Below are 288,358 nucleotides of genomic sequence, written 5' to 3'. Positions count from 1 at the left end.
AGGCAGATCGACTGAAAACACACTGCTGCAGTGGCTGTGGATAGCTTCAGATAGCTTCACAGGTTGCATCTCAACCCCTTGCGCCACCAGGGAGGCCCCCCCAAAAATGTCTTAATAAGAAATATAGATAATAAAATTGTACCACATTTGAAGTTTTATTATGCTAAAGAAATATTTAATATCTGTGTTGTGACTAAAGACCAAATATTCCTAACTACTGAATAAAAATTCCTATAGTAAAGATGTTGGTTCAATTGAAAATTTGAAATTTAAAACATTAAAAACAAACAAAAAACCTTCAGAAACCAGTGCTTTCCCAATGACCAGAAATTTTTCAAGCCTGTAATGATTGTTTTTCATACCAATACTGAGTTCTAAGAATACTGCTCCCAGGCCATTGGTAGAAGTGATGTGCTGGATAAGGGATTAGACTGGTTTATTCAAGCATTACTTCCAAATTCAAGAGTACTTATTAGTTTGTATCTTAACTTACTAGTTATTAGTTTGAGATTAATTATATTAATATTACAGTTTACTATTTTTACTGCATAAACTCTTATTCTTTCAGATAGATTCATAAAATTAGTATCATAAAGCTTGAAAATTATTTCAACATAGGATATTTCATAAGATTTAATAATAATATTGTGAGATCTGGCCATTAAGGTTTAGTGTTTAGAAAATACAACAAAAATAAAATATGCAAGAGTTACTTATTTTAGGGGTTTTTTTGTGGTTTTATTTTTAAATTTAAATATATGTATCAAATTACAGGCACAAATTTTTGAAGTACTCTCAATACAAAGAACAGCAACGTACATTCAAATTAAATTTTAAGTAGAACAAACAGATCATAAATATTTATGTGGTTTAGAAAGACTTATATTCCACATTCTGTATCTTTGAACCAAATAATTATGCAAAGATAGTTTCATTTAAAATTACAAATGCCATATTTTAGTTTATGTTCAACAGTTTTAATGCATATTGATAATGGAAGGAAATAGCTTCTATTTAAAAACAATACACTTAAGTTGGAAAAATGCCATTACAGCATATTTTAAAATGTTAAAAAGGCTGGAATTATGTTAGGGTAAGAGCTAACAAAGGTCTGTATTCTGACTGATGTGTAAGAAGCAGACATAATTGCCTCTTATGAAGAGAGTATACTTCTAAGATTCAGTCTGATAAGTTCATATGCTCTGGTTTATGCATTTATTGTGTTTAGCTTGTCCAGTATGACCTGTACATGCAACAAAGTGCATAAGTAACTCCAAATAGAGGTTATTGTGGGTTAGGAGCAGAGTGACATATCTCTAATAGAAAATCATGCCAATTTAGTTTATTTTTCCCCATAATAGATCATATAATTAATCTTTAAAAAAAGAGTTTGTGGTTATGGAATCTACATAATACTCTACTAGATGTTTGTGGATGCAAAAAGTAGGTTAATAGAAAGAAGATAAAGAGCCTGCCTATGAAATAAATAGATAATAATGCAAAGAACAATTACGTATTTTATTTAAATATAGAATGGTGAGACATTAATATCTTCACGTTCTGTTAAATTGAAAATATGTGGGTGTAGGAATCAGTTTGATGTATTTTCATATTCAAAATGAACCAATTTTTAATTCTGTACCTTGCACTATTTTTCCATCTTTGAATCTCAGTTTCTGTGTTTTTAAAATGTATATGTGAAGTATTTGTTACAAAGGAGAGCTTCTTTGTATACTGGTTCCCACATTTCCTCCTTTTTCAGCTCTTAATCTCAATGTGATGCCATCCTAACTAGGGCCAGTATACCACTACACATTTGACACCTGGCATCCATGTTCCCTTTTCATCACTTAAAATTGCAGACACCCATAGTAAATATTTTGCTGTTGTGAAGTATTTCCCTCCCTTCACTTTCTTAAGCCTAGCATAAATGTTATCAAAAGGATATTATTTGCAATAAATACATGGTAATTTATGGAGACCTTTGGATAAGATTAGAAGTAGTTTTACTTTCCTAGTAGAAAGGAAAAAAAAAAACTCCTCAATAACTAACAATAACATAGGTGGAAAAAGGAACTTGAGAAGTAATTTTCTTCTACATATATTCTTCTGAAATGTGGAGATAGGTTATTTTTATCTCACAGATTTAATCTTCCAATTAAGGATAGTTTTTAACCTTATAAGTTTATATGTTTTATATGAAAAAGTGCATGTATATGCGTATATCTCCCTACCTACATATCTATCATCTATCTATTTTCTATATACTTTTGGACCATCTGTTTGAAAATCAAGAACTGGACCAATTTATCTCTGGAATCTCTCCTAGTTTTATCATTTTCAGAAAGAATGAATAAATTTGCTAATTTCTCTTCATGTCAGTCCCTTTTACTAAACCCACAACACAAATGGAACTAAATTTATCATTGTTAATAACTACATTTGTTTTTAATATATAGATTAATTTTGTGTGTGATTCATAAAATATTTGAAGATTTCGTTAATATTCTTTATCAATGTTTTTGAGATTATGGGACAAAATGAAGTCATGAAGGAATATATATTCAAAGTATAATGACCACTACAGCAGAACTATATAAGATAAAATAAAAGCAACGAAGAATATCATAAAATATAGTAAGTATTATTCTAAACACTTGTCCTGGCTTATTTGAAAGTGGACAAGGGAGGGCCTCTCCAGTGGCGCAGTGGTTGAGCGCTGGGTTGCGAAGCTGCCCGCGGCCTCTGTGGCGCTGGTTCGATCCCCGGCTGCTCCCCGGCCCCGGAGGAGGATCCCACATGGTGCGCAGACCTCTCCTGCCACCCGCTGCTCCCCTCAGCAGTGTACTTCGGTCCTTCTGCCTGCTCTGCTCCCCGCTCTGGCTCTGGTGAATTCTCTCACCCTCCCGCGCTTCTGACTGTACCCAGTGCATGTATAAACAAAAAAAAAAACAAACAAACAAACAAATATAATAAATAAATAAATAAATAAAAAACATGCCTCTATAAAAAAAAAAAAAAAAAAAGAAAAGTGGACAAGGGAAATTATTTCCACTTATTTGAAAGTGGAAAGGGAATTGACAGATTCAGAAATTTTGGCTAAATTAAAGCATTTACACATATAAAGCTAAAGTACCACTCTCTGAAAATAGAATTACTTTTTTTTAATAATATATGATAGTATTTTCTATATTTGAAATTCAAAATTATCTAGTTCTGCCTTGATTGACTTAAAACAGTCAACAGACGGTCAACAGAACAGACAATTTGGTAAAGGCAACTAATTGATTAGGGAATTTTTATTTCAATAATGACCTTGAGTCTTTGCTGCCTGGAATGCCCTCAGATCATGTCATGGGTCTCTAGTAAAGATCTATCATCAAATCAATTACAAAAAGGAATGGAACATCTGATCCTTCCTTTGAAATTACCTAGTGAATGTAGGTCAGCACACCTTCAAATGACATAATGAATTATTATGTTCTCAATGACCCAGGAAGGAAAGCACTAGTGATTGATGGGAAGTAATATTTAAATGAGAACTGAACATATCTGGGATTAAACATGTAGCAATGATCATGAAAGCTACCAGAAACTTAGATCTGTTATAATAATTTCTTTTTTCATTATATATCGCCAAGGAATAGCATTCCTCTCATTGTTCCCTATATATATAATTCTGGGAAGGTGACTATGTATTTATTGCCATACTATTTAAATGTAAAACTGAGTAAAACAAATGCCTCAATTTCATTTTTATAACTTTGTAGAGAAAAAATGCAAAGCAGTCCACCATATATTGACTGATGTGATTTGTTTTCTACTCTGGCTGTTAAATAAAGTTATATAGATATGGTCTAAAAAGTGTTAATAACAATAATTTATTTTACCAAAATGAATATTTTTTGTATAGTGGTTCCATTCTACAATTATAAAAATAAAACAAAAAATAAAAAATGTAACTACCTTGCTCCAAAAAATATATTTCCAATATTTATTATTTGATATTTCAGGTAGATAGCATGTTTTCATATGGATCCTGAGAGGCTTTCTCTTTTAATTAGATGACCTACCACCTAGACTCATTCATAATAATAAATTTTAATTTAGAGCTTTATTTTTATGTTTCTTTGTAGACAATATGAATATACTTTTACTACAAATGATTAGAAAGTATTAAAAGTTTAATTCAGATAATAAATGAATACTTTTGTGTGATTCCATATAAAATACAAATAATTACAATACCATTATCTACATAAAATATATCATTATGACTGAAATATGGTGGATAAAAGCCCATGAGCTCAGTCATGATCTTGTCTCTCACCCAATTGCAGTTTTGAATTGTGTATGCTTTGTTGAACTACTTACTTAACCAATCCTCAGTTTTGTTTTATATAAAATTACACTGATGATAATTGTAATTCCATAGATGTTTGTGAAGATTGCATTAAAAAGTGTAAAATAACACAAATTTTAAAAAGTTAACAGGAGTCTATAGTGTTAGCTATCTTCATGGTCAAAGAATAAATTTATAAATATTGAATTCAAAAAATACAAATGTTCAATCATTAAAAGCTTCTATTCAAATAAATGTGATTACTTAAAAATGATAAGTCAGTGTTTTTAATGATATAATGCATGAAATATTTATGTTTCTTTTAATTTTGGAGCGGTAGTAAGAGCTAATCACATGACTTGATGTTTTTTGCATAGCACCTACTATGATATTATGATTTTGCTTGCACTATGCTGTGACAATGAATTAATACAGCAATATGGCCTGAAAACACATTCCTAAAGTATAAAAATTTCACATTTTTATGCCCACTGATAATGTGTTACCTATCGTTTTAGCACAGACTCTTTAATAACAAACTGCATAAGTTATACATAGAAAATTATCAGAAATTCAAAACACATACTTACTAAAACAAACTTTTATCATTGATTTTTGGGTTTCTTGTGTTTTAGTGACAATAGTATGGCATTCAGAGTAGGAGTTGGAGGCCCAGATGAGGATGGATCCTCTTTCCAACATCTTTCCCTTCTTACCTTAAAAAATGGCTCAGGTTGACAAGAAACTTTAAATGCAAATTCATTTTGTACTCAGACTGATCCCTTCTGGATTACAAGATTACATGGAAAGGAGTCATAAAGAATCTTGTAGAGTACTTTACTCTTCAGAGATCAGAAAGGAAAATGTAAGTCTTATTTTTATAGTCTCACCAGGTTAGGAGCCAACAATAGGGAAAAGAACGCTTTAAATTTTCATGTGAAAGAATCTGGTAGACTGAGGAGCAGGGGATGGAAAATAGTCTTACATATAAACGTGTTGACCATGGATACTTGAAATTAGATATTAAAATTTAAAAGTCTGCCTGGCATGAAATATATAAATATGAAGAAAGGAATGAGAAATGGAATCTTTTACACCTTTTCCCAAAATAATTTTTACTGATCAGCTTTTACAGACCTAGCAATCTTTTAGGAAAAGTAGATATAAAATCTCCAACTTATAATGACATGCTTGAATGCTATTTGAAAACAATAGCAGTGGATATTTGGCAGGTAATGCATAGCTAATTTTTAGAAGGATTTACAAGTCACACAATTTTCTACCTCTTGGGTTAAGATAGGAGATTCCATTGATTAACCTCAATGGTAAAACCTTGAAGACTCAAATAGAAATAAAGTGAAACCTACATTATATTTCTGTTGAATTAAATAAAAGTGTTTCAAGTGGTATTAAAAAAAATTCCTCCTGCATATACAGCAAAATTAAAGGTGAGGCAAAGCGGAATGTGGGAAGCAATGAATTAAGTCAGTGTGTTTTTCAGTAAACAATTATCTAACATTTCAAAGAAAAAAAAAACAATGAAACAAAAGAAAGTCCTTGTGCTCCAGGAATGGTGGTTGGATTAGACATGGAACTAGAGAAATGTCAAGGACAGTTATACTCAGAGTGGATTTTCTGTTAGTATGGAGAGACTCATAAAAAATAATGTATGTTTGAACTAGTGCTCTAAGTATCAGCAGATAGTATGGTATAAATATAACACAGGCACAAAGAAAATTAGTAAGAACAAATTTTATTCATTTCATTTGTTTTTTTAAAGTTTTATCTTTTTTTAAGATTTATTTATTCATGCATACAAGAACCGGGGTACAGGCCTGATGTGTGGGAGCGTGAGAGGATTCACCAGAGAGAGAGCAGGGAACAGGACAGGCAGACTGACCAAAACACACTGCTGAGGGGAGCAGCAGGTGAGACAGGAGAGGTCTGCCTTGCCATGTGGGTATCTCCACAGTCGGCTGGGATCAAACCCGCACTGCAGAGACTGTGGACAAAACTTCACAGTGCTCAACCACCTGCACCACCAGGGAGGCCCTCAGAACAAATTTTAAATGATGAAAAGGATCTGGCTAGAAGGATTAGGATGAGAAATAGTACAGGAGACATTTTGTTGTGGAGAACAATTAGATGAATGAGGTATGTTATTTGTAGCTTCTCATATTTGAATTTTGGATTAAGTGATTTGTAATCTCTACATAGTTTATTCCATTCTGTAGGTTTACTATTCTCAAATTAGTATGTGGTCTTCTTTATAAAGTTGTGTTAAAAACATCTCTGTACATTTACTGTCAACAGTGGTCTAGACAGTATAAACATATTTTAGGGCAATATCGTAGTGAAGCCAACTGTCCTGAAGTTATTTTGGCACACTTATACTTCACTGCCACTAGCAGAAATACAGAGTGGAAAATAAACAACTACAAAAGGATAATAGTTAAGCTAATACTTAGGCAAATCTAAGACCTAGGTTAACTAAATATGTGGTTTCCCATGCTGCATAACACATTTAGTGACTTTAAACTGCAAACTTTTATTATCTCACAGTTTCTCTGAGTAAGCAGTCCATAGTTTAGCTGGTTTTATCTACTGGTTAGTCTAAGTTGAAATCAAGGTGTCACACAAAGCTGCAGCTTTCATTTCAGGTTTGGGGTCAATTCTATGCTATTGCTGTTGGTAAAATTCAATTCTTATCAACTGTCGGACAAGGGACCTCAGCCCATAAAGGCTGCCCATGGTCTCCCTGCCCCCCATGTATTTATAGTGTGGTAATTTGCTTTTTCAGTGTCAATAGGTGAGCATTTTGTTGCTTGGAATTTTTCCTGCAGGCAAGGCTTGGATTCTGTTTTTTAAGGCTCACCCAGGAAAATCTGCTCAATGAGCAGGAAGTCTACTGAATTAGAATCTGTGAGATCCTTTCATTTTGCCATTGCTATAGAACCTAATAATTTATATGGAATAGACCTATTTTAAATAATCATATTTAAAATTCTTGACCCGACTTAAGGACAGGAATTTTGGGGTTCAACTTAGAATCTTGTCACCACATAATATATAATATTGGTATACAGTAGGATTATGGACAGTTTTGATAAAATCTTGTATTTTTCTTTCTTTGTAGAGATTATGACAATAGTTCTGTTTCCATTAAATTTTAAGGATTAAGTGAAGAAATAACTGCAATATGTTTGCAAATTTTTGAAACTTGTAAGGTTAACTGTTAGAAGAAAATAAGGTATTTAAAAATAGTTACTGGCACATACTAGATACTCAATAATGTTAGTTGACATTATATTTTTAAATATTTAATTCCTGAAATGTAATATTTAGAAATATGGGGATGTTTTGTTTATGTCCTTTTTTTGTGGCACAAAATAAAATATATTATGAATTTACCTTCACATTAGTACTGTGATTTACACAAATATGGTATTTGAAATTAGTACCGTATATAATTTAAATTGCATACTATCTCAATAACCACACGATAATCAGGATGGTGTGTTTGAAGAACTGATTAATTTCAGGTAATGATTTTCCAGTACACAAGAGACATGGGCAGTTTTTAGTATAATTAGACTTTGAATGCCAAGGTCATAATCAATAAGAGTTAGAAGACCATTTGCAAAAGCTGTATTTATAGAACTTATACAGACAAAATCAAATTTTTCCTTAAAAGCAGTCAAACTTCATTGTTAAAAATATATATGATGTGATTATTTGCTATTAGCCCATTATTTTAACTTCTGTAAGTATTTTATAGACAATATAACTATCGATAATTTTTCAAGTAAAAGAAAAATTTTGGTTTTAATTTGACAAGTGTCAATTAATAATCAACAAAATGACATTCTAAATTTGTTTCAGTGACAGTTCAGTAACACCCATTGATTCTGTATTATTGAATTGAATATTGTCATTTCTATGTGGCACACTCTAGGCGGAATTTGAATTATGGCTTAACACACGAAATTTTGTTTTTCCTTGTGAAATGTGTATATGAATTGTCTAAAATACTGTAAAATTCATATCGCCATAGCAATACCTTCTAAATATGTATCATATAATATTACATATTTATATATTCATAGAACAAATGCTTTTTAGGTGCCTAATATATGCTTAGTGATGTGGAGACTTAAATGACAGATGCCACTGTTAAGATTGTGAAGACTATGTGGGGTGGCAGAGAATGAAACACTTTTGATTATGGGAGATAAATGCTATAGAAGAGATATGATAGAAACCCTGTGAGAACATGGATAGAAACGTTCTCCTCTTTATCTGCTTGTCTGAAGACAATACTGTCTATAGTTATTAATTTTTCATTCATTCAGCTCTTATGGATCACCTTGTAGCAAGTATTCTGCAGAACATAATATGGCTGTTGACGAGGTGAAGAAGAAAAGGATTAGGAGTGTGACGTTTACTGCAGTTTTAAGTATCAGGCTAGAGCATAGACATTTAGGAAATGGGAAGTTTTGAAATTTCCACATGGCCCTCAACTACCTTGGATTCATTTTTATTTCATTCTTTCCTTCACATGCCACAACCTTAATTGTGTGGACTGTATTTTGAAGATTCGTACTGGATCTGACCCCACTTACCACTTACCACTATTACTACCCATGCATAGGCCATCATCCCCTCCTGCCTGGATTGAATGAGTCCTAGTCAATTTCCTTCTTCTGTCTTTGCCCACTTCATATCTCCACATAGAAGCCAAAAAGATCCTGAGAAAACCTAATCAGACCACTATATCCTTAATGCCTCTCCCCATGACTTCCCAGCTCATCCAAGGGTGAAAGACCAAATCTTGATATTGTCTCCACTATTAGGTCACTTACTCATGACCCTTCTGACGTCATCTCCAACATGGACAAGCCTCTCTCTCCACTGATTCAACCATGCAGGAAACACACTACATTGTGGGGATGTTTTATTTGCTTCTCTCTGCTTAGTATAAATTCTTCCATTAGTCTGTTAAATGTTAACTATTTGTAAGGACTTTTCTGAACACACTCTGAAATAAGACTTCTTCTACCAAACTTTCTCTCTCTTGCTTATCATGAATAGACATAAATTTGTTTATCTGTTAGCTTTTTGTCACCCTCACAACTATGAAATGCTGAAAACATCTTCTTGTGTTCCATGGTGTACCTTTGCTGTACCTCAGCATAGAGAATAGTGGCTTGATACTTATAATGTGATCCATTTTTGTTAAATTAAAACTTTAACACAGTATTTTAATTTAAGTTTAACATGTGACAATAACATTAGAAATTATTATATTCACAATTTTTTTCTACTCAAGCAATCAGATGACTTTATTAATGTTTTTTGTCAGATTCTCAGTTTTTGATATTTTTACATTTTTTGAATGTATGTAAAGATCAAATTTTATTAGAACAAATTTCAGCAAGAAAACCTCTGTGTTAAGGTAAAATTTCTCTCTAAAACATAAGAGAAATTTAAAACAAAATGGCACTTTTTTAGTTGTAATTCCTATTTTTATTATAATTTTCTCTAACTGATTCCTTCTTCCTTAGCACTAAGTCTTCTCTTTTTCATTCCCTATATTGAACCACTAACTGAAATATATACATTCTCTTAATTAAAATTTGGGAAATGAAGTCATTTTTCCGATTTATCATTCCTTCTAAAAATAAAAGGGGGGAGAAAAGAGCACATATTAGACTAACCACCCCACCATAAACAAAAACAAATTTCTTTCAATAAAGCAAGAACAAGAACCAGAAGCTGAAATTAGGAAAGACTCTGTGAAGTCTGATCCTGGACACAATAGAAAGCTACAGCCTGAGAAATCCTTTGGATTAAAGATTTTTTTCATCTTGTAAGACTTTCTCAAGGATCACTTAACAGAGGTAGCGTGTAGCTATCTCAGGAGAAGCAGCAAATATTGTGAGAGAGAACCAATTTAGCTCTGAAGATAGGAAAGGTGTGTTAAGATAATGAAGGAAACAGGTTAAGCTTACATTGCTCAGACAAAAACCAAACAGGAAATCAACTACCTACGGGAACATGGAGAGTCTTTGCTACTATAAACCCTTACATAACAGAATGGAGGAGAGGCAAGTGCCAAGGTAAAGGGCATTGCTTCCATAGAAAAATTCTAGAGAAAACAATCTGGCTGTAAGCTACCTTTCTCAAGATTTCTTTAAATAATAGCTATGTATAATTGTACTTGTTTTTCATTGATGTCATAATAACCAACAACATAGCAGCCAAATACAAAAAAAAAAATCTCTTAATTTCTATAGGTCAGAAATTTCTGGGTGGACTGGAGTAAGTTCACTGCATAGGGTCTCATAAGGTTGAAATCAAGATGTTGGCAGAGATACATTCTTTAATATATTTAATTTGAAGTACCCAATTCCAAGCTCATTCAGGTTGTTGGTTGAATAATAAATTGACTCCCCTTTTCCTTGCAAACCATCAGAAAGGGACTGGTCTTTTCTTCAAGAAAGAATCTGCATTCTTTCTCTTACTTTGTATGTGCTCTGCTGTAACAATGAGAAAAGGAAATCCTCTCACACTTTCAACTTCTTTGACTCTAGCTGGATCAACTTCTCTTAAGAATTTATATGATTAGGGCCTCCCCGGTGGCACAGCGGTTGAGCGCAGAGGTTGAGCGCTGGGTTGCGAAGCTGCCCGCAGTCTCTGCAACGCCAGTTCGATCCCCGGCTGCTCCCTGGCCACCAGAAGAGGGTCCCACATGGCGCGCAGACCTCTCCTGCCGCCCACTGCTCCCCTCAGCAGTGTACCTCGTCAGTCTGCCTGTCCTACTCTCGGCTCTGGTGAATTCTCTCACCCTCCCGTGCTTCTGACTGTACCCAGTGCTTGTATAAATAAATAAATCTTTAAAAGAAAAAAAAAAGAATTTATATGATTATATTGAATTCGCCTGCATAATCCATAAAAATATCCCTACTTTATGGTCAGTAACTTTATATCTGCAAAGTTCCTTTTGCAGAGTAATGTAATATATTCACTGATTCCAGAGATTAGAGACTAGCTCCTTTGAAAGAGCAGTTTCCTCCAAAATTTATATTCAAAGATATTTGGAGATGAGGTTAGCACATATCAGAGACTGTGGGTTCTATCTCTGCTTCTGGACTGGAGCAGAAGCAATCAGAACTTTTCCTCAGTAGGATGATTCGCAAGCTGACTGTAAGAGAATTACAGGCAATCTGGATCTAAGCAGTATTAGAGAGCTTTTCCTAGACTTCCTTATACTTAGTAGATATTGCTTTGGTTATAGAATATATTGCTTCAAGTTTCCCAATAGTCCCCTGATGTTTGTGCCTGATGAGACAGGAAGTTTAACTTTTTCTCCAGTACTTCTTACTTCTTCACTGTAGTATGTCTCTTGTGCTTTCTCTAGAAGTACAGAGGTTCATGTGCTGGAACCCTACTATGACCTGTATCTCTTATTATATGACTTTGGACTTCATTGTTTCAAAATAAAAAATATTGCTTTTATGTAATAAAATTTTAGATGGTAGGCTTTTAGAGGCTTGTGAGTAAAATTCCCAACACTTAAAATGCCTTCCTGTATAAGAAATGATCAGTAAATATAACTTTTGAAACTAGTTTGTAAAGAATAATAACTGTGAGAAGCAGAATATCCTAATTCATCATTATATAATTCATGTGGATAAATGAGTGCTGTAATTCTTACTTTATTCATAATGTTTAACCATCACAATTTTAACTCCGCAAGCAGCTTTTCTTAGGCGGCTAACAATAAAATTATAGAGGTACTGTACTGGAGGTCACAGTGATAATATAATTACAACACTAATTTAATGAGGACTGATTAATCAGTTTTAAATAATATTTTGATTTCTTCAAGATTCCAATCACCAAATTCCTTCTGCTAATAGAACCAGATATATTATTATTGTTCCAAAGATGCCATTAACTTTAAAATGTAGTTTACATATCTCAAGATGATATTATGCTATATTTTTGAATTTCATCTTTTTATACTGAACTCTAAATGATTACATAATTTTAGATATGTAGTAAAAAGACCTCTCAAATACATTTTCTACAAAAGAAACTTCACAATACAGTCACTATGCATGTTTTTCTGTTTTCCTTCATAGTGACATACAACAAAATCTGTGCTAAGGCAACAAGATGACACAAGGTGAATCTATATGTCAGTCATTAAAATAAAACATTGGTCAGAGACCTGAACTGTTATCAGACCTCTGCCACTTGCAAGTCTCTTCATCTTTCTAATACATTCTTCCTATAAAAATGGAAGGGTTTAACCACGTGAGGTGAAGTCACACCTTCCTTTTAGCACTAAAATTCCATGATTTTCCATGTAATTCATATTTCATATTGTCAACAGGGGATGGGTCAATTAATTTCATAATATAACTTCCTAAGTTATTAGTCAATGACTATGAAAAAGTATGCTTTTGGCTCAAAAAGAGTAATCTTTTTTTTTTTTTTTTGGTCATAAAAACAGCAGTCTCTGAGTAATTCATTCACTTTTGTGGGATCTTGCTTTTTAAATTTGTAAATTAAACTATTGCACTAAATGACAACTAGTTTATCCCCTTGGTTTTTATTGACCATTGTCAACACAGTAGCCTTTCTCAAGGTTCATAAGCACTTTATCTTTTCCCATTCTTACTCAATATTCCAGTTCCCTGCACTTCGTATTGTGTTGTCTTGATTCCAGTTATATTCTAGAAAGTACATAAAATCAGTGGGCATTTTGCATGTTCTTCACCATTAATTTTATTTCAAGTATTATTGAAGTGGAGGGAGGGAAACATTATTTGTAAACTTTAGGGGAAAATTACAATTTTAAATAGATATCAAAGGAACATTAACATTTAAAATGAATTAATTCATATGAAAATAGTTATTTTCAATAGTTGTGGATTATGTGGTTTAAAAAAGCCCTCCTGTAGTTTGTTATAAAGGATCAAAAAAAATTATCCATATATATTCTCTGTATATGCACTATATATATATCTATATAATTTCCATATTATGTTATAATTAAATTTCTCTGTATTATTGAAACATGGCCATTTTATTTTCCAGTGAACATTTTTTGCACTGTTTTCTGCTCTATACTTCAAAACACTAGTTTGTAGAGGGTTTTTTTTTTTTGTAAGCACTTTTTTATTAATGTCTTTATTAAGTATGGAAATATATTTATACACATATATTATTCAAGGGTTGAGAACAGAATGATTACTCATTTTCTAATATTTTTATTTTTTTACTGACTTTTGATGTAATTAGATTTATTCCAAATATCTTGAGTTATATTTCTGTGTAGTCTACCCAGTCCAAACTGAAGTCATTTATAATACTATTGAATCACAATACATAGTTTAAAAAATATTGAACTACTTCAAATTTTATTAGCTTTTAAATTTGGAAGTGATCAGCTTTTGAGCTTGTGCCATAGAAGATAATTTAAAATTATTGAAACACTTCACATATTTTTAAAACCACTTCAGTGGGGGAAATGATGGTGTTGGGAAAATGACTGTGTGGGTATAAAATTATCAGAGAGCTTAAGTGCTGCAGTGTGAAAGTGATCGAGGTTCTTTGCTTGCACATCACAAAGCAATTGAAATTTACTGAAGTGTTTCAAGTGTTTCATGTTTCCAGAAGAGTTTTTAGTCTCCCTCTCAGAGTGCTTTAAATTTTTGAATGTCTGAATAATTCTTTAATGTTGCATATGTACCTCTAGTCCTGATTAGCAGTTTGGAAAAGCCAATGCAAATATTGAATTTCTGAGCTGAGTCTAGGCAAATATGAAATGACTGGAGATTGTTGATTTCAATCAGCCAAAAATAAATCCAGAAGATAGATGTACATTTGAAAATCATAGTGCAAAATTTTGATTGTTATTAACAAAAATGAAGCTGAAGATATATTTGGGGGCATGTTATTTTTGTAGTTTTGCCTCTGGTTAATGTGTATTTAAATTTTAATTCTTTTAAATTTAGTCAGAATGCAATTTCTTGTTGATACTGGAAAGTAAATATGGGAAGCAAATTCAGACAACTGGTTACATAATTTTGGAACCTAAAACCATAAGCATCCATACTTGATCTTTAGTTACCAGCGATAAATAATGTGATTCTAGAATTGTTTAATGCAGATTTTTAGTTGATTGCAATCACATTTGGCTTCATCTTCTACTGGGTTAGTCCATGCTCAAACTATCTCATTTTTAAGCCTATTTACCTTATGCCTCAAATATATAATTTAATATGTACTATTCAATTATCAATTATTTATTGAGCAACTACTGTGTGCCAGCCACTGTGCTGTGGATTATGGATATCAAAAAATACAGCCAGAAGATGTGTTTTCATAAGCCTTAATTAGAAAAGCTAGATGTCTTATAGGTTAACCCACTTTTACAAATAGGACAACTGAAACCCAAAGCAATAAGTAATGTGCCTTGGATATTGTGAAATAATGTGATTGTCACAATCATTATGTGAGAGGCAGGATAAAATCTGGCCTTCAGTGATGATGTTCTCTCTAATGAATAAACACCAGTGAAACTCCTTTTCAATTTGGTTCCTGTTAGCAGTAAATTTTTGAAGTTTGTGTGGAGATAAGGTCAACATTCTTGTTGAAGATTGGCTGTAATACAATACTGATAATTACAAAAATTTGACCTCAGTTTTTAGTCAAAAGTATTAATACATAATGTAGATGTGACATATAAAATGATATTCAAAGTAATTGCTCATGTTTGAACATCCACCTTTAGGAAATGGGGATTGAAAATCTGATCTAATTATAAGGTAAAAAATAGTAGAAATATGAATGCACATTATTGTTACGTTAAATTTCTGAAAACTAACATTTATTATCAAAAGAAAGAAAATTACAATATATATTTGAGAAATTGACATATGCTACTGAAAAATTTAGTTGGAATATTTTGTTTTTCAGTTAATAGAATTTATTAGAATAAAAATAATTTAAGGAAATATATATTCAATTATGGTGATTCTGTATATATAGTATCATTTTATATATTCACAGTTGAAACTGCAGAGTTTTTTAGATACTCTTTAATTTTTGCTAAGTCTTTTTAGAACATGAGATTTTCATGTAAAATTTCTTTTTGTGAACTTTTCACATTTTGTAAGAATGAACTGAAAGCCAGATGTCAAAATTTGTGAGGAAAATTTTTAAAATAAAGCAAAAACATAAAAGACAAAGTATATTTGATCGAGATATAAGGACTGTAAAAAGAAGAAATGAAAAAGTAGTTTTATAGAAACACATTTTTCCCACCACCAATTCAAACATTTTAAATCTTAAGGCAAGAGTACAATAGGTAGCCCTATATGCCAAAATATTGAAAAGTTAACTAACTTCCAGATAATATTTCATAAAAACACAATTAAAAATCAGCATAAGCTCATGACGTCCAATAACTCAGTCATAAAATATTAATAACCATTTAATTACTGACTACATCATGTATCAATTAACAAATTCATTTTACCAAAATGACGCTTGAAATGTTTCATTCCATCTTGGGATACTATTTTTCTTGTGTATTGCCTTTCTCTGCTTCAGTCTCACTAATAGCCTCTAAGTGATATCTTAGAGAACAGTATGGTATAGTGATTTGAATGAGGAAATAGAAATTGATTATTATTTTGTATAGAGAGTATGAAACAAATATATAATTAAGCAAGATAAGAAAACAATACACCGGGAAAACATATTTAAGGACAAAATAAAGGCTAAACACCAAAGTATTTTAAAACAGATGGGATTCCTCCCTGCACACAGCATCCCATTTCATACTAGATACTACCTCTTCATCTCTTGCTTCAAATACTTAAGCAAAGCATTGCATAGTCATTCATACCTGACATGCAATTCAAATGTGTTGTTAATGAGATTATCTATCTCAAAACTATGTGTCAAATAAATGTGAGCAGCCTGACTGCCTGAAATTGTAAAGTCCATGCTGAAACCAATGTACACATTATTAAACAAAGTGTTCAACGTGACATATATTTACAAGTACACCAAACTACAGCCTCAGGAAACAAGACTGTATGGAGAATATTAACTTAGCTATTTAAATATACTCAAAGAAAAAACTAAGAGAAATCTTAGCTTTCAGATGAAAGGAATTTTTAGGTATTTAAACATCTTTTTTTTATACTTTCCTATATTAAAATAGTACAAAATGCTATCTTTAAAATACATTGAACACCAAAAAGCCCTACAACATGCTATAGAAATATTGATCTATGTTGACACAAAGTCATTAATTAAAACTCCCTTTTTGTATGGATGATCAACTAGCTTTAATTCTACCTAACAGTATTAAGACCTAGTTTGCTACCTAATCCCAAACAAATCTCATGGGGAATTTTGTCCGTAGTTTTTCTGTAATCAAGTTATTCTATACCTGATTTATTTCACATGTGGACCAATGTGAATTATACTAATAAAATTTAGTAAATGTTAAGCTTAAAAACAATTTTATTTATTTATTTGGAGGCTGGGAAAAGTATTTCCAGCATTTGGTTCATTTAACACACCTAATTCAACAGATATTTTTGAGAAGAGTTGATTTCCCGGTGTTATGTTCCAGAGATAGAAAGAAGAAAATGTGGTTTCGACCAGAAGTTAATGGCCTTGTAAAGGAGAGAAATAAATTCTTACATATAAATTGCCTTGTGTGCACATGCAATATCTATTTATAGATAGCTTGTATATGTATACATATATGTGAAGCCAAAACTTACATGTGTGCATATATATTCTGTGCATATTTGTTTTAAAGATAATGTGGAAATTTAAGGAGATATACCTGTATTTTCTAGGACTTATCAACAATTTTATATACAGTACTCTTGATATAAGGCACCTGAATTTGAGACACAAAGCTGAAATTTGAATGATCTCTGTGCTTTTGAGAGACTGGTAAACTTAATGATGATTGCCCCCAAGTACCCTAGATTATAGAATGATTGGATTTGAGCCCCAGCACTGACATCTGTGAATCCCATGACAATAAACATTTTAGTTTACTTGACTGAGGCTTTTCTTATCTGTGTGTTCAATATTTCAAGGAATTAAAAAATAAGATTAAATAAGTTAATTGACACAGTATCTGACACATTAACATAATGCATGCTTTATTATAAGCATATGTGTATACATATATACTGAAAAATGTTGACGTGCAGAAAGTTAAGTAAAATGGCTGATGATGATAGCTTAAAAATGATAGAGACTATAAAGCCAAAGCCCATGCCATTTCCACAGCAAGTTAAAATTCTTAAACTTTGAAGGATTGAGTCACCATTACTCTTTCTTGATTCAGTGGAATATAAACAGTATTGTTCATCTACCGTGTGTCAGGCAGTATTCTATGGATTTTAAATAGGATTCATTAATACTTTGCAACTAATGTTTGATATTATAGTTAAATCTTTTATCAGTTATTTCTTAGTTAAAAATTTAGTAATTTTTGACATGTAAATAATAAAGTCAGGGAATCTAAGCTTTCTTTGCACTCTCAAATAAAAATGTATGGCAAATTTCCTTCACTCATTCAAATTAAAATGTGTAGTATTCTGTGGAAACAAACTAGTAACTTACAAGATATTTATTTTGAAAATTGTACTTTTCGCTGCCCATGGTTGAAAGCCAGTCATCCCATATGGCTAAATGAAAAATATTAAAATTTTGGTTTGTAGTCACATGTCTGTCAGTTAGGAATGCTGCAATCAAGGTACCCAATAACACTTGAGTACCGACTTTACACTGCATAGGCTTGATGGTATCCATTGAGCCAAAAGTAAGAGAATAATAAGTGTGCTATTTGATATTTGTACTATTTTATATTATTTTGGCTTTTTAGTTTTCTCTTATTTTAAGTATAATTTTTAAAAAATCATTCTATACCTCTATCTAAATATTGTTGGAAAGCTTTTAGTTTTCTCTTATTTTAAATATTTTTAAAAATATTATTCTACACCTCTATCTAAATATTGTTAGATAGCTTCTAGTAGCTATCCATATAAAATGTAAACTCTAATTGCCACAACTTTACTACTGGAACCTTCCAGTATCTCCAATTAGAAACACTTCCTAAAACACAAATGCCAGCATGTCATTCCTTTGCTTCTTATCTTTCAAGAGTTCTTCATAATCCACTTCAGTTTTACAAACTTACTGGTCCAAGAAGCATCTGTGTCACAATCCCCAGAGACTGAGGTTAAACAACTGCTTCTCTTCCTACTACTAAAAGTCAAATTCTAGGAAAGGCTGCCTAGAATCTGTAGTTTTTATAAGCACTCAAGATGATTGTTTTGTCCAAGAAAAATTTCTGTGCTTCTGGATGCACAGGACCATGCCCTTGTTACCTGGCATGATTTACAAAGTCCTTGATGATAAGATCCCTATATGCCTTTTACAGCCTCATTCCCAACACTTGCTATGCCAGTTATTAACTGATTGTCCTAAGTTCCAATCTGCTTTTATTTGACTGAACTGTAATACTGAAGTTGAATCCTGCAAGCATTTCTCATTGTTCAACTGCAGCATTATGAGGCATTGTGAATAGTTTGATGAATGGATGCTGTAGGGTCTTTATCAGGCACAGGTCTCTTTCCAGCTGTCAGTGTTACTCCTCCAGAATATTTCCAGGTTGTCAATGCAATGGCAATGTTGTAGAGGTGTGGCCCAATGGTGTTTCCATTCCAGAGGTTTTGTGGGTCCTCCACAGGTGAGCCTCTGTTTGCCTGCTCTCCTGTGGTACCCAAGCTATTTTCTTTTGCTTCTAATGGGCAGGAACCACACACTCATCTTCAAGGTAGAAATCTCAGGCTGGCCCGAGTACAGTGGTGTTTACAATTAATTGATCACAGCCAGTTACAGATTTCTTTGTTCCTTCTCCACAATTATAAACACTGTTAAAAGACATTGAAGTAAACACAAATGGAAAGACATTCCCTGCTCATGGATTGGAAGAATCAACATTATTGAAATGGCCATTCTCCATTGAATCTGAATATGGATTCAATGCAATTTCAATAAAAATCCCAATGACATTCTTCAAAGAAATAGAAGAAATACTGATGAAATTCATATGGAACCACAAAAAAACACGAATAGAATAGCCACAAAAGCAGACACACAGATCAATGGAACTGAATAGTGAGTCCAGAAATAAAGCCACACTTATATGAACAACTAATCTTTGACAAAGGAGCAAAGAATATGCAATGGAACACGGACAGTGTTCAGTGTTCAGTAAATGGTGCTGGGAAAACTGGACCTCCACATGCAAAAAAATGAAACTAGACCACTACATCTCACCATGCACAAAAATCAACTCAAAATGGATAAAAGAACTGGACATAAGACCCTGAAACCATAAAATATATAGAAGAAAATATAGGTAAAACACTACAAGACATACATCTCAGAAACATCTTTAAAGACTCAGCACCCAAAGCAGTGATAGTGAAGGCAAAGATAAACACCTGGCATTACATCAAACTGAAAAGCTTCTGTATAGCCAAAGAGACATTAACCAAAACAGAGAGTCACCCCACTGATTGGGAAAAAAATCTTTGTACTTCATTCAACTGATAAGGGACTGATCACAAAGATATACAAAGAACTCACATGGCTTAAAAAAAACAAAATAAACAATCCAGTCAAGAAATGGGCAAAAGACATTTGTCCAAAGAGGAAATGCAAATGGCCAACAGGCATATGAAAAAATGTTCAACATCCCTTATCATCAGGGAAATGCAAATCAAAAGCATACTGAGATACCACCTTACACCAGTAAGAATGGCACATATCAAAAACAAAAAAAACAAAACAAAACAAAAAAAGCAAGCAACAACAAATGTTGGCAAGGATGTGGTGAAAAAGGAACTCTCCTACATTGCTGGTGGGAGTGCTCACTGGTCCAACCACTGTGGAAAGCTGTTTGGAGGTTCCTCAGTCTACTAAAAATGGAGCTACCATATGATCCAGCAATTCCACTACTAGGGATCTACCCAAAGGACACAAAAACAGTGATTCAAAAGAGCACCTGTACACCTATGTGTAGTGCAGCACTATTTACAATAGGTAAAACCTGGAAACAACCCAAATGCCCAAAAATAGATAACTGGATCAAGAAGATGTGGTATATATACACAATGGAATATTATTCAGCAATCAAAAAAGATAAACTCATGCCATTCGTAGCAAAGTGGATGGAGCTAGAAGGAATTATGCTCAGTGAGATAAGCCAGAAGGAAAAAGAAAAATATGAGATGGTCCCACTTATAACAGGAATATAGGGGAACCAAATAAGACATCAGTGTAAAAAAAACAAACAAACAATAATAACAGTACAAAACACAGCATAGCAAAAACAGACAATTATAAACCAGAGACATACTGAGAGGAGGAGGAGGGAGAGGGATCAGAGGGAGGGAGTGAGGAGTACAAGGGACTGTAGTGATGGTGCCTGGGTGCCTTGGGGAAGGAAATTCTATGGGAACTCAATCTGAGGGGGTGGGGGGAAGCAAATAATGTCTAAAAAATGTAAATAAAAATGATAAATGTTAAAAGAAAAAAAGAAAAAAAAAGGTAGAAATCTCAGCCTTGGGGAATAGTTTTCCTCAGTCCAAAAGATGTAGCTACTTACTCTAGTAAGTGCTCTGACTATATTCTATGGAATTTTCTCTTTTTTAAAAAGTAAGTCTTCACATTTTGTGCAGATTTCTTCTGGGTGCTACCTGACCTGTTCTTATTTTGCAGTATTTTCCAAGAATTATATCATTTTTTTTTTCTTCAAGGTTCCCTACCTTATTGTCTTCAGACAAGCAGATAAAGAGGAGAACGTTTCTATCCATGTTCTCACAGGGTTTCTATCATATCTCTTCTATAGCATTTATCTCCCATAATCAAAAGTGTTTCATTCTCTGCCACCCCACATAGTCTTCACAATCTTAACAGTGGCATCTGTCATTTAAGTCTCCACATCACTAAGCATATATTAGGCACCTAAAAAGCATTTGTTCTATGAATTGCTGCTTCTGTGCCTCTTCCTGCTCTTTTTCCTCCTGCTCTCCCCTTTTCACCTCCTACTTTTACTTATCTACCTCCTACTTTTACTTATCTACTTTTACTTATCTACCTACTTTTACTTATCTCCCCGCTTACCCCTCCTCCTTCTCATTTAGAATTCAAGGGGGGAGAGTTCCAGGACATATTTTTTTGGGGGGAGTGTAATTTTACTCTATTCTGAATAGACTTCCTTAGGACTGAATGAACATTTTGTCTTGCCTAAATGCATAGAGCAGTATGCTTTGTAAGTATAGAAGCCCGCATACTATGGTGATTTCTGTAACATTGAACACTGAGCTGTTAGGAATTGGACTAGTGCCAAGACACATTTCTCATTGACAATTAAACACCCATCAACTGGTAATGACGACTCCTAGTCACTTGTGACACAAACCAGACAGAAAGGCTATGATCTAGATGGGAAAGGTATTTGATCTCATTACTCATCCTTGGAGACATTCACTGCCTCAGAATGTTGAATGACTGGAGTCCTTAATGAACAGGAAGCTACAGAATATACATACACATTCTGTTGTAAAGAATATAAATGTACTTTCTATTTGATTTATGCCTGTATGTTTTTGGTAACCATTAAACATTTTATAAGTTATTAAATTCTAATTTTCAAAAGTAGCAAAACTCCTGCATGATATATATAAAGAAAGTTGATTCAAAAGGAGCCATTTTCACACAGCATTTGTGTGGAAAACTCAGGTATTGATTTTAAAATGTTAATATTAAATGTTTAAAATAGTAAGCATTCTTTTCACAAAATGAGCATAATGGTGTGGAATATTTTTCAGGCACAACCATTTGGAAATTTGTACTATATAAGGAATAAGTTCAAGTTTAGTTTCTCAAGCAAGTAAAATGCAGTTGATTTCAATACATTTTTTGACATTTGTCCAGCACTAATCATATTATATAGCTACCTCATTTTTTGACACAGAATCTGTGCTTTATTAAATCATTTCTGAATATTTAGATCTTCACTCTTCTTTTGTGGGGAAATTATTAAAGTTCTCAACTATGAAAAGTAATCTGACAATCAATAGAATTGCTTTAGCTCCTAATATACTGTAAACTACAGGCAAAAATATGGTGTGACACTGCTCTGGATAGGTTCATTATTTAACGGTCTCTAATTATAGATACTTGATATTGCAAAACAAAAAAAGGTTTAAATAACCAAAGAATGTACATTTCTAAATGCTTTCTCTTTTCATACTAGTTACCTTTTAACTTCTCAATCTACATAATTCCATACAGTGCCACTGAAAATAATAAGCTTTGTTATGTAATTCATAAGGTTCATAATTCTGGGAATAATTTTTTAATATAGGTCATAGAATCCTTGGAAATTGAATTTTACCCTCTATGTGAAAATAACTACTCTCACTTATTTCATTTGGCTTAAATTATAAGTGCTTTTCCTGCTACATTATTTTGTTGGCAAAAGAACAAAGAAAAATAATTGTTTGGCATCTGTACTTAACTGGTACAAGGAGAAGAGTGATATGAAATAGGCATTATTCAATGTTTAACCAAATTTTGATGATATATTAGAGCTTTGAAAAATATTCTCAAATCTTCCAAATTATAACAATGATCAAAAACTTTCAAATATGTACAATTAACAAATTATTATTAGGCACCTATTATTGTCATATATTGCAAACATTTTTAAATATATTACCTAGTTAATTCCTTAAAAAAAGAGGTTAGTACAATAATTTATTTTACAGATTAGAGTATTAGATGTACAGATGCAAAGAAATATTGATTCAAATTAGTAAGCTTCTAAAGTAAGTTTAAGGGAAGGGGAATAAAGAGTATGATATATGAAAAATGAGGCAAAAATTATTATAGAAGAAATTCTTCTTTGCCTAGTAAAATTTCTGGTAAAGGATAATGTTTAAAAATGTAACACTAAAATTTTCCATCATGAAAATCAAACATATATCATTGGAATGGTGCCTGGTTTAATGTCAGGTAGAAGTTGCTCTCTTTCTCCCAGGTTTTCTCAGAGCCCCATAGGTGAAACTGAATTAAAATAATACAGTTCTCCTTGCAGAACTGTACAGTGTTTAAATGTTTGGAGTCATGTTGCCTGGGTTAGAATTAGTTCTGACACTAGTCAAGCGAATGTGGCAGATGTGTTATTTACACATTCTGTTCCTCAGTGTCATTATTTTGAAACAAATATAAATATGACATATCTTCAATTTTTGTAGTGTGAATTAGATGATGTGTTACTTAGATAACATTAATTGCTAGCTCTAAATCTTCAATTAGTTTTTAAAATTATTAAGTATTATGAATAATAATTTAGACTTTACCAGATAATTGCAAATATATGTGCATTTAATTGTCACAAGTGTCTATATCAATTTTCAAATCAGATTATATACTTTAATGAGTTTTTCTTAATAATATAAGGGTTCTTTATCTACTTGATAACAATACATTAAATAAATATAATTGATTAACAAATGATGCTAATGGTCTGGTGTCTTGACAGAATTAATGCCATGATACACATCAATTAAATATGCAGATTTGTAAATTTTATTGAAAAAATGTACTCTATGCAGGTGTTTACCAGAATGACTATAAATAGTGATTCTGAAAGCAGATTATAACATTTCTGTTATGATCTGCATGTGATAATTTTTAGGTTCTTCAAGTGTTATATCAAATGGACTTTTTTTTGCATTTGAAGCTTTACTAGGGGCAAAGGTTATAAACATTCACAAATCAGGGTTATATTCTGATTTGACACATTTACCTGACAGGCCTCCATATACCAGAATATACCTTTCAAAATGTGGAAGAATTAGGCTTTGAGAGATGTCAAACTACAGTACCTAACAACTCTTATCTCTAGACATGTCATGGTCAGCCATCATTAAAGTTTCGTGATCTTGTCCACAACAGTGTGGAAAGCCAGACAAAGAGGTCTCACTGCCAATCATTATTCAGAGTTCATTGTTGCTTTTTGGAACAGTTACCATAACGAAGACAGGGATTTCATTACAACTATTATAGCTCCCTAATATACTTGAAAACATCATGGAATCTAGCACAGAGGACATCTTAAGCTTTCCATTTAATTTCCTCAAGCTCAAATGAAATCACAAAATATATAATTACATTCTTCATTATAGGAGGATATGAAATCTAGCCTTTTTTCTTTATAAAATATATATTTTTAATATTTCAAAAGCTGTCAGTGTTTGTTTTCATATTTTGAAAGAAAGATAAGGCAGAATTTCAGGAATGAATGTATGGATAAATTGTATATAAGAGGTTATAAATCTAAAAACCAACTTTGCAATTGTTTACCTAATAAAATGCCTGAATTAGCTTAATAGTGTTACTATAGAAGTTATATGAATATCCAGAGAAGAGTTCTCCCAAGCTCTTTATCTGCTCATCCTAGAACTTTGTTAAATACCTTCTGCTCAGTGCCATCAAGGCTTCCTCACACGCAGAAGCTCTGGCAGACAGAGAGCCAATTTCGTGTACATGTTCTAGGCACTCCATTTTGTATCCACAACTCAGAGGCTGTAATCACCCATTTCAGTGAGATGGGTATAGTAGCAGATCTGCCTATCAATAATTAAGTATATAGAGAAAATAAAACATATGCAATGGAAAAATGTTCTATGATTATATTTATTAAAATGGTTATATGGGACCTGGTGGCCTAGGGTTTAAGTCTCAGCCAGTATCACCTCTACTACCTGATTTTGATCCCCTGCCAGGGAGATAACCCATATAGCACTGTGGAACCCTCCTTTCTCCCCTGTTGCTCCCCTCAATAGTGTATTTCAGTGGATCCACTTCTTCTGCTCCCCACTCTGTCTTTGGTAAATTCTCTCACCCCCAATACCTCTGGCCTACAACCCAGTTCTTCTATGCAAAAATAAATGAAATTAAAGTGATAAATAAAATAAAGTGGTTGTATATTTTTTCCTCTGCAGTCTTGTTTCTATAGTCTTCTTTTCACTCCTTTATCTATAAATGGGTATAATATCTAAAATGTTGCTATTTATTATTTTCGTTGAATATAATTTCTTCCTTCTTACAAATACAAGTAGGAATCTCTTCTCTCTGGTAATCCCAACTAAAATTTTACAACAAAATTTATAGTTAATGAAATATTTTTCAGTTGATGATGATGATATTGTAAAAGTTTGTCTTTTTGTTAGAGCACTTGACTTATTTTTATTCCTATTGATTACTGACACCAGATAGATCAAAGTAAGTGTTCTAACAATTGATTCGACATACCACTGATTAATGATTGAGCCTCTTGTGGTTTAGTTAACATAAACCTAAATATACAACTACTTATTGTGAATATCTGTGTTCAGGTACTTTATAGTATCTGCAACTCTTCCAGCATTCTCTAAGCTTGTCATTTATTATCCAACATGATAAGAGAACAGCTGAGATTTACAGAAGATGAGTAACATGCTCATGGTCACCCAGTTAAGATGTAGCAAATCTGGGAAACAAACTCTGGTTCATCCTTCAATGAAGTGACCAAACATTTATACAACCGAGTCCTGTTTTCTGAGTTAAACAAAGTGGGTGTAACCCCTTCATTAACTGCAAATGTGTACAAGTTCTTTTACTTTTTGGAATCTGAATTTACTTATCCATAAAACTATAATGTTAATGCTGGCCTAATCTCCAGAAATGATATAGGGTGATAAGCATAACTACTTCCCAGAAATTAACCCCAAATGATGCAATTCTCGTTGCTTATTTATTTTTTATTTATTTTCCTCCTTCATTTCAAATTTTTCCCTTCCCGTCTTCCTTCTCTGGTATGGAAGAGTAAAATGTTCAATAACTGGCTCCATTTTCTAACAACTTATATGATTTTGGAGTCATCAGTCTATCATCTAAACTGTTTTTTATATCATAACCAGGGAATATACAGGCAGAAAATGTAACATATCTAGTATCGGTCAGTCCCCAAAAACTACTGGTTCCCTTCTCTCCTCTTTGCTTTATTAAATATGAAGCTCTTTGTAAAGGTCAGGTCTTATTATTATTAAAAATTAAAAGGGTAATATCAAATTAACATTTAATTTTATATTCAAGGAACCCAGAAAAAGACATTTAACTTCTTGTGCTCTCTTTGCTGATATTCAGAAATCAGTCTTCTCTAGCTAGAAAAACATCTCCCTCTCCTCACAATCCCCCCTGACAGTTGTTTGTAGACATCAGTCCCTCATATATTATGTGGGAATTTGGCCTTTCTAAGTAATTTTCCAATGCTGAGATTTTGTTAGTCTGAAATTGAAATCTTACTCCGCTTTTCTATATTAATTCCTTTTACTTACCTATGAAACCTAAAGATCTGGTTTTCATTGTTAAATTAGCTAATATAATGTTTCCTTAGCTGTTTTGCCTTCCCTCTACCCCAGTCCCTTCAGTGACCCCTCGGTGCTCCTAAAACTGACAATATTGTTTTTCCCCTATGCCAGTTCTCCTTCAGCCCTGTCACACAATGTTAGTAGGCATTTTCCCTCTTTATGATACCTTTTTTTTCCACACTCTGTTCCTTATCATTTGTCTCCCCTTTTTTTTTTTATTTCTTGTGTCCCCTGCCTTCTGCTCCACTAATATCCATTTGTTTCCTTTTGTTTCTTGCCTTTTGTCCCTGATTGTGATCTAGTTTCCCCTCTTCCATATCAAAAATGCTATTTTTTCACATGATATAAGAGAAGGTGGATTAAAGGAAATGGGTAATATATTTGCAAATAACATAAGTATTTGTATAGCTTAAGAAAAGGATTCTAGGTTTGGAAGTGATTTGTGTAGGTAGTTAGGATTTTTTGTTGTGAATATAGTTGAGCTATTCCTTTGCCAGTGTTAACAAGGAGAGGTTTGATGGGTGTCCAGTAAATGAAAGCATGTCTGAGGAGACCTTGGAGAAATCATAACCTTGCTAGGAGGTTGTCCAAAATTAATTCTGCATTTTTAGTGCTTTCAGATTCTCACATGCAATTCTATTGTTATGTCACTCCTGTCACTTTACGCCTATGCGAGGTGGCATACTGTGTTCCATTGTTAGTCCCATGGAATATATTTAGCTGTTCATGCTGCTGTCTGTTTTCTGGTGCTCCTGTTGCTTTGTAAGTCTTTATTTTTCCTGCATGGTTCAAGATGAACTTGCAATATTTTCCTAGGCATGAGCTTTATCCTGCTAGGCTGAAATACACGATGTTGACATGTCTTTTTGTCAAGTGCCAAATATTTGGGAATTTTTTGCTTAGATATTTTTGAAAGCAAAATCTTTTTGAATGTGTAAATAGGAAGTTCATCCAAGATACTGCTTTAATAAATCTCCTAAATTCTGAAATATTTGTTTCCCGGTATACACAATATCTCAACATACATAAATGTTCTGTGAAATAACTGTGCATTCCTTGTACTTATATGAAACTGTAATAAAGTTTCATGTGTCATATTTGAGATTCACAAAAACTTTGCGGAGTAGTCAGGGCTTGTCCCTACTTATGGATGAGATAAAGCCTTCTACATGTTTTATGACATTCTCAAGATCACATGGGTAGAAAAAAATTGAGAATGATAAACTTTGGCTCACAATTTTTATCTACAATTAATTGCTTTTACCACCAAAATGTAGTACCATTGATATAAATATGTATAGAATATGTATGTACCTTAATGCTGTTAAATAAAAAAGTGCTTCATATTTTCTATCACAATTATCACAACTACAGTTTGCCATTCACCATACTTACATTATTTCTCAGCTTTAGAATAGACTTATTAGTAAAGCTCAATCAGTCCAATTTTTAGACGTGGAAGCTGGTACTAGAAAATTCTTTTTTAAAAGATTTATTTTATTGGGCCTCCCCAGTGGCGCAGCAGTTGAGCGCTAGGCTACCAAGCTGCCTGCAGCCTCTGCAACACCTGTTGGATTCTCCCGGCCACCCATGAGGGTCCCACATGGTGCGCAGACCTCTCCTGCTGCACTCGCTGCTCCCCTCAGCAGTGAACTTCGTCAGTCTGCCTGCTCTGCTTCCCGCTCTGGCTCTGGTGAATTCTCTCATCCCCCCCACCCCATGCTTCTGACTGTACCCAGTGATTGTATAAATAAATAAATATTTTTTTTAAATTTATTTATGCACACAAAAACTGGGGTCTAGGCCAGAAATGCAGGGGGTGAGAGGATTCACCAGAAGCAGAATGGGGAGCAGAACAGGCAGATCTACAGAATACACTTCTGAGGGGAGCAGTGGGTGAGACAGGAGAGGTCTGCTGCAACATGTAGGTTAGCTCCCTCGGGGATTGAACTCAGGCAGCAGTGGCTGGTCATAACTTAGAGCATTGAGATTTTAACCCCTGTGTCACCAGGGAGATCTCTGGTGCTAGAGAATTTTATTTTATTTGTTTATTTAAAGATTTATTTATTCATGCATACAAGAACTGGAGTATAGGCCAGATGTGTGGGAGGGTGAGAGCATTCACCGGAGACAGAGTGGGGAACAGAACAGGCAGATTGACCAAAACACACTGCTAAGGGAAGCAGCAGGCAAGACAGGAGAGGTCTGCTGTGTCATGTGGGTATCTCCCTGGCCGGCTGGGATCGAACCCATGCTGCAGAGACTGTGGACAGCTGCACTCAACCAGTTGTGCCACCAGGGAGGCCTGCTAGAGAATTTTAATAACGTGTCTAAAATCAAAGAACGAGAAGAGCCAGTCTTGCATTTTCATGTATTCTATATCTGTCTGAGTGTGTATCTTTCTTCTGCCTTGTACTACATAATTTCAAAATAATTTATTTAGTGCCACTTCATTATGCAGTAGGGGAACGTAGTTTATAAGTGTTATCCAGTTAAAAGTAAAAAAAGTGAGTTGCAATATAACACAGAACATCCATATAATATCCTCACTAAGTCTCCTTAATTCTGTATCAGGGAATCTGTAGTCGTAACAGTAACTTGAATGCAATTACAGTGGTCCCTGCAAGTGACCACTAATTCCAACTGCAGATTAAAATAAAGATACAAATGATCAGAATGTCTCAGTTAAACACGTGCATATGCACATACATACATTGCTCAAAATACTATATCGCATTTCACTGATATCAACTATTTTAGTTTTCTGTTGTTTTGAAACAAGTCATTATGAACTTGATAGTGCAGAGCATATGCATTCAATTTCTGATAATTTCCTTGTAACAAGAGTTTATGTATAAACTAATGTGGGTACTCAGCTTAAGAGCTCCTTAGCTGCTATCAACATATCAACTGGGTTGTTTTTTTCCCTTAAGTGTGAGGTTGTTATGGAAGTTCATGTGTTTTTGGCAAAACTCAGCTCCTTTCCATTGTAGGACTAAGGTCTGTGTTATCTGTGTTATCTTGCTATCAGCAGAGGATCACACTCAGTCCCTGGGTCCACTCCCATTCTCTGGCATGTGACTCTCTCTGCACTCCCACAACATAACAGCTCACTTCTTCAAGCCCAGCAGGAGATGTTCTCTGTAGCCAGCTAACACAGAGCTGTGTATAATGTAACAGAGTGAGTAGGCCATCACCCACCTATAACCTAAGCAAAAGAGTACATGGCTACCTTTGTCATTTAATCGTCTAGAAAAAAAAAAAAATCACATTCCATCCACACTGAAAGGGGGGAGAATGTAAAGGGACATGACTCATTAGGTGTCATTTTAGAATTTTATTTAACTTACCAACTCACAAAGAATTTTCTAAGAGGAGCAAACAAGTGCCACCTTCACGTTCCACTTAAGCAGATGAGAAAAAGACATTGAACATATAGAATCTGACACAGGTACCTGTTCATAAAAAGCACTGAGAATCAGGTTTGCCCATGTCCTCCTATGACAAATGGATGGATTTGCTTTTGCTCACTATTCTCTGTGGAAAGTTCTTTTTTTTTTTTTTTTAAGATTTATTTATGTATTTATACAAGCACTGTGTACAGTCAGAAGCGTGGGAGGGTGAGAGAATTCACCAGAGCCAGAGCGGGGAACAGAACAGCCAGACTGATGAAGTACACTGCTGAGGGGAGCAGTGGGCACAGCAGGAGAGGTCTGAGCGCCATGTGGGTGGCCAGGGATTGAACCGGTGCTGCAGAGGCTGCGGGCAGCTTCGCAGCCCAGCGCTCAACTGCTGTGCCACCAGGGGAGGCCCTCTCTATGGAAAGTTCTATCTTGCCATCTTCATTTGCTATTTTATTCCTGCTTGCAACCTAATGCATTGATTATATGAATAGGTTGAAAAAAGAATCAGTGCCAATTTAGTTACATTTTTTTTCTGTTTGATAATAGAAGTTCATCAACAATAAAGAATGTTAAATATCACAAATATATTTTTGTTTCAATTTGAATATCTGAGATAAGAGCATAGTTAGGTTTTAAAATGTTCTTAAACATTAAATTATGTGCTTTTTTCCTACAAATATTTTTATCTTTAACCAAGTCTATAGTAGGCTAACTTCTTACAATGATAGCATTTCTGAGAAAAGAGTTTCCCAACTGCAGGATACTTTTTAAATTTTTTATATTTAAATTACTTACCTTATGATTGAAATTGGATCAGAACTTTATATCCTGATCTTTTTATACAAGATATATCTGAGAGTAAGAGTTCTCACTTCCTGAGAATCAACAGAGTCTAAGATTTACGAACAGTGGACCCAGATGCCATGACAGAAGTCCTGTTTGTAGCTTAAGTAACCCTCTATTGACTCATGGTATGAATTATGGTAATAATAATTTATCACATTAACAGTAAAATTTTATATTGTTGCACATTTAAATTAGTCATGTAACAGGGTGGGTATTTTCTGTTCTTATTCATTCAAAGGCATTTGTTTGAGTTGTATCTTTACTTTTCTCATGTCAGAGAAACATTAGACATGATTAGCTGCAGGTATCTGTGCTTCATGATATCCAAGCAAAGTCCTTTTTATATTTCATCTTATAATTGTATTTGCAACTTAATGTTTGAAGTGTCAGTCTTTGTAAAATTAGCTCATCTTGTTATGATTTAGAGCTTTGATGTGAGTGAAAGGCTTCAATTGCAATGCAGAGTCACATCTGAGAGTAAACTGCATAGACAAAGAGACTTACAAGACTAGTAAATCAAATACTCTGAGCTGTCTATGTGGATTATGAGGTAGTATTTGCATAACTTTGAAGTATTTATACTGATGAAATTACAATAATTAAAATCATTGCTGTGTCAATTGCTAGATGCCACAAGGCATAGCAATTACTAGCATGCAAATCAGACTTTGTGTAAGCATTTTAAAGAATAATTACCTTATTTGATTCAGATGTGCCTGAAAGGCATTAAAGAATCATTTAAGCTATTTTGCCTTCAACAATTTTAAGGCTCGTGGATAATGTTGTTGTTATTATCAATTATTTACTTTTGTATATCACTTTTCCTTATTTTGGTTGAAACTAAATGCCACAGATAAAATAAAAACATACAACTTTGCTGTAACTAAGAACAATTTACAGTATCAGTTAAATCTGCATTTCTCTTTAGCAAACATTTTTCTTTCTAATGGGCCTGGCTCTGCTATGTCATCAGCTTCATTCTGACTTACTAATATATACTCAATGCTTATATTCACACAATTTAAAATCAGGGTTGTGAATTGCAAGAAAATGTTAGAATGAGAAACAAAACATAAAAGTTTGCAAAATATTCTTTCAAATATATTTGCTACCAAATGTGTATAGGTAGTCACTTAGTGAGCACTGCAAATGTTTTGCTTTCTAAATTAAATACCAAACTTTTTTTTTAAAGATTTATTTATACAAGCACTGAGTACAGTCAGAAGTGTGGGAGGGTGAGAGGACTCACCAGAGCCAGAGCGGGGAACAGAACAGGCAGACTGACGAAACACACTGCTGAGGGGAGCAGCGGGTGTGGCAGGAGAGGTCTATCCCCCCCCACTCCCCGGGGCAGGTGGGGATCGAGCCGGTGTTGCAGAGGCTGTGGGCAGCCCAGCGCTCAACCAGGGGAGGTCCTTAATACCAAACTTTAAATAAAACATGAAGTCAAAACTGGTATCTTACGTGGACTTTGTGATAATTTAGAAAACTTTAAGTATCTTCTCAAAGACTTTAAATAAAATGATAGTCAAATGTAGATTTAGTTCGTATAATTGTTTCTTTAACAGAATATAAAGTTCTGATCCAATTTCAATCTTAAGGTAAGTAATTTATATATAAAAAAATTAAAAAAATATTCTGCAGATCAATTGAGTGGAAAGTGAATGAATCACAATAGTAATTTTTATGAGGACAATGGCCCAAACTGCTTTATGTCTTGAGACTTATTGAATTTTTCATCTATTAATAAATATTTTCTTGAGATAGGAAGTTTATAGGCTATATTCACTGAAAATCCAAGGTGTTTTTACATGGAAGCTTTGCTATTTTAACATCCATTACTTTGGTTAGTTTTCTGAAAGTTTCCCAAAATACACCCAATTCTATATGTCAGTTAAACAGTTAATCTAAAATTCAAATTTCTACCAATTTTTGTACAAATCATCTTGTTTTTTTGTTTATATATTCTTTTATTGAGGCATAATTGACAACACTATATAAGTTTAAGATATACAACATAATTATTTAATATTTGTATCACAAGTATAATTAACATAGCTCACCATAGATAGTTATACTTTTTTCTTGTGATGAGAACTTTTAAGGTTTACTTTTATTAACAATCAAATAGGTAGTACATTATTATTGACTATAGTTGCTGTGATGTGCATTAAATCCTTGTGACTTGTTTTATAGCTAAAAGTTTGTACTTTTTGACTACCTTCTCCCATTTTGCCTACCCTACTATACTCCCCTTGAAACCCTGTGTGAGCAGCACCCATCTGTTCTCTATGAGTTGTTGTTGTTTTACATTCTGCATATAAGCAAGATCATCTTTGTCTGGCATATATACTTAGCGTAATGCCTTCAGGGTCCATCAGTGTTGTCACAAATGGCAAGACTTCATTTTTCCTTATGACTGAACAGCTTTGCATTTTATATATTTTGAAAATCCATTCATCCACTAATGGACACTTAGGTTGTTTCTGTATTTTTTGGCTATGTAAATAATGCTTCAGTAAACATAGGGTGCACATATTTTTGAGATAGTGTTTTTGCTTCCTTTCGACGAACACCCCAAAGAAATTCTCTCTATGGAAATGGTGTCTTTTTCTCATTTAACTAAAGGCATAACTATCTGAAGACTATAGTACACATCTAGAATATATTTTTAAATAATTTGTATTATATAAGTTAACTTATATTCTTCTGTGAAAATACTATCACAAATGATGAGAATATATAGAGAGATATATAGGAGCTGAGAAATTTGTAAGAAATACAGGGGATTTGTGCTTGTCTTCAACTTATTTGTATCTCTACAGCTGATGGACCCTCTTTTGTGAGATACAAGATTCAATAGATACACATGTGTGATCCTCTTAGAGAAATTGTCTTAGAATCATAGTTAATCATTAAATATTTGTAATCATTAGATAATCATTAAATATTTGTTGATCAACTATGAACTGCCATATAAGAACATCTATATTTACAGTATATTTTTTGGGGGAAATTAAAGTCACATATTTATGCAGCAAGATGCTTTATCTTTGCAAGAGAAACAGACAGCCTAGATTTTGTCAGGTCGAATCTTGATGCTATTAACAGTGGAATAGCTGGATTTAGATACTATCATAATCTTTTATAACAAAAAGTATTGAAATGTGGAAAAGGGGCATGAGGATATAGAAATTTTTATAAAAAGTAAAGCTTGTGACAAATCCTAGTGTCTGAAACCGGGGGAAATTAAAAAGATTTATTGATTTTCCATTTGGATATATTTTTTAATCCAGGCTTCTCTGTTCTAGCCTTTCTTTTCTATTGAACGACTCTGGGTAATCTATTTGACACTTTCCCTGTATTTTAAACTATATTTCATTATCTTAAATGAAACTTTCAGTAGATATGTCCCTTCCAATTCTTTTCTATATTATAGACAAAGGAAAAAAAAAAACTTCAACTGATGACTCTTAATTACATGGTTTATAGCAACATTTTATGTGACTCAGTTACAAGGCCCGTTACAATCCATAGTAAAGTTAAAAATGTTCCTTTCTTCCCTGTGGTAAAATAAATCCATCATTAATATCCACACTCAGGGCAGAAAGTTGGGCAACATGAATACTTTTAACATTACAATGCATTTGAATAATAGCATCATTACTGCCAGTTCTCTTTTTAATAAAAGATGTATGTACTTAACCACAATGGATCATAGTTTGCTAAAACACATAGTCAAGATTTATGAAACAAACTAAATTCTTTTAAAGTAGCTTTCTAAAGCTTCTGCAGAAATTTTGGCCAAATTAGCACTGACCAATCTATATATCAATTTTGTCTTGATATTCCAAGAAAAGAAAGAGATATAGTATACCATTTATATATAGATGATTCTAATCTCATTTTATACATAGTCTGTATTCAAAACATGCCTAGAGCATATGCTTTAGGATAACATGCTTATATTTATGTCAATATTCTTAATGTTTACAGAATAGAATAATGTCCCAAAGTTGAGCTTATAATAAAATGTAGACCTCATATGGTCTGGAGCAATAATTTAAAACAAGCTCAATCACATATTCCCTGGGGAACATTTTAAATGTAATCCTACTCCTTTCCCAGAATTGTAAAACCTGAATCTCAGGGAAGTCCGTTTTTAGACTCTTCATTACAAAGAAGTTCCTTAGAGATGCTTATGCATGGTCAGGTTTGGTAATCACTCTTTTGTTTCAGTGAGCATAAAGGATCCCTAGAGGATATAGATATGTCCCAGAGACCACAAAATGGGGAGAAGGGAGCATCATTTTCTTATCTTTAAATCAAACAAGCATTTGCCTGTTTGTATATGGCTTTGGTGTAATGCACAAAAAGCTTTATAGCCAAAAAACAAGTAAATATTTTTCTTGACATGGTGCAATTGTTGATATTGCAGTTGTTGAACTCTAGTCCCCCTAAATATATAGGTATAGGTCAATATTTTTCTAACATGAAAATAACAAAATATATATGAAAAAAACAATCTTCAGCATCGTGGTCAGTGTTGAAATACCAGAAATTCCAAGAAACCTAGAAATTAGACAAACTAGTTTACTGTGTATGATGTATTCTAATAGTGTTTTGGAGATCTACTTGCAGTGGACTACACGTTTTATATTTTAGAAAGGATAAGTTAAGGAATAACATAATGTGTAAGTACAAAAGAATTAACTAAGAAACCATTAGACACCTTTAGATAATAGGTTGTATGGTCAGTTGAAATTTCAAGTGTCAGAAGCAAAACCTTTCTATTTGTAGATACTAACCAGTAAAGAGAAAACATTGGAAAATACACAACTGAAAATACCAGGTATTCTAAACACTGAAAAACTCATCAAAAATTTGAACAACTATGTAAAGATAACTGTGTCACTATATAGAGGAGTTAGCGTAATAGTGTATATAAGAGATATGTGCCTTGGAAGGAACACAATATTATTTAAAAAAATGAGGGCAAAGATTGTAAAGTTTACATGGAAGAATTAAAGGGATAAGAATAAAAAAATTATATATAAGAAAGAAAGGTCACTTCAAAACAAGTGACATGAATCTCAGCTAAGTCTGAGATAGGTTTTCAGTTACAGAAAACAAGCAATGGAGCTGAGTTAGTTAGGGAAGTGATGTTTAGTTTGAGAATAAAGATCCTAACTCAGTACCTAATTACAAAGTCTGTGTATATACTTTTCTGTTGCTTTTTTATATTGAAGTTTTGAATAAAAACAGTTAAAATTAGGCTTGTATTTACTCTCCCTTTTATGTTGTTGCTGTGTTTAACATGACTTTTGAGAAATCAATTTTTCTTTCTGATTGGACTATGTGCTACTCTTTCAATTTTCTGGAAGACTAAAATTTTTTGAAATTATATTTTTATATATGTTTCTATTTATAATATAAAAGTAGTGATGAGTATTTTAATATATGACTATAGTATAGTAGTATGAAATTACAATGTATATACCTTTAAAAATGCATATTTCCTAGCTATGTCTTTTGAAAAAGCCTAGAGAACATCACCAGTGAAATATCACTGAAAATCTCATTGGTGCCAAAATTGTGGTCCCAGATTACTATTTTCCACTCAGAGAAAATAAAGACCTCTTGGAGAAATGGCCAATCACCATATGTGAAATGCGAATTTTAAAAGATGTTGTAGTAGAGATCAGGGATCTATCAAAGACTGAAAGAGTCATGTCAAAAGGACTCCAAAGCCAAGTGGGATACTTGCTCACTAGCCACAGATAAGGCAATGTGAGCTTTAATGAATCTAATAGCAGAATATTGAAGACTGTCTAATATATCTATATATGTGTATCTATATATATATATATAGCAATTTACATGTTATTGTATTGTAAAGTATATTTTAGAATAGTCAGTGGTTACTATTGTAAGAGAACTAATCTCTTATTTTTAAAATTGATAAACACAGTCAACAAAGTGTACACTTTCTCACTCCTAGAATAACTGTATCCAGGGCAACCAAATAGATGACAAGAAAAGTTTATTATTTATTTATTTATTTATTTATTTCATTCTGTTGCAGATAATAAATGGCAAAAGAATAATTAGAATATCACCATTTGGCAAACCTAATTAATAATTACCTCTAAGCAGTGGTCTTTAATAATTACCTTTAAGCAGAGAAGAAATGACCAGACAGAAGTGTTGGTTGCCTCTTTTGGTGATCCTAAAAACCACTGATGTTTCCTTTTTATTCTTGCTCCTTGAAATCCCTCTTTTATAATTTAATATTCCAGAGATCTATCTTTAGGCATTCTCTAATAGTATAGACTTACCCCAGCTCATGACTTTAGATGCCTTGTTTGCAATAACGATTCCCAATATTTATTTTCAAGCTAGTATAAGCAATTGATTAGTCAACACTTATTCTTAAAATGCTTTATTTTCAAAGTTCACATAGAATTGTTATGTAAAAATGTATCCCCCTGAAAAAAGATGTCCAAGTCCTAAGCTCTGGAAGTGTTACCGTATTTTGAGATAAGTTGTTGCAGCAATGATTAGTTGAAGTAGAATGAAGTCAGAATGAAACAGAACTAGTCTACTCCAAGTGGTTTCCTTATATAAAGATAGTTAAGTGAAGTCACAGAGTGACAGAATGCTCATGTGACCAGTAGGCAGAGATTTGGGTTATGCTGACAAAAATCAAGAAATATTTGTGGCTTCCAGAAGCAGTAAGAGGCAAGGAAGTTCCCATAGAGACTTGGAGTAGTTTGGTTAGGTTGATACCTTGATTTCAAACATCAAGCTTCCAGTAATGAGAGATTAAACTTATTTCAAAGCATCCAGTTTATGTTAATTTGTCACAGCAGTCCCAGCAAAACAATACAAGAAAAGAATTCCTAATTTTCTACCTTGTCCAAGCCAGCTCATCCCTGTCTTCTTCAACTTAGTAATCTGTGGTTCTGATACCATTTGTCCATGTGTTTAGAAACCAAGAAATTCATCTTTGACCCCTGTCTCACATTCTGCATATGTAAACCAATGACAGACAGATCCAGTTGGTGTTGCCTTTAGAATACATGCAGAATCTGATGACTTTATACCAGCACTTTTTCCATCACTTTGTTCCAAGTCACTGTGACATCTTATCTGGATTACTAAATGGTTTCCTAATGGTCCTGCTTCCTATATTTTCACCCTCTGTTGTGGATTCTACATGTATGAGCCTAAATACGTACTTGTTTTAGAACAAAGACAGAACATGTCTCTCATTGTTCAAGATCCTCCAGTGACTTTTCACAGTAGAGAGAATTAAAATCTAAGTCTTTAGCATGGTCAAGATGAATCTTCATGATTTGCTTTTTTTTCACTGTACCCTACTTTTTTTAAGATTTATTTATTTATTTATACAAGATCCAGGGTACAGGCCAGAAGCGCAGGAGGGTGAGAGGATTCACCAGAGATAGAGCGGGGAACAAAACAGGCAGACTGTGAGGAGCAGCGGGCAAGACAGGAGAGGTCTGCTGCACCATGTGGGATTCTCACCGGCCTGCCAGGATGGAACCCGCACTACAGAGGCTGTGGACAGCTTCACAGTGCCACAGTGCGGCACTCAACCGCCTGTGCTGCCAGGGAAGCCCTATTGTCCTCCACTTTTAACCATTTCCCATACTTCTTTGCTCTCACTTCCTACTAATTATGCCCTCACTCCAAATACCCATATCACAGAGTCTATTTGCTTGCTATTAGCTATGTCTAAAATGTTTATCCCACAGATATCCCATGTTTACCTTACTCACCATTTATTAAAAGGTGATCTAATCACTAAGGTTTTCCTTGACATCCTATTGTATCAAGGTCATTCCTTATCCTCCTTTTACAATTTTTTTCTTCATTGTATTTATATCCAACTGGCATAATATAAAATCCACTTGTTTATTACTTATATTCTTCCACTAAAATATTTATTCCATTAAAACACATTATAATATTAATATTTAGTCAGTGTTGTAGCTTAGAGCTTAAAAGAAGACTTAGAACATAGCATATTAAGTATTCATAGATCCTTGTATATTATGATATAATTGCTCAAATTGAGCAAATAAGCTATTTTAAAAGACTGTATTTACTACATGCATGCAAAATAAATATTCCAACTATAGATGATGATGTTTTCATTAAAATATGTCCTATCAAGACCAGTTCTTGGAATTAAACAGTATGGTTTACCTATTTACTTAAAGTCATCTAATTGTATTTTAAATAATAAGTAACTATTTTATTAAAATATACTTTTAAATTGTGCAATTTTGTAAGTATGCCAGAGTATTTGTCAAGGAGTGCTTTTCTAAAGTATTTACATTCCTTTTTGCCTACAATAATCTATTACAGATACGTGATATATGACTATCAGCAATGACAAACTTCACTTTTTTTCCTGCATTTTCTTTGCATAAGTTGTGTTGCCAAAAGAAAACATAAGCAACTATAAACCATCAAGTGACAAATAATCTCTCCTCCAATTTAAATTTTGATATTTCCATTCATTTAGCTTAATATTCCTGAACATGTGAGCTTATAAAAATAATAATATCTGGTAACCAACAACCTTACATTCTTATGAAATTTCTTTGAATTGTTGAGTTTTCATGCAGAGTAGATGTCTATTGTATTTTACTGTCAAAATAACATGTTTCCAATAGTAAAACGGCAGGGGAATACTGACTGAGCTATTAATAAAACACACCAGCTTTTAGCTGGCAAAGCAGCCTTCTTTCCATCAAACATGTCTCAGCCTTTAATAAAGAAACTCAAGTGGTGTAGGTGAAAAATTACTTTTCTCACCCGGTCATCTGTCTGTCATGTATTATTCAGGTCACCAATGTTTGTCCTGAACTGTATCATTCTGTAGTTGTGTCAGGTATGAGATATGTTCAGTGTAATTCCATCAGACTTCGTGAAGTTGATTAGAACAGATCACCTTTTGGCATGGGCACAAGTTATCTCAGCAGATTGAGTGAAAAAGACTTATTTATCTTCGCCTTATAATAAAGAAAGAGATGAGCAAATTTATCCATTAACTTGAAAAGAGTCACATATTTGGTGTGAAAACAAACTATAGTCAGTAATTCTATTGAAAATACTAGTACATGGACATTTCTTCTGGGGAAAGAAGCTTATAGTAGAGTGTACATTTGATAGTATGAATTATTTAACCAAAGCATACCATTTTATTATAGTCCTTAAAATGATAAATGTTTGTCCCACAATAAAACCATAAAATGTAGTAAAATATGCTAAAATTTTCATGAATTCTTTTTTTTTGAAATATTTATTTATTTATGCATACAAGAGCTGTGGTATAGGCCAGAGACATGGGGGGTGAGAAGATTTACCAGAGACATAGCAGGGAACAGAACAGGCAGACTGACCGAAGAACACTGCTAAGGGGAGCAGCAGGAGAGATAGAAGAGGTCTGCTGAGCCATGTGGGTTTCTCCCTGGCCGGCCGGGGGTCAAACTCATGCTACAGAGTCTGCGGATTGCTTCATAGTGTGGTGCATAACCCCTTGCAACTCCAGGGAGGCCTTCTTTTTTTTTAAAGATTGATTTATTTATATAAGAGCTGGGGTACAGGTCAGAGGCGTGGGAGGGTGAGAGAATTCACCAGAGAGAGTGGGGAGCAGAAAGGCAGACAGACCAAAGACATGCTGAGGGGAGCAGCTGGCGAGGCAGGAGAGGTCTGCCACACAATGTGGGTTTCTCCCAGGCAGGCAGGGAATGGAACCCATGCTGTATAGGCTGTGGACAGCTTCATAGCGCCATATTCAACCCACTGTGCAACTGGGGAGGCCTAATTTTCATGAATTCTATTGACATTTATTCAGAATTCTTTTTACAGTGTTATTTGTAATTTGATTTTACATAATATAATTTTCAAAATACATGTAATCATTATATTGTTACACCTTAATTAAATCATAGACTACAAGTAGCAATTCAAAATATAGTGAAGAGGTTTGGGCTAATGAAAAGATACATGATCCAGATGTAAGGAAACCTAAAATTGTATCTGATGTGACATGGGATCCTTGTTTTGTCTTCTATAAACAAATAAGTTGAAGCCAGGAATCTCCAAAGTTAAAGGGAGCAGGGTAATAATTATAGACATTGTGGTAGAACTAGGTCTACATTCAAATTAGGATTCTGCTACTTGCCATATTTATGACTTAGACACCTCCAAAAATGCAAGCAAATTAAAAGAGATATGTAGCATGTCTTGCACATAGTAAAGTCTACTTGCATACCTTGTAGGTGGGGACACACAGACACACACATACATATGCATGTATTTATGATGTTTAAACATTGCCTTATACACTAATGATGAAAAAGAGCACAGAGGAGAAATCAGTTTATTTCACATCTTCTAATTATTGATTTTAATATTTCTGAAATAATATTTTAAAATATAAAACATTGACACTAAAGGTAAACTAGGAGTTTTAGTAATTTTATAAAAACAAAATTTGAATTATATATGTATATATATATAAAGTAAAAATGCTTGGTATGGAATATATTGGGTCATTATTTGGTTATGTTTTTCATATAAGTCATCTATAATAGCCAGTAGAATCTCTGCAAAACAGATTTCTCCTAATTTGTTTTTCACCATTGCTTTATAGAATGTACTTTAAAATAGAAAACTTTATAGAAATTTCCTTAGCTCTTCTACATCACTGTTACTTATTTGATTATAACTTGTTTTTTGTAGAAAGGAGAATAAGGTCCTTTTACCTTTTCCCTACTCTGTAAGCCTACACATTTCCTATAACTGGTAGCCATAGCTCATAATAACAAGCATTTATTAAACTTCAGGGATGTAGCCTATATTGTGCTGGACTGTAGAACATATTTGACTGGCATAGTCTGTGTTCTTATAGAGTAATAATGTTTTCGAACAGATGAAGAATAAGTTGGATATGTATGAAACAAGCTGAAAACCTTGTAAAGCATGTCTGCTCAACTGTTGATACCTCATAGATCACGTTTAAGTTCCTAGAAAAATTTTGAGTAGGGGAAATATAGAAGAGTATTTCATGTAAATTTTAGTAACATATACCATGTAAATTGATTAAAGTACCATAAATAATAAATACACAGTAGCTATTTATTTTCCCTAGTTTACAGATGAAAGCACCTGACATTAAGGTCTAATTATTTATCCAAAGTTACAGTTAATAAATGAAGAGTTAATTAAATCCAGGTTGATTCTTATCTTAAACACTAAATAATAACAGTAAATATAGTAATAATAATACATAATACTTTTTGAGAATCTACCTTTTATCAGAGATTAGACAGGTATCATCCCAAACACTTGAAATATTAGAAGGTATTTTTCCCCTAAAATATTTTTTTGCAATTAATACATTACACTTAACATGTAAAATCTAAATAATTTGGTGTGTAGATTAACTTGGGAAAGTACATGAACTCTTTATTTAAAAAGTAAAGGAGGGCCTCCCTGGTGGCATAAGGAGTTAAGCATCAGCATTATGAAGCTATCCACAGCTACTGAATCATGAGTTAGATGCCTGGCCAGGAAGGTGACACACATGGTGCAGCAGACCTTTCCTGTCTCACCTGCTGCTCCCCTCAACAGTGTTTTTTCAGTCAATCTGCCTGTTCTGATCCCCACTCTGTCTCTGGTGAATCCTCTCACCCCTGGCACCTCTAGCTTACACCCCAGCTATTGTATGCATAAATAAATAGATCTGTAAAAAAAAAAAGTAAAGGAATTAGAATTAAAGAAAATTTCTAAGTATAAACAATAAATATAACTACCACATTACAATCAAAACATTTTTAAGTACATACTCAGCTAAATTGATGGCTCCAGATATCAATATGATAAATTAATAAAAATCAATAAAGCAAACAAATTGAATGATGAATTGCTTTCAAAAACTCATGTGTGACTTCAATAATTTAAAAGACAAGTAATTGTATTAATATACAGCTTTTATGAGTAAACAAATGAAAATAGATTAAATCATTTTGTTTTCTGTAATCAAAATAAGTATTCACGTACAAAAGGAGTTAATGATCATTTTCAATAAAGATCCCCATAATTTATATGCTAGACCTTGTGGGCCATAAAGACTCTGTCCCGTCTACTCAATTTTGATCATGTAGTAGAAAAGCAATGGACAAAACACAAATGGATATCTCATTGCAAAAAACACCTTATTTATAAAACAGTCACATAGGACATTGGATTCATGGGAACATAGTTCCTGATTTATGCCAAAGAGAAACTGATGTTGAATTAGTAAATTGATAAAAAATAAACAACCTAAGAAAGGGGCGGAGCAACATGGCAGCGAGGAGATGCTGCGAGTAAGATCTCCCATTAAAAAAAAGTTAATAGGGAGGAAAAGCGGCAGGTCCCAGTGAGAACTAGGACACGGAAGATAAACGGACGACTCCAGCAAACTACCCGAAGAAGAAAGTTGCCATAAAAGAGGACTAGAAGGGAGGAAAGCGCAGAACCCTGCTACTCTCCCCCACCCACAAAGTCGGCACTCTCCGACCAACAGAAAGGAGGAAAAAAACAAACTAAAACGACCAACAAGAACAAACTACACATCAAGCAGGACTGGGAGTGGAAAGGAACTATTCAGCCACCACACCCCATGAACTGGAGCTGTGGAGAACCCTGCAGGATTCGCCGCAGAGGTGAGCGAATGGCTCCAGGCGCCATTAGAGAGCAACAGAGACTCTGGAGACCTGCACACAGCCCCGGGCCAGCCGGTAAGCTTGCACGGAAAAGCAGTGCGCTTGAAAAGCAAACGCAGATCTCGGCTGCCCAGGTCCCCACGTCTGCGACCTAGGCTTGCGGGGAGATGCGCGGGGGCCCTCACTGAGGTGAAAGTCCCTCACTGAGTAATCAGAAACCAGGCACCCAGACACAGGAGCGGGGTGCAAAAGGCGCCATTCCTGCGGCCACTGAACTGGGCTACTGCCCACGTCCTGGACCTGAGGGCTTTGGAACTGAGACCCAGGATGCGAAATTCGGGGCGTGGGTCCTCTATGTCGGTGGGGCACAAGGCAGACACTGCACCCCAAAGCTATTGAGTTTTTCCCTACCATTCCTACTCTGTTCCCTGTCCCACGGGGTGAAAAAAACAGCTCCCCAAGAACAATAGGATAGATCTCTGGCACCACCTAGTGACCAGGAAAAAAGTCACTAACACCCCAGAGAACAGGGACCTTTCTTCAGAAAAGACTGCTTGAAACTGGCAGAAGGCTCCTGGAGGAGCTGTGGCCAGCTGGGAAGTTAGCCCACCCCAGGCCCCTTCAGACCAGCAGTCTGAGCCCACAGGGGGAGTGGGAACTGACGGCCGGGGCAGACCGGGCGCGCAGAAGAGTGTGCCTGAGACCGGATGCACAGGGAGTGCGTCCCGCATCACCATTTTAGAACAGGGACATTTCTTCAGTAAAGACTGACTGCAGAAGTCTCCTCAGGAGCCATAGGTGAGCAGGGAAGCTCGCCCACACCAGGCCCCTTCTGGCCTGCAGTCCAAACCCAGAGGGGGAGCGAAAACCCACCGCCGGGGCAGACCAAGCACACAGGGGAGTCTGTCCCCACATCAGCATTTTAGAACAGGGACCTTTCTTCAGTAAAGACTGCTTGAAACCGACAGATGGCTCCTGGAGGAACCAGAGGGGAACGGAGAAGCTCAGCCAAGATGCTGACCAGTCCCAGCAACACAGTGTACCAATGCATATGACAAATTAGAAAACAGACATTAGGGAGTAGAAGAACCACACGCAACCTAACAACTCTTCAGGAAAAAAGCACACCACAAAAAGAAAACCACACCCCAGATTGCAACGACAGTAACTTGGAAGAACTTCTGAGCCTTGCAGAAAGAGAATTTAAAATTGCTGTGATTAAAAAAATGACAGAACTCATAAAGGAAAACAATGATCAGAAGAAGGAATCTGAGTCCCTAAAGAGGGAAAACAATGGTCAGAAGAATGAAATTGAGTCCCTAAAAGGGAAGCAAAAGAAACACAGTAGATCAAAGAAATAATGGAGGAAATAATTGCTTTTCTGGGAAAAGCAATGAAAGCAGAATAGATGAAATGGAAGAATGAATAAGTACTCTTGAAGACACAGAAATAAAAAGAACCAAAACAGAAAAGGAAAGAGAAGTATGAAGGAAAAAGACCAAAGAAAGACTTTGGGAACTATCTGACTCCATGAGGAAAGGAAATATAAGAGTTATAGGAATACCAGAAGGAGAGGAGAGAGATGTAGGAACAGAGAAAATATTCAAAGAGATAATTGAAGAGAACTTCCCAAATGTGAAGAAGGAGCTGAAAATTGATATGCAAAAAGCAAGAAGAACACCAAACTTCCATGACGAAAGGAAAAATACAGCAAGACACATAATAATAAAGCTCCCAAGAATCCAGGACAAGGAGAAAATAATGAAGCTGACGAGAGGGAAGAAACAGATAACATTCAAAGGAAAGCCAATCAGGCTGACATCAGACTTCTCTGAAGAAACACTATGTGCAAGGAGAGAGAGGAGTGACATAGTCAACAGACTCCAAGAAAACAGATGCCAACCAAGAATACTCTATCCCACAAAGCTCTCCTTCCTCTATGAAGAAAGAATAAGGACCTTCCCAGACAAACAGAAACTCTGGAATTTCATTAGGACTAAACCCCCACTCCAAAAAATACTACAAGGAATCCTAAAGCCAGAACCTCAGAGGGACGAATATCAACGGAAGAAGGCCAAAAAAAAAAAGTTATTAAAAGAATAAATGAATAAAATCAAAGGAAAGACAAACACAATGGCAAATACAGATGCTAACATATCAATATTAACTCTAAATGTAAATGGAATAAACTCTTCAATAAAAAGACACAGAGTTGCAGCATGGATTAAGAAACAAAACCCAATCTTTTGCTGTCTCCGGAAACACATTTAGCTACAAAAGATAAAAATAGACTCCAAGTTAAAGGATGGAAAACAATCCTACAAGCAAATGGACCAAAAAAGAAAGCAGGAACAGCTATACTTATATCAGATAAAACAGATTTCAAACTCAAAAAAATAAAAAGAGACCCCAATGGCCACTACATTATGATCAAGTGGACAATACTTCAAGAAGAAATAACACTCATTAACATATACTCACCAAATGAAGGAGCATCAAAATATATCAGACAACTGTTGTCATCTCTGAAAACAGACATCAGAGAAAACACATACGTAGTGGGAGACTTCAACACACCACTATCAACAATGGATAGATCAACAAGACAAAAAAATAAGTAAAGAAACTAAAGCTCTAAATAAGAACCTAGAGCATTTGGGCTTAACAGACACCTATAGAACACTAAAACCCCAAAAAACAGAGTACACATTTTTCTCAAGCGCACACGGATCATTCTCCAGGATCAATCACATACTGGGGCACAAGACAAACATCAACAGATACACCAAGAACAAAATCATACCAACCATCTTTTCTGACCATGAAGGCATCAAACTAGAAATAAACCATAAAAAGACGGCAAGGAACTTTCCTAACTCCTGGAGATTAAAAACCACACGACTGGAAGACCACTGGACTAATGAGGAGATCAAAAAAGAAATTTAAAAATTCTTTGAATTGAATGACAAGGAGGACACCAATATCCTAAACGTATGGGATGTAGCAAAAGCAGTAATAAGAGGAAAATATATAGCAATAGAAGCTCACATCAAGAAACAAGAAAGAACTCAAAGAAACAACCTAATCTCAAAGCTCAAAGATCTAGAAAAAGAACAACAAAAAAAACCCAAAACCAGTAGAAGAAAAGAAATAATAAAAACTAAAGCAGAAATAAATGAAATTGAATCTAAAAAAACAATACAAAAGATCAATGAAACCAAGAGCCGGTTCTTTGAAAAAATCAATAAAATAGAAAAACCCCTAGCCAAGCTCACAAAGGAAAAAAGGGAGAAAGCACAAATAAACAGGATCATAAATGAAAGAGGAGAAATCACAACGGACACAGCAGAAATCAAAAGAATAATCAGTAACTACTATGAACAGTTATATGGAAACAAGTTCAACAATCTAGAGGAGATGGACAAATTCCTACAACTCTACAATCACCCAAAGCTAGATAAAGAAGAAATAGAACACCTAAACAGACCAATTACAAGCAGCAAAATTGAAATGGTTATCAAAAACCTTCCCAGAAACAAAAGCCCAGGACCTGATGGATTTACAAATGAATTCTACCAAACATTCAGAGACAAATTAGTGCCTATCCTTCACAAACTCTTCCAAAAAATTGAGAAGGAAGGGACAATACCAAACACGTTTTATGAAGCCAACATTACACTAATACCAAAACCGAACAAGGACAACACAAAAAAGGAAAACTACTGGCCAATCTCCCTAATGAACACTGATGCAAAAATCCTCAATAAAATTTTAGCTATCAGAATCCAACAATGTATCCATAAGATAATTCACCATGACCAAGTAGGATTCATTCCAGGGACACAAGGATGGTTTAACATCCGAAAATCAATCAACGTTATCCAACACATCAACAAAAAGAAATATAAAAAACATATGATAATATCAATAGATGCTGAGAAATCTTTTGACAAAGTGCAACACCCATTCATGATAAAAGCCCTTGAAATTCTTGGGATACAAGGAACATACCTCAACATCACAGAGGCCATATATGATAAGCCAACATCCAGTATCATTCTCAATGGTGAAAAGCTGAAAGCAATTCCATTAAGATTTGGAACAAGACAAGGATGTCCACTCTCCCCACTGCTTTTCAATATAATACTGGGAGTCCTAGCCAGAGCAACAAGACAAGAGAAAGACATACAAGGAATCCAAATAGGAAAAGAAGAAGTCAAACTATCACTATTTGCAGATGATAGGATAATATACATAGAGAATCCCAAAAACTCCACAGAAAAACTAATTAAACTCACCAGTTTAGTAAAGTGGCAGGATACAAAATCAACACGCAAAAGTCAGTAGCCTTCCTATACACAAACAATAAATCTGAAGAAGAAATCACAAAAACCATCCCTTTTATTATTGAAACAAAAAAAATCAAATATTTGGGAATAAATCTAACAAAAGAGGTAAAGGACCTATACAAAGAAAACTATAAAACACTGTTAAAAGAAATAGAAGAAGACACAAAGAAATGGAAAGACATCCCCTGCTCATGGATTGGAGGAATAAACATTATTAAAATAGCCATCCTACCAAAAGCAATTTACAGATTCAATGCTATTCCAATCAAAATTTCAATGTCATTCTTCAAAGAAATAGAACAATTATTGATGAATTTCATATGGAATCACAAAAAACCCCGAATAGCCAAAGCTCTCCTGAAAAAAAAAGAAGGGAATGGAGGCATCACACTCCCAGAGTGTTGGCGCCTTACCTCGTGGCATCAGGATACTCCCCCTTTCTGTGATTGGCTGTGCTTCTTTCGGCCCAGTGCGCATGACGACCTCCGGCGCACCAAATAAGGGCATGTGCCCTTCCGGGATTAGCCTCTTTTGGCCCAGTGCGCATGACGGCTTTGGCCTGCTTCTTCCGCTTCCGGTCCCCAGCTATAAAGCCCCGCCGAAACCGAAAGTAAACGAGACCTGCGATAGCTGAACGAAGAGTGCACGTGTCTCCCTCCGTGGTGTACCCCTGTTCTTCAGGTCGCTGCTCTCCCCTCGAGAACCTCGTTGAACAGTCCGCGGGCTCGGACAGGTGGCGCCCAACGTGGGGCTCGAGGTATGAGAGATTTACAGTAGACCCAGACGCGGCGCGCGGCGCGAGTTATTCAGGCCCCGACCCATCCGGCGGGACAGTCATTAGGTAAGTTTTGGCGTCTGAATTGTTTAAAAAAGGGACAGGCATTTAGTGAGCACCAGCTTTATGTTTCCCAACTTAAAGAAGCTCTTAGGACACGCGGAGTTAGGGTTAAGTATAAGGATCTCTTTATTTTTTGATTTCGTTCAAGAAACATGCCCGTGGTTCCCTAAAGAGGGAACCATTGATGAAAAACGTTGGAAAAGGGTCGGCGACGCTTTAAACGATTTCTACCGCGTCTTTGGACCTGAAAAAGTCCCTGTGACAGCCTTTTCCTATTGGAACCTCATTAATGATCTTATAGCCAAGCGAGGAAATGATCCTGGCTTACAACACACTATTTCCCATACTGAAAATATTCTTAAAAACGCTCCCTCCAGTATTGCTGAGGCTTCTCCTCCCGAGGCTTGTTGCGAAGACCTACTCTCCTTTCATAGTGATGATGAGACTAATCCCCAAAATAATGCACCCCCAGTGCCAGATGGTGCCCCCCAACCTGCCGGCACCCCCGTAAAGGAGCCCCTTCCAAATACACTTCCCCCATGCAAAAGCCTCTACCCTTCTCTGCCGCGACCCCACCGTGGGTCTCCTTCGGCTTCTGAGGTAGACTGGGACGAGTTGGCAGAACAAGAGGGTCGCTACTGGCCTCCCCCCACCTCTATTGCCAAGGACCCCATAAAAAAGCCTGTTTTAATGCAAACACTTGAGACCTTGGGAAACCAAATTAATACTCTTGTTAACCATTTTGATAAATTGTGTGGGGCCTTCCCCGTGTCTGCTGACAGCCCTTCTGGTCCTCCCCCACAAGTTAATCTGCCGCCATTTTGTCCTTCTGTTCCCGCCTTGCCGCCATTTTGCCCTCCTTCTTCCCCCCTTGTTGCCTTGCCGCCTTTTTCTTTGACTCCTCCCACTCAGCCGCCCTCTCCGTCCCTCCCTCCTCCTTCGCGTCCTGCTCCATTACATCTCTTTCCTGGCGGTTGAAACCACCAACGCCCAGGGCATTGTTCAACGTCATCATGAGCCTCATAATTTCCGCCATGTTAAAGAACTAAAAGAGGCAGTGTCCCTTTATGGAGCCACGGGGCCCTTCACCCTCACTGTTTTGGACACCTTAGCCCAATCCTCTCTCACTCCGTCGGATTGGTACTCCCTGGCAAAGGCCACCCTTTCTGGGGGTGATCACCTCCTTTGGAAGGCTGAGTTTATTGATAATTGTAAGGTTTTTGAAAGACAAAACCCCTCATTCCTTGGCCTAGATTGTAGAGCTTGAGGCGGTGATCACTGTTCTCTCTTCCTTTGCCCATCAACCTCTTAATTTATATACGGATAGTGCTTACATCGCCCAGTCGGTCCCCCTAGTTGAAACCGCCCCATTTATCAAAACATCCTCCATGGCTGCGACCCTTTTTCAATGCTGCCAGGAGGCCATACGAGACCGCACTGCTCCTTTCTTCCTCGGTCATCTTCGGGCCCATTCGGGTCTTCCGGGACCCTTGACACATGGAAACAACTTGGCCGATGCAGCCACTCAGACAATTCACATTCTTTCGGTCACCCAGGCCCAACAAGCCCATGACCTCCATCATCTCGATGCCCGGTCCCTGCATGTGTTGTTCCGTCTCACCCGAGACCAAGCCAGGCACGTTGTTCGCTCTTGCCCAATGTGTGCTACTTCCCTTCCTGTCCCTCACTTGGGTGTCAACCCTCGTGGTTTGGCCCCTCGAGACCTCTGGCAAATGGATGTCACCCATGTTTCTGAGTTTGGTAATCTCAAGTATGTCCATGTTTCCATTGATACCTTCAGTGGATTTTTAGTGGCTTCTCCCCATGCTGGGGAGGCCACCAAACATGTTATCTCCCATCTCCTTTATGCCTTCTCTGTTTTAGGCGTGCCTAAGGCCCTTAAGACTGATAATGGACCAGGCTACACTTCCAAGGCATTTTCTGAATTCTGTGCCACCCTTTCCATTACTCATACTACTGGCATACCATATAATCCCCAGGGACAGGGCATCGTTGAAAGAGCCCACCAGACACTCAAAACCGTTATTCACAAAATCCGCCAATCTTCCTGGTACCCCTCCCGGTTGGCGCCCCGCAATATCCTGTGTCATGCCTTGTTTATTTTAAATTTCCTCCGCCTGGATGATGCTGGTAAAAGTGCAGCCGACCGCTTTTGGCACTCCTCCACCTCCACTCAGTTTGCGTTGGTCAAATGGAAGGACCCACTTACCGGCTCTTGGAATGGTCCAGACCCTGTTTTGATTTGGGCTCGTGGAGCAGTTTGTGTCTACCCCCACGATGCTGACTCTCCTCGCTGGCTCCCAGAGCGCTTGGTTCACGCTGTACCTGCGCCACCCAGCGCCACTACAAAACCTCCGGACGCCGCCGAGGCGCCCCGTCAACCCCTTCCGCCCAGGGTGGCTGAGTCCCTCTGAGGCATCTCTTTTTGTTTCCTTTTCAGGATGCCTGTGGCCATCTGGATTCTCCTGGTTCTTCTACAGTACCCTGTCGCCCGTGTCTTAGCCGGCCTCGGACCACCCGCCTCTCTCGCATCCGCGTCTTCTTCCTTGGATTCGCCCTGCAACTGCAAGACATTACCTCTGCTCTGGCCACGGGTGCCTCCGGTTTGGCCATCTCCATTTCCAGGAACTTGCAACCAACCCCTTATGGACTTGCCTTAATGGACTTTTGCCGTATTTGTTTCCCCTGTTGGGTCCCCCCTGTTATCTCTTTATTGTTACTTGCTATAGGTCCTTGTGTTTTAAACAAAATTGTTGGGTTTGTAAGGCAACAAATACAGTCCCTTCAGGCGAGACCTATCCAGGTGCACTATCACCGCCTGGAAATGCTGGAAAGCGGGGGCGCATATACGGATCTCCGGTCGCCGTCTGCGCCTGGCCAGTAGGTAGCACAGCCTACATGCTATGGGAGTCCCACCGTCCTGACCTTTGGCAGCCTTTTAACTTCAGTCATTATCCAGCTTCCTGGCTGGGCCCCCTTGAGGATGCTGGAATGGATAGCTAATGACGGGTAAGATGGAATGCGGGACAAGACCAACCTAAGACAGCCCGTGCTCCCTTTCCATCTAGGACTGTCGGGTGATGACGGGTAAGGCTCGTCCCTGCAATCCGCAACCTAAGACAGGCACATTCCTCCTCACTAATAAAGAGAAAAGGGGGATCTGTTGGCGCCTTACCTCGTGGCATCAGGATACTCCCCCTTTCTGTGATTGGCTGTGCTTCTTTCGGCCCAGTGCGCATGACGACCTCCGGCGCACCAAATAAGGGCATGTGCCCTTCCGGGATTAGCCTCTTTTGGCCCAGTGCGCATGACGGCTTTGGCCTGCTTCTTCTGCTTCCGGTCCCCAGCTATAAAGCCCCGCCGAAACTGAAAGTAAACGAGACCTGCGATAGCTGAACGAAGAGTGCACGTGTCTCCCTCCGTGGTGTACCCCTGTTCTTCAGGTCGCTGCTCTCCCCTCGAGAACCTCGTTGACCAGTCCGCGGGCTCGGACACCAGAGTTCAAACTCTACTACAAAGCCATAATCATCAAAACTTCATGGTACTGGAACAAGAACAGACACACAGACCAATGGAATCAAATAGAAAATCCAGAAATAAACCCACAGATTTATGGTCAACTAATCTTTGACAAAGGAGCAAAGACTATGCATTGGAGCAAAGAAAGTTTGTTCAATAAATGGTGCTGGGAAAACTGGGTCGCTACATGCAAAAGAATGAAGCTTGACCACTACCTCACACCATACCCAAAAATCAACTCAAAATGGATTAAAGAACTAGACATAAGACCTGAAACCATAAAATACATAGAAGGAAATATAGGCAAAACACTACGTGATATGCACATCAAAGACATCTTTACAGACACATCACCCAAAGCAATGATAGTGAAGGCAAAGATAAACAGCTGGGACTACATCAAATTAAAGAGCTTCTGCACAGAAAAAGAGACAATAACAAAAACAAAGAGAAACCCCTCTCACTAGGAGAACATTTTTGCACCCAACACTAATGATAAAGGACTGATCACAAAAATCTGCAAAGAGCTGATGAGACTCAACAACAACAAAGAAAATAACCCAGTCAAAAAATGGGCAGAAGAGCTAAAAAGAAACTTCTCTGAAAAGGAAATGCAAATGGCCAACAGACATATGAAAAAATGTTCAACATCACTTGTAATCAGGGAAATGCAAATCAAAACTACCATGAGATACCATCTTACACCAGTGAGAATGGCACATATTAAAAAAACTAGCAACAACAAATGTTGGCGAGGGTGTGGAGAAAAAGGAACTCTCCTGCACTGTTGGTGGGAATGCAAACTGGTCCAACCACTATGGAGAGCTGTGTGGAGATTTCTGGACCTACTAAACATAGAGCTTCCATATGATCCAGCAATTCCACTCCTAGGTATTTACCCAAAGGACACAGAAACATCAATTCCAAAGAACACCTGCACCCCTATGTTTATAGCAGCACTATTTACAATAGCTAAGCTTTGGAAACAGCCCAAATGCCCAAAAATAGATGACTGGATCAAGAAGATGTGGTACATATATACCATGGAATATTACTCAGCATTCAAAAAAGATAAACACATGCAATTTGCACCAACATGGATGGCGCTGGAAGGGATCATGCTCAGCGAAATAAGCCAGAAAGAAAAAGAAAAATACTGAATGGTCTTACTCATAGCAGAAATCTAGAAAACTTAAATAATGGACCAGGAAAATGAATAACTATAAGAAAGTGAAAATCAAAATCAACAAAAATCTATGAACCAGAGACACTTTTTGGGGGGTGAGGGGCGGGAGGGGAGGGATTGGGGTCAGAATGGGGGGGTTGCAATTGTATGGGGAATATAAAAATAAAATTTATTATTAAAAAAATAAAAAAAATAAACATCCTAAGCAAACTGAGAATTTTGTTTGTTGTGAAGAAGGCTGAAATGGAAACTAGTGCTGCATTTACTGTGAGAAAACATTTCTAAATTTTACTGTTTTTGGATTCAGAAATTCTAATTTGAAGATTTTATCCAAGAAAATAGCAGTATTCATTATCTAATTCTTATATATCATCCATCTATTCACTTACTTGTTTTTCATTTCTGTAATTGGAACAACAGAAGATTGAAAGGAATGAAGTGAATCATGAGGGTTTTGGAGAAATTTTTTGGAGATTTTTTTGGGAAAATTTCCAAAAATGCTTATATGCACTTGGACAGTGTCAATCTTAATATACTAATGGCAGAAATTAAGTTAAAGACTATTGTTTTAGTTTTTTTTTTTAACTAGGATAGTCTAGTAGAAATCAATATAGATAATTGATTTCTGTAGATTCTTTCAATTAAGTCAAGTCATCCTCTCTATGACTTACCTCATCTTAGTTTCTTGATGATCTTGCGTGAGTGAAATGGTTATCCAGCTCTTTTCTTCCTTTTTTACATAAATAAGATTATGAACACAGTAACAACAACAACAAAAAAAGCAGTGGAGCAGTCTTTAGCTTGTCATTTTCAGGGCAAACTTTTTTAATTGTCTTGCATTATTGATAAATACTTAACTGTGCAAGAGGCATTTTATTTTTTTCATGCTAAATAGTATCCTAATGACCTCTACATGATAACAAATGCAAAAAATCTGTGTTAAACAATGCAGCATACTGTGTGAATCCATTTCATATATGTTGACTTCATCTACTGTTCCCTAATGGTAAAGTTGTTCAAGTGTAAGAAAAACCTGTTTCTTACTTCTCAGGAAACTAAGGTTTAATTCTTTTCAGTGTACTTGTGAATTCAGAATCACTTAGGGTTAACAGGATTACTATTTCCAAGACATATGTCAATCTCTGGCATCTGAAACTTTTGGCAGTTAAAGTCATCGCTAGCTTGTTAAGCCATTATGATAGTCTGTGAGGGGAGCTGTATAAGAAAGAGCCTTCAAATCCTTATAATATTCTATTTTCATTTTTTAAAATGCTTTTCTATATTCCTTTTGAATATCACTGTCCTATAATTGTTTGCCTTGTTATAGTTAAGATTAGGTTGAGACTTGTTTTTTCCTGATGCCAGCCATTGACCTTCAAATTGCAAAGGGAGAGCTGGAAAATAACTCCTTTAAAATTCTCTCTTCTATCCTTGCCCTAAGCTAAGACCTTTCCTAAGCTAAGCTAAGTCACACTGAGAGGTCAGCAGCTATATAGAAGATGTTTTGATGAAATGTAACTCATGTTCAACCAAAATTTTATTATTTGAGGTAAAAAGAAAGTAATATAAATATGAGATGGAAGAGGAACTTTGAAAAATAGAGATTTGGAATATTTCTGGAGATGTGAAGGCAGCTTAACATAAAGCGATATATTCTATAATGCATATTTTAATGAATCTTTATCTCAAAATGACAAACATAATTATACTTTGTTTTATGGTTAACATTACTAAAGGCTAGCTTGTACTAGGTTAAGAATCACAATTATTTCAATTTTGACATAAGATAATTTTCCTTAACATGCAATATATATGGGTACAGGCATGTAAATAGAAGCATATTTCTGTTAAAAACTTGTCCCTTCGTACTGTTTCCTGGACTTAATGTGGTCACCTGCAAGACTTCATTCCTTGTTACACCATGAACATATGAGTAAACTGAAGAATGACTTGCAGCACCATGATAAGCCTCACACCCAGGCCCTGCTGACATGAATTATGAGGACCATTATATGTGAATGCTGAGGTGAGAGTGAAAAAGCTTACAGGTTTGATGTTTAGAAATGCCAATTCTTCTTTATTAGAGTTTTAAAACTTGTTCAAGCTTATCTCTAGGACTCAAATTCCCAATAAAAATCATCAACAATATTATCTCAGCTTTTATCTTTTTCCTTTAAAAATGATAGTTATTTTTCTGTAAAAATATTTTTAGTAAAAATTTATATCCACAGACTAGACAAAATAAAACTCCAGAATGTAGTTTTAATTTTTGGTAGTTCATTCCATGTTAGGTAGTTTAAAGAATATTGATGCAATCAGCAAACTATTTACATATATGTATATCATATTAGGAATATAAAGAAAAAAATCAGTCATATTAAAATTCATGGACTACATAAGTGACATCAGTAATTAAATTGAATTCTGTATGTATTTGACTAATGGAGAACATTAACCAGAACCAAAATTATTTGATTATAGATTATCAATACCACTTTCAGTAATGTTAAAAGTTGATTCTAGTGTTGTCAAAAATCAATTATGACTCAAGTTATTTAAGTATATGGCAAGGATTAGCTGTATGTTTGGTATTGTTTCTACCATTTCTCTGTCAACAAAGCTATCTTTTGTACATGTAATCTTCCTGAGAGTGATAAATACTCCTAGTCATTTTCTATTTAGAAACTATTTTGTTTTTGTTATAATATTAACCTTTAAAAAGTTGGGTGTAACTTAACTAGATCTTCAAGTTCTAAAATTACTTATTTGCTTAATCTTGAGATAGGACATGGATCATGACTAGAATATGATACTAGTTGGGGCCTGAGTGGTAGTAGGTCACAAAGATACAGACCTTCACAGAAGTTAAAGACCATTTGCATGTAAAGGTAGGTCTAGGGAAGTGGGTGTAACCAAGAATGACGAGAACAACCCAGCTATGTGGTTTAGAGAGTTAATTCAGGATGAAGCAATTTAGCATGGAAATAGAGAAACATGAAGTCTTAGAGGAATTAAACCAGTTTTTTGAATGTGAGTTTGAAAGCCTGAGGACTAATAAAAGTAGAAATCCAAAATCTCAGTGGAAACTAAAAAAGAAGATAAAGTTTTAAGCTAGAGATTTAGAAACCATATAGGAGTGCCTAGAATGGACCAGGGGCTGAAAATTTAACACAGGCCCTTGTTGAAACCATGAAAATATACAAAAATGTAAAGAAAGAACATAAAGAAAGAACAAAATTATTCTGAGGGAAGATCTCTGATTCTAATGGAGGATGCAGATGAAAGAATGGGAGAAAAGGCCAGAGATGTTTAAAACTCAGGCGCAGGGAATATTCTGTATCCTGGGGATCTGGCACTTTAAAATCATTTCCAAAACATAAAAAGAGAGAGATGGATTAGGGAGGCACTGTCTCAAGATTCTGATTATTTAACAATGTCAAATGTTGCAAGAACTCAAATAACTATATTTTTAATTGAAAGAGGTCATTGGAAAAGAGGGTAATGAGGCATGATCCGCTTTTGATTAATAGAAACAGAAGGCATCTACAAAACATCATGTTATTTACACAATTATCTAGATTTTTTAAATCAAATAAGTTAAATTTATAAACATCTTAAGGTAACTTTGTAAATATCTAATAATGAAAACAACAAAGTGCACAAATTTCAAAAATTTTGCCAATATGCAAACTTCTAGTCCATTTAAATTTGGCAAATTCAATCTACATAACTGATTTTTTCATTGTGGTGATTTTTCTAACAAAATTCAATTGAGCTGTGAATGATACATTTATGCTCTTTACAAAGATGACAAGTGTGGTATTGTGACTGACAGGAAAATATAATTCTTGGTTATATTATTGATCTGACTCATCAAAGCTCACAGAATATGTGAGGTTCTACCACATTGAATGAGGTTTTAATAGCTGCTTTTAACTACCATTAACAGCAACACACATGAAGTAACAGAGTTTTAGTGCACATAACCAGCAGCTACTGCTTAAAGTAATTAAAATAGTGATTTCTATTTTGTCTTCAGGTTTAGGAGAGCAATTTATGGGTAAGGATAAAAAAGACACAATGAGTCTCTAGGCATTTCCTCCCTTTTTCATTTTTTTTTTTTTCTCTTGCCAGGCTTAAAGCTGAAACAGCCTCAACCTGGACACATCTTTAGGGCCAGCATTTCATGGGAGTGAAGATAAATACACTCCGACCTAAATATAATTATCTACATTGCCTGTGTGTACATCATACTGTGTGGAATATTGAAGAATGGTGGAAAGAGGAATGGGTTTAGAGACAATGAGTTTAGGTCCTGTTATAACTGTGTGTGTTGGGGGGGTGGAATGATTCACTTTATTTTCAATTTTCTTGTCTGCATAATGAGAGGATTGAACTAGGCTACTCTAAATTCCCTATAAGCTTTTATATAGTGGTATTCTGTAGGAAAATAAACAAATCACTTTTTACTGTGGATGGCTTCATAGTCTTTAGGACATGACTGTACATTGCCCCAAGGTCTTCAAAATTAAAAACATGTGGGAATCATAATATGCATGGAGACTATTTTTCTAACTCTAGGTAGTGATGTTTAGAATCTTTGGAGAACTCAAAACCATTATAAAGATTTAATAATTTTTCTTCATGTTTTGAGAAGATATATACCTATTTGTCTTGAAATATTTATACAAACTTTTGAATGGATAATCAGCCTTCAATTCCCTTAAATTCCTTAAGGAATTAAATTCTCCTTAAAACTTTTTGCCATTTTGACCTTTTAGAGCATGTGGCTGTGATTATCTTAACTGTGCCTGATAACCTTAAAGCATAATACAACCTCACTATCTCTTTTGCTGGAAATAATGCGTATCTGTAAAAGAAGAATATAGTTTCTTAAATGGGAAGCTTTGCCTTGGTGTCACTTGCCTTGGTCTTTTAAAGATTAACATTAAGGGTGAGGAAATGTTTTATGTGAGAACACTGAGCACATTTTATTGTAATTAGTTTCTATATTCAGATTAATTCATGGGTTCATTGTCAACTACTGAAATGCCCAGACTAGATAAGGTAATCCATCCCTCAAGGGAAAGAATTAATTCACAGTGTCATGGATATGAACACAGAAAGCACATAGAAATATCCAGTGTAATGGGGGAAGGGTAAGAGGGGAAGAGAGGGTTTGTTTTATACTCTTATTTTAATCCTGGAATACCTTTATATTGTTTTTATCTACAGCTGTTTTTATTGCTTGTTTTGAAATTATCTGATTTTTATCCATTTTGAGCCAATGTAATGCATATCACTTGTTGGGAAACAAGTTTATGGATGGAACAGGAGATACTTGATCTTTTTTGCTTTTATTTTATACTTGGAATATCTTTGTATGTTTTTCTTTATATTCAGGAGTCCTATTATTTGTCATCTGCTCTTTAGTCATTCTGATCAAATATAAAATATATGGAGAAAAGATGGTGAGGGTTAAGAGGAAGCTGCTTATTCTATTTTAACTCTGGCATATTCTTATATTTCACCTATATATTTAGGAGACTATTATTTTACCTCTACTTACATTTTACAATGTATTATTATACATTTACATTTTAGCTATTTGATCAAATGAGAAAGAACTATGATTTTTGCCTCATTCCATAAATAATTAAAAAACAATTTCATTCCTTAGAGAAATAGAGTTTGCCTTTACATCACATCCCTGTGGTCTAAAACTGGCAAAATAATGTGCTATAGCCAGACACAATTTGAGCAGTACTTAGGAAGATGTTCATCTTCACAATCTATTATTTCTTTGCAAGCAGCTATCTTTTCACCACACACATCCTGACAGCCTAATGAGTATGTTTTTTTTTTTTTTTTAATCCTGTTTTCTTCTGTCTGCTTAGTTTAAAGAACCAATGAATGCATTGCCAAGACATGGCTGATTGAGAAGTCACAATCCTTTTGACTTGGAGAAGAGTTTGAAAAAATTGAACTTATTTGTTTTCCTACTTCTGCATCTTCCACTTGTGTCGACTTTAAGATTTGCAACCTTTGTTCTCAGCATGGGTTCAGAATCTTTAGCAAAGTTGTTTAGTTATCTGGTATCATACAAAAATCACTGTCTCTTTTGAATAAAACATTTGTGTCTCTATGGTTAGAAATCGAGTTCACATTTCTTGACAATAACTTTTAAATTTCGTGAGTACTAGTAGAAGCAGTGGAGGTGTTACGCAGAGCAGAATGAAATAACTGGAAATATTTAAAAAAATTAAAAAAACACACACATGTTTTCCTGTTTAACATATTAGCATCATTATTCCTTGCATGTATCAATATGTATAAGTAACATACATAAGCTTTATTTATTTGTATTACCTTTTATTTATATGTACCAGTGTTTTGAATAAAAAATACTTGAATATGCTGTTCTGAAACTTCTTTATAGTTACGTTTGCATATTTGGATTTCAGTCACACTTATGAACTTACAGACTTCCCAATATAGATTTATTTAGTTGGGGATAGTCCATGAATGTAAGTCTACATGTGGCTTTTGTACTTGCACTTCACTTAAGCTTATTCTTTTTTAAAAAAGAAAACATTATTGAAGTAATATTGGTTTATTATATAGATTATTAGTGATGAAACATTATAATTTAATATCTATACATACTACATTAACAACCTCCACCATAAATACAAGTGAATCTGTTTACCTGATTTATTATCCCTTCCTACTTCCATTTTGGTAACTACCATTTTGTTTGTTTACTCTACCAATTTGTTTCTGGTTTTGTTGTTGGTTCAATTGTTTTGTTTCTTTATCCTCATATAAGTAAAATCATACTGCATTTGTCTTTGAGTCACTTCACGTAGCATAATAGCTCAAGCTCTTTCCATGTTATCACAAAATGCAAGAATTCATCTTTATTATAACTGAATTTTATCCCATTGCATATATATGCCACATTTCTTTATTCATTTCATTCTTCAATGAGTGTTTAGGTTATTTCCAATGCATGCTATTGTAAATAATTCTTTAATGAACATATAAATACAGACATGTCTATGAATTAGGGTTTTCATATTCTTTTTTTTTAAGATTTATTTATTTTTATTTATACAAGCACTGGGTACAGTCAGAAGCGCGGGAGGGTGAGAGAATTCACCAGAGCCAGAGCAGGGAGCAGAGCAGGCAGACTGAAGAAGTACACTGCTGGCTGAGGGGAGCAGCAGGTGGCAGGAGCAGTCTGCGTGCCATGTGGGACCCTCGCCGGGCGGCAGGGAATTGAACCAGCGCTACAGAAGCTGCGGGCAGCTTTCCAACCCAGCGCTCAACCGCTGTGCCACAAGGGAGGCCCAGGGTTTTCATATTCTTTGGATAAATACCCAGAAGTAGAATAGCTGTGTCATGTTATATTTTTATTTCTAAACTTTAAGTGAACTCCCTACTGCTTTTCATAGTGGTTGGAGCTATTTCCATTCCACCAACAGTACCTAAGTGTTTCTTTCCTTCCACAACCTCAACAACTTGATAACAGACATTCTCATAGGTGTGAGAGGATAATTCATTGTGGTTTTGATTTTTTTTTTTAAGATTTATTTATTTATTTATACAAGCACTGGGTACAGTGCTTGTACACCAGAGCCAGAGCAGGGAACAGAACAGGCAGACTGATGAAATACACTTCTGAGGGGAGCAGCGGGCAGCTGGAGAGGTCTGTGCCCTTTGTGGGACCCTCGCAGGCGGCTGGGGAACAAACCAGCACTGCAGAGGCTGCGGGCAGCTTCGCAGCCCAGCGCTCAACCGCTGCACCACCAGGGGAGGCCCGGTTTTGATTTTCTTTACCCCTCTAAGAGATGATGAACAACTTTTTACATGCCTGTTGAATATCTATTTGTCTTTTGGGGGAAGCATTAATTCGTATACTCAGCTTATTTTTTTAAATCAAGTTGTTTTCTCCTTGTTTAGTTGTATCTGTTCTTACTGAATTTTGGATAGTAGCCCCTTGCTAGGTGTGTAAATTGCAAATATCTTCTCCCTTTCAGTAGACTGATGGCATTCTTCACTGTGCAAAATGTTTTTAGTTTGATGTAGCTCCATTTATTTTTTTTTCTTTTATTTCCCTTGCTGATAGAGAAGCGATAACATAAACATGGCAATGCACAGATCAACGGAACAGAACCGAGAGCCCAGAAATATAGTCACACACATATGGACAACTAATTTCTGACAAAGGGTCCAAGAACATGCAATGGGGAAAGGAAGGTTTCTTTAATAATGGTGCTGAAACACTGGACAGATACATTGCAGGAAAACCACTATCTTATACCATAAGCTTATTCTTTCAATTTAGCATATTGGTATCTTCAGGTCCTTCTCATCATACCATGTGCTTTTTAAGCAAACTTAACAGAACCTGATAATTTAAGTGAAGTTGAACAATGATATGAATGTGTTTAAATTTAGTCCTTAAAGGAGTTATTTCCTTTATATTAAACTTATCATGAACAATATGTATATATACATATATAATTACATACTTTATATATATAAAATACAAATATTGCACTCTAAACTGTTCACATCAATAATCAGATGAATTTTAAATTTGTTTATTCAATGGATTTTGATAATAAGAAAAATAGTTTTGCATAAGGAAACTGTCTAGAAAAATATTCGTAAAGCTTTATTATTAAAATAGTCCTCTTTTCATTTTAATAGAGACTAATTCCTTAGCTTTTTTCATTTTTTATTGAAAGTCATGTTGTATTCAACAAATGTTGGCGAGGTTGTGGAGAAAAAGGAACTCTTCTGCACTGTTGGTGGGAGTGCAAACTGGTCCAACCACTATGGAGAGCTGTGTGGAGATTTCTGGACCTACTAAACATAGAGCTTCCATATGATCCAGCAATTCCACTCCTAGGTATTTACCCAAAGGACACAGAAACATCAATTCCAAAGAACACCTGCACCCCTATGTTTATAGCAGCACTATTTACAATAGCTAAGCTTTGGAAACAGCCCAAATGCCAAAAATAGATGACTGGATCAAGAAGATGTGGTACATATATACCATGGAATATTACTCAGCATTCAAAAAAGATAAACACATGCAATTTGCACCAACATGGATGGCGCTGGAAGGGATCATGCTCAGCGAAATAAGCCAAAAAGAAAAAGAAAAATACCGGATGGTCTCACTCATAGCAGGAATCTAGAAAACTTAAATAAGGGATCAGGAAAAAGAATAACTATAAGAAAGTGAAAATCAAAATCAACAAAAAACTATGAACCAGAGACACTTTTTGGGGGGTGGGGGCCGGGAGGGGAGGGATTGGGGTCAGAATGGGGCATGTGCAGTTGTATGGGGGAACATAAAAATAAAATTTATTATTTAATAAAAAAAATAAAAATAAATCTCTAAAAAAAAAGAAAGTCATGTTGTATTATAGCATTATATAATTTTCAGCTGTGCATCATTGAAAACAAAGATGTGTTCAGACACATGGAAAAATTGGATCACACCAAATTTCTCTTCTTTTATACTTTGAAGAATCTCCAAACTGCCTTGATAATAGCTATACTGAATTACATTCCACCTACGGTATGTAAGAATTCCTGCTTCTCCACATCCTCCGCAATATTTGTTCTTTTTTGTCCTTTGGATAATAGCCATTTTCCCCAGCAGAGGTTTTATCTCAATGTTGTTTTGGTTTGCATTTCTCTAATAACAACAGATTGAGAACATCTTTTCTTGTGCCTGTTGTTCATCTGTATATCTTCTTTAAAGAAGTGACTATTTAGACCCTCAGTCCTTTTTTAAATTGCGTTGTTTGTTTTTTTATTGTTGGATTGTATGAGATATTTGTATATTTTGGATAATTACCCCTTGATAGGTGTATAATGTAAAAAGATCTCTCATTCAGTTGGAAGTCTTTTTGTTTTGATACGAATTTCTTTTACTATGCAGATATTCTTAGTTTAACATAGTTTCATTTGTTTAATTTTGCTTGTGTTTCCCTTTCCATTGGAGTCAAGTCCCCAAATAAACTTCTAAAGCTCAAGTTACTGGGCATCCCATAATATTTTCTTCTATGTATTTCATAGATTCAGGTGCTACATTCACATCCTTAACCCATTTTGAATTAATTTTGGAGCATGGTGTGAAATAATAGTTTAATTTTATTTTTTGTATGTGGCTGCTTGTTTTCCCCAACACCAATTATTGAAGAGAATTTTCTTGCTCCATTGTAAGCTCTTGACTTCTTGGTCATAACATTTATTCATATGAGTGTGGATTTATTTCTAGCTTCTAAATTCTATTCCATTTATCTGTGTGTCTGTTTTTACTTGAACATGAAGTTATTTTGCTATTGTTTTGTAATTGGAAGTTTGAGAATTGATACCTTCATTTTTGTTCTTTTTTTTTTTTTTTCGGGAATGTTTTTCCTGTTCAGGGTTTTTGTTGTTTCAAAATGTTTCATAATTTTTTGCTCTATTTTGGTGAAGAATACTACTGGCATTTTGATATAGATCACATTGACTGTATATTGCTTTAGGTTATATAGTCATTTAAACTATGTTAATTGTTCCAATCCATAAAAGGCATGATTTTCCATCTCATTATGTCTTTTTTCATTTATTTCAACAGTGTCTTGTAGTTCAGAGTATACAGGTCTTTTATTTCTTTGGTTGAATTTATTCCTAGGTATTTAATTCTTTATGGTATACTGGAAATGGGACTTTTTCCCTCCGATTTCTCTTTCTGCTAGTTCATTATTTAAATATGGGAAATTAACAGATTTTTGTATATTAACATTGTAGCCCGACACCTTAATATATTATTTTATTATTTATAATAATTATTTACTGGGGTATTTATGATTTTCTGTGTATATTATCATGCCATCAGTAAAAAGGGATAGTTTTGCTTCTTCCTTTTCAATTTGGATGTATTTTATATCCTTTTCTTGTATAATTGATCTTGCTAGAATTAACACCACTATATTGAATAGTTGTGATGAGAATAGACAGCTTATTCCTGACCTTAAAGGAAACACTTAGTTTTTCTTCATTGAGTATGATATTTACTGTAGGCTTGTCATAAGGGGCATTTATTTTGCTGAGGTATGTTCCTCCTGTACCAATTTTATTGAGGGTTTTTATTCTAAAAGGATGTTGAAATTTTCAAATGCTCTTTCTGCATCCATTGAGATGATTATATGACTTCTGTCCTTTCGTTAACATGATGTATCACATTTATTGATTTGCATATGTTGAAATAACCCTCCAACCATGGAACAAATTCTGCCTGATCTTGATGTATAATTCTTTTAATGTATTGCTGAATTCAGTTTGTCAAAATTTTAACAAATAATTTTGCATGTATGTTCATCAGTGATATTGGTCTTCTGTGTGATGTAATATTTTCTTCTGTGTGATGTCTTTTTTCAGAATTAGGGTAATATTGGCTTCAAAGAATATGACTGGAAACTTTCCTTTTCAATTTCATGGAAGAGTTTGAGTTAGATAGATATTACTTCTTTTTTATTTTTTTAAGTTTGGTAGAATTTACTAGTGAAGCCATCTGATCCTGGGCTTTAGTCTTTTTAGGAGAATTTTTATTACTATTTGTGTTTCCTTATTTGTGATGGGTTATTTCAGGTTTTCTATTCTTTCCTGATTCAGTCCTGGAATGTTGTATGTCCAAGAATTTATCTTTAACTTTAAAAAAATAAGACTAGTTCTCACTTAATCCTCTATCTGTATGTACACATACATATTTGGATAAATCCCAAAATAAATTATCTGGTATAAAAATAGTGCCCTGCCATGGTGCCCTGTCATTCCTTCATTATGTTGATATTGCTAAATAGTCTTTTTAAAAATTAGGTTGATGACCTTATAAGCAAATTATACCTCCTAGTCATCTTGTAAATAAATAATATTCATGGGACTCTGCATAGTCTATGAAACCACATTTTTAGTTAAAAATAGGTATCAAAAATCCTTAATTCCAATCTTGGCAAATGTATTGTTGACTTCCCCTTAGAACCTCATTTCATTTAATTTACTTAGAATTAGCTTAATTACTTTGGTTTGCCTGTGGGAACAAAGAAAAGCACTTGCATACTTCATGGGGGTGCCATGTAATTAATGTATTGAAATTGTGGATTAAATAATACTGGAGTGCTTCCAGTAACTGCAGTATTTATATAATGGTTACTTTGTCCTGTTTGTATGCACAAATACAATCTCAGGGGATGCATTAGTACTCATTACTGGCTATTTGAAAGCTCTCTTTTGGTACCCAAAGAGAATTCATGTGAGGAAATGAGTGTGTTTGACATCCACAGCAAATGTGCAGTGACTATATATCACTGAACTCTTCATAGTTGGAATAATTCAGAGGTGTGCCTCAACTGCATATTGTAGATTACTTTAGTGCTTTAAAAGCAAACAACACAACAGGTCTGAGTAGGCTTTCTATCATACAAAAATACATAATCCAAATTAATATGGTTCATTTTGCAGTGCAATTCTAATTAGATAAATACTAGTACTGTGACATTTATCCAAAGATAATAGTCTAACGTTCTACCAGACTCACTGTCTACTTAGCACATTTACAACAGAGGAATTGGTAGATCAAGATTATATCAGTTGTGGAGAACAAAAGAAGACTTCACCTTGAGAAAGAAACCTCAGGAATGCTTTTAAGGTACAGCTTGCTCTTTGGAAAAGAGAAAGACATTAACACATTTCCTGCTAAATGTAACTGCTTCCATTTAAAAATAATTAGAAAGGAAAGCAAGAAACAATTATCACAGTGTTATTTGACACAACTGAATAATTGCATGCACTAAAATAAAAAAAAAAAGTCTTCAGTAGTGTAGAAAAAACATTGGTTTTCTCCCTCTGGGACTAAAAGACAAGAAATTTAACCTTGCACTATCATTTCCTTCCCCATAAAATGCAGATGATAATATACTGAGGGCTCTTCTAGAAACTGATAAAATGTTTGCAAATGTTTTATGTAAGATGTAACACATATTTAATGTATGCCAATTTTTGCTATAAATTTAAGCCACATTGAAATCTTATACTTTGACATCTTGTGAAAATTCCATTTATTACTTAGAAATATGCTTCAGGGGCCTCCCTGGTAGTGCAGTGGTGGAACACTGGGCTGCGAAGCTGCCTGCAGCCTCTGCATTGCCGGTTCAATCCCCAGCCGCCTGCGAGGGTCCCACATGGCGCACAGACCTTTCCTGCCACGCCCACTGCTCCCCTCATCAGTGTACTTCATCAGTCTGCCTGTTCTGTTCCCCACTGTGGCTTTGGTGAATTCTCTCACCCTCCCGCACTTCTGACTGTACCCAGTGCTTGTATAAATAAATTAATTAATTAAAAAATATATATGTTTCAGGATATTGTTTTCTTACTTTTGGAGTCATAAGATACTATAGATAAAAACAGCAAGTTTCATCATTCAACTTGGTCCTTCCGTAAGTGAGCATTTTAAATATCAGAAAATGCTAAGTGATTTGCCATAGATCACTTAGGTAATTGTAGCCAAGTAAGACTGGAATCTGCATCTTTTAACTTCCAGGCCATTGTTTATATTCTGTATGTGGCCATTCAAGAAATGATTATTCTATCAGTTTTCTGAATGTGCTTTGAATCAGAGCTTGGTAAGTCTTACTAAGTTATTTTCAAGAAGAGTAACAAAACTGAAAATATGTGATTTAAAATACATGAATATTTCTTTCTAAAACTGATGTAATTTGTAAGTTATAAAGTTAATGTTATGTTACAACATGTTTATAAACTATGAAATTACTTAAATTCTGACTTCTATAAGTTAGTGGTTCTTATATATTTTTTATTTTCATGGGAAACATTATATTTTTCTGATTTTACACATAGAATGTTCCTGCCATACTAGTCAAGTTACATCGTAGACTTTTTAAAGATTTCTAACTTAAGTACTTTATTGATTAGAACAAAACCCTCCTTTTTATGTTTTCAAGCTAGCTAACTGAATGCTTGCTTTTTTTTAAGGAGTGTGCATTCAAGTCCTGGAGCAAGTTAAGACATTAACAGTGATACAAATCCAGGAAAGTTTTAGAGACCCAAGTTCAGAGGAAAATTACCATAGAATTTTCAAAACTGGGGTCTTGCATAGACATGTCAATAGGTGCACATTTGAGTGGGTGGATTGGGAGGGAAATTTTCTGTTCTTAAATTAATTTGGGAATCTTAACAAAGGAAAATACATTCTTTACAGCACAACTTGTCAATTTTCAAAATGTGGATATATATGTTGAATCTATAAAAAGAATAGTATCCAATATATTTTTTTTCATTTAACAATCAAAAATGTCTTTAATTATAATTTGATTCTTAGACATGTGTACCACAGATTACAATGAAATAAAGGAAGACCATATTTTATTACTTTATCTTTCCTTATTTTTGGTCCCAAGTGTCCTATTCTTAATTTGCCTTATTTTTTCAGACAATATCATTTTCAAATTTTTGTTACTCACCATAAGAAAAATTAAAAGCAGGTACTGACTGTTATGCTTTAGTTTCTTCTAATGTTGGTAATGTCAGTTGAACAGGTAATTTTTACATGTCCTCAAAGTTTATTTTATTTTCTTAAAAAAATTATTTATTTATTTATACAAGCCCTGGGTACAGTCAGAAGCACAGGAGGATGAGAGAATTCACCAGAGCCAGAGCAGGGAATAGAACAGGTAGACTGACAAAACACACTGCTGAGGGGAGCAGCAGGTGTGGCTGGAGAGGTCTGTCCCGCCATGTGGGACCCTCATTGGCGACCTGGGATCAAAGGGGATCGAGCCAGCGCTGCAGAGGCTGCAGGAAGCTTCACAGCCCAGCACTCAACCGCTGTGTAACCAGGGGAGGCCCTGTCCTCAAAGTTTAAAGACAAGAAACTTTGTGACCATAAAATGAGCAGTAAGTTTTAATGAAGTGATTTTTTGGATAAATATACATATTTGATAAGTTTCTGAAGTGCAAAACTGATACATAATTAAAACCTAAATAATGTCAACATCTCTGAAGAATTTGAGTTCCAGATTTATGTAACTATAACTATAAAGTCTTCCCTTTAAAGTTTTGCACAAACTTTAGTTAACCCATAATTAATTCACTTTCATTATGTACTTAAATGTATATTTGGTGATGGATACAGTATGTAAAGTTAAAAAGAATTTGAGAGATGGTGAAAGAAAGGTTAAGTCCAAATAATGCATTAATGTTTTATTAACACAATTACTAACTGTAGTATGCATGTAAACTGAGGAGCACATTTTGGGGATTTTGATTTATTTAGACTCTTTGTAAATAGATTAACAATTTATTTATAGCCTTACCTATGATTAAATAACTCATTTGATAAATACCAATAAAATAGCTATCCATAGCCAAGTTCTTCAAAATAAATTAGAATCATTAAAAATTTACTAAATCTTTTAGAACCTATAGTATTGCATATGTATATATTTGGAATTCTTGTTTTCTATAAAATTGTCCCCCATTCCATGATAGGACATATTATTTAAAAGATTGGTAAATTTTCGAAACCTTTGTTGTAAAAAAGGAATCTGCCATCTTTGTATTGATGTATTTGGCATTAAACCCATAGACTTTGTTTGATATTCTGAAATAACAATAATTCAAGGGCCAGATTTTAATATTTTCAATGAAAAATTATGAGAATATTCATCAACTATTTGTGTGACCTCCTATTACTTATTTTTTTTCAGATTTATTTATTTATAAAAGAACTGGGGTACAGGCCATAAGCACAGGAGGGTGAGAGGATTCACCAGAGACAGAGTGGGGAGCAGAACAGGCATACAGACTGAAAACACTGCTGAGGGGAGTAGCAGGTGAGACAGGAGAGGTCTGCTGTGCCATGTGGGTATCTCGCTGGCCAACCTGGGATAGAACCTGAGCCTGCGCTGCAGAGGCTTAGGACAGCTTCACAGCACTGTGCTCAACCCTCTGTGCCATTGGGGAGGTCCCTATTACTTCTTATCATGATTTCAGGTCTGATATTTTCAGCTTACAGGTCACTCTGATTAAAATTGCCCTATTCCACACCCCTCTCTAATGTCATTAGTTCCCAAATATATATTCTTTGTAACAGTTATCATTGTCATTTATTACTTACATATATTGATACTTTTAATTTATATGCTTATTTTATTATTGACATATGTAATTGAAATTTAATTTCTTTTTATTCATGTTGTGGGATGCCAAATGGAGAAATGTTGACTGTATCATTTACTACTATACACAGTCAATACTCAATAAATATATGAAGCAAGTCCTTACTTTGTTTTGGTTTATAAAAGGAAAAAAATGTATCTTTGAAGTGATGTTATTGAATTTATCTTTAAATAGTATACTGATGGAAGGTGATTAGTACCAATAATATTTAAAAATTTTAATTTGCACTGGAATTGCTAAAGTAGTCAGATGGATATGTAAAGTTTAGAATGTTTGTTGAAACAGTTGTCTTGTTTTTTTGTAGGTGTAACTATCAATTATGGCAGAATTATTACATAGTATCATTAAACTTTATTTTATCATTAGATAGATTAAATCTTTCTATAAGTTAGGAAGCTTCATCTTGTCCACACACTGTTTTTACAGGCAAATTTCATATAATTACTTCTTATTTCAAATATTATAGAGACAATTTTTGCCTTCAAGGGACTCAGAATGGAGAACAATGTAGTTGAATTAGTGTGTTAATACCTCTGAATATATTGAATGCAACTGACTGAATTGCAGAGATAAACAGGTAAATCAGCAATCCAAGCTAAATAGTTCAACATCTGAATAACATGATTATAAAGCTCTATATCCAGAATACTAAGAATACTTCTTCTAAAGCAGCCACAAAATTTTAGTATAAAATGAAGTAAAAATAATACTCCTTATGTTTCAAAAATCACTATAATGTTCTCATAAAACTGTAAACTAATAATTAAAGGAAATTTGAAAAATGCCTATTATTGGAAATTAAATAACATACTATTAACTATGCTGTTAAAAAGAAAATCAATCATAAGGAAAAAGATACACACAAATATTTTTTAACTTTTAAATTATCTCAAGTACCTGTTTCAAAATAGAAACCACTTTAAATTTCTACGTAAGAAAAGTTTGCTCATTAAAAGATATGCTTGTGAAATCAGTGGCTCTAAAACAGTTTATACCTCTTCTATTCCAAGAAATTCTCATGTAAACTTACATCCTGGCCCCAAATACAGAAAATGCATAGCAATTATGAATTCCTATTGCTAGAAAGTTAATTAGAAATATGTCAGATTCAATTCTTCAGGAGGTTTTTTAAAACTAGAAAAAGTAAGTTTGTGTAGTTTCTGATAGGACTTAACTTTAAACACTATCAGCCTTAAAGTGATTTGGTTTTGTTCCATTTATGACTGTAGTTAAAGATTATCTTTCCCAAAATTTCTTGTTCATTTTTTGCTCAAAACTATTAAATGGAGTGGGATGATCAATTTCAGCAAAGATAATCTACCATGTTTAGATGAAGAAGTTAAGAAATAATTTGAGCAGAAACATATACACACTTGTGATAAAATTTTGAGCCATCAGAATCTGACATTCCAGAGAGGCTTTGGTACATATGGGATAAAGAAACTGTCCAAGCACAAGCTTACTTGTCTTCAGATCAGGCGTTAATAGAATTTTTACTGCCATCAGTAGTTCTCAAAATTTTTATCAATAAACTTGATCATGACCTGCAAAACTCAAAAAAAATGTTCTCACATGCTTTTATTTCTCTCAATGATGGCTTGCATTTTACTACTCCCATTGCTGATCTCTCTACAATTATTTAAAAAGTGAGGCTTATATATATTCATTCCAAATCATATAACTTGTCTCCTAGTATATGGCTTTGGGATTTTTGACTTGTATGATTTCGCTTCTGGTTATATAATCATCAGAAAACAAAAGATCATCCTATATCTATATCTATCTATCTATCTATCTATCTATCTATCTATCTATCTATATATAATATGTATATATGTATATATAACAATTTGTATATATATGTATACATAACTATTTGTGGCTAAAGAATATTAGTATAGTTTGCATTATTAAAATTAATTTGACCATTGCATTATCTGAATTAATGCTACAATAATTTGTCCCACATCTTTGCATTCTTTTTTAAATCAACTTCTCACAGGCATGGCAAACAAAAAAAAATTATGACTTTCCTTGTAGAAGAAAAAATGTGCATTTTTCAAATTTATTAAGCACTTGGAATAGTATATTAAAAAAGCGTTCACATACATGGCTTGAGCTATTACTTATTTACTATTCACTGATTTCCCCCCCCCAGTGGAAAATGGTAAATTTTATACTGCTATTTAAATAAACTCATTATTTCCAGTATTTATTTATGCAATTTTTAAAATATGCTCAATAGGTGTTGAATGAGTTAATAGTCCAATGTGAGAATTTACCTGTTTATTGGACTTTCAAATAACCTAAAGGAATTATCTCTCTGGTTGTAGGATAGTTTGGCATATGCATATGACTATCTTTTTAAAAAAAAAAATCTCTGCCCAGGTCTGAAACCCCATGTAATAGTATTGATTTAGAAAGCCCCAGCATTATAGATGATTATCAATAAATCATCTGATAATTTTAGATTTGGTTTTAAAGCATGAGAGGAGGAGAAGTTGATTTTCAATCTTCTTTGCTCAATAGCTAATCCTTTAGGCTATCTAATCTGGCTGTGGCAAGAAACTATTCTACAATAGAAAATCCTAAAAAAAAATCTATCAGCTGCTTCTCAGAAGATCATCAACTACCCAACTTGATCCTGTCTTCTGTGTAACTGAAGGATTTTCTCAGATAATTCAGAACAACCTTCACTCTCATATTGTTATTTTTCCATTAATTTCTGTTATTTTTTTCTGTTATTTTCATGTTAAACTGGGGTAAAACACAAATGGAGTGGAAAGGATAGTGACTGAAGAAAATCAATAGACATCCTTTTTGTCTTTCATCAATATCTTTATTGTGCTGAACCTTTTGAAACTGCCATTTTCAATTTTTTTTAATTTTTTTTTTTATTTATACAAGCACTGGGTACAGTCAGAAGTGCGGGAGGGTGAGAAAATTCACCAGAGCCAGAGGGGAGAGCAGAGCAGGCAGACTGACGAAGTACACTGCTAAGGGGAGCAGCGGGCGGCAGGAGAGGTCTGCGCGCCTTGTGGAACCCTCGCCTGGTGGCCCTGGATCAAACCGGCACTACAGAGGCTGCGGGCGGGCAGCTTCATAGCTCAGCGCTCAACACCAGGGAGGCCCAAAACTGCCATTTTCATAATGAGTTATTCAGTACAGTTCAAGTCAATGAACAAAGGTGTGTGGATTTTTGAAAAGCTAGAAAATATGTTTTTATTTATGGGAATTCATAAATCATGTATTTACCTTCAAGTTCACATATTAGAATATAACTTGATAACATTTCTTAAAAAGATTCAGTACTGAAGTTTATATCCCAAATATTTTTTTTTAATCACTGATTTTATGACAATGACACACTAATAGAAGGAATTCAACATATTCACATTCTGGCTTCACTGTCTCATCATACTCTCATCTTTCAAACCAAGTTGTCTGGTTCTCTCCAGGTATTATAATGAAGTGATGAGCATGGGGGAAACCTGCGTAATCAGGGACTCAGAACACATAACCCAAGTTAAATAAGCTATTCTGTTCCTATAGAGATTTTAATTTTGAAGCAAAATTTTCTATGAATAAAGCATTTTGTGGCTCAAAAAGTGACACTAATATAATGGTTATTTTGGTGAAGATGGTTGGAGTTATCTAGTGGATTTATACTCATTTTTTCCCAAATCATTGAAACTTGGAATGCTGTCAGTTCTTAAGGAAATGTAAATTGGAGAATTAGAAACATGGGGGACTTCAAATTGGTCTAGAGTTGTTATTAACTATTTTATTGATTTTATTTTCTATTATTTTTATTGAGGTAACATGGGTATGTGGCAATATATAATTAGGAGGTTGAGATTCACACCTCATCAGATATAAGATCCCACACAATATCCACCACAAAGGCACCCATACTATTCTATCATAGTCCATTTGGCCACCTTCACACTTTGTTCCACACCTTGCATCCTCCCCTTTAGTAGCCTTAATTCAATGGTCAGATTTCTAGGGTTTCTTTTGGTTTGCTTTTTTTCTATTCCTTTGTTTTGTTTCTCTTTATAGCACATATAAGTGAAATCACCTAGTATCTTTCTTTTTCTGACTAATTTTACTTAGTATAATCCCCTCCAATTCCATCTATGTTTTCACAGTTTCAAGAATTTTTTTTAATAGCGGAGCGTTATTCCAATGAGTGTATATACCACATTCTAATCCACTCATCTGTCCTTAGACACTTAGGTTGTTTTTATAACTTAACTGTTACAAATACTGCTACAATGAACATCGGAGTGCATTTATTCCTTTTAATTAGTGGTTTTTAATTATTTGGGTGAATATTTAGAAGTGGGATTGCTGTTATATCTATTTTTGATGTTTTAAGAAAATATACTGTTTTCCATACAGGCTGGACCAGTCTATATGCCCATCAACATTGTATGAGGGCTCCTTTTTCTCTGCATACTCACACTTGTTTCTGAATTTTTTTGATATGAGTCATTTTCACAGATTTGAGGTATGGTTTTGATTTGCATTTCAATGACAGTAGTGAAGACCAGCCTTTTCTCATGGACATATTGCCCACATGTGCCTTCTTTACAAAAGTGTCTATTTCGATCTTCTATCTTTTGATTGTTTTTAAATTCTTTTTGTTGAGTTGATTGAATACCTTTTTAGAACTGTGATATCACTCCTGGACATATGTTTAATGTGCAGAGTTTTCTCAGACTTGGTAGCATACCTTTTCATTTTAATGATAGTTTCTATCATTGTGCAGAACTTCCAAATTTTATATAGTTCCATTTGTTTATTTTTACATTTTCCCCTTTGTTTTAGAGTCAAGTCCCCAAAGAAAGCACTGACATCAATGTTGTGGAGAGTTTTTCCTATATTTCCTTCTACGTGTTAAATATCAGGTTATAAAATCAATATACAAAAATTGTCTGCATTAGCTATATGCAAACAATGAACTACAAGAGAAAGGAAACAAATCCATTTGCATTAATCCTAGTATTAAATACCTAGGAATTAACTTATCAAATGAGGTGAAGACCTGTACAATGGAAATTACAAGACATAGAAAAAGAAATAGAAGTCACAAAGAAATGGAAAGGTTTGGGCCTCCCCGGTGGCGCAGCGGTTGAGTGCTGGGTTGCGAAGCTGCCCGCAGCCTCTGCAGCGCCGGTTCGATTCCCGGCTGCTCCCCGGCCACCAGAGGAGGGTCCCACATGGCGCGCAGACCTCTCCTGCCGCCCGCTGCTCCCCTCAGCAGTGTGCTTCGGTCCTTCTGCCTGCTCTGCTCCTGGCTCTGGTTCTGGTGAATTCTCTCACCCTCCCGCGCTTCTGACTGTACCCAGTGCATGTATAAACAAAAACAAATGAACAAACAAACAAACAAACAAATAAATAAATAACATGCCTCTATTTAAAAAAAAAAAAAAAGAAATGGAAAGGTTTTACCTCTTTGAAGATTAGAAAAATTAAGTTAATAAAGTAGCCAGCTCACCCAAAAAATATACAGATTTAACACAACCCTTATCAAAGCTTCAATAGTACTCTTCAAAGAAGTAGAAAAAAAATTACCAAAACTTATATAGAACCATAAAAGACTGTAGATAGCTAAAACAATCCTGATTTATAAATCAGGATTTATAAAAAGAAAAATAGAAATAGCATATACCCATACTTCAAACTATATTACAAAGCTATAGTAATCAAAACAGTATGATATTGTCCTATAAATAAACATGCAAATTAATGGAATAAAATTGAGAATCCAAAATTGAACTCACAAATCTATGGACAGTTAACCTATAACAAAGGAGTCAAGATTACATAATAGAAAAAAGAAATGCTATTGGGAAACAGGATAAACATTTTCAAAGAAATGAAAATAGACCCCTAAATCATATCATACACAAAAATTAATTCAAAATAGAGTAAAACCTTGGGGATTTCTAGTATCATCATTTATCATTTGCCATACTCTCTGATGCTATTGGAGCCATACCTCTAATCTCTTGTAGGATCTAAAGTCTGTTCTCTTTTATTAATCACTTATTCTTATTAAAAGACACATGACATTCTTGCTCTTCTGTGATGAATCATTCATAAGACTAACTAAAGCAGTAGTGTGTAATATACATGTAGTGTGAGATACATAAGTAATTTAAAAGCTCTGTCTTATTAAAAATAATATTGAAATTAAATTTCTGAATTTATTTTATTTAGCTCAGTAGATCCAAAATATAATCAGTTCAGTGTAATCAACAACTAGGGTAAATTCTCAGACTTCACAATTTCTGATTTAACTCTATGTCCTGATAATGTTATGTAGATGGACTCTGAAACTTGATATTAATCTAATTTTATGTGTTCCAAAATCAGTCTTTTAATTATTTCCAATTATTTAAAATATAATAAGGGCCTCCCCTGGTGGCGCAGGCAGTTGAGTGCAGAGCTGTGAATCTGTCCACAGCCTCTGCAGCGCCAGTTTGATCCCAGCTGGCTGGTGAGGGTCCCACATGGTGTGGCAGACCTCTCCTGTCACACCCGCTGCTCCCGTCAGCACTGTATTTTATCAGTCTGCCTGTTTTGTTCCCCGCTCTGCCTCTGGTGAATCCTTTCACCCTCCTGCACCTCTGACCTGTACCCTGGTTCTTGTATAAAATAAATAAATAAATCTTTTAAAAATATATACAATAAAAATACATTAATAGATTACACAGATCATAGAAAATTAGGTGGTAGACATTCTTGTCAGGATCTAGTATGTCTTAACTGATATTAGTGGACACTTAATTCAAAATAGTTTGAAAAAAATCTATCTTGACCTAATTTAATACTCATCAATGAAAAGTGAGTTATTGTAAAATAGCAAGCTTCAGGGCCTCCCCTGGTGGCGCAGTGGTTGAGCACTGGGCTGCGAAGCTGCCTGCAGCCTCTGCAGTGCTGGTTCGATCCCCAGCTACCGGCAAGGGTCCCACATGGCGCGATAGACCTCTCCTGACTCCTGCTGCTCCCCTCAGCAGTGTATTTCGTCGGTCTGCCTGTTCTGTTTCCCACTCTGGCTCTGGTGAATTCTCTCACCGTCCCATGCTTCTGACTGTACCCAGTGCTGTATAAACAAATAAATAAATCTTAAAAAAAAAAAAAAAGCTTCAGATAAACTGGAAAATTTCATGACTTATGACTTGATTTATGAAATTTCATGAAGAAAATAAATTCAAGAAATTTAGCATTATTTTCTGGAAATTCACTATTTGTCTTTCTTTGTAACTTTTACCACTCATTTTTATTAGGTGGTCTACTAAATGATCCTCCCATATAATATATTTTTGCATAGCCAGTTGGTGTTATATGTTTATTCTTTTGAGAGAATTCAATATAACTGTCTACAAATTGTAGTCATTCATTTCGGAAAGTTTTAAACATATAATTCATCTTCAAATATACACATAAATTGCAACAAATGTGCTGATTTCATTGTTCATGATTATTAATTTGTCTAGCTCGTTATTGTCAATATCCATTAAATATAGGGACTATACAAAAACATTTAAGTGAGATGTCAATGTTCTATTGCCCAGATAAGTTAAAAACTCTTTCACTTTTTCATGATTGCCAAAATATAGAAGTTATCCACATAAAATTGGAATGCTTTATAAATGACCCTTTTTTACCCATGTATTCAGCTGTCCCTACCATTTCTCAGTCCAAGCAAATTAAAGAAATTAAATGTTAAATCATGCTTTAATTTTAATTTTGAACTTTTAAAGCCAGATTTCTTTTTAAAGACTAAATTGCTTTAAAATAGTCATTAAAACATCATTTTTCTTTTACCAACTATTTCTAGGGTTTATAAGAGTCTAATAAAACCCCATAGATTAATTAGTCATGACCTGAAGTCATAATTTAAAATATTAGAATATTATGTTAATGTATTATTACATCAAAAACACATTTAACTGAAGTCTAAATGAAATGTATTATGCTCTATTATTAGAACATTGGAATAATATCTTCAAAGTCACTGCACAATGTGCCATTTTAAAATACTTTAAATGTCATTTTATCTTATTCTTGGGAAATTAAACATGATTCATTTCTGCCTACCTTATGCTATTCAAATATTCACCTTTGCTTCATACTTTTTTGGGGAATATATATTAAATATTTCTGTTTATTTTCATTATCCTATGTTTCTATGGTGATTGTAGAGTTCATCCTAAATCTTCCAGCTATATAGGTTGTTGCAGTACAAGGTACTTTTTGAGTAAAGTTTAAATTTTTACAAATCCCAAGATCTGCTTGGCTTGCCTAGGATCCTTTATGTGCACAGAGATGGAAATGCCTTATGCTTTATGTTGTTCTTTTCTTTTGTATTAACTGTAACTTAAAAGAGCTAATAAGTATATCACAGTAATTGATTGTGAAATGGGTTGCTTTTTGTATACAAAATGGATAGTTTAGGAGACAGCTATACATATTGAGTCTAGTAGGCTCTATAACTACAAACAGACATGCTTACAATTTACTTGTAGAAGCTCAGTGTTCAGCAGTTTTATGATAGTGATATTATCTCTGCACGTTGTATGGAAGTGTTACGGGCTCTATGGAATGCAAGATTCTTCCAGAAGGACAACTTAGTCTTAAGGCAGTCAGCAGAAATATATTAGCAACTAAACTAGACCAAGAAAAGGACAGAAATAGCCGTGTATTAAACTGATTATTTTTACAAAACCAATGGCTTAATAACATTATAATTTGGGACAGGAAAATTTTTATGAGTAGTACAATTGAGCATTTTAACATTTGAGTGTTCTTTCTGCTTTGCTTTCTCACTGTTATTGAATTACTTTAACATCAACACTGCATCCACAGTGAAATAGAATATCAGCTAATTTTAAAACAAGAAAAATTTAAACTATCAGGTAAAATAATGAGTCTATGGCAGGCCTGCCTTCTCATTAATATAAATGAGAAGACGTGATAAAGTTTTTTAAAGATTTATTTATTTAATTATGCATACAAGAGCTGGGATACAGGCCAGAGGTGTGTGGGGTGAGGGTATTCACCAGAGACAGAGTGGGGAACAGAACAGGCAGATTGACCGAAGTACGTTGCTGAGAGGAGCATCAGGCGAGTCAGGAGAGGTCTGCTGTGTCATGTGGGTTTCTACCTGGCTGACCAGGAATTGAACTAGTGCTACAGTGGCTGCGGATTGCTTCATAGGTTGCCTCTTTTTTTTTTTTTTTTTTAAGATTTATTTATTTATTTGTACAAGCACTGGGTACAATCAGAAGCACGGGAGGCTGAGAGAATTCACTAGAGCCAGAATGAGGAACGGAACAGGCAGAGTGACAAAATACACTGCTGAGGGGAGCAGCGCCATGTGGGACCCTTGCCGCTGGCTGAATATGGAACAGGTGCTGCAGAGGCTGCGGGCAGCTTCATAGCCCAGCGCTCAACCGCTGTGCCACCAGGGGAGGCCCCATAGTTTGCATCTTAACCTTTGTGCCATCCGGGAGGCCCCAGTACAACCATTTTATATTAAGACTGTTAGAGAGTAGAAGCAGCATAAAAGTCTAAAGGAGAACAATTTTGGAGAGCAGAGAATAGAAAAATTATCAAAGTAAACTATGAATCTGCAATTATTCCCAAGGAATTTGCCAATTTTGGATACAGACTACTCAGAGATCCAGATTCTCTGTTCGGTCTAATTAGGGAGTCATTACTGAGGAGAAGCTAGATTATTATACAGAGCTAGAGGGAAAAAGTGAAGACTCCAAGAACCTCACACATACAGCTATTTTTAAGAACTATCCTGAATTAGGAAGATGTGTATGATAGAAAGCCAGAATACTGAATTAAAATTTTCTGGGAAAAAGTGCGTTTCTCAGAATTTGTCATGACTGAGGAAATGATTCAATGCCTATGTTCACTGAAAGACCTGAAAGGAATTGTGCTGGAGACAGGAAAAAATGGAGTAACCTGAGAAGTATCAAAGGTGGAGTCCAGTTCAATTCATGTTTTGAATGAAGGGTTTAGCTCATATACTTTTGGCCTAACAGTAATGGGCAAACCATGGTAGGAGTAAAATCACTGTCAGCTACATAAATATTTTATACAAGATATCTATTATAAATCTTAATGTTAGAGGACACTTAAAATAAGCAGGACAATTAAACTGATAGTCAAAGATATAAAACATACAACACAAGGATACTATAAGGGTCTCAGCTGTTGAAGTCAACAGCAAATAATTTTATTTTAAGTTCAAAATTCTAGTGGAAAGGCAGAAAAAATAATGAAAAATGGAAAATTGCTATATAGAATAAAAGTAATAAAAAAAATTAAGTGTACATTCCTGTGCTAAAAAGTATACTATCTAAAATAAAAGTAATCGGTTGGGTTTTTCAGCAGATTGGATAGAATAGATTAGTTACTCAAGAAAATATCAATAGAAAAGTGATATTGAATCCTACAGAGAAAAAAAATTATGCCAGGAAAACTGAAGATTAGGATGCAAACATCCAAAATACTATTTATAGACCCAGAAACGAAGGAGAGAAAATGAGGATGAAGCAGACCAATATCTAAGAATTTCCTAAAATTATAAAATACCTAAACTCATAATTTAAGAAATTCAATAATATAGTCAGAATAAATAAAACAAAGTAGTAATTTAAAAACAGAGAGAAAATATTAAAATAATTAGAAAGAGAAAAGGCATCTAGTGATGCTATGATTCCTCATAGAAATTATGGAAACCATAATACAGTGAACTTTTTTTAATTAATATTTTATTTTATATAATTCTTACATCATTTTTCATTTTTGCACAATGTATGTATTATCATTTTGGTTATATTCCCCATACAATTGCACCCTCCCTTATTTTGACCCTAGTCCTTCCTCTCCCCCGCTCCATAGTGTGTCTCTGGTTTATAGATGCTTGTTGATTTTGATTTTTACTTTGTATTAATTAGTCTTTTTCCTGGTCCCTTATTTAGGTTTTCTAAATTCCTGCTATGAGTGATACAGTGAACTTTTGCATTTAACTGCTGAAAGAAATATATATCAATTTTGATTTCTATTTTCATGTTCTTCTAAAGTGATACTGTTATAAAGATGGTTTCATATGAATGATACCTGAGGGAAGGCATTGTTAGAAGACCCTCATTGAAACAAATTGAAAAGAGAACAAGAAAAAGAAATCACTTAAGGAATATTTTTTTAATTGAAAAAGAAAGAAATAATACCAAATGAAAATAGGAAAAACCCAAAAATGAAGAAATGGCATTACTTGGCAAACATAAGTTTTTATTTTATTAATTACAATGCACACACATACATGCACACACACCCACACACACGAAAGGTAAAAGAAAAAAAGTGAACATAAAAATGTGTCATTTTTAAATGACATTAAATGTCATTTTCCATCTATTAAATAATTAATAGATGGATCTTTTAGGTTAATCTAAAATAAGTCAAAAAGAAATAAGTTAATAATATAGCTGAGTCAGATAGAAAACATTTAGTAAGGATAGCCAATCTTAACATAGGTATATCAGTAATCACATTAATTCAAAATAGGTAAAATCTTTCAAGTAGAAGACCAACATTGTCAAAAGGATACAAAATCAAGTATCTATATGATTCTTACTGACTCACACCTTAAAAAAGAAAGGCTTCCCTAGTGGCACAAGGGGTTATGCACAGCACTATGAAGCTATCTGCAGCCACTGCAGCATGAGTTTTATCCCCAGCAGACTAGGGAGAAACTCACATGGCGCAGCAGACCTCTCCTGCCAAGCCCACCGCTCAGCGGCGTATTTCAGTAGATCTGCCTGCTCTGCTTCTACTCTCTCTGAATCCTCTCATTCCCCGCACCTCTGGCTTACACTCCAGTTCTTGTATGCATAATTAACTAAATCTTTTTTTTTTTAAAGGGCTAAAAGGAAATTTGTAAAGGATATACTAAATAAGCACTAATCAAAATATCTTTACTTATTAATATATGGCAAATTGTACATTAAGCAAAGAAATAATGCTAGAGATAGAGATCTATCAAATGTTAAATTGATAAGTCTGATAAAACGTTATTGCAATCCTAAATATGCATATTCTAAATATAGGAGCATGTAAGGAATATACTCATTGTTACATGTTCACAGTAAATTAAAGTAAAATTGACAGAACTAAAGGAAAGAATAAATTCTGAAAATATTGTGAGACTTTAACATACATTTCATGAAAGGATGGAATTAGCAGAAAAATATTAGTAAGGATAGAGTTAAGCAAATCAGCTAATTCACTTAACATAATTTACGTAAATAAAATGTAGAATTTATATTTTTTTCATGGACACATGGAACATTTACCAAATTTATGATCTTCTAAGCAATAAAGAAAATCTGAACCAATTCCAAGTAACTGAAACTGCTTGGAGAATATTCTTTTACAACATGAAATTAAATTAGCAAGCAACAAAAAGAAAACTAGAAAACGCCCAACTACGTGAAACTAAAGCATATATTTTCACATAATCCATGGGTCACAAACAAAAATACAACAGAAGTACATTTTATTACTTGGATGAAAAGTAAGCTATGAAACAATAATTGTTTGTGTGATATAGATAAAGGGTAAACTTGCTAAAAGGGTAATTGTTATCCTTGGTTGCACATGTTAGAAGTCACACACTCAATGACATATATCCTCCCTAAAATCTGAATGCAAATCCAACCTAAGGAAAAGGAAAAAAAGAGAAAACTTAAAAAGTGCAGCAATTAAATTTAAAAAAAAAGAACTTAAGAAAATCAGTAAATTACAAGCTGTTTCTTTGAAAAGATTAATATTGGCAAGCCTATTTTCATTTTTTAAGATTAATTTTATTTATGCATACAAGAACTGGGGTGTAGGCCCGAGGTGCTAGGGGCTGAGAGGAGACAGAGTGGGGAACAGAACAGGCACATCTACTGAAATACACTACTGAGGGGAGCAGCAGGAGAGATAGGAGAGGTCTGCTGTGCCATGTGTGTTAGCTCCTTGGTCAGGGATCACATGCCACCGTAGCTGGTGATAGCTTGATAGTGCTCAGACTTTAACCCCTGTACTACTAGGGAGGGCCCCATTTTCATTCTTAAGTAAACACAGAAGAAATGAAATGGATAACATCTCTACTAGCACACACTCATTAAACAGAAAATAACATTTTATGAAGACTTCACAGTGATACATTTTACAATTTGTATAAAATGGAAAAATTCTTCTAACACAGTTTATAAAACTATCAACAGAAAAATAGACTAACTGATCCTTTATTAAAAATATTGGACCTGCTGTTGATAAAAAATATTTCCACATCAAATGATATATCAAATGATTCCACAGAAAAATTATTCCAGACATTAAAGGAAGATATATTACAGTTTTCATAAATAACAGAAAAAGTTTAAATATACCATATCATTTTTTATCAACCTGTATATATTTAGTACCATATTGAACTATGACCTTTCCAAAAAGAAAAGTTGCAAGTTAATATCTCATAAACATAAATACAAATGCTACAAATATTGTCTTTCAATATAACATTAGGAAGTTAATCCAATGATACATAAAAATGATGATACATCAAAATCAAATGAGCTTTTTTCTAGATATGCAAGGGTGAAAAACAATCAAAATATTCTATCATATTAACAGAAAAAATAAAAGAATGATCAAGTTTCCTCATCCATATCACTGTTTAAATTTTAGACCTGATTATCTTCTTTTGGGGGAACCTTCGAATGTACACAGTAGTTGCCTTGGTTTTCCTCGGTAGATGCCCGTAGTAATTGCCGCTCCCAGTCAGAACAACACAAAATGTCTTCAGACTTTGCCAAAAATCACACCTCATAGAAAATCACTTGTTTATAGCAATTGTGATACTTGTGGCATAATAAAAATACATATTTGGTTGTTGTCCCTGGTCTCTGGAACTCTTTCTGCCAGAGACCAGGGACAACAAACAAATACATATTTTTGTGAGAGTTCTTAAAACCCTGGGAATTTCCTGAGTAAGAAGAGTCTCTTAATATTTATGATGAACCACTCAAATATGTCTAAGTTTACCCTAATGAAGTGAGTATTAACTGAACCTTATGTAGCTTGATGACCGGCATTAGTAGCCAGAGGGACCAACCATGTGTTCAGAAGGATAGAATTTTCCCCACCCTCTGATCTCAGTGCAGGGGAGTGGGAATAGAGGTTGAGTTCAATTAATTTTGACCAAAGATTTAATCAATAATGCAAACAATGAGAACTCCAATTAAAAAAAAAAAAAGGAAAAAGGAAACCCTAAACAATGTGGTTTGGAGAACTTTCAGGTTGGTAACCCCATGGAGATTTTCAGATATTAGCACATTTGGAGAAGGTATGAAAACTCTAGGCCTCCTCCTCTCTCCTACCTTGCTCTATGAATCACTTCCATTTGGTGGCTCTTGCATTGCATTCTTTACAATTAACAAATAATGGTAAGTAAAGTGTTTTCTGAGCACTGTTGTGTCATTGAAACAAATTATGAAACCTGAAGGGGTATCATGGGAATCTCTTAGTTTTGTAGTTGTAGACAAAAAAGTGAGTACCTTGGCACCTCATTTGTAAAGGGCAGTCTTTACAAATGCCTGAAGAGGGCAGTCTTGTGGGACTGAGCATTTAATCTACGGGGTCAGTGATAACTCTCAATGATTAGTATTAGAATTGTATTGAATTTGTGGATACTCAGTTGCCATCAGAGAATGGTGGTTGTAGAATATACATACCTATTATTGGAGAAAAATATCCATCATATTCAATGATGTAATATTGAAAATTTCCTCCAGATAGTGGTACAAAGATATCCACTCTTACCACTGCTACTCAACATTGTAGTAGAGATAATATTCAGAACTACAGGGGAAGAATATTAGGGACATAAAGGGGTTTACCTTCTCTCACAGAACAAGTGAAATGAGGGCCTCCCCTGGTGGCGCAGGCAGTTGAGCGCCCCACTGTGAACTGTTCCAGAGGCTCTGCAGTGCTGGTTCGATCCCGGCCAGCTGGCGAGAGTACCACATGGAGAGGCAGACCTCTCCTGTCACGCCCACTGCTCTCCTCAGCAGTGCATTTCGTCAGTCTGCCTATTCTGTTCCCTGCTCTGTCTCTGGTGAATCCTCTCACCCTCCCGCATATCTGGCCTGTACCCTGGTTCTTGTGTAAATGAATAAATAAATCTTTTTTAAAAAAAAAAAGTGAAATGAGAGTTCAAATGCATAGTTCATAGAAAACAAAGGTGCCTAAGAGAGGGGTTCATTTTACTCAACAACAGGATGTTTGCAGATTGTTTAATCCCTGCATTCACTCTAAGGATAATGTTCAACTACTGACAACTATGATGATTACAAAACAATGTTTCGCATTGGTACACCATCATATTTAGACAGTTTAAATGAACTGATTGTATATGTTTGCCAATAATGACTTGAAATTTTAAAAAGAATTGAGCTGTGTTCTGTTGCTAATAGAGGTATATCTATCTCTATTCAAAATTTTTACAAAGGGCCTCCCCAGTGGCGCAGTGGTTGAGCGCTGGGTTGCGAAGCTGCCCGCGGCCTTTGTGGCGCCAGTTCGATCCCTGGCTGCTCCCCTGCCACCGGAGGAGGGTCCCACATGGCGTGCAGACCTCTCCTGCCGCCCGCTGCTCCCCTCAGCAGTGTACTTCAGTCCTTCTGCCTGTTCTGCTCCCCGCTCTGGCTCTGGTGAATTCTCTCACCCTCCCGTGCTTCTGACTGTACCCAGTGCTTGTATAAACAAAACAAACAAACAAATAAATAAATAAAAGCATGCCTCTATAAAAAAAAAAATTAAAAAAAAAAACCAAAATTTTTACAAAGAGATCTCAATGTGCTGGCAACTTCATATGAAAAAGAGAATATTAGCAGATACAATTTAGGATTCAACCACACAGAAACATTTTGAGACTGTTAATTTTGGTAATACATGCTTTCTTAATTTTTTGTTTCTTAGGGGCACAAGAATTCAGATCTTGGTTAATGAGGCTAGTGCAGTTAAATACTCTGAGCTAGAGGTGTCAGTTGGACTCTCCTAAGATTTTACCCTTAATTCTTGACTAAAGATATGATACACTCCAAAAAAAAAAAAAAAAAAGCAGACTGGGATTGGGTAAAACTGTCAATTGATTTTATGATTTTTTTTTTTGTATTTAATTTGGTAAAAAACGGTGCCTTTGACATTGTGCCTAGTAGAAATTTCATCTGTTTTCTGGCATATTGGTGATGAATTTCCTTAACTGTGTATATAGGTGTGCATATTCCCTCTCCACACACACATACACACATTTTCATAATTTGTAGACAACTTTTAAGGGAATTTTAGAAACAGAATTAAGGATTTTATCATACATTCACAAATCTAATCTTATCCCTCTGATTTATGACTTAGTCATTGCACACTTATCTTTATAGAAACAAATAAACGATAAATAGAAAATACTTGAAATCACAATAATTTTTTTAACCAGAAAGACACTTTATGTCTTAGCTGGATCTAGAAAAAAATTTCTTTCTAAGCTATAATACTTGCTATTTATGGCAAAACTTTATTTTCTATACATTTTAAACAAGATAGAGTATAACATTGCTGTAATTTTATTTATGTGGCATAGGTTTAAAAGTGACCTGGAAAAGTCCATATATCCAAAAAAGAAATCACTTGAACTGTAAACTACCATAAAAATAAAAATTTCTGAGAACTTCCAAAACTATCTCCTTAAGCATAGCTATATTTATTTTTATTTTTAAATTACAGAAGGTAAACTCTAAGTTCTTTCAATTGCATTAAAATTTTTGTCTATTATCAATTATCCCTCTCAGTCAAGATATTACAGGTTAATCTTAGACACTTTCAGTTTAGCATCTTCAATTCCCTGAACATCCTGTGACACTGTGGTCAATTGCTTTAAGAATAGAAGAGAGACTGTATGGAACCGGAGGGAATTATGTTAAGTGAAGTAAGTCAGAGAACGATAATTACTGGATGGTATCACTTATATGTGGAGTATAGAGAAACAAAACAGGGTCAGGTAATGCTAAACTAATAAGAAACTCTAGAAATCTGACTGTAGAATCGACACTACCAGAGGAGGAGGGAGTGAGAACAATGTGGGTGGAAGGAGCAGAATGGAATAAGCTGGTGGACTATGGGTGTTTTGATGGGTTGGGCAGAGTGGTTAACACTGCATGAAGGGGCAGGTTCTAGACTTCTAAAACAAGCAATGTTGTAAACTTTTTTTTAATTAAAAAAATAAGAATTGTAAAGGCTGAATTGTTTTATCAGAGAAGATCAAAACTTAAACTTAAAACTGTTCAAACAGAATAGAAACCAGAAGAAAAAAATGTTATCTTCAAAATCCTGTTTCTGATTGTCTCTCATTTCTCTTTTTTCAAAAGTATATATCACTCTTAGATTTTTTTTAAAAAGCTATTAACCTCAAACTTGTTTTGTCTTTTCATCATTTTGTTGATAATTATAGTGATTGCATGTGATATTTAGATGGGCACGAAATTCAACGGAAATTTTCAGTGACATTTGTCCAGCTTTTCCTTATTGAAATGTGATACTTTGGATTCAAAACCAAAACCATTTCAAAATATAGTATTTATTTAGACCCTCTCTTTTGTTGTGGATTTCATTTCTTTGTTGTTTAATAAATTGGCCGAGTGCTTCAGAATCATCTTTTCTTCTAAATATCATTGTTTTAATAACCTGCTACTAAAGATGAAATTTTAAAAGAAAGTTGAAAATAACACAAAGAAGTTAGACGTTGCTATGCCTTTCTCATGTTATTTAACAAAAGGCAGGGTGCAAGGAACAATTTATATAATTTCTAAATGGTCATGACAATAGCAGTTATTTTCTTCCTCTGGGCACTGTTTCTGCTTGTTGCAAAAGGGAAGATTTTCTTTAGATCTCCACACAACAGTACCACAGATCTGTCAGTTAAGTAGAACCATATGTTAGGTATTTCAGAATTTTAAATATAGAACTTTTATCATTGAGTATGAGAGGAAACAATTCCTTCTCCTCCTTCTGCTCCTTATTGTCCCCCACCACCTTTCTTTTTTTCCCATTTTTGGTGAGTTTGTGTATTGCTCTGGGGATAAGTGAGCATGCTGTTCTTATTGAATTAACAGCTCTGTTGCAGCATTCTGGAGCAAGCTGCAGAGTGTCCTATAAGAACAGTCAATTAGTAATTGGGTCCCCAGTTAAAGACTATGTTTTAGTTAAATATGGGCATATGACTAAGAATGTCCTATGAAAAATGAGCAGTAGTTGATGTTTATGAATTTCACATTCCTGCCCAAAACAGAAGTTATATGTCTGCTTTAGCTGCCTATTTTCATCTTTCTGACTGACTATAAAGTGGAGAAGATAGTGAACTGTGAAAGCCATTTTTTTTTTCTAGTAAATAGATGTTCAGGAAGTAGGAGAAATAAAGTAAAAGATGTCTTGGCATGAAAGAACAAATCAGTAGAGATAGACTCAAAACAGGCTCAGATTGTGTCATCTGGTGTAATATTGAACAAGTCACTGAAATTCTCTGACCTTCATTTTTTTTTCATTTTGAAAGCATGAATTATATTATGATGAGAATCAAATGATACTGCCATTGTTGTGAGGATTATTGCATTGTGAGAATAAAATGAGATAATGTGTGCAACTTGGACAGTGTGCAAGTGCAGAAAAACGTTATTTCTCGTCCCTATGTTTCCTAATTAAATTTAAGTCCATCTTCTATTTAGTTTCTCCCGACCATTTTTCAATAGATATTTGAAGCAAATTAGAAAAATTCAATCTTATGTCTAATCTGCTGTCAATTAAGTGAATTTTTTTTGTCTACTATCTTTTTTATATAAAAAGCTTGAACTGGGTCCTTTTAAACAATGTTATCTATCCACTAAACATTGTCAACATTTGTCATTCAATTATAGCATTTTAATATCCTCTGTTAATTGTAATATCTGCCTTTGTCTTGGGTTCATCTCCATTGAATTATTGTCCCCTAGTTATATGGTATATTTCCTTGCTAACTTGCAACCAATAATGAAAAATAAAATGGATGTCAGACATTGTGAGTTTTATATAGTTGGGTGTTAGATATATTTGTATAATTATTGTGATCAAGTACATGTGGGAAACTAAGAAATAGTTTCATGACTTCACACCTTGATTTTAAGAAGTGTTCAGTGGAGAACAAATTATTCCCTCCCAGGCAAGACCCTTCTGTTAATTCTGTCCAGTATTTCTTAATTCATGAAATTTTTCAATCTGATTGTTGAAGCTGTTCCTGGTCATATATGAGTATGATCAAGCCGTCTTACCTGTAATCTTTTCTGTTTTTCTTCCCCCTTCACCCCCACATGTAAGGTAGTTCCCTTACATGATTTGATTAGTATATACATTATTCCTTCACATAATCAGATACAGTAAGTTCTCACTTAACTGAGACAAGTTCTTGGAAACTGTGACTTTAAATAAAATACTTAACAAAATCAATTTTACCATGGCTTAATGATATCAGTTAGGTTCCTTCAGCATGTTTCTGGGAACAAAACACCACCAAACCTATAAATGAACTCTTGTAATATTAAGCAGTTATTTTTATTCATTTATCTATTTTTTTCCCAACCTGTTTGCTCTAATTCAAGATAGTGGGTGGTTGTACCTATTCCAGCATGTCAAGGTGCAAGACAAAACCCAGTCCTGCACAGGACACCCTTTTTTCTATTGCAGGGGACACGCACACACACACACACACACACACACACTCACTCTCAAACTAGAACAATTTAGACACACAAGTACAACTTTGGGATGTGGAACAAAGCTATAGTATTTAGAAACCACAAACAGACATAGGAAGAATGTGAAAATCAACTTTTTCCTCATTAGCATTATAATGAAGCAAGTGGACCCAAATGCACCATTTGAGGAGCTGGTATACTCTAGAAGTATCCTCTATAGATATGCAGAATTCTCTCTGTGCCTGTTTTTCATGCCCAGTACTTTCTCCTATCATTGTTAGATGCCTGCATCTGATTCACCTCTACCTCCTCAACACTTGGTGCCCATCAGACCCTACCTGTATCTCCCCTTATTTGTGTCAAAGCATGGATACTCTTTTTAAGATAAGGTGGGGCAATCTTGGAGTCCCATTATTTTTCTCTCATTTGTGGAGGATCTCCTTTCACATTTAATGTCTTGAAAACTTTGCTTCATATATTGTCCCCTTTTGCTTTACTCTTTGAGGAAGAAGCAAGACATATAAACTTATAATTTAACAAAGAGTAAAAGAAATCAAATGCTATAAGAAAACAGAAATAGGAGCTAACTTTCTTTTCAGTTATTTCACTGAAAAAAATAAAACTTTTTAAGGAAAAATTTTTTAAACATCAATATCGTAGTCTATATAATTGATTTTCTTTTTAAAGATTTACTTATTTATACAAGAATCGAGGTACAAGCCAGAGGTGCGGGAGGGTGAGAAGATTCACCAGAGACAGAGCGAGGAATAGAACAGGCAGACTGACTGAAATACACTGCTAAGGGGAGCAGCGGGCGAGACAGGAGAGGTCTGCTTCGCCATGTGGTATTCTCACCCGCTGGTGGGGATTGAACTCGCGCTGCAGAGGCTGCGGAGAGCTTCACAGTAGGGCACTCAACCGCTGTGCCACCAGGGAGGCCCTAAAATTGATATTTTAATTTAAAAGTTATTTATTATTGCGTAAGAATTCAATTCAAAAGTTAGCGGTTTAAGAAAAATCAATCATTTTTATGTGCTCACAGTCTATGAAGGATTTGACTGGACCTTGACTGGGAGAGCATTATATTCCATATCATGTCATTTGGATCACTGTTGACTTTTATTTATTAACTGAATCCAAGAAGGCTTCCCCCAAGCACTTTGGATCTTGGCAAAGGCAAGCAAAAGACTAGCTCTCCTACATGGTCTCAAGATATCTCTACATAGTCTCTTGTAAGAGTCATGTGAGTTTTCCAAATGTGTGAACATAAAATATAGATATTTCTAAGGAAAAATATTCCATGTTTGACTACAGAGCCACAGAGTCAGATATGATAGGAAAAAAGTCTCTATGATTTTTTTTTTTTTAATGAACAGAGGTATCTCAGGGAAAAATAAAAATGGCAGGGGCCTCCCTGGTGGCGCAGGTGGTTGAGTGCCCCACTGTGAAGCTGTCTGTAGCTTCTGCAGCAGCGTAGGTTGGAACCCGGTTGGCCGGCAAGAATCCCACATGGTGAAACAGACCTCTCCTATCTCGCTGACTGCTCCCCTCAGCAGTGTATTTCTTCAGTCTGCCTGTTCTGTTCCCCGCTCTGTCTCTGGTGAATCCTCTCACCCTCCCGCGCACCTAGCCTGAACCTGGTTCTTATGTAAAAATAAATAAATCTTTAAAAAAAATAAAAATGGCAAAAACTAAATTCTTAGAATAACTTATGGCTACAGATGGAGATCCCAAATAAAAATGAAATATAAGGCTACAATTTGCTAACATAAAAAATGGTTTCTATTAAATATTCTTGCTTGCTAAGGAGAGCACATAGCAGTTGACATCACTAATTCATAATACATCCACTACAACAAAACAAATTTGAAAGGATAAATCATACACCATTGTATTTTAAATGATAAATGTGATAATTTCTAGAATCAAAATAATCTACTGAGACATTACAAAGCATTACACAATTACTTTTGTATAAACAATATAAATAATTAAAAATATTGCTAATGGATAAAGCGATCAGTTCAAAACTTAGTGATATGTAGACATAAATCTTCAAAATGAAGGATTAAATTTTGTGAAAAGAATGAAAGTATATGCTAAATTTGTATACTATTTTATACTGTAAGTAGGAGGTAAACATATTCATACAGGCACAGTTTTAATATTTATTTATATTCTCATGATTTTCAATAGTTCTTTCCCTACTTGATTTTCAACATGTGTCCCTATGGCTGCATTTATAGCTTTGTTCCCTTTAGAATGAATATAAGAATGCTGTTTTCCTATAATAATTCATTTTTCATGTCCATACTGTTTGTCTCAATAGATTGAGCAAATTGTGTTGGAGAACAAGTTCAAAAAGAACTGCAAACACACACATACAAACACACAGTCTTTCCCCCAAGATTATGATGGAAAGACAGTACAAAAGAAATGATCACATGCATAGTGTCCCTGAGTTGTATTTTGGGACCAGTATTACCTGATTTTGTATAAATGACTTTGAAATAGGAATAAACCTGACTTTACCGTGCTCTTAAAACAATAGATGGGTGCCTCCCTAGTGGTGCAGGGGTTAAAGTCTCAGCACTAACTCTCAAGCTGTCATTGGCCACTGCAGCTTGAGTTTGATCCCCAGCCAGGAAGCTGACCCACAAGGCACAGTAGACCTCTCCTGTCTTGCCCACTGCTCCCCTCAGCAATGCATTTCAGTAGATCTGCCTGTTTTGCTCCCCACTCGGTCTCTGGCAATCCTCTCACCACCTGCACCTCTTGCCTACACCCCAGTTATTCTGCAAATAAATAAAAATAAATCTTAACAACAACAAAAAAAATAAACAGTCGACAGAGCAAAGTCAGGATAAAACTACCCAGAAATCTCAGTAGAATATGACCAAGACTGGGAATGTTATTGATGAAATTTCATGTGGCACAGACTTATTTTAATATCACATGGGAAATTGCAAGGGTATGGTGGTGGTGGGATTAAAAGAAAACATAATTTAAAGACGGAAATAAAGGATTTTTAAATTTAGTTAATTTCCTGTATAATGTTATATACCTTTTGAGCATGTGCATTTTGGCAGTTTGCATGTATATTCTTAAAAATGATATAGATATGTAGATGTTAAATGTTAACTATTAAGGCATATAACCTTATTGATGATTTAAGGCTTGAAGTCACAATGTATGAATATAAATAGGTGTGGGGAGTTTGTTTCTTGTGTCCTCAATTTTAACCATAAGGCAGTTAGTAAGATCTTACATTAATGGTGATAATAAAAAATGGAGATACATGTATGATATTAAAATCTTATAAATGAATCAGATATTGGATAGTGCAATTAACAGATTGCTTAATGAGCAATTGCTTTTCATCCTTTACCAATATCTTTTAACATTTTCATGTCTTTCCCCAATTTGGCAGTTGTGGTAACTCTCTTTAGACAGTGATAAAAACATCTGTCTTTGTGAAGTGCACCCTGGTAGGCAACTGTTTAGATAGTGAGCAACTTAAAGCCCTTATTCTTAAATTATTGTTGCTATTGTTCATTTTCCTACATAATTTCATAACAATGCTTGAGAAATTTCTACTACCAAAATTGAATCTATTAATCAATACATAGCCACTTTCTGCATGTATATTCTGAATATTTTTTAAAGATTTATTTATTTATGCATACAAGAGCTGGGGTACAGGCCAGAGATGCAAGGGGTGAGAGGATTCACCAGAGACAGTGGGGAATAGAACAGGCAGATTGACCGAAATACACTGCTGAGGGGAACAGCGGGCAAATGCAGGAGAGTTCTGCTGCACCAAGTGGGTTGTTCCCTGGCCAGCCGGGGATAAAACTCGTGCTTCAGAGGCTGGGGATTGCTTCATAGTGTGGTGCTTGACCTCTTGTACCACCAGGGAGGCCCCTATTCTGAATATTTTTAATGTATAATTTTGGATTTAAAGTAACCATTGCTATAAATCGATCTTTGTGTATTTGAGGGCAGGATCACAGAAGAGGGTGAGAGAAGACCAGATATTTCAGCCTTCAAACCAAGCTAAGAAATTGGGTCAGCAGAAATAGCAAAACTGAAATAAAAAAGAGAGTCCAAAAGATCAATGAAGCCAAAGTTGGTTCTTTGAAATAGTAAACAAAATATACAAAACTCTAGATAGGTTCACAAAGAAAATGTGGAAGGAAAACTCTGATAAATAGATCAGAAATGAAAGACAGTAAGTAGAAACAGATATCTCAGAAACACAGAGGATACAAGAGCCTACTATGAACATCTATAACCTAATAAATTTAATAACCTAGAAGAAATGGAAAACTTCTTAGAGGCATATATGAGGTATATATGTTATTTAAGCTTCTTTTTGGATTCTTCTTTTCTCAATCTGTCTGATGCTTGTTTGATTATTCACCAGTCAGGGATAACTTAGAGGGGGACAGATAGATTTCCTCTGTGCCCCAATAAAGATGATGACATATTAAAATGATAGTTTATTCAAAAAGAACATTTTTTTCCAAGATCCAATTATGTCTTTTCTATGTCATAATTCCTGAATAACTCTTCCAAATATAAAAATGTGATCTTTGTAAATAGTATATACAAGTAATAATTCATAGCCATGTTATGAAATTGTCAATGAAATTGGTATTATCCATGCAGAAAAGAATTAAGGATTAAAAAAAACAGTACCCAGATATTTAAGGTATAGTCTTAGGTGATCTAAAGCACATATCTATTCCTATTCATTGTAATTCTGCACAAACCATACATAGCTTCTTCCCATAGAAAAACTAATTTTCCCAAGTATTGCACATTGTAAAGGAAAAATAGGAGAGAAATTGAATTTTTTATGGGGGGAAATATTTTCTATGATTAAATACATTCAAGGAACACTAGGATAAACATAATTGAGTTACATTTTTATATGATTTCTCAGGTTATCAATTATGGTAATGTGAATAAGCAGTATTTCCAAAATAGTTTACAAATGTACAATCTTACTTGTAGCATCTCATTAGACAGTTGCACTAAGGAACATACAGTATTCTGTGGAAAACATGTATTTAGGAGAATTATGCCAAAAATTCATAAAATTGAAAGCAGTTATCACATTTGGGACATCCCTAAAGGGCCATTCTGAAAATTTTTAACATTTTAAAGTAGTAAATGTTCAACATACTTTAATATACCTTATCCTGTTGTACATCATAAATTATTTTATGAGTGAAATAGGGTATTATTTTTATTTATTTTTATTTTTTAATTTTTATATAATTTATTTACATATATTTTACACCATTGTTCATTTTGTACAATGTTTACTTTCTCCTTTCAGGTGTAGTCCTCATAGAATTCCCACCACCAATTCACCCGTGCACCATCACCGTACTCCCCTGTGCTCTTCCTTCCTGTTTTGATCCCTCTCCTTTACCCCCTCTTGTAGAATGTCTCTGATTTATAGTTGTCTGTTAATTTTATGTTTTTTTTAATTTATTGTTACTATTTCCCCCTGATCCCTTATTTGGTCTCCCTATATTCCTCCTATAAGTGAAGAAATCCACTATTTTCCTTTTTCCTTCTGACATAATACCTTCTAGCTCCATCCATGTTGCTGCAACTGGTATGAGTTTATGTTTTTGATTGCTGAATAGTATTCCATTGTGTAAATATACTACATCTTTCTTGATCCAGTCATCTATTTGGGGGCATTTCGGTTGTTTCCAGGAGAAAAAGGAACTCTGTTATACTGCTGGTGGGAATACAAACTAGTCCAACCACTATGAAAAGCTGTGTGGAGTTTCCTCAAACTACTAATAATGAAGTTACCATATGACCCAGCAATTCCTTTACTAGGAATGTCCTAGTAAATCTCAGTGTGTTAACCACTACTCTTGAGACTATTATCTCAACTAATAAGGTTTAATGGTTTATTTTATGTTATTACTGCCTATAATAATTTTCTCCTGTGTTGTTAAAAATTTCTTGTGCTGAAGATTAAAGAGAAAATGTTTTATCAGGGTTAGGATCTCGAGTGCTAGATTTTACAAAGCACTATGACTATTGTCAAATGCACGTAATCACAATATTGATTAATAGAGGGGAATTCACATTATGGAAATATAAAGACATGATTCAATTGGCAGCCAAAAAAGAAAAAGGAGAAAATAATGAACCTTTTGGAGAAGTTTTAGAGGTGGTGATGCATAGTGGGCAAGGCTGGTCTGGAGAGTTCCTGGCAACCATCTGCCTGCAGGAAGATGAGGACTCTTTACAGAGCAAGAGTCCCTGGTGACCTTCACCAAATTTTGAGGAAAACTTCAGGACTATGGTCACAGCGACCATAGGCATTTGAAATTGCCTCAGATTTGATTACAATATTTGTATCTCTTTTCAGTGGCATATTATCAGGACTACCTGTTCATTTTAATTTAGGAAGGGACTCTCAGCACAGCCAGCATTTTATTTTTCCTTACCTTTTGCATGCCTAAGTATCAGTCTCTTTATAAATAAGCCGTTGTTATATGATAATTTTATGATGTTATATCTCATATGCCTCCTCTTTTCCATGTGTTGGATATGTGTTGGTTAATTATAACACATTTGAGAAATAATGGGAAGGCAAAGAATTTTTCTGGATTTCCAGAATACCATTGAGGGAGCCTTTACTTAGGTGTGATTAAAGTACAATATATTTACCTTTATCATTAAGTGGTCCCTTCTCCTGGGAAAATTGCTATAATTGGGAGGGTTAATGACATGGAATGCCTTTATTTGGACCTTCATTCTAACTTGAAGTCCAGGATCTATCATTTGCAAAGTTAAATTCTCCTAGCAAACAATCTACCTATTTACTTAGCAATTTAAGCTGTGGGTATTTCAATTAGTTCCCTGAACATTGTTTTTAAATTAGATAATTGTCAACCTATGCAAGGGAAAGTACACTTTTACTTAATTGATAAAAAGTTAGTTTAATCCTTACTCTGAACTATGAGTTACCATGAACCTTCTGAGCTGAGACTTCTCACAGTGATCTTTAAAATACTCTTGTTTTCTGAGTTTTCCTATTACTTCATGGTTTCAACTTCTTATATATAATTTCTATTTTAGTCTGTGGCATCTGAATCCCACAGTGATCTGAACAAAGTGTTTGATAATTTTTAAATTGGCTGCCAACGTTTAATGATCTCAAGATTTTATGTGAATATATAGATACATTGCTTCCTTTAAAAATGAGATTGTTGGGCTTCCCCTGGTGGTGCAGGCAGTTGAGCGCAGCGCTGTGAAGCTGTCTGCAGCCTCTGCGGAGCTGGTTCGATCCTGGTCAGCCAGAGAGATACCCACATGGCGCAGCAGACCTCTCCTGTCTCTCCCACTGCTCCCCTCAGCAGTGTATTTTAGTTAGTCTGCCTGTTCTGTTCCCCACTCTGTCTCTGGTGAATCCTCTCACCCTCCCGCACATCTGGCCCAAACCCCTGTTCTTGTATGCATGAATAAATAAATCTTAAAAAAAAAAAAAGATTGTTTGGCCACAGTGTTTATGCATTCTCATATGGAAACTAATGTTTGGAACTTAGTAGATTTTATCCATGCCCATATGCTTCAGTATCCCCCAGTGTTTCCCTAACACCAAGGCCATGTTTCTCTTGTCATCCATTAATGTACTGGATTATTTTTCTCTCATTACTGAAGAGAAAAGTAAACAGATTGTGTGTTTCAAGAAATATATGCCTATGTGTCTAACATCCATGGCATTTCTGACTAAAATATAACATTGATATACTATTAAGAGGAACCCTGGTACTCTTCACTTATTAATATTACCTGTCTGATTCCCAAAGTCATTTGAGTTGCAGCAGTTGACATAGCAATTTAGATTTAATAGCCATAATGTAGTGAATCTCATTTCCTGTGACATCTTCATTAAGTTCTATTGTTCTTTATATTTGGTATCTTTGACTAAGCGGAAACATAGCTAGTACCTGCCAATTTAGGGTTTGCATTAGAAGGAAAAATGTTAATTATACTTTGAAGTGTGTGACAAAGTAAATACATGTTGAAGCTATAGTTAAAATCATTTTTTAAAGCAGAATATTAGTTTGAAATGGAGTCTCTTAAAAGATGTCTAGAACTGTAGGTGAACACAAGCCTAGAGATGATTTTTAATAACCCAACAATAACCCAGTGCCATGTAATACAAAGGATGCTGCATTAAGAATCAAAAGACCTTGGCACACAAAAATCATATGAGCTCTTGAGCAAACTACTTAATCTTCTTGGACATTAGCCTGCTCATATATAAAATAGATAATTGTAAGATGTTTTCTACAAGAATGTGTGGGCTAAATTGAAAAACTAATTATTTTAGAACAGTTTAATGTTAGTGTAAGGCTTAATTATACTATAGAAAAAGATGATTTATATATCTTAAATTTATAAATCTGAGGGAAATTAAATGAGAATGAGTAATGAAATGGTACAAAATGTTTCACACCTAGAAAGCATTAGTTCTTTCTACAACAGTATTGGTCCTTAGGAGGTGGTGGCCATCCTAATAAATGTCTGGGATGTGAAAGATACGAATTGGTCAGAATAAGTCTTAAGAACTAGATAAAAAAATTCAATAATAGGACAGGTTCTGATGAGGTACACTGAGATCTAGTAATAGTGGAATCAAAGAGCTTGACCAACTGATTGAATTAGACATGGGATTGAGAGCGCAAGGAAGAGTTCAGGGCAGCACGTATATTGGGAGAAAGCAATGTTGCCATGAGTGTTTGTTGTATATTATTTTCTTTCTTATTCTGAAATAATGCTTTTTCATATTACTTGCTTCCTGGGGATAATTTACATAATGCTCCTATTACCTTTGTGATGATTGGGTGTATCTGTGATAAGTGTAGAAATTAGCAAGTAACAGGGATGAGAGGAAAGGTTTATTTTCTGAGGTTTTTTGGGTGGGGTTCCTTTTTGGTCATAATTCCATAGATTAAAATAAAATCCTATAGTAGCTTTGCTTCTACATCTTCTTAGACAGAAATAAAAGAAGGTGAGCTACAGACAAGTGGATATGATATCAGAAAGAGCTGGAGAGCATTTAATTTGTGGTTGTTTACACCAGTAAGGTCAACTCCACCCATTCTTTTATGATGTTTTGGTTCTTTGATCCAATAAATGTCCATTTCTCTTTAAGATAATGTGATATGTGTATTGGTTACCAAGGAATGTGGAAACGGCATTGCAATATCTCTTTTTAGGGACTAGTTTAAATTTCAGTCTAAAAATCTCAAAGGTTCTATGACATTTAGTAAGGAGAATTCAGGTATTAGTTTAGAAAGGATTCTTCATGTTTTACAATGTCACAACAAAGACCGAATTTAATGTCAATAACTCTTTGTAGAGGACTGAGGAAATTAACAAAGATAGCTGCAGAATCTGATTATAACCACCAGGAAAAAAAAAAAAAAAAAACCAAAAACAAAAAACAAAAAACAAACTTATTCTACTGAAATGTTTTTTTCCTTAGAATCTAGAGATTTAAACTCCATAAAATATTAATGTTAATACTTATCACAAAGAGCCACCTACCATCATGATATTTCATGATTTTGAAAGGGAAAAAATAGCTTAAATTATGCACATATATAAGATTGAAAAATATCTTCCAAGTACAAACAATGGATATTTTTTTTGTCTTGCTTATCACAATTCTATTCCCATTCATTTGAATGCAATTTGCCATCGTCATAAGTTTCTGAGGGAGTGCCTATAGAGATTGTGTTGTGATGTCAAATTGCTATATGAAAACAATTTTGATAAGCACATGGACACCACATTATAAAGACAGATTATAATGACAAAATGGTTTCAATGTTTCCATGGAGACCAAATTACAATGTCAAATTGATGGCAAAATGAGGTCAATACAAATCTACACAGACCAGATTGTGATGTTAAAACAATGCAAAGCAATATCACCACAGGTCTAGGGAGACTATGCTATGATGTTAAGATGATGGGAAAGCAATATCTAGCATGATGTCAAAACAGAAACAGAAAAAAAATGTCAGTGGAAACCTCAACAGCATCCTTCATGATGACAGTACAATAGAACATTGTTATTGATGCAGATTTCACCATGGTAAAATAAGTCTAGTGAAACTAGTAAAATTCACTAAGGTGGTAAGTGAAAATGATGAATTTATATTTTAAGAAGCACGATTGTAAAGATTTTTCATTTTAAGGTCTCAGATACAAAGTGCTTAGTCATGGAAGTTAAAGTGAAAAAACTAAGCTATGCTACACAGTGTCGGAAGTTATTTATTGAAGAATCTGCTTGGATGTAAATTACTTCCCTCATTTACAACACAACTGTGGAAGGACCCACAGGGAGACATTCTGATTAATTCAGTTCTCTCTAGAAGGATTCACTGGCAGACTTTTCTGTGAAATGTCTTTGGGGCATGTAACACCTCCCCTTTGGGTGTTTGTCACATCTTTTAATTCTTCTTTCCTAAAGATATTAAAATATTTACAGTTATATTTTTGTATTTTATAGATTGTAAACTGAGTAGTTTAATGCTTCCTTAAGCCTGCAATTGTCAAAAATATGAAATGCAATGTTATCTTCACTGATGCAGATTATTTCCATTTGTTCTTAAATAATAAATTATATTGATGTAATTTATCTTGAATAAGTGCAATAAATATTTTACCCTATTGCTAATGCCAATCAGTATGGATGCTAAATACAAATGTAATACAATACATTTATCATGGCTTCTCAATGAACTTTTTTTTCTTCTTTCTAGTGATAAATCTTCTTGTAGAAACAAAAAAGACAACATGTTATATATAGGGTCTTTAAAACATTGATTATTTAAAAGTAATATTTTCATCAAATGAGAAACAGATAATGATAGTTTGCTATATTGCTTGAGTTTAAATTATTCTTCCAAGTGTGAGCCATTCTAAGGCTATTGGATTACCATTTTGTGTAGTGATTCAGCCTATGCCTCAGTATGCAAACTCATTTACCCCTGTAGGCTAAAGTAACTGAATGATGCATTACTTTCAACAAATATATTTTCCTTACATACTATATGTCAGATAGTGTGCAATATAATTAAATCAAATGGTTTTACAGATTTGCAATATAAGATTTACCAATTGGTTTAAAATATTCATCATTTAAGTTGAATTGATCCATTTTCTTATGAGTACACGAATCTGTTCTTTAAGTGTTCACTTGTTTTTATTTTCTTTTGCTTTTGATCCCTTTCTTCTTTTTTTTTTTTTTTTTCAGTTGAACTAACCAGGTCATGTTGCTCATGCCTAGACAGCCAAATTCTGAGCCATGAGATTGTATCCACAAAGGAAGCATTGTATTAGTGAGTGGTGCCACATCAGGAGAAAGGTAACATCAATAATCAAGAAAATGCCATCTCCTAGAGTTCAAAGCAAAAAAAGATTATATAAGGAATAAAGGAATGTGGTGACAAGTAGGAATTGGGAAAGTTTATTTGCAGAGGATGGGGAGGGCCAGGAAGTCTAGGGGAAGTCCATCACAAAACCGTTGATGGTGTTTCTGGAAGTGTTGATCTTTTCTGCATTATTTAGTTAAATATCACATAGATGTTTGTCAGATGTTTGGAGAGGAGTCGGGTTCAGTGAATGAGGTCCTTCAGTCACCTCTGAGAAAAGTTTCATCAGAGTTCCGCTTTCAGTGGTACATGGAATTTCCCCCATGAGTTGGAGATGTTTAGTTATATTCAAAAAGGAAGGTTTATTATTTAAAAAAGGGAAGGGAAAGAGAAGGACCATTGCACTGACACAGGCCAACAGAAAGAGCTGTGAAGGGAAAAGAAACACTTGCATAGACACAGGTGGCCAGGAGAGCTGTATTTGCCAGGGTAGAAATTGTACTAAGTGTCCGTTGGGGAGGGGTTTATTCCTTTGTAGCCTCATTATCTTTTGTCAAACTGTAACTTATATGTGTGACTAGGTTAATCTGTAAGAACTGGTGATTCTCTGCAATGACCTTGAGTCTCCATATGATGTCAGTTTGGAGAGGTGTGGCGTTCAGAGAGTGGGGTCCTTGGGTTAATTCTCGGAAAACTTTCACCGGAGCTCCCGTTTCAGCAGCACATGTGCAGGGTAGGTAAAAGTCATCAGGATTTTCGGCTTTCCCATCATTAGGATAGATGAGGGAACCCTGTGGTCCTGAATGCATGCCTGATGGCGGGCACCTGAAGTGGGTACACCTGGGCTGAGAGACTGGCCTTTTAAGGGCGGCTTCTCAGGAATGCCAGCAGCAGCAGAAGCTGAAAGAGAAGCTGTAGGGTAAGGAAAAATGTCAGGCTTTTCTGCCCTCCCACCATCAGGATAGATGATGGATCCTTGTGGTTCTGAATGCATGCCTGATGGCAGGCACCTGGAGTAGGGTGTGGGCATAGGTAGATGGGATTCACCTGGGCTAAGATTGGGCTTTTAAGGGTGGCGTCACGGGGATGCCAGCAGCAGCAGCAGCAGCTGAGAGAGAAGCAGAGAAGGCAGAGAACCCAGACAGAGTGAAGACTTGCTGGGGGCTGGGAGGCCTACAAGCCCCCCAGCCCCCCTGCCTGCCATATGCCTGGTGAACCCCAATAAAAGACCTGCAAAAACCACTGAGGACTCCGACTCCTCCTTTACCCAGTCTGCTGGATCAGAAAACCTGCACTGTGTCCAAGTCCTGCCATTACAATTGGCGTAAGTCAGCAAGATGATCCATGCAGACGGGTATGGAGCCCTCCGAAGACCTGGAGGGACTAAGGAGTAACAGACTGTTTGCCTATGATGACGTTGGAGGCATCATGGTGGCACAGGAGATGGACAAGGTCCGGGAGCTATGGGACGAGACCTCAGCTGAAGGAGGAGATGCCCGAGAGGACCAGCCAACGACCCCTGAGGCAGCAAGAATCTTCGGGAAGACAAGGCCAAGATTCGGAGCTCACCAGTGCTGATAGCAGGGAGAGGCCTGATGAGCTTGGACTAACAATCCTGCCAGAAGGTGGAGGACCTTGGCAGGTTATGTTTTTTTGGCAATCAGGGGGTGGCCAGTGGGCCTTGATGGCCAAAAGCAGCCTGTGTATGCCCAGTATAAAGGCAGGACTGGGCACAGTGCAGGTTTTCTGATCCCATGCAGACCGGGTAAAGGAGGAGTCAGAGTCCTTATATATACAATTTTCTAAGCAAACAAACAATGCAGCCATGGCCCACAAAAGCAAATACATCAAATATAACAAAATACAATATAACAAAATACAACAGAACACAAATAAGTCCAGGCAGGGCACCAACCAAGTGCAAAAGACAATTATTGGTACCAGCAGATGAGCCACCATATCTGCTGCCGAAGGCACTGCTCATATGAGGGAGGGGAACCACTCACAGCGTCTACTATATCACATCAGAAGCCGTCAGGCTTCCTGGCCTTCTCTGGCTGTAGCCTCAGCTACAAGCCACACACAGCATCCACCCCCAGGATGCACCAGCTCTGGGATTGGCAATTTTATTCTGTTGGGGGTAATCGCCAACCCTCAGGGTTTCTGTCTGCAGTCGCTCCAACATTCAGCCTTCACAGCAATGCGACTCACAGACCCCTGCACTCAAGCCAACCCACTGCACAATCACATGGGTCGGGGATCCAAACTTTGCATTAGGCTTGGGCTCCACCCCAAGCCACATTCCCCACCCGTCCCCCAAGGACAGGTTCCTCAGCTCCTCACCCTCACTCAAGAATGAGCAGGGCATCACCCACAGGTGATTTTACGAGACTCACAGTTCTTCAGCATACCCAGGCTGCTTAACAGCCACTCAGGGCTTCTCAACTTATCATCAGTACCAGCTTTTGCTTTCTTAGTTGGCTTTTCTCCTCCACCTGGCTGCTGGGCATGCACAGGTTGCTTTTGGCCATCTAGGCCCACTGGCCACCCCCAGATTCCCATCTCCTGGGGTTTACAAACAAAACTGTTCCACCCCCAGGGTCCCAAAACATATCAACCTGCAAGGTCTTCCACCTTCTGGTGGGATTGTCAGTCCTAGTCCATCAGTTCAGGTCCATTGGCCTCTCCCTGCGTCAGCAACGGCCTGCTGCCTTAGGGGTCATTGGCTGGTCCTTTCTGGTGTTGTTGGCTGGTCCTTTCCGGTGTCGTTGCCTGGTCCTTTTGGGCGTCTCCTTCACGCCAGGTCTCATCCTGTAGCTCATGGACGTTGTCCACCTTCTGTGCCACCATGGCGCCTCCAGCGTCATCACAGGCAAACAGTCTGTTCTCCTTAGTCCCTCCGGGTCTTCGGAGGGCTCCAATACCCGTCTGCATGGATCCTGCCGACTTACGCCAATTGTAAAGGCAGGACTGGGCACAGTGCAGGTTTTCTGATCCCATGCAGGCCGGGTAAAGGAGGAGTCAGAGTCCTCAGTAGTTTTGCAGGTTTTTTATTTGGGGTTCACCAGGCATATGGCAGGCAGGGGTGCTGGCAAGTCTTCACGCTATCTGGGCTCTCTAGCGTTCGTTCTGCTGCTTCTCGGTTTCTCTTTCGGCTTCTACTGCTACTGCTGCTGCTGCTGCTGCTGCTGCTGCTGCTGCTGCTGCTGGCGTCCCCCCAGTGACACTGCCCTTAAAAAGCACAGTCTTAGCTCAGCTGAATCCCATCTACCTATGCCCACACCCTATTCCAGGTGCCCGCCATCAGGCATGCATTCAGGACAAGGATCCATCATCTATCCTGATGGCGGAAGGGCAGAAAAGCCTGACATTTTCTTTACCCTACACCCAGCAGCCAGGCAGAGGAGAAAAGCCAACTGAGAAGGCAAAAGCCTGTACTGATGCTAAGTTTGGGAAGCCCTGAGTGGCTGTTAAGCACTCAGTAAAGCTGAGGAAGGCCAGTAAGTCTCGTAAAATCACCTGTGGGTGATGCCCTGCTCGTTCTCGAGTGAGGGTGAGGAGCTGAGGAACCCGTCCTTGGGAGATGAGTGGAGAACATGGCTTGGGGTAGAGCCCAAGCCGCATATAGAGTTTGGATCCCCGACCCATGTGCTTGTGCAATGGGTTGGCCTGAGTGCAGGGGTCTGCGAGTCTCATTGGTGGCTATGAAGGCCGAATGTTGGAGCGACTGCAGAAAGAAACCCTGAGGGTTGGCGATTACCCCCAACAGAATAGAATTGCCAATCCCAGAGTGAGTGCATCGGGGGTAGATGCTGTGTGTGGCTTGTAGCCGAGACTACAGCCAGAGAAGGCCAGGAAGCCCGACGGCTCCTGGCGTGTTACAGTAGATGCTGTGAGTGATTTCCCTCCCTCGTATGAGCAGTGCCTTCAGCAGCAGATGTGGTGGCTCATCTGCTGGTACCAATAATTGTCTTTTGCACTAGGTTGGGGCCCTAGTGCAATAACAGAACTTATTTGTGTTCTGTTGTATTTTGTTATATTGCGATGTATTTGCTTTTGTGGGCCATGGCTGCATTGTTTGTTTGCTAAATTGTATATATGTAGATTATATGGCAGAAAACCCTGAGGGGGTGGACTGTAGGGTAAGGAAAAATGTCAGGCTTTTCTGCCCTCCTGCCATCAGGATAGATGATGGATCCTTGAGGTCCTGAATGCATCCTGATGGCGGGCACCTGGAATAGGGTGTGGGCATAGGTAGATGGGATTCACCTGGGCTAAGATTGGGCTTTTAAAGGTGGCATCACGGGGATGCCAGCAGCAGCAGCAGAAGCCAAAAGAGAAGCCGAGAGAGTAGCAGAGAAGGCCAGAGAGCCCAGATAGTGAAGACTTGCTGGGGGCTGGGAGGCCTACTGCCTACAGCTCCTCGGCACTCCTGCCTGCCATATGCCTGGTAAACCCCAAGAAAAGACCTGCAAAAACCACTGAGGACTCTGACTCCTCCTTTACCCGATCTTCTGGATATTAGAAAACCTGCCCCGTGTCCTGTTCCTACCCCTACATAAGCCGAGAGAGAAGCAGAGAAGCAGAGGCTGAGAGAGGCCGGAGAGCCCGGAGTGAAGACTTGCTGGGGCCTGGGAGGCTGGCAAGCCTCCCAGCGCCACAGCACCCCTGACTGCCATGTACCTGGTAATCTAAATAAAAAACCTGCAAAAGCCACTGAGGACTCTGACTCCTCCTTTACCCGTTCTGCATGGGATCCTAGAAAACCTGCCCTGTGTCCATTCCTGACCTTACAACATGATAAGTTTCCCAGGCAAGTTTCCCCACAAGGCAGAGCTATATGGTTATATCCAAAAGAGCAGGTTTATTATAAAAAGGGAGAGAAGAGTAAAGGCATTTGAACAGACACGAGGAGCTGCCCTTGAAAGGTACAGTTTTGCTAAAAGAGAGGCCTGCATAGTCACAGGCGGCAGCCTTGGGAGGAGAGCTGCCTCTGTCGCTTTACAAAGGGAGAAGGTCAGGGGAGGGAAGCACCTGGCTAGTCACAGGTGGGCAGAGGGCTGCTGCTGCTTTGCAAAGGGAGAAAGTTGGTGACCAGAAACACCTGCATAGCACAGGCAGGCAAGAGACTTGCTTGCCCCTTGCCAGTGCAGAAATTGCCCTGATAATAGTCTTCTTTTGGGGGGGACTCATTTCTTTGTGGACTTGTTAACTTTTGTTAAATGAATGATTTCTAGGATATGACTAGGTTGATTTATAAGGACCAGCTTTTCTCTACAATGGCCCTCAACCTCCATATCCTCACTTCTACTCTGTGGGATACTTTCTATAGCAGTCTGATACTACTTGCTATAGTAGTTGGTGCCTAAGGATTTTTCATTTCTATAGTTGGTTTAACAACTATGCTAATCGTTTATACCCCTGCCTCCAGCTTTTGGCCTTGTGTAAGCCACCTTCTGGTCTTGTGATGCCTCCTTTCCAAATTGTTGCTCTTCGCTTCCATCAGATATCTTTACCTCTCATCTGCACCTCCCAACACTTGCTATAAAATTTGCACCTAAGGATTTTTCTTTTCTATAGCTGATGCTATGATGATGCTAATCATTACCCCCACTTCCAGTTTCTTGTCTTATGATTCCAGTTTCTGGTCCTGTGATACCCCTTTCCCAAATTTTTGGCTCTTCTCCAACATCAGGTACAGCTGTTATCAGCTTCTTTGGTAGGAACAGAAACATTTCATTAAACTTTAGACAAACCATCATTATGACCCTGAGGAATATAGTCCAGTGACTTCTTCTTTTTTTAAGATTTATTTATACAAGAACCCAGGTACAGACCAGAGGCGCAGGAGAGTGAGAGAATTCACCAGCGACAGAGAAGGTAGCAGAACAGCAGGCAGGCAGACTGACCAAAAACATTGCTGAAGGGAGCAGCGGGTGAGACAGAGGAGGCCTGCCATGCCATGTGGGTATCTCCCTCGCCACTCAGGAATTGAACCCGTGCTGCAGAGGCTAGGGAGAGCATCACAGCATGGCGCTCAACCCACTGCACCACTGGGGAGATCTACTGTAGTCCAATGACTTCTATGGCAGAAGTCATGTTGTTATGTTAGGGGCAACTCCAGGAAGATGCAGGGTGACCCATGTTATAAATACTTACCAGTGTGCTTAAAGAACTCAGGAAAAGACACAAAATCAGATATGCAGAGAGAAAGTTTTGAAAATGGTTATTTACAAGGAAAATGAAAAGCAGGAGAACGAGAGGAAGATTAATTAGCCAGTATGTCCTACCAGCATCACCATCTGAGCTGAGACATTAAAGTGCAAGTCAAAGCCAGAAAAGCAAGAGTGAGAACATATATGTATTTACTTATAGGCCAAGCATGGGTGTTTAATTATACCCCTAATATCTAGTGATCCCTTTTTCAGACAGGCAGGTGTGTGGAATGCTGGGGCGTGGGGATGGAGAAGGCATAAATATGTCAGGCAGTAGAGTTCATTCACGACATCATTTACTGCCTCAAAATTTTCTCTTTACTATTCTTTAAGTAATGGTATCATTCTTGGTTCAGCCCCGACTACACTTTTTAAGGGAAAAGTAGGTGAAATGGCATAAAGGTGTAGTCCATTGGGACCCCTTATTCAAAAAGCTAATACAACCTTGAAGGGGAGCAGATTATACCACTGTAAAAGGTTTCTTTGGCATAAAAAATATTTTAGGCTGGTTATTTTTTTAAGGAAGTGTAGACACAGGAAAAGCTCTGAAAACTAAGGAGTTGCTCTTTTGTAAGAGACAATTACAGTTATAAGGGGGGTGTCCATATGGAAGGGTGTCTCTTCCTTGTACCAGGAAGAGGTAATGACTAAATCTCTAGGAACTCTTTATCAGTGGGGTAGGCATCAGTTTAAATCTGCATAACAACCATAACCTTGCTTATTGTTCCTTTCCTGGTAACCTCCCTCTCAACTGTCTTAATTTGCAATGGAAAGAAGGCCTTACCAGGAAGAGAGCTATTGCCACAGACACCACCCCCCCCCCCAAGAAACCTATTTGCATAACAAGGGAACTTCTGTTTTTCAAACATCTCACTGCCTTCCAATGAGTGGCCTTCTTTCCCTTGTGTCCTAAGCCCAACCCCTTTCTTTATCACTAGATGTTATATAAGCCTCAATTACCTGACTGCCTTTTGAGTCCCTATGTGTTTATAGACCTAATGTAAGTACATGATTACATTTGTTTTTCTCCTATGTATAGGTCTTATATCAGTTTATCTATTTTAATTTTTCTATAAGATTTATTTATGCATACAAGAGCTGGGGTATAGGCCAGAGATGTGGGGGGTGAGAGGATCCACCAGAGACAGAGTGGGGAACAGAACAAGCAGACTGACTGAAATACACTGCTGAGGGGAGCAGCGGGTGAGACAGGAGAGGTCTGCTGTGCCATGTGGGCTGCTCTCTGGCAGGCCAGGAATCAAACTCGTGCTGTAGAGGCTATGGATTGCTTCATAGTGCAGTGCTTAACTACTTGTGCCACCAGGGAGGCCCCTTATATCAATTTAATTGTTAGATCAACTAAGACCTAGAAGGGTAAAGGGAAGCTTTTCCATTCCCTAAGACATAGGTCTCATTTCAGAAATACCACCCAGTTTTTAACCATCACTGAAGGAGTACAGAGCCAGGGATAAAATGCGTTCATACCAGCATATTTATCCTACTGAAACTAGTTAATTCAATATAGTAATTGTATTATGAATAAACAGATTCAGATAATTTATAACAAAAGAACAAGATTGCAGATTAAGTTATTGGTTAGGAACAGTTGCAATGTATCTTTTGACTTCTGCTTAAGGGTTCTTTATATGCAGTAGATTCTATGTTCAAAATTTATAAATTTATAAATAACTTTACAGCATTTACCAAAATTAAAGTTCCAACTTTCTACCACTTGTAAATAGTTTTGGAAGAAAAGTTATGGAGACATTGCTGTAATTTACATGAAGTCATTATTTTATGTGCATGATGCTGACAGATGAGGAAAGCATTTTTGTTTAGGGTTTTAAAACAGCATATTTCACATAGAAGTCATGGAAGAGAGGAATAAAAAATTAATGGTTAAGTTCATATCCTTGCAAATATATAAACTGCAAAAACTGATAAGGAATTTTATAAATGATAAGGACTTTTATAAATGATACTCTTGATCAGTAAGTCTAAGGCAATAGCTCATAAAATGACTGTCTCTTTCCATCTCTAGTGATTGAGAAATATGACTGTAAGTTCTGTTTGGAAGCTAACCTAAGAGATATAAGAATATATGCAAAATTGAGGAACAAAAATAGGGAAAGGCTTTAGAAAATAATTTGACATCACAGCCTGGCTCCAACTTGAACAGTTGGAAAGTTCAAGATAGAAATCTAAATAATAGAGTGATTGGTGAGGGATTAGAGTATAGCAAAATTGACTCAATTGCAGAGTATAACTGTTTTTTAAAGGAGAATATATGTCAAAATAGGACATAAATCTAGTGAAAGGAAAATGGGGAATTTGATAGAAGAATTCATGCCTTCAGGCATTCATGGTAAGAACAGAAGTAAAACTACTAGGAAAAACCTGAAAAATTAGGAGCAATAAGCTAAAAGACATTTTTTGGTTTCAAAGTGAGTGTGATAGTGGTGGAAGTAAATGAGAAGCCATTTGATTATTATATTTGAAAATAGAGCCAACGTTGTCAACACTTATTTAACAGATTGTGCATTGATGGATTGATCCCTTGTTTTTGGCATGAACAACTTTAAATATGGGCCAGTAATTAAGTGAAATATGGAGATATTTAAGAGGAGCAAGTTTGGTAATTACAAGTTCAGTTGTTGAACATGGGGAATGTAAAGTAACTATTAGAATGATAGGAAATCATGTATATAAATTTAAGAAAATAAATTTTCTTAAAAAGGTAAAAGACTGGGATGGTCAGATAGTTGGGAGTCATCCATATAGAGTTTCTCTTTCATGCCATGAAACTAGAGAACTCACAAAAGGAGTATACTTAGAAAGTTGAAGAAATGCATCTGAGGACTCTCTGATATTAGGAAGTTTAGAATATGAAGAAATACTGAAGGGAACCTCGAGAGAGCAGTGGTTTAGAAAGAAAACCAAAAAGGCATTGGATTCTTGAAAGTCAAGGAGAGAAAAGGTGTAAAAATGAAAGAGAGAGGAGGCAATTAACTATATTACATGCTGTTGATAGGCAAATAAAATGAAAATTGAGAAGTGATTATTGGATTTAGCATAGTGGAAGTCAACAAGGTAATGGTATGTTGAAAGCAGATTGATTGAACTGGATTTAAGGATGAATGGGAGAAGAAAAGTTGAGGACATGAATATAGGAAACATTTCATTGAGTTTTGCTGTAAAAGAGAGCAAAAAAATATGTGTCCCTTGAGAAGTAATTGGGATTAAGTGAGGCTTATTTTTTTCAAAATTTAGAAATAATAGTATGTTTGTATGTTTTAGGGAATGATTCAGGATCCAGTAGAGAAGTGGAGTTTTATGTTGCAATTGAGAGCAGATAATGTTCTTAATTCTAAGAGAGGTCATGGATTGCAGGGAATAAGATGAGAGGTTGGTCTCAGTTAATGTATATAACTGACATAAATTAATATGAGGAAAGGCAATGAATAGGGAAGCATTCGTTGCTGACTGATTGTGGTAGTGGAGGGTATTGAAAGTCATCTTCTAATTGCTTTTAATTTCTCAGTAACTTGGAAAGCAGTCATCATTGGTAGTGAAGATGGAGGTGAATGAGTGGAAAATTTGAGAAGAAAAAAACAGATTATAGAATAGCCATAAAGTAAGGAGTGGGGGGAATAGACTTTAGAAGCATATCATGATAGCTGTATTACAATTTTAAAATCAGACATTAGGCACATTTCCTCTAGGAATGATCAACTGTGTAAGTGTTGAGTTGGAAGATACACAGATTAAATGGTAATTTTTTTCAATAGTGAATCTTGAGACAAATGAAGGTAAGAAAAGTAATTACATATATTATGATTTATAGCTATCAGAAGAATGAACCATGAACTTTAAATTTAGGTTAAGGAGTAAAGTGAGGACATAATGAGGATAGTAGTTTCATCAGTGTATTTTAGTTTCTGTTGGAATCAGAAGTTTCTGGAATCCAGGAGTCCAGAGAGGGTGAACTGAAAAGTCAGGGCTGGTGACTAGAGAGTGAAGTGTTTGAAAGCATGGTGGTTATGCTTTATGAGATTGACATAATGAGAATTTCAAGATATTTTCAGCAAAGGAGTTCAAGGGGTGAAATCTGGGATATTGAAAACATCATCTACATTATCACTAAACTCATCAAATATTAAGAAAACTGTGTTTAAGAAGAGTAAGAGTGAGTTGGTGGCTAAAATTCTTAAGTAATGGGGAGAGGGTAAGAAAGAATTTCTAGAGAAATGGAAAGAGAAGAGAGTTACTGGTTTAGTTTAATTTTAAGAAGTTCAAGTCTAGGACTTTTCATGGGTGAGGAAGAGTGAAGGCAGCAAAGAACACACCCACTGTATTTCCAGTCTGGTTCACTGCCTACTAGAGATGAAATACTTTTTGAAGAGGGCTAGAAGAAAAGGCCATTCCCTCAGTACAAATGCAGAATTCATTTGGAGGAAGAAAGTGAAAGCAACATTCAGATAAGAGGTAGGTGAGATTGGGGCCTTTACTGATGGACAGGAAACTCCCATGGACACTGTGGACTTCTTCTGGAAGTTGAAGAGGGATGGAAATGGAAAGAAGCAAGGGATATTAAGAGTGTCCTAGGTATTAGGGAATTAGGAATAAGGGAGCTGAGTCTTGATCCTGTGTTAACCATTTTATTATGTAACTGTGGGTTGCCATAGTTGCCTTTACCAAAGATGTAACTTTGGCAGAGGTAAATCATATTTCTCTGACTTTTCCACGCTTGGATGAGTTTCCTGATATTTCCATCATGCTGGTGACTTAAAACAATAAAATTTTGATCTATCGTAGTTCCATAGTCCAGACGTTGAAAGTCAAGATTTTGTCTCTCCCAGCTTCTTGTGGCTGTCTGCATTCCTTGTTTGTCTGTAACACCCCAGTTTGCTCCTGTGTTCACATTGCCTCAGCCACTACTCATTGCATTCTCTTCTGTCATTTATAGGGACACTTGCCATTGGATTTGAGTCCTACCCAGATAATCCAGATCACCTTACATCAAGAACCTCAACTTAATTCCATTGAGTATTTTTTTTTGAGGGGTATCACTATTCAATGCCCTGCACTGCCCAATATATTTAGAATCTGCTTGAAATCTTTAGGATTTCCTAGGATTACCTGAAAAATATTCATTTACTGGTCTACCCAGCCTTATTTTCCTGGTTTTGGTCTGTTCTTATCACATTTGGTGACATCTCTATTGTCTGTGATATAGTTGATGCAATTTTATCAAGTCAGTCCCCTTACTTGATGTTAGGTTAATGGTGCCTTATCATGAAAGACTATCAAGTTTAGCTTCTATGCCAGCATTGCCCTCCCTCATGCTTCAAATGTCCTGGACATCACTTCCTTTAGCATATATTGCCTCTGAACTCTGCCAGCATTTATGTATTTGCAGGAGCCTTTGAAGTGCCAGAAGACTAAGCTGCATTTTGTGGAGTTTGTGTTCCATCTTTCAGCAATGATCAATCCATGGTCAATTTGTTTCAATCTTCATAGTCACTCCAACAATGGAATAGTTGAAACAAATCTCTACTTGCATGCAATTTTATTCATGAATGTATCACTTCTGTTAATCACTAAAATTTAATAGAAATCTCTTAATATTAAATATTTAGTATGTAAGTATCCCTGATTTTCTGCTGTATATTTCTGGTTGGTTTATTGAATTAGAATCCAAATAAAAGTCCACCCATTGGAACCAGTTGATTAGTTTCTTTTTTGCATGTTTTTTTAGATCCTTTTTCACGTTGTCATATCTTCTTCCTCTCATGTGCTTTCTCTCTCTCCCCATCCCCATCTCCTGCCATTTAATATAATATATTTCACAGCTTTTGTTACATAATTTTATAAGAAGGCACAAAAATGTTTCTTTTAATCTTCATTGTATTATGAAAATCAGTTAGATTCAGTAGTTGTTTATTAGCGGGGGGTACTTCTTTTCATCAACTATTTGTTTGATCAAAGCTACTAATCAGACAGGAAAGGTAGGAAACATCTGATATTCTTTCACTTTACCAAATTTCACAATAGATGGTGACCTAAGAATAATCCAAAGGTGAAACAATAGGTGCCTGATTTTAGTATCATTGTGAAATCATAGATTGATATACTTTTTTTTGTATTTCAATCTATTACAGCTACTGTGTATACAAAGGACAACATATAGAGCACTATACAAAGGTAGTTCTCATTCCTCTTTAATGTGTCCATCCATAGCACTCTCCTCAACTGTGGATCTACCATAGTCTAGCTATACAACTATCAGTAAAATCCTCTATTGATGAAGCTTTGCATTATTTTTAGTCTTTAGTTCTTACAGATTTAATTGTCTTAATACTTTTTAAAAATGACTCATTTCCCTTAGGATGATTTCTCCCCTGAAAGGACATTTGGGGCTTCATTTGAATACACATTCACTTAACCTAGATCCTCTACTATAATTACAGCATTTCCATAATTTAAATTTTCATGTAACATTTTAAAATATATAAATTATAAGACAAGGTATTTTGTAAAGAAAAGCTATGCCTAAGACTTCTTGGAATATATCCAAAAGTTGATTCATTTCTGACAACAAAATATTTTGGATGATTAATGTGCTAAGGAATTCAAGTGAAAATATATCATTTCCCATTAAAATGTAGTTTTAAAATAATTTATATCTTTGTGGAAATTAAAATAGGAAAAAGTTGTTTAATAAGTTATTTGTAGTCAGAATAATATATGGTTATAATGTTAGGAAGTCACTACTTCATGTGTTTTTGTATTTTTTAAAAACCGTATTTTATTTATAATTGAAATCATAAGCCCACATATTTCAGTATTAGAAGAAAAACTAAAATTATTATTAATTATTGGCTTTCTGAGATAATGGCTACTTGAATTTTAATGAAACCACTTTACTGATAACTTGAATTTTAAAGTAATTCTCGCATCTCTGGTTGCCCATAGTTTTTTTTTTTTTTCTTAGTGATGAACAGAATCACTATTTTCTTTATTTCTTTTAATAGACAAGTATGTTTAATATATTGAGTTCTAGAGCCTTCTTTCACAGGGCATACTGAGTAGAATAATATTCAAACAAAACATACGAGAAAAACAATAAGAAATATCTATAATTATTGAATCTAGATTCTATTTAGTTTTTTCCCCTTTCACATTTTTTTTTGTTACTAGTGACAGAAAACCAAAAGTAAATTAACCTAAGGAAGAAAAAGAAGAATGGAATGGGTGAAAGGAATTATTTGGCACATAGTGAATGGATTTAGGAGTGGTCTATCTTCAGTTATGGGTCAAACAACACAGGACTGATTCCCTCTAACTGTTGGGTCAGCTTCTTCTATATTAACTCCATTCTCAAGAAGGCTTATTCTCTGCTGGCCTCATGAGGCCTGTACAAGTGAGCAATAGTCTTTCTTTGAGAGCTTCCAGCATATATCTAGAGATTAGTTTCAATGAGATTCAGTGCGAACCAATTGCTGTAGTCAGGGGAATTCAGTGTGCTGATTTCCTTTGGCCTTGGTGTCTCACTAGATAACATGTTATGAGAATCAGGCAGTGTTAATTTCTAAAACAAAAGTGCAGCTTATGCTTGCAAAAGTGTGAATGGATGGAGGAAAACAATCAGTAAGTGTCTCAAGGAGTGATAATAAATGCCAATGAATTTTTAAAAACTTTCTTGTAAGTCAAACCTATGTTTTAAAAACAGTATTGTCTAAGTTTATATTGTCTTCATTATTTAGAGACTTCTTAGTCTGAAACTTACACAGAATGTTGCTTTATGTCTATTTAGTTATTTTTGATGTGAATAGGGAAGGGAAAAAGTGAGAACTTGAAACACTGCTTTCTTTGCAAGCTTCTGCTTTCCCTCTCCACTTTCCTTCTCCTACCCTCTTCCCTCCCTTAGTCTGTGTTTTCTCCAGTACATACTCATTATATCCTTCTTCTATCTCTTATTTCATTATTTTTTTTGTTTTTATATAGAAACTTTATTTTTTAGTAATAAATTTTATTTTTATATTCCCCATACAATTGCAACCCCCCATTTTGACCTCAATCCCTCCCCTCCCGCCCCCACCCCCAAAAAGTGTCTCTGGTTCATAGTTTTTTGTTGATTTTGATTTTCACTTTCTTATAGTTATTCATTTTCCTGGTCCCTTATTTAAGTTTTCTAGATTCCTGCTATGAGTGAGACCATCCGGTATTTTTCTTTTTCTTTCTGGCTTATTTTGCTGAGCATGATCCCTTCCAGCGCCATCCATGTTGCTGCAAATTGCATGTGTTTATCTTTTTTGAATGCTGAGTAATATTCCATGGTGTATATGTACCACATCTTCTTGATCCAGTCATCTATTTTTGGGCATTTGGGCTGTTTCCAAAGCTTAGCTATTGTAAATAGTGCTGCTATAAACATAGGGGTGCAGGTGTTCTTTGGAATTGATGTTTCTGTGTCCTTTGGGTAAATACCTAGGAGTGGAATTGCTGGATCATATGGAAGCTCTATGTTTAGTAGGTTCAGAAATCTCCACACAGCTCTCCATAGAATACATAGAAGGAAATATAGGCTAAACACTACGTGATATTCACATTAAAGACATCTTTACAGACACATCACCCAAAGCAGTGATAGTGAAGGCAAAGATAAACAGCTGGGACTACATCAAATTAAAGAGCTTCTGCACAGCAAAAGAGACAATAGCAAAAACAAAGAGAAACCCCACCAACTGGGAGAACATTTTTGCACACAACACTGATGATAAAGGACTGATCACGAAAATCTGCAAAGAGCTGATGAGACTCAAGAAAATATTTCATTAATTTTTAATATTTATTTTTCTATTTCCAATTTCTCCCTATTTCCTTGTCTCTTTTTAATGGATTATTTTAACCTAGTTATCCTTTCTTTAATCAGCTTCAAGCTGCTCATCCTCCATTTCTGAGCTCTCTCTTTTTTGTTTAAACCAGAAGGTATTTTCTTCAATAAGTTATCAATGGGTAAGTCTCTCTTTGTGTAAGGAAATGTGGGATGGACAGAAGGGTATCTGTCCATGTTCAGATTCCAATTCTGTCAATGTTCTTACACATCAGTGATCCCAATAATTCCTACTCATGTTTTCTTTCCTGGCATACAATGAAAATAGCTCTTATCAGGAGCACTGACTGAATTCAGATGATCAGTTCAGTTTTGCTGAATATTAACAACATCTATCTCTTTGCATTATTTCATTTCTCGAAACTGAAACACGTAGTTTCTTAATTTTCAAGAAAATTTATTTTACTCTAACCAGAACATAGTTCTCCATTTCTATGAAACAATAAAACAGTAACATTCAGCAATATTCAATTGACAAATATATGCTCATATGTGTTGTCAGTTTTCTTTTTGTGTTTAGATCTTTTCTCCATTTCTGTTAAAGGCAGAGTTTATGTTATAAATGTATTATCTCCAGTAGTACTTGGCATAGTATTTTACACAAAATATTGTAGTTTCAGAAAGACTGATTAGTCTCTTTCTACTATCAAAGTTGTGTAGATAATTAGAAGGCATGCAAAATATATGTGAGAAAAAAGATTTCTTAAGTAATAAAGAAAAATATTATTCATCAATACCTTGTATTGAAATGAATTTGGATTCAAAACTTGATAACTAATTCAGTAATTTCTATTTAAGATTCATTTACTAAGCATCTTGTCTGTGGCTCTTGAGTCAGATGTTGAAGTTCTGTGTTTAGCTTAGTGGTTAATAACAGAATTCATAGTGAAGCAACTTGACCTTGAATCATTAATCTACCACCTTTTCATTGTGATCTTTGGAAAATTTGTATAACATCTTTTGCTTTAGTTTCCTAATTTTTAAAATGAATTTGGTAATATGAGTCTCAATGGATTTTTATGAGGATTAAGGTAATGGAGTACATGAAACAAATGTTATGTTTGTGAAGAGCATCCTGCTGTAGATAACATTATTAATAAGTTTATCAGGTTTCACTTGCATATTGTTCATCATTAGGCAAAAATTATGAGCCTTGAATTGCAAGAAGTAGAAAGCTAAAAATTCACTGATTTTAGTACCTAAAAAATACAAAAAAATATGTTGAAGATCTATCCCTCTGACTCTTGAGTATTATGGAAAGAGAGGGAAGAAAGAATGGAGAGTGCAGTAGGTAATCCTAACTGCCTAAAGACAAATTTAGGGGTAAAGTATTTGGCTAATTGTGGCTTGAATTCAAGGAGATTTTTCTACAGATTAATTGATGTACAAATCTAGTTTTGTTTTTGTTTTAATATTTTTTGATCATGTATATATAGAGTGTCTACAGGAAATCTTATCATCCAACCTTAGTGTCAAATGGTATAAACTGGATGGACTACCACTCACCTGTTTACTGTATTTATAGTTTTAGTTTTACAAGGAGTTTTTTTAAAAAAAATATTTATTTATTTATTTATTTATTTATTTATTTGTACAAGAACAGGGGTACAGGCCAGATTCATGGGAGGGTGAGAGAAGTCACCAGAGACAGAGCAGGGAACAGAACAGGCAGACTGACCAAACACACTGCTGAGGGGAGCAGCGGGCGAGACAGGAGAGGGCTGATGCACCATGTGGGACACTTGCTGGCCGGCTAGGATTGAACCAGTGCTGCAGAGGCTGCAGACAGCTACACAGTGCAGCGCTCAATTGCCTGTGCCACCAGGGGAGGCCCTACAAGGAGTTTTATACAAGTAAAATTATACATATATCATCATCTGTGTTATGCATCCCTGAGCATAATGACTGAAACATATCATATTATTATAAATATCTAGTTCTGTCCCCTTTGTTGTTGGATGATATTCCATGCAATAGATATAATGCAGTTATATCTATTCACCAGTTAATGGACATTTGAATTGTTTCATGATTTTGTCTGTCATAAAGAATGCTACAATACACATTCACTTATGTACTTTTGTTCACATTTTGTTCTCTCTTTGGGTAAATATCTACAAGGGGAAATGCTAGATCAGGTGGTTAGTATACATTTATGATTTTAAGAAACAATCTAGCTATTTTCCAAAATAATTGTTATACTTAGCACTACTACCACAAATATAGGAGGGCTTCATTTCCCCATATCCTTGCAAAAACTTGACATTGTCAGTATTCAGGATTATAGCTATTTTAGGATCTATAATGATATATTACTGTGATTTCCTAGTTTGAATATGATTTGAATAATTCAACATATTTTCATGATTTTAATAGGTATCTATATAGCTTTTTGATGCGGTATTTAAATATTTTCCTTTTGACCATTTTTGGTCTATTTAAATTACAAGATTGCTTTTTAACTTCTGGGGAGAAGACACGTACCAGATATATGGTTTGTAATTATGATTTCTTCTCCCAGTTCATAACAGTTTTGTTCATATTCTCAATAATAACTATTATAGAGCAAAGGTATTAATTTTTATGAGGTTTAATATGTTGATATTTTTCTATAAGTATCATATTTTTGTTGTAATATCTATAAAATCTTGCCTAAACCAAAGTCAAAAATTTTTTCATATGTTTTCTTTAAAACATTTTATTTGGCTCTTATGATTGTCAGTAATGTGCTGATAAAATCGTAACACTTTAAAATACTCTTAGTACCTTAAAGGAAATATGTGTTTTACTCATAGAAAAAAATCAGTTTCATAATGCTATTTTTCTGTAGGTGAAAGCTAACAACTTAACTAAAAACAAAGCTAATTGTCTATAGATGCTTAGTGTCAATAAAAAGTTCAACATTTTTTGCAATGTACTTGATAAACTAATGCTAAAGTCTATTAGGAAAAATAAAGGTCTCATACTCGGGAAGTGTAAGAGACTTGAATTTCACAATATCAAACTTTATTGTGAAGCTGTAATAAATATGACATGGCATACTGGTTGGTAATAGAAAATTGACAAGCAAATAAAATAGAAAATCAAGAATCAGACCCTCATGCATAATGGAACTTATTATCTATTGGAAATTGTATTGCAGGTCAATGAGTGAGAAAGAGACTGCCCAATACATGTTTTAAAGAAACTGATTATCCATATTGGAAAACTGATTTTGGAATCCTACTTCTCAATATGTGTAAAGTGTCATTTTACACATTTTACTTATGTAAAATTACACAAGTATGTGTAAAATTCTCTTAAATCCAAGGAATTGAATAGTTAATGAAAAAGGCGATGAATTAAAGGTTTTAGAATAAAAATAGAATATCATGATAGTCTCAAGAGGAACATGGTTTTAAAAGAAATCTAAGAAATTCCTACAATAAACACACAAACACAATGATATAGAGTCCCTAATATTAAGAAGACTCTCATTCAAAAGACACCACAAAGAATGACAAAATGCTATTTATAAACAGGCCTGATGACACATACAATTGTCAATTAGTATAGACTTTTTTTTTTTTAAGATTTATTTATTTATTTATATAAGCACTGAGTACAGTCAGAAGCGCGGGAGGGGGAGAGAATTCACCAGAGCCAGAACAGGGAGCAGAACAGGCAGAAGGACCGAAGTACACTGCTGAGGGGAGCAGCGGGCGGCAGGAGAGGTCTGCGCACCAGGTGGCACCCTCGCCTGTGGCTGGGGATGGAACCGGTACTGCAAAGGCTGCGGGTAGCTTCGCAACCCAGCGCTCAACCGTTGCACCACGGGGGAGGCTCTAGTATAGAGGATTTGTAAAACATTACCAGGTAGCAGTTATAAAATAACAAGTAAAACACAATGAGAAAATAAACAACTATTTCCCAGAAAAATTAACATAAAATGAATCAACATGCGAGATACTCAACAGCCTTAGGAATTGAAAAAAAATCACAAATGAAGACCATAATGTAGGAAATATTTATCAATAGCGTTCAACTGGTACAACCTAAAAAGCTAATTAATATATGAAATGATGTTTTAGAACTTTGTGAACTTTCATATATTGATGATCAGAATTCAAAAAGATATATAAATTACTACCATTCAAATGGTGAAAAAATGTTATTTTGTGTGTAATATTGAACATTGAAATAACCTAAAATCCATGCTTAGAAATACAATCTAGAAAAAAATCCTTTCACATCCACTGCTATAAAATTATTCCCAATGTATCTCTTTTTTCGAGGCAAACATGATGTTACCCTATATAATTTTTACCACATGCTTTTGTTAAAAGCAAGTCAGTTTGTCTAGCCTAGAATCAAGTAGAAATGATTACACACATGAGTTGATATTAGGAGGCAATCATCTTCGGGAGTGATTTTAGAAAATTCCTACCATAATTATCTGTTAGCATTTATACTGTTTTATATCTAAAACCCATTGAATTTTAATTGTATAAACCACTAACACTGACATTCCACAATCATTGACTTTCAAGTGTGAGAAGAGGGAAAGGTCAAGTTTCATTCCTTTCCCCATGGATTGCCAATTGTCCAAAGCAGTATCTATTAAAAGGAGCTTCCTTTCTTTATTTCTCCACAATGGTATTTTTATCAGGAATCAATGTCCATATATGCTTGAGTCAACATCTGGATCTCTATTTCATTAATCTGTTAATCTATCTTTGTGATAATACCACATTGTTAATATTCTAGATACTGCAGTTTTATAATTAGTCTTATAATTTGGTGGTTTGTATTTGCCATTGTTCTCTCTAAAGAATGTCTTGATTCTCAGCAATACCTAGTTCCTTTTACATTTTAAAGTTGTTTTTCCCATTTTTATTTAATGGGATTAGGTTGTATCTTCAGATAATTTTGGGGGAAAATTAGTATTTTCACAATATTGAGCTTTGCAATTAATTATTATGTTATATACTTTCATTTATTTATACTACTACAATATTTTATATTTTTCTAGGTAAAATTGCACACATATGTCATCACATTTATGCCTAGAAATTGGATGCATGTTATTGTAAATTATTTTTTGGTAATCAGAATTAATAAAGCTGCCACTGCCTAGAATTCTCTTAGTTATTCAATCAGATCCTAGTCTAGGTAGTGCTGTGAAGGAAGTTTGTTAAATGTAACTAAGATTATGGAGTTTAAAATGGGGATAGCATCATAAATTGCCCAGGTGGGCAAAATCTTAAAATGTATGTCCTTACAAGAAAAGAAATATCTCTGGCAGAAGTCAGAGAGATGTGGCAGAAAGAAGCAAAGACAAGAAGGAAGCAGAAGGATAGGTCAAAGAGATTTGAAAAATGGGGAGAAATTAGATTGATGGCTAAATTAGGCTATTTTGTAGCTGGAAAAGAGAGAAAGGGACCATGAGACAAAGAATGTGGATGGCCTCTAGAACCCAACAGTCATTCAGGAAGCAGTGGCCTTGGTCCTATCATCCTAGGAGACTGATTTTTGTTAACACTCTAAATAAGCATGGAAATAGATCCATCCCCAGAGACTTCACAAAGGAATGTAGACCTGCCAAAACCTGGATTTTGACCTTGTGAAATCCAGAGTGGAGACCAGCTGAGCCACCTGTATCATAACATTTGATCTGTAGAACATGTAATTGGTTTCATTTTAAGCTGCAAAATTTGTGATAATTAGTTAGAGCAACAAAAGAGGACTACCAATACAATTTCCTGTACAATTTTTTGTAATTGTTTGTTGCTGCTATGGATCTTCAGTTGGTTTTTGCATATTGATACTGTATTTTGTGAACTTGCTAAATTCATTTGTTATTTGAACTTTTCAATATATGATTATTATTAGTAAAAAAAGACTTTTATTTTTGCTTTATTGTACTGACTAGAACCTCTACTGTACTGTAGAGTAGAATTTATAAAAGGGGTATTTCTTTTCTTAATTATTAAATTTATTTATTTATTTATATTTTACATTATTGTTCATTTTTGTACAGTGTTTGCTTTCTCCTCTCAGATGTAATGGGGACTAATTTGGGAGAGATCTAGGGCAATGTCCCCTTTATTCTACATTCCCGCAAACCTTCACTTAAACTAGTTGTCAAAATGTCTATCTAGGCTCCAGGGATTACACAGGCTCAAAATCAGTATCCTGTATGCCTCAAGTGTTCAAAGGAACTTCTATTAATCCAATTCAGTTATTTTATAAATTACCATAGGTCCCTTTGGACATAATTAAAAGGAATATTTGAATATGAAATTGTGATAGATCTTTTTTCAGGAGTATTTATCTTTCCTTTTATTTAAGAGATCCTCAGAACCAATTCAGGTTTGGGAATTCTGTAAATAGTTATGATTTTCCATTATTATGAATGAGGTAAGCCTTGATTTAACATATCTAGATTTATTTTAGTTTTTTTTTTTCATATTTTTACTCAAATAACATCTAAATATGCTGCCTATCCTGTAGTTTTAGGGACAATATAATCAATTAATCACCTTGAATGATAACATTTTGATTACCGTCTTGGTTCTGACCCCACTTTTGACAACTACAGCCATGTTGCTTTAGGCAGTTAAACTACCCAGCTTATGCCTTTTCTGGATTTTATTAGGTCTATGAAATCAGGAAGCCATTTTCAATATAGCACTATTATCTCTGATTTTTATCCACAAGGATATAGAAAATAGAAAAAATAGTAATTTTATGGAAAAGTAGAGCTTTTTCTTGTCGCATTTCCCAATTTTTCAGTGTCCTTTATGCTCTTAGAGACATAGTTAGAAGATACATGAATGTATTGCACATCATAAATCACTTTCAACATTCCCATCTCAAATGTCTTTTATTTCCTTCTCCATATTATTATAAGGGATTTACAACAGTTCAATCTCATTCTGTAGAGTCTACCATTGTTCTGGGCCAAACACTTTCAAAGCTAAAGTTAGAACCATGTAGTTTAATAATAAATCAAGAATATTGCATAAAATTATCCATGTTGATAAATCTAAGCTGAACTACAGTTATGTTTCCTTCTACCTAATCTAGCATTCTCACAATTCACACACATACTCTGTAGATTTTTGTCAACATAATCAAGTTGCTGAAATTATTTTGATATATATGCTTTGTTTTCCCAGGTTTTGTTTTCTGTTTGTTCATTGAATCATGCAGGGACCAGACTTGAGTTAAATTTCTAGAAACAATGAAGGCTAGTATATGGAATGAACAGTAGAGTTTTCATAATTTTTATAAAGAACTATATCTGGTTATCGTACTGCAAGTAAAGTCATTGTCAGTTGCATTGATAGTAAAGACAGGAACATCACATCAAATAGAGGATGAGAGATGAGAGTTTGTTTCCATAGGCAAGTGGCGTTTATGCATTTAGAATACTCAGCTTTACCTATAATAAGTTCTTTCACGTGACCTCATTCCAATCCTCATATTTCTACTATTCCTGAATGAGAGTACTATCTCTTACATAGCAAATTTAACTAATGTTCTAATTTTGGTAAAAGGAAGATTCGATCCCATGTCAAATTTTCAGCTATATAAGCTCTACTGGTCAAGAAAGAAGAGATTATTTTAGAAAAGTGATAGAAAAGAGTAATAGAAAATTATATCTTAAAAGTTAAATAGAGCAGGATTTGCTACTTTTTTAAAGAACTCTGAAGCATATTATATTTAACTAAGGTATGTTTATTTTTCATGGTTTAACAAATTTAACAACTCAGATAAATTTGTTAATTTGGATTGACTTGCCAACTTGTATACTGGACCAGTTTTAAATGAGGTGACCCTAAATTATCGAGCTTGAACAATAAGAAGCACTTTCCCTCAAGCTATTCCAAAACTAATTTTCTTACATGTAAAATGGAGGCAGCCAATTAGATATTCTCAGGTTTGTGTTAAAGCAATTGTACTATAGTTCTATTAGATTAATTAAATATATATACACACTCTAGCATATTTTAATAATCTTTATGGTGTGTCATAAAAAACCTAAAAAAGAACTAGAAGAAAGTCTGTCCCTGGAGATATACATTAAGGTAAAGATTATCGTTCATTTAAAGAAAAATATGAAAATTAATGTATTAAAATACATATGACATGTTAAATGTTAGACAATTAAAAACTTATAAAGCAACACATAATTTCTAAAATAGAAAATAAAAATAAATTTGACTCAGATACCAGGATTGGACAATTCCAAGGGTACTGTTCATTATTTATCAATACAAAGAATATCTTGCAAATTTTTTAAATTTAAAAAGTTTGAATGTATAATATTAGTATGAACTTAGGAAATGAAGCATATCAATGTACAGAACATTAATCCTTGAGGGAAAGAATTGTTTAAGAATATTTCAAAATGTATTAATAATTACATACATTTTGAATTTTAACATTCTAGAACTTAGCTTCTAGGATTTTATTCACCATATATATATAATTGTATAACTACTGATATTTCCCATTATTTTTTTTAAAGATTTATCCATTTATTTATTTATTTGTTTGTTTGTTTGTTTATTTATTTATTTATACAAGCACTGGCCACAGTCAGAAGCACGGGAGGGCGAGAGAATTCACCAGAGCCAGAGGGGAGAGAAGAGCAGGCAGACCGACCGAAATACGCTGCTAGGGGAGCAGCGAGCGGGTGCGGCAGGAGAGGTCTGTTGCGCCACGTGGGACCCTCGCAGGCGGCTGAGGATCGAATGGGTGCTGCAGAGGCTGTGGGCAGCTTCGCAGTCCAGCGCTCAACTGCTGCGCCACCAGGGGAGGCCCTTCCCATTATTTTTAAGATGACTCAATTAAAAAGCAAAGGAAGCAGAAAGAAAACAACAACAACAACAAAATAAAAGGGAGAAACTTAAAAGCTAGCAGTAGAGATCTGATTACATGAACTTAGCTACTTATACAAATGTGCTATTATTCTACCATGAAAAAGTAAAATTAACGATTTGCCAAAATGGGCGAATTTTTAAGTCATACAATAGTTCATAATTTGAAGATATATTTTTCACTTATCAGAATATTTAACATCTAGATAATTTCAGAATCCATTTTTTTCCAGGGAGCAGTTTTGATGTTTTATTGCTTGTACCCCCCAAATACCAGACTTAGACTCATAGAGCAATTGTCAGCTGCCTAGAGGAAGGTCCCCTGAGAAAACTTTTGGGTTTTTAGAGATTAGAAAAGTACTGCTCTGGTCTCTCAGGACTGAGCTAGTAAATTTGACATGTTTAGGAATATTCAGGAAGTGGGGTATCCCTGTCTGTCTGGGCTGCTTTAACCAAATGTCCCACACAGAGTAGCTTATAAACAAAAGCTATTTCTCACAATCTTGAGCTAGAAGTCTGAGATCAGAGTGCCAGCATGGCAGTTGCTATGTGTTGTGAGTGCCATCCTGTCTGTAACTCCAGGTGGTAGAAGGGGTAAATTAGTTCTGTGAGGCTTCCCTTCTAAAGTCGCTAATCCCTATCATGAAAGTCCTGCCATCATGACCTAATCACATCCAAAAGGCCTCATCTTCTAATTTACAACTCTGAAGATTAGGATTTTCATATATGAATTTTAGAGGAACACAAACATTCACCATAATATAGGCCAGTGGCTTTTGTATTATTTATGGCTTCTTTTAAGAATAGTTTGGTGCTCAATAGGACAAATATTAATACTGTGAAAGAAAATACAGACATTGGTGATTACAAATTAAAAAGTCATTTGAAGGGGTTGGTTCTTAAATATAAAATTTTGGGAGACTATTTTAGTAGAATTATTTTTTTAAAGCATGCGCAACATGATTACAGTAAAATATATATTTGTGATTAAAACTAAAGAATATACAACTTCTATTTAAAAACAGAACTTCTGTATGTTAATATTAAATGAATAATAATGATAATATTTAAATATAATATAATGCCTTATAATTTAACTAGTAGCATTTTTCTTTCTTATGAGAATGTAAAATAACAGTGAGTCTTTGAATAGATGGTATCTTCATTTGAATGAACGATGGTATTGCTAAGAGAAACAAAAGAGTAATATAAAGCAAGAAAATTATATATTCTTATTTCTGTGGGACAAATTAAAAAATTGATTTATCTAACCACATGCATGGGAGATATCTGGAAAAATACAAATGTAACTGCTAAAATTGTGTATTGAGACAAGCGAGAACTGGAAGTAGGTGTTTTTTTCACTGAATTTCATTTTATACTTTTTTTCCAAATGCCATTTTCATAACAATAAAAATCTTATTATCTCCACACTCCTACAGAAATTCTTGAATGAGACCCAACATTTCAAAAGTATGGATAAAATTGCCTAAATGATTATGATTATAAAAATTTACATAGCATTTCTTACTGTCTCAACACCTTTATATCTTCAGCCGTATTGAAGAAGTTAGAAAATGAAGCATTAATACTTATATAGAATTGCATAAATTACAATATTCCTCTCATTCTATGTCAGAATTTTTCCTCTTCACCAATGTTGATCTTTAACTATTGCAATTTCTCAAATACATACAGTAAGTAGAATGGTAGGTATGACTCACTATTCACTCATTACTCACTCTGAGAAAGAAGGAAGAGGAATTTTTCTCAGCACCCTTTACCCAAATTCACTATAATAACTATCATTTCTTAAAAAAAGATTATTTATACAAGACCATGAATATATACATATATATAAACATTTATATAAAAGAAAATAATGAAAATGAGAATGCTAATTTATAAAGTTGGAACACAATGGTTCTGATAGACCATATATATATAAAGTGTCATTTCCTCTGAAAACTGCTATTTATTGATCCTTGACTTGCATGTGACTAAGTATATTAATTTATTAATGTGAACTATAGTTTTAATATAGCATGATTTTTATAAGCTATAAATGACACACACTAGTACTGGCTTGTCATTATGACATGAGACTTGTATATTTTTATTCCTAGAATTTCTTCTAGACCCCAGCATCACCAATATCACATGCTAATATAAGGTTAGGAAAGCTGGGAACAAAGGAATAAAGTGAAATTAACTGGTGTATGTAAGGATAAACTTGCTATCCATTGCAATCATATGTAGTTCATCTATCAGAGTGCCAAAATGTCTCTGCCTATATGTTAATATACAAACATGTACCCCTTATAGCATTTTTGTTGCTCTTTCTTAACCAGCTAGCATAAAAATAATATGCCTGTTTTATCTTAATTAGTTAAGAAGGCCAACCTCAAGAATTGTGCATTGTAGTTTTTAATGTAGACAATGTTCTGATTGTTAAAAAATATTAAGTTAGATAAATCACTACAACCATTAGGCAAATGACTGTCATTCTACAAAGGAAATACACAGTAAATAATTGCAGTTTATGATGGACTTAACAGAAAATGTTTTAATTGTGAAATTAAGGGTTTTTTTGTATGTCATAATTTATCTATATAGTGATGGAAATCACAACTTTTTTTTTACATAATGGTTAAATATGAACACAAAGTATACTGATTATAGTTGTCTCATGAAATGCTTTGTGATAAATAAGGTTGATTTAGCAGCAAGTCAAGAGAAAAAATAAATTCAAATTAAATGTAATGAAGTTGAAATGTGTAAGTCACGCTTTGAGCCCTAAACTATTTATTGTTGATTTAAAAGAAATAATCAGCAAAGATAATACCTTTTTTTCCCTGTAACAAGTAGGACGATTTCTGTGACTCTTTACATTTGGTTATCAGTGTTTTAAGGGAAATGTCCATCTGCCCCAAGGCCTGTAATGTAATTTGATGCATTAGCACTCTTTTTAATTTGGGAGTAATATTTATGAGAGAATATGACTTATGAAACCAGTATAATGCCAGTAAATTTGAATAAAGTGGTTAGCATAAATGCATTTTGAATTCTACTTCCTATATAAAAGCTTTGATTGAATGGCTTCTGTAGGTAGAATTTGTGATGAATGTTTCTTCTTGAAAGATACAAAATTGGCTCTTCACTGAAGTATGTAGCCTCCCCAGCATTGTAAGTCAGACTTCATTTCCCCAAGAATAAACTTTTCAGTTAATAGATTAAAAAATTGTTTTGTGATTAGTGTCATTAAGAGTATTAGCAACATATTTTAGCTTCCAATTTATATGCAATTAAATAAAAGTTTAAAAAATAATGTATAAAAGAATTTAAAATGCTTCTTGTATGCAAACATTTTAAGTAGGATGTATGTCATATTTCTCAGACTATTTCATCATTAAAGGTAAATTCTTAATACAGTATTTCCTAGTAATTAATCTGATTTGAAATTAGTGTATTAAATTATGAATCATTGTTAAGTTGCTATAGAGTGGTGACATAATTATTTTATAAGTATGATATTAGTATGCTCTTATAATCTACATTTGGTCAAAATTAATGGATACAAAAATCTTCACCATCCTTGATTCTAGTAACAGCTTTAAAAATGCATCATATGGTAGGTATGTTTACTAGTTAATTTTTAGTTTAAAAGTTATTTGATAGGGATACTTAAATTAGTGTTGAGAAATTCTGCTTTTTTTCTACAGTTGTTAATACAGTACCCACTAAATTTGTTTCTGGAAAAATAAGACTATTTCAAGAAATGTTTTGTTAATTGAATATTAGTGTCTATCATCTGGTGTATGAAATGGTAACTATTGAGTAGAGACGAATACACATTCAAGAAAACTTTGCTTAATCTAGGTTGAATTCAACTCTTCTGACTTTGTCCACGCTAGCATCCTAGATAAGCTTAATTGGGTAAAATAACTATGTGATAAATTTGATAATGCCAGGGTACTAGCATCATCTCTAATTGAAGCACTAAACTTCTGACTGAACTTTTTTATTTTTCTTTTTTGCCTTTATGCGAAGGATATATAATTTCTGCTGATTTAGGTATCTTATGTCAGGGCAGTAAGTATGCAATTAGCTTTAATTTAAGTGATAGCAGCATGCTATAAATAAGATTCTTAATTGTGTTTGCAAGATTAAAATTCAGCCTCATTGTTTGTTCCCTTTATTTCTTTGGTGGCATTGTGGTATATTCACATTGCTACCTCTAAATGAATGTCAACTTGTTTTACCTCGACTGCAGTCGATCGATACTTCATTAGACTGAATTGTCTTGTGCCCATGCAACCTTGAAGCTGTGGCTTAATTACCACCCGTATTATGCAGTGGCTCAGAGAGCTGTGATCAGCTGTGTCATTTTTGAAAAAAAAAAAAAAATTTCCATGGTGCTACCTATATCTAGAAAAAAAACGACCACTTGGTTTAAAAAATAGTAATATCTGATAGTTGAAGCACTAATGATTTTTTAAAAATTCTTTGAAATACACAAATATAATAAGTTCAATTGTGAAACTCTTACTATTTTACAAAACTCTTTGAAAGGAAATACAATTTTCATGATCAAACCATTGTGCAGTTAAGATAATTTAAAACTAATGGCAAAATTGCATTCAGATGAAAGAGAGGAGAGGGGAAAGTGCAGTCAAATGGCAATCATGACAAATGACATCTCTTGTCCAAGAGTCATTTTTCCTCACTAGACTGATTTGTCATCCTCACTTTTGACATTTTTCATCCTGCTTTGAAATCGCACTGACAGAATAAGATATTTCTAGATTTAACAGCTGGCCAAAGAAGATGGTTTCATGCCTCCATTTATTTTTTGGTTGGCTATTTCAATTTGTATTTTCAAGCACCTAAAACCTGGACATACAAAACTTAGTTCTAACAAAATATTACCAGTTAAACACCTCCATGGAAAACATTATTCTAAAATAAATTGTGAAATGATATGTAATATTGCTTAGTTGACAGTAAATCTCTTTACTGGTCATACTTAAAATATACCAAAATACCAAAAGTTGTGTCTGGCATAGTGGTCAATGAATCTTGTAGCAATTCCAGCAGTTTATTCCAATGCCCTAGAATTAGAGCAATCACATAGGAAAATAATCAAAACAAGACTGTTTATCACTTCACTGAACCACTACATTTAAGTAGCAACTTGGCTTTAGAATTTGCTTTAATTTCTTAAGACTGTCATTGCAAAGTACCACAGATGAATGGCTAAAACAACAAATTTGCTATTCACAATTCAGGAGGTTGGCTATCTCAAATCAAAGTGTTGTCAGGTAAAATATTCTCTTTCTGAAACTTGTAGAGAAATATTTCCTTGCCTCTTCCTAGTTCCTGGTGATCGCCACCAATCTTTGGCATTCCTTGACTTGTAGCTCCATAACTCCAATATCAAAAATTGAAAATTTTAGGCTCAAATGAAGGAGGTCAAGATTAAGGAGTTCCTTTCCTCCTCTTTTCTCTGCTCATTGTTTCCTTCCCCTCGTTCCTTTCTCCAGTCCAGTCCAGTCCAGTCCAGTCCAGTCCAGTTCAGTCCAGTCTTCATTCCTTGAAAAACACTGGAAATCATTGTATGCCAAGAAACTGAACTGATATTTAGGGACATTTGGATCTCTAATAATTTCCTCTCAAGTTACATTATAGTTTAATTTGCAGGTGGAGAGTGGGAAACAGTTAAGTGATATTAAAAGGTTGTGTTAAGACATGCTTCTTAAAATATACTAGGCATACTCTGGTGCAGCCGTGGTGGCGCAGGGGTTAAAGACAGTGCTATCAAGCTATCACCAGCCACTGCAGCAGGAGTTCGATCCCCAGCAGGCCAGAGAGCTAACCCACATGGCGCAGCAGACCTCTCCTGTCTCACCTGCTTCTCCTTTTCGCAGTGTATTTCAGTAGATCTGCCTGTTCTGCTCTCCACTCTGTCTCTGGTGAATCCTCTTTCTCCACCCCTTAACCCACCCCACCACACCTCTGGCTTACACGCAAGTTCTTATATGCATAAATAAATATATCTTTAAATAAAATCTGTTTAAAAATTAAAATATATATATATATACACTAGGAATAGAAATTGCTTGAGAATCTCCCTAAAATGCAAATTTTGAGAGATACAGGATTCAGCATTAGAAAAATTTCCAGGTGATGCCAGCATTGCTGTTTTGTAGTATAGACGTGGATAGCAAACTTAAGTGGCATGAACAGAGGAGAAAGGATTAACCCCAGTTAAAGATATGTAAAACTCACATATGATTTCATGTGATCTACATATTAAAGAACCAGCAACAGATTGTCACATAGAGAGCCGGGACAACAGCTAACCTTTCCATACAAAAGTTAGTAAATACGTGAAAAGAATGATTTCATTGCAGTGTGAAAGTAGTAAGCAATCCAGAGTGACTGGAAGAGTATAATATATTTGTAGATGAGTTATGATTTTCAGACCAGGTTAAACAGCGTAGGGTTAACTCTAGCCAATAGAAAACCAGAGCAATGCTAAGCAGAATAACCTGTATCAAGGAAATATCTAGTAGCAAGAATATCAGAGTCCATCGAACAAATATTTACTAAGTGGCTGCTATTCAATCCAATGCTATTCAATTCATTTAGGAAATACTAGTGAGTAAGACAAAGTCTCTACCCTGCTGCAATTTACATTCTAATGGGAAGATACTTTCCTATGAAAGTGAAGGACAGACTTCTCCAAGATGTCCAGAGCAGACCTTCCCAAGTTGTCATTTTGGCATGTGGAATATTTCTAGCTAAGGTTGCTGTAGACCCTACAGTCTCGCAAGAATTATTTACCATTTCCTTAACTGCCTAAAAGAATGAAAACTGGGAAATTATCAAGAATAGGATGTTTTCCAGAAATAACCTTTCAATGAGAGATAACTAAATTTATAGCAGGACAAATATTCATCATGTGACTCTACCTCTATTCTTGAAACCCAGGTTCTATCCCAATCCTTAGTTCATAGCACACACACACACAGACAGACACACATTCAATTAATTTTATATATATACATATTTTATTATATTTATATATAATTAACTATGTATTATATATTACATATAATATTTATATATATAATCTATTTATAATACATTATATATATGTATATATAAAACTTCATTTTCCTCATTTGGAAATATACCCGTCTTTACTTTCGAATTTACAATGGTGTAAATTCTTCATATGTATTTCGTTATTTTTATTTTCTTAAATTACTATCTATTACCAACATTCAAATATCAAGTTTCCATACATGCTTTGATTTCCAGTGGTTTCATATTATTCATCTATCCTTGTGCCAATACCATGCTCTCTTAATCAATATATCGTCATACTTACTGATTTGAGTAATGTATATATCTTAATCATCAAAGTATTCTTGGTTATTAAGTTCATGAAATCCTTTACAAAATTTTGCATTTTTCAAAAGTTTTATTACATGTCAGATTTTTCTAAAAATTGAATTTATAAATTTTGAGGTTCTTAACGTATTTATGATAATGCAAATACCAATTTTGAGATATATAGTCAATTTTTTAGGTATTCTTCAACCTCTTAAATTAATTTCTATGATTTTTCTCTATAAAAGCATTGCACATTTGAAAATTTATTCATCAATAGCTAATATTTTTGATGTTTCAATTGGTATGTTTTTCTTAACCTTTTTCCTTATTGTAGTCACATATAGGAATGCAATTGTTTTTTTATATTTTGATTTAATATACAGAAACCTTGCTGAACTCATATTATTCCTCACTACTGTATGTGTGTTATCTTGACTTCTACTTGGGTTCATTACTTTCAAATAAACAACATAATTTTATTTTCTAACCATTGTAAATATTATTAGTATTTTACTAAGACATTGAATAAATAATACATGTTGAAAATGAACATTTGAAATATAGATTGGTTATTATAATAGTTTTGAAGAAGATAAAGCTGATTATATTATTATCAGTTTTAAAATTAAATTTATAATTTTTTTCATTTGCTTATAATTTTGCTTCACAATTTTTTCTTTATCTTTGACCAGGGATAATTCTCATTTTTATGCACTCTTCAGGTTTAACTATTTAGATAATCATTTGCTTTTTTTTCTCAAAACAAATTGCGATAAATTACTTTGTTTAAAAAAAAAAATTATCCAGGGGGCCTCCCCTGGTGGCGCAGTGGTTGAGTGCTGGGCTGCGAAGCTGCCCGCAGCCCCTGCAGCGCCAGTTCAATCCCAGGCTGCCGGCGAGGGAGCAACATGGCGTGACAGACCTCTCCTGCTGCGCCCACTGCTCCCCTCAGCAGTGTACTTCGTCAGTCTGCCTGTTCTGTCCCCTGCTTTGGCTCTGGTGAATTCTCTCACCTTCCTGAGCTTCTGACTGTACCCAATGCTTGTATAAATAAATAAATATTAAACAAAAATCATCCAGGTATTCTCATGCAGATGCAATTAGTTATTAATATGTATATAACTATGTATTTTTTGAGACTTAGGTTCCTAATTTTGTTGACATTTGTATCTACATTTATAATTGAAAATAAGCAAAGGGGCCTTCCTAGGGGTATAGCGGGTTGAGCACAGCGCTGTGAAGCTGTCCCTAGCCTCTGCAGCAACGTGGGTTTGTTCCCGGCCTGCCAGGGAGATACCCACATAGCATGGCAGACCTCTCTTGTCTCATCCACCCACTGCTCCCCTCAGCAGTGTTTTCAGTTTGTCTGCATGTTCTGCTCCCCACTCTTTCTCTGGTCAATTCTCTCACCCTCCGTCATCTCTGGCCTGTACCCCAGTTCTTATATAAATAAATAAATCTTTAAAAAAATAAGCAAATGGCAGAATATTAGTTTTCCTTCTCCTGCCTTTCTTTCCACAGATACACAAATAAACAGGTATACACAGATTAATTCACTCTGAGAATTCCAGAGACTAGTTGAGAAACTCCCACACGTAGGGAAACTGATGTGTAACCTAATTTTTTAGGTTTTCCTTAAGTATCCTTTTATAGATGTTAATTGTAAATGTTAGGTCTTCTCAGACAGTTCTCAAAATACATCATCATAAATAGCATTTTCTTCATGTCATAAGACCTTTATATAGAATCCAATAAAAGCCACAAAAACTCCTGAGAAGAAAATGCAGGTGTAATTGTGTATATAAGAATGTGCCTCTGATATCATAGGCTACCTGCTAAGAACCCCTACATTGGTAGATGTTATTCTGGCTACATAGAATCTTTTCCTGCCACAGCTCATCTTTCTCTTTTCCACAGATGCAGGAATTAAATTTAGAAAAACCTCAGAATTACTAAATAGATGTATTTCTGCTGAATTGCAAAGAAAGTACTTTTGCAGTAGAAATTTAGTTATTTTACTATATACTTTTGGGTTTTATATTGTGCAATTCATTTTCACTTCTATGTTGGTTCTGTGGAGCTTCTGCATCATTAGATAGCCTTATTTGATTAAGAACTAAAAAGTCATGCCATAACCATGAAAAACACTTGAGACTTCACTTACTGCTTATTGAACAAAAGGAGTTGGAATCAAGGTAATACTTTTACATTAGGACATTGTGTTGTACCTCCTATTTAACAACAAATTATCTGAAAAATAAGTGGAGAAATTGATCTCATGTAAAATAAGATCAAATCAATAAAAATGCTTAGAAATAAATTTAACCAAGAGGTGAAATAACTCTATACTGAAGTCTGCAAAACTCTGATGAAGAAATGGAAGAGACACAAAATAAATGGAAAAATTCTTTCATTTTAATGGATTGGAAATATATATATCCATATATACTTATAGAATGGTGTATATTTGTGTGTCTACAATTGAAGCAACATTTAAGAGTTTCAAAAACAATATCACAAGCTGTTTTAAGGGTATATCCAATTAATCACCATTTTTTGATTCAGATATATGGATAAATATCTGGGTCTGATTTATATACCATTCACTTACATCTCTTCATTTAAGTCTCATTATAAGTGCAGCCTCATGATCCACCATTTCTTGTCTTTATTTAATGCATTCTTTTAAACAATAATAGTAAAAGAGTAATTGTTTTGAATACAGCTTAAGATAATCAAATCTTAGTCATTAGTCAGTCTCTTGCATCTTCTACTTTGCCCACCTGTGCACCCCTTGTAAAATCCTCTGTTAGCAACAACCTTGTATCTGTTTTGCAAGGACCCTCCACTCTCAATGTTTGATTATTCTCATTATCTCTTTAGGCTCCCTTATCCTCCACCTTATCCTCCAGATAATGTCTCAGTTCCATGAGGTGACTTCAGCCAGAATCCTGCAAGTTTGGCTTAGCCAGAATCTCCTCTTAGCCTTGATGTTCCACTTAGTAATTTTCTATTCATTTACCTCCGTCCTGTTCAATGGCTGTAAATTCCCACTTGTCCATGTTGTTTGGTGTGGAGTACAGTCTCTCTCACCTGTTGAAAAATTCACTTATGACAGTGCCTATAACTATTAAGGTGGCCCTTAATAAAATTTTCCTTACCATCTTTAATGAATGCCATGAATATTTTTTTAAAGATTTATTTATTTATTTATACAATAACTGGGGTACAGTCCAGATGCGCGGGAGGGTGAGAAGATTCACCAGAGACAGAGCTGGGAACAGAACAGGCAGACTGACAAAATACACTGCTGAGGGGAGCAGCGGGCATGATAGGAGAGATCTGTGCACCATGTGGGACCCTCGCCCGCCGGCCAGGATTGAACCGGTGCTGCAGAGGCTGCAGGACAGCTTCATAGTGCTGCGCTCAACTGCCTGCACCACCAGGGGAGGCCCAGCCATGAATAATTTTTCATTAACAGTATACTAACGTAGCCTCACTGTTGTTTATCAAACTTCTTAATGTGAAATTTAAATTCTGGTTATTTTAGGGTACTTGTTATAACCTTACTGAAATACTTCTGATTTAAGAAGTATAATGCAGTTATGAATAATGTGAGCTTTTGAATCAGGCAGACTGAATATTAATTTCTGTAAAGGACTTACCATCTTATTTTGTTAAGATTTATTTTTATTTATTTACACATACAAGAACTGGGGTGTAGGCCAGAGGCTCAGGGATGGGGGTGAGAGTTTTCACCAGAGACAGAGTGGGGAGCAGAATGGGTGGATTGATTGAAATACACTGCTGAGGGGAGCAGCAAGCAAGACAGAAGAGGTCTGCTGTGCCATGTGGGTTAGCTCCCTGGCCAGGATTCATGTGGGTTAGCTCCCTGGCCAGCTTCAGTGGCTGGAGATAGCTTCAAAGTGCTGAGACTTAACCCTTCAGGCATCAATGAAGCCCAATAACTTACCATCTTTGACTCTCAGTTCTTTTTTCTGTAATGTCTCAAAGCTAAATTTTGTGAAGAATAAATCACAACATATGAATGGCAGAACCAGCTATTTGCTCAGTAAATATCATACCCCATCCCCCCAAATTTAGCAAAAAAAAAAAAATAAAATAAAAAGCTCAGATTTAATAAGTCCATGGGCACCTGGCCAGTTCCTCCTTTGTTGTTACATGTAATATGCTGCTATTTACTGCTCAATGGAGTCTCTGCAGTTGCATGGGTAAAGTTTTTTCCTTGATTAAAAACAAAATAGTTTTCTCTCCTTCAGTTTTTCCCTTTTTGCTTGCAGGAAATGCAGATCTTGACTTACAGAGTTGAAACTCTGTTTAGAGATCAGAAGTAGCAAGATAGAACCTTGACTCCAGCTTCTACAGAGACACCGTATGCACTTGGAATATTATGTAAGTTGGGTTTTTTAAAACTTTATTTATATGCAAAATACCTGACTATCTCATGCAAAGTCAGATTTCAATTAAAAAAATCTTGGTGGAACCTGAGATAATATATTTCCAGTAAGCTGCCAGAAAATGCTTGTTGCTGGCCCAAGGACCATATTTTGAATATCAAGAATATAAGGCACTAATGGACTATTTATATCTGTAAAAGGGAAACATCTATCTTTCCTAAATTATTGCTATTTTGGTTTCTGTTGTAGTAAAGAATTTAAATAAAAATATAATATCTTAGTAAAGTATCTATCAGAGAAAAAGTTCAATAAATGATTAACATTTTACCTGTATTGACACTATTAAAATATTAGTAATTACCAAAATTAATGATTCATTTTTTAATTTGTTGAGGTTTTCTACATGCAAACATTTATACATATGAATAAACATGCTAAGTATACAATATAAAATACTCATATAAAATACAAATACATATTATTACATTTTGGTATATCAAATAGTATCTTTAAAAGCTAGGGCCACCTAATATTTAGAAGGCATTCTGTAATCACATTTATTTCTACCATAAGTGATGTGTGAACCACAATCAGGAGTTGAGAAATTCCTCAGAGATCAGATCCAAAGCATAGCTATTATGAATTGCCCATGCATTGAAATTTAACCTCTTGTCCCCATGGAAAACTCAAGGAATTAGTATTCAGTATTATTGGATCAGAATTTAAATACATGATTTAGCCATGGCTCTAATACAATTTAGATTGTAAATTACAAAATATCATGTGCCCCAATTATATTACGTAAATAATGGATAGGAAGAATAAAGGTAGAGAAAATTATTGCACCAGTAATTTTAAAAAGATCTAATTTGATATAATCAGAAAAAATAGTTCTTTAAGGCAACCTTGTCTACAGTGCTAAATGGATTGGGATTAAAAAAAAAAAAAAAAACTAAGTAAAATTATCCTCTGTAGGTCCACAAATGCTCCATAATTTTTCAGAAAAATATATATTCTCCTAATGAATAATTAAGATGTAATTAATACTTCAGTTAGTATTGCTAAGCCACTGAGAAGTTAAGAAATAGTTCAGCTTTTATCAAACAGGTATTGAGGTATCTACTTTCAGGAATTAAAAATAGTCATTTGAATTATTTTATTTCTGTTATCTGTGAATGCAAGGCTACAATGATGAGAAACAAAGTGCATATTTTTTGTTTTTAAAGATTTATTTATTTTTATTTATACAAGCACTGGGTACAGTCAGAAGCACGGGAGGGTAAGAGAATTCACCAGAGCCAGAGCAGGGAGCAGATCAGGCAGAAGGACCGAAGTACACTGCTGAGGGGAGCAGCGGGCGGCAGGAGAGGTCTGTGTGCCATGTGGGACCCTCCTTGGTGGCTGGGGAGCAGCTGGGGATTGAACCAGTGCTATAGAGGCTGCGGGCAGCTTCGCAACGCAGCGCTCAACTGCTGCGCCACCAGGGAGGCCCCAAAGTGTATAATTTTTTAGTGAGACATAATGAGTAAATCCTTATCTTTAGCATGACTGGATAAAAGATGTATGAGTTCTAAAATAATTATTTTCATGAGAATAAATGCCTTATATAAGTAATATTTTGCCAAATTTAAATAACTAATGAAAAGTTTTCTTTACAAATGCTTTTGGAAATGGTATAGTTTCAATCCAAATTACATCAATTTGTTCTTCTGTCTTTTTGTTTTACACATTCACCCACTGAAATCTGACTATATAGCCCATGCCCTTCAAGAAAATCAGAGGTCAAAATATGATGTCTTTTTCATCAAATTGAATTTTTTAAAAAACCCTTGTAAGTTCCATCTTAATTCACAGTAGCTTCTTTGCAAAATTACCTGCTCTTGAGATTCTGTAATTTCATTTTTTTATTATTTGCCGAATTATTCTCTGCAGTTTTCCTTTCAATAATCATCTTCCTCTGTCTATTCCTTAAATACTACAGGCTCCCTTTACTGTCCTCCTTTCTTAACACCTGTCTTCCGTGATTCTCAGATTTATTTGGTTCATGGACATCTTTTAAGTTGTAATGAGCTATCATGCTTTCACTTAAGGAAAAATAAATGCACACTAAATATAAAGTGCAATTTTAGAAGATTCACGAATCTCCCAAAAGCTTATGTGGGTTATTGCTGATTAAGAAACATTCTACTTTATATGCATTCACATCAATTTCTAAGGCTTTCATGACTATGTTTGTGCTGACAAATTCCATATTTCTTTTCTAGTCCAGTCCACTAGCTGTAACAATAGCTTCCACTTTCACTTAACTCCTTTGGAAGGTCAGGCTGATATTTCAAACTCAGCACATACACATAAGTGAATTTGCCATAGTCCTCCACTAAACCTCTAGTCTCTACCTTGGTTGATGGCCCTGTAACCACCAAGAAATATCCCCAACATTGATATGTCCTTCTTCTGAATACCATAAGAGAGTAATTGGCTCAGTGTATTTTGTTGATTTTTGCTTTCTCTAATATATTGCTAACTTTTGATTCTGGCATCAGTACTATGACCTCTGACTATGCTTTCAGCGTCTCCTTATTTATTACAATAACATCTAGTATCTCCTCATGGCAGTCTCTTAAGAGCCACAGGGTTGGATCACTTTAACTTACTTAGCTAGCTTCAATGACTCCGCATTGTCTACAGAATTAAAAAAGAATGAAACAAACAAATTTCATGATAGCCATCTAATTAATGTAGTAGGTACAGCACCATAAACTCTAAATGCATTATTACATTTGTGTTAATAGCTATTCTAGTGAAGATTTAACTCATATCTCTTTTGTTAGGATGGTGTTCTTTATTGGATCTCACAGCCTCAGTGAATCCTATTAACATTGTGGCAGGTATACAGGAAGCTTCACAAGCACACCCATTGCAGGCAGATTTGAGCTGCTGCCATCCTAGCAGCCATTTCTAACTCTTTTTATCTCTTGCCCTCTTCCTCCTTTTTTTGTTTTTCCATTAGAGGTAATCACATGATTCAGTTTTGTACAAATAAACCCCAGGGTCTTCTGGACAGGAATTTTCTTTACAGACAGGAAAGGGTCTATAAGGACACGCTCACTAACCTTTCTGCTTTGAACACAGTGTCTCAAACTGCAACAGCCACCATTTGACCACAAGGTAATAAGCCCAAAATGAAAATCAACACTTTCATGTTGGAGGGGAAACATAGGGAGAGCTTGGATTCTTGGTGACATCAGCAAATTCCTGAACTAACTCTGGACTTCTGGTTGAGCAAATAATACCTTTTTTTTTTTTTTTTTTTTTGTATGGTTTAAAATACTGTTAGTGGTTTTCCTGTTACTTGTTGCATAAGCCATAGGAAATGATAAGCTACTATTCTGGTCTCATCTATTTCAGTTTTTGCCTGTGTCCCCTATCTGCAAATAGAATTAAATGCCATTTTCCAAATGTGATAAGCATTTTCACACCTGCTTTCGTTGTAGAATAGTTTGCTGTTCAGGTCCTCATCCCATACTTATATTTCTGAATGATTAATTTCTATCTCTTCCTTTGATATCTAGTAAAATCTCACCTCTTTCAAATCTGTCACCTGTGTTACCTAATCCTTCCATTTTAGCATAGTACACTGGAGAAAACGGGAGGGGGCTTTATGACCCATATTTTTGCATAACTGTCAACCTTTCAGATTTTGTTTTTTCAGTGTTGAGATTTTATTCAAGTGTTTCTAAAGTTTTAACTAATGCTCCCATTTGAAGTACTAGAAATGCAAGAGAAATTCATGAATTGAAAATCTTGAATTATTTGGGGGTTCCATTTTAGCTTTTCCAATTTTTTTGTTACTTTGGTTTCAAAAAACCAAAATTATTTCAGTTTACTTTTCTGGGTAATTTTCTAGGATAATTCATTTCCAGTGGAATTGAATATAAACTGGTCATATCAAAAACGGATGTGCTTAGTTACGAGAATTTTTTTTTTTTTTTTCTGAAACAGGAGGGGATCTCTGGGCTTTGCATTTACATATCATCTGCTGTGTCTTTAAATTTGCTTCCTCTGAAGCTACAAAGCAGCACTATGTAGGTAAGCTTCCTAAATATTCCTCCTTACTCATAAGACTTATATCTTATCACTGTACTATAATAGACATTTAGTTTGGTTCCTTCTTTAGATTTTAAGCTCTTTGAGGTCAGTATCTGGTTATATTTACTCTTATATTGCTGACATTTAGCTCAAATGGTTCATGTTTATTAAATAAAATACAATTCTTTTAAATTCATAGCTCATAATAACAAAGTACTTCATCTCTATCAGTATGAGGTATTTTTTTTTAATTTAAAAATCAAACATGTCCATATAAATATTTAAAATCATTGCATGCATAATGTATGCATTGAATAGCTTTTCAGAAAAAGTCTAATTATATTAATATTCCAGAATTTTGTTATAAATTCAGTACAGGTGCCTTTTAAAGTATTAGAAAATTATAGAACTGAGTTGGCAGTGTTGTCTTTCACCCAGGAAAAGGTAACAGACAAGAAAGGACTTAACCTACCCATGGAGACTGCACCCTACCTCCTCATGATATTAAACCCTTGTCATTTTCTTTAATCTTTTCTCAAAGATTGTAGGCTTCATCTCCCCAGGGTTTACAATCCCTTACAGTCTGTAAACCAGCAGGTATAAATTCTGATTCTAATTTGTAATTACTGGGCCCACATCCCAACAAGATGGATCAAGCATTATTATGATTGCCTTTATTTAATTAGTGGGCCTGCTTATCTCTAAATATAAAATAGTGCAGTTTGAAGTGTAATGTCACAAAAATCTTTACATTGCTTTTTAGTTTTTTTTTTTTTAATTGTTGTATGTTTCACATGTTAACTCTATATTCTACCATGGCCTATTATATCTAACATGAATAGTTCTCTATTCTATGCATATTTTTTAAAGAAAATTTGTTTTTGCAAGAAAAAAAGGATAGCAGCTTATAGAATGGAAACTGTCAGATCTTGAATTCTTATCCCTTCTCTGAAAACAGTCCCTATTATTAATGTATATTATTACTTCAAGAATGTCAGAAAAAGAGACAAACAGTCAGAGGTAGGAATTTCTCCCTAATTCACTCTGCCTTGCCAGCAAAATGTAACGCAAAATTATTCAGGGGAAAAATACAATTTTCTGTCATCTCTGTCATACACTGATAACAAAGCTATAGGCTAATATGTTTTGATATTTTTGTCACTCGTTTATCATGTGACCTTTCATGCTATCATTAATACAGCTGAGGGACAGAGCAGATACACAGAAATAAGGGTGTGAGAAGTCAGATTGCTTCTCTAACAACCAACGGTCAGTCACAGCAATTTATGCTTTTCTCCAGCATAGCCCTGACTGAAGAAGAGAAATTGTTATTAAAATTTGATATTACTGTCTAGGTTCTGCCACCTAGAATTTGCAACTTTTAGCAATGATGGGAATACTGGAGGGTTAATAAATTTCCTTTTGAATTATGATATTAATACAATACAACGTGCCTATTCAGATATTCAGAGCATATATATGAAAAAATGTATTCTAGACATTTGAACATTGACTATTAGTCATAGCCTGATTTGGTAAATCCAGGGAGCACATTAAAATATGATTGCTGAAATTGCTCTGCGTGTGCTGAACAAAAACTGTTGATATTTTTAAAGTATAGACAAACCAAAATAATTTGTGGTACTGGGGGCTATGGTTTGGACACCCGGAAGTTGAATTTTGTGTTTTCTTTGATAATAAATAACACGTACTTTAAATTTGCATGCAGCCTAACACGATTTCTGACAATGGTCTAGTTTTTATGTTGTCTGTAGAGGCTAGACTGTTAAAATTCCAATATAAAATTAATTTATACTTGACATTAATGAGTTAAGGAATGTTTTATATAGTACATGAGGGCAGGGAAAGAACTTTATAGGGATATACTAAAATCAAATTATGTCTGCACACTCCCATTATGTCCAAAATGAAAAAATCATTTTCCAACCTTAGCTAAGCACTAGTACAAAACTCTGTATTAAATGTTTATATTAAGGCACCCATTTTCCTTTCTTTTACACTTCAAGGAAAATAATATGAAGGCAAAGAAATGACATTTTCAAAGTATGCACATCTGTTAAAGGCTATGAAAAAAATGATAGGGCTTTGTTATAAAATTATTAGTATTACTCTAAACGATCACTTATTAAACAAAGAAGAATCATTTCATATCTTTAAAGAATATTTTTAAAATATAAATAAATCAGAAAATGACCTTTCCATACAAAAATAAAATAAGTAAGGTGACAGGTTTATATAGAGGAATTGTTAAGTAGGTCCCAGAGAGACTGTGAACATGTATAGTGAATTCTTAAGCCTCACTACAATGTTACAGAGCATGTTTTAGGCTCAAAATCAGGACTTATATACAAATTAGATTAAAATACTTGCATAATGGTTAAAAAATTAAATTTATTCTATATTTTTGCTGATTGTACATTTGCCTTAGAATTATGGCAATGTAAGATAAATGCCATACTACAAACCAGCTTTAAAATAAAAATCATTTGTGTGTGTTTTATGAAAAATATATTGTACTTGTACTTTGATCTCTTTTTACCAGATATTTGATTGCCTCTTTATGCTTTTGTATGTTTAAATTTGTATGCATCTGTGAAAATATACTCACCATTAATAAAAGTAGAGCATTTTAGTAAAAGTAGGATGTAAGTGTATCCATCTTAATTAATAAAGCATTCAAAAGAGATGTTAGTTTTATAAAACTTAAAATGTATTTCATTGTATTATTTCTCTGGAACTTCTTTAACAAATAATGCAAATGATATGATATAAACTAACATTTGATTTTATAAGATGTGCATAAGTACATTTTAATGTAATGTTTAAGTTCTGTTTGGATGCTTTCATTATATCATACTCAAGGAAAAATTAGCAAAGATGAATTTTCATATGACTTTTTTATAACAACACATAACTTTGACATAGGAGAAGAAAGCCAACTGGAAAGTTAGAGTGGGTGTAGTGTGTACCTGCTTATCCCCCTGAATCCCAGAAACAGATTATTCATGAAAGTGAATTTTATAAAATTCCATTTTTCATTTATATCACAGGAGGGCAGGGAGCTGGTTGTGAAATAGATTAGGGAAAAGAAAATGAATAGGAAGCTCTCTATACTCTGAAGGCAAATATAGTGCATGTGAAGCAAAAACATCCAAAGAAGTTGTGTTAGGTCATTCCAAAAGGGAATACTAAATGACTTAGCCTTTTAGGGATACAAACTAATACATAAGTGCCTGCCTAATTATCATTTAAGGCAGTTTATGGAAATAGACTATCATTAGCATAATTTAAAGGAGTTTATTCTCTTTCTTTGCTTGTAAATCTGATCAACAAAACATTTTTCTGATTTTGTGAAAATGCTTTAAGTTAAATATTGCTAAGTATACATAATTTTTCAGTTATTGGGCAAAGGGGATTGATAGTGGGGGACAAATCTAAATAGAACAGGATCCTAAGTTAAGCTCCTATGAGTATTCTCAATAAAGAATGTGTTATGCTTTCATTATAATTGTAACACTATTATAAAGCTATGAAATTAAACCTTTTTATTTCTGATTCTATGACACTAAGCTTAGCAGAAAACAGTGATTTCAAGTCTGGCATTCCTGTTTGCATGTAAATAAAGCCAGAGTCACAAACAAAGCCAACAACCTCACATACTTGCCTTCAGTGGTAAAGGATGGAAAGCCTGCCTGCTACCAATCAGCAAGTGGTTGCTATGGTTACAAGGTCAGGAAATATGCCTTTTCCCCAGTTGTCCAAGGCTTGCACATGTCACTTTTGAAACTATGAATTTTATATACAGGTCAGGAGATGCATACCAAAGAAATAAACAGTGAACTGGACCATAATGACAGCGAACGTTCAAATGTCCTTGGATTTTAAAAATATCTAGCCAAACACATTTTGTTATTTTGAATAGATTGGGTTTTGTTTATTTGTTATATATGTTCTTTGAATAATTTTTTTGCATAATGAAATTTTATGTGGTAGCTTCAAATTTTATTTTATTATTTTAAGCATTTATCAATAACTATTTCAGAAAAGTGTTATCTTTTTCTCTTCGTAAAACTATTTTAAATGACAGCACTGGAATATCATAAAATACAATGCAGTGAAACTTGTGAACATAGTATAAAGGCTGGTCTATGGAAAAATTAATTTTGTTTTGTTTATCTCTAAACAGCATGGGGCATATGTTATTAATAAGTAGTGTTTTATTTTTAAAAAAGGATGAATGTTTCTGTGTTTACAATGCCATATTTGTGTGCTTTCAAAGGCTATTTATAGGCAAATTGAAAATCAGCTAATTATTAAAAAATTCTTTTTGTGAATCAATGAAAAATGTGTTGGGGAAATTGGTTACAAAACTCACAAGGGAATTAGTGCTTTGCAGCATATAAAGCAGATTAAGGAAATTTAGTGATAATTATTTAAGCATGAGAAATATTTTTAAAAATTCCTTCTATGTTTGTTATCAACATCCATTCATATTAAATTAATATTTGCACCAAATATTAAATGTAGATTGGAGTTCTAATGTAGAAAATGATTATTATTTTTAATTTTGATATTTGTGTCTGTCATTTCATGAACACCAGGAAGAAGGAAGAGCAAGTGTACATTAAGTGAAATGATGCAATATTTTTTACAAATCACTAGATAATTGTTTCAATGCAAATGCTTTGCAGAAACACTTTACCTGTGTAAATATATATCTTTGTACACTAAATCCTTATCTATGGAACTCGAGGGGATACCTATCCATTTGAAGTATGACTAATGTGTATCATTTAAATAATAAGGTCTAGTTTGGCATATATCTCATATATTATAAATGACTATCAGCTATATGTGATTATACAGTATTATTAGAATCACATACAACTTTACAACTGATGTTTTTTTCTTTTCCATAATATAAATCACTGTTTTTATATGTCTTTTCAAATTGTAGTGAAATTTACATTGTATTAATGGACACTGAAACTTAAAAATAGTCCTATAATACAGGAAAACAATATTGGTCTTCCCCCTCATCCCCCACCCCCAGGATTGCTGCTTTGTTCAAATGAACGTTTTTTTTTGTTTTTTCTTCCCCTGTCTCTCTTCCTCTCTTCTCTCTTCTCCCCCATCTCTCTCTGTCTCTGTCTCTCTCTCCCCCCCTTTCTCTCATCAGGAAAGATTAGTCCTTACCTTGATAACAATCCTGCCCCCCCCTTCTTTTTTTAACTGAAAGCAGCATTCAAATGAGAAACTAAGTACATTTCTTTTCAACAGGCAATTTACCCCATGATGAGATATGCTTTCACTTATTTTTCTTTGACATTCTAGCATCTAGCAGCACAGCAGGTATCTGGAGGGTAGGCTTCAAATAAAGGATAACTACATTCTTACATTAACAGATGTCATTGTATGACTATGTCATATTATTGTAGCATTTAGTTCCTTTAATTGTGCTTTTAAAATTATACATGATAAGCTGATTCAGGCAAAGCATGAAAAATCTCAAAATCAATTTTGTTATCATTATTGTTCAATTTATACACATCTGCTTATGTATATACCAGCTGTTCTCTAGATATATGATTCTTTGAAATTAAAAAGATATTTTGGAGCAGTTTTTTATATGTAATAAGGTTCAAAGTATTTAAATATTACTGATTTGACACTTTATGCTTATATTTGTCCTTTGGGGGATAAAAAATACGCTAGCAAATATAAAACATCGTATTATATTTATCATTACTCTGGATTTTGCTGTCTGAAGTAAAATTATAAATAGATCTGTTCAACAAAAATGTCATTTGAAGTGGATATAGTTTACACAGCACTGTTAATGCTGGTTTTCTTTTCATTCTTTTCTTTACATAGTTTCTCCAGAAGACTGCTGCATGCTATCTTATGAGCCCTTTCCCTTTATTTTGGTGACCTTTCTGTATGGCCAAATGAGTCTAGGGTACATGTCATGTGGCCTGAGTGCAACCTTGCCCATTAGCCAGTCCCCAAACCTTTGATGTGAACCATCAGCCCTACAATTTCTGTGGTTCATTCATTTTTGTGTTTCTCTAACGATCTCTGCCCCAACTCTGAATCCTGCCTTTATTGTAGACAGAACTGACAACAGGCAGCCTTGTCTTTCATTTCCTTGATGTACTTTGTACTCTGGTATGGCTTTTGTTAGTATTGATGCAAACATTACCATAAACCACCACCTAGGGACTAGAAACAATTGACTAACTGTTTTCAAATCCAATACACTTAAGTTGATCAGACACAAAGTTTAAGTACAGTTAACTATAACAGCACCAATTCTGTGTGGTCCCAGTCTCTCTAGACTACAAAATAAAGGTCAGTGGAATGTGGATACTTATGTCAAGACAGTCCACATTGAAATTTATTCACAAAATGAATATTAGACCCAGGACACATTCCTTTACTTCTACAACATAAGAAGTGCCAATTCTGTTTTCCATTTTAAATGTTTTCTTTTTATATACTTAAAATCTCATTCTTAATAAGCAAAATGGCCTAGCATAAAGGAAAAAGAAACTTTTATTAATGAGGTCAGACTGTGATGAGCTATGCATTTCCAATTGACAAATGTTACAATTGTTCACTTAGGTTCTAAATTGTAAGTTCATCATTGCACTTACTACAAAAAACAAATGTGCTATATATAACATGTGGAGGAATTACAAAGGTAGGTATATTGTAAATGCAAAATGGTGCCTGACCCTTATAGTACAAGGAGTAGAGTCAGGGTCATTTTCTTTTTGATCCTTGTGAGACCCTATATTCAAGCAATTGTAAAAAGGGCTATTCAGATTCAGTTTCCCAGATGATGCTTCAAAGATATCAGTTCAATCTTTGAAGTTTCTTCCTAAAACAATCAACTGAGAAATTGGGATGTTAAAAATGAAAAAAAATTAGGGAAATAATGCCTTGAGGCACCTGCTATTTCTCAACTTCTCTAATTGTGCTTCAAATAAACAAAATATTTTAAACAAATTCCTAATTACATTGTTACATGTCCTAATGCTTTTTGAATTCCATGCATGAAGTTATTGCTTTTAAAAGAGAAGTAAAACAAAATGTACTTGGATAATACAATAAAATATGCTGAATAGCTAAGTAATGAAAAACATGTTTTTTTATGGATATATGTTAAAAATTGTAATATTTCTTTGAAATAAAGCTTTGAATCAAGAACAATATCATTTTACCATAAAGGTTTTTATATATTTACATAGACTATGAATTGCTGTTTTGCATACAATTCCAATATAAAAGTAACACAGCTGTGTGAGGAACAAGATCTGTATTTTTATTCTACAGATAGAAAGAGCTTCACATATCCTATCTTATTTAATTTTTTTCAAAACTATGGTCTCCACTAATTTAAAGATATTATGCATCTATTATTAAAAGTAAGATTCAAAATAGACAATGATAAATTAAATTAGATTATGATTCTGTCTGACATTTCTATCGATATCAAAAGATTTTTGTATGCTACATATGCATTTATAATTCATAATATCTTATATGTCAAATAACGTGTCAATAGTTTTATACATTTAATTTTACCACATTCTATATTTGAGATGTTTTACCTGTGTGATTTCTTTACATGAGTAAAGGTACTAGAATTATAATTTTGTGAAATTATATTTATAACATTTACAATACAGTTAAATAGTTTAGGCTTGCTCAGTTACTCTTCAGCAGGCAGGTTTACCAAGTTCATTTCATATCACATAGATACAAGAGCTCCAAAATGATTTAAGTCATGAGTTCACTATGTCATACCCTTCTTGACATCATTTTATTTTTTAACCATCTTCCAATGGACCGTATAAGATGTATAGGGGTTGATGGTTTAGGTGACTGAATTTATGTACAGAATCTCTTGCTGAATTACCAAATAATTGTATTCTGAAAATAGATTTGGTAGATTAAGTGCAGTTGTTAACCAACTGAAAATGTTTACTTTAGAGTCCTTTAATATACACAAATATTTGAAGTAGTTATTGCTTGTGATTAATAATTTTTTGTGACTAAGCTATCATTAAAGATTTTAAGAAGTAACTGTAATATATTAGTGTCAAATATTGCAGTATTGCTCATGATAAAATATATTGTTTTCTGTAATGATTAAAGTGACAATAATAAGAATTTTAACAACTTCCTGAATGAATTAAAGTAAAAATATTTTAATGTAACTATGCATTCCTTCTACCTAATATGTAATTGGCAAGTGGTTACTTGATTAGATGATTCACTTCAACGTACTGCACTCAGGGAAGGTATATTAAAAAATCTTTCATATAATAATAATTATTGGGGCCAATTAAAACAAGCACAAATCTGTCTGTATCTTTTTCAGAAAACCTTTATTAAGAATTATATTTTTATCCCAAAAAATCCTTAGTCCACTTTATACTACATAAAATGTGGCAAAATTTTTTTAAATCATGTGCACCTATATAATTGTAATATTATAAAAGCTCCTGTAGATATTTTCTAAGAAAATATATTGTCTATTTTGAAACCTTTTTTTTAATAAAGGACATTATTTTCTCACCACAAATTTATTTATTTAATAGGTCTTTAGCTTATTTTTAAAGGCCAACAATTAAGTTAGAGAAGAATGAAAAATTGCTATTTCTGTTACTCATATAGGTCCCATTTTCCCATGATTCTTGCTTCTTTTAATATCTCTTCAAAACTGTCATGAAATTGGTTAATTGATGCTGAGAGAATTTTTAGTGAGGTGTGCTGATTTTTATTTCAGTGAGAGCGACATAGATTAACTCATCAGAATTCTGAACCACAACCACTGGAGGAAATATTGGAGAACAGTTAAAAGAAGATAAATGGAAGGGAGAAGATGCACTTAGGTGTGAAGTGGGCACATACACTTTCATTCAAACCACAGTGCTTCAAGTAATGACCACAGGTCAAGTTCATAACTGCAAAGAAGAGGATGAGCTGGGGGATAGACAAAAAAAGAACAGGATTGTGTTTCATATTATACAAATGAAAATGAAAGTTAATGTAATCATTTTTTGTATAGTGAAGCAGTTGTTGCTTAACACAAAATATAAAGACTGTCTTCAGCTATATGAAACATTAATGGTTTTTCTAACAAACTAAAACCCCTTCAATTTGTCTGACTTGTCCTCAGATCTTTGAGATTTTAAATTCCTGTGTTTCCTACTGAGAAACCACACTCCAGCTCTTTTAAGTGTATATGTACAAATCAAATTTACATATGTATGTATTTACAACAATGAATTATTGTTAAATAATAAGTGACTGGCAAACCAGTAGTTAAAAATCAGAATTGACACCACGTTTTCAAGTTGAGAAAGTCTGGCAAAGAGAATTTTTCCCTATCTTTGACTCTTTAATCATTCAGTCTCTGTGTACTCATATAGAAATTGAGTTTGTCTCATCATCTTGCTAAGATCGATGTATAAATGCAATTCTTATACCAATTAGTGAAAAATTGCAGACTTCATTTATAAATCATGAAACAAAAAGCAAACCCAACCAACTTCTCATGAAGTCCAAGATCACTTTAGGATAGGAAAATTAACCTATAGATAATTACACTTCCCCAATATAAAAAAAAGTAAAGGCAATTCAATCTCCTATCAAAAGCAATTTCCATATATTTCTACTTTCTGAATGAAAAAGCTAAATGGAACTAAGTTTTTCAAGTATGGGAATTCAACCTAGGATTTTTGACCAAAGGACGTACTTTTACAATTATTCAACAAAATAAAGAGATCAGAGAAATTAATTTAAAACATACATGTTAAATCATTTTTAAATTATTACATTGCAATCTCATGGAGGACTAAACACAGTGATTAATATAAAGTTAGGAGCCGGTAATTTTGAAAACAATCAGTAAACCATCAGCTATATATTGTGAATGATTAATTTTTTTCAAAATTGGAAAAGAATTCTAATTACATTTATACATAAGAATTGATTTTAATCTTATTTTCCTGATAATATACATTATCTTTGAAATACTTAAAGAGAAGAGTTTTTAAAAATGTTTTAGATTAGACTTAGTGATATCATTTCTCTGGGTAGCCTTGGAAAGACATCTGCATTAGGGTATTCCAGAAAATATTTATATTGAATATCTGACAGTATTAAAGTTCATCACAGCACTTTGGCAGCTGCTCCAGATGCTACCCAATCTTGGGTTTTAAGATTTCAAATAACAGCTTATGGGCAGTTGTCAAAGTAATTTCTCTTCTAAGAATTTATTTGGGCAATTTCATTACTCCAGTCACTACAGCTAAGGTCTCTTTCGTAGACTGAGCATAATTTCTTTCAAATTTAGTCACAGTATATGACACAAACCAAGTAGTACTTTCACTGACATCTGAAAATCTATGTGATAGCAAAGATATAGCTTGAGAAGAATTCTGCAAGTCTTGATTAAAAGCAAAAAAAGTTATCATGTACCATAAATATACAGATAATTTTACCCACAAACTATTTTTTCTTGGGTTAAACTCATTTTTTTTTCAATCTTTTTTTTCATTACTTAGCTATTCAGCATATCTTATTATATTATCCAAGTGAATTTTGTTTCACTACTCTTTTAAAAGTAATTATAAAATCTGAAGTTTTAAAAAATATTTTGTATTTGAATGATTATATTTGTGTACATGTGATTGAATATTTCAGTACTTCTGAAAAAGTACTATATTTTATGTATCATGATGAGACATTCTATATGCATATGCCTTAGTATTTATTTTTTCCCAGTAGATTTCCTTATTGTAAAAATGTATTTTATTATTATTGAGTTAATAATTATTTTCCTCTAGTATTTATGGAGAAGAAAGGCTATTAAGTGTTCACTGGTGTAAAAGACAACACTTTGACATACTGACCATAACACTTGTCAATGTTATCATCTTAGAAAATAAAGGCTGGCAATAGTAGAACTGCAACTGAAAAGAAGTTAACAGTAAAACGGAGAAACTGTAATTTGACAAAACCATCTCAATTACTTGGTTGCTGTGTCTAAAGAGCCAAACTCAAGTGGAGAGTTGTGCAATTGCTCTAGTAATTAAGTCCCCAAGAGCTCAAAACACATTTTGCCTAGATAATCCAGGTAATTCCAACTCAAGTGCCCAAGTGTCTCACTTTAAGATTACCCAATGCACTAGAAATCCAAACTTACGGGACAGCTAAATCAGAGAAATATTCTCCTGTCACAAAAGGGTTTATCCTGACAGTTATTTCATTGTCAAGGAGGTCAGAGCTCCCCAAGAAGAGGAAAATACTTTGTTTATTAACTATCTGAATTATTCATACTTGTTGACCAATGTCCTAGAAGCAAACATAGAGTTACGAGAACAGACCTAATTTCCAATACCTTTGTTTTAAAATCCCGAGCAATGCTTGGGGAATCATACACCTGGCCCAGTACCCAGTACCCAAAAGTGTCAGTTTAAAAGTGATTTAACCTGATGTATTTCTGCCATCTGCCTGTTCTGTTCCTCACTCTATCTTCGGTGAGTCCTCTTACCTCCTGCGCCTCTGGCCTGCACCCCAGCTCTTGTATAAAAATAAATAAATCCTTAAAAAAAAGTGATTTAACCTGGGAAACATGCTCAATTTTTCTAAGCCTCCATCACTCATCCATAAAAAAAGCATAAAATACTATGTATTTTATGTGATTGTTGAGAAAATAACACGACAATGAAAATAAGAAAGTTAATCTAACCAGAAAAACAGTAAGCTCTTAATCAAATTGAATTGTTGATTCTGAACTCCATTTGTTCCCTATCTGAGGGCAGCCTTAACCAGTCACTCCTTAATGAGATCAATTTTCAATGAAGACACAATACAAACATTAACTTTTCAATTCAGATTTTCCATGATGACTTTTTTAAAAAATAATTCATCAGTCATTTATATGTCTATATAAATTAGAGTTACGTTATTACTCCTTCGTATGTGTAAATTTCACTTACCCTGAACCAAACCTCCTATGCTGGTGCAATATTTTCTTTCTTCATCTATCACTCCTCCTTGTCCCTATCCCTTTGGTAACCTTTGTAATATTTTTTAATTTATTTATTCGTTTATACAAGAACTGGGATACAGGTCAGAAGTGCGGGAGGATGAGAGAATTCACCAGGACAGAGCAGGGAGCAGAACAGGCATACTGACCGAAGACACTGCTGAGGGGAGCAGTGGGCGACGCAGGAGACGTCTGGCCGCCATGTGGGTTTCTCCCTGGCCGGCACGGAATCGAACCGGTGCTGCAGATGCTGTGGACAGCTTCGCAGCGTGGCTCTCAACCGCTGTGCAACTGGGGAGGCCCTAACCTTTGTATTTTTCACGAAGTCTAAGAATTACTTCATTCCGATTTACCAGTGTATATTTTCATTATTTATATTCCACAGATAAGTGAAACCATCTGATATGTGTCTTTCACTTTCTGTCTTCTTTTCCTCACCCTTATCACCTCAGTATCCATCCAGTTTGACCAAAAGATAATCTCATCTTTTTAAATAACTGATGAGTATTCCATTGAATATATAGTCTGCAATTTATCCAGTCATCTGTTGTTGGCACTTAGGATTATTCTATGACTTTGCTATTGTTGCTGTGAACATAGGAGTTAATGAATCTTTTCATATTAGTATTTTAATATCTGTGGTATTGCTAGCTCATGTGGGATTTCCATTTTATTTTTTAACTTATCTCCATGCTATTTTCCTTAGAGACTGAATCAGATTTCATTTCTATCAACAGTGGATCAGTGTTCCTTTATCTCCACATACTCACCAATATTTGATAGCCTATGTTTATGGATCATTTAAATATAGTTAAAATGATCATAAAACTTAAAGCAGGGCCTCCTGGTGCACAGGGGTTAAAGTCTCAGTGCAGTTGCTATCACCAGCCACTGCAGCATGAGTTCAATCCCTAGTCAGGGAGCTAACACCAGCTGGTACGGCGGACCTCTTCTGTCTCGTCAGCTGCTCCTCTCTGCAGTATATTTTAGTAGATCTCCCTGTTCTGCTCCCCACTTTGTCTCTGATGAATCCTCTCACCCCCTGCACCTCTGGTCTACACCCCAGTCCTGTATGCATAAATAAAAAAAAAAAAACTAAACCAATTTAAGATAGAATGCAATACCTATCAAAATCCCAATGATTTTTTCAAGAAAATAGAACAATTGTAAAGTTTGTATGGAATCACAAAATCAATTAAACAAAACAATCCTGAGAGAAAAAAAAATAATGGAGGTATTCCACACTCTGTCATCAGACTATACTATATAGCAACAGTAATCAAAACAGTACTGTATTGGAACAAAAAGAAACACAGAATAGTGGAATCAGACAGAAACCCACACAAATATGCACAGTTAATCTTCAATAAAGGAGCCATAGCCATACAACAGAGAAAGGAAAGCCCTTTACCAAATGGTGCTGAGAAGCATGGATAGCCACATGCAAAAAAAAAAAAAAAAAAAAAAAAAAAGAAAAAAGAAAAAAAGAAACTAGATCCATACTTTAACTCCTTAAACAAAAAAATCATTAAAAATGACATTTATAGGTCCTCCCTGGTGGCGTGGCAGGTTTAGCGCAGTGCTGTGAAGCTGTCTGCAGCCTCTGCAGAGTGGGTTCGATTCCCAGCCAGCCAGGGAGATTCCCACATGGTGTGGCAGACCTCTCCTGTCATGCCCACTGCTCCCCTTAGCAGTGCTTTTGGTCTATCTGCCTGTTCTGCTCCCCACTCTGTCTCTGGTGAATCTTCTCACCCTCCTGCGTCTCTGGCCTGCATCCCAGCTATTATATAAATAAATATAAATAAATCTTTAAAAAAAAGACATTTATAAATATTTGGATATTTATAGGGCCTGAAACCATAAAATACTTAAAAGAATACATAGGGGGTACACTACTGGACATCAGCTGCAAAGATGTATTTTTTTAGGATGTAACCTAAATTGACAATGGAAACAAAAGCAAAATTAAATTGTGAGACTGTGTCCAACTAGAAAGCTTTTATACCTTAAAAGAAATTATCACAAAAACAAAAGGATAATCCACAGATTAGGAGAAAATATTTACATATCACATGCCTGACAAGGGGCTAATTTCTAAAATATATAAAGTATACAATCCAATGACAAAAAAAAAGACCTAAACTAAATAAAACATTCAAATGTACTATAACACATGAAAAATTGTTCAACATCACTTATCATAAGAAAATGCAAATGAGAATCACAATGAGATATCACCTTACTCCTGTGAGAATTCCCTAGATCAAAAGGCATGGAAGCAATTCATAAAATTTATTTCTTAAAGTATAATTAGTATATGAAAATATTTTCATTAATTCATTTAGAGATTATTTAATGAATGTCTACTTTATGCTATTTTTATTACTATGCAGTAGATATGTAATTGTGAGAAAAATGATGTCTGTCCTTAAAAGTATGCAGTATTTGGGGAAGACAGATATTTTATTTTTAAAAATGCAATATCCTAGCAACAGGTCATCAAACTATGAGTCAAAACCTGATAGAAAAACAGATATGAATCTGTTACCATATTTGAATACTCCCATACCCTTCTTTTAGAGTACACACAGCCAGAAAGCAAAAAATTAATAAAGACACAGTTGAATTCAGTCACATCACCAATCAAATTGATATAATTGACATCCGTAAACTACTTCATCTAACAATGGTAGAATGCACAATCTTTTCAAACTCACATGGAACATTAATCAAGTAGACCACATTTTGGGACATAAAATACATCTTAATAAATCTAAAAGAATAGATAACATACAAAGTTAATCACTGACCATCATGAAATTAAACTATGAATCAATAACAAAAAGATAACAAAGATATCCAAACACTTGGAGATTAAAACACACATTTTTCTATAATACAAGGTCAAAGAAGAAATCTCAAGGGAAATTTAAAAGTACTTGAATTAAATGACAATACACAATTTATTAAATTTTGTGGGATGCAATGAAAGCATTGATTAGAAGAAAATTTTATAATGAATGCACATATTAGCAAAAGATATATCTAAAATCAATAATCTAAGTATCCACCTTAGGAAAATGGGAAAAGAGGTCAAATTAAATCCAAGTAAGCAAAAAAAAGTAGTAAAAACTAATGAAATTGAAAATAAAAAATATCAATGGAGAAAATCAATATAACCAAAGCTTGCTTCTTTACAAAGGTCAATAAAATTAATAAAACTTCATCCAGAAAACCAAAAAAAAAGAGAGGAAAAGAAGAAATGAAAGATGACACACCACTACAGATCCCATGGAGATTAAAAAGATAATAAAGGAATATTATGAACAACTCTAAGTCCACATATTTGATAACATGGATGAAATTTTTCAATTCCTTGAAAGATGCAATTTACCAAAATTCACAAAAGAAGACATGGACATCTTAATAGACCTGTATCTATTACAGAAATTGAGTCAATAATTAATAAACTTCCAAAACAGCTTCAGGATCAAATTGATTTATTAGTGAATTTCGAGGATAGAAGCAAAGGGGCTATTTTCTAAGTGATTCTAATTGGCCAAAATTACCCTGATACCAAAAGCAAAGACTTTACAGAAAAAGAAATCTATAGGCCAATCTCTCTCTCTCTTTTTTAAGATTTATTTTTATTTATTTATGCATACAAGAACTGGGGTGTAGGCCAGAGGTATTGGCAGAGATATAGCGGGGAGCAGAACAGGCAGATCTACTGAAATACACTGCTGAGGGGAGGGGCAGGTGAGAAAAGAGAAGTCTTCTGTACCCAGTGGGTTAGCTCCCTGGCCAGGTATCGAATTCACGCCCCAGTGGCTGGAGAAAGCTTGATAGCTCTGAGACTTTAGTCCCTGCTCCACTGGGAGGCCCCTCATAAGGGACCAGTATCTCTTATGAACAGAGATATTAAAATCCTCTAATAACTATTAAGAAATTAAATCTAACAGTGCATAGAAGAATTACACAACACAAACGAGGGACTTAGTCTAGGTGATACACAATGCTGGTTCAACATTTGAAAATCAATTAATATAATCTATCACTTTGACAGGCTAAAAAAATAACATATCAATGGACACAGAAAGATAATTTGACAAAATTCAGTTCAGTAAGCTATCAATAGTGGGGAAATCCTCAACTCAATAAAGACTAACAATTCCTACAGTGAATGTCACATTTAATGAGGAACTAGAAGCTTTCTCAATAAGATTAGAAACACAAAGGGATGAATAGGCAGAGCTCAGAAACTTTTAGGGTAATGGAAATATTCTGTATGATACTATCATGATGGATACATGTTGTTATGCATATTTCCAATGTGCAACACCAAGAGTGAGCTGTAATGTTAACTATGCATGTTTGGTGTCTATGTATGTCAATGTAGATTTGTCAGTTTTCACAATTATGCCACTCTGGTGGGGGGTGTTGGTAACAGTGAAAGCTCTGCTTGTGGGGCAAGGGATCAGGCATTCCTTTCAATTTTGACAAATACTATCTTGGTAGAATTTTTTTCCATTATATGATAATTTCTTCTTTTTGGAACTTAGTAATTCTGAATGTCTATAGACAGATTTCCAAAATAATTGTAGTATTACTACCTGAATTTTTAAAATGACAACAAAGATATGCAGAAAAGCCACACTATAAATTATTTAAATCGACCTCTATTCTATAGCTTTAAAATCAAACACTGTTTTCTGGAACAGAAAACCTTAATCCATTGTAAAACCCAGGTAACTACTGATTGAGATTCTAAAATTGTTCATGTTATTGAGGAGAATGGCTCCCATTCTAATTCTTTTTGTGTGTGTGTGTGTGTGTGTGTGTGTGTGTGTGTGTGTGTGTGTGTGGGACCCTCGCCGGTGGCCTGGGATGGAACTGGCGCTGCATAGGCTGTGGGCAGCCTCACAACCCAGCGCTCAACCGCTGCGCCACCAGGGGAGGCCCCCATTCTAATTCTTGACTCTTGTGTCATTAATCACTTCTGTATATAAAACAGAAGAAATTTACGTAAATCATAGAGAAGCACACCATGTATATAACAGAGATACTACTGGCAAATACCACAAAAGGAAACAACTTTTACTTTTCCCTTTTGCTGTTATGATAAAAACAAAACAAAACAAAACAGTAATTCTGGCTTATATCACTCATGTATGAAACCAGGAAGCAAGAAACCAGTCTGAGATCAGAGGGATTTCAAGGAATTTAGAGGAAATACAGCTCTTTGTTTTACATGTAAAATTTTCTAAGATTGAGCCTCCCGTGGTGGTGCAGCAGTTGAGCACTGGGCTGTGAAGCTGCCGGCAGCCTCTGCAGCACCGGTTCCATGCCCGTCTGCCAGCGAGTGTCCCACATAGCTCAACAAACCTCTTCTGCCACACCTGCTGCTCCCCTCAGCAGTGTATTCCTTCAGTTTGCCTGTTCTGTTCCCCGTTCTGGATCTGGTGAATTCTCTCACCCTCCCACGCTTCTGACTGTACCCAGAGCTTGTATAAATAAATAAATAAATAAATCTTTTTAAAAAAATTGTTTTCCTAAGATGTTCTAAGATTCCTTTCGACTATAGGACATCTATATATTTATATCTAGCTACAGGTATCTACAAAGAAGATATACATACACGGATATGGATATTGAGATGTAGCTATACATAAATATATAAGTTGTAGAACTCTGGAACTTTTATTTTTGAAAATTGGTACATTTGACACTAATACATAGTAATTACGTAATTAATTCATTCTTTTTTCTTTAACCTAGAGGGGAGGACATAATTAGTCCATATCTACTCAAATGACTTGTTCAATAACTAGTCCAGTATAATAGATTATAATGAGACAATTTATGCATTAATAATAATTATTAAATAATTCATTTTTATTATGAAAGAATAATTTTCAAAGAAAGATCTCCCTAGAGTTCTCTTCCTTCAATTCTCACAATATGATGAAATTAGCCAACAGAGAAAATCCATCTAAACATGTATACATGTTGAACAGTGCATTACAGTAACTAACATTTATGAAGTCCAAATACTTAGCTTATGTTGATTCTTTTAATCTTATCTATAACCTCTGACATAGTATATTAATGAGTTTAAAATAAGTCACAACTCAAAAATCATAGATTCTATTCTTTATTTCTCACCCATGTTATGATCTACTCCAATCCAGACTGCTCTTCCTATGACAAACTCAGGTTTCTCCTTTAGGATCAGACTTCCTCCATTTGGGAAGCTGTTATTTTCAATATGAGGTCTTATATCTCTGGAGAACATGAAGAAAATATGGAATATTCTAAATGGGAGATTTTTCAGTTAGTGTCGAAATGATAAAGTCCCACTCACACTTTGTAGGCCAGAAATCAATCTCAACCCAGTTTCAAAGTTGCTGAGAAATTAATGTGCCAATATCTGGAAGTGGGCCATATTATTTTGGTGACTCTAACAGTCTATGTTATTAAATCTTTAAGACTGTTTCTCAGTTTTCACATCCCTTTGTGCCTTGGTGGCACTTATTTTTGATTATCCCTGTCTTATTGGGAAAACTGCTTCTCCTTGGCATTTTGACACTGTGTTTGCCTGTGTCTCAACTTACCAGACCTGTCCTTTCTTTTTAGCCTCTATTGCTACTATACCCCCTTCTACTTTGCCTTTCACTGTTATTATTGTACAATCTTAGTCCAAGATCTGCCCTTTTATCACATGTGCTCTTCCTTGAGAGAAGCTTAATTATATACCATGACTTTAATTATTCGGTGTATCTTCAGTACACTTTAGAGTTCACATGTGTATATTACAACATAAATTCCTACCATATTCCACACTAACTTGATTTTCTTTCAGTAGTTTCTATTTCAGTGAATGAGCTTTCCATCCTCTCAGTTGCATGAGTCAGAAAATCAGGGTCAACTTTCATAGTCCCTCTGAATTATCTGTGATAAGATTAATCAATTAGGCTTTATAAGATCTAGTGTCCTTACCCCAAAGAGGGTGCAATTTTTTTTTTAAAGATTTATGTATTTATTTATGCAAGCACTGGGTACAGAAGCTTGGGAGGGTGAGAGAATTCACCAGAGCCAGAGCGGGGAACAGAAAAGGTAGACTGATGAAATACACCGCTGAGGGGAGCAGTGTGTGGTAGGAGAGGTCTGCGTGCCATGTGGGACCATCGCCGGTGGGTGGCCAGGGATTGAACCAGCGCTGCAGAGGCTGAGGGCAACTTCTCAGCCCAGCGCTCAACCGCTGTGCCACCAGGGAGGCCCTGCAATTAAAATGTAATTGTATGAAGGCAAATAAGAGGGTAGAAAAATAAGCTATTGCTGGAGAAAGTATAGTGAAAGTTGGTGAGAACCAAATATAAAATCATGTTTGTTTGTTTGTTTAAAATTTATTTTATTTATTTACGCATACAAGAACTGGAGTATAGGCCAGAGGTGTGGGGGAAGGGTGTGAGGGGATAGAGTGGGGAGCAGAACAGGTGGATCTACTCAAATACACTGCTGGGGGGAGCAGCAGGAGACAGGAGAGGTCTGCCATGTGGATTAGTTCCTTGGCCAGGGATCAAACTCTTGCCACAGTGGCTGGTGATAGGTTCATAGTGCTGAGACTTTAGGCCCTGTGCCAGCAGGAGGCCCCTTCCCTGGATTTTATTCAATTTTTGAATACCTATTTGGAACAAAGCAATGTCAGAGCCAAACACATGTAGTTCTCTGAAAGAGAATGTCTCCCCAACTACCTTTGGGGATTCTCTGTAAAGTAGCAGAGTGCTTATTGGGATTATTCTTTAAAATGAGACATTGTTACTCTCAATGCCAAAAGATAGGTCTGCTTTGAATCATCACTTATTATCAAAAATGCGCTTGGACATTAGTGCTCATCTAAGTTCAGCTTCTCCCCAAACAGGGTGGGTGTACCTTTTCTGGGAACAAATTGAAAGGTTTTAGCTTGTTTGTGTTCTTTACCAGAGAACATGCTTCTGAAAAAGATACATTTTCTATTCTTTGTAAACTACAGGATAATGCATCTAGAGTAACTATCCTGGTATTTTCAGAATTAGCTGGGCAAGTCTTGTTGCAGCCTTAAGAGATTTTTAATTATATAGTTTATTTCAGTAATTGCTTTATTTTGTAGTGCACTTGCTTCCTGTAAGTGCACTTTGTGTACGTGGCAACTGTCGTTCCTTTAATTACAAGGTTAAGTATCATATAATTACAGGGTAAATACACAGTTATTTCTGTCCTATGTGCCAGTGTTTAGGTAACTAGGTATTTGCAGAAAAGAACCAAATGGTGCATGGGAGTCTTTCCTTTGATTCCACATAAATAGGCCCTGGTGAAAAATTCAATTATGTATTATATTATTTTTCATTTTAATCATTTGCAAGTACCAGTCGAAAGTACACTTTTATGAAATAAGGCATGTTACAATAAGAGCTAACATCATGGGCTTTTTAAAAGCTGTCACAAAAATTTACTTTCATTAGTACCAAGGAAAACATTTATTAATGCTCACCAATTTCAAGATTTATCTCTTGTCAATGCTATCAACTCTACTTATTTAATACATCTATATGAAAATCAAAACAAAATCACAATTCAGAATATATTCAAACACTAAGTCCACAAAAACAATAAAATAAAAATAATGTATACTTTCATTTGAGCTTTTCAAACTGTTAACAGAATCATTGATGATACTTTTATGACTTTTGTAAGTAGAAAATTCCCAATGTTGCATTTGTTTCCACAACAATTTTTAAATTTGAGTGTTTTTTAATTGTCTTTTATATTTTAGTGTTTTGCTACTAATCATGCCTAATGACCAACAATGAATGTGGTTCACTAATCTTTACATTCTATAGACATTTTTGTGATCTTTGTTTTTAATATGTTCTAGGAACTTAACATATTGCATTCAATGTGTTCATTATCTAATAGTAGTAGTAAGTAGATACACCGATAATTGTACGTTGTTTTGAGCTCCCCAATATAATTCCATAGAAGATCGAGATGTGGCATAGAGGAGTCATAGTTACAATGATGGCAAACACATGTGAAGACAGGATTAAAAGCAATTGAATCTTAAAAGGAGAAAAGATGTATTCTATATAGGCAAGATTGATTTTCTATGACAAATGCATATTTGCCTATAATTACAAAAATTGAGATACTGATCACTATTAAAGCTAGTTTGCATTTTATAGCATCATTTTGGAGCATATCAAATACCCACATGATTTTTATGAAGTCAGTGATTCTAATATAAAAATTTAGAGTCCATTAATTAGATTACCTAATGGCAAGGAGAATTATAAATAAGATTTTCTATTGACCAAGGACCAACCACAGCCCAAGTTGAAGTATAATGAATTGTTCAGGATTCGTAATTGAAGAATGTGGGTGTGTGGAAATACTAATGACCCAGAAAAATACTTGCCATAGGACAGGGACCACAGAGAACTGATCCTAGAAGGTCTTCAGAATGTATTTGTAGCTACTGTTTCCAAATGTAGAGAAAAGCCATCTCTGTTTCTCAGCTAGTACACACAGTGCACCAAATCAAGTTTTCTGATAGCATTGCACTGTATTTTGCATGTGTTATAATAATAAATGCCCTACATTTGTTATATAATTGTATTTCTATAATAAATAGATTGTCAGATAACCAATGTGAATTAAAATAGGAAAAATATCCTCTACATGTGATGTGTCCTCAATTAAATTTTCGAGGAATTCCAAAAAGACCCAGTTAAAAATAAAGTGGGGCCTCCCTGGGTGGCAATGCGGTTGAGTGCTGGACTGCGAAGCTGCCTGCAGCCTCTGCAGCGCCGGTTCTATCCCCGGCCACCGGTGAGGGTCCCACATGGCGCGCAGATCTCTCCTGCCGGGCCTGCTGCTCCCCTCAGCAGTGTATTTCGGTACGTCTGCCTCTTCTGTTCCCGCTTTGGCTCTGGTGAATTCTCTCACCCTCCCGCGCTTCTGACTGTATCCAGTGCTTGTATAAATAAATAAAAAAATCTTCAAAAAAAAAAAATACAGTATCTAGAATTCACCTTGGTATTTGTTTCCCATTTTGTTTCTCAGAGATCATGGAGCTGGTGACTTTCAGTTGGTGATTCTGATGACTTTATTCTGTGTTGGACCTGAAAGATTCATCAGATCACTTCCAGATTTACATTTGAAACAGTGAACTTGAAGATGCATGATCACTTTTGTAACAGAGGCTAAATTGTTGGTCTTAGTCACTATAGGGTAAATGATGGTCAGTCTTTTCTGCCCTCCTGCCATTAGCATTGATGATGGATCCCTGCGGTCCTGAATGCATGCCTAAAGGCGGACACCTGGAGCAGGGTGTGGGCGTGCATAAGTGAGTACCCCTGGGCTGAGGCTAGCTTATAAGACCAGGAGCCGAACCATGAGAAAGAGAACCAGCAGAGAAGCAGAGGCCGCGCCAGAACACCAGAAAGAGTGACGATTCGCTGGGGACTAGAAGGCCTGCCAGCTTCGTGGCCCCCCGGCACCCCTGGCTGCTATGTACCTGGTAAAATGTAAAATAAAAGCCTGAACAAGCCACGGAGGGCTCCAGGACGTCTTCACTCATCTGGTTGGATCATAGAAAACCTGCCCTGTGGTCTTCCTGCGGTTACAAATGGTGTAGAGTCAGCAGGATGATTCAATGCAGATGGGTATAGACCCCTCCAAAGACCTCAGGGGGTACTGAGTAGCAGACCACGAGCCTGTGACAGCGCTGGAGGTGCCATGGCAGCCCGGGTGGTGACCAAAGTCCAGGAGCTGCAGGGAAAGCTAAAGACGCTACAGGAGCATAGGAGGTGAACAAGGTCTGGGAGCTTCGGGATGAGACCTCAAGTGGAGGAGACAGCCCTAGAGGACCAGCCCCTGACCCCTGAAGCATCAGAATCATAGGAGAAAGAGGACCATGTTTCGGAGCTCGCCCAGTGCTGACACAGGGAAAAGCCAATGAACTTGAACTGACAATCCTGCCAGAAGGCGGAGGACCCTTGGCAAGTTGATGTTATGTTTTTGGGGTTCTGGGGGTGTATGGTATCATTTTTAAACCTCAGGAGATGTATCAAAAGCCAACTTAGAAAGGCAAAAGCTGGTGCTGAGATTGGGAAACCCTGAGCAGCTGCTAAGCAGCCTAAGTATGCTAAAGAAGGCCAGTGAGTATCTTAAAATCACCTGTGGGTGATGCCCTGTTCATTGTTGAGTGAGGGTGAGGAGCTGAGGAGCCCGTCCTTGGGGGACAGGTGGGGATCGTGGCTTGTGGTAAAGCCACAGCCAAAGAGGGGACCCAAGAGAGGCCGCATTGTGGAGCTTGTATCCACAGATCCCCGACCCATGTGCTTGTGCAAGGGGTTGACCTGAGTGCAGGGGTCTGCATGTTGCATTGGTGGCTATGAAAGCTGAGTGTTGGAGAGACTGCAGACACAAACCTGAGGGTTGGGCGATTACCCCCAAAGAGTACAGAATCGCCAATCCAAGAGTGACTGCATCCTGGGGGTGGATGTGGTGTGTGGCTTGTGGCCGAGACCACAGCTAGAGAAGGCCAGGAAGCCTGAGAGCTTCTGATGTGTGACGGCAGATGCCTGAGTGGTTCCACTCCCTTGTATGAGCAATGCCTTTGGCAGCAGAAGTGGTGGCTCATTTTCTGGTGCCAATAATCTTGTCCTTTGCTGCTAAGTTGGTGTCCTGCCTGGGCTTACTTGTGTTCTGTTGTATTTTGTTATATCCCCTTATAGTCTATTTTACTTTTGTGGGTCATGGCTGCAGTGATGATATTTGCCAGAGAAACATGTATATAACTTATATATTGTAGAGTAAGGTAAAAGTATCAGGCTTTTCTGCCCTCCAGCCATTAGGATAGATGATGGAATCCTGCGGTCCTTGAATGCATGCCTGATGGCAGGCACCTGGAGTAGGGTGTGGGCATTGGTAGATAGGATTCACCAGGGCTAAGACTAGGCTTTTAAGGGTGGCGTCATGGGGACACCAGTAGAAGTGGAACGAAAGAAGCAGAGAAGCAGAAGCAGAACCATGAGAACAAGGCCACCAGAGAACGCCAAAGCCCAGATAGAGTGAGGACTTGCTGGGGGCTGGGAGGCCTGCCAGCCTCTTGGCCCCCCAGCACCACTGTCTGCTGTGTACCTGGTAAATCCCAATAAAAGCCTACAAAAGCCACTGAGGGCTCTAGCACTCTCTCCTCCTTTACCCGCTCTGCATGGGATCTTAGAAAACCTGCTCTGGCCCTTCTTGCCTCTACATATGGATAGACTATATGGCAGAAAACCCTGAGGGGGTGAATTGTATGTAAACAATGGTCAAGCTTTTCTGCCCTCCTGCCATTAGCATTGATGATGGATCCCTGTGGTCCTGAATGCATGCCTGATGGCAGACACCTGGGTGTGGGCATGAATAGGTGAATATACTTGGCCTGAGACTGGCTTGTAAGAGCAGGAACAGAACCATGAGAAAGAGAAGCAGAGGCCACGGGAAAACACCAGAAAGGGTAAAGATTCGCTATGGGCTAAGAGGCCTGCCAGCCTCATGGCCTCCTGGCACCTCTGACTGCTGTGTTTCTGGTAAAATGTAAAATAAAAGCCTGAACAAGCCAGGGAGGGCTCCAGGACTCCTCCTTCACTCATCTGCTTGGATCATAGAGATCCTGCACTGTGTCATCCTGCCGCTGCAGTCACACCCACTGTTTCTCACAGTTATATAACAGCTTATTTAAAGTTCCCTCTGAAACTTGTTTTTATAAGCAATATATATCCTGGAGACTTTTAGCCTAACCTTGAGACTCTTTGGATCTTGGAAACACAAATATAAAGGAGGGGTGACTACCTAGAGTTCAGGGAACCACCAACAGAAATTCAATTCCATTATCTAGAGAAAAGTCTCTTTATACTTCTTCCTGTATGGACTGTCCTATAACTAGCCAATGAAGTTCAGCCAATCCATATTTCTTTGCCCCAACCTGCTTTTCAACTGATAAAATTAAACTTTTTTTCTGGTGACCCAAACCTGTACAAACCTCACTTCCTTTTCCAATCAAGGAGATAAATTTGAATTCATCATTTACCTCCTTGCCAATTTATTTGTAATAAAGCTTATTTTTCTTAAAACCTAATGTCATGGTATCAGTTTCTGTATACATTGTGTATTGAGCTCAACTGCTCAGTAACATTCATTCAGAGGAAACTCTTTGGAGAGAATTTTGATTTTGAGGTAAGTGTTTTCATCAAAATAAAAATTTATAATCTTTAACCTGATTTAATAGCTTCAAATTCTGTCTCTTCAGATCTTGTCAAATGATGTAGTGCTTCTTTCTCCTTGAAAAGCAGTTGAGACATTTGTGAATCTTTTACAAACATTGTTAACCAAAAAGTTATTTGCTGTTTTGGTGATTAATTTCCACCTCTTGTGACCAAATCATTGGTAGAGTTAGTTATATTTTGTTCTTTCAAAATATCTTTCCAAACGTGTTCATTAAATGTATCTATTTCACCCTGTATTTCATCAACATATTCAAGTGCTCCTTGCTTTTTCTTTTAGCAAACCCAGAGAGGAGTCACCTCCTCCAGTCTGGAGGCAGCAGGCAGTGCTGGTTGCTTTGTTTGCAATTTGAGTGGAAACTACTGTTGGGGACTATGCTGTGAGGAAAGTCCAAGAAAAGTCCTAGGTAAGAAGCATACATGCAAGAACCTCCCAGGACTGGGGCTGTACCAGGTAAGGAAACTTTGAGTTGGTTCTTGCTTTAAGGATTCTTTGAAGCACACCCACCACGTGTGCATGAAGGAGTAGTTACTGGGAAATATATACTGCAGATTGCTTGCCCTGATGCTAAGTATTTGTATAGAGACAAATTGCAAACCTATATACAAAAGATGATGTTAACTACACACTAAAGGGATGTTTTGTTAACCAGACATTGAAAAAAATCCATTTGAGTCTTTTTTCAGATAAAACTGTTTCAGGTAAAAACCAAAGTCTTCCCACTAACATAAAAGTCTATAAAGTCGTAGAAACAGCCTATGCCTTAATATTGCAAACATTAGCTATTTCTTAAATTACAGGTAGTATTTTTTTCTTACATAAACCACAAAGCTGTATTACAAAATGAGTTGGTAAATGGTTAAGAATAAAAGAAGGTAGGTCAACTTATCAGTAAAAGAAAAAAATATATATGAACCTCTCCTTACCAATATTTTGAAACTAAGGAACATGACTCTTCATTATATGCGCACTTATGCTTAAAATTCACTTTATGTTCAGTGGGGAAATTTTGCAAAATAAAAAGAAAGGGAGAGGAAAAGGAACTGATAACAAAATTTTCTTCAGTAAATGTGTTAATTTAAAATGAATCTTGCCTTCTGGTAAAATAGGAGTGTATGGAGGAAATAAGGTATAGACTTTAAAGATCTAGGAATCTGTAAATTATAAACTTTGATATACAGACAAAAAACTTCTGTACAACAAAAGAGTGAACAAAAAAAGGGACAGCCTACTTAATGGAAGAAATATTTGCACACTATGTATCTTATAAGGGACTGATATCAAATAACTACAAAGAGCATAGGCAACCCCTTGTCAGGTGTATGATGTGCAAACATTTTCTCCCATTCAATAGAGTTGAATTGGAGAGTCTCTTTGTTCTAAATATAGTGTCACTGAATGGAAGCTCTTTAGTTTGATGTAACTCCATTCATTTATACTTGCTTTTGCTTTCCTTGCCATTGAAGTTGAGTTCCCAAAGACTTCCCTGAAGTCAGTGTACAAGAGTGGCTTGCCTATGTATACATCTCTGTAATTTTGGTTTCAGGTCTTGCATCCAAGTGTTTAATCCATTTTGAGTTAATTTCTGTGTGTCATGTGAACGTCATCTCATTTCATTTTTCTTAATATGGCTGTCCCATTTCCCCAGCACCATTTATTGAAGAGACTTTCTCCATTGTATTCCCTTGCTTCCTTTTTCATAGATTAACTGTCCATCTAAATGTGGGATTGCTACCGGGCTCTCAATTCTATTCTATTGGTTTATATTTCTATTTTTAATCTAGCACCACACTGTTTTGATTATCCACAGTCTTGTCGTGTATATATAAGTTTGTGTGTGTATACAGTATATAATAAATGGTGTGCTAATCTTGTGAAACTATTGATTTGTTTATATGAGCGGCAATAGAGGAGGTCATAGTTCTAGATGCCAGCTGTAGACTAGTTTCTCTTACACTCTAGAGTGAGTTACTTGATGGCAGGAAACAGTTTTTTAATTCTCTTGATATTATTTACTTTTAGTTTTTATTTACTTTGCTACAATCCCCAGTACAGCTAGGTCTAGTAAGGGCTTCAGTGGATATATAACAGAGGAATTTTTCGACAAGTGTAATCATTTGTACATACTTAGCTTGCCTAAGTTTCCCCACAGAGTGATACTGTGACCATTTTCCACTATGTGGGAAATCCTGATGTCTCAGAAATACTGTATTTGTTATTTGAGAAAATATTATGTTCAAGACTTGAGAGAAGAATGGAAGCTATCTTCATCAGGTCCTGTTTTCTATTTTCTTATACTTTCTGCTACAGAGAAACACATACATCCATTGAGCTGTCACAGCAGAAACTCTGATATTCACTGAAGGATACACATGTCCCCATGGGAATATATGTGGGAAATGAGAATATTGAGAATTTCATACAAAATTATCAAGACTTGAATTTTTGTCTAGCTTGTCAGGAAAACTAGATGAAAGGGACATTGCAACCGCAATGAATGAAATACAGGACACCCTCTGGGTTTGTGAACTCAGGATTCCCAGTTTCAGTATTTATTATCAACATGACATATGCTCAATTGATTGATGCTCCTCTGGGTTGCTTCAGCCCCACTAGCTGCATTCTTATAGTTGCAGTTATATAAATGGCCCTGGGCTGGAAACACAAGCTTATTTTTAAAGCAGAGGTTGGCAAATTAAAGAATGGTGCTAAAAATAAACAAGTCCCCAATATACTTCTTCTCTGATATAATCAAAACAAAAAGGTTGGGGGAGAAACAAAATGACATCTTTAGGTTGTCCTAGGTTAAAATCCATAATTTTATTTTGACCAATTCTAGGAACCTTTATAAATTTCATTCTTCAAGAGATAAATATTCTGAAACGTATTTCTACACTAAGAAAATGACTTAATCTGAAGTCGATATGGAATAATGTGAACATAAAATACCAACATATTTAGAATATATCTTTCAGGACTCTCTTCACATCAATGATATTGTTATATAATGTTTGGAGAGCATAAAGATGACAAGAGAGTGGAGATGCTGGCCTCACATCCTTCGTATATGCACAGCTGGATTGCAGGGGAACAAAGTCAGTGACTTCACCAGGAAAAGCAGATAATTACAGCACACACTAGGAGCAAAGTCAGAGAAGAAGCCCAGCAAGAGCTGGAATAGGCTTAATAGGTAGTGCAGTGAAGCCCAGTGAACACCAAGCATCAGAGTGGAACTGGCAAGACCCGTACATGGTAGCTCTTGGTAGACCTCAGCAAGCCCCAGGACAGGATCTCCAAGAAATCTGGCCAAGACATTTGTGAGCACCCAATATGGTAGCCCTCAGCAAAAATAAATTCCAGGGTGGGTCCTGGAAGTAGCTAGACCATGTGGTTCCTGGCAAGCAGTGGAACAGACTCTGCCAAAGACAGCAGACATGACAGCAGAGGCAACTTCAGGGCCAGGTCCCCATTAACTCTGGGTCTTGGAACAGTGAACCAGAGGGGCACTATTTGGATAGAGAGTCCATTGGATAAGATAGTTCCTTTGACAACAGAGGCCAGTGCAGACTTCAACAGGGTAGACACTGAGATTCATGCTTCGTTGAACAAAAGATGGATCGAGAAAGGAACCTGGGGGATATGGCCTAGAGGAGGGAACACTAGTGGTAGCCAGAGTTCATGAGGAGGATGTTACAGAGATTATATGGAGGCATATTCCCTTACAGAGGGTAATGTGGAGGAGCTGGGGTGCATACATAGACTGGGTCCCCAGTGAAAAGAACAGAGCCATCGGCACTGATATTTACCTGTGAGGCCCACTAAGAGGACAGGGACTGCAAGTCTGTCATCTCAAATCCCAGAGAAGGGAGATATTGGGGGTGCCACAATTACCAGCCAGCGCACCTCAATTCATCCACAGAAACATCTGTATCCCTCCAAGCCCATCAATACCCTGCTGACTCAGAAACTACAAAATAGATCTGAGTACATATGGGAAACAGCAAAGGCCAACAGTAACACCTATGGGTAAAGTAAAATAATTTAACCCTCTAAACTTCTGCTTAAGATTAAAAATGGCAATAAAGTAGGGAGGCCACAAGGGCCAAAATGGGCAGACAAAATACATACATACATACAGACATACATGCATAGATACAACTGAAGGAAATATGTGTAATAAAAAATACATAATATGTGTTACTGAGACAAAACAATCAGATCAAAAGAGAGACTTCAGAAATAGATGTAAGCAAAAAATATGACAAATCAGTAGAAAATTTTGGATTACATTGTAACTAGTATCGGTAAAAATGACTGCTGAACTATTTTGATTTTGAGAACCATAAATCAAATTCCTAACATTGAAATTTTTCAGCAGAAAAAGTATAGAAATTGCACACATACACCCACAAACACAAACACATATATAGAGGTATGATTTTTAGATGAAAAAAGATGGGAAAAAGTTACAATCAAGGCAGGAATCATAAACTTAGACATCTATTTGCTTACATACATTTAAATATATTTGCATATGGAAAAATTTAATTTTTATAGTTTTCCAACCATAAAGAAAAAAACATATTCCTGAAAAGCAATAGAATATTCCACCCCAAAATAAAACAATTTGGTGAAAGTTATTTTCAGCTAAAGTCACTTAAAAAAAAAAAAAGCAAAGCCAACATGATCATTCTAATCTCCCCATTTTCTTCTGAAACAAGAAGATAAAATTTCCATGTGAAAAATGTCCTTTCTTACCAGGAGGAAAGACATGTTCTTCAATGGGGAGGCAGAGTGAGAGTTTTCTGTATAAACAGACCTTGCCAAAGTAAATCTTCCCTTAGCTTCCCCATTTATTTTAGGTATTTCCACATATCTTTTCCTCAATTGCCTTCCTTTGTTCAGCCTAGCATAAAAGTATTTGGGTTTTGTCACTTCTTTAGTCTAATTGCCTTGCAAGGGCTCCCATGTCAAGGAAAACTTAAGTAAATGTCTAAGCTTTTCTCCTGTTAATCTCTATTATGGCAGCTTAAACCTCAGACCCTGATGAAAAGCGCTAAAAGAATAGATGTAAAATTCTGCCTTCCCTTATATTCTGAACATGTTAAATTTTTATATGAAAAATTTTAATGTAAAAATTCAAGCATAAAGATTAATATCCTTAAATTATGAAAAAACACTTAAGATCATAGCAAAAAAGATAATCTCATTTAGAAAAAAATGTACATGAATAAAAAAACTGCAAGAGAAATATAAAAATAGCTAATAAAGATACTAAATATTGTTTGACTCACAAAGACATACAATTTTCAAGAAAGTACCATATATCATTTAACAAATTGAGGAAGATTTAACTTAAAAATGACTACAACAAGGGTTGTCTTGGAGTGAAGAGATTATTAAATCCAATTTACAGAATTCATAGAATTATGCTAAGAATCACTTTGGTTACACACATACACACACACACATATATATGTAAATGTATAATCACAAAATACTGAAAATGCTACAATTCCATTTTTAGTTATTTATGCCCAAGAAATAGTGAAATATTAAGATACAGATTTAATCACCAATCTAATTATGTTGCTTCAGTTCATGAATAAAATTAGAAATAACATGAAGGCCATTCAATAGATGGTAGTTGAAAAAAGTGCATCTTATTTATATGCTGAAATACTAGAAATTACTAAAAATGATTTTGAAAGAATACATTTATTGATCTAGGAAATGTTTGTGATTTATGGCTAAGAAAGCATACTGAGAAACATAACTGCATAAAATATATACATACATAAATATCTGAAAATATACATATTAACATGTACTTTAGCAAAAATGACTCATTTCCTTGTTTCGTATTGATGTCATTTTTGTCTATATATTCATTATACATTTTATAGTTAAATTAGAAATATATCATAGAAATTGTCTCTATGCTAATGAGGTAAATTAGATGAGCAAAGAAATACCACAGAACTTTTCTTAGTACTAAAAATTGTTACCAATGGCTGCTGAGCAATCTTTTTTCTGAGCAATGGTATGAAAGAGCTCTACAAATTTACAGGAAATGAGAATGTGTTCCATCATTAATATCATCTGAGTTAAGTTAAAAAGTCAGATAAGGCCCTAAGGTCATATAGAATCTTTAATGGAGCATATGTTTGATTCAAGAGAAATGTTATAGCCAAAACATTTGCATCAATGAACTACATATGAATTAAAGATAAGTGAATCAGAAGCCTTAATGTACTGATTTGGAGTCACAAAATCTCTGTAATTGTTAAATGTTTCATTAATTTACCATATGGTTCCTACATTATGTCTTTTTCTATTTGCAAATTAGAGATAATACAAAATAGATTCAGTCTGTGCGTCATTCAAAATGTTATGTTAATATTCAGAAAAACACTTAGAGATCATTGAAGAACCTAAAGGTATATCAATAGAAAGCATATTTAACAAAAGAAAGGGTTATGATCATACATAATTTTTGAAATTGTAGTGAATTTCAAATGTATCCATTCTGATAATATTAATAATAGTACATTATACATATAGTACTGTATATTTAAAGGTGCCTTAACATATTTCATTGAAATTCATATCAACTATGTGACACTGACAAAGTATACTTAATTTGTGGAAAATTGAGGCCCAGAGAGGTTAATATTTTAGATACAATTTTCTGCTGGTCAGACAAGAATAGTCAGTTATTGGTCTGTTTTTAGAGTTTTGACAGGTCTTTACAAAGAGAACTTCACAGTTGTGACAGTCTTAACACTTTTTATATGAACATCAGTTGAGAGAACTGGGTAAATCTAACAGCTAGCTTCAAGAAGAAACCACACTGAACATGAATGAGTTGAGTTCCAGGGTCACCATGCTGGCATGGATAATAGGGAATTTCTGATTTATTTTAGTTTTGTCTTTAATCAAAAGAAACCTAGATTTACAGTGTAGTTCTGTCACTTAGTAACCATGAGGTCTGAGAATTGCTGGGTTCCTCATTTTTAAAATGATACTGATTATTTACCTTCTCAGTGGATAAAAGGTGGATTTAATTCTGAACTGGGGAAAATATATATATTTAGAGTAAATAATGTTTCAAAACAATAGCCCTAACTTACCAAAATCAAACTCATCAACCATATATTGAGATAATAAAACTTTTTTGAAATAAATGAGGTCATTGAGATAGTACCTGTCTCATAGCAAGTACTCAGAAAATGCAACTAATATTAACATTATTTTTTTTCATTTTGATGTCCTATGAAACTACACCTTTGTTGAGTATGAATTAGATAAATTGGCTATATATGTATATATATATATATTTAATTCACTATAACACACACAGGCACACATACATAGATAATTCATTGTCATTGAACTCACACCCAACAGTGCTATAACTCATACCTTGACGATAACTTAGATCTAACTTAAGTGTTTTCTTATAAGACATCAGAAACACCAGATAACACTTGAACACTGTACTTGGAAACCAGTTTAAAAGGGAAATCATCAACAAAAGCAACAAAAAAAGAGGAAAATGTGGTACAAAGGACATATTTACAGTGTAAAAGCTAAAATAAGGATACCTTGTTCATCCTTACTTGGGAAATATGCACCATAAACAAAACAATTTTTTTTGACCAATAATCTCCAGAAGGGAGAATACATTACAAATAAATTCTAATGAGTAGGTGAATTTGCAAATATAGCATTCATGATAATGTGGATCAAATGTATATTTAGTTAAAATATTTTGAGGATTTAGCAGGAACAATAGATAACTTCTAAATTTCACCATTATTAGACATGCAAATGAGTAATGGCGCCATCTAATCAAATCTAAACCTTGTGGGAACCTGGAAATCTGTGTGCCCAAGAAGACACAGTGGACAAATTAGGAGGAGGCAGTGTGTGGACAGGAGCAAATACACATCTAGAATAAATAGATTAATTATCTATATTATAATTAAAAAGATCATCTGAACATACTTAAACTCATTAGATTCTGACAGCCCTATTTTTGAGTATAAAGAATGCTTATCTTTGATTTCAAACAAATAAATCTGGATTTGATTTTCTCTTTTTTGATTTGCATGCTATGCAGTGACAGTCAAGCATGTAACTGTCTGATTCAATGTCTGTAAAATTAGAAATAATAGTATATTACAAAAATACAATGTATGCAACAGTTTAGAGTGCTGCACAAGAAGAAGATATCATCACTATTAATCAGTTAATAAATTTATTTACATTGCATCTGAAGACCTTATCAATCATTTACAACTCAGAATGTGTTAAGACAGACCTTAAGAAATAAAGTATAAGATCCTTTGATATTTATAGAAGGAAAAGAAGCCACCACTGGTCATAAAAGAAATGAGAATTGAAAGCACAGCCTGAGGTTGCCAATGATAAACTCTTCCTACTTCAAATTTTGATTATGGCTAATCTTAACTATCCCGCAGCTAAGCCCCACTTTACCCTCTGTAGCAGTGGGATGGAAGAAACAATGCCTTTATTTCATGAAATGCATTTCATTTTGCTCACAAGGTCATAGATGGCTACAATCGCCAGCCTTTTCTGCAGCAAGCCTTGTAATTCTGAACATAGTTCTGATCAATGGAGTTTGAAGTAGGTCACTTCTTCCAGTTCAGCTTCTTAAAGCTCTTGCACTGTCTCTTCCATGCTGAACTTTTACTCACTAGGTGACCAGATACAGAAATCCCATCAAAGAATTTTGAGATTATAGGAAAGGATGCTGATACTAAGGGGATAAGCCTAGGCAAATAAATGAATGTAGAGAGTAGACCTGCCTTGATTCCTGCTTGCTGTTCCTTCACTTACCATTCATTCATTTTTTCCATGCCTTGCTGATCTACTTTGGACTCTGATATAAGCAAAATATAAATGTTTACTATGTTAGGTCATTCAGAGGATATTTTCTGTATTTGCTATAGTCTTTAGTCTACTCTAACTAATGCATGTTTACTCTAAACTCAGGAACAAGGTGAGTCCCGTAGATACAACATATATATGCCAAAATTCTACCAATCATGGGTCCTTACTGCCTTATGTCTTTCTTAGCCAGGTAGGAAGGTTATCTGATAATGTAGTATCCTGATCAGCAATGCATTGATGAAGACACATTTTTTTTTTTTTTAAATCTGCTTTATGTCCAACACTTGTCAGGATAAGTAATTTATTAGAATGTAGGGGACATGAACTCATTTATAATAAGAGTTGATTAGCTATTTTCTGACAGTACAAGCTTAAAGCCTGAAATTTTCAAATGACAGGTTTCCTTGAATTGGCTTATTTTTTCACTCCTTTTGGTAATCTACTTACTGACTACATTTAGTCACTTCCTTTTGCTGTTTGTTCCCTACTAACAATAAGTTATACTACTGGATGATACCATATATGGTATATGGTTGCAAGGGCCTTTTTGTCAGACCTGGATTCAGATTCTGGCCCAAATATTTTCTTAGTATAGGTATGTGACCTAGGTCTCAAATATTATATGGACCATACTTAGATTAAAATATTTGATTTTTTTATTTGAGATTAGAATTTATCTATATCTTTATTTGCATATTTTAATTAACTAAATATGTCAACACTAAATTAGGCACAAAAATATTTCCTTATAGTGAGAATATTGGAGTTTGAAGGTTATTATTTTTTCCTAGAATCTTTAGGTTTTAATCACAGCACTATAAGATTGTTGTAAAAATTAAGTAAGATTATGCTTGTAAAACTTTGAACATACAGTTTTGTTCAGGGTGAAATTTTAGAGATGAAAATTAACAACTAATATATGAGATACTGAATGCACTGAAACTGAAAAAAAGTACCTTAAAGAAATTAGAGATCAACATGAGCTAATGGTTTTTAGGAAATATGTAAAATAATCAGACTTTAAAAATGGATGGCGTTTGGAAATGAGAAAGGGAAAGAAAATCATCTTATTGGATATAATCGGGAAGTAATGATACATGGCAAATTTACAAACTAATCATTGGACTTGGAAGAGCCAAAGGGAGACATTTTGACAGGTTTTCTGACACTATATGGTAAGTAAGTTTGCAACAGTAAGAAAGAGGCTGATAATAAAGCACACTGGAAGGCCAGCAGAACAATTTGGAAGTAATGTGGTAGACAAGAGAAAGCCCTTTTCAATTTTTGACCAAGGTACTAAAATGATGAAACTGGACCCTTACAAAATTAGTCTGTCAAAAGTATGCAAGATGGATTGAAGAGAGAAACTTATCAGTGTGATCAGTTATGAGGCTATTGTGGAACTTCAGCTATGCAGCCATAAGGCCTTAGATTAGTCAGTGGCATGAGGATGGGGAAAATAAGCAAATATGAAAGATGTACAAAAGGAGAAATGACAAAAACTGAGGAGGTAAAGGCAAGTCTAGGTGATATCAGAAATTCTTAATGTATAATAGGAAAAATAATGATGAAAGAAATAAGAAATTTGATAAAACTGGAAAGCAAGATTTTAGACAAACTCCCATATTAAAATAGAGGAAACATTTCCTAAAAATGTGTTTATCTTTTCTTTCACTAATCAATCTTTGTTGGTGGTATAGTTTGCTGATTTGGGATAATACTTATTTCCAATTCAGATAATCAGAGGAGAAACTCTTCACTTTTGGGGCAATAAAATCAGTTACTTACACTTGAAGGGAGACATCCTATATTTCTAAAACACAATGATGTAAACAAACAAAAAAACATTTATTAAGAAAATCTAAGTAGATTTGTAAGTTGTAAATGGATTGTTTGTTTATTGAACTATAGTATAATGAATGTACTCAAACATAAGACAAAATATTCAGAAATTCTTTTTTTAAAGGTTTATGCATAAAAGAGCGTGGGTACAGGGCCTCCTCTGGTGGTGCAGCAGTTGAGCGCTGGGCCTTGAAGCTGCCCACAGCCTCTGCAGCGCTGGTTTTGTTGTAGAGCAACCCCGATACAAAACGGGGTGCCTGACTGTGGGTCCTCACCCGCGCGCTTAAAAGGACTTATCAATGCTCTACTGCAGGCACACGTGAAAGGTTAATAAAAGGTTTATTTACAAGGGAAGGGGAAATGAGGAAATATACAGCTCTGGGAGAAAAGCGGGAGACAAAGTTTTAAATGAGTCCTACCCGATCCGCTGATCAGGAACCCCCAAATGGCGCTCTGAGAGCTGGCCGCCAGCCAGGAGCGGTGAAGCCGGGAGGCGAGCGATCGCGAGCCAGAGAGAGCCCTAGGCCCACGTGTTTGGTTTTTTATATCCAACCTGGCTGCCCAACTCCACCCTCAGGTCCCAGCCACCCTCCCCTTGGTGGTGATGGGATTTGTCTTCCCCAATGTCCTGATGGTTTTAGTCTGGAGTGGGGGTGGAGTCCACAAAGCCTGTATGGGATTAACTCAGGACATCACTTCCCCCTAACAGTTTGACCCCTGGCCCCCCGCGAGGGTCCCACATGGCGCGCACACCTCTCCTGCCGCGCCGCGCCCACTGCTCCCCTCAGCAATGTGTTTCGTCGGTCTGCCTGTTCTGTTCTCTGCTCTGGCTCTGGTGAATTTTCTCACCCTCCCGCTCTTCTGACTGTACCCAGTGCTTGTATAAATAAATAAATCTTAAAAAAGAAATGAGCTGGGGTACAGGCCAGTTTTGTGGGGGGTGAGAGAATTCACCAGAGACAGAACAACAGAACAGGCAAATCGACAGAAATATACTGCTGAGGGAAGCAACGGGTGAGTCAGGAGAGGTCTGCTGTGCTGCACCTCCCCCTGCAGTGACCTTTAGGGCTAACCTTCCCTAGGTCGGCTGGGCAACCATTGCGCAGTGGGAGAACAGCAAAACCCTCTGAAGACATACCTGCTGCACCTCCCCCTGCAGTGACCTTTAGGAATGGCTTTTGCCACAGTCCCTAGGTCTGGCTGGGCAACCAGTGCACAGGGGGAGAACAGCAAAACACCCTGAAGCAGAGGAAGTACAGGGAAGTTCCCTGAAAAGACCAGGAACCATTACAAGAATGCTAAAAATCTTATCCCATCTTTCTAGAACTACAAACTTTAATCTCTTATTGTCTTTCTAAACTTCCTTCTTTCTTCTATAAAGGTCATTGCTTGTTATGTAGATCACCACCCTGATGGTAATAGGCTGAGCCCAAGAGCAAGCTGATTTCATTGATATTCATTGTTCCTGTGCTTTTGGAAAACATATATACTGGTCACAAACTCAAAGAAAATTACACTCAGATTTTCACTCTTGAAGTGTGTCTGCTTGTCATTTCTTTCACCGATGCTCTGACCACCCTGCACGCTTCTCTCAACCCTGAGGTGGCCTCATCCTCTACTGCTGTGCTGGTCCGCAGCACTGCTGTGCCATGTAGGTAGCTCCCTGGCTGGGGATCAAACTTGTGCTGCAGTGGCTGTAGATAGCTTCATAGGTTGTATCTTAACCCCTTGTGCCACCACGGTGTCCCAATATTTAGCAATCGTTTAAGTATTTTAAAATTTCTTCGTGGAGTTGTGTCACTGTATCTGTTATAGGACAGGGAGAGGGGCAGCCCAAACCCCGCAAACCTGCCTATTCTAAATGGGTTCTGCCATCCGCCGCATCAATACAAAACATAGGAGACTTTAATGGGAAGGAACTTTAATAAAACTAGGAAACAATACAGGTAAGGCAAAGAGTCTAGTTTCTAAATGAAGCACCCAAAGTTACCCGTCCCCTCGTGGGTAAAAGTCCATCCATATGGGATCGGCCCAGAACAAGGCCCCAAAGCCTGCTACAAGTCTAAAGCATCTTCCAGTGGGGACCCACAGCAAAGGGTCACAAACAACCGGACAAGTCCGGAAGGAAAAGAGCAAAATCAACATCAAGATAAAAGCTGCCATGGTCACCTCCCCACGGGTCTCACCCACATCTGTGTCACCCAGTCCACGACCAAAAGACAAGCACAGTTTCTTTACGTGTCTCTAGGCTCCACGCGCCTCCTCCAGGTCTCCTGGCTCCATCCTGCTTCCTTCCTCAGTCTCTTCTTCAGCTTCTCCTCTTCCTGCTCAGCTCCACCCTCCCTTGGGTGGGGCAGGGAACCTCCCCCTTTCCTGGGGACCACCCTGTTACATATCCACTAATTATTATTGTATGTCATACAAATTCTAGATGATAACATTCTATTGGAGATCATTCTAAATGCATTGCATTTTAGGTTTCTTTTAGACACAATCTTATTTATATATTAAGATGCATTGCATATTTAAGTAATTAAACATGAAAGGAATCTTCAGTTTCTCCGGATCACACATGGTAATTATTTGTAATTTCTAGGTCAGTATTCTGAACAATTTTTATCTTAATGGGTCTAATTTCCATTTCAGCAGTTATTTTGTTGTAGAGCAACCCCGATACAAAACGGGGTGCCTGACTGTGGGTCCTCACCCGCGCGCGCTTAAAAGGACTTATCAATGCTCTACTGCAGGCACACGTGAAAGGTTAATAAAAGGTTTATTTACAAGGGAAGGGGAAATGAGGAAATGTACAGCTCTGGGAGAAAAGCGGGAGACAAAGTTTTAAATGAGTCCTGCCCGATCCGCCGATCAGGAATCCCAAAATGGCGCTCTGAGAGCTGGCCGCCAGCCAGGAGCGGTGAAGCCGGGAGGCGAGTGATCGCGAGCCAGAGAGCCCAAGGCCCACGTGTTTGGTTTTTTATATCCAACCTGGCTGCCCAACTCCACCCTCAGGTCCCAGCCACCCTCCCTTGGTGGTGATGGGATTTGTCTTTCCCAGAGTCTTGATGGCTTTAGTCTGGAGTGGGGGTGGAGTCCACAAAGCCTGTATGGGATTAACTCAGGACATCACTTCCCCCTAACAATTTCACACATTTATTTGCCGCAAAAACCTTTCTTTTTGTTTATTTCTCTAAAGAAATAAATTTGAAAGAAGACTGGAGAGAGTGATAGTAGGGAAATTAAGAAAAGTTAATCAGAAGAGTAGTTGAGGAACAGAAAAAAACAAACTTATTTCCAGTGGAATATTCGTTTGTGAGTTAGTGATGACCTGTTTTACTTATAAAGTTAGCATTCTAGCAGATTTTTACATGGTAGAGGGTTTTTTTTTTTTAATGGGAGGTTATTATATATATTATAGTATTATAATCTCCAAGAAATTTAATATTTTGAATATGAAAAATATCATTTCCCCCACATTCAGATTAGGAAAAGTAAACTTTATAATTCACTTTCTTATGATTATTGTGTGCTCTATCTAAATCCAAGTCTTCCAACTTTCCCTACCACAATGCTTGTTGGAAAAAAAAGAGAAAATAACAAGTGTTGATCAGATATTGGCATTTGAGATGTATCCCTAATTCTCCTTTGCAACTATGAAATAATTCTTCAAATATGCAAGAAAGTCCCTAGAATGGCTTAGCTTGCTTGCCAAGGATTAGAGTACTTCTTCTCCCCAAGGAATTCTGACATTATAAAGAGAAACCCTAGCTAGATTGCTTTTTAACCTCACATAATTTCTATTTTTCTTATAGAAGTTAAAGGTTTAACTGAAAGGGAGTGAATTTTTTAATATGTATAAATCAGTGTTGATTAAAGATGCAAATTATAAACATATCACGTTCAAGATAAATAAATTTAAGATTAACAGTGCTGCTTTTGTAAATCTATTTAACAACTAGTTTCTACTTTTCATTTAAATTTGTAAATGAAATACACAATATTATTGAATAGATGGTGATGAAAGATAAGGAAAGCTTGGGTACATTTGCAGTAGAGAGCTTAAGAATACATGCTTTCTTTTCTTCCTCCTCTGTGTCCTTCTCCCCTCCTGCTCTTCCACCTCTTCTCCATTTTCTTCTTGTTTCATTTCTGTCAAAATTTTATGATGATGATATTATTTATAGAGTAGTGGATTGGAGAAATGCTGGCTAGTTACCAGCTACTTTCTACCCCTAGCTACCACAATAGTATACATTTTCTCCTTTGATAATCTTAAATACTAAAGACTTCAACTATCTGGAGTGCAGTCACCCTGTTCCAATTTTTCTAATATGTATCAAGGGAAAATCCTGAATTTTTTTCCATGTTGCATTTTAAATTTGATGCCATGTTACTGAATTTAGAAAGTTGGAGGATGGATGAAGAATAGAAAAGAAAATATTATTTTGAATGCTCTATCCTGTGTTTGAATTAATGATGACCTCTGTTGCTTGTGAAGCATATTTTTCTCTAGCAGATCTTTAGATTCTCTCCCTGACAGACTGCTGTATATCATGTTTAATGAACATGACATAGTATGTAGCAAGTATTCCTGACACTTCTGAATAAATATTCATCATGCTAAAAAGACAATGACTTACTATGTTCCCTTCATCATTAAAGAATCCTGTACATTTAATTCATTGTCCTATGATTGCCACAAACTCCATTGGATGAAATGTCTGACTTGCCATTTTATTTACTCTCTCTAAATAAATTGTTTTCATGTCCTTATGTGACTGTCACTATTTAAGAATAGGCTTAGGTAAAGTCAAGTAACTAGATAAGCGGGAAAGCCAGTCAACAGATTATTTTAGACAATATAGTAAATACATGCATCTGAATGAATGGTTCTGTTATAGATTTTTATTTAGAATATTTAAATTGTTCAGGGCCTCCCTTAATATCTTCCAAAATACAACATAGACATAGAGCAAATGTAAAATGTTCAGTTCTAGAATCTTTGGTAAAGAACAAATTATCATTCACTCAATTTAAACACAAAATTGAATTGAAAATGTTGTACATTGTTTCCAACTATTGAAAGCAGAAAAAAAGGAAAAGGATTTGCATTAATTCTTATATTTTATAATGAGATGATCTTCACTATATTGAAGTAAGAGAATGAGAAAATAGAAATACTGCTACAAGGTAAACTAATAGTAACCACTTGAAAATGCAGTCTTTTTCCATTTCAAATTACAGTTTGTCTGTAGGGTCAGGGTGAATTTATCAGCTGATTTTTAGTTAATATTAATTTCAAGGTGAATAGAAAAGCAGAGTACTACTTTAAAGCACCAGCACATGTTTTAAAAGAGAGAGAGTTCAAAGCAAAACTATATGGAATTTTGCTAATAAAATCTGAAACATGGGTATATATAATTCACCTATGATGACACAATAGTTCAACACCTTCACCTCCACCTTAATGGAAACAAACATTACTGAAGCTTTAAATGAAATAAATCTATACTAAAAAACTGTTCTAAACAGAAAATACTGCCACTAAGAACAACTATACCGAATTTCTCTAGGATCAGCATTATAGCTGTTTACATTTCAGAGAATATTTTGCAAAAACTAATTGGAGATATCTGATGTAGTTCATGTTCAGGGCCATATGAATTCTTCAAAAATAGAGAAAAATAAATATGCAATAATTATTAAAATTTCTCTGTTTATCAAATACTATTTTGTATAATTTCTCATGTATTAACTCTAAAAATCTTTATAACAATCTGAGGAATAAGATAGTATCACTTATTGTATTCTACACATGAGAAAACTGGAACACATAGATGTCAAGTAGTTTGTCCAATGTCAAATAGTTAATATTAGGGTTAAGATGTGAGTCGAAAGAATTTGATTTCAAAGTTGATACTGTGTCACCCATACAAATAACCAGGGTTGATGATTTGGGGCAGGCTATAAAGTTGAAGACTAGGGGCCTCCCTGGTGGCCTAGAGCCTGACTTTGAGCCCTGCCCAGGGAGCTAACCCACATATGGCACAGCAGACCTCTCTTGTCTCTCTCACTGCTCTCCTTAGCAGTGTGTTTCAGTAAATCCTCCTGTTATGCTCCCCATTCTGTCTCTGGTGAATCCTCTCACCCCTCTGTTCCTCTGACCTGTACCCCAGTTCTCCTATGAAAAAATTTAATTAAAAATAAAAGTTGAAGGATATAAAATTGTTGGGGATTAGTAAATAGTTGGTAGAATAGTTGGTATAAATAGTTGGTAGAATTCATTTTTTTCATTTCTGGATTTTTTTTTTTTATTATATAGTCTAGTTTTTTTGAATTTCTGGTAAGCTTCCCCCATGCAATTAATTTTATTTGGAAAGCAGAGCCCATCTCCATATCTAAAAGTTAATGGACTAGCAACAATTGGTACTGGGAATGTGTCTTTTTCCCCCTTGGACCTCTGTTTCTTCACTTTGAAATTAAGGATACATTGTCATTCTACCAAAAGCTTTTAAATCTGCTATACTCTTAGGAGATGTAGGATAATTCGGAGAAAAATAAAAGACCTCGGCTCAAGAAATATGCAGGGTAATTGGGGAGACATATAACTAAGTATTCATATTGATGTGTTTCTAAGGACTACTGCAATGCAGTAGTGGAAACCATGGGACCAAATAGGAGTGTTGGGTAAGTCCGAGGTTGGGGCAGGACTTGGAAGTACATCTTCACAATTGTGTAATTCTAGGCAATGCTGTTGATACTGAAATCTGTCACAAAGCATCAATTAAACTTCTGACACATGTGAGGACCTGAGTTGTTCTTAAAAGATTGGATAGAAAACTGCAAGCAATAGAAAATTCTTTGAAACTGGCAGTGTACTATAAAATACAAAATGTTATTATTATTATTAAAATACTATTAATAAATGATTCTACCAGATCCATTGTTTCCTTGGAAGGTGTTGCTTTCTTAGATGTGAGAAACAAATGGAAATGAACATAGCAGACATCTGGATTAGTGACATCTCATTAACTTTTAAAATTACTCAAAAAAATATTTGTCATTCTTCATAATCACAGCCATTATATGTAATTATTTGATGTTATTACTTTAATTTCCCTATTTTGAGGAAACTAGGTCTTATGTGGGCAAGGCACTTACTGCTCAGATTTTCGTTTCAAAATAGTTTCCAGTATCTCTTCAATAGAAGATTGTATGACTTGTATTTATTTACAATATGTAAAAATTCCTTAGTTTTCAGGAAAAGCTTTTTAAATGCAATAAATTTTTTAAGACTACATCTCTGATATCTTTAAATATTGTAGGCTTTTATTATATAAAATTAGCATTTGCTGGTTTTTATTTGGCTGTTTTTTCCCATTTTCCTATTTTTAAATGTTCCTAATAAAGAATAATTTTAAACTTATGAAAAAATTAATTTACTTGAAAACACACTCCAAGTGTTTCAGTGTGCTAGTTTATGCACAAAGCCGCATAAAGAAAATTCTGATAAAATGGTTTACATCTGTGGACACTTTCCCAGTACAACTTTTGGTAAATATTAGTATCAACAGCTGGAAAGGCTTGTAATACCTAGAAGGGGTAACTTTTCAAAGCATTGGTTGCAGTTTGAAGCCCCACTATTTCCATTGACTTTAATAGGAATCATGTTTCAAAAATCTAAGCAAATGATTTGAGAATGCGAGGATTAGAGTTTATAAACGAAGATTTAAGAATTGATATTTAGGAAACAATATATCAACTATAAACCTTTTTTTCTGAACATGGCATTTAAATGCAATTGTTTAAAAAACAAAGCAAACTCCCCAAAGAAGCTGTATCTAAAGTTAAAGAATCATTTCATCTTTAAATAAATGTCTCCCCTGGTTTAGGATTCTTTTCCTTTCTAATTATTCCCAGATTCTCCATGAATAACTGGATGGTATGTTCTGACATCTTTAGTTTTTTACATAGTATTTGCTATATAATAGCCTCGCTAGAATTTTGAACTAATTAAGTAATAAATAATTGTTCTATCCCTTCTCTTCAAGCATGTCAGTAAACATAGAAACAGATAATCAAAATAGCAAATATTATGACTACATTCTTTAGATATCTCTACTAACTCATAAGATATCCCACTGATTTGTATGCTGTCTCTGTCCTGAAAAGGAAGTTATGCTAGACTTCTTTAACTTTGGGCATTTGCCAAAGTGTTAGCAACAAATAGTGCTTATTCTTCCTTCCTCTGTTCTTATAGTTTCTATACCTCTGCTTTGTTTCAAAATCAATACCTCTGAGAGCTGTATTGCACTAGTACAGAAAATAAACTTTTATAAATCAAATTTGCTGATAACAATGCAAGAAGAAGTTACACTGGTGATGTGAATTAATACCCATTGCTGATCTACTCCAGTCGCATATAGGAAGGCATGGCCTACCGAGGTTGTCACTAATATAAAAGGTAAAGGAAACCTACTCTTCAATGCATAACTAATATGTAGTCAATTGTTATTACTATAAGATTATGTCATTGGGTAGGAAATAGATGGAGAATCTTGTATGACTGACTGTGTATTGGGAAGACTGTGTGGACTTATATAGTTAGGGCTCTAAATACATAGAGCTACCTACTGTCTGGGGTCCTGTTACACAGTCCTGTTTCACTGACTCAGTGGGCTTAAATTTATTCATCTGTAAAATGGGCATAATACTTATTTGTGAGGTTCTTATGAAGCTTATAAATATTATATGCTAATACCTTATAGAGTTCCACAATAAACACTTGTTGAGTGAAGAAATACATTTTCTTGATCACTTTTAATTTAAACTAGAAGTAGGCATTAATCCAATATCCTCAGAGTAATATCTTTTAAAAACTTATGCGAAGCAACCTTGATCAAAACTGTTTTTATATGGGTTATATGCATTAATGATTATAGTTTTATTTGATATCATCATCAGTAGTTATATAGTAGCTATTTTTGCTGCCATATTTAAAAAAAAAATCTCTGACCCTTGAATATTTCTTCTATAAAATAAAAACATAAATACTATTTTTTTGAAGTTCTGTATAGAATTCGTAATCTCCTGATATATTTCAATTCTAATATCTATGAACAAATGAATTTGTAGGCAATAGTGTTGAATCTCTAAGATTCTGATTGAATAAAAGGTATTTATTCCTATTCTTATTCATACTTTTTGCATTTTGATATTTGATATTTCTAAGACTACTTCTGCCTTCATTTTCACTGACAATGACTTAGATCAGGGTTTTATAATTCATTCCTTTTTTTTGTTTTTAAAGATTTATTTATTTATACAAGCACTGGGTACAGTCAGAAGTATGGGAGGGTGAGAGAATTTACCAGAGCGGGGAGCAGAGCAGGCAGACTGACGAAGTATACTGCTGAGGAGAGCAGCGGGCGAGACAGGAGATGTCTGCGCACCATGTGGGACCCTCGCCTGCGACTGGGGATTGAACTGGTGCTGCAGAGGCTGCAGGCAGCTTCGCAGCCCAGCGCTCAAACACTGCGCCACCAGGGGAGGCCCATATAATTCATTCCTTTTAGAATTTCCTTTTGAATTCAGTATAAAGGGATGTTTTTTCTGCTTACTAGTAGTTTTTAGCTTTGTATTTGTTTTTAGGGATTTTTTTTTTTCCAACATTTAAGCAACACATCTTCATTTAAAGCAACTTTTCCCTCATGGATTTTTTTTTTTTTTATGTTGGGGAAATTGAAATAGCTCTACATGCAATCTCCTTCACACTGATTAGAAACTTCTCAGTGTCTACTGGTTTCTATTTCTAGATTGTGATCAGATAAGAATCTGTCTGGGTTGCCCCCATTTTACTTTGGTAGGGTAATCTGATCATCTGAAGCTTCTGTGTTAAGCTCACAAAATGTCTCTCACTGTGGGTTTTATTTTCCACATTTTTCTATTTTTTAGAAAATGGAATACACTAAGTGACACCTCCTAAGAGGAAATATTAATGATGGTGTTCTGGTGTATAAAAAAGCTTTCACAGTGTGACAATATGGTTCATAAAATAGCAATTAATTTTTTTTTTGTATTAAGGTTTTAATGTTACTCTTTTAAGACTCAACCTGATTTAATGAAGGGTCCAAACAAATGTTAATCCAGTCCTATTTGTTAAATAGTATGGTAATTCTCTGTGTAAAATAGTATCTATTTAATATGCAAAAAATATATTCGCAAATACAGTTACAACCAAAAGTAAAATGTGTCAGGATTTGGGAACAAAAGTGAAGATGTAAATAGTAATGTCATTTTAAGTAATGTCATTTTAAGACTTAAGCGTCAAACTATTCTACCTTTACAATTCAAGGAGACAATGACCTATATATGTGAGGAAGCCTTAAAATGTATGGTGAGAAATATATGCTAATAAGGACGAGAATGAAATTTCTCACATGAGTTAATTCTGAGAGATATAAAATCTCTTCAGTTTTAGCATATCACAAAGGTTTTATATACACATGTACATATATATATGCACACATATAGGAAACTATACCCTATATAAATATATGTTTGTGTATATATATGTATAGGTAATTGGCCTTTTGCAGATTGAAGATATGCTTTGTGTTATGTGAAAATGTGTATTAAATATCTATTTACAAAACAACTTGCTTAATATTTTTTGTATTTCATTAGTATACAAATGTTTTAAACTTAAGACTTTTACATTATGTATTTAAAACAGCATAAGAGAAACTAAGTTACAGAAATTGTTCTAAAAGTAAAAGAAGTTTTTCTATTTTAAATATTTTCTCAAAATTTTTGAAGAGGACATGAATCCTGGTCATTTAAAACATTCATAAGTAGAAACAGTATTTCCTTTTTACTTAAAAGCGCAGATATTTTATAAGCCTGAGAAGCAATTTCCAGGTGAGTAGCAATCATTGGCCTAATAAAGGTAGATTGCTGTAAGAGTCTTTCCTCCCATTTCCTTTTTTTGTGACCTTTATGCTTCCACACTTTGCACGCCATTCTTACCCCCCACCATAAAATTGTCCAGCCATTTCTCACATTCATTTGTATGATTTTCCTTAATGGCCAAATGTGTCATGCTATTCCACATGGTCTCTTCATTCAGCTGAATCTGATGGAAGTTTTAATCTTGATTTCCTTTGTTATTTCATGCCATCTTCCCTCTTTTTGTTTCTTGAATATTTTGGTATCTACCAAATTAACCTAAGTAAATACCATGCGTTCTTTATGTCAAGACAATCACCTTTCCTCTCTCTGTCTGAATCAAATAGCATCTTAATAAGATATGTCTTTATCATGGGATGAAACTGCAAATTGAATTCAAATCTTTGAAGAAATTAAAATAGAGAACATCATTCTGCAAATGTTTTGTATCACCTACTTTTAAAAAATGATTGCAAGTGTGATGAGTAAAGATTTTAAAATTTTCTGCTTTTTGAATTTCTTATTGAAAGTCTAATGCCTTAAGCTAATCCAGTAAACATAAAACAGTTTAGTAAGAACAGTCTTATTTTCAATGCACATCATTTTTTAAAATGTGGAAATCTATTTATTTGGAATATGATAATAAGGGCATATGTATGTGTCATTTTATTTTATGATGTTTGCTAAACATCGTTTTGATTATTAACAAGAGAAATATTCACTGTTATACTCGTCCTACCTCAAGCATTGATTAAACTCTCTAGTGTTCATGAAGGCTGACAGGGATTCAAAGGAGGAAATGTAAAACTTGAAGGTACAACAAAATAGTGACATTTCACTCTATAAAGCTGCCAATATTTTAATCCTGCATGTAAATCATTTTTATCAGTTCAATTTCATATCTTAATTTGTATACCAAAGAAAATACCAGTTGCATTAACTTCAATATGTTATAATTTATATTACAGTCTTTGGGAGCAAGTAAGCATTTTTTAATATTTGTCTCAATTTCTTTATTTTCCTGTGAATAGATTCTTGAGGTGTGCTTTTCATTTCCTAGCTGTGAACAACCTACCTTTCATTATTTTGTTATTTAGAATCTTTACTTTCTCAGTTTAAGTGATGTCTTTGTCAATGATAACATTGTATTCATTTAGAGTGATGATTGATATGGTAATAGATACAGTGTGATTGAAAGCAACCTTTGTCAATAAGAAGGCCAAATACTCAAACTGTGTATTGGTCTGAATTTGCTCATTATTGGAGACCTTTCATAGTCTTATTGACTTGCTGTCCAAATGTTGTTACTTACCTGATGCTTCCATTGTTTAAATGGTATAGACATTGGTATTGAACATAGCTTCCCCCAATATTTGTACTAAAATACACTATTCAATTTCACAATGTTTAACCATGTGGTAGATATATATGTAATAGAGATTTTAAACTAAAAGAGAGATAAAGATTTATTAAGTGAAAAAAATCATTAAAAAGCTACAAGTACAATGCCTTTATGCTCTTACTCCATAATATTAGTTCTGAATACCAGTTTATCTATTTTTATTAGCAAAAAGCTATAAAAATATTTCAACGAGAAATGTTTTGTCACTCTCAAATATTTGATGTCGTTGTGTTTGTCTTTGGAAGATAGTTGGCTATAAATTCCATGGCATTATAATGTATACAAACACACATTCAGAACTGGCAGAAACTCCCCACTTAAGATTCCTGGCAGGGTAAATACCTAGGAGTGGAATTGCTGGATCATATGGAAGCTCTATGTTTAGTAGGTCCAGAAATCTCCTCACAGCTCTTCATAGTGGTTTGACCAGTCTGCACTCCCACCAACAGTGCAGAAGAGTTCCTTTTTCTCCACACCCTCGCCAACATTTGTTGTTGCTAGTTTTTTTTTATGTGTGCCATTCTCACTGGTGTAAGATGGTATCTCATGGTAGTTTTGATTTGCATTTCCCTGATTACAAGTGATGTTGAACATTTTTTCATATGTCTGTTGGCCATTTGCATTTCCTCTTCAGAGAAGTTTCTTTTTAGCTCTTCTGCCCATTTTTTGACTGGGTTATTTTCTTTGTTGTTGTTGAGTCTCCTCAGCTCTTTGTAGATTTTTGTGATCAGTCCTTTATCATTAGTGTTGGGTGCAAAAATGTTCTCCCAGTCAGTGGGGTTTCTCTTTGTTTTTGTTATTGTCTCCTTTGCTGTGCAGAAGCTCTTTAATTTGATGTAGTCCCAGAGAAACATCAATTCCAAAGAACACCTGCACCCCTATGTTTATAGCAGCACTATTAACAATAGCTAAGCTTTGGAAGCAGCCCAAATGCCCAAAAATAGATGACTGGATCAAGAAGATGTGGTACATATATACCATGGAATATTACTCAGCATTCAAAAAAGATAAACACATGTAATTTGCAGCAACATGGATGGCGCTGAAAGGGATCATGCTCAGCGAAATAAGCCAAACAGAAAAAGAAAAATAACGGATGGTCTCACTCATAGCAGGAATCTAGAAAACTTAAATAAGGGACCAGGAAAATGAATAACTATAAGAAAGTGAAAATCAAAATCAACAAAAAACTATGAACCAGAGACACTTTTTGGTGGGTGAAGGGCGGGAGTGGAGGGATTGGGGTCAGAATGGGGGGGTTGCAATTGTATGGGGAATACAAAAAAAAATTATCTAAAAAAAAAAAAAAAGATTCCTGGCAGGGATCACAAGTCTGAGACTCTGATTTCTTTCCATTCAGAAAGACTATCCTCAACTATCAGAATGGGTATCATCTGCTTTCCCTCTAGCAGTATTGAATGCTTGAGGACATCTTGTTAATGTTCCCACCCCAACCTCCTACTCCCTATTCTTTCTAGTCTGCCTGGTGCTTTCTAGGTGTTCTATGCATTATTGTTGATTTGAAGAATATGAGGGCCTCAGGGATTCAAAAAGATGATTGAATTACCATTGCTTTCATATAGCATTTAATATAGCAAGAGACATGCTAAATTTGCTAAGAACACGTTCAGTTCACACAATGATATGCACATACATGATCCTCGATTGTGTTGCTACAGATTCAGACAGTAACATAAAAAATATATTTTCTTAACTGTTATTGTCCCGTGGATGTTATCACCCATGCTCTCAAATTTCATGGTTATTTTCATATTTTTTTAAAAAAAATCAATTTGTTTTAGTTTATTGTTAAAAAATTCCTTCTTATTGCAGTGCATATTTCTTATTTCCAAGTTTATTAATAGACTCATCATTAGGTTTTTCAGGGAATGATTTCTGAATTATCCCATGAGTTCGCTTTATCTTCTTTTTTTGCTGAGTTGCTTGAAAGTCATGGTCATTTAAATAATCTTCCACAGCCTCCAAGATATATCAGGTCTTCATTAACAATGCTTTTCCTGTCCATTCCTTGTTGTCCACTTCTGTTGTCCTTCTAATTCCAACCCTTATAACTAGTAGAATCGGCTTATCAGTGAGATATTGGACCCTAGTATCTCTCCTTATCTTCTACTCTCATTTCACCCTGCAGTCTGCTTGTGATCATGTTACTCAGACTTCTATTTGCTTACAAGGTGAAATTAAAACTCACTTCCCTAGCATTCATATAGTTCCTTATTTTGATACCAACCTACAATTTTAACACTTTCTCTCCTGTTTATTCTATATGAACTTGATCTGCTCACTGTATCCTGCACTCCTTGCTCTTTTCCTTTCCCTAGATTTATGCCCAGTCACATGCCCTTGTCCAAAATAACTTAATTTCCCTATTTTGCCTTGCTAAGCATGACTCATGTTTTATGATCCTATCCTAATATTATTTTATAAAATTGCCTGACTCTTCAATATTAAAGCAATCATTCAGTTTAGCTTACAGGTAACGGATAGCACCATTCACCTCCCTAATCCCTTTCTCATTTCTAACCAAGGAAGAAATGTTATATTCACCCTCAGGAGCTCCCTATTGTCTAGCAGCAGGACCACCTTCTGCACTTGTACAGAGCCATGCTCTCACAGGGTCCAGTAGGTAAGGTCCCCAAATTTTCTCTCTGTACTGGACCTTGAAAATTATATGACTGAAGCTGACTAGCAGTGTATTTTGAACAAAATAATTGTTCAATAAATATTTGGTAATGGAATATGTGCTTATTTCTTCATTGAAACAAAATCAGGTAACAACCCTAAAGCATATATACCTTTATTTTCATAATGCTGCAATGAAGCTTATTTTGAAAGGAATATTTAAAATAATACTAAAATTAAATATTTTGGATTAGTTAGTATTTACTCCTCGCAGTGTGTTGCCACGAGTGAAAGAGTTTCAGCATTTCGTGAAAGTTGGCATAGGTTATTTTTGTGCTTACATATAATTATGATATGTCATCCTTACATTTAGAATAAAATGATAACTTGAGATTTTCATATTTCACCCTTGATATCGTTTATATTATACTTGTAATCACTGATTTACTTTGAAAAGAATTAACAACAATCTTTTGCACATAGTAATGATTTTCCTATTAACAAATGTTCAGTTACATGTATTTGTAAGACTTACATTGAAGCTAGTAAAGTGTGTGGAAGCATTTTTGTATAATTATTATTTAGAAAAAATTACATACAAAATTACTAAGGGTTTCGTAGTTAAAGAGAAGGCTGACAACACTTAGATCCTGTCCTGAGTAACTCATCAAGGACTGTATTTTAAATCTCTCTGGCAAGAACTTTTCTCTGAGTTATTTTGAGGGATGCCAATCTAGAAATATTTCCAACTATTGCATTTTTTTTTGCTCGATATAGATTTTGCCTTGAATACTCAAGGCTAAATTCTTCATGCCAGACATTGGCAATAGAATAGATCTTTCAAGGACGTTGCATGTTTTCTCTGTGTACTAAGTACTTCAGCTCATACAATATTGTGTGGGAGCCTATGCACAGAAGAGGAATTTAACACCAGTGTATATGCAGCAACATCCTTCTTTTCTTGTTTTAGGAGTTATACCTCTATATTTTATAATTTGATTTTCTTTAAGGTTTATTATCCAAGTGGCTATAATAATACAATAAGGAAAGGGGACTTTTATTTAGCTGTAATGAGAGTTAATTTCCAAAGCTCAGGACAGATAATTAAGGGATATGTATCTTTTCTTTTAAATTATGGACTATTTTGACTACCTAATATCAGGTGAATATGTACTTATCTAAAATTTATAGTAGATGAATGGTGATGTGATACATTCTTTTGAGTTCTTAACAATCATATGTCTAAACATTTCCTGGCAGTTATTTTTTTATTTTTATTTTTTAAAATATATTTATGCATACAAGAACTGAGATATAGGCCAGAGGTGTGGGGGTTGAGAGGATTCACCAGAGACAGAGTGGGGATCAGAACAGGTGGATCTACTGAAATACTGTGCTGAGGGGCGCAGTGGGTAAGGCAGGAGAGGTCTGCCGTACCATGTAGTTCACCTCCCTGGCTGGGAATTGAACTCATGCTGCAGTAGCTGCAGATTGCTTCATAGTGCTGATGCTTAATCCCTTGTACCACCAGGGAGGCCAGTTATCTTATTTTTAAATTATCTTCTATGAATAACATTTAGAAATTCAAAATATGCAATGAAACAATGATTTTACTTAATACTAACAATCCATATCATTACACAATGTCTCCTTTTTACATTTAAAATATATTTATATATTGGGCCTCCCAGGTGACGCAGCAGTTGAGCGCTGGGTTGCGAAGCTGCCTGCAGCCTCTGCAGTGCCAGTTCGATCCCTGGCCTCTGGGCGAGGGTCCCACATGGTGCGCAGACCTCTCCAGCTGCGCCCGCTGCTCTCCTCAGCAGTGTATTTCGTCAGTCTGCCTGTTCTGCCCCCCACCCTGGCTCTGGTGAATTCTCTCGCCCTACCGCACTTCTGAGTGTACCCAGTGCTTGTATAAATAAATACATAAATCTTTAAAAAAATAAAAAAAATATAGATAAGTCTAATATTTCTAGAACTAGTACTAGTAGCAAATTTTTGTAGTTATTTTCCCTTGGGAGAACTTGAGGACTTACTTGGAAAAGCAGCCTACTTTTGTATGATAATTAAAAAAATCCAGATTCTTGAAACGTATATCAATAATTACTATGAGTCAGAGTTTCAAATGTCAGTGTTTCAGTGATATTTTATACAGGTTTATTCCACTTAGCCTGAAACCACACTGTGAACAATTATGAGGGAGAGATAAATAGAGGCAAATAGCACACAGTATGGCAAATACTAAAAAAAAAAAAAAATAGGAACCCTGTGCGAGTTATTCCAGAGGAACACCTCTGTGATGATTTCAATATTGTGAATTTATGAGTCACTCATAAGTATTTTGTGCAAGCCTGGTGAATAAGACAGATTACACTTTAATAATTTCACTGGAAAAGCTGATAAATCAAAACTTAATAGCTTTTTAAATAGAACATGTATTTGAAAAAAGCAAGTTGAAATTGGATTATCTTTGAAAACATGTGAGTATTCAGGATCTCAGGTTAGAGACTTCAAGATCTGAGAGAGAGAATATATTTAGAGGCATATAAGAAAAAATGTCCAAATCTTGCTTTCATTGCAGACATTACCCTAAGCCTGAGATGTAATAGGAGGTGACTGGCTTTATATTAAAGATCCTTTAATTGTGTTTGTTTGTACATATGTGCAATATTTTCTAAATAGAAGAGACTTTGAATTTTCCAACAGAGAAGGACAAGGTATTTAAGGAAAGCTAGGGAAAAGAGATGACCTCTAACAAAACTACCATGGTCATGTTTACTGGCTAAAATTATTTACCAATAAATAAAGAAATAACTTCTCCTTTAAGTGTTAATCAGTTTTAAATGTTGCACTCTAAGCAAGCAGTTCAAAATAAGTACCTCACTGTAAACTGTGTAATGATCCAACTCCACCTGTATGCTAATAACGTTCGCAAACATATTTTTTTCTTGATGGCACATGACTTGAGTAATTCTCTGAACATATCTCATCTATTTAGTGCGACCCAACATATAATGGCATGTAGACATAAATACTAATGGAGAAAGTGCACCGCCTTAGGGAGCACCCATCATGACAAGTAACTAATTGCTTTATGTACATTAGTACCAAGTGAAGCGTTTTACATCTTCTGAAAGACACCAGTACCTTCTACTTTCTAATTTACCAAAATGTCATGCCCCCTCCTAAGACAGAACTAAGAGATTTTTTTTTTAAACCACACACACTAACTACCCTTAATTCACTGTGCCCTCTAAGTCAGGTTGATGATCATTTTAAGATACAGAATATGTAATATGTTATACCAAATCACTCATGGTTGGGAAATTTTATTTTTTCCAGACAGATTCTTTGAATTCAAGATAGTATAAGGTAAGAAAAAGACTGAGATAAATCCTTGGTATGGAAATAAGTATACCATTGATTGTTAACATAGATATTGATACAAATGAAGTGCAAGTTATTTACAAATATGCACTGTGTTTTTTTTAAATTATTTTCTATTAATCATTACTATTACTATTAACCATTTGTAAAAGCTGAACATTGGTGTTTTCCTGTTTAGTAATTTTATGCAGGCTACACATTTATTACATTTACTCATATACGTGCATTATCAAAATTTGTTTAAACTGTAAGGAAAAAACATTTTTTTTAATTTTATTTTTATATTCCCCATACAATTGCAACCCACATTTTATTACACTTTGACAGTTTTGAGAAATAGGAGGAAAAAAGAAATATTAACATTGAATTACATCATCAAATTTTAAATTTCCACTGTTAACCATGCAGTCAGTTTCAGAGTTAAGCCAATAATTACTTATTAGGTAATCCAGAGTATCTGTAGTAACCCTTAAAATATCTAATTTATTATTGCTTTTCAGAGTGAAAATGTCTCATGAAATTGTGAATTTGTAGAATATTTCTACATTCTATCAGTTTGAAATAAAGTAGGTAATCTTGCCATTTATAGATATACTGTGGTTTATTTTTGTTTACATGAGGAATAATAGGCCCTTAATTAAGTTTGAGTTGTTTTAATTTTGAAAATACAGATAGTTGCTTTTTGATTATACTTAGATCCTTCGACAATCAGGTAATTATTAGGAATCTGTGTAGTGTTCTTCCTTTTTTCACCAAATGTTATAATTATTTAGCTTTTTCCTTGGTTCTCCCTAAAACCAGTTAACTCTTTATTCATAGGTAATTTTTTTCAGTATGTAGATTCATTCACTCAAATGGCATCAAATCTTCTGTCCTGAAGATTGTAATGTTTCCCAATGTTCTCTAGATCAGATCAAGATAAATATATCAATTTGTTTTGCACTCCATTACTGAAATTATACAATGTTCTGATTATTACCCCCAAAAGGAAACTTTCGGCAAACAGCATATGCACAGGCACTGGCAAATATGTACAGAAAGAATGGGGGAAAGGGTAGAACAATCAAAGACCAGATTGGCTCTGAATAGCTTTAAAGGCATTCAGGTTTGAATATGTACTTCTAAGATGTATGATTCATGTATCTCTTGTGAAATAATTATCACAGGTCAGTTAATACCTCCATCACCTCACCTCACCTAGTGTGTCGCAAGTAGACACTAGCTCACAATACCACTTAATGTCAGGGGCATACTTATAGTTGGTCAGAGAGGGGACTTGAAGGAGTGAGGCACTTGAAGCTTTAGGGTAGCCCATAATACTGTTCGAGGAATGCATGACAAGGTCACCTAGCTCTCACAAGCTTGCTTCTAGATGGGAGTATTTGATGCAGTTCATAGGATATGCATCCATCTATTGTCTTCTAAATATTCTATCTGCTACTGTCCCAGCTCTCCTCCCCATCATGCAGTTCATGAGTCAGTACTACAGATGGCCATAAATGGATAAAAGAAAAGCACTCCACATAGCTGGAGAAGCCAGACAGTTATTCACATGTTTACCCAGGAGGAAATCTCAAGCTGAGAAGACCACTCTTGACCTTGAACTGTGCCACCTTGGGTGATGGGTAATACTGGTAAAATCACATTGTTCCTCTTACTGTCTCCAATGTGCCCACACACATTTTATCTCTGAAGTTTCTCTGCTGGAAGTCTGAAATTCCACAAGGGACTTTTTCATCCATGGGTGATTCCCAAAGACTGTGTGTTTTCCAAGGATCCAGAGGGACAGGAGCCAGTTCTTAGGTCACTGCAGGATCCATAGCTGGAACTGAGGTTTGTAAGCCCTGATGCACAGGTGAGACTCCCCCTGGGTTCCTTGGCTGTGGTGTTGGGTTTCACAACTGCCATAGACACTTTTACCCATGGATGAATGCCAGATTGTTTTGTTGAAGTTGAGATATAACAAATGATATTTTATACAGCCATTCTGATGACATCACAACTCTGAGTAATTTTTATTAAAGATGTTAAGGGTAAGAGAGCTAAGAGGTACATACATAAGTGAGGAAAGACATGAAAAAGCTAGCATGGCAATGGAGTCAGATAGCATGCAATTATGTAGGATTTTATAGAAATTTTTTTTTAATTTATTTTTTAAAGATTTTTGTTTAAACAAGCACTGGGGTACAGGCCGGAGGCATGGGAGGGTGAGAGAATTCACCAGAGACAGAGCAGGGAGCAGAACAGGCAGAAGGACTGAAATACACTGCTGAGGGGAGCATCGGGTGAGACAGGAGAGGTCTGCCACGCCATGTGGGAATCTCCCTGCGAGGGTCCCACATGGCGTGCAGACCTCTCCTGCCGCCCGCTGCTCCCCTCAGCAGTGTACTTTGGTCCTTCTGCCTGTTCTGCTCCCCGCTCTGGCTCTGGTGAATCCTCTCACCCTCCCACACTCTGACTGTACCCAGTGCTTGTATAAATAAATAAATAAATCTTTAAAAAAAAAAAAAAACTATGTGGAGGTAAGGTGCTTTGTGAGTAAGCTGAAGAAAGCATCAGTTAAAAGTGAATTGTATTAATAAATTATAAATGAACACTTGTACTCTTTTCAAAATTGTTAAAAAAAAAAGTGTTACAATGCAAATTGAAGATTCTAAGCTAATTCTCCAAAACAATTTTAATTACTATTCATGCATCAGATACTTCTAATCTCCTTATCCTTAACATCAATAATACCTTAAAATATATAAAATATTCAGCTCCTATACCTATTATAAAGTTATAATTTATAAAATTTAACCCGTGCTTTTGTTAGTATGAGAAATCAAATTTAGTACTGGTTAAATAACATACTTATTTTTCTCCAAATAGGAGATCTTATTGTGCAAAGAAATTTGATAATCTGTATTTGGTCTTCAAGATTCCAGGGAAAATGTGCACTTAAAATGTGTCTATGTAGAAATAATTCTTTAAATGGATAACATTTCTCACAATATTCTAATTACTTCTTTGAAAAAACTCCAGTGTCTTACTTACTTATGGACTAGTTGCTGTTACACTGATTGGCTTTCTATTTTGCTGTCTTTAAAACCGTATCTACCATTCCTTCTGCATTATGTAACTCCAGTTGCCCCCACATTATCTTCTCTTGAAATTCTGACACCCAAAATTTAACCTATCAGTTGGTAAGTTAATTATCTTCTGCTACCAACAGTCACCCTATCCTAATTTCACCACTAACATTAAAAGCTTCTTCTCCTTCCCAGTCCCCCAGGGTAATACCTTATAATCATTTTTCCTTTCCCTTCTTATTTTCCTCACTAGTTCTAATCCATCACTAAGCCTTGACACATTTTTTGTTGTTATTCTATTATGTTTCTTGAGCCTCCCTTTCCAACTTAACAGCCAAGACTTTATCCCAGTCATCCAGGGTCTCTCATCTACATGGCTGTGTTAGCAACCTGGTCATTTCCTGCAGGGTTGCTTTTCTGTATTTAATTACCTTGGACCTACTAGGATAACTTTCCTCCAAAGGCTTTTTTTTTTTTTTTCCTCCTTCAAGTAACTTGCTTACCCTCATTATTCCAAATCTAACCATTTCATACTTGCTTTCAGAATTCCACTGTCAATTGTATTTCCTTGCTTACATTCAAGCTCTTTAAAATATTTGTTCTTGGGCCTCCCCGGTGGCGCAGCGGTTGAGCGCTGGGTTGCGGGGCTGCCCGCGGCCTCTGTGGCGCCGGTTCAATCCCCGGCTGGTCCCCGGCCACCGGAGGAGGGTCCCACATGGCGCGCAGACCTCTCCTGCCGCCCGCTGCTCCCCTCAGCAGTGTACTTCGGTCCTTCTGCCTGCTCTGCTCCCCGCTCTGGCTCTGGTGAATTCTCTTACCCTCTCGCGCTTCTGACTGTACCCAGTGCATGTATAAACAAAAACAAACAAATAAAGAAAGAAAACATGCTTCTATATAAAAAAAATAAATAAATAAAAAATGTTTGTTCTTGTCAGTTTAAACATGCATTCCTTTCCTATACTTGTGAGTTTTACCTCCCAGCCATCATGGCAGATTCTACCTTTCATACAGCTCTCCTGTACTTCAAATTCTGAATTCCTCATTGTAAATATTGAATAGGGAATAGTTATGTAAAACACACTATGTTCATAATATAAAAGGCCATGGAGTCCCTGAAAATATTTTGCACATGCCTTTTTTTACATTTGTTATGTTCAACTGATAATAAATATTTTCAATTGGGGGGAAACTGATTTTAAAAGAATTTGAAGAGTATCTTAGATGAGGTGTCCTGGGAAACAGATCATACTTTCTGGATGTTTTGCAAGTACTGCCCCTTGGGATCAATACCTTGAGGGGAATAAGGGATCAGCATCGAGTCAAGGAAGGTACTGAACTATGAGGCAGTTGGAACAAGGGATACAGTCAGTCTCACAGGGATCTTTTCCTTTAAGGGTGATTCTCAAGAAGTCACTCAGCCGAGAACAACAGTTTCAATTCTCTCAGCAACTGAAATGAATACCAGAGAAAAGTGTAAATGCCTTTGTAAAATTATGGAATTATAGGAGCAAGAGCTTCAAAAGATACACAGGAACATATTATTTCTTGCTAGTAGAATTATAAGTGGCTTTTAATCACTTTTTCATTAATTGCTATAACTTCCAAGTCGTTCTATGTATTTTTTTTTTCTCTCACCAATTAGATAAAAAGTTCTTGAATAGGTTTCAGGTCTCCAAGTCCTAGTTCTATGTTATACTACATATTGATTAGTGTATATTTATTTAGCACACACATATATATATATATTCTTATACACATGCATGTATATGTATGCATATTCTATAAACATATGTATATGTACATGTGTATATATTCTTTGATATTTCAGTCATAGACTATGAAATCCCTTCATTCTGTGGTACAAAGTAAAGATAAAATAAATTTATATGTGTGTACAACTAAGGACATTTTAATTTTGGGACTGGCCATTTAAAATTACCACAGAATAGTTATTTCTTATTTGACTTTAGCTTGTCTTTATATTTGCACCAAATATAGAATGAAAAAACCCACAAAAGAGGATCAAGACATATTTGAAAGGTTGACATGGGCCCTATTGCTTTATAAGTTCCATAGGTTATAGATTTTCAGTTACTTTTTGAATAGCAGTTACTCATGAGGTAATAGTTGTGCAAGGATTTATTATGAGAATATTTTTAAAAGAGGCAAGACACCTAAAACTCTACTAGTTTTAGAGTTGACTTTACAACTATCTGTGAGCTAGGGGGAAAAAACACAGAAATATTTATTTTTGTTATCTGTTAAACTCAAAGAAACAAGTCAGAATGAACTAAACATAACTCCTAAGGTGATTTAAGATATTACCTAGAAATAGCTTCAATTCCAAGGTTATTTTCAACTTTTAGTTATTTAGTCCAAATAAGGAAAATTTGCCCTTTTTACAAAGAATAGTTACAAACTCATGCTGATCATTGAAGATTTGCTAAGGCACAGTAGTAATTCTGTGTGTTTCAGAAAAAAAAAAAGTGATTTTGAAATACAGGTAAGAGTTTTAAGAATGAGGGCCTCCACTGTGGTGCTGTGGTTGAAGCCTGGGTTGCAAAGCTGCCCACAGCCTCTGCAGCGCTGGTTCGATCCCCGGCTGCTGGGCAAGGGTCCCACATGGCATGCAAACCTCTCCTGCCACCCGCTGCTCCCCTCAGCAGTGTATTTCATCAGTCTGCCTGTTCTGCTCTCTCTTCTGGCTCTGGTGAATTCTCTCACCACCCCCTGCGCTTCTGACTGTACCCCAGTACTTATATAAATAAATAAATAAATCCTAAAAAAAAGGAGTTTTAAGAATGAATTCACATTAGTCAACTAATAACATAATTTTCTAAAAGTTTAGAGCAATAATAAAGTTAATTTGCTTAAGAATTTTATTTAAATGTTCACTTAACTGTTAGGTTTCATGTTTAGAATGTATCATTACATCGTATGTATCACTAATACTTATGATAACGCTTAGTGAGTATTTTTAATGAAAAAAAATAGGGTTGGTGTTTTTCATTGTGCCCAAAAAAACAAAACAACCAAACCTCTAGTTCATCTCACATTAGTCTATAGATGTTCATCTAAAAGTATTTTTTTATCTACTTCTTCCCTTAGTCTTCAAGTAAATCACTTTTCTTGCAGTTCTTGTATTTCTAGTCTCTAAATGTGTTGTTTCTATGAGCATAAGTGTTTACCTAAAAAGAGCTTATGAAACTCAACAAAAAGAAAACAATACAGTCAAAAAAGAGGGAGAGAATTGGAGACACTTCTCCAAAGAAGACCTACAGATAGATGGTCAACAGGTACATTAAAATATCTTCATCATCATTTATTGTCAGGGAAATGGAAATCAAAACCACAGCAAGATAGCACTTCACACCTGTGAGAATGGCACACATCAAAAGGCCAGAAACAAGTACTGACAATGATGTAATGAAAAAGGAAATTTCTTACACATTTGTTGGGAATGTGTAATGATCTAACTGCTAAGGAAAGGAATATGGAGGTTTCTGAAAAAAACTAGAAGTGAATCTGCCATATGACCCATAGATTTCCAATCTTAGGTATCTATTCAAAGAATGCAAAAATACCAATTCAAAGGAAACATGCATTTCCATGTTTTTTTGCAACACAATTTACAATAGCAGAAGTATGGAAATAAGTGTCCAAAAGCAGATGAGTGGAGCAAGAGCATATGGTATACATATATACAAACACATACATACACACATATATATATACAATCACATAATGGGATACAACTCAGCAATCAAAAATGATAAACTCATGTCATTTGCAGCAACATGAGTGGAACTAGAAGGGATTATGCTAAGCAAAATAAGTCATAATAGAAAGATAATTAGAACTTATAAATGGAATATAGAAAAAAACTATACAAAATGTCAGATAAAGCCAAACTTAAAAACTAACCCTTTAAGATTTAGAGATAGTATCTATAAAGAACCCTTGAAACATTTTGTGTAAATAAGAATGAGATGTGAGATGAGGAGCAATATATTCAGGATGGATGATGCTAGAGAATGTTGTCAGGCTAATAAGCAAAATATAATAAGAAGATAAATTATTGTAAGAACAAAGTTCTTGAAAATAGAAGAGGCAATTGAGATTCAGGACAGCATTAAGTATTTCACTTTGGATATGAGTGAGCCACTCACCTATTGTAACTGAAAAGAATGTATCAGAAAGTAGTTTGATTTGGTGAGAAGAAGAGGAAGCTGTTCTCCATCCAAGAATATTAAGTTGTATGGCAATCTCTGTCTCTGGGTATGCATGTTCATGTTTATGTGGTGATAATAGCTATGTGTTAGAGATGATTCTTTAGAAGGTAGGGGAGAATTTTGAAGATTTGTGTAGAAAAGTTTGTTTGAAAAAGTCCTTTCTCAATAAGGAATACTAATGTAAGGGTGATAAGATCATTTCTATTGCATATTCATTTGAGATTTATGGTCAGATTTAAGGCTACCCAACATTTAAATGTTTTTCTCCAATTTGGTTAGCAATTCTATTGTAGGCATGGAGTAGGTGAATATTTGGGTTCAACTTTAAGCCTGTATTATAGTCTTGTCAGGAAATCCAAGGAGCAATACAAGAAAATTGAGGTCAGTTGCAAAAGAGCGATTGCTAAGGTGGCAGAAAAATATGGTTTAGTTTAAATGAACTATTTAGATTATTTCTTAAGTCTTCATTTCAAAAGCCTGTATAAATTTATATAGAAACATTTTACTTAAAGATGTTATTTCAGCAATATTCAACATTTTTTTTTCAGTGTCATTTAACTCAGTTAAATGACTCAGTGTCATTTAACTCATTTAACTCAGGAGGTCTTCAAATTATTTTGAGGGTCTATTTAATAACAAGGAAATAAAAATAGATTATAGCTGATATTCATACACTTGGTACCTAGGACGTTTTAATAGCAAGGAAGAAAATATATGTAACCTCCCATTTCCCCAGAAATGATTAAAATTATGTTTCTTGCAAAATTTCTTTGGATAATAACAGTTCTGCAACTTAGAAATTTGATGAACAAAGAACACATTTATAGTCCTTTAGCAGCTTGGCTGCTGTTCTGCATAGTGGCAATGTTACAGATTCCATTCAAGATCTGCCACAATAGAACCATCAACAAAAATTAGTTGGACATTACGCATTATTTCTGACTGGGGTATTTTGTGGTATTTGCTAATTAGTTGATTTTTGCTTTTAAATGTTAGCCATTTACATGAGCATGCATGAAAAATAGTTGGGTAAAGAGGCTAATGACTTCTATGTAGCAGATACTTTATAACCTGATTTAATCATCAAAATGATTTTATGAAGCAAATATCATTATCCCCAGTTTACACAGTGAGAAACCTAGATTAAGAAAATTTATATCATTTGCTCAAAGGCACAAATTTAGTAACTGAATGAACCTGGATTTGAGCCCAGATCTGTCAGTCTACCAAATCTTTGTGTTTTTTAGGTCAGAACTTACCTCTAGGTTTTTAACTGACTGTCTGTATCAGTTTAATTTGTGCAGCCATGTAATATTTAAACTAATGGATGTGATGGAAAACAACAACAACAACATAATCTACCTGGTTGACTACACATAAAGCACACACAAAGGAATTCAAATGTCTTCCTAACAAATATAAGCTTTCAAGATTAGTGGTTGTGTGTTTGGTATTTATTAGCATTTTAAACTATTTTTTAAGTATAAATTGGTTTTAATTATCTATATTTTCCACAATATTAAATGAAAGGTTATGGGTTGCTGACTATGGAAACAAGGCTTTACTGTCTGTTTTCTCAGCTGACTCAAATGAAACCAGAAAATTCCATCTGTTTAATTCCCTTTGACCCAGTTCACAGTCACCCTTAAATGGATTCCAGAAATACCAGTTTTGCAACTTATAGTTTTCTTAATGCAAGTCTAATGGATGAAAGTGTGCCATTTTATCTAGCATCAATTTATTCATCATGCAATAAATTCACATTTTGTATACATTAATACAGTACTTGGGAAAGATAAAGCCAAAAGATTCTTCCTTTTTTTAAAGATTTTTATTTATTTATTTACTTATTCATTCATTCATTCATTCATTTATTTATTTATTTATTTATTTATTTATTTATTTATTTATGCAAGAACTGGGGTACGGGCCATATGCACGGGAGGGTGAGAGGATTCACCAGAGACAGAGTGGGGAACAGAACAGGCTGACTGACGAAATACATTCCTGAGAGGAGCAGTGGGCAAGACAGGAGAGATCTGCTGCATCATGTGGGACCCTTGCCAGCCAGCCGGGATCGAACCGACACTGCAAAGGCTGTGGACGGTTTCACAGTGCTGCGCTCAACCGTCTTTGCCACCAGGGGAGGCCCAAAGCCAAAAGATTCTTGACCTCAAAGATACACATATATCTATAGCTATATTTCCATATGATATATATAGAGATAAAAATATGCAAGCATATATATGTACACAAAAACATGGTTATAAATATATATTGATATACATAATTTTTATAACAATGTAGTATATCAAGTTACAACCATAAGATCACTATGAATTATATTTGCCATGTGAAAATTCAGAATAAATTATTATGACCCATATTATTAGCAATGAAATAAGTAGCTAACATTGCTAGCATACTTGCTGCATTTTTCCATGAATTATCTCATTTATTTCTTTTATTTATTTACTGGGTAAAAAAATATGCCCAGAATTGGTAGATTAACACAAGAATTTATTATCTCTCAGTTTCTGTGTAGCTCAGGCATCTAAAGCAGCTTAGCTGATTTTCCTGGTTCCAGATGACTCAAAAGGTTGAGTCAAGCCGTAAGTCAATCAGTGCCATAGTAGTTTTATATTTCAGCTTGAGCTGATAAACACAATTCGTAATCACCTGATTTGGGGCAGGTCCCATAAAAGCCTATTTCCAAGTTTACTTCTAAGTTTCAGGCAGACCTTTTTATAGGGCTTTCTTCTGACATCACAGTTGGCCTTCTCCAAGGTGAACAATTGAAAGGAGAACTAGAGAAAGTGTCCAAGATGGAAGCCACAGTCATTTGTAAGTTAATCTCAGAAGTGGTGTCTATCACTTCTGCCATATTTACTCATTAGAAAGAAGACAAGAAGTTTGACCTATAATCAAGGGAATGAAATTACAAATGGGTGTGCAAACCAGAAGACCAAGGGTCACTGGAATCCACATTGAGGCTATCTATGACAATTCTAAAAGAACAAAATAATCATGAGATAATGTTATTTTATGTAGATAACTGAGACACAGGTTGGCTAAATACCTTCCTCAATGTTACTTAACTAAAAAAAAATAAGCCTTCAACTTCAGGAAGTATTACTGCAATCTAAGAAGATATCCAGAAGTTAAAATTCCAATAGAGACATACACTCTAGGGTTAAAAAAAATAGACTATAATCACAAGCCACAAAAGACCCTTACTCTCTAAAGCAATTCTAACAGAAAAGAAGACAAATGGGGAAATTATGCTTCTAGAGTTCCAGTAATACTACAAAGCTGTAGTAATCAAAACAATATGGCATTGGAATGAAAATAGAGACATAGACAAATGGAATAAGATTGAAAACCCAGAAACAAACCCACAGTATAGAACAGTTAATTTACACAGAAGAAAATGTAGCAGTATATTCAGTGACATTGGCTTCCGTGATGTCTTTGGGAACTTGACTATAGCATCAAGGGAAACAAAAGCCTAAGTAAATAAAAAGGACTACATCCAATTAAGTGATAGCAAAAGAAGCTATCATTTAAAATAGAGATACCTTAAGAAGTGGAAGAAGATATTTGTACTTCATACTTTGACATGGGGCTAATATCAAAGATTTATAGAAAACTCATACAACTCTGCAACAAGATGTCAGCCAATCACAGGATGAGAAGAATAAGCACTTCTATGAAGACAGATGTCCTGTAAGCACATGAAATTCCTAATCAAAAGCATAAAGAGATACCTCCTTATACTTGTGGGAATGGCCTATATTAAAAAGTCTAAGATAACAAATTTTAGCCTGGGTGTGGAGAAAAAGGTACCTTTGTACACTGTTGATGGGAATGTAAACTGTTATAGCACCTATGGAAAACAGTTGGAGGTTTCACAAATATTAAAAATAAATCTACCATATGATCCAGAAATTCCACTCCTGGCTATATATCTAAGGACTATAGTAACAGACTTAACATTTAGAGAAATCATTGATACATTTGTATTTATTTTCATTTTGCCATTTTTTTCTGGGTTTTTTTTATAGTGTTTGTCTCTGCTCTTTTTTCTTATTTTCTTCCTTTGTATTTTGATATTTAGCTACTTATCAAGTGTGTGGATTCCATATCTTTCCTGTTTGATTTTTTTAGATGTTTTCATTCAAAGGATACCATACGGTTTCTACGTAAATTTCTATACTTATTACCTATACTTAGTTGAAAGCAATTTAATCTTGAAGTCATTCCAATAATTCCCATTTTCATTTTCCTTCCTCCCATATTTTGTTTGGTTTTCTTGTTTCTTCTAAGTGAGATTTCATTTTATAGACATCCCTTAAATATTTCTTGTACTAGTTTAGAGGAAATAAATTTCTTCAGCTGTTGTTTATCTGTAATGCTATTGCTCATTCAGCTCCCATTGTTAGCCTGGTTGGATAGAGGATTCTTGCTTAGAGATATTTTTCATTTGGCACTTTGAATATATTATGACTTTCCTTCAGACCTGTAGGGTTTCTTCTGAAAAATCAACTGAAACCCTTACGGAGATTCCCTTAAATATGGCTTTTTCTCTGTCTACTTTTAGGATTCTCTCTTCATCTTTAGCTGTTACCATCTTAACTACAACATGTCTTGGTGTGCTTTTGTCTGTTTTTGGCTTGGAACTCTTTGAGCTTCCTGGATCTGAATTTCTATTTTTCTTCTCAGTCTGGGGAAGTTCTTTGCTATTGTTTCTTCAAATAGGATTTCTGGTCCTTTCTTCTACTTCTTCTGGATCCCTATGATGTGAATCTTGTTCTCTTAATGTTTTCACATAAGTTTTTTTATGTTTTCTTCATTATTTTTAATTGTTTTTCTTTTTGCTGGTCTTGGATGCTTTCTACTACACTATCTTTCAACTCACTGAATTATTACAAATTGAGTCTTTAATATATTTAAGTTTAATTATTATATTCTTTATCTCTGCAAATTCTGTTTGGGGCTTTTTCATATGTTCTCTGTCCTTGTTGTATTTCTCTGTCTTTTTGTAATCCATTGCTCCCTATTTTCAGTAAGTATCATTAAAACTGTAGGGTAAGGTAAAAGTATCAGGCTTTTCTGCCCTCCCGCCATTAGTATAGATGACAGAACCCTGTGGTCCTGAATGCATGCCTGATGGCGGGCACCTGGAAATGGGTGTGAGAATCTGTAGATGGGATTCACCTGGGCTGAAACTATGTTTTTAAGGGCGGTGTCATGGGGATGCCAGCAGAAGAAGAAACATAGAAGCAGAACCACGAGAGAACGCTGGAGAGCCCAGATAGAGTGAAGACTTGCTGCGGGCTGGGAGGCCTGCTAGCCTCCCGGCCCCCAGCACCCCTACCTGCCATGTACCCGTTAAATCTCAATAAAATCCTGAAAACCCACCGAGGTCTCCAGGACTCTCTCCTCCTTTACCCGGTCTGCATGGGATCATAGAGATCCTGCTCTGTGTCCATTCCTGCCTCTACACTGTTGCTCTGCATTCTCTTCTGAAAGTTTGGCTAGTTCTGTTATATTAGGTTTTTGACCTAAGTCTTTTTTTTTTCCCCCCTTGGTCCATCAATTGTGGTGAATTTTTCTGTTTCATTATGTTTGGTGATCAGTGTTTATTTCTATGAATGAGATTAAACAATTTTTATTCCCAGTCTTGCTGTGAAGGTCTTGAAATAGAATTGAAGGTTGCAGAGTACTGACATAGCATGTGGTTCTTGGATCCTGTGTTTCCTGTTGTTATATAGCCTGAAGCTTCTTCACCAAGTGGAATGACTGGTGTTCAATAGCCAGTGCGAGGGGTATTGATACAAGAGTCCAGTCAACAGAGTGAGTTGTGAAGGTGGGAAGTAAGATTGCTGCTGAAGAGTGCCAAGGGCACAAGCCTCTCTGGATCCTGTGGTTGTTGAAGCTGAGGGAGGGGTTTGCAATCACTGTTAGCTCACAGTAGATATCCCCAGCAGAGTTTTACCATAAGCCTCAGACTACAACTGATACCTGAGTTGCAGCCCAGCTCTGATCTCAGTGGATTTTGAAAGCAGGGGTCTTTTTTCATTTGTTTGTTTGTTTGTTTTCCTCCTAAAGACAGGCAAGAGCAGGAAGGACAGGGCTTGGGTTGCAGGCTGGAATAGCAGGTAGTATCATCTCAGTAATAGGCCACTTGCCCTGCAGCATGCCAAAGCTCCACTGGGGAGGGATGGGTGCTTCGTGAACTACAGGACTTGGGTGAAAGCAAAACCTTCATCTATTCCCAACTGATGCAACAGATAGAGATTTCCCCTGGTGATCCAAACCACCTACTTGATACTGATTACTCTGTGTGAGAGTGGGTAGGAAGTCCATAGAGCCTGGGAAGACCTGTGTGAGAGTAGGGAATACTGAATGGTTGACTTCTTCCAGGAATATTGACAGCATTTTTCTGGGCATCCAAGCAGTAGCAGTTACTGTGGGCTAGTATGATTCTATAGATTGGAGAGCTGGCTGGAAGTCTGATATACTCCTAATAGCAAAAAAGTTTTAGTGATTTGCTCACCAACCTTAACTCCTTATCAAATATAAATCTGTTTGATAGATATCTGTGCCTGTGTCTTCACTAAAACATGGGAAGCTCAGAGAAGGAGTCTTGTAGTCTTAGTCCAAGGAAAGACTGCCCTTCTCCTTTGCTCCTTACACTGAGGTTATAGTTTCAACAAATGCTCATTCCTCGCTTAGGTCTATGCCCCTTACTGATCTTTGCTCCCCTGGGTCCAACTGTTTTCCAAAAGAAAGTGCCTCTGCTTTCTGCACCTCAGTGAGTGCATTCCCCACTTTGGTGCAGCTCCCAGGCACTGGGCCACTCAAAACGGAGCAAGCCCTTTGGTCACCAGGGGGAGGCTCTGTGCCTTAATGCCCCCATCACCCCCATCTAGGAACTGTGCCAGTCCTGACTCTGGTGGGTCTGTGACTCATGCTTTTTTCTTTTCTACAATTTCTGATGTGGGATATTTGATCCTCAGATCTTGTGTTATTTTCAAAGGCAGTACTCTGATAAACGTGTTGCTTTGCTTTCCTACCCTCTAGTTCCCAAGCTCCAGGGCCCGGCATCCACTTAGTTGGGTCTCCACATACTGCCAATAAACATTATTTCTACTGTTTAACAATGACCTTTGATGAGTCTTAAATATCAGATGAGGAAACTGAGGTTCAGAAGACTATAATTTAGCAAATGTTATACAGTTCATAAGTGATTTTAGGCAAGACTCTAAATCACTCCTTTTTTTTTATCCTGAAGAAACTACCTAGCTTTTTCTACTTCTCATTGCATGATACCACTTAGAAAAATAAGGAAGTTAAAATCAGAATGGCTGTTTGTTTAATCGGGAGTCATGCAGGCCAGTCTATAATGGACAGGGTGTTAGTAATTGTAGGCAACTAATATCCCTGACTCTTATCACAGCTCTGACCCTGTATCAACCTTACCCCATGCCTGACATATAGTGAAGTTCAGGATGGGTGAGATCTGTCTTAACACTTCTTTTGCCATTAAACACTCTGGACATTTAATGGTTTATTTTTAGCCTTTGCCAACAGAGCTGTTCTTCAAAATGCCATATACCTTACTGCAGGAGGCCTCAGTTTCAAACAGTGGTTGCAGAATTTTAGCAGAAAAATGAAAGCAAAAGTAGAATTAAATAACATCAACATGAAATATGACTTGGGATGGTTAGTTTAATTGCTTTGTTCTAGAGACTGGGTAACCTGTTCATGTTTAAAAAAAAAAAAGACTTGGGCCTCCCCAGTGGCACAGCGGTTGAGAGCTGGGTTGCGAAGCTGCCCATAGCCTCTGTGGTGCCTGTTCCATCCCCGGCTGCTCCCTGGCCACTGGAGGAGGGTCCCGCATGGCGCGCAGACACAGACCTCTCCTGCCGCCCACTGCTCCCCTCAGCAGTGCACTTCAGTCCTTCTGGCTGCTCTGCTCCCCGATCTGGCTCTGGTGAATTCTCTCACCCTCCCGTGCTTCTGATTGTGCCCAGTGCTTGGAGGAAGGGAGGGGAGAGAGAGAGAGACACTTTATAAAAATAAAATAGACTTAGTGAAAATAGATTATAAGCAGGAGACAAAAGTATTATAAAGAGGCAACTGAGAAGAAAAAAGTGTGTAAGGAGAAGAGGTGTGTCTTTTCTTAAGTAACAAGAGGGAAAAGATGTGGTTAGGACAAATCCCACCAGATATTACATTCTAAATAAATAAGATGTCTTCTGATAGGACTAAGGAGTAGAAAAGGAATTTCTATCTAAGGAATGTAGAAAACATCTGGAATAGAATCTATCCATGAGATTTTCTTTAAGTGGTTTAAATTAAATTACATTGATATGGATAATCCGACAATAATTTATATACTTGTGATATTGTACAATGCCAATCCAGAGCAGGAAGGACTGTTTAGCTATCATGGCATGATCATGGATTATACCCTTAATATTCTCATAGAGTAGATGTTAGTAAAAGTTTTTAAATGAGTAAATCTATTAATTTACTTGAGAAAGCTAACAATACTTACATTCTGTATTAATTAACATGTTCCACTATCATATTTTGAAAATATGAATATATGTACCTATTTAAGGAATTGCTTAATTATTTTACATGCTTCTTCATTTGTAAGTCAGATATCATATAATGCATAAATATCAGCAATTTTATACAATCAAAACTAAGCTTTGAGATGTATTAAAGGAATAAGAATTATTTTGCTAAGAAACATTATTGTTGAGAAAAATTCTCCAACTCATTTTCATAAAAAGGGAGAGATTATTGATAAACACATCTAAATTTGCAGATTGGTTATTTTCGGAGGTTATTAGGGGTCATAATTGTAAATCTCATTACCGTGCTTGAAGGAAGTCTCTTTCATTATTATGGTGCTGAGGTCCATATCCCTGAAGCTAATTGCAAGGTAGAGCTGCAGAGTTCTAATTGTTTGCCATCAAAATAGCTGTGTAAGCTTGATTAACAGTGTTCAGCAACATTCATAATAGTCCAAGTCTGGCCCTGCATAAAATAGAAACTGGGAAAAAATCAATAAGATTTAATAAGATCAGGAACAATCACTTACAATAGTACATCAATCACACAAAGTAATAGGTGCAGGATTTGATAGGGTCCTGAACTGCCTGAGAGATTCATAACCAGTACTCGTTAATGATTTGTTCATTTGCATTTTATCAATCCAGCTACAGCTGACAAGCAGAAGGAGCAGGAAAGAAATATGTTGACTTAAACTCATCAGCTTTGCAATTAAAAAAATAACATGTAATAGAAAATGTCTTGTCACATGGAAATCTGATGTTATTACAAAGATGTGTGCAATTGGTGGCTCTTCAGACTGAGTTGCAGTTAAGATTTGCAGAATAGCGAGGTTGACAGTATCCCTGTGGCCTCCAGGAAGTCTTAAAGGTTAGCGGGAATATACATGTGAATATAAATTTCATCTCCATCTCTCATAGACCTTTATCACATAATATTTAATGTAAAATGTGCATATTCCCTTGTTTTTATCTCTTTGAATAAATGACACTCCTGGCTTTGCTGTAGGCAAAACCTCTATCAAATGCTAACAATCATAATGAGATGGCTTTCTGATGATTATTGCTTATCATTATATCCTATTTCAGCTGATGTTATGACTATATAAAGTAATCATATTGTATTTACCATCTATATTAAAACACATTTTGGGAAGAAAGGTAAATGGATAATATAAAATGGTATAAACAAATGTCTGATTCTAAATAAATTATATTATTTAATGTGAAAAATAATCTCCCTATAAACATCAGTGACATAATGAGCTAGTTCCAAGACTTTCACATGGATCCTTGCTTAGAAAATTTCACATGGATTTTTTATGGCAAGAATTACGTAAGTGGTGGGATGCAGAGTACATTGTCAGAAACCTACAGTACTACCAAATGTAGATTAATTAGTTTCTGTTCAAAACTATGGTAAATAATGTGCTCCTTCAGAGCAAAACATTATGATTCATGTCCTTGTGGTGATATTTAAATAGCTGTTTTCTACGTAGGATCCTTTGATTCAAAGTACAGGTAAAATCCCTTTACAATAGACTCCAAGGGCAGGGGGCGGCTGTAATTGTTTTATTGTGATAGAATTTGGCTAAAATGAATAAATAGCTTTATCATATTCCTGGTATTAGTTCATACTAGAGAGATAGATGGAAATCCAGTCTATTTTCTGTTTAATTAGCCCATGAAACTACAAGTGCTTTGGATAGGAAGGGGATGTCTGAGGTCAAATATGTTGCTCACATACCTTCTAGACTTTCTTTAAATCCTAGGGGACTTTCAAAATGGTTTTGGTATTATTAAGTTTTTATCTTTTTTTTTAATTTCCTTTTTAATGGTAGGATTAACTAAACTGACCAGAATATTGAAATCTAAAAGACTAAAGAAAATAAGAATTATTATTTGTTATCTTAATGAAACTAACTGTAAAAAGTCAATTTTGTGCATCTTTTATTTGCTTCCTCTTCAGAGCAAAGCACGCAGAATCAGTGCTTCAATTATATAGGTGACTCCTGAAAGCTATTAAAGAAAGAGGGAGAGAACATTTGTATATTTACCAAGAATCAATTCATGGGATGTCAATTTGCCTAAAAGCAAATTGATAAATGTCCAGTTTAGAAAAAGACAAATTCACACTGATTTTTGCCATTCAGAGATTTATTTTTGGTGAATTGGTTGCCTTTAAATATATATATATAGTTATTTGTATGGAAATCACTACTATTAGTTTTGGTCGAATATGGAAATGGTTTTAATTATTCTGACCATTCTTGCTTTTCATTTACTGAAGAAACATTTTTAGCATTGTGACTATGGCAGGCCTTGAAACATAGATACTAAAAAAACTTGCATTCCCGGTACTAACATTGTTAGGGAAACAAGCAGAAGCGACATACATCTTGTATATATTCTAATAAGACTATCAAGTATGTGGTCTCTGACTTGATTGATTCCTTGTTTGTTTAGTATCCACCGATGGATGTTATCATTTCCAAGCCATGGCACTCTTGGTTGTGAAAAGTAGGCTATTTGTATTTATATTAGAATGAAAAAAAAAAAAACAAAACAAGGACTCTTTCAAACAATCCAGAATATATTGCCATCTTAAGGTATAATTTGGTGAGAAAAATGAAAAGGGAAGTGGTGACTTTTAAGTTGAGATGTTAGAAATAGAATTTCCTCATTCTGGGGCAAGAAAATCCTTTTTATGAACAAATAAGCATGAGCAATGATACAAGTCAAGGAAGTGCCTTGAGCGTCCAGTGAAAGGGAAAAATGATAGAGGACATGGGAAAGTTGATGTGAACTAATTATAGAAGACTTTGAAATTGGATAATTAGATTTTCTTTTCTTTTTTTTTTTAGGATAAAGGGATTATTTGAAGGTAATCAAGAGAGGGATAATAAAAGAGAAGTAAAACTTACAATATTAATTTTTTCTTCTTAAATTTTATTAGTCAATTATTTATGTAACGATAAAATTTGGGGAGTGTAACTTTACACCTCCTTGTGTGCAATGCTTCACTCACCCTCCACCAAAGCTCTGTGCCAATACCCTACCATCTCTCCCTTATCCCCTTCTAACTCCCCCCACCCCTCTGGCTACCACTATAATTTTTAGGGAGTCTAAGAATTATTTTTGTTGTGTTTTGCCAGTTTGTTTTCTTTGGTTGCTTAATTCTGCAAATGAGTGAAATCATTTGGTAACTGCCTTTCATAATCTGACTTTCTTTACTTTGCATAATTACCTCAATATCCATCCGTTTTGTCCCAATAGGCACTATTTTTTTTTTTTTTTACTAATACAGCAGTATTCCACTGAGAAATTATATACCACAATTTCTTTTTCCAGTCATCTGCAGTGGGCATTTAGGTTGATTCCATGCCTTGGAATAATACTGTCATGAACATAGAAGTACATAAATATTTTCATAGTGGTATTTGCATATTCTTTGGGTAAATACCTAGAAGTAGTGTTGCTGGGTCATATTGTATTTCCAATTTTAATTTTTGAGCAATTTCCCTTCCATGTCCCTCTGTTCATCAGTGAGTTCAGACCATCACCCTTAGGTTAGTTAGTGATAGATGATTTTTATTTCCTGCCAATTGTATTTTTTGGTTTTGGTGGCTTTATTGTTCTGTTGTTTCTTTTTTCATGTGTTTCTATTTGCCTTTTCATTAGAATGGCTTTCCCTGATGATTCTATTTCCTTCATTGCTTTTTTCTGAGTATCTCTGTTCGAGAGTTTTGGATTTTGGCTAACATGAGGGTTATATCAATGTCTTTCTATATCCAAAAATCATCCTTTTTGTGCTGGAATAGATTCTTTGTCATTTGATGATACATAATCTGTTTTTAATTCTTTGTTGTTGTTTCATTCTTATTTATACTTATGATTTTTTTATCACCTTGCTTAGTTTTATGTTTTTTTTTTTTTTGGTTTCTTTTCATGTAGAAAATATCCTTCCAAAATTTTTGTATGGCAGGCCTTGTGGCAGTAGAGCTCATAACTTTTGTTTGCTGGGGAATTCTTAATTTCTCTGTTGTGTATAAATAAATTTTCAGTATACAGTATTTGGGGGTGATGGTTTTATCTTTTATAAATCTAAACTTGCCATTCTACCTACTGCTAGCCTTGAGGATTTCTGCTGAGAAATCTGATGAAAATGTGATCAGGATGCCTTATTATGTTCTTTTTATCTTTATCTGCTTTTTATATTATCATTAACTTCCATAATTTAGCAATGATATATCTTAGTGTAGATCATTTTGCATTTAAAAATATGGGTGTGCTTCTAGCTTCCTGGACATTTGTGTTTACTTATTTCCTTAGGTTTGGGAAATTCTTGACTATTATTTCTTTTTTATGGTATTAAAATGTGTATATGTATTGTAAACTTACATACATGTATCAAGTTTATTTATTTTTCTACTAATTTTATTGAAGTAACATTGGTTTAAAACACTGTATATGATATAGGGAAATAGGTTCATACCTCCTCAGATCTATGTTACCAAACCTTCCACCAAAGGTCCCATAGTCCTTGAAGGTCCCACAGTCCTTTACCATAGATCACTGGACCCACACTCTACTTATTTACTTTCTTTCCACCCCACTCACCTACCCTCCACAGAACCCCCAATATGCAGTCATATTTTTTAAGGTTTGTTGAATGTTATTTCCTTGAATAAATTCTCTATTCCCTTTTTTCTCACTTCACCTTCTGGAATAACTATCATCCTTATATTTACTCTTCTGAGGGAGTCTGGTATTTCCACACAGTTTCTTCATTTTTCCTAAACCTTATTTCTCTTTTCTTCTAGTTGAGTTATTTATACATTTATGCATTTATATCTTCAATTTCTGAAATTCTCTCTTCTTCCAGATTGTTTAGTGTACTTTCACTTCATTCAATACCTCTTTTTGTGTATTTTTAATATCACCCATCTTTTTTAGCGAAGAACTCATTTTGTCCCTGGATCTCTTTTCTAAGATCCTGAACCTGCCTTTCTGTGTTTGATTTAAACATCTAGGAATTCACTGAATTTCTTTATGGTTGTTATTCTAAAATCATGATCTGTTATGTTCTTAAGTTCTATGCCCTTTATTTAGGTATCTCTGGACTTCTATTATGGTAATTTTTTATGACAGCAATAGACAACTCAAAAGCTGTATTCCAGGTTATTTTATTTCCTATTGGCTTATTTTGGACACCACTTATACATCAATTCAGAAACTATTGGCCTTATCTGTCTTTTATTTCATTCACTAATGTAGCTACCAGTTCTGCAAAGTCTCTGATAAACGGAATTATCTTGACATTCTGCAGATGTCCTGCTGTCATACTGGTTCACAATATTGATAGAATTATTTAAATTTTACCAGGTGAGCCAGGGCTGGGAATTATGCTTGATGACCTAGTAAAATACATTTGTGTGAGAGGGTGGAATATTAAATATCGAGAAAAAAAACTTCAACAATTTTGGAGATTAAATGTATGTGGCATCCATCCTGAGACATCCTCTCTTCTTATCTCTCTCTTTTCTTCAATTTCTTTAACAATTCACAACTACCATAAACAGGCAGTGTTTGGTGGGAGCCTGTGAGTTTGGGAGGCAGTTTACTCTGCACTTGTTACTACTGATCCAAACCATTTATTAGGTGACTTTAGTAAGTGACCAGTTTCAAATGAGACAGATGCCAAAATGAAATCATCCCTCCCACATGGGTTATATGATCAAACCAATTGGATGTTAGTATGTCTGTTGGATAACAATCTAATATTTCAAGCCTCCATAATAGAACTGAAGTTTGGTGTGGGTTCCAAAACAAGGGCATAAAGTTCTGCAATAAAGTAATTTCAATATTTCCAATATCTGTAGTCTTTGTAGTTTTTCACTAACCCTTCACATTGTATTTTTGCAAAGATTATATTTGACTGATAACTGAACTGATCCTACAAGGAATTGACCTTGTAATTTATTCACCAAACTTGAGGCTCCTTATATTAGCATAGTAGCCAGATTCATGGCATGAGAAATCATAATGATGCTGGGCTTTACAGCATTGATCACTTCTTTCACACCATTTCTGTTACTCTACTCATCACCTGTTTTCTTCCAGCTACCACTATGAAAATCAGTTTAGCAGAACTTTATGCAACATCCTATTTGATACCACTTCACTGTAAGTCTGTGCTGCATACCTTTAATTTCCTTTCTAAGGATAATCTGAATTTCTGGTTTTTTTTTTAATTTTTTAAAAGTTTTATTTATTGGTATGGGTATTAAAAAAAAAAAGTTTTATTTATTTATTTATACAAGAACGAGGGTACAGGCCAGATTTGCGGGAGGGTAAGATGATTCACCAGAGCCAGAGTGGGGAACAGAACAGGCAGATTGATGAAATACATTGCTGAGGGGAGCAGCAGGCGTGACAGGAGAGGTCTGCAGAGCCATGTGGGACCCTCCCCTGCTGGCCTTGATCCAACAGGCGCTGCAGAGGCTGCAGACAGCTTCACAGCTCTGTGCTTAACCGCTTGCGCCACTAGGGGAGGCCCTCTGGTGTTTTATGAGGAGAAACCCAGTCAACTCCCATACATGTGCAACTTAGAAATACGAGAGAATTAATACCCATTAGGTGAGCTTTTGAACAATAAAAGATGGTACCTACTAGAAAAATGTTTCTCTTAATCTCCTAATCAAAAGACAATCCTAAAAAACATTTCAGTTTATAAGAGTCCCAAGGATTAACACATGCAGTAATCAGGATAGGCTATGATGAATGCTCATTTATTTCCGGAAAAAAATTAATAAAACCACCTGTATTATAACAATTAAGAGCATGCATTGCCATGATATCCCATTACCCTACAAATGCTTAAGTGGTGAGTCCTTGCAAACAAAGACATTTCTTTTCTATAACCACAATGTGATTATCAACATTTTGAGTGAACATTGACATATTGCCATTTCAATATAAAGATCCATTTTTTGGCCAATTATCTCAATAATGTCTTTCATAACAAAAGTATCCAATCTATAAACATCTGATTTTAGTTGTCTTGTCTAGAAGACTTGTCTTCTCTAATCTGGATGGTCAGTTTTCCTCTGAATTTTATAACTTGACATCTTTAAGTATTATAGGCCAATTTATTTATTTGTTTATTTATTTATTTATTCATTTATTTATTCATACAAACACTGGGTACAGTCAGAAGCGCAGGAGGGTGAGAGAATTCACCAGAGCCAGAGCGGGGAGCAGAGCAGGCAGACGGACCAAGGTACACTGCTGAGGGGAGCAGCGGGCGGCAGGAGAGGTCTGCGCTCCATGCGGGACCCTCCTCCAGGGGCCGGGGAGCAGCCGGGGATCAAACCCACGCCGCAGAGGCTGCGGGCAGCTTCGCAACCCAGCGCTCAAATGCTGCGCCACCGGGGAGGCCCCTATAGACCAATTATTTTGCAGAATATCCTTCAGTTTGGATTTGTGTCACGTCTCTTCATGATTAATTCACATTACACATTTTGGCAAGATTATCACAGGGGTGTTCTTATATTCTTACTGCATCTTCTCAGGTAACATGTGATTTTAATTTATACCCTGACTTGTTATCTTTGAAAATTTCAAGTGTTGTCACCTAGTTTCTCCATTATGAAGTTACTGTTTTTCTATTTTTTGTAATTAATAATCATTTTATAGTTAGGGTCTTCAAAATTGTGATAATATTTCATAAACAAAATTTCCTCACTAATATACCATGTATATATCTCCTTGCCAATTTCTTCCTATTACTGTGATAGTTACCAAAATAAATCAAATTTTATAAAGCCTACTATATGTATTAGTTGTACTTTAATGAAAAGTATGAAAAAACTTTAATGGAAAACTTTCAATATATAGATATTTAATATATAAATTATATCAATCTGGCCTTGATTTTTATTTTTATTGGCCTTGATTTTTATTTTATTAAATGGTTTATAATTTACTAATATTGTTATCTATTTTAATTTTCAAGTTATCCCAGATTTCATATGTGGAAACCCCTGCTAGCTTACTTCTGTGGCTTCTTGGTATGTGTCATAATTCTTCTAGCTCTTTTAAATTTCTGTCACAAGAAGATGTTCCAGAATCATGTTGTACTTTCTCTGACCAAGCATGTACTTGTCCCCTGAAAATTGCCACTTTCAAGAATGTCTCTCAATTTGTATTTCTATAATCTACACCCAAATGATCCATTGCTCCAGGGAAGAAAATCATACTTTCCTACTTCAGAGTCTAGTTGTCCAAAATTAAAATTTGCAAAATATATTTTATTTGAATTTTAAAATGCACATACATTAAAATTCATACTGTTAGGTGAATGGTTCTTTGAGTTTTGGTGAATGCATATGTTTGAAACCACCATCACAATCAAGATACTATTAAGTCCCACCACTTCTTCCAAAACTTCCTTGTACTATTCCTTATATTTGAAACCACCCTTTATCCTTAATCCCTTGCAATGAATGATTCATTTTCTTGTCTTATAATTTTACCATTTCTGGAATATTATATGAAAGGAATGTTAAAATATGTAGCCTTCTTCTGGTTTCTTGCACATGCCCTTATGCATCTGTGATTCATTCACATTGTTGTGTGCTTCAAGAGTTTTAGTTCATTTTATTTTTTAGTAATATTCCCTTAAGTGAATGTACAACATTTTGCTATTTCATTCCTCACTAGGGAGAAAATGTCCTGACAAATAAAGTTGCTTAAAAACATGCAAAAGTAGGTTTTCCTGTGAACTTAAAATATCAAATTGCTTTCCAGAGTGATGGTACCATTTTGAAGTTTCACCTGCAATATAAGACAGTTCAAGTTCTTTCACATCCTTGTCAGCTCTTGAAATTGTCAGTTTTATTTTTGTTTTGTAGTCATTCTGTAAGTTAACTTTTGGTTTTAATCATGTCTCTAATGGCTAACGATATTGAATTTAAAGTAGCATAATTTCATGCAGAACAGAAGCAATTCTCATCTAGTAATTTGATGTGGATCTGATATATCAGCCTTTCCACAGTAACTATATGGAATTCTATAATCAACTTCTGGTGATTTCAACCCGTCTTGGCTCCAAATCCCCAAAACAGCACCCTCCCAGTTCTCAGGCTAAAAATCATTGACTACTAAAGTAAGAAGAAAGTAGTAAAAAATGGGTGAAGTTATAAGTACTCTTAGCAGTAAAATAAGGATTGCAAAAGTTAAACTACTGTCACCATCATGAACTCACTCAAGTAAAAAGTGAGCCATCTATTCAAAATGAAATGTAAAGGAAATTTTTATTACAGCAGAGTAATTTTTTTTTTACTAGCCTCCTATAATTCTTTCTTTTAAAAAAAATTTAGTGGAAGAAAGTATAAGAACCATCAGAAAGAACTATGTTATAAGAATTGCATTTCTTCAGAGAGATGACATTAACCAAGGTGCTTACAAATCCATCCATAATATTAAAAGTAAGACAGTTTTAGTTCAATATATTCAAATAGAAATTTGTCAGTTAAATATCTTTGAATGATTTTGGCATTTTCGTGTGAGAAATTCATAGTTTTTTTCTTTTTTTTCCTGGTTAGTGTTAATTTTGTGCAGAGACATTGATGGGTAATAACCTCAAGAGTCCACATGACTTTCTGTTAAAGCCATGAAATAGTGACAGATGGTATGTCAGAGTCCACCAAAAATTAACAAAGTCAGATTTTATATCAAATGATTAAAGTCAAAAAACTTGTATCATGCCAGAGGTAATACAAATCTTAGAATTATAAAAAAAAAATCTAATGGTATGAATTTTTTTCCTTATCAAACATCATCTATGAACGCGGATTAGGCCAATGGTTACTGCATCTCTCCAAAGATAATGCAATTTACAACAATATATTGACTGACAAATATTTTAAGTCCTCTCCCATATTTTCCCCTTTTATACTAAAGTTTATGAATAATTTCACATAATGTTAATGATGTTGAAACATTCTTCAGGATGTGAAACTTAAAGAAAAGGGAAGTATGTCAGATAGGAACCTGGCATTTCATGAGTCAATAATTGCATCAAAATTATGAAGCATAAACCCTGCACTGTGTTAACTTGATTATAATTTCAAGCTCCTTCAATGTCATAGTTCCAGTGTAGGTTAATTCCCACATACACATTTTTTAAAACTTACAGAGTGTTATTATTTTGTCATGAGTAGTATTATTTCAAAAAGATGCAAGATCTGGAAATACTGTATAAATGAATTCAGCTATGTCCTTTCTTGGAAGTCTGTAACATACTAATTTTATACATAAATGCATAAATGATACACCTTCTTTCTTATCTCTGCATTAACATGATTAGAATTGAGTAAAGTATTATACTTGTCTGGTAAGTTGTGCTTTTCAGCTTCACCAACTTATTATAAAAGAATCATTTCTTAACCAGGTCCTAAAAATTAGTTTGTCAAAAATTTCTTCTAGAAAATGAAAAATATAAATGTAATATCACATCTGTTACCTAAAGTAAATTTTATATTTTATAGCTAAATAAACTATAGGAAAGTGGAGCTTTCTCCTATTAAATTTAATCCTGGATGCTGGCTCTCAATAGTGGACACTCTCACTATTGATGTATAATGCAATTACACTGATAGATGGTTAATTGAGTCACTGTGAGATACCAAATATTTTATCATCATCTGAATGTCATTGCTCAGTTTATGGTTTCACATCTCTGGACTATGAATATATGCTGTTTTGAAAACTACCTTTTCATTTTAAACATCTGGATTAGTATGTCCATAGTATTATTATTTACTTCATCCTCTGAAATTTGCATACAATTGCTTTTGACTTAGCATTTTTTTTTACATGGCTTAAAACCATTGCAAATGTAACAAAACTTTTGTGTAAATGATGAAATTTGTTTTCTCAGTAAATTTCAGTGTTTTCTGAGATTCACAGATACCACACTTGAACTTTCACAAATAAATACAGATATTTGAATAACATTCATTTATTGACAAAGAATGCAATACAATTTCCATCCAGGGTTGAACCTAATCAAAATTGTATATTTGATCAAGATTATCTTTTGTTTTCTCAATCCCACTCTTTGTCAACATGACTTCTCTTTGTTTTTTTTTTTTAAAGATTTATTTATTTATGCATACAAGAACTGGGGTGCAGGCCAGAAGTGCAGGAGGTGAGAGGATTCACCAGAGACAGAGTGGGGAGCAGAACAGGCAGACTGAAATACACTGCTGAGAGCAGAAATGGGCTAGTCAGGAGAGGTCTGCTGCACCATGTGGGTAGCTCCCTGGCCGGGGATCAAACTCATGCTTCAGAGACTTCAGATAGCTTCACAGTGCTGTCCTTAACTGCTTGTGCCACCAGGAAGGTCCCTATCTTTGGTCCCTGACATATAGATAACTCCTTTAGGGAATAGTTTCTAATTCCTGTTTTGCTTGACAGGAATATGTTTTAGTTTGCCTGAATACCAGGAGGTTAGCAGTCATCCATTCATGCAGTCAGTCAAGACAATTGCAGGCAACGTGCTCTTATGGCTTTTAGCTGAGTTACCACTACAAGATGGCCCTGGGCTGGAGTCTTCACCCTGCCACCAGCCAGTTTTCCATTTTGAGCATGTCTCATAGCAATCTAATTCACTTCTTTATCTACACAATGGGGATAATGACATCTATACCATAAAATATTATGGGGATTTATAATATATAAAGTTTTGTAATAAAACATAAGTATTTTCACCAAATACAGATAATAGCAGAAATTCTATCAATATTAGTAATTTCCATTATTCCTTGAACATTTCACATGAAGTCTTATGTAGTAATAACAACAAGGACTACACTATTACTACTACTAACTGCCATTCATTGAGCACTTGGCTTCATAGGAGAATTGAGTTATATGCTTTGTCCCAATTTTCTTCACTGTAATTGTATAATAGATTAGTATTATTTCCATCTATGGGTAAATAACCTGAACATCAAAGGGGTGTATTCATTTGTTCCAGGTCATAAGTGACAGAGCACATAATCAAACCCATGCTGTACCACTCAGCACCAGATACATAGACACATATGACAACTTCTCCAAACTTGATAGTGAATAAAGTGTTGACTTTGCTATTCAAATCTCTTAGCCTGTCCATATTTTTATAGACTATTTCAATATCCACCAGAATAGAAAATAATGGTAGGAACACTGAGGTGAGATAGAATTCTTGTACAGAAAGCTTCTATAAACTACTTGAGTCACCTTTTAGTGACATTTGATTCTAGATTATGTTTTTTTCTTTATTGGCTATTTTGAATAGGAATAGAGATCCCAGTTACTTCTTGTGTTTTACATCATACTGTATGAATAGTTAAAATTTCCCATATTAGTATATTTAAGTTTTATCTTAGAAAGAAATTACAGACTGATTTTTAAATCTATTATACAATACTTTATTATGTATAATCTATCTTGAGTTTATATATATATATAAAATAACTAAAACTTCGCACTCACAAAATTACCAGATACTTTTGCATCACATGTTAGAAAAGCTCTAAAATGACTCCTTAAATATTCTCACTCTGGTGTACATACCCTGCATAATCCCTTGGACTGTGACTATGATGGATTTTATTTTCATCATTAAACTACTTTGCGGACCACAGTTAATTTTAAGAAAGAACTATTAATGAGGTCACCCTGACCTAATCAGCTGAGATCTTTAGAAGACTGGACTTTTCTTGAAGCCAGGGTATAGAGCAAAATTCACATGAGAGTGATTCTCCATGGGAGCACCAAAAGTGGAGGGGACCATGAGACAATGAATGTAGGGAGACTCTAGAAGCAGGATGGATCCCCAACCAACAGTCAATAAAAAAATAAGTACTTCAGTTACTATAGTCATAAGGAATTGAATTCTTCCAGTAACCTGAATGAACTTGAAAGTGATCCTGAGGGTCTCCAGATGAGACCCCAGGTTAGTTAACACTTTAATTTCATCCTTAGGATAAATGAATTTGATCAGGACCAGAGATCTTGAGTCCACCGCACTATGCCTGGATTCACCAATAAATAGGTCCTAGTTTAGATTCCTAAATTCGTGATAATTTGTTACATAGCAATAAAAAAGCTAATATACCCCATTTAGAATATATGTTAATCACTTCTCGGCCTTTTGGCTAAGATCAAGTGTAGAATATATGTTATTTATAGCAAGAGAGCTGTTTGTAGGAGAAAGTGAAAAAATGCTATGCATGCTTGTGAAATAAAATACCCAATGTTCCTAATAGTACATAGTGCTGTGCAACTCTATACTAAAACATGATTGAGAATTATTTTAGTAAAATACTGCCTTAAACTGTGATTATTTTTTACCTAATCATGTGGCCTTTGAGAGTCAGAATAAATATATTTGCTTTTTGATCAAAATGACATTAATGTCTTCCTTACTTATATGAGCTGTTTAGAATATTTTCTCTCTAAACCAACAATACTACTATTTTTTATGTTAATGTAGTACGTGATTCTAAGTAAGTGTTTTATCCATGACGTCTTTGATGATTCATCCAGTTTGATAAGTAAGTGTCTGCTTTCAGGCTCTTTAGTTTGAATCAACAGTGAGGTGAAATGAGATTCGAACAACATGTACCATGCAAACAAAATGACATACAATCACTGTATTGTTAGAAAAATAAAGCTTTGTAATGGACAGAAATCGCTAACGCAACAGCATCTTTGATTCAATCATTGATTTTCTCACAAAATATCCAGAATTAACTTGCATATCTTTTGTCCATAGACTTTCGCCTATAATAATAATAAAAAAGAGGCTCATCTCTGCTGATTTTAGAAGTACATTGAGAAAGATTAGGATAATATACATATAATAAAATTGTCGACAATTGTTGAGCTTTGTAATTGTCAACTAAATTCAAGGAGGCTGCATTAAAGATGAAAACCAACAGTATCTTCATTTTGATTAACTTGCTTTTCAAGTGTTCTGTTAGGAACCTCTATCATACAAATAGAAGCAAGAATTTTATTATCATCACTATAACAACTGAAGGGAAATTTATTTCAAAACAGTTGGCTACTTGAAATTTTTTTCAGAATGGAAAGAACAGATGACTTATAATATTTTAATTAATTCCTAAAAATTGTTCTGTGATCTAAAGTAGCTCACTTTCTTTTACAAGGGTAGTTACCTTATTTTAAAATTTTAATTAATAAAATATTGTACATATATCTGTGTATATGGAAATGCTAATTGTAGTTATCTTTATGAATTAGTGTTCAGCATTTTTGAATGCAACTTAAAAAACTCATTTATAAGAAGTAGTTTTATGTAGATCATTCAAAATTTTAGTATGTCACTAAGCAATAATTTTACTGTAAATTATAATATTTAAAACCATTACACCAGATATCAATATACATAAGCAATTGGAAAATAGATCTATATTCTCTGCTACAATTGCATAAGAATGGACACATAAGAATGTACTGATTTGTGTGAAATTAATGTCATTTTATGGTTTAATACTTTGTGCTCTCTCAAGTTTCTTTGAAAGAAAATATACTTCTTTCTACCTTTTTTTTTTTATTTCTCTAAACTTTATCATGAACATTCATGGTTCCAAGTTGCTGACAATCTGCATCTAAAATAAGATGATCATAGGGTAGAGTTGCCTAGACAATTTTTAACCTTTATATCTTTGCTGGAGCCAGGGTTCTGAGAACTTTGTTTATAATGGCCTTTCAAAATGCCTTCTGGACTGATAGGACTTAGTTTTTAAGTACTCTTCTCATACTTTAACTGAAAAAGACATGACAAGATTTCAAGATTTCCTAAAATGCATTCTTATGCATGAATTATGCACATTCATAGAATGGCATGGCTGACTATAGGCTTCCCCAATAAAGCCTCCTGCTGATGACTAAGAGGATAAGTCCTCTGAAAATTTAGTGGGAATTGGGTGCTCTGCCAGACAAATGTATCTGTTCTCAAAGCTTTCACAATTGTTGTTTGAATTCCACTCTTGGAATTAATCTTGTGAGTAAAATAATACATGAACAAAAAATAAAAGGATAAGAATATACTTGTAATAAACCATAAAATTATACATGAATGATTTTTGGAAAAGCCTATTGGTACTTTAAAGTTGTTTTTCTACATTGATTCCTTTTAATGTAGAATCAATTGAATGGACATCTGGTACAAATATGTATACAGATATAGAATAATTGAGACAGAAGTTCAATTAAGCCTATTTAAGAATAACAATTATTTGGTAGCAGTACATTTTAAAACTTTTCCTAAATTTTTCTTTTATTGAAATGATTAATTGTATAACTAACTATGGGAGAATTTCATAGTGCTTTTCCTGCAGTCTTTATTACAAAATCAGTTTCCAGTAACATTCCATAGCTTTATATGTATAATTTCCATCAATATTTTCTGAGACTAAACATTAATATGTATACTGGTGACCTAATGACACATAAAAATACTATTTTTCATTTCTGAATAGTTGTTTTTTTTTAATTTAAGGGTTTTTTTCCACTTCCAATTAGTAAAAATATTGGGTCTGTATTAGTTTTTTGAGACTTCTATCATATACATTAATTTATGAAAATGTTTTTATATAATGATGATAAATTCAATGTATATGTAGAAAATACCTGACTTTTTTAAACATGTGAACATATAAACGTGTTTATTTCAAAATTTAGATGTTTTTTCATTAAAAATATATTTCTTATTTTAAATTGATTATGCATAAATTGTTTAAAAGTCTAAAATTTTGGAGGCTGCCAGTAGATGGCATTCTGGTTTCTGTAAGAGATGTTTATTTAGGGATAGGTTTTTTCTTTTGAGAATGAAAAGGAAACTATGACAATAGGATTCTGATTGAAAAGATTATTATACCTTTTTGAGAAAACTGTAGCCATTCTAAAATCAGATAAGACTCAACCATGTTTCCTTTATCAACTTAGTTTACCAATTAGGTCAAATCTGTTAACTCTCAAAGTACTGATTTGTGTGAAATTAATGTCATTTTATTGACTACAAACTTACTGTTAAAATATATTATGCTGACTTTACCGTATTAGCAAAAATAGTGTTTTAACTTTATTCAAAGCATTGTAATTAAGAACTATTTTATTGCCTACTAATCCAAATTGTATATATTAGCATCATTTAGTCATGAAAAACAAGATCCATTTTCCTTTTGTAAGAAAAATCATCTCAAAGTAACTTCTTCCAAATAGTAAACATAATGTAACATAGTCTTCTGCATTTAATAGGTGATTATTTATTATCTGCTAAATGAATACATTAAAAAAGTTTACCTATAACTCATTAGGGTTCTATATGTAAATTTATTTATAAAATTACATAAGTTGTAGGTCCTAAAGAAATTCTTTATAAGAGAACATCAAATGTCCAATGTGGAAAAAGAGCTCTAAAATATTCCAGGAAGTTTTCCTTGATTCTTACAATATTTAGGAGCTAATAAAATTCATGCTGCACAGTTTCTCTTCATAAATTTATCCTTCTTAGATAGCTAGCTTACTTTAGTGTTTCATAGGTGAGGAATTAAATCCCATGATCACTAAACAAAATAAGAGCATGTGTTTATAACATATGTAAAAATAGCTAATAAATCAAAAATATGTAAACTCATTAAGATAACCTGTTTATATGCCATGACAAAAGAATAAGACATAATTTTCTGAACAAATTAAAAGTGCAAACAAGACAAAGGTGGGTAATTTTCAAAATAGCAATTAATTTTCAAATATTGTCTCTTTAATGCTTCAAATTTACAGAAAAATAAATGATAATTGAAAAAAATCACATTTTTATAAAAGGAGTCTCTGTAGGAACATACATTAAAGCACTTTGAGTGTTTATATATACAGAACATTTGAAACTAAATTAAAGGATTTTTTCAAAAATTTGGACTTTTTAATTCTCAAATGTGTTTGTTATTGATCTAATAGAGTAAATTCTAATAGAATGATGCCATCATAATCACACATAACACTCAATGTTAGAAGAAAGAACTAATTAACCTCAGTTAATACCTTAATAGTTTATCCAGGTAATAGAATTTCCAAAGCTATTGATTTTTCTGAGGTACTACTAGATTCTTTCCTGCCAGAAATTTGAGAAATATGGACATTTCTGGCTGTACAATTCAAAATGGCAGGTATCTTACCACTCTCAGTGTCAACAAGTATATCCACTCAATTTTTTTTTTTTACTTTTATTTATGAGAGGACATTGGTTTACAACAATATTTGTGATCTGAAGGTAAAGGATCTCCCATTTCAAGTGTTGTTACCATACCACACCCACAACCAAAATACCCATAGTCCTCCATTCTAGCCATGGTGCTCACACCCTTCTTTGTTCTATGCCCTCCTTGACCACTCTAGGAGACTCAGACAGCCAGATTTCTAGAGTTCGTTTTATCTGATCCTTTGTTTTTGTTTTTGTGTATTCCACATACAGTAACCCCATCCTGTATATATCTTTCTCCTTCTGACTTATCTCACATAAATCAGCATAACCCCCTGCATCCATATTGTCCCAAATGACAAGAATTTATCTTTTTTTTAAATACTGCTTACATTTTGAGGAACTTAGATTATTGCTATGGCTTGCCTCCAATTGTAAATAGTGCTCTAATGAACATGGGAGTGCATGTTCACCTTCAAATTACTGTTTTTGCTTCCTTTAGGTACATACCTAGGAGTGCAATAGCTATGTCCTATGGCTGATACATTTATAAACCTTCAAGAAAACGCCATACCTTTTCTATATGGACTGAAACAGTCTGTATCCCCACTAACAGTACAAGGGGGTTCTATTTTCTCTGTATCCTTACCAGCACTTGTCTCTGTTTTTCTGTTTTGTTTTGTTTTTTGTTTTTAATATATACCAATTCATTCTCACAGTATGAACACAGTATGATTTGGTATCTCATTTGCGTTTCCCAGACAATAAGTGAGGATAAACTCTTTTTCATTTATATTTTAACCATTTGTTGGTCTTCTTTGGGGAAGTGCCTGTTTATCTCTTCTGCCTATTTTTGATTGGTTGTTTGAGTTCTTTTTGTTGAATTGTATGAGCTTTATAAATCTAGGGTATTAGCTCCTTGTCAGATGTATGATGTACAAATATTTTTTCCCATTCTTAGGGGTTTCTTTTTGTTTTAATGATAGTTTCTTTCACCATACAGAAGCTTTAGTTTGATGTAGAATATTATTATTGAGGTCAATGTTGTTGTGTGTTTTGCTTACTTTTTTTTTTCCTATATATTCTGAGGTTTCAGGCCCTACATAAGACCATTTTAATTAATTTTCAACTTATTTTTGTAAGGTGTTTTCTCATCTAGTTTCATTCTTTTGCACATGGCTGTCCAGCTTACCCAACACCGTCAGTTGAAGATACTTTCCTTTCACCAATATATACTCTTAGTTCCTTTACAGTAGGTTAACTGTCCATATAAATGTGGGTTTATTTCTGGGATCTCTGTTCTATCCCAGTGTTCTGTATGTCTGTTTTTATACCCATAACATACTGTTTTGATTACTATAACTTTATAGTATAGGTTGAAATGTGTAAGTGTGTTGCCTCCATTCATTTTTGTTGTCAGGGTTATTTTGGCTACTGAGGGTATTTTGTGGTTCCATTTATATTTCAATAATGTTTGTTCTATTTTTTTGAAGAATGACATTGAAAATTTGAATGGGATTGAATTGAATTTTTATATGGTTTGGATAAGATGTTCATGGTGATATTAAATTTCTCCCATCCCAAAAAAAAGAGAATATCTTTCCATTTCTTCATGTCGTCTTCTGTTTCTTCTAACAATGTCTTACACAGTCCTTGTATACATCTTTAACCTCCTTTGTTATAAGTATTTAGTACATTTTCAACTAGTAGTATTGGGGATTGTTTTCTTGAATTATTTCTCTTCTAGTTCATTGTTTTTTTATATATGCAAGCAATAGATTTTGTAGATTAATTTTGTAAGCTGACACTTCAGTAATTGATTTTTTTCCAGTAGTTTTTTATGTGGATTTTATATGGATATTATTATATCATCTACAAAAAGTAATAGTTTTATATCTTGTTTCCCTATTTGGATTACTTTTATATCTTTCTCTTGCCTGAATGTTCTATCTAGGACTTCCAATACTATGTTGAGTAATGGAAGTGAAAGTGGACATCCTTGTCATATACCTAATACTAGAGACAAAACTTTTTCTTTTCTACCATTGAATATTTTGGTATCTGTTTGTCATATATGGATTTTTATTATTATTATTATTATTAAAGATTTATTTATGCATACAAGAACTGGGGTAAAAGCCAGAGGTACAGGCAGTGAGAGGATTTACCAGAGACAGATTGGTGAGCAGAACAGGCGGATCTATTGAAATACATTGCTGAGGGGAGCAGTGGGCAAGACAGGAGAGCTCTGCTGTGCCATTGGGTTGCTCCCTGGCTGGCCAGGGATCGAACCCATGCTGCAGAGGCTGCGGATAGCTTCATAGTGCTGTGCTTAACCCCTTGCACCACCCGGGAGGCCCCGGTTTTTATTATTAAAATCTGTTCATTCTGGAGACTTCCTGGTGGTACAAGGGGTTAAATCTCAGCACTATGAAGCTATTGCCAGGCACTGTTATATGAATTCAATCACCGGCCAGGAAGCTAACCTACATGGCTCAGCAGACCTCTCCTGTCTCGCCCACTGCTCCCCTCAGCAGTGTATTTCAGTAGATCTACCTGTTCTGCTCCCCAATATGTCTTCAGTGAATCCTCTCACCCCCCACAACTCTGGCCTACACCCTGGCTCTTATATGCATAAATAAATAAAACAAATCTTAAAACACAATCTAATTATTCTACCCCTATTTTTGAGGTGTTTGTCATAAAAGAATCTTAAATTTTAAAAAATGTTTTCTTTGCATCTGTTGATATAATCATATTTTTATCTTTTCTTTTGATGATGAGTTGTATGTGTTGAACCATACTTGTAACCCTGGAATAAATCCCCTTTGGACATCTGTATGATCATTTTAATGCATTGTTGAATTTGATGTGTTAAAATTGTGTTGAGGTTATTTGCATCTATATTCACCAAAGATATTGATCTGTAATTTTCTGTGTCCTGCTTTTAGTATCAAGGTGATGCTGGCTTCATAAAATGTATTTGGAAACCTTCCCTCTTCCTCACTATTTAGGAATAGTGTTATTAGAAAAGTTATTAGTTTTATTTGAAGTTTTGTTAGAATTCAATAGTACAGCCATCTGGTCTTGGGCTTTTGTGTTTTGGAACATTTTTGATTACTGTTTCAATTTCCTTGCTTATAATTGGACTTCTCAGGTTTTTCTATTTCTTCCTGATTCACTCTTGGAAGGTTGTATACCTCTAATAAATTGCCCATTTCTTCTAGATTATTCAATTTATTGGCATATAAATGTTCTTTGCAGTCTCCTATGATCTTCTGTATTTCTGAGATATCTGTCATTGCTTCTCCTCTTTCATTTCTGATTCTATTTATTAATGTTTACTCCATGACTTTTCTTGTGAGCTTTGCCAGAGGTTTGTCTAGTTTGCTTATTTTTTTCCAAAGGACCAGATTTTGGTTTTATTGAACTTTTAGATTATCTTTTATTTCAGTGTCATTTATTTCTACTCTGTTTCATTATTTCCTTTCTTTTACTGTTTTTTGGTTATGTTTCTTCTTCCTTCTCCATCTCCATAAAATGTAATGTTAGATTATATTTTTTAGCTTTTTCTTATTTCTGGGTGTAGGCTTGTATTACAATATACATCTCTCCTAGTGATGCTTTTGCTGTGTCCTATAGGATCTGGCATGTTGTGTCCTTGTTTTCAATTGTTTCAAGGTATTTTTGTTTCCTCTTTAGATTGCATAAATAGTTTGCCTTTTACAAGGTTCGACAGTTTGCTTAAAAGCCATCTCTTTCAAGTATTTTTCCATGGGACTGTAAATCAGAAGTCATATTTCTTATTTCTAAGATCTCATAGAATTTTATGCCAATTTTAAGACAATTTCATGTCTGAAAAAATCTTGCATTATATTCACATATGTGTTTCCTTTGTGCATAATTTCTCTTGAGTAATGTTCAGTATTTTATCCCTCAACAGGGCAGTTATACTGTCTTTTATGTAATAGGTACTCAACAAATATTTTCAAGTTTAGAATAAAGCCTACTGCAGCTGTAAAAACAATAAATATTTTTGGAATTGAGTGTTAAATTAACAATAAGAATACAATTAATGAAATAATATATAAATGATTATTTTCATTTATATATTATTTCATTAATTCCAAAGAACACCTGCACCCCTATGTTTATAGCAGCACTATTTACAATAGCTAAGCTTTGGAAACAGCCCAAATGCCCAAAAATAGATGACTGGGTCAAGAAGATGTGGTACATATATACCATGGAATATTACTCAGCATTCAAAAAAGATAAACACATGCAATTTGCAGCAACATGGATGGCGCCGGAAGGGATCATGTTCATCAAAATAAGCCAAAAAGAAAAAGAAAAATACCGGATGGTCTCACTCATAGTAGGAATCTAGAAAACTTAAATAAGGGACCAGGAAAATGAATAACTATAAGAAAGTGAAAATCAAAATCAACAAAAAACTATGAACCAGAGACACTTTTTGGGGGGTGGGGGGCGGGAGGGGAGGGATTGGGGTCAGAATGGGGGGGTTGCAATTGTATGGGGGAATATAAAAATAAAATTTATTATTTAAAAAAATAATAATATATAAATGATTAATAATAACTTGGAAGAAAAAACAAAGATTAAACATATTCTGTAAGAAATAGAAGATTATAAACTAGCAAACTGAGATTATGATTTTGCTTTTTTTTGTTGTGTCCTTGTTTTCAATTGTCTCAAGGTATTTTTGTTTCCTCTTTAGATTGCATAAATAGTTTGCCTTTTACAAGGTTCGACAGTTTGCTTAAACTGAGGGTCATAAATGTTATTTTCCTAGTGGGTTTGTTCTTTTAATTATAGATCAGATTCGATTAATGCCCTGTTAGTATTTCTAAAAATTTCAAAAACCAGTATTCCTGAGTTCCAACCCTAGAATTTCTCAATTTGTTTTCAGTGGGCTTGTTTAACTGTTTAAAATGTCCCCTTATTGATCAAAATATTTAATTAGGTTAGAGAACCACAGGCAAAAAAAGTATACAAGACCAAGTCTAGCTTTGCATGTAACCTAAAACTTCTTCCTATAAAGAGAAAACCAATTGAGGAGGCTTTTGCAATGCAATTATGCAACCAGGAACATTCTTTACTATGATCATTTATGTTATTAACTATTTAAAAAATCATTCACACACACATTGTGAGACATGTTTTAACTGTGACAAAGTCTCTGGTGGAAATATTGCTTTAAACAGATATTTCCTCAGGGAAAGAGATTGATATAGGGTATAGTGAATTAAGGACTTGATTTAAGGCCGGGTCAAATTTATGCCTTTGGACAAGAATGCATTTCCACCAACACAAAGAAGGTTATTATCTCTTTCTTATAGTATTCTATTGAGGTTTATGTTATAGGACAATGTTTGTGAAGTGATTAGTGTACAGTTAGGTCTTTGATAGTTTCCATTTTAATTAGGCCCATCAGATTGTTAGTACTGTAATCATTACTGTCTTGGGTTTCTGTGTTGAACCCAGCTATTCTCTTAATTATTTGTTCTTATTCAAACTTTGTGCCTCTGCTACAAAGGTATTTCCTGGAAAATGTCTTGAATTATTCTCTCGTGCAAATTAAAACTATTCATCCTTTTATTTTCTCACACACTTATTTTCTCAGTATGCTTATGGTGGATTTCTTGCAAAAATGGTCCACTTTTCTACCCTTGTATCATGTTGCATCTAAAATTTGTTCCAATCATGCAGTAGAGGATACTTCTCTACTACAACCACTTTGATTTTATAATTCACTCCTTTGCATGCTTTGACCAAAATAATATGTGACAGACACTTTTTAAATTTTTCCATCTCAGGCATTTAGAACTTTGAGACCTTCTGACTGCTTTCTAAAAATTCTTTCTGCTCTGTTAGAAGTCAGTACACATGCTACAGCAGAAACAAGAAGTGAGGCAGACTTGGAAACTCCTTGAGTTTTGAATGAATTCTTCAAATTGTGAAACATCCGAGAATGAAGTCCAAAAACCTAGTAGAAAAGTCAGTCAAAGATAGAAACAAATGGAAATACATTCTTTAAGCCTGTGAAAATGTTTAACCTCTTTGATAGAGAAATGTAAATTAAGCCTGAACTCAGATACTATTTCTCACTTAAAATATTGATGAAAATGTAAAAGTATGTGGCCTTCCTGGTGGTGCAGGTGTTCTGTTTCAGAGCCATAAAGCTAAGGCCAGCCACTTCAGCCTGAGTTCAATTCCCACCAGGGAGCTAACCCACATGGCACAGCAGTCCTCTCTGATCTTACCCACTGCTCCCCTCAGCAGTGAATTTCAGTAGATCTGCCCGTTCTCCCCATTTTGTCTCTGGTGAATCTTCTCACCCCACCACATCTGGCCCACATCCCAGTTCTTGTATGCATAAATAAATAAATCATTTTAAAAAAGAAAATACAAAAGTATGATAACACAGTCTTTTGGTGAGTCCATAGGGGCACAGACACTCTCATTTACTGCTGTGGAGAATGAAAACTGGCATAAGTCTTTTAGAATAGAATTTAGAAGTATCTAAAAAACTATTTAAGTACTTACTTTTTGTCAGGTTATTCCATTTTCAGCAGTTTATCCAAAGATTCAGATCCAAAATTATGAGATGCATATCCCAAGAGTATATTCATTGTATCATTGCTTGTAGCTAGGAAATATTTAAAACTAACATGCAAAATATTCATATAGAATAAGCAGTTTATTAAATTATGGGAATACTATTAAGCTGAAATAAAAGAGAAAGATTTTATGAAGAGAAATAGAGAGATCTCCAGGATACATTGTTAAATTAGGAAGAAAAGTGAAAAACAGTATTTGTAATATGCTGGCTTTCTATAAAAAAATGAGGAGGATGATACTTATTATCAAACAGGAAGCATACTATAAAGGCTGTACATTTGAAGCACATGGCAGTGATATATAGCTAGGCAAACATATAGATCAAATAGAATAGAAAATCTGGAGCTAAAACAACTCATTAGCATTGAGTGAATTGTAAAACAATTGTTTAATTTATTTAATAAATTAAAAGGTTGTTCTGGGTCATAGATTTTGCTTATTTATACAGAACAAAAGCTTGCATTTTTGTTTGCTTTAAGATTAACAATTATGGGGCCTCCCTGTTGGCACAAGGGGTTAAGACACAACCTATGAGCTATCCGCAGCCACTGCAGCACGAGTTTGATCCCCAGCCAGGGGCCTAACCCACATGGCACAGCAGACCTCTCCTGTCTCTCCCACTGCTCCCCTCAGCAGTGTATTTCAGTCAGTCTGCCTGTTATGTTCCCCCTCTGTCTCTGGTGAATCCTCTCACCCCCCACACCTCTGGCCTGTACCCCAGTTCTTGTATGCATGAATAAATCTTTAAAGAAAGATTAACAATTATGATTGATAATTGTTCCCTACAGGAAGAGATAAGAATAGGTAGAAAAGCTGGAAGGACACGAAAGAAATAAAAGTGAAGTGGAAATAACATTTTCTCTGACTATACATTATATATAAAATTCTGACTTTTACAACCCATACCAATGTTTTACACAATATAAAAATACATAAATAAAATTAGCAAATATTGGAGATGTGGAAGAAAAACAATATAGAATATGAGCAAAACAAATAAATCTAACTATAGTTCAAGTGACTATCCCCCTAACTATAAAGGTGAGATGAGGTTGTCTGGAAGAACTAACCTAAGTAACTTTGGAGCATACATCTTTTATTACACATCTGAAGACTAAAGAAAAATAAAATAAATAATTACTGTATTTGAACAAGTAGATTTATTACAATAGTATCAGTTAGAAATTTTGAAGTACTTTTTTGAATTCTAGGACTGAAGAATTATTAAATATATTTGGATGGTAAGAAGTAGGTTTCTCTCAGCTGGAATAAGAAGTTGGCAATAAGAAACAGGACAAGGTGTAATTGAACACTTTGTTGTTGGAGGTATCTATTGAAACTGATGACATTCTCCAAATATCACATACAGGAATTAATATTAAATCATATTTCAAGCCTTTATGTTTGGGTGGTAATTTACATGTACATTTATAATATTTTTGAAAAAGCCCTATAGAATTTTCATGGAGCAGGAAAATCAACTAGTATCACAAAAGATGACTGATGATGATTATTATTATCATTCAAAAAAGAAAGTTTCTAAGTTCATTCTATTACATGAAAGTTAGAATTGCTCATATGTGCTCTCCAATGTTTTGTTATCCAAAGAGTAATACATAGATTTGTCTACTATTTTTTAATAGATGCTTCAGGATAGTAATCATAATTATTTAAAACTCCCTGTCTGGACAATTTTATCATCTGCATTATATTTGAATATGGTTACAATACTGTTTTCTCACATTAAACTGTTTATTTTTTCCTGTATATTGCATGCTTTAATTTTTTTTTCTTTTTTTGATAGCTGGTAGGATTTAGGAACTAAATTAATTAATTTCAATCTGGTTAGGAGTTCATCTCTTTAATATTTACTGTAGCTATGGGTGCCAGAGGGTTTTTCTCTAATATCCTTTTGTTAGAGTAAGGAGCAAATTCTGAGCACATGAATGATTTCCTGAATGAACTCCATCCACTGACATTTTTATGAATCTATGCCTACCTCCATGGACCATATAAGGCAATTCCCAGTGTGCCATGAATAGTCTTTCTTCAACGGGGGAGAGGGGTTAACTGGGAACTAGAGATTGAGTTAAGTAGCTTGCTAGAGTTTATGAATGGACATTGTGGGCCCAAGAACTCTTGCTTTTCCAGTTTTGACTTGCACCAGGACACTTGGAGGAAATTCATGGAGGAGACATGGTTACGAGATAAAGAGATACTGTCTTTGGCAGATAAAATAACAGACATTGTGTTCTGTTTCCCACTCTTTCTCTGGTGAATCCTCTCACCCCCTACTTCTCTGGCCTGTGCCCCAGTTCTTGTATGCATGGATGGATAAATCTTTAAAAAGAAAAAAATAATAATAATAACAGCCATTGTGCTGACCTTATGGTGGATTATTTGGTATAGCTTGAATTCTGAATCTCTTCTTTGGTCCTAGGAGTTTGAGACCTTTCTTGTGGTTCACTGCCAGATGGTTCACTGGTGGCAAGCTTTTAGACCTCAACAGTCTTCCTTGGGAATTCCCTTGTTTGGCTGGGCATTTACCTACAAGGGGAAGGGTACTTTGGGGGTTTTACTGGGAAACTTATTAAGACTATGCTTTCTTCTCTCTTTATGCATATCGATTTTAGTAAAAGATCTTTCACACTAAGCGTCTGCTTCCTTTGTGTTTGTGCACATGGATGGCCAGATCACTTTAGAGCATACACCACTTAACAGTTTGGGGTCTCTGTGTGCCCCTTGGTTGTGTGCTAATGCTTTTTGTATTCTCTCTTGTCTTTTCCAAGTGCTCCTCTTTAGAGAAGGTTTACATTTTAATTTTTTTCAGATGTAATCACTGTTGTCATAGTGGAATTTTAATTTTCTGGTGGTTATATGTGTAAGAGGAAAAGTTTTCTCTAATCTTCTGATTAAATTCTAATCTTCTAATCTCTTATCATTAATTTGTAACCTATGTAAATGTTTCTCCATTATTTAGCCATTTTATTTCTTTAGATTAGAGAGGAGGGATGGAAGGCTGGAGTTGAGTGTATGACATTCCTCCTAGTAGAATAAGTCTCTGGCAAAGTCCTCTTCTTCTTCTAGGTGGAGACATTTATTATGGTAATGTGCTAGTCATATTTTGCAGTTATTATTCTTAGCCTCTTCCTGGCAGTGCCACAAGGAGATAAATTGGATCTTCATAGTGATAACCTTGTTTCTTAATAGTATTATTCGTGAATGGTAAACTTTCCAGAATGTAGGGAAATCCTCAAAACTGCAGTGAAGTTCCTCATGCACATGCTAGTCTATATTCAATCTCTAGCAATTCATCAGAACTATTTAAAGGATCCTGGTAGTTTATATTTCCAGTAGGAGTTTATATTTCCTTTGGGTGAGCATATAGTGGTTTTGACTCTGAATTTGCCTTTCTTTCCAGATTTGGTGGTGGTTTGCCCTAAAACCTCAGTTTTCTGATGGGTACTAGAAAATTATTAATTTTCATTATTAAGATTTTTCTTGTTGTAAGAACAGCGTGAAAATTTCTGAGTTCTTTACATGTCAGAGGTAAACCAAAAGTAAAAGCATTTTATTTTTCCAGTATAAGTACAAGTGAAACATTGTTGTACAGTTTGCAAATTGTGATAGAACATTATGTACTGATATATAAGGGAGGTGAGAAAATGAGGATCATCATCATCATCAAAACTTTACAAAAAATAAAAAAGAAACATAATATGATTTTATCCTAAATTTTCCTGGGATAAGATGGGGAAAATAAGATAGAATAGCTCTATTTGTGTCATCTCATCTTAACTTAAATGAGATGCCTTCACTACCTATAAGAGAAGACTGCTGAAAAGAAATGCCAATCAAGACTTGCATAAAAGCAGTTCATTCAGTCAAAGGAATTTTAAAAAAGTAAAAGGCATCTGTATATCAGGAAATAAATTTAATGATATCTAAAAATAATGGAGCAGTATCCTACATCAGTCCATAAGCATGGATTAGAAGAATCGATTATATTAATATATCCATTCTTCCCAAATTGATCTATATATTCACTGCAAGTCCAATTAAAATCCCAACAACCAATTTTGTAGATATCAACAAGCTGACTAAAGCTTATATGGAAAAGCAAAAGAAATAAAAATCAGTATATTATTTAATTATGAAATGCTCAGGTTACCTGATTTCAAGTCATAACAGTAAGTTGCAGTTATCAAGAAAATGTGGTGGGCATCCCCTGGTGGTGCAGCGGTTGAGCTCTGGGCTGCTAAGCTGCCCACAGCTTCTGCAGCGCCGGTTCGATCCCCAGCCACCAGGTGAGGGTCCCACATGGTGCGCAGACCTTTCCTGCCGCACCCGCTACTCCCCTCAGCAGTGCATTTCATTGGTCTGCCTGTTATGTTCCCCGCTCTGGCTCTGGTGAATTCTCTCGCCCTCCTGCGCTTCTGACTGTACCCAGTGCTTGTATAAATAAATAAATAAATCTTTAAAAAAAAAAGAAAAGAAAATGTGGCATTGACAAAAGAACAAACACATAAATTAGTATAATAGAAATAGAGGCACACAGACAGACCCATCTGAACTTTGACAAAAGAACAAAAGCAATTTGATAGAGAAAAGATAACCTTTTACAAAAGTGACCTCAGATGGTTGGGCCTCCCTGGTGGCACAAGGGGTTATGTCTCAGCAATAATAGCAGCCACTGCAGCATGAGTTTGATCCCTGGCCAGGGAGCTAACTCACATGGTACAGCCAGAACTCTCCTGTCTTGCCCGTTGCTCTCTCTTCAGCAGTGTATTTCAGTAGATCTGTCTTTTCTGCTCCCCACTCTGTCTCTGGTGAATCCTCTCATCCCCTTCCATACCTCTGGTGTACACCCCAGTTCTTGTATGTATAAATAAATAAAAATAAATCTTAAAAAAAAAGTGACCTCAGATGGGTCATAGTCCTAAATGTAAAATACAAAACTATAAAATTTTTAGATGAAAATACAGAAAAACATTTAGGTGGAATTAATTTTAATACTGATATTATCAAATGCAACCCCAAAAGCATGATCCATCAAAGAAAAAATTGATGTTGATCTTTAACAAGATTTAATCTTTGGTCTTCAAGATACTATTGAGAGAAAAATAAAAACAAGTCCCAGACTGGGTAAAAATATTTTCAAATCATATGTGTGATAGATGACTTCTATTCAAGATATACAAAGAACATTTAAAATTCAACAAAAAGATTTTAAAAATCTGTGGGCAAAGCTGTGGATGGACAACTCAACAACAACAAAAAATACAAATAACAAGTAAGCATATAAAAGACACAACATGACTTTTACATAGAGTATTAAAAATTAAAATAAGTATTACTGCTCACTTATGTGTATGAATGGCATCCTCTCTTCCCCACCAATAAAAGAAAAAAAATCTAAAAACTTACAATATCAATTGCTGGTAAGGATGCAGAGCAAAAACAGTGCCGGAATTATTATTTTTTTTATTTTTTTTTAAAAGATTTATTTATTTGTTTGTTTATACACACAAGCACTGGGTACAGTCAGAAGCGCAGGAGGGTGCGAGAATTCACCAGAGCCAGAGTGGGGAGCAGAGCAGGCAGAAGGACCGAAGTACACTGCTGAGGGGAGCAGCGGGTGGCAGGAAAGGTCTGCGCGCCATGTGGGACCCTCCTCCGGTGGCCGGGGAGCAGCCGGGGATCGAACCAGCGCTGCAGAGGCTGCGGGCAGCTTCGCAACCCAGCGCTCAACCGCTGCACCACCAGGGAGGCCCCAGTGCCGGAATTATTGATGGGAATGCAAAATGGTACAACGTCACTGGAAGATTTAATCTTATAAATGTCAAATAACAAAACACAACCAAGTTAACATTAAAGATGGATTGTCTTTATTATATGATTCCTTTTAGCAAGTAGAAAGGTGCTATAAGAAGTTGTACAAAGTGGGAGTTTCTTAGAGCCCTAAAGAAGGTGGGACAAGGGCTTCCCTGGTGGCACAAAGTGTTGAGACTCAACCTGTGAAGCTGTCCACAGCCACTGCAGCATGAGTTTGATCCCCGGCCAGGGAGCTACCCACATGGTACAGCAGACCTCTCCTGACTCACCCGTTGCTCCCCTCAGCAGTGTATATTTCAGTTAGTCTGCTGTTCTGTTCCCCACTCTGTCTCTGGTGAATCCTCTCACCACCCAGACCTCTGACCTGTACCCCTGCTCTTGTATGCATAAATAAATAAGCCTTTTAAAAAAAGGTGGAACAAGTTGTTAACAAAAGAAAAGAAAGATATTTCAGGCAAAGTCAACTTCCCTTAGGGGAAGGCAAAGAGTCTCATCATGCAGGTGCTGACCAGGAAACTCCAGATTGATTAGTTTAAATTTTCTCTTTGGGGAGAGACTAAAACTGCAATTAGGTCAAGTATAAAATTTTGATGGGGCTTGGCGTGAATGACCTCATTTGGGGTTTGTTGCTTCTATTTTTTTTTTTTAACATTAAGTAAAGTATAATCTTAACATGGTATACTGCAGTCCCCCTGCTAGGTATGTATCTAATTGATCTTAAAATTTATGATGAGCTTTTATAATTGATCAACATTATGCATGCATAAGTTCAAAAGTTCAGAAATGTAAAGAGATTTATTTTTTTCTGCTTCCTGTGCAATCTAATGAAAGGCATAACATTTTCACATATATCCACAATAGCAATATTAGTGTGCAGAATGAGTGGTACTCCAGGACCCCCAAACTTGCTCTCTCTGAATGCCTTCTGTCATCCACTGCATAAAGACAAAGCGTACTCTCAGTGTGAAAGAAATTTAACAGTATGGTAAGCATAGAAAGAAAAGAAGAAAGGATAATAGTTTCCCAGTAAAACACCCAAATTTCCCATCCCCTTATGGGTAATGCCCAACCAAACAGGGTTGGCCCAAAATGGGGTTGCAGAAGCCCAAAAGCTTGCCAAAAGTCCAAGGCACCGTCTGATGGGGAACCATGAGATAGGGGCAGAAGAGGCCAGGCAAGTCTGGGATGAAAGGAGCAAAATTAAGTGCAAACCAAGATAAAGGCTGCCAATTTCAACTTCCCTGTGTGTCTTATACCCATGTATTTCTTTTATGTTTCCCAAGTACCAGGTGCAAGTCCAAAGCTGAGAAACAAGTGTGCCCTCCTTTTCATTCTCTCTGCTCCTGTATCTTTTCTTGTGTCTCTGCCAGTGTCTGTCCTGCAAGTGTTCTATTTTATCACCTGCTAATCAGTTCCACCCCTCCTTGGGTGGGGCAGGGAACACAGAAACTTCCCCTTTCATGGAGATTACTCTTAACAATAAAACCTCAAGTATTCTTATAAAAAGGAGAAATTAGAAGATTTTGTAGAAATGTATCCAGATGTCATTTTGGTTTAGAAAAAAAAAAACAAAATATCAAAATTCAGCTATATGAATAGTTCTATTAGAATATTCTTTCCATGAAAATATTTGAGATCTTGTTTTACATTTGAGTGACACTAAGGCAACATACATTAGGTTTTTCTTATGCAATTAATATATTCTAAGTGACAGATGACAGCTAGCTAGCTAGCTAGCTACTAGCCAGCTAGCTAGATGATGGAGCCACCCTTATGTAGATATTAGTTGTAGTCTCCCTATAAGGATAAGCTTTATAATTGATAATCAATTTATAGACTTATTAAGGTATAATTTACTGGAGTAAGATGTAATTTGCTGATGGCCAAGGATATTTTCTTCAGAATTTGCTTTAGAAAGGAGATTTGGGATATAAATCAGGGTTAGAATATTTTACCAGAGAAAAAGGCAATTTGGGGAGGAAATATATAAAAATGCTATCATGTTAGTTATTATTATTATTATTTCTTCTACCAAGATCTACAATACATTTCAGAATATGCATTGTAAGGCTCATTAGCTTAATGAATAAATTGCTTCTCAATACAAATGTACTAAATTTTATTCCTATTTATTAATGAGGGATTTATTTATTTTTAAAAGAGCAATTTTTTAAAATATTTTTTTAAAAGATTTGTTTATTTATACAAGCACTGGGTACAGTCAGAGGCACGGGAGGGTGAGAGAATTCACCAGAGCCAGAGCGAGGAGCAGAACAGGCAGACTGACAAAATACACTGTTGAGCGGAGCACCCGGCAGCAGGAGAGGTCTGCGCGCCATATGGGACCCGCGCCACGTGGGACCCTCGCAGGCGGCTGGGGATCGAACTGGCACTGCAGAGGCTGTGGGCAGCTTCGCAGCCCAGAGCTTAACGGTTGCGCCACTGAGGAGGCCCAATGAGGGCTTTATTAAGCCCTTGTAAGCATTGGGTATTTAATATTTTGATGATTTAATTTAAATTTCTTTTTCCATTGTTAGGTTAACATACATGATTTGAATTTTTAAATATGTTATTTGAATTTATAAAATTGCATGTCCTTCACTTGTTTAGATCTTAGTAGTTTTTGTAGTTTCTTTTAGTAATTTGAGACTGAGAAAGGGTACTTTTCATATAAATTGTCAAATTAATTGTAAAGATGTAAAAAATTTCTGATCTTTCTAATAACAGTATGGTCATTTACAACATCTGTTCTTTATTTTGGTATTTTGTGCCTGCCTTATTTCTTCTTAATTAGTGTAGATATAGACTTTATTATGTTTGTTGATCTTCTCAACTATTTTGGATTGATTGTTTCTTTTTTAATTTTTTTTTAAAGATTTATTTATTTATGCATACAAGAGCTGGGGCACAGGCCAGAGATGCGGGGCGGGGGTAAGAGGATCCACCAGAGACAGAGTGGGGAACAGAACAGGCAGATTGAAGAAAATACACTGCTGAGGGGAGCAGCGGGCGAGACAGAAGTCTGCCTCTCCCTGTGGGTTTCTCCCTGCCCATCAGGGTATCGAACTCGTGCTGCAGAGGCCGCGGATTGCTTCATAGTGCAGTGCTTAACCCCTTGCGCCACCAGGGGTTAACATATTTATTTTTTAACGTATTTATTTCTACCTCATATTACCATGCCTTTCTAATTACTTTAGGCTTAAACTTCTCTTATTTTTGTAGCTTTCTAAGATAGAAAGTTAGATCACTGCTCTTAGAACTTTAATCTATAGAAATATAAGAACTTAAAGGTACAAATATCTCTATACACAGAATTACCTGCATTCTGAAAATGTGGGTACATAATGCTTTAATTTTCAATAAATACAAAATATTTTCTAATGACCACTTTGGTTTCTTCTTTATTCCATTAGTTATTTAAAAGTTAATTTTTTAATTTCCAAGTATTTTGAGATCTTGCCAATTTCTTTCTGCTATTGGTTTTTAAGTTATTTTCATGGTATTCAGATAACAACCCTATGTGATTTTATTCCCATTAAAGTTATCATTAAAACCTGTTTGATGGTCCAGGAAGTGATTATGCTAGTGTTTTATTTTCTCTGAAAAGAGTGTGTAATTCACCATTTTTCAGCAGAGTAACCTCTGTTTAGTGATTAAGTGGTTCAGTTATCTTTTCCCAATTTTCCCTAACCTTAGTATTTTTCTGTCTACTTCTCTACCAACTATTGCAAGAAAATGGTATAGAAAAACTATAATTAAATTGTGTATTTGCCTATCTACTTACTATTTGCTTCAATTTTTTTAAGCTCTGTAATCAGACAAACACAGTAAGAATTATTATATAATTATTGAGTTCATCTACATTGTAGCATGGATCCACACTTCATTTTTTATGATAGAATGTTATTCCATTGTATATATGTACCACAATTTGTTTATTCATTTACTTATGGATTATGCATTCATTAACATTTGGGATGTTTCAACCTACAGCTACTACATATATGAACACTACATATATGAACACTACTACAAATATGCACATACATATATTTGTCTGAATATTAAGTTTCAAATGTTTAGAGTATACAGCTAGGTATGAAATTGCTGTGGGCTGGGACATTGGCCCTGAGTTCTTAAATAACTGTATGTTGAGTGACTGCTTATATTTAAGCTTCTTTTAAAGTGAGATAAATAAATATTTCAGCTATCATTAGTTATATTTTCTTTGCTTTCAGTAAAATGAATTTGCATCAGATTCAAGTATCTTCTCTATATCACAGTATCTGATTGTATTACAGAATACAACAGAAACCCTATTTGAACATTTACTCTGAAAATAGGAATTACCAAATCCCTGTTACAGAAAACAATAAATTAATGAATTCCCTTAAGTAGTGAACATTCATTTCCTCTAAGCTGCTAACAAGTCTAAGGTATAATACTTTTTTAAGGTGTTTGTAACAAAGTATATATTTTAAACCACTAGGCAGTGTTATCTACTGTGAAGAATTTTCTTCTGGTTGAAGAGTTGTTGTTGAGTCTCATCAGCTCTTTGCAGATTTTTGTGATCAGTCCTTTATCATTAGTGTTGGGTGCAAAAATGTTCTCCTAGTGAGAGGGGTTTCTCTTTGTTTTTGTTATTGTCTCTTTTGCTGTGCAGAAGCTCTTTAATTTGATGTAGTCCCAGCTGTTTATCTTTGCCTTCACTATCACTGCTTTGGGTGATGTGTCTGTAAAGATGTCTTTGATGTGCATATCACGTAGTGTTTTGCCTATATTTCCTTCTAGGCATTTTATGGTTTCAGGTCTTATGTCTAGGTCTTTAATCCATTTTGAGTTGATTTTTGTATATGGTGTGAGGTAGTGGTCAAGCTTCATTCTTTTGCATGTAGCGACCCAGTTTTCCCAGCACCATTTATTGAACAAACTTTCTTTGCTCCAGTGCATAGTCTTTGCTCCTTTGTCAAAGATTAGTTGACCATAAATCTGTGGGTTTATTTCTGGATTTTCTATTTGATTCCATTGGTCTGTATGTCTGTTCTTGTTCCAATACCATGCAGTTTTGATGATTATGGCTTTGTAGTATAGTTTGAAGTCTGGGAGTGTGATGCCTCCATTCCCTTCTTTTTTTTTTTTCAGGAGAGCTTTGGCTATTCAGGGTTTTTTGTGATTCCATATGAATTTCATCAATAATTTTTCTATTTCTTTGAAGAATGACATTGAAATTTTGATTGGATTAGCATTGAATCTGTATATTGCTTTTGGTAGGATGGCCATTTTAAAAATGTTTATACTTCCAATCCATGAGCAGGGGATGTCTTTCCATTTCTTTGTGTCTTATTCTATTTCTTTTAACAGTGTTTTATAGTTTTCTTTGTACAGGTCCTTTACCTCTTTTGTTAGATTTATTCCCAAACATTTGATTTTTTTTGTTTCAATAATAAAAGGGATTTTTTTTTATTTCTTCTTCTTCAGATTTATTGTTTGTGTATAGGAAAGCTACTGACTTTTGCGTGTTGATTTTTTATCCTGCCACTTTACTGAACTGATTGATTAATTGAATTAGTTTTTCTGTGGAGTTTTTGGGGTTCTTTATGTATATTATCATATCATCTGCAAATAGTGATAGTTTGACTTCTTCTTTTCCTATTTGGATTCCTTGTAGGTCTTTCTCTTGTCTTATTGCTCAGGCTAGGACTTCTAGTATTTTATTGAAAAGCAGTGGTGAGAGTGGACATCCTTGTCTTGTTTCAGATCTTAATGGAATTGCTTTCAGCTTTTCACCATTGAGAATGATACTGGCTGTTGGCTTGTCATATATGGCCTTTATGATGTTGAGGTATGTTCCTTGTATCCCAAGAATTTCAAGTGCTTTTATCATGAATGGGTGTTGCATTTAGTCGAATGCTTTCTCAGCATCTATTGATATTATCATGTGGTTTTTATATTTCTTTTTGTTGATGTGTTGGATAACATTGATTGATTTTCGGATGTTAAACCATCCTTGTGTCCCTGGAATGAATCCGACTTGGTCGTGGTGAATTATTTTATGGATACATTGTTGGATTCTGATAGCTAAAATTTATTGGGGATTTTTGCATCAGTGTTCATTAGGGAGATTGGCCAGTAGTTTTCCTTTTTTGTGTTGTCCTTGTTCAGTTTTGGAATTAGTGTATTGTTGGCTTCATAGAACGTGTTTGGTATTGTCCCTTCCTTCTCAATTTTTTGGAAGAGTTTGTGAAGGATAGGCACTAATTTGTCTCTGAATGTTTGGTAGAATTCATTTGTAAATCCATCAGGTCCTGGGCTTTTGTTTTGGGGGAGGTTTTTGATTACCATTTCAATTTTGCTGCTTATAATTGGTCTGTTTAGGTGTTCTATTTCTTCTTTATCTAGCTTTGGGTGATTGTAAAGTTGTAGGAATTTGTGCATCTCCTCTAGATTGTTGAACTTGTTTCCATATAACTGTTCATAGTAGTTACTGATTATTCTTTTGATTTCTGCTGTGTCCGTTGTGATTTCTCCTCTTTCATTTATGATCCCGTTTATTTGTGCTTTCTTCCTTTTTTCCTTTGTGAGCCTGGTTAGGGGTTTGTCTATTTTATTGATTTTTTTCAAAGAACCAGCTCTTGGTTTCATTGATCTTTTGGATTTTTTTGTTTCAATTTCATTTATTTCTGCTTTGGCTTTTATTGTTTCTTTTCTTCTACTGGTTTTGGGGTTTTTTTTGTTCTTTTTCTAGATGTTTGAGCTTTGAGATTAGGTTGTTTCTTTGAGTTCTTTCTTGTTTCTTGATGTGAGCTTCTATTGTTATATATTTTCCTCTTATTACTGCTTTTGCTACATCCCATACGTTTAGGATATTGATGTCCTCCTTGTCATTCAATTCAAAGAATTTTTAAATTTCTTTTTTGATCTCCTCATTAGTCCAATGGTCTTCCAGTAGTGTTGATTTTAATCTCCAGGAGGTAGGAAAGTCCCTTGCCTTCTTTTTTATGGTTTATTTCTAGTTTGATGCCGTCATTGTCAGAAAAGATGATTGGTATGGTTTCAATCTTGGTGTATCTGTTGATGTTTGTCTTGTGCCCCAGTATGTGATCGATCCTGGAGAATGATCCATGTGCGCTTGAGAAAAATGTGTACTCCGTTTATTGGGGGTTTAGTGTTCTATAGATGTCTGTTAAGCCCAAATGCTCTAGGTCCTTATTTAGAGATTTAGTGTCTTTACTTATTTTTTGTTTTGTTGATCTATCCATTGTTGATAGTGGTGTGTTGAAGTCTCCCACTACGTATGTGTTTTCTCTGATGTCTGTTTTCAGAGATGACAACAGTTGTTTGATATATTTTGGTGCTCCTTCGTTTGGTGAGTATATGTTAATGAGTGTTATTTCTTCTTGAAGTATTGTCCCCTTGATCATAATGTAGTGACCATTGGGGTCTCTTTATTTTTTTGAGTTTGAAATCTGTTTTATCTGATATAAGTATAGCTGTTCCTGCTTTCTTTTTTGGTCCATTTGCTTGTAGGATTGTTTTCCATCCTTTAACTTTGAGTCTATTTTTATCTTTTGTAGCTAAATGTGTTTCCTGGAGACAGAAAAAAGTTGGGTTTTGTTTCTTAATCCAGGCTGCAACTCTGCGTCTTTTTATTGAAGAATTTAGTCCCTTTACATTTAGAGTTAATATTGATATGTTAGCATCTGTATTTGCCATTGTGTTTGTCTTTCCTTTGATTTTATTTATTTATTCTTTTAATAACTTTTTTTTTTATTTTGGCCTTCTTTTGTTGTTATCCGTCCTTCTGAGGTTCTGGCTTTTGGAATCCTTGTAGTATCTTTTGGAGTGGGGGTTTAGTCGTAATGAAATTCCAGAGTTCTGTTTGTCTGGGAAGGTCCTTATTCTTTCTTCATAGAGGAAGGAGAGCTTTGCGGGATAGAGTATTCTTGGTTGGCATCTGTTTTCTTGGAGTCTGTTGACTATGTCCCTCCACTCTCTCCTTGCCCGTAGTGTTTCTTTAGAGAAGTCTGATGTCAGCCTGATTGGTTTTCCTTTGAATGTTATCTGTTTCTTCCCTCTTGTCAGCTTCATTATTTTTTCCTTGTCCTGGATTCTTGGGAGCTTTACTATTATGTGTCTTGCTGTATTTTTCCTTTCGTCATGGAAGTTTGGTGTTCTTCTTGCTTCTTCTATATCAATTTTCAGCTCCTTCTTCACATTTGGGAAGTTCTCTTCAATTATCTCCTGGAATATTTTCTCTGTTCCTACATCTCTTTCCTCTCCTTCTGGAATTCCTATAACTCTTATATTTCCATTCCTCATGGACTCAGATAGTTCCCGAAGTCTTTCTTCAGTCTTTTTCCTTCGTACTTCTCTTTCCTTTTCTGTTTTGGTTCTTTTTATTTCTGTGTCTTCAAGAGTACTTATTCGTTCTTCCATTTCATCTATTCTGCTTTTATTGCTTTTCCCAGAGTTCTTTAGTTCCTCCATTAATTCTTTGATCTCCTGCGTTTCTTTTGCTTCTCCCTTTAGGGACTCAATTTTATTCTTCTGATCGTTGATTATTTTTCTCATATCATTGTTTTCCTTTATGAGTTCTGTCACATTTTTAATCATGGCAATTTTAAATTCTCTTTCTGGAAGGCTCAGAAGTTCTTCCAAGTTACTGTCGTTGCAATCTGGGGGGTGGTTTTCTTTTTGTGGTGTGCTTTTTTCCTGAGGAGTTGTTAGGTTGCGTGTGGTTCTTCTATTCCCTACTGTCTGTTTTCTAATTTGTCGTATGCATTGGGACACTGTGTTGCTGGGACTGGCCGGCATCTTGGGTGAACTTCTCCGCTCCCCTCTGGCTCCTCCAGGAGCCATCTCTGGCTTCTGAGGGAGCTTTCTGCTGGTTTCAGGCAGTCTTTACTGAAGAAATGTCCCCGTTCTAAAATGGCAATGCGGGATGCAGTCCCTGTGCATCCGGTCTCAGGCACACTCTTCTGCGCGCCTGGTCTGCCCCGGCCGTGGGTGCCCTTTCCCGCTGTGGGCTCAGACTGCTGGTCGGAAGGGGCCTGGTGTGGGCTAACTTCCCAGCTGGCCACTGGCTCCTCTGGGAGCTTTCTGCCCTTTTCAAGCAGTCTTTTCTGAAGAAATTTCCCTGTTCTATGGGGTGTTAGTGACTTTTTTTTCTGGTCACTAGGTGGCGCCAGGATTGCTCCTATTGTCTTTGGGGGGCTGTTTTTTCACCCTGTGTGACAGGGAACAGAGTGGGAATGGTAGGGTAAACCTCAATGGCTTTGGGGTGCTGTGTCTGCCTTGTGCCCCACCGTCATGGAGAACCCACGCCCCGAATTTCATGCCCCGGGTCTCAGTTCCAAAGCCCTCAGGTCCAGGACACGGGCTGTAGCCCAGTTCAGTGGCCGCAGGAATGGTGCCTTTTGCACCCCGCTCCTGTGCCTGGGCGCCTGCTTCCTGATTACTCAGTGAGGGACTTTCACCTCAGTGAGGCCCTCCGCGCATCTCCCTGCAAGCCTAGGTCGCAGGCGTGGGGACCTGGGCAGCCGCGATCTGCGTTTGCTTTTCAAGCGCACCGCTTTTCCGCGCAAGCTTACCGGCTGGCCAGGGGCTGTGTGCAGGTCTCCAGAGTCTCTGTTGTTCTCTAATGGCACCTGGAGCCATTCGCTCACCTCCGCGGCGAATCCTGCAGGGTTTTCCGCAGCTCCAGTTCATGGGGTGTGGTGGCTGAAATAGTTCCTTTCCACTCCCAGTCCTGCTTGATGTGTAGTTTGTTCTTGTTGGTCATTTTAGTTTGTTTTTTACTCCTTTCTGTTGGTCGGAGAGTGCCGAATTTGTGGGGGGGGAGGGTAGCAGGGTTCTGCACTTTCCTCCCTTCTAGTCCTCTTTTATGGCAACTTTCTTCTTCGGGCAGTTTCCTGGAGTCACCCGTTTATCTTCCGTGTCCCAGTTCTCACTGGGACCTGCCGCTTTTCCTCCCTATTAACTTTTTTTAATGGGAGATCTTACTCGCAGCGTCTCCTTGCCGCTATGTTGCTCCCCTCCCCTTCAGGTTTTAACCACCTGAAATGTATTTGATATGATACTGTTCCTTTACTTATACCTCTTCTTTATTTTATCTAAACTTCTTTATTGTGTTAACATTTAGGAGAAATATTTTTCCTACATTTTTTAACATGTAGAACTATAAAAGGAGTTAATGAGTTATCATTTTCACTTAATCTCAAAGAGACTCTGTTTAGGAGCCTAGTTTCTGATTATGTCATCAGAATTGAATCCAGGTTCATCTATTCACTAGCTATATTATCGTAGGCAAGTGGCTGTAGTTCATACAAAGTCTCAATTTGTTTGTATTTAAAATGTGGTAAAGTGTATTATAATGATAAGGTTGTATTAAATTAAGCATTATGTACTTAGTCCATTGCCTAGAATATATTAGGTCTTCATAAGTGATAGTTGTTAGTTTTGATGTTATTTATTACTAGCAACTCAAATAACAGCATACCATTAGTTCAAATAATTTTCTTAATTTGTATGAAACATCAAGTTGGAAAAATTATATTAACCCACAGAACCCCTGTTGTTGCAAAGGTACATTTATTTAGTACAATATAAAGTGGATCATTATTAATATCTAATTACATTATAAATGATGTGGTCAAAATAATATGTGAAGTATAAGGTGGATACCAACAAATTTAAAGGACTTGTATCATACATATCACATCCACTATTCTGACTGTGTATACAAGAGTCAATAAACTTGCTAAGAATTTTGTTCTCATAAATTAAAAAGACATAGAATAAAATCATGTTACTAGTGTGATATGAACCTATTATCAGTTCACTGTTTAAAAATTAAGAAATAGTTGTGTTAACATTAACAGAAGTCTTTAATCTTTCACATCTCAAGGTTTCATGTTTTTATATCATATGTTAGTTAGCTTGGGCTGTCATAACACAGTACTATAGAATGGATATCTTAAATAACAGGAATTTAATTTATTTCTTTGAGGCTAGAAGTCCAAATCAAGGTGTTGGCAGGGTTCATTTCTTCCAAGTTCATAGATAGCTAGCTCTCTCGCCCCCAGAATGTATCTTCACATGGCCTTGCTTCTGGATATTGCTGTGTCTTAATATATTCTTATAAGGATATCAGTAATACTGGATTAGAATTCACATTAATGATCTTACTGTATTACTTCTTTAAAGATCCTATGTCTAAATATACTCACATTCTGAGATGCTGTGGATAAGGACTTCACTATGAATTTTAGTGCAATACAGTTCAACCCATAACATGTGGATATTAGATTGTAAAATAGTAGATATAAAATGGAGCATTGCCTAACTTTATATGTTCAGAGTCTTTAATTCATGAAGTATTTTTAAATCATTTACTAATTTTAAGGGCTTTTTATTGTAAAAGCAAGACAGTAGTGCTATAAAAAAAATTGATGGATTTCCTTTGAGAGTATCTAATAGCTTATTTTAAAAAATCATCTAAAGAGTTTAATTTTTAAATTAATGCTTTGAGAATATCCTAAGTGGGTAGCAAAACCAAAAATAAAGTGTAGGTAGTAAGAACATCTATTTAAAATGTAAGCAAAGACAAGAACATTGAATAACTTGTCAATGTATTTGTAGATTCTAAAGGAATCTACATTTAATTAAAGATTAATTAAAAAATAAAATCCCTAGTTACAAGTTCACTGCTGTTACATATTTTTCTTAACTATTCTTTCTATTTTCATTTCATCTCTGAAAATGTGATTTTTTTATAAATTCCCATTTATCATAAGTATTATCATCTGAATACTAGTAGAATTATATTTAGCAAATGATAGTATTTATAATAATTGATTGTGTGCCAGTCTGTGTATACATAGTTTATGAGGAAGCCATTGAAAGCACAATATTTATTTTCCTTGTCTAATGTGCCATAGTGTTTCAACAATTGCAAAGCTTAAAAAACGAGAGAGTAATATTTGATGGGGCACAGGGAGCTATTCCCCAGAGGCTCACAGAGAATAGCATGTGATAACTTCCAGGGGAAGCATTTGAATAGTAGTGAGATTTTCTTTAATGTCTGCACAGTTGTAATACAAATTAGGTAAAAATAACAAAATATATAGAGGTAGTCTAGACTCATTGTGTCTATTTTCCCTAGTATGTATTTTTCCTGAAAGTCACTTCTCTCTAGTAGATATTCATTATGAATATTATATGTATATATAAATATTTATTTATTGCATAAATATTGGACTATATGTTTTCACATTAGCTAGTTATGTAACACCACTTGCAATTCTGTCCTTTGTTAAAAATTTCCAGAGGTTTATGTTGTTTTCAATAGATAAATTAAAAAACCTCAGAAAATAGCTTACTGAAATTGAAATGGGAATGGTAGGATCCATTCTGAAACCTGCCTTTTGGTGTTTACCTCAAAGCGTGCTTCTGTGTGTTTGCTTGATTTACATTTAGCAATATCTAAGTGCAAATAGTAATCATACACCAAAGTAAATGGGACTATATGCAATTGCTTCCTCCGTTTCTTCAATTGCAGTTGCAATCCCATAGATTCCAATCTTGACAGGTAGCATAATTAGAAAATTCTCTTTGTCTTATTAAATGTGACTCTTCTCAATAGAATTCACTTCATTGCCAGCAAAGAACAGAAAATATACTTCAAATCTAAAATGGGAAATCAAGGGGGACTGTTTTATTTTTATCTGTCTTTGTGCAAGCGACATTATTATCAAAGGATATTGTAATGCTGAAAATGTACTTTGGGGATTTAAATCACGCATTAGCCTGGAAAGCAAAAAGTGCTGTAGGGGCCATGCAATATATTTTCTCATTAATCTGATTGAAAGATTATCCTTCCTATAGCTATGAAAAGTCTAATACTCATATATCCATCTTCTCTGCTAGTAAAATTCAGCTTTGTGCAAAGTCATTGTCTCTTGTGTGGGGGCCCAACACTTTTTTTTCTCTCAGCATAAGCCCATCTGTATTAAAATAAATTCAGAGCAGGCCGCCATTTCATGCACACATTTTGATTATTTCATAAGCTGCTGTGGAAAATGGAAGTATCAGCAAGTCATGCAGTTTCCTGGTAATGTAATGCTGTCATTACCTCAGTGGCCATGTGAAAAAGTTTAGTGGCACTGTCTTTGACAAACGTTCTAAGAGTCAAAACAGTGCATTTAAATGAAATGCAGATATGAATGAGCCATTATTGCAATCACAAATCCAGCGTCAAAATTATCTTATATGAATATATACACTTCTCTGTAACCTGACATTTGTAATACAGAACTAAGTGTGCATTTGGTCTCTCACACTCACCCCGCCTCTTTGCTCTGCATCACCCCCCAGATTCAGAATGAAGAAGGTGGTATTATGAACAGAAGTGATGTGCAGTAATTGAAGACACTCATGCAATCAGAATGGCACATTTTTTGTGTGATGAAAATTAAGTAAAGAAAGCAGACTGATAGGTTGCATGCTATGATCAATGCATCTACTAAAGATTAGAAAATCCATGTGAACAAGCACCATCCAAAAATAAAAACAGAAAGAAACAATGACTTTTATGTTTTTCCACAGAAGACACTCACTGGAAACTTGGTGCAACCTTAGTTTTAACTTGGCAGCTCTTTGAGATGTTAAGTTTTAATGAAACTACCGAAAATGTCTTAAGCTGAATTATTTCTATTCAGAGCACTTTGAGTGCTGATTCCATGAATAGTATAGATGGCTCCAGCCATAACTGTCACACAGATAATATTCTTTTATGCCTCAAGACACTAAGATGGTGCTGTAGATAACCAAAAGAAATAAGCTGCCACCATCACTAATCTGCCGCTTTGAAACACTATAGCTTTTGCATGGTTAAGGAAGGTAAAATCACCTACCAGTGTAATAGAGAAGACATTTTAAAGGAGAACAGAACCTGCAAGAATTAAGGTTTTAATATTTATTTATAACCCATATGTTCCATGGATCAAATCGTCCATATCCTATTTTATGTGTTTGTGTATGACAATTGGAAATGCAAAATGAGTTGGGGTCTTTACATTCCCCCAGGACATTTTTGCTAATGTAGTGAAATGAAAATCTAAGGAGTATTTGGACCTACTCTTCCTTTCAGAGGTTAACTTTGGAGATCTTAAGTGTTCTTATGGCTGGATTGGTAATGTATGTAGCAGATTAGAGTGTATTATGATATTCAGATGCAGCACCCAAGTAGGATAAAAAAGAAAATTGCTGTCTGTACTTTTCTCACCCAGCAAATATTGCTTGAGGGCTTTTTACATGGATAAAATTGAATTTTACATTCCTATTGCATAATGTGACTTACTTACAAAACTTTTTGTAAGTATGAGCATGAGGTTTGGTGAACACAAATCATAACCAAAGTTTGATGAACATCTTCTAAAAAGCTAGGATACTAGATCCATAAAAAGAACATAATTAGTTTTATATCTGAAACTACATTTGGAATGAAATACATCATATCAAAATGGAATACATCTTTACTGGCAGAAAAATTATTCTTGTTCAAAAGAAAAAGAATATAAGATCAAAATAATAATTGAAATATCAAAGGTATTTATTCTCTTAATTTTTCTGGTTGTTTTTCATAATTGGTTTAGAAATCTTCAGTTGGAAATCCTTTCATTTGAGAATAGAACTGACATTCAAGATTCAGGAAAACAGAGGAAAAATAATGATAAATCAAATATCATGAGATTTGGACCTTACAAATAAAACCACTTTCTCATTATTTGTTCTAAGTATGTGATAGCTTTCCAGGGAATAGAAAAATTCTGCTTGAAAATATAGAACAAGATACAGAATTTTTTTTTAATCAAAAACAACTACTATCAATACTAATCTGCTAATTTGTGCCCCAAAATGCAATCATATTGTTGGGACAAAAACACAATGCATTCAGGAAGCTATTAAATGCACAGCAGTATTTGAAATCGAACCATAGTGACTTGTTGTTATGGCATGCTGACATTATTGGTTCTTGTATATAGTTACATAATGATCTCTGAAGCCAGCTTTAAAAACTGTTCTATAAAAACAGTTAACAGATGTCAAAATCTGCCTACAGAGTCAACTTTCTATGGCCCTTATCTTCAAGCTACATTTTAGCACCTTTATTCCTAGTAAAAAAAAAAATCCTAAAACAAAGTGTTAGATTTTTTCTCTCTCCAAAGGTATTCTATGGCATAGTAGATTCTTGCTTTTTATTCCAAGATATGAATATCATCATACAGTGGTCATTAACCTAAACAAATATGTGTGAAATTATGTCAATGTCGGGGGAAAAAAAAAAACACTATTATGATTTTTATCAGCATTTTTTATATCATATACACACATTATTCTCTGTTAAAATCCTTATTTTGCTATATAAAAGTCTGCATAATTTCAAATATATAAGCATACTTTCAAAATACATAAGCAGAAATCATCCATATCATTATCATAATTTTTATGGTCCTGTCTTGTAACAGGATCCACTGTGTACGTTGACCTTTAGTGTGAAAGAATACAGCAGTGATGACATTATTGCATCCAGTAGAGATGTGGACAGATATTTTGGATGATTATTTTGTAACTCATGGCAAATAGTTTGGCCTCAAATTAGAATCATGGAATTATACTGAAAATAATTAAACATTCTTACCTCCTTTCAAGATTCAATATCAAACATAAAAAAATTGTACATACCAAGAAAAAATATTTTCACTGTTTTTGCATATTTCTCAAATAAAGAAGATGGCATATAGAAAATGGAATTGCTACTGTATAACCACTTTTTTTTTTTCTGTGAAAGCCCTTGCTTTTGTAATTGTAAATGAAGCTGTTTCATCAGGTTTATATGCTGCTGTTCCTACTATTGCTGCTCAGGGCAATACAAATGATTAGTTGCCTGATTCCAGATTCATATAGGCTCAATATGAGAACTAGACTCCAGCATTTAAATGACTGAACTGATGTGAGAACATAAACCATTCCAGACCATTTATACAAATGGAACCAGCTAGGCATTTTATCAAATCTCCTATTACTGGAATAGGAGTATCACCTTCATGCAATTTTTGCTCTCACAAAATATTGGGATGAACTGTATGTTAATTTTTATTTTTAAAAAGTTTTGACAAAAATGCCTTCAGGAAAAAAAAAACAATAATTTCAGATTACAACATCAAGTGGTCAAAGCTTCATGTTTCACTCAGTCACACTTCAGTTAAGAGGTCTCTGTAAGAAATGTTTCCCACAAAAGAAACCATCTTTTCCTGTAAATTACATTTCTGAGGGGTTTCCCTGGAATACAAAAGCATGGATCGCAACTGAGCTCAAAAGATAGAATTTGCATGTAAAAATCAATCATTCTATTTTGGAGTGAACATCAAAATTACCTGCCTAAGCTTTCATATTTATAATTTCATTTTCCAAAAGAGTCTTAAAGGTCAGTGAATACTCTTCAAATCTTTGTTTCCACTTTTCATCAGAAGGTCTGGGAATGTCAGTTTGAAAAATTCCAGGAGCTGTATGAAATTTTACAAAAAATTATCATATAATTTAAACAGCCCACTAAATTACACAATTGAAATTTACACGTTAGTAGTTTGGTTTTTAGGTTTGAGATAATGGAATAGTAATTGAGCTATAATGTTTGTGAAACTATCAGAAAGAAAGAGTACTGAATTTTATAAACCATCTGGGAGATCTGTCCCTTTACTTATAATAATAATAAACAGTTTGATCAACATGATTAACAATCATCAGCCAAAAAAATAATAACAAAAGCAAGAGAAAAATTTTATGAATATTTATTAAAAAATTTAAAAATCTGATTTTATTAGCTGGGATATAAATGATTCTATATTTTAAAGATAATTTTTTTAAATAATTTTTTAAGAACAGTTTTAGGATCACACCAAAATTGAGGGGAAGGTAGAAATTTCCCATAATCCCTCTGACTAAACACATACATTGCCTCCCCGATTGTCTACATCTCCTGCCAGAGTGTTATGTTTATTTCAGTTGATGAACCTAGCTGACACATCCTAGTCACAGGAAGTGCACAGCTTATGTTAGGGTTTATTCTTTGCATTGTTAATGCTGTGGGTTTGGCCAAATGTATAATGATGTGTATATATCATATAGATTCACACTGAGTTTTTTTTGTTTGTTTGTTTGTTTCCATTTTTGTACTAAATTTCCCAGATAATTGTTCTAATAGTTAACTTTACTTTTACCATGAGGGTCAAGTCTAACAATATTATGTGACATCAAAATATCAAGTCTGTTTTGACAAAAACTCAAGACTTGAAGAAATTAGTCCAGTGTCTTCCCCATTGCTATCAAATTGTAATTGATATCCTTATATTTATTCTTTTTTGACTTATGTGGTAGAACCCAATTTATATTTTGATTCCATGCTTTTAATTCAGCCTCTTGTCTCCATTACTGTTTCCATGACATAGTCTCTTGCATTCTTATTCTCATTAGTGCCCCTTGAAATAACAGAAAATGACATATGTTTTACAGGGATATGGTATATAGCACTGTACCCAAGTAGTTCAAAGTCTGGTGGAAGTAAGGGACTATACACAAGCAAATTTACCTCATAGGTAAGGAATGATAAGGAACAGAGATAATTGGAGCAGGGATTATCTTTATTTAAGGTGATGGTAATAGCTTGGAGTGATAGAAAATTGCTTTAAAAAAATCACCTAGAGAGGGAAATATGTGAATAGCATTGGAAAATATAAGACTTAATTTTTCCAAGCAAGCAATGGTGAACCTGTATAGAAAAAACACCATATGCAACCTCATGGTGAGCATATAAGCAGTTTGACATTAGGGGAACAGAAAGAATATGGAGGAATAGATTAAATAAAACTGGGAGATAAACAAAGATCAGCTCATAAAAGGATCTTATGCCACTGAAAGGACCTTTGATTTTGTTATTTGGTCAGCTTAGAATAGGGCTTCATCAGCATAGGAAATGGATGATAGATTTGAGGTTATTTACTTCACTACTTTCAGATAAGGAATAAATATGAGGAGGTTGTATATACTGAAAAGAGAGTACCTGTGGGTGTCAAGCTAGAGTAAGGGAAAACAGAACATTAATCCTTGAAACCCTTCTTGGCATCTTGTCTGAAGTTCTATGCTTTTTCTTTGTGCTTCCATGGCACCACTTACTTGTCACTACAATATAAATCAACCCATTGTTGTCTTTGTGTACCTGTCTATACCATAACTCACCATCCTCCCTAGATCTGAGTCTACCTGCTTGATACTGAATGCATTGCATTGCATATTAAGATTGTGTTTTTCCTCTCCATTATCATGCAAAACACACCATGGTACATGGTGGAGTTCAATAAGTATTTGAATAAATCTCTAAAAATTTTACTGAAAATTAGAAATTCACTATGCAGCATTAAAACTTTGTTACTTCAGGTAACTAGTACAACCTGAAAACAGGTACATCTTTATTACTAGGCTAAATACCTACTAAGCTGTAACAATTGCATGAATAATAGAATTTTTATATTCCATTCCCAAGTTAAATCTCACATGCCAAAACTGTAAACTTTATATTTCATAAATTATCTAAAAGATGACATGAAAGAAGACGTCAGCTCAAGTAATACAGTGTCCTCTGGGCCTCCCTGGTGGGGCAGCCATTGAGTGCTGGGTTGCGAAGCTGCCTGCAGCCTCTGCAGCGCTGGTTCGATCCCAGGTCACCGGGTGAGGGTCCCACATGGCGTGCAGACCTCTCCTGCTGCCCGCTGCCTCCCTCAGCAGTGTACTTTATCAGTCTGCCTGCTCTGCTCTCCGCTGTGACTCTGAGGAATTCTCTTGCCCTCCCATGCTTTTGACTGTACCCAGTGCTTGTATAAATAAATAAATAAATAAATCTTAAAAAAAAAAAATACAGTGTCCTCTAATTCTCAAAATACCATAAAGTAGGTATCAGAATTTATGGGGGTAATTTTTAGGGTGTTATTACCTGAGGTTCCAGGAATTCTTAACCCACCTTTCCTTCCTATAGACTCAATAGTGGAATAGTAAAAACTTTATTTTTTTAAATATTTATTTTTTTATGCATACAATAGCTAGGGTATAGGCCAGAAGTGCGGGGGCTGAGAGGATTCATTAGAGACAGAGTGGGGAGCACAACAGGAGTATTGGATCAACTGAGAAACACTCCAGAGGGAAGCAGCTGGCGAGGCAGGAGAGGTCTGCTGCGCCATGTGCCTTAACTCCCTGGCCAGGGATCGAACTCATGCTTCAATGGCTGCTGATAGCTTTATAGTGTTGAAAATTAACCCCTTGCGCCAACAGGGAGACCCAAGGAATAGTAAGAACTTTAAAAATATTAAAAATCTAACAAACTGAGAATGAATTATCTGACATTTACTATGAGTCAATTTTTTTTAAAATGTAAAGCAGAACATGGACAAAAGTCAAGCTGATGCATATGAACTGGACTCCAAGTCCTAAAAGGAGCTCCAAATTTCTATCTAAAAAAATAAACCTTGGGATCTACACATAGTTATGCTCCTAAGGAGGGGGAGCTGAATAGATCCCTGGAGAGTCTCTGCATCTATTTAAACATGGAAATGTGAGGAAACTGCAGAAAGTTGCCTTTAAAAACCTATTGTAAGGTTGATTTTATACTTGGAGCAGAAGAGACACATCCATAGTTCTGAAGTAGGACTTATAAAAGAGGGGGTGAAGAGCCAGGCCAGGCTGAGGAGTGCTGGGTGCACGGCAGATGGCACGTGACCTGTGCTTGCCTAAGCTCCCTCTGACACACTTCTGGTCATCTTCATGGTCTTGGCTGTGAGCTACCACCCGGGGTGGTTCATGGGGAAAGGGTCCCGAGCTTGTGGAAGAGAAGAGCATCTGAGTGCTGGCAGGACCGCCATTTGGGTGAACTGCTAGGCAGGGACCACGCCCAGGTGGTAAGTGTAAGAACAGGCTGGAATTGTCATTGTCGCTAATGCCATCCTGAATAGAAAGCCCTTGTGGAACTATTCACTGAAGACACAGGGCCCTGTGGGCCCTTCTGTGGGCGTGACTCATCCTGTGTCTGTGGTTGTGCAGCCTCAGAATCCACATCTGGTCTGGTTTGTTACTTATTTTGCCACGCAAGTTCTGGCTGCTCTTCCATGATCAGGAAGAGGAAGCCTCTTGAGGGTCCACTCCAAAGGCTGCAACTGCTGTGTTGGTGGCCACCGCTGGTCAGGCACTGGGTGCATTCCTAGGAGAGTATTAGGAAATGAACACTGGTTCTCAGTCTTCCTGGGTAGTAGTTTGGCCTCAAGTGGGAGCAGCTGGGATTGGGGTATTGCCTTTAAGAATGGATAACTACATGTCTAGTTCCACTTGCCCTGGGGCGACTTTAAGCTACTGGGCTCCCTTCACTAATTTGTCTTTTCCTTTGTACGCATTTTTCTTCAAATCCTGTGCTATCAGCAAAGCAATGGGATTTCTCAGGGAAGGAAAGTAGTTTTCTGTTCTTGGACACTCAATCTCTTCACCTCTGGGCAGGTGAATTTGTTTGAAAACAATCGTCATCCTTCACCCCATCATTGCACAGGGCAAAATTTGATAAAAAATGGGATCTGAGGGCCTCCCTGCTGGTGCAAGGGGTTGAGATGCAACCTATGAAGCTCTTGCCAGCCACTGCAGCACGAGTTCGATCCCCAGCCAGGGAGCTACCCACATGGCGCAGCAGACCTCTCCTCACTTGCCAGCTGCTCCCCTTAGCAGTGTATTTCAGTCCGTCTGCCTGTTCTGTTCCCCAATCTGTGTCTGGTGAATCCTCTCCCCTTCCATACCTCTAGCCGGTACCCCAGTTCTTGTTTGCATAAATAAATAAATCTAAAAAAATGGCATCTGAAAACCATAAAAAAAGAGAATATACAAAAAAAGGTATGGGAGATTTATTTATTATTTTCTGTGTCTCTAACAAGAGATATCTTTGGCTCATCAGTGCTTGATAGTCTGTCCAAAATAAACCCAAAGATCCTTTCTGTATAGAGTAGATATTATTACTGTTATTTATAGGTGGTTAAGATGAATGTTTAGAGATGATAGATGGCTGCTCAAAGGTATAGAAGGAGAGAATCCAGTTTTTAACCAGATTTGCCAGATTTTAAATCTGTGCTCTAACCAATACCTTACTGAAGATCCCATTATTACCATGTGGCTTAGAGAATTTAATCACTTACCACCCCAGGAAAGAAAAATACCCACTATTAAAACCATTAAGTTTTGGTACAGTTTGATATGAAACAATAGATAACTAAATTACCTAATTATTTGAAAGTACTCATTCTGGGTTAAATACATTAATGAAACATGTATGTAATTACTATCCAAGAGGTGGGAGGGAAGGAAGTTTCATTCAGTTCCTGTTGAAACTATTCTAGATCCACTGTTGTTCTAAGATCACTTGTAGTGCTCTGATAAGCTTCCCAAACAAGTATAAGTGAAGTAAACAACAAATAATCATATACCATTTATTTTTAAAACATCAGTACCTCCAATTTAGGACCACATCAAAACCAGAAAAATATTCTTGGACATCTTGATTTGAAAATTGTAAGTAAAGATATGATAATTTGGTGTTTCCATATTCTTTGTCATTGGGTCTTCCTTCTTTCTAGTTATCTGAACTTCCATCTTGAAGCTGCTCTATGAATTTGACTCTTTCCAAAATGTTTTCACATAAATGATAATTGTAACAAATGTAAGTGTGCGGTTTGTCTAGGTTCTATTATTATATTTATCATGTCCTTGTGAAATATAAGATTTTCTGGCTAATTATACAGGGAGACTATGGAACATTCCTCTCAAATGTTAAATGATTGAAGTAAAGAATACTTAAATGTCTTGAGAAATAAAACCCTTACCTGATGGTCAATGGAAGTCATGCTTTTGAATGTGAATTATGCTGAAAGTTAACATTATTAAAAGGGAGAAAGAACTGATTAATAATTCATTAGCATTTGTTCACCTTCTCTAAATAAGTTATTACCTGCATTGTGGGAAAGCAGATGATAGACTATAATTTATCACTTTTTCAGGAACTAGAAGTGGTCTTACATTTTAAATCCTTGTTTTAATTATTTTGCCTAATATTTTGATAACCAATATTATAACACCAGGAGGCTCGGAAGATACCATGGGAGAGATATTTTGACATATTTAGTCTACATTTCTTGATTTCATAGTGAGATTGTAATGAGGAATCCCATTTACTCTTGAGCTCAGCATTTAGATAATTGAATAATAAACCACAATCAATGAGGACCTTTAAAGATTGTCACTCCATGCTCACATTGAACTAAAAATAAAAAAAAAAAAAGAGAAAACAAACATAGCTTGCAAACATTTTTGGCTCAATTCCATTTATTTTTCAGAATGTAAATGAGATTTGTTATCAGGCAGGAAACCTGAAACTGATTTAACCTAGATATTAATCTTCGTATTAAGGATATATTTACATTTCTTACATAGCACAGTAGGTTAACACTAAGGAGGATCTGCATTTAATTTTTTTAAATGGCTTAGCCCAATTGATATACTGTACATATTTCTTATTTTAACTATTTTGTTTATTTCATAGATTCTTTTATCTTCCCATGGTCATGTTAAGGCTTGCTGGATAGAAAATATGCTGCAAATAGAAGCCAAACCACAGTAAAATGACTCTGCCTAACCTTAAGAGTTCCAGCCATTTCCCTTTATTTTTTATAATAAGATATGACAACTCAATTTAAAGAAAATACACAATAGTTGCTGACTACAGTGAAAAGTTTATATTAAAATAATGTGTTGCTGTGGGGAGGTGGATAATTGAGCATACAGTAGGTAATTTCTGGCAGGGCTCCTGAAATAAGCAAAAGTAATATCTGTTAACAGAGGATAAATGCAGATAATGTTACTTTAGTCAGTAATTAGGATTTTACAGATCCCCGCTTAAATGCTGAGGCAAGAGAAAATTAAGAGGAGGGCTGCATTTAGTCATTAAAGTTGAGCTGAACCAAACTCTCTCAATAAGATGACCTTTCACTAGACACAGTTACTCCTGATATGTAACTCCACCCATTTTCTTCTGCATTTTAATGAGGCCTGAGCAAATTTGAGAAGTCAGAACAAAATCTAACTGAAACTATTAATTTCAAGAAGTGATGGGGAGAAGGGGGATTGAAAAACTAAAACTCTAGCAAGATTCCCCTGCATTCAAGCAGAGAACCTTTCCCTATTTTGTCTCCTTTGATATTCTTACTGAATTCGGAGAAACAGAACTTTAACTATTTGACATTGTCAAAGAGAGGTGAGTTGGTCAGGTATCAACTTGCTCTGGGAAAGAGTACTTGAAATATTCCAATTGATTACTCTCTCTTTAGTCCTACAAAATAATTTATAAAATCTTCACCAAAACAGTAGTGATTTGAATGATCAAGTTAGTGTTAGGAATAGAAAGCAGGTATTTTTCCTTTAGAAATACTACAAAATAACAATATTTGTTCCCTGAATTCTGACTTACACACAAAAATCTAATCCAACTTGATTCCCAAAATTAAATACCACATAGCCCTTTCTTTACATTCTGTTGCTGGAGGTAATGTGAGGTACAAGCAATGGTCAGTCTTCATCGACTAAAGTTTCTTTCTATGGTGATGATTATAGGAATCTACACATGGTTAATATGGATCACCATATTCTCTTGAAAAAGAAAAGAATTGGGGACTTTGGGGTTATCATCACTTATTGTTCTTTAAGTAATTTCTCCCACAATGGTTCCTTCCTACTTGACCCAGAGAGGAGGTTTTGCAAGTATTAAGTAAGATAGATTAAAGTAAGGAAAGAATAGAGTTAAGGAAGCAATTAGCAAGATATTTCAAAATGTATTGGGGTGAATGTCTCCATTATCATTTATCAGTGTTCCTTTAGTTGGAACCTGAAGACAAGCCTCTAATCAAGCATTATTGTAAATGACAGACACTTGAATCTCTATAATCACAGTCTTCTCTATGGGGCTCAGTAGCTACTCATTCCATTCCTGTTAAACCCTTTTATCCACTTGATCAAGTGTCCTGTCAATTCCTGTTCTGTTACCTTCGGTAATCCTGGATGAGTATGGACTGCTTTCTTCTGTTACTAGTTGGTGCTTACCTCTTGTTACTATCTTGAGATTTTTTTCTATAAGGTTAATTATTTCCAATATGCTTTATTATTTGAACAGAGGGACCTTCTTGGTTTCCATAGTAAGTTAAATCAGTAAGTTAAAACAGTCATTTGTTCTTTTATTTAATCATTCAACAAATCCTTACAAAGTAGATATGTTTCAGGTACAACAGTCAACAAAAGAGATCAGATTCTAGGCCTCATGGAGCTTACATACTGTAATTATGTGCCATTTAATGCCTCCAAGTCTTCACTGAAATAAAAGCTCTTGGAAAGTAAGAATTATAACTGTTTTCTTCTCGTATTTCTCTTGTACTCTTGCAAAGCACCTGGAGTATTGAAGTGGTGCAATAAATATTTGCCAAACCTTTGAGTAAATAAACTGAAATTTTGCAAAAACATAGGTTTTATCTCTTTATGTGCAAATTTCAGGTGTATAAAATTAACACTAAAGAGTACTTATGAAAGTGACCATTATATAGTGTATGCACACGTTGATTCTTAATGACGAATATTTGAAACTTAGATGTTATAATGCAACATTACTTCAGTTTTAAAATATTGGCCAATATTTTAGTAGTGTATTTAGTAGTGTATTTTAGTAGTGTATTTAGTAGTGTATTTCAAAAACATTAACTCATGGACACTAGCAATACAAATGCATTATTATGTAAACATAATTTTCTAGAAAACCTTGTATTTATTTCATACTCTGTTTTTTCAACAGATATCAAGGCATTGTTTAAGCATTTCCTAATACTCATTTGAAGTATAGTACAATAAAACATATACTCATAATTATTAAAGTGACATCCAGGAGATCATTCTAGAATTCTAGCAACAAAATAGTTAGCAAAAGATTAAGGTGCAGACTATTTTTCACTTTGTAGTAAACACATGCTCAACTACTTGCATACAGTTGTTGCAAAAGGTTTTTAATGACCACTGAGTTGGAGCATCCTTACTGTTATCAAGGAATTTAATACTTTGCTTATAGTAGGGAGTTATGATGATGCAGAGACCTAAGTTCTATGCTTGTATGAAGATAGTATTTGCCTTCAATTGCCTTATTTCTATTTCCAAGCTTATTTGTTGCCAATGTTAGATTGCAAAGAAAATAAGAACATAGATGTCCTTTTCACCTGCCAACTGTACCAATTATCAAATGGTTTAATAAGAGAAAAAGTAGTATGACACCATCTATGCATCACATATGATTCTTTCATTTTTAGACAATCAAAAATAAGCCCACAAAATAGTTTTAGAAATAAAAGGAATCTATTGCCTCATTCCTCAAAATGACTAGTAATAATACTGCTATCAGTTACCACTAAATGAAATGTACAATGATATCACCAGTACCCACTTCCAGCTTGAGATTCTCAGAGTTGACTTCATTCTCAGGCACTACATATGATAGGAATAAAGCGTTCCAAATACTTTCATACCAACTATCCGGCCACAGTGATTAAGAAGGCCAATTAACAATTTTTTGTTGTTGTTTGTTACGAATTCCACATTTCTATCACATGAATCTGTTTTGACCCCATCATTAAAAAGTTACTCTTTCTGCTGAGGAAATTAAAAAAACACTAACCCCATGAAACCAAAGTCTAGTGAATGCTTGCTCACCAACCAGAAGCATAATAAAGAGCAACATTTCTCAGCTACTACTGCCTAATTTGATGGGATTTGGAAATATTTGAGAATGTTTTTGGTTTACATAATGACTTGTTAGGCTGTGACATTGGATGCTCAAGATTCAGGGCCTTTCATTATCATGAATTTCCTTCACAATGACAAACTATCCTATTTGAAAGGCCAGCAGTGCTCCCTCTCATTAATTCATAGAGCAACAGAGAGATGTCTATGGTGGCAGAGACCAAATAGTGATAGACTCATCCAGTAAAATGAATAAAAGGGCATCAACTTTTCTGTGATTGAATTGACATTGAGTAAAAGAGTCTACACAACAATAAAAGTGATTTATTCTGAACTTAACATGAACCTTTTTTTGAGTAATTAAGATAATTAGCTTGTAACAAGAGGATCTTGATATAAGAAAGGAATGACTCCAGTAATCATTGTGTGAACATATACGCAGTGTATTTTTAAAAGCAACCTTTGATTAAAAAAAATAAATGAAAGGTCTAGTTATGCTTTATGAGCAACATATAAGCAGAGTAGAGAAGGATTAACATTGTATTTTTTTTTTTTAAAAAGCAAGCACCAGGAGTTGCATACAATCTGCTATGTATGGTTGGACAATGTACAAAATATATGTGTGTACAGAGTTGTAATCCCTGAATAGAGCTTTAATTACCACCTACAAATAATAACATCTTCATAAAGTCCTAACCTCCACTTATGATTAATTTTTATAACACAGAGAACAAGATTTACTTTGAAATAGAGGTAAGACAGATGCCTTATAAAGATGAATCTATAACTATTTTTGTCTTTCAAGGTGTACTAAATATTAAGCAATCATGTATTGACAAACATATATCCACACTGACTTGCATGAACTTGCTAGCAGGGACCTCAGATAGATTCCTGACTTGGAAGAAGAAAATAAAACTTTCTCTGTTAGTTAGCAGTTGGAGCCAATATGCAACACTTACGTAGCAAGAAAGTAGTTGGTGGACACTGAGGGTCACATAAGGAACTTGAGACTAATAGCACAATATGTTGTTAGCTTTTATAGATGTTGAAAATATATATATTGAAGTCTAATTGATTAGTTCTTTCTCCAATACTTTGTATATCATTCCTTTAGGGATAGTTTTATATCTTACTTGAGGGATAGTTAAATAGGCACTATGTAGCTTAATAGTTAAAAATAAATATTTAATAGTAGTCAGACTAGCACTGGCTGTACTATTTTTTTAAAAATTTATGAGTAATTGATTACTAAGATAATTTTCTAAAAGTTACAAAACCAAATGATGTACTCTATTATGTCTACATGTTTCCCCTCTTCCAGCAGTGTCATCTGATCTGGAGAAGAAAAACGAAAGTAGGAGGATACAAAGAACATCCAAAAAGGACTTGTTGATTTTTCAGAATGCAAAATTATCTCCACACTTTGCCCTCTTTCTGAAAATAAGAACTTAGAAAGAGGAGAGAATCTCAGAAAATTCAAATGTAGAAGAGATTTTACCCCTGTGATTTCAAGACCATAGTCCAGAGAAAAGACAAAGGGTTGAGAAACCCCATGCTTTATTGTTGACCCTGTAGATTTCAAGTGGCTCTGTGAGGTTTCTTCATCTTCATGGTCCAAGAAGGCAGTATAAGTTCTTTCAAAGTGAGACAAATCGGTCTGCAGAGGTCTTATGGGGAAAATTAAAGAACTCTTTAAAGAAAGCAATGTACAAAGTTTGCCTAAAGAAAGATCAGATAAATATCCTTTGTATTTTTGTTGGTGACAACATAGAGGAAATGTACCGTGTTAGAACGAGACGGGCAAAGAACAGTCGGGTTTGGTGCTGATGTTTGGGACCATTGAATATGAAGACAGAGCAGCCAATGCAAGTACGATTGGGACAGGATTGTAAATGACATATAAACCTCCTTAGATGCAGTTCTAAATTGAAAGAGAAGAGATAGAAGTTATGAATCAAGTTTACAATTGAAATTATTCAGAAAAAGAGAGAAGTGACTCAATTTGCCTGGGGACAATCAGATTAACTTTGAAGACATCTGAGAAAAAGAATAGTAGTTATAGAAATACAAACTTGCATTTACTAAAATTATACATTAAAGTAGGCAGTCCCCTCTCCTTGAAATGACTATAAATTGAACACAGTAGTGAGGAAACTTTTTAGAAAAATCAGTTCTCTTATTTATAAATTCAGAGCAGTGAACTAGATATAGCTAAGTTTCCTTCCAGTTCAAGTCAAACAAAAGCACTATTTGGATATGGAGAGACAGAAATGCAGATTCATGGCTAAAGCAATAAATGGTCAAATGCAACTAAGCATTAAAGTAAATGAGTACAAACAAGAAAAGTATTATAAACGAGAAGAAAATAGCATTCATAAGTGAGAGAGAAAAATATATGGTAAAATTTGATGACAAGGCAGACACTGACACCGAAACCAGTTAGGTCCAGAATAATAGATCCAGTAAGTTTTCTAATATCTGCCAATCAAAATGTAGGTGGCAACTCAGAACTATCAGCACATCAGCATTACAAGGACGATTAATAGAAATGCCAATTCTCAGGGAACTTCTCAGAGCAACTGGAGGGGATTTTAGCATGCTAAAATCAATTTTATTATTATTATTTTTTTATTTTTTACATCATTGTTGATTTTTAAACAATGTTCGCTTCCCCCCACCACCTCAGGTATAATCCTCATAGAATTTCCTTCACCAGTGCACCCGTGCACCATCACCTCAGTCCCCTGTGCTCCTCCCTCTTTTCCTCCCTCTTTCTGATCCCTCTCCCGCCTCCTCCCCTGCAGTATGTCTCTGATTTATAATTGTCTGGTTTTACTTTGTTGTGTTTGGTACTGTTATTTTTTTTTTTTACACTGATGTCTTATTTGGTTCCCCTATCAGTGAAGCTATCTGATATTTTTCTTTTTCCTTCTGGCTTATTTCACTGAGCGTAATTCCTTCTAGCTCCATCCATGTTGCTGCGAATGGCATGAGTTTATCTTTTTTGATTGCTGAATAATAATCCATTGTGTATATGTACCACAACTTCTTAATCCAGTCATCTATTTTTGGGCATTTGGGTTGTTTCCAGGTTTTGCCTATTGTAAATAGTGCTGCAGTAAACATAGGGGTACAGGTGGTCTTTTGAATCAATGTTTTTGTGTCCTTTGGGTAGATCTCTAGGAATGGAATTTCTGGTTCATATGGTAACTCCATTTTTAGTAGACTGAGGAACCTCCAGACAGCTTTCCATAGTGGTTGGACTAGTTTGCAGTTCCACCAACAATGTAGGAGAGTTCCTTTTTCACCACATCTTTGCCAACATTTGTTGTTGCTTGTTTTTTTTGATATGTGCCATTCTTACTGGTATAAGGTGGTATCTCAATGTGGTTTTGATTTGCATTTCCCTGATTATAAAATCAATTTTAACAAGACTCTCCAGTCTGTGCACATTAAAGCTCAAGAAGCACTATTTGAACTGATTCATTGAAGACTGAGTGAGAAAATATAGATGTAATACAGTTCCATGTGGGCAGATAATTTGCCTATTATATTTGCTACTCTCTCCATAGTACTACTAAGATTATGTGACACATGATATATACATAATAAATATTTGTTGAATAAATGACATCATAATTTCATTTTCACTATGAAAAAAAACCAGTATGCTTACATGGACAATTGACAGCACAACTTTTGAATATGAAAGATAGCCTCAAATACTTAGTCTATAATTAAAAACAAAATTGATGCAGAGCCTCTGAGAATTTCAAATTAAATTCTTACTTATATCAAATTAAACAATGAGATGGCTCTCTTATTAGTTCTTCATTTAAAAAAAAGGCATTCAAAACTTTGCATTTTTATATATTATTGACTGGTAAGAAAAATATTGCTTACAGAATAACTGCATCCTATATTTTGCTCTACATTTCTCATGATTCATAATTATATGGGCCATTCATTCATATATTTATTTGGGAACACAATTTACTCCATGCATTGTACTCTTTTTTCTAGAATAAAGTTTGAAGCAAATACAATCACTATGTTAGATATATTTGGTTATTTTTAAAATGTGATTTTTTTTTAATTGAGGTAATTATTTACAACACTTTGTAAGTTTTGAGGTATAAATTTGTACCTCTTAAGATGTATATTATCATACCACACCCACCACCAAAGGACCCATTATCCCCCACCCCTTTCTTCTCCACCTTCCACCCTTCCCTCTGTTAGCTTTGATACAGCAGTCAGATTTCAAGAATGTTTTGGTTTAGTTTTGTCTGTTTCTTTTTTTTTTCTTTATGTTCCCATTCTTGAGTGAATTTGTGTGGTATTTATCTTTCTTCTTTTGACTAATAAGTATAATCCCTTCCAATTGTATCCATGTGATTGCATATGGTAAGTTTTCATCTGTTTTTAATAGCTGAATAGTACTCCATCATGTATATATAACATATCCTCTAAATTCCCTCCTTTGTTTTTTGGGTATTTAGTCTGTTCTATAACTTCACTATAGTATATAATGCTATAATGAATTTAGAAGTATATATATATACCTTCAAATGCATATTTTTATATTATTTGAATAGATATCTAGGAGTGGAATTGCTAAATCATATGATAGATCTGATTTTATATTTTGAAAATCCCTCAGACTCTTTTCCACAAGGGCTGTACCAGTCTGCATTCCTACTGACTCTGAGGGTTCCTTATGTGAATATTTGTTTTTGCTTTTGCTATTGGTCTTTCTCAAGGGTGTGAGGTGGCTTTGTATTATGGTTTTGATTTGCATTTCTCTGATGATAAATGATGATGAGAACTTTTCATGTGTCTATTGTGTATCTTTGGAGAATGTCCGTTTAACTTTTCTGCCCTTTTGATTGGATTATATGAGTTCTTTGCACATCATGGATATTAACCCTTTGTTGAATATATGACATGTGAATATCTTCTCCCACTAGGTAGCATTTTAAAGATAGTTTCTTTTACTGGCCAGAATCTTTTTAATTTGATGTAGTCCCATATGTTTATTTTTTTCTTTTTGTTTTAATTTTTTCTGTTTCTTCTAGCTCTGTTTTGTTTTTGTTTTTTTTTCCCCAGAAGGTTTGAAATTTCTGTCTGAAGGGGATTTATTCTTTCCTTTTGATGTAATATTTCCTTGAGGTCTCAAGTTGCAATGTATATTTTTTATCTGTACATTTTGCTACCCTATTTCCTTATTTTTTAAATATCTGTAGCAGTGACTTAGAGACTTGAAATACTTTTACTTTCCCTGTTGGCGGTGCTATGGTTTTATTCATTTGATTTGAATTTTTAGCCTTTGCTTGTTTCCAGAGGTACTGGGATCTGAGGGCAAGGAGGAGTCAGAGGGGTTCAGGTACTGGTGTGAATGTGCGTAAGTAGCCCAGTCTGTTTATGAAACTGTCAGTATCCTTTCTCTCTTGGGTTCCAGGTCTAAGACTCTGCAGTCTGTGAACTATCAGTGTGTTTCATGAGGTGTCAATACCAATCCTAAAGGAGGACCTCAGTCTAGAGTGCCATTTCTATTTGTTTCATGTCAAGAACCCAGCCTGTGTTAAAACCCCAGGTTTTCCATATGGATTTCCCACTATTACCACTCCGCTCTCCCCTGTCTGAGTCAGTAGCCCTCCCATTAGTGCTGGTCACACTGGATCACAGCCTCCAGGTGTTTCTCTTCACTCACTTCCTATTTAGTGAAACATGAATCTCCTTTTTGTCTCTTCTGGTTTTTGTGTGGGACTATGATATCCAAGGCATGTTTCAGTCTACATTCTTGTTTAACTGTTAGACAGACTTCATCTCCTCTCTTCTATAGAGTTCTATGAGGAAGGTTCTGTCCATATAGCCCATCCAAGAGTCATGCAGTGTCAGTGTGCCAAGCAATGTGGGTATCTTTTTGGTTTGGTGTAAAGCAGAGAAGAGTTCAGTAGCGCATTACCTTATATTATTTCACATTTTTTATGCTCCTTTTTTCCTTCAATCTCACTGCCCTGTAATTGTTCCTTCCACAGTATCAACATTTAAATCCTGTTTTAGATTCTGAACTCTTCAGAACTAAGGCTAAGACAGACACAAAGGCAAAGACAGGTTGAATTTAGAGCTGTTCCTAATCTTTGAGAATTATGTGATAATCTCCTAGAACAAAAAGTACTATCCAAACTTTCTCATGGTGCCTCATACTAGTAGTCACTCAGACAGTGTTGGAAACTTGGATTGTACAATCAAAATTGAATAGAATAAAAAGCACGGTAGGCCACTGATCCCCAATAAGAAGCAGCATACTATTGATCAGCAAAATGACCAGGGGTAATTGAACTACTATGTAGATGGAAAGGGGGGGGTCAGATGTGAGAGTTATTATTTTAAAAAATAAGCATGGAAACAAACAGGAAACTCATTGTGGTATTTGGAAACTAACAAAACCATAAAAATTCTCCTGGAATTCTTCGGTCTGTCACTTTTACTTTTTGGTTCTGTGTCTGCTGTGCCAATCTGGAAATATTATTTAAATTCTGACCCTAACTCTTCCATCAATGTCTTCTTCCACTTCCCACCCTTTTTACATTTTCCCAGTCTCTGAACCATTCACATAACATCATGTGGTCTAATTTGGACCCAAGTAGCTTTCACTCTATTATGTCTGTGTATGATCTCATCTAAACTTTTTCTGTATATTTTCTTTCACCCTTTTTAATATTTTACTTAGAATGTTCCATTGACATTCCATTTTATGCAGCACTGAACTCACCAGTACCACTGGCTTGTTATTTTTTTCTTTTATAACACTTTATGATATTTTCTCTCTAAATATCCTCATGGCAATTAAGAAATTGTATTCACTAGATAATGACCTAACTGTTCAGTTATTCTGCCAATCACACATGAGAACACAAACTTCCTATTCTAGTACCCTATTCCTAAGCTTCTGACACCATTCCTGGCCATCAGGATATCAGTCAACCTGTTGTAACCTTTAGTTTCTTACCTCATGTCAAGTGTGCTAAACAGACCTTTGTATTATTTTTTGAAATTAAATTTATTCATTTGATTCTCTAAAAAAGCTCCCAATTTCATCTAGATTTACTTCAAGAGCAAAGCTGTTATTTACTCAAATAACCACTAAAAAATATCCTAACTAGACAAATGCAGATGATAAAGACTGAACTACTTCTAACATATTTGAAAACTTTAAACAAGAAAAATTAGATGAAGTGCAGGGGAATGGTAGAGGGGCCAGTATGCTGATATGAGAACAAAAACCTTATAGAAAAGACACAGATTGATTTGCTTAAAAAAAAAATGGAAATCCTAGAATCTTCTCTGCTGCTTATATTTGTCTTTCCTGGAATCATTATTAATAAATGCCTATCAATCTTTTTTCCATAACAGATTCTAATTAGTCACTTCCTTCTTTTGGCTTTGTTTCCAAAAGTTGTTAGCATTATCTGACTCTGAAAGAAACTCTTGTGAGAAAAAAATTAACTCAAGAGGGCCTCCCCGGTGGCACAGCGGTTGAGCGCTGGGTTCCGAAGCTGCCCGCAGCCTCTGTGGCGCCGGTTCAATCCCCGGCTGCTTCCTGGCCACCGGAGGAGGGTCCCACATGGCGCGCAGACCCCTCCTGCCGCCCGCTGCTCCCCTCAGCAGTGTACTTTGGTCCTTCTGCCTGTTCTGCTCCCCGCTCTGGCTCTGGTGAATTCTCTCACCCTCTCGCGCTTCTGACTGTACCCAGTGTTTGTATGAATAAATAAATAAATCTTTAAAAAAAAAAATTAACTCAAGATATCATTGGTCTGTTTTTTTAAAATATACAACTAATAGAGTAATTTAAAAATCTCAATCAGGGGCCTCCCCGGTGGCGCAGCGGTTGAGCGCTGGGTTGCGAAGCTGCCCGTGGCCTCTCTGGCGCCAGTTCGATCCCCGGCTGCTCCCCGGCCACCAGAGGAGGGTCCCACATGGTGCGCAGACCTCTCCTGCCGCCCGCTGCTCCCCTCAGCAGTGTACTTCGGTCCTTCTGCCTGCTCTGCTCCCCGCTCTGGCTCTGGTAAATTCTCTCACCCTCCCGCACTTCTGACTGTACCCAGTGAATGTATAAACAAAAAACAAACAAACAAATAAATAAATAAATAAAACATGCCTCTATTTAAAAAAAAAATCTCAATCAGTGTGTAATATCAAGAAGAATAACTACTACAGAAGTTATTTAGAGTTTAGGCTCTGTGTCTTTATAAGTTCTATAATTAGTTGAGTGGTATTAGACAGTAAATGTCTTTTTGACTCAGTTTGTTGAGAAGTGTAATAAAGGCACCTACTTTTTTAACAACTAAATGAAACACTAAATTTAAAATGTTTAAAAGAACAGCTGGATCACTGCTCAATACATATGAGCTATTAATTATGCAGCCCTTACTCTGTCTGCATCAGAACTTGTCTGCGCAGTTGAAGGACTATAAACTTATGCATTTTCTTATTTCTAATGTTGTGTAACTATAGAAAGCCACACAATATTTGTTGAATAAGTGAATTAAAGTTTTCAAATGCCAATGATTATAAGATGATTCTGAAGATTGTCAGTTCGATCACCACTATGGATGAATTTGGTGGAAAAGAGAATTATAGTTGTCTCTGTTGTGTTGCTTGCATGACATTTAATTTGGGAAAATTTTTAAACTTTGTGAAAGTGTAAATGAGCTTATGGTGAATAACTGTGTTAACTACTTAATATTTATTGAGCATTGCTATCAAACCAGGCATTATATTAGACACAAGTGAGGCAAAGGTGACCCAATAAAATTGCTGCCTACATGAAACTTATATTCTTTGTATTACACAAATCAGGGGCAGAAAAATATCTGAGTCAGAGAAAATTGATGTTCTGCCATAGAATAGTTAGAGGAATAGGTACAATGTGATTCATGCCTCATCATCCACTGTATGTGGCCAAGTTGTTTCCTTTTAAATGCCATTCACAAATTCATAGTAAATAAGACATTTTAGAATGCCCGAAAATTAAAAACTTTTGCTTTTATTTTAACATTATTTAAAAAAGAAAAGCTGAAAGTCCCAGGGATTCCAAAAGGATCATACATGCCCATAATTTCCTGAGATATTGACTGCCTGAGTTACTTAACAAGTCAGGCAGAGTTTAAACACCTCTCCCAATATCTTCTTTCCTCTAAGGACTTTGGTTGGTCACTGTGTCAGCCAGGCACTGCCACTGCTTCAAACAGTTTTCCTCCTTTATTGAGAGGTCACCCACAGAGACCTGGGCATGCTAAGGCAGAGTTCACCTTTGCTTTCTTCCTTGACTGTGTCACGTAACTGTGCCAGTGGAATCCCCAGTTAGAGTGATCCCTGAGGCCAAGAAGTTCTATTAAACTGTAGCAAGAATTGGTCAGCTATTTGCTCCTGGGAAAATCCTACTGCTGTGACTAATAAGTATTTCAAAAGAAATAAATGAGCATGTCATTCATCCTATGATTACAGGATGAGCTGCAAGGGAGTTGCTGGCCAGCAGGCCCTTTTGTGTAACCCCCAGTTATTTAGTTCTTCCCCTAAATAGTGCAAATTGTCCCATGACAGGATTAAATCTTTTTCCAAACTCCACCATGGCAAATCTGATGGAGGGTCATAGCATACAGTGAAATGAGGAAAAGTTTACTACATTAATGTGGACACAAAGGTGGTATATGTGCCACTGGAGTCATAGGGGGAAATTAGTAATAATAGTTTATATTCTAATTATATAAATGTAATTAGAACAATTATATAAATGTAATTAGAATTAAAATAGTCAAGTCAACACATATAATGGCCTTATTCCCAAAATATTGGCTACATACATGAGAATATATTCTTTCATTTTCTTTATAAAGTGATATATGTATATGTATATAATCATTGTCATATATTATATATAATCATATTTATGTATATATATTAAAAAATCATTGTTTACTACCACCTCTACCACCACCACCCAACATTCATTTCATTGCTATTACTTCAAAATAAAACAGAATATAAGAATACATAGTTATAGAATTTATACTTTATCCTTCCCTATATTTTTGACATTATATATCCTACCTCTTTGTCAAAGTCTATGACACTCTGACACTATCTGAAAAAGCCTTTCCTCAAAGAATATAATTCTTATGTCGACATACTTAATGTTTTCTATATAGCTCTTGTGATATAGCTCACATTGACCTTGAACTCTAGATATTTATGAACTTATCTAAATTTGTCTAATGTATTATAATTAGATTTATTTAAGATTAAATCCATGTTTAATTTATCCCAGCAGAAATGCCTCCCTTAAGATAATCATACAGTAAGTATATGTTTAATAAATAACTTCTTACATTCATGGACAGTGTATTATCTTCAATATGCTTGTCAATTTTGTTTTAAGGTAAATCCCATTAAAATGCATATTACAACTCTAAAGCGATGACTGAAATATAAGTTAGAGTCAGTAAGCCAATAGAAGAAATAAAATGAAATATTAAAAATGATACAATTGATCCAAAAAGAGGGCAGGAAAAGAGAGGAAAAGGACCATTTAAAAGGGAAAACAAATGATACATAAATAACAAAATGATAGCTCTAAGTAACATCATGTTAAAATTAAATACAAATGGATTAAGTACTGTAATTAAAATACTACTCATCAATTAAAAGAAAAGATGAGCTCTTGCCATTTGCAACAACATGGATGGAACTGGAAGGGATTATGCTAAGCAAAATAAAGTACAAGAAGACAAATAACAGGTGATTTCATTCTATGGAATATAGAGAAGCAAATCAGAGGAACTATCATAACTAAACCAAAACTGGGCCTCCCCGGTGGTGCAGCGTTTGAGCTCTGGGTTGCGAAGCTGCCCGCAGCCTCTGCGGCACCGGTTCAATCCCTGGCTGCTCCCCGGCCACTGGAGGAGGGTCCCGCATGGCGCGCAGACCTCTCCTGCTGCCCACTGCTCCCCTCAGCAGTGTACTTTGGTCCTTCTGCCTGTTCTGTTCCCTGCTCTGGCTCTGGTGAATTCTCTCACCCTCCCGCGCTTCTGTACCCAGTGCTGTAAAATAAATAGATAAATCTTTAAAAAAAATAAATAAACCAAAACAAACCTTAGAAATCTGATAATAGAATTAAGGTTACCAGTGGACTGGAGTAGGGGGATAAAAGGGAGAGGGGCACCAATAGGCTGTGGTGGTAAATTATGTATGTTTTGGTGGTGGTGTGATATGGTAACATACATCTGAAGAGGTGTAAACCTATACCTCTAAATCATATACAGTCTTATAAACCAATATTACCTCAATAAAAAATACAGTAAAATGAAACCAAAAAAAGTAAAAATGTCAGACACAAATGAAAGTATACTCTTTAGTTTTATTTACAAGAAGTTCAAAATCAGTCAAATCTTTAATAAAAATTGAAGCAATGGTTGCCTATAGGTATTGGAAATGACAGGAGGAGGTGATGAAGAAGCTTCTGGACATAATGGAAATGTTTTCATTTTAATGGTCTGTTGTGTGTGTGTGTGTGTGTGTGTGTATACATTTGTGAAAGTGCACTGAATTGTATTCTTAAGGTCTGAATATTGTGAATAAAAAAAGGCAAACAAGTAAGATAAAAACAAACTTTTTTTTTTATAATAAATTTTATTTTTATATTCCCCATACAATTGCAACCCCCTTATTTTGACCCCAATCCCTCCCCTCCTGCCCCCTAACCCTCATAGAGTATGTCTGGTTCATAGTTTTTTGTTGATTTTGATTTTCACTTTCTTATAGTTATTCATTTTCTGGTCCCTTATTTAAGTTTTCAAGATTCCTGCTATGAGTGAAAACAAACTTTAACAGACACTCCCAAAAAGTAAATTCAACTCTTAAAATTGAAACATGAAATTTCCTCCTAAATTCAAAATCTCCATCTTTTTTAAAGATTTATTTATTTATGCATACAAGAATAGAGTACAGGCCAGAGGTGGGGGGGGGTGTGTGGTGAGAAGATTCTCCAGAGATAGAGTGGGGAACAGAACAGGCAGATCGACTGAAATATACTACTAAGGGGAGAAGCGGGTGAGACAAGAGAGGTCTGCTGCAACAAGTGGGAAGCTCCCTGTACAGGGATCGAACTTGTGCTGCAGTGGCTGCAGATAGCTTCATAGGTTGCGTCTTAACCCCTTGTGCCACCAGGGAAGCCCAAAAGCTCCATTTATATAATCAAGTAGCATCACTTGACTTTTAACTTAAAGCTATCAGTCTTCAACTAATTTTGGTGGTTGGGTGGTGACAAAAGGAGAAAACTTTCTTACAAAGGTATTGTTACAATAAGCCTACTTCTCAAGAAAGTGTTCTCCCTAATTTTTTGTCTAATAGTTTATAACCACTTGACACCTGTTTTCAACTGACTTTTAGTAGTTGAGCATCATGACACCTCACCACACTCCCAAATAATGGCATAAATGGTCTGTAGGAAATGATTATGCAGTTTTGTTCATGTGAACACTGAAAAATGTCAACTAAAAACAATTTGATTTTTGGCCTACATAATGTTGAGTAGTTCATTAGGGCACTAGTTTAAGGAACAAGTTCCATTAATTTTTTGGAATCCATACAGATTTCAGTAAGATAGCAACTAAAAGAAGATGCTAATATTCCTAATTTCCATGATATGTATATATACAGCCTATTTAAAAGTTAAATCAACATTTGGATTTGGAAACAAAAGCATTAAGAAGACTGATTTAGACCACTTGCAATACAAATTCATCCTGTCAACATGCTTTAAATTAGTGAAACATTTTAATCATTCTTATATTTTTTTTTCTTTCTGGCGTGATTTGACTACAACATTTACATATTAAATAAGAAAGTATTCTTCTTGAGGTTTGATTGTGCAATGAAAACACCAATAAAAACAACAAAGGGGTGTTTCTTGAATACCACTAGCCTTTTTATTTGACTGTTTCTGAAACAATCATAAAAATAAACTATGATTCAAATAAGGCCTAAGACCTAGGTGGTCTGCCTGTCGGACCACAATATTTTAACAGCACATTCCTTTTTTTCTCACACAGTAGCAGTAACTATGTCTGGACATTTGAAGTGTATATTATGTGTTTACATCTAGATTATTTCCAATTTTCCAACTAAAGAAGTCATCGTGGACTTTACACTGCAGCCTTTACTCTAAAAACATTCCCAAAAAGCTTTTAATGACCAATAATAACTAAAGAATTGGAGCCCACAAAGAATATTTTCATCCAAAAGAGGTTAGTTATATGCAAAATAGATGTTCAGGAAGCAGCAGACTGACAGTAGCTACTCTGCCATCAAAATATGCATTTTTATTAAGGTTATTTTGATCCATAACCTATCTTTCACTTATAGGTAACAGAAGTAGAAACATACTGAATGCTTAACAAGTGACCAAGGTATAACACACAAGACCTTCAGTTCAATCCCAGACATGTAAGTACTAGTGGCTTAGAACAAGTAGAAAGGAAAATCTATACAATCAACTTCAAATAAGATAAACTAATAGTATTCCAACTCTAGATTTCATATTATTTTTAACTGAATCTTAGATATCAATTTGACTACAATATAGATCCATCTCCTCCTTGGTAAAAACTGCTATCACTCACTTATTGACTTCTTGTATATTTGTTCTGTGTTTAATAAGCCAGGAACATTTTTGGTGCTGTGAATACAGTAGGGAATAAGACAGAAAAAGTCCCTGTCCTCATGGGACTTTTATTCTATTAGGGGAGCAGGACAAGTAAATAAATGTATAATGTAAATTTAAGTGAAGACCTTTTTCATAAGGTAGTATTTGTAAAGAGACATGAATGAAGTGTAAAAGAAAGTAAATCAGTAGGTAAAACACTCTAGGAAGATAAAATAAAAGGTGCAATTATCTTGGGATGAAACAAGTTTGATATATTAGAGGAATGGTGAAAAAAATCAAAGAGACTGGAAGAGTGAATGAGAAGCAGAATGGGATGAGATGTGGAGGGAGGCAGTGATCATATCATGAATGGTCTTAAAGGTTATGGTAAAGAATATGGAGTTCGTTTAAAGTAAGATGGGAGGTGATTGGAGGATGATAAGCAGAAGAAAGAGATGGCTTGACCACTTTGTCTGCTCTGTAAAGAAATGAATCTAAGGGCCTAGGATGAAAGGAAATATGACAATTAAAGGTTCTGTCAGTGCATACAATAAAAATGATTCTATTTTAAGCATGGAGGAATTTGATGCAGGGCATTTGGTGTTTATAATTTCCTCAGGGTGATTAAAGGAGTGAACTGGCTTCTGTAATGGAGAGATTCGAAAGTTAGACTCGCGCCATTTGTCATGACTCATAATGCCACAACTACCTTTCAGTGCCTAAGAGGTGAAGAGATGATCCACAATGCTGATCCAGAAAAATTCAATTGCCATCTCACCAGTGAGAGAGGAAAAATAAAGCGAACAGTGGCCTGATTTCTGTCTTTTGAAATTTGAGCAAGTATATCTAATTGTAATAAATAATCCGCATATAATGCCTAGTTGCAGAGTTTGAGTAATGTAATTTTTAGTTTCCTTTCCTTCCTGGGTAGAGAAGTACTCTAGAAATAGAGTAGAAAGATGATGAAGTAAGTCTGAGAACATTACACTCGTCGAGGACAAATGATGCTGGTGGTTTGAACGAAAGTGGTACAGTGGACATGATGGAAAGCAGTCAGAATCTAGATAAATTTGAAGATAGAACTGAAAGAAATTGCTGAAGAATTTAATGTGGATATAAGGAAAAAAGGTAGAGTCCGGGTAAACTTCAAGTTTTTGGTGTCATCAACTTGATGAACTGTGGTCATTTCCTGATATGAGGGTTATGAGAGTAGAAAAGAAGTCAAATTCTTTTGAACATATCGATATGAAACAATAAATAGAAATAAGAATCTTGAATAAGCTGGCATATAGGGAAGATATGAATTTGATGTAATGTGCATCTGGATGGCATTTAAAGAAGAAAATAGTGATTGGGGAAAATATGCCATGTATATCTACCACGCTCCTCACTTGATACCAAAATGTTTGCTTGGAAAGTATTGGCACTTATGATAACAATGATATTAAAGTATTGCATTTTAGAAAGTCTGTGACTGTATATTTTCATTCATTACATATTTATTGAAAACATACTGGATGCCGGGCATCGGGAAACCTAAAAATTATATATAAAGATTTTGAAATATAAAATGAAGACATATAATCATGAGTTGTAATTTATTAGAGTTGTTTATATATTCTATACTTAAGGAATATTCCCAAATAATAATTGATGAATAATGATATTAGCATAACATTGTATAGTTTTTAATATAATCTCGATCCTCACAATGTTTCATGATAATAATTTTAAGACTTTTTAACAAGAGCAATTTAAAGTTAGCAAAATTTTGGGGAAATTTTATGGAGATTTCCCATATACCTACATCACCACACATACACCATCACCCTCATTATTAGTATCAACAATCCCAACCAGAGTGGTATACTTGTTATAGTGGTGAACTTACATGTACACACATCATCACCCAAAGTCCATAATTGGCATTACATTTAATACTTGATATGATATAGTCACAATAATTTGCTAGAATTGTTATTGTCTTTCAATCTACAGATTGATAATATTCACAGACAGAATGTATTATTTTAAAAAAGTTAGGCTTATGAATAGGTATTTAGAAGTATGGCCATAAGGTATGGGAGAAAGGAAAGTGTTTTGGGTCTCCCTGGTGGCACAAGGTGTTAAGCAACGTACTCTGAAGCAATCGCAGCCTCTGCAAGTGCAAGTTTGATCCCCAGCCCGCCAGGGAGCAACCCACGTGGTGAGGCAGACCTCTCCTGTCTCGCCCACTGCTCCCCTTAGCAATGTATTTCGGTCAGTCTGCCTGTTCTGTTCCCTGCTCTGTCTCTGGTGGGTCCTCTCACCCCTCACCCCCCGTGGCTCTGGCCTGTAACCCAGCTCTTGTATGCATAAATAAATATATCTTTAAAAAAAATTAAAAAGAAAGTGTCTTATAGTCCTATGATTGTCTTTTTTTTAGTGACTTTGTATCTGGACTAGGCATTTCACAAGTCTTTCTCATTTTTTTCTCCTGTGTTAGGTTGGAGAGGATGGCTATAAAGGGCTGGAGTTGTAGCCTTTTCTTCCTCCACAAATAAGGAAAGAACTATATTGGGCCATTTGCCTTCTCCTAATGTCACTTAGACATTGACAAGACTCCAGCAGTCTAGGTACTCCTTAGTTTCTTGTGAGGTCAGGCCTTACGAGGAAGAAAAAGTTGTGAGTGACTTTCTGTGACTGGGTTCCCCTGGAGTGTTAACTCTCATACTTGTTCACACTGAGCCTCCAGCAATCTGTCAATTACAACTCAGGTTTTCCTACCCTTGAACTACTTTCCACAGAGGTTTCCACTCTTGAGTTTCTATGGCAGGAATATGTCACTCCCTATATTCACCTGTTTTCCAATCTTGGGAGCTGAGGCTAACCTCTGTCCTTACCTCTCTAACAAATCCTAAAAGAGTTGATTTTTTTCAGCTTTTTACTTGTTATTAGGATGAGTGGTGACTTCTATGCTGCTTATATGGAGAACTAGAAACCAAAATATAATATTAAGTTTATATTATCAATAATTTATGAAAAAAGAAACACAAGGTGAAGAAGTTTCCATATTTGCCCAAGGTTATGTAGCTATTAAACAATGGAGAAAGCATTCTCTACCAGGTCTTCTGACTGAAACTCACCCCATGAATCTATGTTTGTCTGTTCTAGCTAGGTGAGTGGTAGTAGACCTTTGTGTGTTTGTATGTGTATGGTAGGAAGAACTAAGGAGAGATACATTGAGAATTATATTGTCCCCACCTATATAGAGTCCCTGTTTAAGCTCTATTTACATGAACTTACCATCTTCAGCCATTTTCATGTCATGGAAAATAAGCTATCATCAGACATTTAGTAGAAAAAAGATTTTTTTTTAAAGGTAGTATCAACAACTATTATAAAGTTCAAGGAAAAGGGTGACTAGAAACTGCCCGTTTGAGTTAGGATGCTTGGTAATATTTGTAGTTGTGGAAGCTGCTTTTTGCAAGAAAACCAAATCAAGAAAATGGTTAAGCTGAACTACAACTATTTTTGTGAATAACGGGGGAAATATCTAATTACAAGTACAAGCATCTCAAAGAGAGGAAGTGGAGCTATTCATATCGGTGATTATTTCAAGGAGTTGATGTAAAGACAAACAGGGGAGGAGTGATAGATAGAAGAACATTACCTCTGTCCTCTCCTGCTGGGTGGAGTCAAGTTATTTCCTTTTCATTAATAGATTCTATTGAGGCACACTTGTGAGGATAATCATTACCTGGGAGAGAGTGGTAGACATGCAGGTGGGAATATGAAATCTGTTTCTGAAAGAGATTCTCTTCAGAGGAAGACATGGAGAAGAGATATTCAGAGAGGTCAAAGAATGAAATAGCTTTCTAAAGCATCAGTGTAAAATGAACTATGTAGAATCACTAGCTAGTTGAGGTCAGTACTCGTAGACTTACAGTGAAACCAGTCAAGTTAGGATGTTCATCTACTTTTCTTTCGCCAAGTTCAGCTCTCTAAGTGTTGGCATTGAGAGTGAGATTCCACTGGGGAAAAGAAAGAAGAGGAAGATCTTTTCCAGGATCCCAGATAGATACCTTCTTCACCTTTGAAATATGGAGGATTAGACAAATATATTCTGTAATATAATATGACATATGTTGTTGCTACCACAGTCAACCAGGTCTGTGTTTGTTCACCTTCACTAATGGTGAAAATGGTTCAAATTCTTTTTCTCAGAATAGTTCAGATGCTATTAAATCCTAATAGAAAAGAGGAAGTAAATGGATATTTCCATAGAAATATTACATTTCTTTACTCCTTTGAATCCCAACTCTGTCTGGTACTGCCAAGTACCTCTTTAAATATTATAATCTAAGACACTTGGATATTGTGTGGCATTGTAGCTGGCATGTAATATGTGTTTAATAAATATTTATTGAATATTGGCTCTTAACTAACTTGTGACATAATCACATGAAAGAAGAAACAGCATAAATCCATAAACTTTTATGAGCAGGACTAATCTTTTCCTTTAGGAGAAGTGGGGAGAGAAGAAGAAGAAGAATGTGCTGCCATTTCTCCTCCTGGAACCACAGGGAAATAAAGAGGAGGTGAGGATAGCAGTAACCTTTCTTTCCTAATGATTCCAATATCTTCTGGTATGGTTCCAAGGTCTAAACAATTACAATCATACATATAATTAAGATATTTGAAACACAGTATCAAGAAGTCTGCTAATTTGAATATCTTTTTATACTTCACCATTTTACTTTGTTATTCTTCAAAAGTTCCAAATTAATTAGTTATATTATGGTTATTTACTACAGACACAATTTCTTTACTCAGGAAATATGAAAGGTGATAGCAGGAGACTTTGTCATTGGTAACCATAGTATAGGAGAACCTTTTTATTTATAGATGGGACAAATGAAAATTTTCTAAAACAAATGAGGTTTCTATTACGTTAATGTTTTATTTAACTAAAGCATATCATTATAGTCTAAATTGTAGACATGAATATTAAGCACTACTGTTTTTCAAGGTGAAGAGAATTTCCACATAAGCTCTATTGGGCAGTTTAGGATTCTTTACTACCAACTGTTGTAAAGGAAGCTTTAAAGAAGCAACACAAGGAAGATTCATTCAGATGATGCTACTTTGAATTCTTCATAAGGAAAATACATGATGATACAACAATAAGGCCTAGAAATATTTAAATGTATTAAGTTTTTTACTTAAAAGCAGAATTCCAGAGCTTTGGGATCTAAGAATAACATTGAAAAAATAAATGAAATATTATTATTATAAGCTATGTAAAACATAAAATATGTGTTGATCTAAAAATAGTCACAATTCATCAGTTGACTAGAATTAATTTGGCATGAGCACAGATTTAAAGCTTTTTCTTTACAAATTCTAACACTATTCAAGGAGTATAGGTAGTTCTTATAAAGATCTTCACATGATATTGTATGATTTCTTAGAATGTATAGGGAAATGAGTAATTGTGGGACATTTAGCAATATATATGAAGAAAAAATAACAACTTATGGAAATACCTGAAATATTTTGTACTCTGCTGAGCCTCTGATCTACCATAAAGAAATAAGGCCATTATACCTACTTGTCACCAAGAGACATAGGAGATGCTAAGAGCTGTGATTTCAGTAACTCTGGGCTTGAGATTCAGGGAAGCTATCTGCTATCTTTTGTCATTTGTATAGAATCCAGAACTAATCTTTTGCCTTTTCAGAAAGCTATTTATGTGCATGTCATTCTCCCTCATCAGACTGTACTCTCCTTTAGACAAAGAACATTTTGTTTATCCTTTTACATCCCTGACAGAACCTACCACTCTGTCTAGTTCTGAATAGGTCTTCAACAAATGGTAGTGGAATTGGATTAAATTCAATATTGTCAAATAAATGGCAAAAATCTGAAATACTAATGAATGCAAAGAGAGTTCAGTCATTAACTAATAAGTCTCAAGTGATCTCCAACTCAGTGGAAGAGAGTCATTTATAACTGAGACTGAAATAAAAATTAACTGGAAACAATCATGGATTATTACTTGCAAAATCATTGAAAAGTTAAGAACAGACTTTTTTTTGGCAAACTTTACTTACAAACTGAAGCCTAATGAGAATGGTTAGTGGTGAGATGAAGGATTAGAGAAGAGTCTAAACTTGAAACATTTTGGGAGTAGTGCCAATTTTATTTTATTTTTTTTTAAAAGCCCTAAGATTCAACTTTATTATTTATTTTATTTGTTTGTTTTGTTTATACATGCACTGGGTACAGTCAGAAGCGCGGGAGGGTGAGAGAATTCACCAGAGCCAGAGTGGGGAGCAGAGCAGGCAGAAGGACTGAAGTACACTGCTGAGGGGAGCAGCGGGCGGCAGGAGAGGTCTGCGCGCCATGTGGGACCCTCCTCTGGTGGCCGGGGAGCAGCCGGGGATCGAACCGGCGCCGCAGAGGCCGCGGGCAGCTTCGCAACCCAGCGCTCAACCGCTGCGCCACCAGGGAGGCCCAGTAGTGCCAATTTTAAAGTGAGTAAGTTAACTAAATAAACACTAGAGAGGACAATATATTTGTACTTTTGTATTAAAGGATATGATCCATTGGAAAAGTTAGAATATTCTATTAAATGAATAATAAATGTAATAAATATCACAGGAAGACAGGATAAGGATGTTCAGATAGGAGAGTGATTTTCAAACCTGCTGTAATTTGGAGTTGCAATTTTCATTTTTCACTTACATTTCTAAATACATCTTTGAAGATTGGGAAATATGTCAGTGAACTTTATTGTTAAAACAATTTCTCATTATTTATAATTCTTTCATATTTACTTAAATTCTAAGCATATGTATTTTAGTCTCTTAATGGCCAGAATTCAGAATACTGAACTATTTCCTCTGTCGTGCAAAGTTGAGAAATTCAGATTTACTCTTTTTTTTTTTAAAAGATTTATTTATTTATTTATTTATTTTTTTTAAATAGAGGCATGTTTTATTTATTTATTTGTTTGTTTGTTTGTTTTTATACATGCACTGGGTACAGTCAGAAGCACGGGAGGGTGAGAGAATTCACCAGAGCCAGAGTGGGGAACAGAACAGACAGACTGACAAAATACACTGCTGAGGGGAGCAGCGGGCACAGCAGGAGAGGTCTGCGCGCCATGTGGGACCCTTGCCAGCAGCCAGGGATCAAACCGGCACTGCAGAGATTGCGGGCAGCTTTGCAGCCCAGCGCTCAAACGCTGCGCCACTAGGGGAGGCCCCAGATTTACTTTTATATAATGCTTCTTTATGCTGCTATCATTCTAAGTACTTTAAAAAGATTTACTC

Source organism: Talpa europaea, assembly GCF_964194135.1.
Source record: "Talpa europaea genome assembly, chromosome: 3".
Taxonomy (NCBI): domain Eukaryota; kingdom Metazoa; phylum Chordata; class Mammalia; order Eulipotyphla; family Talpidae; genus Talpa; species Talpa europaea.
Note: the sequence above shows the minus strand (reverse complement) of the source record.